The 254,872-nt window shown below is 37.7% G+C and overlaps 3 protein-coding genes and 1 pseudogene across 5 annotated transcripts; 3 read left to right on the forward strand and 1 right to left on the reverse strand.

Moving 5' to 3' along the window:
• The first annotated feature begins 791 nt into the window (after window positions 1–791).
• On the forward strand, window positions 792–89,373 carry GSAP (gamma-secretase activating protein). Of its 3 annotated transcripts, none has more exons than XM_054563942.1 (31): window positions 792–960; window positions 16,560–16,636; window positions 17,663–17,719; window positions 19,703–19,772; window positions 20,085–20,138; window positions 25,142–25,230; window positions 29,124–29,193; window positions 30,406–30,455; window positions 33,571–33,675; window positions 33,915–33,974; window positions 34,897–34,940; window positions 35,842–35,927; window positions 48,279–48,356; window positions 49,681–49,758; window positions 52,962–53,054; window positions 53,190–53,407; window positions 54,945–55,014; window positions 55,526–55,608; window positions 58,281–58,334; window positions 69,275–69,403; window positions 70,263–70,321; window positions 71,017–71,048; window positions 73,442–73,509; window positions 76,634–76,729; window positions 78,918–78,988; window positions 79,461–79,555; window positions 85,059–85,178; window positions 86,058–86,119; window positions 87,770–87,871; window positions 88,032–88,131; window positions 88,782–89,373. In XM_054563942.1, the coding sequence occupies exons 1-31, from the start codon at window positions 852–854 to the stop codon at window positions 88,871–88,873; spliced, it is 2,571 nt and encodes an 856-aa protein (XP_054419917.1). In that variant the 5' UTR covers window positions 792–851; the 3' UTR covers window positions 88,874–89,373. The 3 variants fall into 3 exon arrangements, with proteins under 3 accessions (XP_054419917.1, XP_054419918.1, XP_054419919.1); XM_054563943.1 differs by having other exon boundaries at window positions 53,244–53,407; XM_054563944.1 differs by lacking the exons at window positions 792–960; window positions 16,560–16,636; window positions 25,142–25,230 and having other exon boundaries at window positions 17,671–17,719.
• Window positions 89,374–96,913: 7,540 nt separating this feature from the next.
• Window positions 96,914–224,440, reverse strand: CCDC146 (coiled-coil domain containing 146). The gene is made up of 18 exons (XM_054563875.1): window positions 224,282–224,440; window positions 150,023–150,105; window positions 146,645–146,854; window positions 136,429–136,486; window positions 134,220–134,396; window positions 132,469–132,542; window positions 131,277–131,504; window positions 130,214–130,400; window positions 121,499–121,594; window positions 120,709–120,879; window positions 118,339–118,427; window positions 118,087–118,251; window positions 116,656–116,880; window positions 114,950–115,178; window positions 114,150–114,278; window positions 102,122–102,259; window positions 98,483–98,731; window positions 96,914–97,117 (listed from the first exon to the last, which is right to left on the reverse strand). The coding sequence occupies exons 1-18, from the start codon at window positions 224,438–224,440 to the stop codon at window positions 96,914–96,916; spliced, it is 2,871 nt and encodes a 956-aa protein (XP_054419850.1).
• Window positions 140,408–141,454, forward strand: LOC129062898 (E3 ubiquitin-protein ligase RNF146-like; annotated as a pseudogene).
• On the forward strand, window positions 198,327–204,022 carry FGL2 (fibrinogen like 2). The gene is made up of 2 exons (XM_054563876.1): window positions 198,327–199,004; window positions 201,295–204,022. The coding sequence occupies exons 1-2, from the start codon at window positions 198,347–198,349 to the stop codon at window positions 201,999–202,001; spliced, it is 1,365 nt and encodes a 454-aa protein (XP_054419851.1). The 5' UTR covers window positions 198,327–198,346; the 3' UTR covers window positions 202,002–204,022.
• Window positions 224,441–254,872: the final 30,432 nt, after the last annotated feature.

Genomic DNA, 254,872 nt, shown 5'->3' on the forward strand with positions numbered 1-254,872 from the left:
AGATATATTTGTAGTGATGGGGATGAGGAGAGGCCCAAGAAGGCAGGTGCCCCCAGAAGAATAAGAGCGCCTTTTAAAAAGCTAACCACAGACGGATTCCTAAACATTTCAGCTTCAATGAAGCCAGTGGTGGGAAACCTATAAACAGAGAGAGACCGGTATGTGTTAAGCTGATAAATCCTTTCCAGTGTTTCCAGTATCTCTCTTAAAACAGAAGCATCTTCTTCACTCTCTCTCTGCTGCTACTTATTACCTAAATACTACTGATAAAACATTACCACGCTGAAACTGGGTTTGCAGGCCTCAAATGCCGCCCATTTCTGCCCCTGCGATGAACCTGAACCTTCTCAGGAGACCCAGCTCTAATACCTTTAGCCAGGTGGGTTCCAAACTTTAGTGCACAGTAGAATCACCTGGAGATTTTTAAAAAGAAAGAAAGGCGGGGAGGAAGGAAAGAAAAATGCCTAGCGGCCACATCTACCGTGCAGTGCAATATAGTTTGAAAACTATTGGTCTAGCCACATCTCCTCCAGAGCCCTTAAAAAACCCCAAATCTTCCCGCCCTTTCTGTCCCTCGCGCGAAGGGTACACGTCGAGGGTACGGGGCCTCGGTGGGCCTGTTCCCAGCACGTCGGTCCCTCTCGCGCCTCCGGTGCCCGGCGCCGGCCGGGAGGAGGCGGTGCTCAGGGTGTCTCAGGCCGGGACGCGGCAGAACCGAAAGCGGCCGGCGCGGGGAGGCGGGGAGAGGAAGGAGGGGCGGGGGGAGGGGGCGAGGGGCGAGGTGGCGAACACAGGGCCGGGCATGCCAGCGGCGCGGGGCCCCGGAGCCGCCCGGTGGCCGCGTCCAGGGGATGGCTCTCCGTCTGGTCACCGACTTCGATCTCCGGAAGGACGCACTCCCGTGGCTGCGGGCGCAGCAGGCGGCGTCGCCGGGCACTCGGGCTCGGGGCGGCTGCGCAGGTGCTGGCGGCGCGCATCCGGGGTAGCGGACCGCCGGCGGGGGCCGGCGGGCGAGGCGGGGAGGCTGAGCCAGTCAGCCGAGGGGCTCCCAGACTGGGCTGAGGTGGCGGGCACAGACCGGACGCCGGTAGTAGTGGGAGGGGGAGGGTTCCGGGGGCGACCGGCAGCCCGTGGCCCCCGCCAACCTGTGAAGGTTAGAGCCGAAGGCATGCGCTTCCCTCTTCGGTGTCCGGGCAGTGCCACCCTCACCCCCGGCTACTGAGTGGAAGTACGTGGGGCAGCGGCTGGGCAACATTTCTTTTTCCAGCGAGTCCTCCAGCCTCTGGCTTGCTTGTTGGCCCCAGTAGTCCACCCTTAGTAGAAAGGCCGGGGCGCTCGGTACCCTCAGCATCATCTCATCGGGGAGGACTGGAGGAGCTGCTGCTGAGACTCGCCTCCCCCAGCCCGCGACTGCGGCGCGTGGGAGAGGCTGGTTCCTCGCGCGTCATTCGCTTCTCACCTGCCAAGGGAAGAAGGTTCATCGCCCTCGTAGGGGCTCTGACAAGACTAGGGGCTCCTGGAAGTTCTCGGGTTATGAGGAAGAAAAGAATTGTGGCCACCAAAAATATTATATAAATACTTAACAGCTGCAGCTTGTTCGCGCCTATGCGAGACGTCTTTCTGCATCTGTGTGAACAGTGTCCGTGGCTGCGGGGCGTGCGGCTTCGGTGTGAGGTGCGCGAGGGCTGTGAGCCGCGCACGGCCGGCCCGCCCGCTGTTTCCGAAGAAGCGCCACGCCCGCCACCCGCAGCCCACCAACGGCGCGGGCCGGCGAGGGTGGCCTGGGACAGACCGACGGTGTGTGCTCAGGTTTCCTGCCCAGCTTCCTCAGGGGGGATTGGTAGACATATACATTCCTGGCGGTTGAGGAGTTGTTCACGAAACAAATCATTTGTTTGACTTTTGATGAGGGACTTTTGAACCTTCCCAGCGTGGATCAATCAAAACTTTAAAGAAGGGGAACTCCGTGATTTTTTTTTTTTTAAGACGTGTGCTGTAAACAATGGTCATCTTCGGGGCTTAAGTCCAGCTTCAAAGCAGTGGTACCCCTAGATCCCACCTTGTGCACAGTAATTCTCCACCCCAGCGTGCTTGCCTTTCTCCGCCCCTCCGCCCCCCCCCCCCCCGCCCCGCTCTTCCTTAAACACTGCAGGCCCCTGGAGGACATTGTTTTCTTTTTGAAAGGGCTCTCAAATTTACAACTCCTTTCCCCCTTAATTCTGGTGAAAGTTTTCTATCCCAACCTTGTATCTTTACACTATCCTGTGTTAGTTGTTAGTTCCAAATAAGGAGTCCTATGTTTGTAGCTCAAGGCTTGTGTTTGACTAGAGAGTTTGATGAATGATTAGTGTTATTAGCAAAACTTCTCATTTTGGGGGAAATTTAAAAAGTCTCCTGAATATCCGAAGAGTTTTTGAAGGTGTAACTTTTAAAAATACATTTGGCAGCTCCACCCCAAAGTGGTCTTTTCTCTAAATATCCACCTTATATGGCTAAATGGCAGTTGTCTGCAAATGAGAAGTTAGATGAAGTGTGAAATGCCACAGTCTTGTTTCAGTAATGTGTATTGTGATTGAAAATCTGTGTGGGAGCCAATTAGATTTGGCTTCCTTGTGTCTTTCACTTATCTGTAAAGAAATATAAACTTGTGTATTGACATTCCACTAAACAGCAGGTGCTCTTGGGTCCTCAGAAAGTAAGCAGACTAGAAATACCAGATTTTTAATCTATATATTAAAAATAAAAAATAAAATAAAAATAAAAATTTAAAGAAGGGAAACTATGATTTCCCAGGTGTTAAAAAAGATTTTTTTAAAGAAGTGTGCTGTAAACAATATATATGTAGTATTTTACTCTTGGAGAGCATCTTAGTAAAGATATTAATGTTATGCTAAAAGAAATTGTTACTACTGATAATCACCAGTGGGTGGTAGCTCAAAAAAAAAAACAGAACAAAACAAAAAAAACCCTCTTCACCTCAAGTTAACTCCTCTTCTGCTATTCTTTGTGGCACTGACAGGGGAATCTGGGAATCTATTTTATTACTAGGACAGCTATTACTCAACACTGTGCAAATTATTTTCCTTTCAAAGCCTCAGCTTTTCAAATGTAAATTGTAAAGTCTCCTGTCTGCACACTTGTTATCTAAATTTGAAGCCTTATTATTTTTGTATCAACAAATACAATGGAAGATTTCATAGTGGTGCTAAGCAGTACTCATGAAGTATGACATATTCCTGGCAAAATAGCCAGGGCTAACCATGGAAATTGAGTCTTTTAATCAAGCAGGAGTCAAGGAATATATAATTTCATTTTGCTTGCTTGTGAAGTTCAAATGAATGAAAGCATACTATATGTATTCTTTTTGCTTTCCCCCCTTCAATATTGTGAGATTTATCCATGTTGACTGTTGTAGCTTTAGGTCATTAATTTTCACTGCTATGTAGTATTCCACTGTGTGAATATATAGCAATATGGTGGACAGGGAGTATATGGCTTTGATCCTCCTTTCAAGAAAGGACTTGTCCCAGGTGCTGTGAGTGTGGGCATTAGGGAGTCTTCAGCTGTTGGGCCTTTCAGGGATTGTTTTAACAGAGGGTTATCTGGCCTTTTAGGTGCGGCTCACGTCTAATTAGAGTGTGAGATAGGGTATAAAAGTCAGCCACTTTCACTCAACATTGGACAACTTTGACAATCCATTTCAGTTCCAGAGCTTCTCCGACGGAGGACCCTGAGGTCACCTAAAGCTACTGGGCTTGCATTATAGCTTGACTTCTCCCCCTGCCTAGTCTTGCATCCTTCTCTGTCCTCCTGCAGGTTTTAATCCCACCCTGCTAGGTACTCCCCAATCAACATCCCAGATGCTAAACTGTCTCAGGGTGCTTCCTAGGGAACCCAACTTTACTTACTCTTTTTGTGGTTGGTGACATTTGGGAGGGTTCTGGGATATGTTGTTACAGTCAATGCTTTTACTGACCTTGTTTCTGTTGCCTGCTGCACAGATGCGCATGTTTCTCTAGGATGGATGTCTAACAGTCGAGTTGCTCAGTCAGAGGCTATGCCTATCTCTATTCTTCTTGGACAGTGACAAATTGTTTTCTAAAGTAGTTGAACTTATTAATACCCCCATTTATAGTATGGAAATGTTTTTTGATACCCCGTATCCTCACAGATCTTGATATTTCAAGATTTAAATTCTTTTGTCAAACTGATGGGTCTAAATATTCTTTCATTGTAGTCTGAGGTTGAGTATCTCTATACGTATTGGCCATTTGATTTTCCCCTTCCATGAGATGTCTGTCATCCCTTTGTCCATTTTTCTATTGTATTTATCATATTGATTTTTAAGGGTCCTCTATATATTCTGGATTCTGATCCTTTATTCATCATGTATGTTGCAAGTATTTTCTGTCAATGTTATTTTTTTATTTTTATTTTTTAGTTTGTGATGGTGCCTTCGGTAAACAATTTTAGTGTTGCCTAATTTATGAGTCTTTTCCTTTGTGGTTTATGCTTTTGTGAGATCTTTTAAAGAAATCTTCCCCTATTCAGAAGTCATAAAGACATTTTTATATTAACTTCTAAAAGCTTTATAGCTTTGCTCTTCACATTTTGTTTTAGTCAATAGGGAAATTTATTTTTGTGTGTGATATGATATAGGGGTCTACTTATATTATTTTTCTGTATTAGTAGCTAATTGTTCTAATATTACTAACCAAAGAGCCTTGAAGTAAAGACACTTCTGTCACACATCAAGTCCTTCTTTGTCTTCTCCTTCTCCTCCTCCTCCTTCTTCTTCTCCTTCTTCTCCTTCTCCTTCTTTTTCTTTTTCTTAGAGGCTTAAAACAACATTTATTTTCGTCCAGTTTATGTGGGTCAGGAATCTGAGCAAAAATTAGTTGGGCCTCATTTTCTGGGTTCTTAATCATTGCATCCCTGTTCTCTTTGCACTGCCCTTCCTTTCCCCTTTTCCTGTCCCTGCTTTCCTTTTCTCCTTTTCTCCTATTTATTGCTTCTTAACTAATCACTCCATTCTTGCCTTTTCTCATCTTATTCACAATATGAATTTGAAATCACATAATGATATTTACTTCATAAGTTTAGGAGTTATAGTATCTGATCATGTGGAGCCTGAGGATTTACATGAATTATTTACAAATTATAAATATCATAGGTATAGTCACACTTTGTCACCTCTTGATCTATGTATTAGGAACTAGTTTAAATTTTTGTATAAGGTTGTGAGGCTCCTCATCCCCGCTGTATAGTCACTGGAAAGAAAAGAAATGCTTCTTTATTTGACTTTTGTCTCAGTGGTTGGGAACAAAATTTACACATTTGGCAAACACCTTCCTGTAAAGTGAAATCACTTGTGTTTAGCAAAGAGTAGATTGAAATGGGCAAGAATATCTGGCAAACCAGCTTCAATTTTACATAAGCTATGACTTGCCAACACCTTTAACATGTAAGTACTCTCCTTTTCTTTAGTAGGTTTAGTTATGCGAGTGTCTCATCTATCAAAATGCTACTTTTTTTTTCTTCATGAGCACTGAGTATACTGAACTGTGAAGTTAAACCTCATTTCCTCATTTGAAATTGCTATACTTCCTCCTCTGGACTGTCCAGTGATGAGATACTGGGAGAAGAGTCAGGATGAATAAGCAAAAGGGTTATTGAATAGTCCTTTCATTTTTTAATTTTTATTATATATTTTTTCCATTACCATTTGTCCCCCTTATACCTTCTTCAAGGATGTATCTAAAACATGAGCAGCTAAGCAGGGGAAGAAGGGCTGATGGGTTAATGGTATGTGGTGAGACATTGGTCTCTGGATTTCCAGCAATGCTCAATTGTCTAATTCAAATGTCCTTGAGGTGAGAACCATATACATAGCTACAGGATTATTTAAACTTCAGTTATTTCTCCCTAACAGACCCATGAGAGCATTCTCTTTATTATTTCTTTGGACTATCTACCATGGCTACATTATAAGCTGGTCCTAGTTATGCTAGCTAATGAATATTGTTTAATATATGGTGGGGGGAGGGAAGTAGGCTTACAGTTGTTCATATGGAAAATAATACAATAATTAATAAATAATAATATAAGAATAAACTCTGTTTTGCATAGTCACAACTGTAAGCCTACACTTTGCCCACCCCTGTGTACTATGAATATGTAGTTTAGTGGTTCTGAACTCTGGATGCACATTAGAATCACCTGGGGAACTTAAAAACACATGCAGCAGTGACTAGGCCCCTTACCAGCACAATAAAATTAGAGTATTTTGGGGTATGACTTGGGGATCTACATTCTTTTAAAAGCTTTCTTGATGATTCTAATGCACAGCCACAGTTGAGAACTACTGGTTCAATGGGATAAGCATATATCATTTGTTGTGATCTGTACTTACTGGAGAATTTTTTTCTTTTAATTTTTTAGTGATTTAAAAATAGATTTGCTTTTGCAAGGAAATTGGATTTTCTTAGCAAGATTTCTTGTAAAGGAGTTTCTTATCTTAGCTGAAACCTTTTAAGGGTACTTTTGAGAAGATCTCTCCCAGCATCCTTATAATCTTGAAAGAAAAAAAATACTTCTCAAAATATTGACACATTGCATTCCAGAAGTTTTGAGTTATATGCAAAATGAAAGTCAGTGAAATTTTCCTTAATGTCTACAGAATCTACCTTAAAAGGATTTTTCAGTAATTATCTATTTTCCCATTATAAGTGTGGTACCGGAAACTTAGTTCATACTCTATAACATTTTTCTACTTTTGAATTTAGTCTGTACCACTTTTTCCATGTATGATACTGGCCAAGTGTCTTAACCTCATTTCAACTAAATTGTTTTATTATTACAGTGGGCCTATAATAATTTACATGGTATGGGTGAGACAGAAATGATAACTCTGAAAATTGTGAAGTGCTATTTAGCAGCTAGCTAATTGAATCATATTATTCTCCTATGAGACCAAGTCATTATCCTTATTTTTCTAATCAGCGAGAAATGTGTCTGACAGCTCAATATCTATTGAAAAGTTTGTATACCATATATTAAAAACATTTCCCCCTTCTTTTTGTCTTGCCCCCTTAAGATCCATGCAGCTTTTTCCTGCCAGGAGTAGGGAAGAGAGATCTCAGAATGATTCCTAAATTCTATCTTTTATCTTTTTCTTTTTGTTCTTGTTTATTCTATTACAGCTGTCCTAATTTTTCTCCCTTTGCCCTCCTCCGTCCAGCCCATCCCTGACTCCCACAGTCCATCCCCACACTGTTGTCTGTGTCTGTAGGCTAGTCATACATGTTCTTTGACTAATCCCTTCCCCTTCTTTCCGCCATTACCCCCATCCCTCGTTTCCTCTCGCAGCTGTCAGTCTCTTCCCTGTTTCTATGTCTCTGGTTCTGTCTTGCTCATTAGATTTCTCTGGTTTCTTTTGTTCATTAGATTCCACTTACAAGTGAGATCATGTGGTATTTGTCTTTCCTCACCTGGCTTACTTAAATTAGCATAATTCCTACAAAGGGTAGGAATTCCTCCTCCTTTCTTTCTGCTGCATAGTATTCCATTGTGTAAATGTACCACAGTTTTTTAATCCACTCATCTACTGATGGGCATATAGGCTGTTTCCAGCACTTGGCTATTGTAAATAGCACTACCGTGAACATAGGGGTGCATAAATTCTTTTGAATTGGCATTTTGGGAATCTTAGGCTATATTCTAGCAGTGGAATTGCTGGGTCAAAAGGCAGTTCCATTTTTAATTTTTTGAGGAAATTCCATACTGTTTTCCACAGTGGCTGCACCAATTTGAATTCCCACCAGCAGTGTACTAGGGTTTTCTTTTCTCTACATCCTCACCAATACTTGTTGTTTGTTGATTTATTGATGACAGCATTTCTGACAGGTGTTAGGTGATAGCTCTTTGTGGTTTTAGTATGCATCTGTCTGATGACAAGTGATGTTGAACATTTTTCATATGTCTATGGACCCTTTTTATGTCCTCCTTGGAGAAGTGTCTATTCAGGTCCTTTGCCCATTTTTTAATTGGATTGTTTGTCTTCCTGGTGTTGAATCATATGAGTTCTTTATAAAATTGGAGATTAAACTCTTGTCTGACGTATCATTGGCAAATATGTTCTCCCATACAGTTGGTTCCTTTTTCATTTTGGTGATAGTTTCTTTAGCTGTGCTTTTTAATTCTATATAATCCCATTTATTTATTTTTTTCCTTTATTTCCCTTGCCCTAGGAGTATATGGGCAAAAATATTGCTATGTGGGATAGTTGAAATTTTACTGCCTATGTTTTCCACTAGGATTTTTATGGGATCACAATTTATATTTAAGTTTTTTATCCATTTTGGGTTTATTCTAGTGTATAGTGTAAGTTGGTGGTCTAGTTTCTTTCTTTCTTTTTTTTTTTTTTTACATGTATCAATCCAGCTCTCCCAACACCATTTGTTGAAGAGGTTATTTTTACTCCATTATATGCTCATGCCCCCTTCGTCAACTATTAATTGACCATGGCTTTATTTCTGGGCTCTCTGTTCTGATCCATTGATCATTGTGCCTGCTCTTGTGCTAGTAAGAGTCTGTTTTGATTACAGTGACCTTGTAGTATAGTTTGATATCAGGTATTATGTTCCCTTCAACTTTATTCTTTTTCAAGATTGTTGTGGCTATTTGGGGTCTTCTGTAATTCCATATAAATTTTTGAAGTATTTATTTTAGATCTGTGAATTATTCATATTTTAATAGGAATTATGTTGAATCTGTAGATTGCTTTGGGTAGTACAGACATTTTAATGATATTAATTCATCCAATCCATGAACAGGGTATGTGCTTCCATTTATTTGTATCTTCTTCAATTTCTTTCTTCAGCATTCTGTAGTTTTCCAAGTACAGGTCTTTTGCCTCCTTGGTTACATTTATTCCTAGGCACTTTATTTATTTTTTGTTGCCATAGTAAATGAGATTTTTTTCTTAGTTTCTCTTTCTGATTGTTCATTGCTGGTGTACAAAAATGTCATCAATTCCTGAATATTGACTTTGTATCCTGCTACTTTGCTGAATTTACTTAATAGGTCAAGTAGTTTTTGGTGGAGCCTATAGGGTTTTCTATGTATACTATCATGTTATTTGCAAATAATGACAGTTTTATTTCCTCTTTCCCAATTTAGATGCCTTTTATTTCTTCCTGTCTGATCGCTGTGGCTAGGACCTTCAGTACTATGTTGAATGAGTGGTGAAAAGAGACACCCTTGTTTTGTTCCTGATCTTAAGGGAAACACTTTCAGTTTTTGCCATTGAGTATGATGTTGGCAGTAGGTTTTTCATATATAGCCTTTATTATGTTGAGGTATGCTCCCTCTTCACTGAGTGTTTTTATCATAAATGGGCGCTTAATTTTATCAAATGAGTACATCTATTGATATACTCATGTGAATTTTATCTTTTATTTTGTTTATGTGATGTATCACATTTATCAATTTGCAAATATTGTACCACACTTGCATCCCTGGGATAAATCCCACTTGATCATGAGGTATGATCTTTTTAATGTATTGTTGGATCTGGTTTGCTAGTATTTTGTTGAGGATTTTAGTATCTATGTTCATCAGAGATATTGGCTTGTAATTTTCTTTCATTGTTGTGTCTTTACCTGGTTTTGGAATTAGGATAATACTGCCCTTGTAAAAAGACTTTGGGAGTCTTCTCTCTTCCTGAATATTTTTGGAGTAGTTTGAGAAGGATGGCTCTTAGTTCTTCTTTGAATATTTGGTAAACTCCACCTGTGAAGCCATCTGGTCCAGGGCTCTTGTGTGTTGGTAGTTTTTCGATTACTGCTTCAATTTCACTAGTTGGTGTCAGTCTATTTAGGTTTTCTGCTTCTTCCTGATTTAATTTTGGAAGCTTGTATATTTCTAGAAATTTATCCATTTTACCCAGGTTATTCAATTTCTTGTGGTTGTTCATAGTAATTTCTTACAATCCTTTGTATTTTTGTGGTATCAGTTGTAACTTCTCCTCTTTCATTTCTGATTTTATTTATTTGGGTTCCCTCTCTCTCTCTCTCTCTCTCTCTCTTTCTTTTTCTTTCTTTCTTTCTTTTTTTTTTTGTTGAGGAGCCTGGTTAATGGTTTGTCAAGTTACTTTATCTTTACAAAGAACCAGCTCCTTGATTCATTGATCCTTTGAATTATTTTTTAGTCTCTATGTCTTTTAATTCTGCTCTGATTTTGATTATTTCCTTCCTTCTGCTTCCTCTGGGCTTTGTTTGCCATTATTCCTTTAGTTCTTTTAGATGTAGGGTTAGGTTGTTTATTTGATATTTTTCTATCTTTTTTAGATTGGCCTGTACTGCTATGAACTTTTCTCTCAAGAATGCCTTCACTATGTCCCTTAGCTTTTGGGATGTGTATCTATTTTCATTTGTTTACAGATACTTTTTGTTTTCTTCCTTGATCTCATTGTTAACTTATTCATTATTTAATAACATGTTATTCAGCCTCCATGAATTTGACTGTTTTCAGTTTTTTTCTTGAGGTTGATTTCTAGTTTCAAGCCATTATGATCTGAGAAGATGCTTGATATGATTTCCATTTTCTTGAATTTGTCTTGAAGGCTTGTTTTGTGTCCTACCATGTGGTCTATCTTTGAGAATAATCCATGCGCATTTGAGAAGAATGTGTATTTTGTCTTTGGGGTGAAATTTCTATAAATATCAGTTAAATCTATTTGATCTATAATGTCATTCAATCCTGCAATACTTTTGTTGATTTTTTTTTGGAAGATCTATTCTTTGTTGACAGTGGGGTGTTAAAATCCCTTACTATGACTATGTTGCTGTCTATTTCTTTCTTAGAGTCCTCCAATATTTTCTTTATATATTTAGGTGCACATATATTGGGTATATATATGTTTATAAGGGTTATATCCTCTTGATGGACTACTCCCTTAAGTATTATGTAGTGACTTTCTTTGTCTCTTGTTATGGCCTTTGTTTTGAAGTCTGATATAAATATTGCTACCCCAGCTTTTTTTTTAATGTTCATTTCTATGGAATATTTTTTTCATCCCTTCACCTTCAGCCTGTGTAATCTTTTGTTCTGAGATGGGTTTCTTGTAGACAGCATATATGTGGGTCGTGTTTTCTTATCAATTCAGCTACTCTATGTCTTTTGATTGGAACATTTAATCCATTTACATTTAAGGTTATTACTGATAGGTACTTATTCAGGCCATTTTTAAATTTGTACTTGTGTTCTCTCTCTCTCCTTCTTTCTTCTTCTTAAAGCAGTCCCTTTAGCATATCTTGCAGTGCTGTCTTGGTGGAGATGTACTTTTTTAGCTTTCTTTTGTCTGGGAAGCTCTTTATTTATCCTTCCATTTTAATTGAGGGCCTTGCTGGACAGAGTAATCTTGGTTGCAGATCCTTGTTTTTCATTACTTGGAATATTTTGTGCCAATCCCTTCTGATTTGAAGTTTTTCTGTTGAGAACTCAGCTGATACCCTTACTGGAGCTCCCTTGTATGTTACTAGCTGTCTCTCCCTTTCTGCCTTTAAGATTCTCTGTCTTTGAATTTTGCCATTTTGATTGTGATATGTTTTGGAGTAGGCCTCTTTGGGTTCATCTTGATTGGCACCCTCCATGCTTCCTGGACTTGGCGTGACTTCTTCCCTTACCAAGTTAGGGAAGTTTTCTGTCATTAATTTTTCACACAGGTTTTCTATCCCTTGGTCCTTTTCTTCTCCTTCTAGAATCCTTATGCTGCAAATATTTTTATGTTTCATGTTGTCCCAAAGCTTCCTTAAACTATCCTTGTTCTTTCTGTCTTCATTTTGTAGCTCTGACTAGGTATTTTTTTCTACTTTGTCTTCCAACTTGCTAATTCAATCCTCTGCTTCATTTAGTGTGCTTTTAATTCCTTCTAGTGTGTTCTTCATTTCAGATATTGCATTCTTCATTTCCAATTGGTTATTTTTCAAGGGTTCTATGTCCTTTTTCATGCTGATGTAGGTCCCACTAAGTTCCTTGTAGTTCTTACTATGTTCCTTGAGCATCCTTATAACCATTACTTTGAACTCTATGTCTGATAAATTGCTTGCCTTGATTTCACTTAGCTCTTTTTCTGAAGATTCCTCCTTTTCTTTTGTTTGGAGATTTTTTTTTTGTCTCCCCATTTTAGTGGTCACTTTGTGTTTGTTTCTATGCATTATATTGACTTGCTTTGACTCTCTGTCTTGTGGAGTGGCCTTGTGTGTTAGGAGTCCTGCGGAACCCAGTGATGCAGACTCCTTGATCTCCTGATCTGGATGCTCTAGGAATGTTCTCTGTGTTTGTTATGTGGACTCTCTTGTTGTATTTGGGTTCTGATTATTATTGGTCCATTTGTTGGTGGGAACTCCCCTATGTCTGTCTGGCTTAGAGGCTCAACCCCTACCACGTGTTGTACGCTGTTATGTAGGTGCTCGAAGAACAAAGCAAAACAATACAAAAACAACACCAAAACAAGAACCACCTTCCCTCCGACCACCACAGCAATATCAACAAGGGAGCAAAAAATAATAATAGCAGAAATAGAAATGGAATAGTAGAGAAAGGGGAAAAGGAAAAAGAATATGAGAAGAGCAAAGGAAAGAAAAGTGATTATGAGATGAGAAAGGGGAATAGAACTACTATTCATAATGAGCTGAAAGAGGAAAGTGGGGAAAAGGAACACAGAAGAGGTAACAAAAATAATAAAAGGAGAGAAGAGAACAGTGGAGTAATAAAGATAAGAGTAGTATAGAACATATGAAAGAAAAATTAGAGCACCAAAAATAAAAAAAAACATAACAGAATAAATAAAAAGGCCATGAAAAAGAAAAAATAACTAAGATAATGAAAAAAGAACCAAGTGTATTTGTCTCAGCCTAGTTTAGATCTTGCCTTCTGGTTTCTTCCTTTGGATACCACTCTAATGTCTGAGTCTGGTATATGCCAATGTCAGGTGCTGTCCATGTCTGGCCCTTGGCTGCCTTTTTGAAGCTACAAGTGATCCACAGTTTGTGGCTGATTCTTCCAGGCCTGACTGTATTCAGGGTGGGCTAAGCTGCTCTGCAGAGCTGGCTTTTATCAGCACTGGGTCCACAGGTGTGTCAGCAAATGTCTCAAGTTACCGCAGGATCCACCTCTGCCTGTCTCTGCCTACTAGTCTGTTGTCAATCTTAGACTAGTCTGTGATACCTGAATTTCGCATGGCAGGTGACTTTCAGGCTTCAGGGAAGATAGTGAGTGTATTCCCCCTTCCCCAAGCCACTAGTCTGAGTCTGTCCAGGATTATTGCCCTGTACTTGGAAGGGCGGGGCCCCTAGTAGATTTCCAGAGCCCAGATTTTGGGTCTACTAGATGCCAGAGGTATTTCTGTGACACTCCTGTGTTTGGGAAACAACAATCTGTTTCCCAAGATAGCATATGGATTGGCTGTGCCCAGTGCCAGCCTCTGACGACCCCTGAATCTTTTTATGTTGCTCTCTCCTCAGGAAGGGTTAAGATTCAGGAATGGAGAAAAGAAAGGAAAAACACCCCCAAACAAAACAGAACACCAAGACAGCAAAACTGAAAAAAGAACAAAAAAAAGTTGCTGAGTGAAGTAAACAGGTTTTCCTGATTCCTAAATTCTCAATGAAACCTACTCTTTATCTCTTAATATTTCCCACCTTCAGCTCCAGTGCAGGGATCCAGCTCATCAAGTATCCTTATTTTTAATTTTGTTTTGTCCTTTTTCACCAGGAATACAAAATGAAATTTGCTCTGAGTTATAGGATAGTTTGCATATGTTTTGTCTAAATATCGAAACTAGTCATAACATAATATTTTAACATCTAAAACGCTATTCATGTATGGGGAAAATGAGTCAAATTAAAGCAATTTAATTTTGAGAAAATTGGGGAAAAAATTTCTCCTCAATCAATGAGGATAATTATCAATGTTGTATCTACCAATGTTCAAGTCCTTTACTCTTAGAATTGGGAGGAATATCCTAAAGTTTTAGAAGACACATGATAGTCAGTTAACCTTAAAGTTAAATGTATTGTGTTAAGAATTTTTATATCCTTCATCAAAATATGGCTTTCAAACAGAAAAGTACACAAATCATAAGCCAAGCACATCCATGTACCTAGTACTCAGAGCAGGAAAGAAAACATGAATAGAACCCTCAAGGTCTCCTTCTTGCTCCTTTCAAGCTATCACTTATCTAGCACCATAGATTAATTTAACTTGTTTTGGAAACTACTGTGTAAATTAAACCATACAATTTGTTAGTTTTTTGAGGGGGGACCGGGAAGGATCTGGGCTTCTTTTGCTCAATTATTTATGTTGTATGTTATAACAAATTAATTCTTATTGTTGTATAGCATTCTGTTGTTCAGCTACACACTGGATGGATATTTTGGGTTTCTAGTTTTGGCTACTATGAACCATAGTACTATAGATATTATATGTCATCTTCCAGACATGCATATATTTCTTTTGGGATATATGTACAAGTGCAGTTGCTGAGCCATATATGTTCAATTCTAACATATACTGCCAGTTTTCCAATTTACACTCCCATTAGCAGTATATGAAAGTTTCAGTTGATTCAAATTTCTTGGCACCACATAATATTAAAGCATAATAAGTTAAGGGTTCATGTTGTAATCTTTAGGGTAACTAATAAAAGAATAACAAAAGAATATATAACTGACAAGTTCATAAGTGAAAGACTGAAATAATAGAACTTCAGTTAATCCAGAAGGCAAGGACAGAGCAAAACAGTTGGGTTAAATAGAAAAAAAAAATTAACGATTGATCATATAATATAAACCATATATCAATGATTACATTAAATTTAAATGGACTACATACTTTAAAGAATACTGCATGTAAGACATCTTAAATATAAGGATACAAGAAGAATAATTATAAAAGGATAGAAAAAGTTATATAAGCACTAACCAAAAAAAATGCTGATATAGCTATATTGATATCAGACAAAGTAGCCTTTTAAGTAAAAAGGAATTCCTATCTTTCATGACAGCATAGATGGAACTGAAGACTATTATGCTAAGTGAAATAAGTCAATCAGTGAAAGACAAATATCATATGATCACTTAAGAGGAAAATAATGAACAAAATAAACTAATGAGCAAAATGGAACCAGAGGCATAGAGTCATGGAACAGACTGACAGCTGTAAAACAGGAGGGAGGAAGTGGCAACTGATTGAAAGAAGGCAAAGGGATTAGTCAAAGAAAATATATGAAGGACCCGTGGACATGGGCAATGGTGTGGGGACTGATTATGGAAGTGGGGGATGGGCTGGGTGGAGGGGGGAACATATGGGGGGAAAGTGAGATTATTGTGATAGCATAAACAAAATATTTAAAAAAGAAAAAAGAATTATTAAAGTTAAAGGATGTTTTGTAATGAATAAAAGGGTTGAGTAGTGCAACTCCTGGTTAAAAACCTATGTGTGATTTTTTTTCAAGCCAACCACATGCAATTACAAAAGCTTTACTTGGCAGGCCTCCAGGGGGAAAGCTGCCCTCCCCAAACCAGACTTGGTGCATAGTCAGTGCCCTGCAATCCCTGGAGGGAGTTGCAGTCAAGGCCTCCCTGGTTGACCACAGTCTTACACATAGCTACGTTCCTAGCTCAGGGGCCTTCAGTCAGAGGCTTCTTTATCAGGAGCCCTAAGTGGAGATCTTCCTTAGCTGCCTCTGCTGAAACCACCTTGGCAGGAAAAAGAGGGGAGCCTCAAAGATACTTTTTCTCTCCTTTAACTCAGTACTCAGTACTTTTCCAGTCTTAGCTCTTCTCCCTCTCCCCTTCAGGGGGCCTTGTGTCCACAATACTGCAGGAGCCTTTTGCTGGGGTCGCCCAGAGCAGTGAGACATCCCCACCTCTCTGCTGACCCCCATGACTCCACCTATTCCATGAGGGAAATGGACGGGGAAGTGGTGCTTTCTCCAGTTTAATCTTTTGCTTTATTATCACAGTTAAGTGATAAAAAACTTGACAACTACTTGTATTTTTTTTTTTTATCTTTTTGCTTTAATTTGCTACTCTGACAGCTCTGCTGAGTTCCTGATAGGTTAATCCACCTGTAAGCTATAATAATTCTAAATTTCTATGCCCCTTAAAAATAACATACATAAAGCAAAAACTAATAGATGCTTAAAATCTGTTGAACTATAACATACATGCAGAAAAATATATAGACAGGGGTGTACAGCTCAGTAAGTAATAACAAAATGAGTCTATCAATATACTGAACACACACAATAGTACCAGCCCTTCTGAACACTCCCCTGAGATGCCTCCCAATCACCACTCCTTTCCTCTTTCCTAAAGGTCGCTACTGTTCTGACCTCTGATTCAATAGGTTAGCTTTGCCTGTTTTTAAACTCTATGTAATGGGATCATCAGCATATATTCTTTTGTACTTGGCTTTTCACTAATATTATATTTGTTAGATATGTTCTTAAATATCTTCTCCTAAGTGTTAACTTGGTATTATTATCTTTTCAGGTGTTTTAAAAAATTATTGTGAGAGCTTACGTATATTAAATGTTGAAAGAAATGGAAATATAATCTATACCTATAAGGTATGTCTGTATCTCTCTTCTTATGGTTAAAATATACATAGCATAAAATTTACTATTTTAACTATTTATATTCTCCTTTTACAGAATTTTATACTCTATTTTATTAAGGGGTAACAAATAACTTTTGTTGGCATTTAACCTTTAACATAGGACTTTATTATTTTGTGAGATTGAATATGGTAACAAATTCGGTCTTCTGGTGGTGATTGCAGGGGGTGGGGGAATAAGACTAAATGGTAATGGGGACTAAAGGGGACTAAACAGTAATGGAAAAGTAAAAATTATATATTAAAAATCAGTCTTCTGTTTTTTAAATAAAATAGAACTGTGCACGATGTCTGACACACCATTCAGTGTTTTAAAATAAATGAACAGTTCTATTTTATAGAGGGAAGATGCCAAAATAGATGTTTAAACATAATTAATATGTTAAATTTTTATCTTTCAGGAAATATTAGGTATAATTATTCTACCTCACCTTTTCAGACTCAGATATGCTCAGACTTTTGAGGCATTATTATTTAACAATGTGTTTTCAATATTAAATGTTCTAAGAAAATTTAACTTTCTGATAACTTTATTATAGTAGAGAAACACAAAAGAATAATTGCAGTGGCCAGTTTGCTTTATACAGTTGTATTGCTGTACATTTTTTGTTGCTTAAAAAGCTATTATTTTAAGTTGTGTCTATCGGTTGTAGGCTGCATTTAAGAAACTGTATGATTTAAAAAGTTTTACTTATAAGAATATCATGATCTTGATCTAGCCACTCCCAATATCCATCACCTATATTTTCTTAGATAAATGGAAGTACAAAGAGATTCTCCCCTTCACCATGCTTAGTCCTACTAGACAGTGTCCCCTAAACTCACTGAGCTGAAACAGATTCGGTCCCGTTCTGACAAGCATGCTGGCTATAGAGCACTTATTGTTAATGTTGATTGAATTAGTGCAGTTTGAAAACTTGTAACATCCTAACTTTCTAAATAATGGCATTTAATAAACATCTAGTTAATTTATTTTTAGGATGATAAGGGAAATGTCTTCTTTGGATTATATGATTGCCAAACCAGACAAAATGAGGTAAAAATCACCATTAATTATAGATTACTTATTGGTTACTTTACTGCTTTTAGAGTTTTCCTTATTTATGCCTCCTTTTTCTAGGACAAATTCTCATTTCATTTTCTAAAAATTTAGTTTTTATTTCTTTGTCATTCTTCCCTTCTCCCTTTTACTCTCTCTTGGCACCATTATCTTTTTTTTTTTTTTAATGCAAAGACTTGGAACAAAACATTAGCTGATGTCTCGTAGTTTTTCTGAGATTTAAGCAAAATTGGTTCATACCGATTACCCAATGTTCTATAGGAATGTAGGGAGTCCCGTGCTCTCCCCAAGACTTGTCTGCTGCCACAATCTCATAATGACCTCGAGCTCTGAGTTCTGCTTTTGCTTAACCTTCACTTACCTTGCTTCTCAAAGATCCAGGTATAGAACCTAGTCTGCTTTTCTTAATTTTTCCCCAAACCACTCACATAAGGCATTAGATTATGTGACAACCTTCGTCTACTTCTTGGTGCAAATGGGAAGGAGTCATTTTGTGCCTATGCAAAAACAATATAAAAATGTTAAGAGATAAGAAGTCTAAAAACGTACACTGGCTCAAAAGCTTCTTCAAAACATGTTGTTACATGAAAAAAGCAAGTTGCCAGGATAATAGACTCCATTTAAATTTTAAAAAAATCACAAGAAAACTATACAACATGTGCATAAATATATACTTAAAAACTCATTTAAGAAATCCTAGAAGTCTAAAGAGCAAATTACTAACAGGTTTCATTTCAGAGGGGATTTGGGATTGGATGAGCATAATGGAGAGCTTTGACTTTTTATTTGGTAGTGTTTGCATGTTTTAAATACTGTGGCTATGCTCATGTGTTATTTTATAATTAAAAGGATAAAACACTAAACAGTAAGTGTATACATCCATGATTCTTCCTCTTACAAATTAGAATTGCTTAATTAGAGAAGGAATCAAAAGAACCCAAAATTTCTCACATGAATTCAGAGCTTTCTTATTCTTAGTTCTTATTCAAAGCTCACTTCCTGTAATCAAGTGTTTTTCTGACTTCCCATCATATTTTTATCAACTCCTGGCCATAAGATTCTAGTGTGCTCTTGGTGCTTTTTTTTTTGTCTGCAGGTACTAATTACCTTCTTAATAATTCTACTACTTACTGTTTCTCTTAGTCCATTCTCTTCTGACATCTAAGATTCTATCTTTCCTTATACTATATTTTCCTCTTAATACTATATTTTATAAGTTTGCCTAATATAAGTGATTGTCACCAGTTCCTCAATCTGTATCTCACATCCTCCTTCTGCATAACCATTTTTATTTTCTTTAATATTCAAGGAAATGGAGTCTTGCAATATTTCAAAGAGCAGCAAGACAATCAAAAGTAAAGATTAAGAGAGAAGATTACTTTGCTAATGAACTAAATAGGAAAGTCCTATAAGAGATGTACTTGTTATAGTCTCATAGACATAACTAGTGATATGTTATATAGTTTGATTAAAACTTTACTTGCCTCAGTAATTATAATAGCTAACATTTGAGTGCTTATTATATATGGCAGACATTGTATTAAGTGCTTCATATGGATTATCTCACTTGAGCCTTATAACAATCGCTCAAGATAGGTATTATGATTCCTGTTTTACTGACAGGAGGATAGAGAGGTTGAGTAACTTGTCCAAAGCCACACAGCTAGCATGTGGCAGAGTCAGGGTTAAAACCTGGGTCTAGTTTGGCTCGTAGGTCTGTGCTCTTAATCGCTATACTCAACTAAGTTTCAGTGCCAAACATGGCCTCCAACAGCAAACCAGTTTTTCCTTAAGAAATAATCAGACATTTCTCAGTATGAATAAATTGGCTCATTGACTGGTTCTTTGGTTAAATGTTTGTCACAATGATACTTGGTAGATAGCTAAATGGGAATTTGTATTCATAAAATTATTATTTAATAAGAAACTCCAAATTAAAAAAATATTTTGTTTTAATAGCACCTCTATACATTTGAGAAAGACTTGCAAGTTATCAGTTGCTCTGTCAACAGTGAGAGAACTTTACTTGGTGAGTTAAACTTTTTTATTGCTACATGTCAAGCACTAAACTACATTTTTTTTGAGTTTCAAAGTGTTGGATTTTTATAATGTTTGATTAGTGTATTACAATAATATTCTATTAAGAGATGCTCTTAGGAGATTAGATGTGAAATAAAGAACGTGTTGAGTCTACCTACAAAAAAAGATTGCTTTGTATTCTGCCGTAATCATCCACTGACAGATCCTTTGAGCCCTCACTTATTTCAGATAGAAAATGGTAAACTTTAACAAGCCACTGCATGGATCATTTGCTAATGACTTATTTTTTTTTTTCCATAAGCTGCAAGTTTAGTTCAAACTACTAAAGAAGGAAGAAAGAATGAGTTTCAACCAGGTAATGAAATTATATTTTTTTGGTGCCTACTGGTAGATGAAAATTTATTGAACTACTTAGTGAAATTTCAGGCATCTTTACAAATAGCTTTTCCTCAGAACAAAAAGGTAAAGATCATGTCAAGCATTAAAAAAGAGTTAAAATTTTTTTTCAAGTAAACAAGGAAGTATAGAAAATATAACAGTGAATAGCAGAAGTATTCAAAAGACAGTTAACACCCTGGCAGACTAAATAAACATTGAAAACACACTAGAACCCCATGTTCAGAAGCTTGTGTAAAGGATTGGTAAAAGCTTGGTTTTCCTTTAAGAATACTTTTTTTTCTTACATCTGGTTAACTCTTGACCAATATAGAATGCATTTTGACTAGTCTACCAGTTCTAAACATAAAATCGATTCTACTCATTTGCCAAGGCCCACTTCATAGTTTATTATCTATGTGATGCCCCACTCCCATCCTTTTAACATTCTATCATACACCTCTGTCTGTTCAGAACTCAACAAATATTGAGAGCCTGCAGTGGGTCATGCACCACGCATTGTGCTGGGGATACAACAGTACACAAAGAGGTGTGGCAGTTACACTCAGGGTGAGTTTTAGGGACTAGTGGTTGCGGGGGAGGGGTACCTCATGAAACATGTGGCCCACCCTCAAAGGAAGCCCAGTGGGACCAACTTTTCAATTTATGAAGAGAAGTGTGGACATTGATGTAAAAATTTAATTTTTAAACATTGGCTCAGATATTTTTTAAAAATTCTATTCTGGCAATGGTAACCACCTGTGGCTGGACCTAGCCTGTGGACTACCATTTTTCAACCTGTGTTCTAGTGGATCTCATTTCAGTCTCTTACTATTCCAGTCCTGCAGTGTGTTCTGGCTGTTCTGTTTATTCAGCACTTAAATTCCTTCTTTTGTTAGCATACTCAATACACTCAGATGTATTCTCCTGCGGTTGCATGTGATGGAAAAACCCTTTTACATACTTTCCACATTAGGCTCATGTGGCAGTTCCGGGCTCTCACAGAGCCCGCTTAGAGAGTGTCAGGGGAACCAGGGCTGGGTTGGACCTTCTCAGGCACCTCAGCTGAAAAGTTTCTGAGAGAAGTTGGTGAGCAGGATGTGTTCTCTGAAATCTTCTTTTTTTGAAGATTTTTATATACTTATTTATTTTTAGAGAGAGGGGAAGGGAAGCAGAAAGAGAGGGAGAGAAATAAATGCGTGGTTGCTTTTTGTGCGCCCCCCACTAGGGACCTGCCCACAACCCAGGCATGTACCCTGAGAATTGACTGAAAATTGAACTGGTGATTCTCAGGTTTGTAGGCCGGCACTCAGTCCACTGAGCCACACCAGCCAGGGCTGAAATCTTCTCATGCATAATACTCACCCACCCTTACCCCCCGCCACGTTACACTGAGAACCACAGCAGGCCTCCTCTTCTGGGCAGTGTCCTGCTCTTAGTGTTCTCTGCTCTTCGTAGAATCAGGTGCAATGCTCACTTCAGAGGTAGTGGAACTGGACTAGCTTAAGTGAAATAGGATCTAAGATATTGGTGTCCCGATCTTTAAAACAAGGGTATGGACCCTGATTTTGTGGGCTAATAAACCCCTTTTTCCAAGAAGAGAAAGACCCAGTTGCTTGTATTCCTCCCAGTCACGAAGCTAGATTAGGTCCTTGCACCTCCTAGTTCTTGAGCCTTATTCCTTTTAGCCTCAGAAATTGTTATGCTGGGAAACCCAATAATAACTATAATCTTTATGTGATTTTACCATCTATGCCTGATTGTCATGCAGAACTGTGCAATTATCTACATTATAAAATGTATTTTCAGACCAACTTTACTGTAAGTTTTGTTTGATTACAACATTAACCTATTCAGGTATATTTACTCAGTTTTGGAGTTTTGATGCCAGTGAGATTTGATGCAATCTCTGGTGAGATTATCTGATTGCTTCTTTAAAAATATTAAATTGATCATTGTTAGTTATTGGATACCTCATACTTTATCTTCTTAGCTCATCTCTCATGTCAGTCTCTGCAATGAGAACCAGCTCTGCCCAAGTGTCATTTGACAGGCAGTGCCTTACCTCAGCTTCTTTACCTGCTTCTTGCTTTTTGTCCAGAGCCCTTGGGAAAACCTGTTTACTACCTGCATGTGTACCACCTGGAAGTATGGTTGGAGATAGGCCAATAGGGTAGGCCATGCCCACCAGGGGAAAAGGAGATGAAGGATAAACACTCCCCCTTTCCATCACTAAAGTGGATAATTCTGAGGTACCCTCCATGCAACTCAAGACCCAAGGGGGTATTTAAGTTGATAATGCTCCTGATACTGGCATCCTCTTCTTCCTGGTTCAGTCTCCCCACTCTCTCATGATAGCCCCTTATGGCTAAAATGATCCTGTTCCCTGAGATAACGTCTTGCTTTAGTTTGGGTTTCCCCATAAGCAAAGTCTGAGGCAAGTATTTTGGGGGAGGATCCTTGCAAACACTATTAGAGCAGTACTTAAACAGAGCTCTGAAAGAAGGGAGGAAGCAAGTGTGTGGCTAGGGGAAAGCACATTCCTCTCTCAGTGAACCGCCAGCACAAAGGCCCTGAGGCTAGAGTGTGCTTGGTGGACTCACTGTTCAAGGATATGCAGAGTCAATGAAGCTGGAGTGGAATGAACAAGGGACAGAGGAGCAGGAACTGAGACCATAGGAGAACAAGGGTCATGTGCAGAGAGATCGTGGAGATCCTTAGGAGGCTTTGCTCAGTTGAGATTTCAGAAATGATGTGACCAGAGAGCACTATAAGACCTATTATAATATTTTATCCTTTGAATGAATATTTTGAAAAGGCTTATTTTATCTGTCCATGAATGACTTGGTAAGCCATTTGATTGTAATATGTAGTTGACCTCAAGTTGTTAACACTCTATTACTTATAATAAATTTTTTTCCATTGCAAATGAGGCACACTGTAACATCTTTCAGATGGAAGGTAGGGTTCATTGGTCCACTCACTTTACAACACAGTTTTTATCAACAATGCTTATTATCTTGGCTGCAGCCATGCCAGAGTTCATGTGTTATTTAGAAAATGGCCTACCATAGCCAACCAGGCCCAGCTGCCCCCTTCACCCTCTCCACTGCAGAATTCGTTAACCCCAATGCGCAGGGATCTCCACTGGGCAGCAATAGGGGTGGCCATGTGTGTTGGGCCCCACTGCCACTGAGACCTCCAGAGCCCCCAAGTACCATTATAGACAGTTAAATGCTGTAGCCGCTCCACGGCTGTGGTTTGCTTTAAGTGTTCCAGTAACCAGAGCTTCTTCAGAACCAGGTCCAAATAGACTTTTCTAAGTCTTTTGGAGCTTATACTAGAACTCATTTCTCTAGGACCTTAATTCAGAGTATGTTCTGTTACACAGTGAAAGCACATGGTATGTTATTGAAAGAAATTCCCACTTGCTCTTATCATTATGCTAATCATATTAGTTAAGTGTCTTGGCTATTCTAAAGGAGGGAAGCATTAGTGTGGGAAGGTGGTTTCTGCCCTTGAATATCCTACCATTTCTCAAGGCAGGTTAATTTAGGAGATAGCTGGTTATCTCACTTGGGTACATATTCACTGCTAAAGAGGCCAAATAAATATAAGGTGATTCCTTATTTTCCAGTAAGAAGATTCCTCTGCCTGCCCCCCAAAAAGTTTTTTTAAAATTGAAATGTATATGCTTTTAGGGCAAGAAATAAAATGATCAAATGCCAGCTGTACTATTTAATATATTAATGTAGTAAGGAAAATTGTTTTTACTCATTTTCACATATTTAAAAATAATTTTTTGTTTTCAATTACATTTGATCTTATCCTTATATTTAACAGAATATTTCTATCACAAATATCTTTGACCCAATGTCTTTATTTATTCTTAGAGCCATATTTTGAGTCATCAAGCAAATTTCTAAAGCACCTCACTTTTATCTCTGTCCCATTTTTTAGAAATACAGACTTTTTGAATTGGTATATGATCCTAGATTTTTATTCTATGCTACAAGTACTCATTGACCAAACAATATTTGATTTTCATTTGTTCTGTCATTGTATATTTGTGATCCCATGTAATAATTCACTCACTGTCTTGATTTATAAATAATCTTTAAGATCATGTTTAGAGAAATATCCAGTCCTTGCAATTAGGAGGATTGTCCCAGAAATTGTTTTACATTCTTTGCCTTTTTAAAAAAATTAAATTAAGCAGTGCTGTCAGGTTACTTTTTTAAATAGTGAAAACTGGCTTTGATTCAACTCTAGGTCACTGTGCCACCCCCAAATTGTATATCGTTACTCAAAATAAAGTCATTGAAAAGTAGCTGAGAATATTAGAGTCTTTCTGAGAACTCAAACATAAAGCAACTTCTTTTGAGGTTTAATCTTAGGGAAGGGGAACTTTTGGCTTAAATTTGGAAATCTGTGATAATCCCATTATAGCCTAAATTCAAGGACTTCCTCCTAATTGCTATCTTCGATGCCATTTGCTCCATGTGACACTGAGGAAGTAAGTGGGCCTGTATCAGTGCAACTCCGGCCAGTGCTGCCAGTTCCTGAGGAAGCCAAGACTCTGTCCTATTGATGGGTGCTGTCAACTGTGACTTGTTCATGTGTCAAAAATATCTTTATATTTTCATATACAAACAGTATTTCCATCATGCTGCCGAATGGGAGTGACGCTGAAGTGAGCTGTGTTAGGTAGCCTTGGAAGCTGAGAGGCCCTGTAAAGCTGAGCTAAAAATGGCTGAGGAATGGAAGGAAGTTGTTCCTCATTCCATGCATGACTTCTCCTTTATGATGTTTTCTTTTTCTGTTTGAGGTTTTTAGAAATGTCAAAGTAAATTTTAAGAAAATTAGTTTTCTTTGTGTAACACAATAGGCAACACATTGACATCTTCCAAGTTCAGACCTCTGTGGAGAAGATAAGTTGTGGTATCCTGGTCTTCATTTCTCAAAGCCTCCATTACTTTGTAGGATCAAAGTGCTTAACTCTGTTGGTCGAAATCTGCCCCGTGAACAATGTGAAGGTTCTAAAAGCAGTGGATAGCTATGTTTGGGTACAGGTAAGTGAGAATGTCATTTAAGACATCTCATTAATCAAAAGACATGAGCCTAGAGAAAATGGTGTTTACAAAGTGCTTTCACACACATTATCACATTTAATCCTCAAAGCACTCTGATAAATGGTATGGCAGGAATTATTAACTCTTCCTTTGTAAACATGGATATCTTTAAAACTCAAACCTAGTTTCTCTGTCTCTATTATATCATGATTTGTCTGATAGTAAGGTAGTGTTTTACATGATAAAATATTGACTATCAAAACACATTTAAGGTAAGTTGAAATAGTTTATTTAATGTATTCATGTAGTTGACAGATTAAACATCTGTGATTAGATGATTTAACCCCATAAATTATCAACTCCATGAATTGATGCAGAAGCACTGTGTGTATAGTGCAGGTGGACTAGATAGATATAGTCAGTCCTCATTACTAGCACATTCTGAATTTATGAATTCTACTACTTGTTAAAATTTATTTGTAATCCCCAAATCAGTAATACTAATGGTGCTTTCAGTCATTTGCAGACATGTTCAAAGTGGTGAAAAATTTGTTCCCCAAAGCATACATTTCCAGCTGAGGTTGAACATGGGGACACTTTAACTTCATGATTTACTTCTCATACTGTAAAAAATGTTTTTGTGTTATATTTAGTGCCATGATTTTTTAATTTCGGGGCTTTTGTTAGTGATTTCACTGTTTAAAATGTCTCCCAAACATATTGCTGAAGAGCTGTCTAGTGTTCCTAAATGCAAGAAGTCTATGATGTGCTTTACAGAAAATGTGTGTTTTAGTTACATACGCTTCATTCAGACATGAGTGTATAGTGCTGTTGACTCTGAGTTCAAGACTAATGAATTGACAGTATATAGTAAATAGGGTGTCTTTAAACTGAAACACAGATTAAACAAAGTTAAGTATTAATTTGTTGACAAAAATGTTGTGACTGGAGTCTCACAGGAAGCTACCCTTTTATTTCCCCTAGGAGCAATGGTCAGTATTCAGTGTACAGTGTTTGTGGTAACTTTATAGAATATAGACAGATACTTGCTCATGCAGTGTTGCTCTATAGTTTCCTTGTGTAACATGAAGTATCTTCCTCCTTTCTCCCCGCCTCACTCCCAGCCTCGAGCCAATGTGTTTCCCTCTTGCATTGTGTTTTAGGAAAGGGGATAGTCTGTCACCTGGTTCTTCACTGTCAGCAGTCCTTCCAGCTGTACATTTTTGCTACCACTCCTGGCTTCACTGTGTGGGATGCTGCCTGCTTCCAGACAGGGCCTGGTGTGGAGCTCCTGAGCTACATTCCCCCTCCACCAGGAAGCTACTCTGTTTACACAGTCATCAGTATAGGCGTGACTGTGGGACAGAGCACACTTCCCTTCACTGGCCTGTTCTCTTGGCTTTCTCAGCATTTCCACCCAGGGCTGTCTAGGCGATGGTGATATTATTGAAGGATTGGGACCCTCAAAGGGATTTTGAACCTGGGAAGGGAAAATTTTTTATAAATATTTCGTTGTGCAACATTATGAATATATCAAAAACTATTTAATTGCATATTTTAAAATAGTTAAAATATGGAGTTTTATCTCAAATTAAAAAAAAAGTACATGATGCATGACTGCATCCATAGGCCAAAGGAAAAGTCTCCACCCAAATAAAGTAAAACTTATACTTACATTGTGATCCCATCTCTGTTCAGAGCCCTGCTCCCTGCTCCTCATGCCTATTTGTACCCCTGGAGAGAGACACTTCAGACTTCCATCCACGGCAAGTCCCCACCTTCCTGCCTCTCCCTCCCTTTTCTGTCTCCCCTTTAGAGAAACACCCTTCACTGCCCACTGAGTTTGGTCTTGCCTTTCAATCCATCACCCTCCATTTTCTTTTAAAAATATCCACAGTGGTCGCCAGCAGTACATTTCCCTAAATGTGCATGTGCCATCTTGACCCCCCTTGCAAAGGCAATTCAGCAGGACAGTAGTCAGTGGGGTTTGTATCCTAATCGGATGCCCTTTGAGGGTCCTTATCAATGTGAGGTGCATCTTCTAGATCGTTCCAGTGGATAGACACCCATCTACACCCCTGTACCACATATTTTCCAGTGATGAATATTAACAATCAGAGCTCCTTATTTGTGAAGATAAGTATTTCCCTAAAATATATATAGATTCCTACTCACCAGGTAAAAAAACAAAAACATAAAACAAAACAAACAAAAAAACTCAAACCTTGTGTGCTTTTGTAGAGCTGTGTCGGAAGCCTGTCTATTTATATTCTGACTTCTAGGCCCTAGGGTTGCTTCATAAAATGGGACTTTTAAAATCGTGTTCTCACTAATTACCACCCAAAGATCAGGCAGAGGTTTAGAATTCCACAGCACCTTAGTCCAGGTCACAGCCCTAAGCGAGCATGCCCTAGCCAGCTCTGTGGACCCAGGGCCACTGTGACATCTTCTGCAGGTGCTGCAGGTTTTGAGGGGCTGAGCATTTGCTCTTTGTTGTCTATGTGGTATCTCTCATCTTTACTTCTCCTCAACCCCAGCACATGAAATATCTTGCTTGATGTGCCCCATTTCACAAACAAGGAATAGTAAGTTCCATATTATTTTTGTAGCTGAATTCTGCATTTGCTGTTTTATAATTTTGAGATTATTGCTCTGAAGAATAATATGTAGTTAGTGTTTTGTTTTTCAATTCTAAAGGGGAAACATGACCACAAATAATTAAAAAATTAACCAGTTGTATTTCTAATTCGTCACTATGAGAAGTTAGGACACCAGGCAATATATTTTGTCAAAATTTTCCTAGTCTGTAGAGAGGATGCCAACTATAACATAGGGACATAGAGGTTATGTTCTTCCATTATGCTTTCAAGTTTGGAGGGAAAAAGCAAAACTCACTGGTGGAGCTTGTCTAGTAAGCTTTCATGTGACTAAATGAACCTGCTGAGTCACTGGAGTCATCCCATAACCGGTGTTCCCTCACATCGCAGTTGGCACCATCAGGCTATGGGTCTTGGCTGCCTGCTTGTCACATATGCGAGAGCACAGAGCCGGGGGAGTGGGGTGGGTCAAGCCTTTCCTTCCCAGGGGCAGTCATTTTATGCTTTGAGGCTTGTAAGTCTTATACCACTTGCTACCCTGTGACTCACTGTCCCTTCTTGGAAAGTCCCTGGCTATGTTGTGTTTTGTCTCTTGGATGTGAGACTTTGGAATTTGTAATGGAGAGTAGTTTACTTAGCTCTCAAACTAAATACTAGGGTTTAGTTGCACAACAAATGTATTGAGTGCTCTTATTTTGTGCATGTGAAATAGAACTTACTGTACAAATGTTATATTGTTTCTGATTGGCTTCAGAATCACATATTCTAAACAGTAAGTACCATCCCTAGAAATGGCTTGCACTTTAGCCTTACTGGTTTTTCAAAAAAAGATTTTATTTATTTATTTTTAGAGAGAGGGGGAGGGAGAGAGGAAGAGAGGGAGAGAAACATTAATGTGTGAGAGAAACATCTGTTGGCTGCCTCTCACATACCCCCAACCAGGGACCTGGCCCACAACCCAGGCACGTGCCCTGACCTGGAATCAAACTGGCGATTTCTTTGTTCCCAGGCCGGTGCTTAACCCACTGGGCCACACCAGCTAGGGCTAGCCTTATTGTTTAAATGAATTATGTTGGACCTGAGATCAATTTCTGCCTGGAAAACTGAGCTCCTGAAAGTGTTCCATTTTTCTGCTTGCTTCCATCTACAATATGTGCGTGCATGTGACTCACCTAAATTGTTCCGTGGTTCCCAGTCCCTTCTATGGTATGTAGTAGTATCGTGATCAAATACAACTTCTGAAATAGCTGTGTAAGCAGGGTAGTTGCTTATAGTTTTGATTAATTTTTTTTGCAGTTCCTCTATCCACATATTGACAGTCATCCTGTTCCAGAGAACCATCTGTTACTGATTTCAGAAGAGAAATGTAAGTGCCCCTTTAGGGGGTATGCAGGGATTTCACGAGTGGCACATCTACTGAAGTATGGGACGTGACTGAATCTTCTAAGCGTCCACTAACCATTGCTCAGGGTCTGCTGACCTTTGATGTCCATTTCAGACCCAGGGCTCCTGTGGAAGGGCTTTTCCTTTGGTCCCCACTTCTTGTTCCTTCAGACACTATTTCCTCATCCTGGGAATGATGGGCTCTTGCATATATGGGTTCCCAATTTTGTCATGTGGTAGGATGTTTGAAGAACAGTTGTGCTGGTCCTTTTTTGCCTTCTTCAGGCCCTCCTTCTTTAGGATGTCTGTCATAGAGGATAAGCATAATGTGAGGAGAAAGGCTTGGATGGAGAGAGGGGAGGGCATTAGAAGCTAGAAGAATTTCATGGCAGAACTTGAGGACACATACTAACTTGGTCAAATTCAAATAGAGGCAAATAATATTGGGATATCCTTTAATGATATTTTCTAGTTGGGGATTGGAAAGAGAAAGGACAAAATTCAGTGGTGTATCTTATCTAATAAGTCACCTTTCATGTTATAAGATTAAACTGCTAATTTATAATTTGAAAAATGAACCTGAGGGGTTAGGCTTGTGTTGAGTTCCTATGCTCTTGCCCAACTGTCTTTCTCACATTTTTGTAACTAGAACCGGCAGAAGGTAAGTATGGTGAATGAATCTAAATTGCTTACTGAGAGAAAGGGATCATCTACAAATCAGCCCAAAACATTTAGAGTTTTGTTAATGTGAAACTGATTCCTATAAAAATGCCTCCCCCTGATATTTTGTATGAATTTTCTATCTGATATTTTTACACGAACAGATGTTTGGTATTTGGAAACTGAAGAAAACCCTACCAAATGAACCCTTAATAACTGTACAGAAGACTGATGATATAGGGGAGGCAAAAGCCTGTTGAGGGAATGCAGGGGAGCAGAAAGGGTAAATGCACATGTTGTTGATATTGAGTAGCAGAGTAAATTCTGGACTTGAAACAGACTTAAAGGGGGTTGAAGAAAGGTGGGTTGTGTTTTGAACCTTCATTGTGAGATTGCTCTCTGTGATAATATTTTTCAGCCAGTTGTCTAATTTCCATTTTTCAATAAGAAATTAATTCACAATGGTTCAGTGAAAAGAGTACTTCATGTTTTTCATGAAGGTTAAATTGTCTTTCTGTTTTTTCTTTGTTTAAAGATATTGAACAATTTCATATCCAAGTCATCCAAGAAGGTGGAAATAGAGTGGTAAATATTTGAAATTCCTTTTGCTTCAGAGTTTTTTTTTCCCCCCCACAAAGAGTGATATTTCTATACTGCTAAAAATAGGTTAATGTTATAGAAATATAACATTTTCTTTATCTGATGTCTTTCAAATTATAGTCTTGCTGTTGTAAGATGTGAATTAATACAAGATATAGAGAAGGGTTAAATGTTTCCTTTACATCTCAGCCTCTAATCTCAGCCTCCTAATATAACTAGTAATGATAGGCTTGTGTGACTCTTTCTACACTTTTTTCCTTCCTCAGGTGCATGTATACAAGGATTCAACTGTTTTTACCAAATAGAATCATAACACATATATTAACTTGCTGCTTTTGTCTTTGCATTTTACTTAATTCTACCTCAACATAACACATATCAGGAGTATCTTATGGGTTACTAAATAAATATGTAACTTTTTTCTCTAATTTTTATGCATGGATACATATACATACATATATAATAAATGGGATTATAACATATGCGGGGGTTTTATGTAGTTCAATTTTCTTTTTTTTTCCTTTTTTTTTTTTTGCTTGTTTTCTACTTCTCCCTCACCATTTAACCTTTAACTTTCATTCATAATCTGGTATGTGTCCTTTCATACTTTTCTCCATACGTGTATTGGCCATCGTCCTCACCCCTGACACTCCCAAGGGTTTGTTTATTGTTCACTCCTTCCTCATTCACCTTTGTGGAATTACCTGCAAGTCAACAAGAATAGTACCAATTTATTCTCTAGAAGTACATAACAGTCCCCAGCATGAATGTACACAGTTTTCAACCATTGTCCCACAGATGGGCATTTGCTTGGTTACCATTTTTTAATTTTATTTGTTTGCATCAGAAGTTGTCACAAACATTTTTGTGTCTCATTTTTGTGTTTACATATTTCTTACACATATCTCTTGGGGTTAAATCCTGAGGGATTGATAATTGGGTTGATACTTTAATAAATTTCAACAGACTTTGCTAGGTTGCTTTTCAAGAAAAAAAGTAATAATTTGCAGTTTTACAAGCAAAGTATAACAAAGCCCTTTCCTCTATCCATACTGCTAACAGGTGTATTTGTCTTTAAAAAAGAAATCCAGTTCAATAGATGTTGATATCATTATTTTATCCTGCATTTCCCTTAATCTTAGTGAGTTAGTGCATCTACTATGCTTATCAGCTATTTGCATTTGTTTTTATAAAAGTTGTTTAGTTGTTTCCTTATCTGTTTTTCTACTGGGTTATCTTTTTCTTGACAATTTGTATGAGACGTTAACATTGATATTTAAAATGATTTCCTTCAATATTTAAATAGTCTGCATTGAAATAGTTTTTCTCTGAAGATCTTAATTTTAAAATTATGTGAAGAAAACTAAAGTGGAAAAGGCATTTATTATATGCATCTACTATCGATCATCTCAAATCAAGAGGCTGGTTTGGGAAACAGCCAAGAGGACGTGTGTGGCAGGAGCTCTAGGCCCCTCGTGGCTGAGTGGATGGGAAGGAAAGAAGAGGGCTAATGTTCAGAAAAGGGTCAGGCCAGAGAGGAAAGAACAAGGCAGAATCCCAAAGCCAGTGATGAGAATTTCCAGGAGAGGTTTAAATTAGCAGTAGGGGTCAGAAACTGGGAATAGGCATAGAAGACAGGGATAAGCACTTCTGCCTTCATTCTTAAAGGCTGAGAGAGCAGTTTCTTGAGGCAGTGTGGTTCCACACATTTCTCACAACATTCCTACGTGATAGAGGTGGCATTATACTTATCCCCACTTTTAGGGAAAACCACAACCAAGACTCACAGAGGTGACGAAGCTCTAGATAGGTACAAAATGGAGATGTGAACCTGGGCTGCCACTCTCCAGTGATGAGGTTCTTGTTAGTATATACCTTTATCTGAAAGAGTCACCAAATCTACCCCAACCTAACACATTCCAGAAAAGGGAAACAAGATGGGTTTTCCAAGGTTTAGAGACAGGCAGGTCCTCTGGGGTCTTTTCTCCAGCCTAAGTGTAACAGACATCTTCAAGCCAGAGACAGAGGCGCACGATTCTGGATGCTCTGTGCCCTGTTGTGAGTCCTGGCTTAGCCTGTCGACAAATTCCTATTAGCATTAGAGAGGGTTTAGGCATGAAAAGGGACCATTCTGATGTTTTCTTTTTCACTCATTTCTTCTACCTCAACATGTCTACATTCTTTACTCATCTGTCCCAATATATAATTTATTGCTTTTGCTATGTTATCATTTTGAAGAAAATGAACACTTGGTTCCTTGTATTAAACTTGTAATATCCTTAGCAATTTACATACCTTATCTCATTTTTCTTCTTTTGAATAGCATTCCTTGAGTACTGCTACATGCTAGAAACAAGACATTGAGAATATGAAGGTGTTGTAGAAGAGTGCATACTCCCTGGGGAGACAGAGTATTAATTAATACGTAACTGCAACAGAAGCATGCCAAAGTGCCATAGGAATAAAGGGGTGGGGAGCTTTGCCTTTGCCTTGGGACTCAGTTTATTTTTTTAAAAATCCTCACCCAAGGCTATGTTATCGATCTTATATATAGAGAAAGGTACACAAAGAGACAGAGTGATCGAATGGTTGCCTCCCATACACACCCCAACTAGGGAGAGAACCCACAGTGTAGGAATGTGCCCTGACCAGGGATTGAACCTGCATCCTTTTGGTGTATGGGACAATGCTCCAACAACTGAGCCACCCGGCCAGGGTAGGACTGAGGTTTTCCCTTGGCATCCCAGCCCCTGTGAAGGCCTCTTGTCTGCAGACACCTGAGTGGGTTATGTCCAGAACAGGAATCTCTGAATCGTCTATTAACTTAGCTATTGATTTGTGGCAGCCTTCATCAACACCAGCTTGTCTGTTAAACTAGGGATATAATAAAATAGTATATTATAACGTGTTTGGGAAGAGCAAGTAATGAAATGATGCCTTAAATCTTTCCTGAAAAGATTTTCCATATGCATGTGTTTGGGGGTGCTGCTAAAAATAAACTGTGGAAATATTTACATGTATTATTCATATAAAATAATAAATTCCAGATTTTTTTCTTTTAAAATAGTTATTTATTTCTAAAATATTTTTGCTTCTTTAGGTGATTAAAAGTTCTGGCCATCTCCCAAGAGACAGAGTAGCAGAAGATTTTGTTTGGGCTCAGTGGGACATGTCAGAGCAGAGGTTATACTACATTGATGTGAAGGTAAAAACCAGTCTACTGCCCTTCTCTTTATAGGTACAATTGAATTTTGACATTATCATTATTTTAATTTATTAATTATTGCATTTTCATTGATGGCTTATTAAAAATAAGGAAAATGTTTTCATTACTGTTTGTTTCTTGGCTGCTTCTCTCTCTGTCTTCTGGTTTTTGTTTTTTTAATTAGTGTTTTTGTTGATTTTGACGAGGTAATATGTCATTTATTCTGTTTTCTCTTTTAGAAATCGAGGAGTACCTTAAAATGCATCCAGTTTTGTGGTGATGAGAACTTTAACCTAATGGTAAGTCCAGGAAATGACTGGGCTAGAGGAAAAAATTTAACATGTTCTGCCCCCTTTTAAAGAGGGTTGTTACTGTAAACAGCATTTTAGTGTTCTTGGTGTTCTGCTGGTCAGTTGTGTGAGCAAATAAAGTAGTTCCTGTCATCTCAAGCCTTCAACACTGTAACAACTGCAATTAATATAAACACAGGAAATTTATGCTAAATGAATATCTCACATTAAATAAAAAAGTCTAAGAGTAAGGATTAGTAGAAGCTAATAGGTATGGTCTATAGTAAATCGCTTTAAGTGGTTATGTCATTTGATGCCAAATGACTTGTGAGGTTGGAGGATTTGAGAATAAGGTCAGTGAGAGGGTAAAGTTTAATTAGTAAAAATCTGGCAAGACTCCTGAAAAAGCCATTTGGAATGCTGGCCTTGGGGTGAGGAGTCAAATATTTTTTATTTATAATGAACAATATGTTATTATTCTTCCTAACCAGGACTGATATTGGTGTCTAGACTGCTATCATACTATTATAAGGATTTCATTTATCCTCCTATCCCCCCCTTTTTTTACTTATTCACTCTCCTGCTGAAGACATGCAGTCTTTCCCTTCTTTCTTGGTCTGCTTTGTAAAATCCTTCCAGTTGGTTTATTATACAATCAGTTTATGATATTCAGACCTGAAACAAAGTTTGCCAAGTATTAACCCTTTGAGAAATAAATATATATCAAGCTTGCGATTGTATGTAAATTCCACAATAGTCCTGATGGACTTCTCATGCTGTGTGTCTTCGAACAGCCTGTGAAGATAATGATAATTAAATGGGCTCTTTGTTATTAGGCAAGTACAGTGTTGTCAGGTTTGCTCTAGTCTTCGGAACTATTGTCGCTTAATTAATGCTGTTTTTGGTTTGTTTTCTCCTGACTTTCTGACAGTTTGAGGCACCCTTGGATATATCATTAAGTGACTCAGGATTTAAGTAAGTTGTACTTAAATTTCTATTAATTTTTATAGACACTCTTGGGAAGGATGATTGTATTTATACCTAATGTATGGTATGCCAATACACTAAAAGGATAATTTGATATTCTGTGTGTGTATGTGTGTGTGTGTGTCCTCTTTTATACTTCTGTTCTCTCTTGGAAAAGAAACAGTTTTATCAAGCACGAATATGGGGTTTTTCCATGTAAAGCCAATGATAATTAATTTTTGTAGTCATTTATTTCTGTTTGGTGTCTCCATCTATTTTGATCTATGGATATGCTCTTCTCCCTGTGATTCAATAAAGGATTCAGTGAGTCAGAGGCAACTACATTTAGAATCAAACATCAAAACTTCTTACTTGTTGCCATAAAAGAGAATGTCACAGGGTCAATCCACTTGTAGCTCAACTGAATCTATTGGTTTACTTCTTTTTTCTGTTTTCATTTTTATACAAAAGGTGATTTTCTTCCCAGACTAGTTTAATAAAAAATGAAACACTTTTGAAAAAATAGGGACAAGGTTACCAATGCACAGAAAAAGGAAAGTCTTGAACTAAAGCAATGATAATCCTAAACTATTAAATGTTTTACTAGCTTTATTTCATCATATATAAACATCCAGTTATGCTTATTTTGAAACATGTGCAGTCCTCTATATAAGAAAAAAATGTAAGTTGAAAGTAATTTTTTTCTGTTTCCCAGGCCACATCGTTTATGTAATATGTTTTTTTTTTTAAACTGTTTTGCAGAATTTTTTTAAACCAAAAAACATACTATCTACTTAAATTTTTCAGGGATATGTCTCCACTTCTATAGGTATATTTTAGTGGTTATATCCTTTATAAGAGAACTTATTTTAAAATTTTTTTAATTAAAAAAAATCTTTTATGTTCTTAGACTTGTCAACTTTGGATGCGGTTATCTTCAAGACCAAGAGAATTTACCCAAATACCTGAGTCTGTGCGTTTTTACCAACCGTACAGGTAGAACCAGTGTTGCATTTATCAACTTGTTCAACAAAATTTAGTCATTGTTTAGTTATATGGATCTTGAAAATGAAATATAGTATCCACAGTGTTATATAAATGATCGTACAGATATTTATATACCAGATTATATTCTTCAGTGTAATTTTATGCATCTGCTGCTGTCTATATAAAAGAAGCCACAGTCTGCAGGGTTATTGTCCTAATGCTTATTTTTGTATCCTTATTTTAACAGAGGGGATAGATTCACATTTAATCAGTCTACATTTTCTCTCCTGCTCCATCTTCTACCAAATGGCACAGTGATGGGGTATTTTTTTGCATGAGGCTTACTCATATGTTTGGGTTTTAAACCTCTATTCAGCTGCTTTAAGAGCCAGGCTATGACCCACTGAGCTAACAACGAGAGCGTGATATAAAATTGTTAGTGTACAATCTTCTGTCTCTTGACACCCCTGTATTGTAGATAGAGAAAATAAAGAGGAGGGAAAAGCATACCTGAAAATAAGGAGAGGAATCTAATTACCTGAACAAATCTGGTGGAAAAAAACTGCTCACTAAATTATCAACTCTAATAACCAAATCTACTAGCCATTTTTAATATATCAACTCAAGTGGACAATTATGATGTGAGTTAAGTAGTACCTGGACTAAAATTGTATTCCTTTTAAATCAAAGTATTCTTTAAGCTGACAAGCACTTTCTGTATGCTAGATATTGGGAATACTATGATTAGCAAAACTGAGCTAGTCTTTATATTAATACTATTTGGTGTGGATTTTTTAAAAAATTCAATTAATTATTAACTTAATTTTTTTAATTGTTCAAATACATTTGTTTCTGTTTTCCCACCACCCCTTCCCCTGACCCACCACCCCCACCTCCCACCCTCAATCCTTCCCCACTTTGGCTTTGTCCATGGGTCCTTTATACATGTTCCTTGACTTGCCCCTTCCCCTTCTTCTTCCTGTTACCCTCCTCCCTCCTCCCCACTCATTATTGTGAGTTTGTTTTTTCTTTCAATGTTGCTGGTTATATTTTTCTTGCTTGTTTGTTTTGTTGATTAGGTTCCACTAATAGGTAAGATTGTATAGCATTTGTATTTCACTCCCTGGCTTGTTTCACTTACCGTAATGGTCTCCAGTTCCATCCGTGCTGTCACGAAGGGTAGGAGCTTGCTCTTTCTTTCCTCCTGCTGTGTAGTATTCCACTGTGTAAATGTACCATAGATTTTTGATCCACTCATTTATTGATGGGCATTTAGGTTGCTTTCAGCACTTGCCTATTGTGAATTAGCTGCTATGAACATTGGGGTGCACAGGTTCTTCTGAATTGGTGTTTTGGGATTCTTAGTGAATAATCCCAGCAGTGGAGTTGCTAGGTCAAAAGGAAGCTCCATTTTTAGCTTTTTGAGGATACTCCAAACTGTTTTCCACATTGGTTGCACCAGTCTTCATTCCCACCAATAGTCTACTAGTGTCCCCTTCTCTCCACAAACTCACCAGCACTTGTTTGTTGATTTGTTAATGATGGCCATTCTGACCAGTGTTAAGTGGTATTTCACTGTGGTTATAATTTGTATTTCTCTGATGGCTAGTGATGCTGAGCATCCTTTCATATGTCTCTGGGCCCTGTGTATGTCCTCCTTGGAGAAGTGTCTGTTCAGGTCCATTTTTTAATTGGATTGTTTGTCTTCCTGGAGTGGAGTTGTGTGAGTTCTTTATATATTTTGGAGATCAAACCTTTACCTGAGGTATTATTGGCAATGATGTTTACCCATATGGTTGGTCCCCTTTTCATTTTGCTGATGTGTTCTTTAGCTGTGCAGAAGCTCCTTATTTTGATGAAGTCTCATTTGTTTATTCTTTCCTTTATGTCCTTTGCTCCAGGGGACATATTGGTGAAAATAGTACTGCGTGAAATATCTGCAAGTCTCCTGCCTATGATCTCCTCTAGGACTTCTATGGTGTTGCGACTTATATTTAAGTCTTTTATCCATCTTGAGTTTATTTTTGTGTATGCCGTAGGTTAGTGGTCAAATTTCATTTTTTTGCATGTAGCTGTCCAGCTCTCATAACACCATTTGTTGAAGAGGCTATTTTTAACACCATTTTATGCATCTTCACCCTTTGTTAAATATTAATTGACCATAAAAACATGGGTTTATTTCTGGGCTCTAAATTCTGTTCCATTGACCTATGTGTCTGTTCTTATACGAGTATGAGACTGTTTTGATTACAGTGGCCTTGTAATATAGTTTGATGTCAGGTATTGTAATCCCTTCTACTTTGTTCTTCTTTCTCAAAATTGCTGCAGCAATTCAGAGTTGTTTATGGTTCCATCTAAATTTTTTGAAATATTTGTTCTATATCTGTGAAATGTGTCATTGGTATTTTAATAGGGATTTCATTGAATCTATAAATTACTTTGGGTAGTGTGGATATTTCGATGATGTTAATTCCTCCAAACCATGAACACAGTATATGTTTCCATTTATTTGTGTCTTCCTTAATTTCTTTCTTCAGTGTTGTATAGTTTTCTGAGTCCAGGTCTTTTATCTCCTTGGTAAGGTTAATTCCTAGGTACTTTATTTTTCTTGTTGCTATAGCAAATGGGATTTTTTTTTCCTGATTTCTGATTCTGGAATTTCATTGTTGGTATACAAAAATACCTTTGATTTCTGAATATTGACTTTGTATCCAACTGTTTTGCCAAATTCACTTATTAGGTTGAGGAGTTTTTTTGTAGAGTCTACAGGGTTTTCTATGTACAGTATCATGTCATCTGCAAACAAGGATAGTTTTACTTCCTCCTTTCCTATTTGGATGCCTTTTATTTCTTTTTCTTGTCTGACCGCTGTGGCTAGGACTTCCAATACTATGTTGAATAGAAGTGATGAAAGCAGACATCCTTGTTGTGTTCCCGATCTTAGTGGGAAAGATTTTAATTTTTGCCCGTTGAATATGATGTTGGCTGTAGGTTTTTCATATATGGCCTTTATTACATTGAGGAATGTCCCATTTATTCCCATTTTACTGAGTGTTTTTATCATAAATGGGTGCTGTACCTTATCAAATGCTTTTTCTGCATCTATCGAGATGATCATGTGGTTTTTGTCTTTCCTTTTGTTTATGTGATGTATTACGTTTATTGATTTGCATATATTGAACCATCCCGCATCCCTGGGATGAATCCCACTTGATCATGTTGGATAATCTTAATGTATTGCTGGGTGTGGTTTGTCAATATTTTGTTGAGGATTTTAGCATCTATGTTCATCAGCCTGTAGTTTTCTTTCTTTGTAGGGTCTTTATCTGGTTTTGGGATTAGGGTGATCCTGGCCTCATAAAAAGAGTCTGGGAGTCTTCCCTCCTCTTGGATTTTTTGGAATAGTCTGAGAAGGACAGGGGTTAGCTCTTCCTTAAATGTTTTGTAAAATTCTCCTGTGAAACCATCCAGCCCAGGGCTTTTGTGTGCCGGGAGTTTCTTGATGACTGCTTCAATTTCCCCAGCTGTTACTGGTCTGTTCAAGCTTTCTGCTTCTTCCTCCTTCAGTGTTGGAAGATTATACTTTTCTAGAAATTTGTCCATTTCATCAAGATTTTCAAATTTCTTGGCATGTAATTGTTCATAGTAGTTTCTGACAATCCTTTGTACTTCGGTGGTATCAGTTGTTATTTCTCCTCTTTCATTTCTGATATTATTAACTTGGGTCCTCTCCCTTTTTTTCTTGATGAGTTGCTTAAAGGCTTGTCCATTTTGTTTATCTTTTCCAAGAACTAGCTTCTAGATTTGTTGATGTTTTGAATTGTTCTTCTGGTCTCTATGTAATTCATTTCTGCTCTGATCTTAATTGTTTATTTCCTTCTACTCTCTCTGGACTTTGTTTGTTGTTTCTCCAGTTCTTGAAGCTGTATGGTTAGGTTGTTTATTGGAAATATTTTTATCTTTTTTAGGTAGGCCTGTATTGCTATGAAGTTCCCTCTGAGGGCTGCCTTTGCTGTGTCCCATAGGTTTTGGACTGTTGTCTGTTGATTTTCATTTGTTTCCAGAAACTTTTCGATTTCTTCTCTTATCTCATTATTGACCCATTCATTGTTTAATAGTCTACTGTTTAGTCTCCATGAGTTTGCAAGTTTTTGAGGTTTCTCTTTGAGGTTGATTTCCAGTTTCAAGCCCGTGTGGTCTGAGAAAAAGCTTGGTATTATTTCAATTTTCTTGAATTTGCTGAGGCTTGCTTTGTGTCCTATCATGTGGTCTATCTTTGAAGAAGTTCTATGTGCATTTGAAATGAATGTGTATTTTGCTTCTTCGGGATGTAAGGTTCTATACCTTACATTAAGCCCATTTGATTGAGTGCGTCATTCAGCTCCACAATATCCTTGTTGATGTTTTGTTTGGAAGATCTGTCCATTTTTGACAGTGGGGTGTTGAAATCCCCTACTATCAGTGTGTTGCTGTCTATCTTTTTTGAAGTCATCCAAGATTTTCCTTATGTATTTGGGTGCTCCTGTGTTGGGTGCATATAAGTTTACAATGTTTTTGTCTTCTTGATGGATTCTTCCTTTAAGTATTCTAAAGTTTCCCTCTGGGTCTCTTTTTGTGGCCTTTGTTTTGAAATCTATTTTGTCTGATTTAAGTATTGCTACCCCTGCTTTCTTTTCTTGCCCATTTGCTTGGAATATTTTTTTCCATCCCTTTACTTTCAATCTGTGTAGGTCTTTTGTTCTGAGATGGGTCTCTTGTAGGCAGCATGTGTTTGGGTCATGTTTTCTAATCCATTCAGCTATCCTGTGTCTTTTGATTGGAGCATTTAGTCCATTAACATTGAGAGTTATTATTGATAGAAACTTATTCATTTTTTCTCTTTGTACCTGTGTTTTTCTCTTTCTCACTCTTTTCCTTCATCTTCTTAAACCAGTCCCTTTAGCATATCTTGTAGTGCTGGTTTGGTGGAGACGTATTCTTTCAGCCTTCTTTTGTCTGGGAAACTCCTTATTTCCCCTTCTATTTTAATAGAGAGCCTTGCTGGGTAGAGTAGTCTTGGATGTAGGCCTTTGCTTTTCATGACTTGGAATATTTCTTGCCATTCTCTTGTAGCTTGTAGTGTTGCTGTTGAGAATTCATCTGCTAGCTGTATTGGGGCTCCCTAATATGTTACTACCTGTTTCTCCCTTGCTGCCTTTAGGATTCTCTGTTTGTCTTTTATGTTTGCCATTTAAATTATGATGTGTCTCGGAGTGGGCCTCATTGGGGTCCACTTGAATGGGACCCTCTGTGCTTCCTGGACTTGTGTGACTTTTTCTCTCCTCCAATTAGGGAAGTTTTCTATCATGACTTTTTCAAACAGGTTCTCCATCCCTTGTTCCCCTTCTTCTCCTTCTGGTATCCCTATTATACAGATATTATTATGTTTCAGGTTGTCCTGCATTTCCCTAAACACCTCTCTATTCTTTTTAGTCTTTTCTCATTTTCTTGCTCTTTCTGGGAGCTTTTTTCTACCTTGTCTTCCAGTTCGCTGATTCAATCCTCTGCTTCATCTAGCCTGCTTTTTGATTCCTTCTAATGTTTTCTTCAATTTAGAAATTGTATTCTTCATTTCCTCTTGCCTGTGGTTGATAGTTTCTATGTCATTTTTCATGCTGATATAGTTTTCAGTAAGTCCCACGTAGTTTCCCTGTAGTTTTTTGTAATTCTCTCTGAGCTCACTGAGCTCATTTAGCTTCCTTACGAACATTGTTTTGAACTCACTGTCTGATAGTTTACTTTCCTCCATTTCATTTGGTTCTCTTTCTGGGAATTCCTCCTTTTCTTTCAGTTGGTGGGGGGTTGCTTTTTGTTCCCATTATTTGTGACACTCTTCCTTTTTTTGCTTCTGCTTCTTAAGTTGATCTGTCTTGACTTCCTGAGTTTGTTGTGTGAACTTCTATCGTAGGAGACCTGTGAGATTCAGTGGTTCAGTCTCCTTAGGCTCCTGAACTTGCTGCTCTTTGAATGTTGATTATGTCATTTATGTTTACTCTCTGGAAGTAATGGGTTTTAATTGTTGTTTGGTCATTCTTTGGCTGTTTCTACCCTCCAGCGGGTTGACTGAGGGTCACTCTGCCCACCACGTCTTGTGTGTTTTTGTTCAGGTGCTGTCAGAACAAAACCACAAAGCCCAGGAAACAAACCTACATCTGCAAAAATAATTTCCCCCTGCAATCCCCTTATCAACAGCAAATGAACCAGTATTAATAAGGCTGTATTCTCACAATACAGAGAATAATAGTATTATAAGAAAGGAGAGAAATAAACTATTAGTATAAACTTTAATGACTTAATAAGCACAAACTTGATGGACCCAAAATGAACATTAAAAAGCTATGTAGTAAATAAAATATTGCAAGTCATGGAGTAGACCACTGTGGATTTTGTCTCAGTAGCCTCTGGTATTTACTGCTGTTTTCTTTCTGTATCTGTCCGTGATGATGTCAGATGTTGACCCCACCTGACCTTAGGCAGTCTCTTCGAGACTTCTAGGAATCTACTGTCTGTGGCTGTCTCGTTCAGTTGTTCATCTAGTCACTCTGCACTCAGCAGTCAGGCTGAGTCCCCCCCGGTGGGGCAGGGCTATTGTTTCCTCTCACGCTGCTGCCACTCAGGGGTGTTGGTCTGCCTGAGCAAGATGGCTGCTGCCATATGGGGCATGACTCAGCACTGGGATCCTGTCAGATATTCCCTCAGTTCTCTCCCCAAAGTCTCTGTCAACAGTCTCTCCTCAGGCCCACTCTGTCCCCATCTTTGTTGGAGCCCAGGGTAAGCGGTTGCAAATGAAAACTTATGGATTGGTCCTTTAAATGGCTCTTTGCATCTCCAGCTGCCTGTGTCTGGCAGAGAGCAACTCTGCCACTTTTCTCAGCTGTTTGTTATCTGCATACTTTTTGTGTTCTGGTGCTATAGGCTGGGGATCTCTTCTTATGGTTTAGACCCTACTCTTTTCAGGGGGATCCAACTATCCATTTAAATATCCTTCTGGCGCTGCTGCCTGTGGGCACCCAGATAGCCTTGAGTCTCCACTGCACTCCTTACCAGTCAGGTTGTGCTAAAGCTGATTCTTCTGTCTGTCTGAGGTTGTAAGGCTTCTTTCTCACTATTGTTCAGTTGTTTGTTCTGGGTGGTTTCTCCACAATTTAGTTGTAATTCCAGATTGGTCCTGGGAGGAGGTCAGTGTGACTTCTATTCACTCCTCTGTTATCTTCCTCTATTTTGGTGTGGATTTTCGTCATTGGAGAAGTGCACACATAGTTTCTAAATAGAATCATTTAGATGATTATCATAGATAAATACTATGAATGAGGATTACAGGAAGCTGTGAGAACATTTGATGGGAGTTTAATGGAAGATGTTCCAGTTCAGCCAGTCCATCTCTGTTTTCCCTCTCTCCAAGACATCCTGTCTTGTCCTCTTCATAGTCATAAAAATTGCTCCCTTTCCCATGTCACTCCTTCATAATTCATCCCGTTTTTCCTCTGTTCATCCCAAGTCTCTCTCAGCCACATGAGTCCCTCAATTACCCAGTCTTGGGGAGTTTAGGAGAGGAAGCAATATTACACCTAACACTTGAAGGATATATATGAGCTGAGAACAGTGTGTCTGAAGTTGAGAGGATACAGGGGTGAGTATGCAAGAGGATGCTGAAGAGGTAGGAAGAGATCAGATGATGTAAGGCCTTGTAGACCATGGAAAGAGTTTAGATTTCATCCTAAGAGTAATGAGAAGTCACTAAAGGGCTTTTTGTTCTTATTGTGATATTTTATTTTGAGAATGCTCAAGCATACCGAAAAATTCAAGGTTACAATGAATATCCATGTGCCTTTTACTTAAACAGTTATATCATTCACAGTATTTGCTTCATTTTTCTCCCCACATATAGGTTCCGTTTTCTTCCTTTTGACTAAACCTTTTCTAAAAATAATTTTTAAAAAGATTTTATTTACTTATTTTTAGAGAGAGGGGAATGGAGGGAGAAAGAAAGGGAGAGAAACATCAATGTGTGGTTGCTTCTTGTGCCCCCTACTGGGTGCCTGACCCACAAGCCAGGCATGTGCCCTGCCTGGGAATCGAACCAGCAACCTTTTGGTTTATAGTCAGTCCATTGAACCACACCAGCCAGGGCTTGACTAAACCTTTTAAAAGTAAGTTGTAGACATCATGACAATTTACCACTAAATAATTCAGCATGTATTTCCTTAGGTTAAGAATACGCTTTTATATAACCTCAATACCATCATCACTGAAAGAATTAGTAAACTATTTCATATTCATATTTTCACAATGATTTCAAAATATGTGTGTATGTAGATATGTATATGCATATAAATAAATATATGTGTATATATATATATGACTTTTAAAGTCAATATCCCATCAAATTCGTGCATTATATTCAGCTTTGTTTTTGTAGTCTCTTTTAGTGTAAACCAATGCCCACTTCCTATCCTGCCCTTTTTTTTTTCTTTTCACAAATTTGACCTTTTGAAGAGTCCAGACGATTTGCCTTGTGCAATGGCCCACATTCTGGATTTGTTTAAATGTTTTCTTGTGGAGTTATTCAATTTTTTCCTCTATTTCTACATTTCCCGTACACTGGAATTTAGTCCTAAAGGGAGTTAGATTTAGGTTAAACATTTTTTGGTAGGGATACTTCATGGGTGACATTGTAAACTTTACTTGCATCTGAGCAGGAGTCATATAATGTCAGGATGTCACAATATTTGTGATTAAGTGGTAACCACTGTCTGTCTTCCTTATAATGGTACATTTTAACTTTGCATTAGTAATCTGTGAGGTGATAGTTTGGCATCATGTGACTATCCAATTCCTTAATAAGTTTTCACCTGTCGGTTTTAGGATTCACTGATACTCCTTCACCGAAGTGTTTGAAGTGGACAGTGACATGATTAAACATGTAGTTTTAAAAGATTAGTGTGGCTGCTGTGTGAAGAATGGGTTGGAGAAGGCAAGAGAAAGATCAGAGAGATGAGACGTTAGGATGAGTTTGTCATCATACATTTGAGGTGGAGTTTAAGCATCATGCTTAAACTACAGGATGTACAATCAATAAAGATAGAGAGAACTGGATGGGTTTGAGATGCATTTTGGAGATGAAACTAAGAAGATTTGCTATAAATCAGATTGAGAGGAATGGTGTTCAGATTTCTGGCATAAGCAAATAGGTGAACAGTGATGCCATTTACTGACATATATCACCATTTTAGGCTTTTATTCTATGACGATTTTATTCCTTTTCATTTTATTCCCATAGGAATGTCTCATGAATATTAGCAGCTATAATTTATAAACAGGCTACCTATGACATATCTTATTTAATAAAATGCTAGGATTATCTGGCATGAGATGGGAATTTGTTTTCCTTTCTCAGCAGTGTCTGGGAAAGTAGAAAATGAGCCTTGCTCTTCACAGTCAGCTTTGAAATAGAAAAAGTAAGCTGGTTTCAAGTGGGATGCTTCCAGATTTAAGCTGAGACATGACAGAGAAGCAACCTTTTTTGGTTTTTGACTAATAAACTGTCAGTTCATGTGTTTTCCAAATTACTTTTCAAAAGTGATTCTTGTACCTTTGTCATTAAACAAAGAAACAAACTATTTCAGTGAAGTAGGAATGGAGAAGGAAGCAACTAGGCTATTCTCTACATGGCTGCCTCCATAATAAGAGGTTCATTTTCCAGAAGACATCATTCATGAAAGGAATGCCAGTTGACTCAGGGCCTTATACAAACTCAACTTATTTTAACTGTTTACATCAATGATGATGTTACAATAATATTTGACGTTCATTTGCTACACATTTGTCATTGGGAGCTAATTTGCTCTGTCACCATTACTTCTAACATTTTGGGAGGCATTTGTTCTGAATTTACTGCCATAAGAAATGATATCTGAGAGCTTCCAAGGAACTGGAGATTAAGCCTGGATGATGGGGGCGCTCCTGCGAGTTGATGGGGGGCAAAGCTGCTGCTGCTGTCAGGCCATGTATGTATTATGATTAGGGGTTCAGATGGATTTTTCTAATAAATCTTTTATAGCAGGAGGGTAAATCAGAGACTCCCTAAAGCAATGAAGGAAAGAAAATATTCTCATTCCTTTCTTGGCTGATAATCACCCTAGAAGCTGTACTGAAAGAGCACTCTTTTGTGTTCTAAGTCAGTGGCTGTAATTCTTTGTGCACCATCTACTGGGAGGTAGTGAGGGTGAAAAGCGTAAATTCTCTTTCCTGTTCATATAATTGTAAGAATTGCCCTTCACAAGTTCCCAGAATTAGGCCTGTGTTTTAGCATTTTGTAGAGCCTTTTACAATGAGATAATTTCCCTTGGAAAACTTTGTCCATAATAGCTTTCATTGTCCAAATGGTTCCCCAAAGCCTAGCCAACTTTGAGATATTATCTTGATCATTGATGAATATTTATTAAACATCTCTGGATACATCAATAAGAACATGCTTTGTTTTTCAAACTGTGACTTTCCCTAACTTGTAAATAGCACCAAAGCTATTCTGGAATAGTAATAGCAGGTAACCTTTATCTCACTTAATTCTTGCATAATAACCATATAAAGTGGGTTCTATATTTTGTTTATTTACAGATGAGCAAAGTGAGGCTTAAAGAATATAATTACTTTGCCACAGGCAAGTTTAGAAAATACTGATGCCTGGGTCTCACGCCCCAAGAGTCTGATTTAGCTGGGCTAAGAGGGGGCCGGGGCAGCTCTGAGCCCAGGTTAAGTGAATGTACTTTTAGGGTTGAGAACTGATGCTCCAGAGCTGTGTTGTCCCATATGGCAGCCATTAGCCACATGTGGCTAAAGTTTAAGTTGATTAAAGTGAAAAAAAAGGAAAGGGAGTTCCTTAGTCACACTAGCAACATTTAAAGTGTGGCTGCTGGCTATGATATTGGTAGCACAGATACAGAACATTTACATTATCAAAGAAAATTTGATGAATGGAGTAGCTTTGTAGTGCTTGTGCACACCCCACTTCACTTTGCCGTTTTTTTTTTTCTTTTGGAATTGAGAGGGGGAGCTAAGCTATAACCTATATGGAAATATTTGCTTATGAGACAGAATATGGCTCTTAATGTATGTAATTAGGTACTTTTATTCTATATCTTTAACTTTTTTCAAAAAAAGGAAAACAATAAAATTCATTCTTTAAAGGATGGGGTGTGGGGGATTTTGCTAGAATGGAGGTTGTGATCTTCCTTACATCCTGATATAAACACTTCATGTTTATTCCTCAGGATGGACTTCTAAATAAATTATTACTGGATCAACAGTATGACTCTCTTTAATCCTCTGCAAAACTATTTTTCAGAGAGTTTGTGCTAGTTCACTCCTTCACTACTATTGAGAATGCTCTTTATACTATTCCCTTGATAGAATTGATTATTGTTTTTAAAACTTAACTAATTTGAAAGGAAAAATATGGTGCCTTGTTTTTGTTTTTATTTCTTCGTTATTAGAAAGGCTGAAGTTTTAACTATGTTGACTAAAAATTTCTTTCTCCTTGTGATCATGGAACATAAAAGAACAGGATAAACCAGTTGTTTTTTTGCTGGTATTATGTTTATTATGTGAAAGTAGTTAAAGTGCTACATGGGACTTTTCTAACTCTTATAATTATTATTTTTGTTTATGCTTTAATATAGCATTATTTTTATTCATAGTGTGTCTGCTATAATTTTAAAGAACAGTTATATCATTGTTTACTCAGTAACCATAACAGTAATTTTATATCTAACAGAATCTGATAAAGTTATTCTTTTCTGTTTATTTTCTGTTTAAGATATTATAATAAAATGTACTTCTAAATATATTGCTGTCTTAAATGTCATTAAAAATAGTCACAGTCTGCCTTTTATTCTACATAAATAAGAAGACTAAAAACTTTCTGTAGCGAGGAGACACATTTTTGATAAACTGAGGTCTATAGGTATTAGTAATAACTGGAAGGCAAGCTGGATGAGAGGGCAGGGCAGTGCATGTATGTTAGGAGAATCTCATGAAATTTTGCAAACTTCTCTATTCTCCCCTGATTTCATACACAGGAATGTGTCCTTATTCATTTTTCCTTCCCCTCGAAGCCCACCACAATACACTGCTTATAGTGTGTGCTGAGTAATGGTTGAATTGAAATTTCTCAGCAACTTGTTAATAGACCACTTCTAGAATTTGGGAATAACCTATGAAGTAAATTGAAGTTAAGACATCTAAAGGAATACAAGAAAGGTTAAGTGGGTTAGGAATCTCTTTATTTGTTTATGATTATACTAAATACCTTCTCACTTCTAGGAAGTTTATGTGTGTGTTACAGCCCGAAGTTCGACTCTCAGGAACCAATCACATATTCAGTGTTTTACTTTCATAAAGGTACTTTTCATTTATTTTGTGTTTTACCTTTACGTAATCACTTTTTCCAAACAGTAGCAAATTTGATAGATTTTAGTATTGTTAAGTACATTGTATACATGTATACCTATATAATAAATGCTTTCTGAAGAAGTTTGCTAGCAATGAATATTAAGTTAGCTAAATATTTTTATATACTGTATGCTTTTTATCCTGATCTATATCTTTTTCTAGGTCTATAGATCAATACTAATGGACGTATTTGTCCAAAGTGTGTTTGTTTGCTTTGTTTTGTTATTACTAGTTGCAAAAAGTCAATAGATTTAACTTACAAAGATAACTAAGGTTTTAGTTAAAAGCTTCCATGATCTCAGACCTTAACAGTTCTTAGACCTAAGATATGTTTATTTCATTTCACCCATCTGTGACCCCAAAAACTGATATGTCAACAGTCAGCCTGGGGAGCAGGAGTGAAGTGTCCAATCTTTCTCAAATCTGTAGGTGGTCACAGTGTGTCCTTTAATAGTTTTAGTCTGAACCATGCTAAGGAGTATTTATACTGCTTATTTAGTTCCTTAAACTTTGGTACTTATGTAGTATATACTGTAGGTGAAGGTAAAATTTTTTAAAGATGGATTTTTTTTCAAAATTGAAAAAATATTATGCCAGGCCACACAAATTTATTATTCTGCAAGTGTGCCTAATATTTCCTTCAGAAGTTAGAGATCAAAGTAAGAAAAGTTTAATAACTTAATAAAGAAGAAAATAAAAGTAACTTAACTGGACATACATACATGCTTTAATGGTGTAAGTTTGATATGTTGTGGGAAACTTTCACACATTTTTCTAATTATTAAAACCAGTAAATAAAACTTTTCTGAAGATGAATAAGAGTTAGAAAAGTGGAGAGTGCAGCCTAATACGTTGAGTTTAGTAGATAGTCTAATACCTTGATAACTCAAAGTGGAATTACAAAAATGATTCAGAGAAGTCTCCGAGGGTCTTAATTTTTCAGGAGTGTGAGCCACCTAGTCTCCTCCCCCTGTTGGATGCCTAAGTACCTTACTTTAGATCGTTCCCTTCCAGTACAACCTACCTGTTAAGGTCTAAGATTATACCTAAGCCCAGAACATCTGGAATGAGACTGCACTGAGGTCATCCACCCTTAATGCCAGCTTTTGGAGAATGATGGGGAACCATGAAATCTAGAAGTCAAAGGTGCTTGCTCGGCCAGTGTCACAGGTGCTAAATGTTGAGAGTATTACATAGGGTCACTGCCTTAGGTGGAATAATAGCTCTTTGTTTCTCGACATGCTTTGTCTCGCTTCATGTTCTCTCTCCACAGGCTACAGCAAGACCTTCACCGTTGCTCGTGGGAGTGCTCAGTCACGGATGACAAAGGGCATTACTTTTCTTAACCTTGGTGAGTAATAGAGAGTGGTATCTCTCTGATCCTTCCCTCCAGTACATGTTATGCCTCAGCCTTCTATATCTCATTTCCTTCTCCGTGCACCATTTTTTCTCATGCCTCTTTGGGACTTGGACTGCAGTGACAGTCACTGACCTTTGTGAAGCCCGATAGGTGAAGGTTTTCTCTGGAAACAACCCCCACCCCCAACTCCATTAACCTTGATGGGGGTCTTGGGTGAGGAATGCATTTCTCTTTTTAGAGAACCTGCACGGTGAGCTTTCTTATGTTCTCAATAGCAATCATCAAAATCATTTTGTTAGTATAAAAATGATGATAATGGATGAGATGCTTCCTAAAAGTCTATGAGAAAGAATACATCATGTTGGCCCTTGATTCTAGAGAGGACAAAGACATTTGGGAAGTTGTCTATCCCCTGTTGCTAATTGCTAAAAGCTTCCAGTCCCACAATTGATTTATGGATCAGCTTGAGTGAGTTGTTTTTCATTGAGTAAATATGGTAAAGGGAACTTGAGTTGCATGAAGGGAGACTGTGAGGAAGAAAATAAAGAAGGGGTTTATCGTATCTCTCTCCTGAAAGTGGCTTTTCCATGCTAATTGGGATGTGGCGCACAAAGAGTTTAGCACAAGGCTGAACAACAGAACTGCTGCTTGCTTACATATGGACCATGGCACAACATTTAAAAAGGAAAAGCTATGTGACAAAGGTTTAGGAAGATGTGATGTGAGGGAACTGGGCAAAATTGATAAGAATGCTTATAAAAAGATTTTTATTTGGAAGAATACTGTTGGTGAGGTGAGATAATTTATGCTGAGTGGGCCAGTATGTGCCAGATTTTGTCATGAGCTCTGAACTGTGGGAAATAGCCTTAGGGAGGCCTGGTGCTACTGCTTCCTGCAGTAAGAGATAGGTACAAGATTTCTTGAGACTTTATTCTTATCAGCATCCATCGCAAGAGTGATATGGGAAACTTTCCACTAAAAAGCAGCATTTTATGAGGTCAAAGTTATCCTTCCCTTTTTTTAGCCTCAGGAATGACTCTTGAAAGGCAGGAGTGATTTAATCTGTGGTATTCAGAATGTGGAGAAGGCAGAAATACAAGGGCTGTGTGAAAAGAGGCTCTTCCACAGGTCTTCTTTCCTCCTTAGACACATTTTATAGGCACAAAATTGTATCCAGTCAAAACTGTTCTTGAGGTAATTTTTATGCCAACAATATTGGCTTTTTGAGTGATGTGTTTTTTTGCTATTAATTGCCTGCAATTTCCCTGAATTGCTGCTCTGTTAAAAGTGGCTTAGATTAACTGAAACATTTTTAAAAATAGAGTTTTTGGGGAAATTTTTAATGAACCCCCAAGCACCACTATATAAGAAAGATGTGTTTATAAATAAAAATCTTCCCTTTAGAAAAGTGAATACTATATGCTGTTTTATTTAAGTTATCTTTATTATGACAATAATTTTGCTTGGTGATGATAATGAAAAAACTGAGGCTCAGAAGGGCTGAGAGATGTGCCCAGGCTTCCTCTAAAAGAAGTGTCTTCTAAAATAGTGTCTCTTATCAGGGGCACTATTTTAGTTTCTTATTTCTTCTGTAACCAATCACTGTAAATTTAGGGCTTAAAGCAACACAAACATTCTCTTGGGGTTCTGAAGGTTAGAATTCTGAAATGAGCCTTGAGGAGTGAAAATCAGCATGTGGACAGAAATGGCTCTTTCTGGAGATGCCAGGGGAAAAAAGGTTCTTTGCTCCCTATGGCATTTCTTGGCTCGTGACAACATTACTTCAGGCTCTCTTATCATATGCTTTTCTCTTCTGTAGTCAAATCTTCCTCTTAGAAAAACATTTGTGATTACATTGGGTCCACTGGATAATCCAGAATACTGTTCCCATCTGAAGGTCCTTAATCATACCTGCAAAGTCCCTTTTACCACTCAAAGTAACATATTCATAGGCTCTGATGATTAGCACACGAATGTCTTTGGAGGCCATCATTCAGCTTACCACAGACACTATTGACATTTTCGGTGAGACAATGATTCTTTGTGTGAGAGCACACTGAGGGATTTAATTGACATCCTTGGAGCCCACTCATCAAATGGCAATAGGAATCCCCCTCCACCCCAATGACTGTGACAACCTAAGACATTTCCAATATATTTCCAAATGCCCCCTCCCCCAGGGCCAGGGTACTATCCTAATTAACTGGTTAACCTAGGTCATTTGATGCCCAAACCCTTACCTCTGTACCCTACTTAAGCATTTTAGCATCACTTGCTCTGTGGTGACTGGTTAGAGTCTTACATCCTCTTCCCTTTACTTTGCACAGATGCCTTCTGTGCAAATGATTAGCACATATTTCTTTGCTTCTTTGGAAAATAAGATTCCAGCTGGCTCACTTATAATCTAAATGTTTCATCTGTATGAAATTCACTACAATCATGTGAATATCTGTTTTCCTCAGATCCTAGACAAACTATTGGTACTTCTACCCTCCCATTCTCCAGAAATCTATTTTTATACCTTGGTTCAATCTATGTACAAGTGTTCTTGGTACAAAATTATCTAGTACAGGGACCATGAAGGGGTGAATTCTAGGCAGCTAGATATGCAAGGAAATAAATTAGTACTTCATATAGTGTCAGAATGCCTGCAGAGATTATGTTTTGATGAACATCAATTTAAGAGTTCTCTAAACAAAATGATGATGATGATGACAATAATGATGGTGGCAGTGATAGGATGACTATGATGACAATGATGAATAGATAATTACATGAAACTAAATTATTTAGAGCATCCCCAAACTGGCAGAAACTGTGAAGGAAATTCCCATTATAAGCTATTCCCAGTTTGTCAGATTAAGGAATAATTCATGTTGCTTAATATCTTCTATTTTAATTTGCTTTCAAAGATCATTTAGATACATATAAAGCCACAATTCACTTAGAAACAAAACTACAGATTAAATTAAGGTAACCATGGCTAAATGTCTGAGTAAAATTAGCCACAGAAGAAATAAATGAGATCTTGCAAGTAATATGAAATGCACCAACATCGAATAGCTTATTATCACATTGATCAAAACTTTTGTGTTTTAACAGATTAAAAAAAGTAGGGATACTGTGAAGTTCGGGGCTTTGTACCTGCATAGCTCCTACCACATGTAGATGACTGAAATCTTTCTCTTCTACAGAATACTACATAGCTGTTTACTTACCTGGTCATTTCTTTCATCTACTTAACATTCAACATCCAGATCTGATCTGCCACAGTCTGTTTTTGACAGGTATGGCTCTAGTTTTTCCCTCATGAACATGGTTCATTTGGATTTGTTTTGACTTTAGTGGTTATGTTTGGGTGAGAGGGGTTCCTATTATTTGTCGGTCTTTATTTATTTGTTTGTTTGTTTGTTTTTGGCTAGGAAGCAATGATGTGATCGATATGCTACCTCATAGTCCTTTGCAATCGCTGTCAGGGTCCCTGGTACTGGATTCGTGTTCTGGAAAGCTCTACAGAGTGCTCCTGAACGAGTCCCGTTTACTCCAGTCCCTCTGGCACACCCGGCCGGACTGGGAGAAGATGGCGGTGCTGCACTGCCTGCTCTCCTGTGGCCAAGACCCACAGTTTGTGGAAGCCAAGGTGGGAGCACAGCTCAAGTTTAAAAATTGGCAAATAGGCAATGTCAGATGTATTTATTTAGTGGTTGAACATGAACACCAGTTATTTTTGTTTGTTAACAATTAATTGAGGTTTATGGTCTCCATCCTGACTCGAATATATTTTTCTCCTGTGCTTCTTTTTAATGGATCCCAACCAGAGCTCATACTGAGTGTGTGTCTGTTCTTTTGACTACTCTTTTTTCAATATTATAAATAAATATTTAGCTACATTAGTAACATTCTAAGGAAGTGCTCAGTAGGTAACGAGTTTCTCAAATATTTACTTTTTTACCTGTTCCGTATTTGGTGTGTATTGTCAAATGGACTAAAGTCTGGTGGAATGTGTTTTATTAAAAATTACATTTAAATTTCACATTTAGTTTACAGAGCACTTTTACACATTCTGTCATTTAATTTTACAGTTGTCCTACGAAGTCAGAGACTTAGTTGGGACCAGTGTGTGGTTGCATAATTGAAAAAAAAGATATCTTAAACATTTTGTTTTAACCTAAAACATATAAATGTACATTTATTCAGTTATCTAAAGCCCTTTATTTATATGTCAGCTAACTGAAGTTCAAAATCATTTGTCTTACATTACACCACTAGTAATGTATTGTCTTTTATTTCCTGTTAATTTCTTCCTTTTCTTTTTCTAAGGAGAGCAATAATTTCAAAGCAATCTGTATAGATAGGGCAATTTTTCTCAATCATTTAAAGTTGTCTCATGTATACCTAGTTTTTTAGGAAGTGTTTTAGAGTCTTTTTAAAGCATCCAACTTTTGTTGACCCAACAACATTCTTTTTGCATACATATTTCGATTGCTTATGCTAATAGTTTATTAAATTACCTAATTGTGAAAATAAGCACAATTAGCATGAATAGGTGTGGAAAAAACAAATTATTGGCAGGAGCAGAAATGTGAGAGTCCACTGTGGCTAGGAAAGCTGTATAGTACCTGTCAATTCTAAGGTAGGTACTGCGGGGCTTTATTCCACTGGGAGATGTGGATGGTTTTGGAGGCTTATGAGAGAGAGCTGTAGATATCACAGGGATTATCCCCTCCTTGAGAGCATAGTACAGTGCTGCTCATAAGAGTTAAATACTGTGACAATGTTCATATTGATTCCTGAGCAGGAATTCAGACCCAAATCTGCTGCCTCCAGGTTTAGTGGTTTGCTTTCTCCTTTACCCCACAGCTCTTCCCACTGGTCCTTTGCCAGAATACGGCCTCCTCTAGCAAAAACAGACCTTAGGTTGAGGGAGATTTATTTGGATTCCAGCCAAGGGCACTTATTAAAAAGGCCTATATAAAAGGGGCTCATTTATAATACTGTTTTACCCATACAGTCTTCCATTATGTGTCTTGTGGTAGTATAGAAGTGAGTGTATGCTTAGGCAATTCCAAAATAAATGTAGAATTTACAAGATTTATATATATTTTTTATACTTCTTTGATAGTGGGAACAGGGTGTAGATTCAAATATTAACCAAATTGTCTCTTTATTTTTTAAAGATTATTCAGTGGATTTCTGAGAATATCTCTGCCTGCTATTCATTTGACCCCATTCAGGAATTTATAATTGGTAGGTGTTGCTCATGTTGCATCCTTAACCCTTTTACCTGCGGGTAAACAGTAAACTGTTAATGCCTCAACTTGTCAAAATGCTGGCTGGGAGCTTCCCCCTCCTGGCTCTATTGTAGTCAGCAGCTAATTAAATTTCATTCTCTTGTGGTTTTGTGAGAAGCTGTGGCTGTTCAGAGATTGATGAGATATAAGATAAGATTTTGATTCTATAACCTCATCAATGATTTTTTTCCCTATAAAATGTAGCTTCTTAAGCTCAGTTTTGTGTTTGCCAATTTGATATGAAGTAGTATAATGCTATTTGGACAGATATGAGTGCCAAATAATTTTTAAAAAATTTATTCTCATTGTCAAAAGCAGAACCTGAACATTTTAATCATTAGATAAAATTATAATGGATAGCATTTAGAGGATGAAAACTTTTGTTTTCTCATTTTTGGCAAAGTAACAGTCCACTGCCTGATTATTATTAAACCATGTCTATTTTTTTCTTCCAAAACCCTGCTCAGCTTCTTCATATTGGAGCATATACCCTGAGACAAGTAACATGGATACACTTCTGCCATATTCTTCAGTGCTCACTTGGAATACAGTAAGTTAATGCTTTTGTGTTCCTTATGTAATTAAAATTGACTCACAATTGTCAGTTGTAGGTCATCTCTGTAACAGTGACCAAGGTTTTGATTTCATTTTGATTTTGACCGATAAGGAACTGAATTGGTGTTTTCTGGCAGAAAAATAATCCCTGATGTTGGCTAAAGGTATTTATAAAACAGGAGAATTGAGGAGATGGCGTAGGATATTTGTCACTCTTTCTACTACCAACCAGAGCTAAGCCTTTATCATCTTTAAACGGTATTTTAGTTTTATTAGCACCTAGAGTGGATTAAAGTATTTCTTAGGGTTTTATAAATGAGGAACGCTGGACCACTGCTGTTAATCTGCCTGGTTCTCTTTACTTGGTAGATTAGCACCTTCATGGCCCCTTTTCCCAGGCTTACAAAGAATGTCTGTAATAACTCTAGAGCTTTATGATCAGTAACAGTCAGTAATCTTAAGCAAATTCACTCATTTAACCTTCTCTTCCTGTTGGTCCAGACCTCCTCTATTTTAATTAGGGAGTACTGAGCTAAAGCATTGTTCATTTTCTCTTGAACGTGATGCAATGAACTGCACTTTGTTGGATCGGAAAGTGAAAATCATGTACAGGCCTCCCCTGAAAAAAGTTCTGCTTCCTCTCCTTTCAGATTCAGATGTCAGAACTACATGCTTAGTCTTGAGACAGAGGTTTGTATCAAGAAGGCATTTAGAAAAATATATTTAACTCAGATAACACGGACCTAGGAAAAGACATACCAGGATAAATTGTGACACTTGCCGTTTTGTATTTAGATTGTTTAAATACAGCCCTTAAAAAAGATGTATCAGGTGTGTTTGATTACTATCTCAGTTTTTGATAGGCACAATGTTAGTGTTTTGCTTAAGTCCCTTCGTTCTTGTCTTTTACTGTTAGAATTATTAAACTTTCATGTGTCACTATAGAATTATGAGGGGAAGACCTGAGCTTGTTCCTTTTCAGGTCCTCACTGTTTTAAGAACCCTTGTGAATATATGTGCAGACTCTGTGGTAATGTGGCAGGAAGTTTGCAGGTTGAACTACCCAGTGTCAGGAAATGCACATCTCAGCTTCCTCTGCTTACCACCCGTCCTTAGTCTTGCAGTCTGGTCCTGTTGGCCTCAGTTTGGTGGGGTAGGAACAGGACCTCGAGTTGCTAGGGTTGTGTTTCAAGATGGAGTACGTCAGCTTGACAGGCAAGTCTTCACTCTTGTATTTCACGTGACTTTGTGTGGCAGAGGAGCTACTGTGGACATATAAAGTGACATCTTACAAAAAGTGCACTATGAAAACCCCCAAAGTTATAACCACCTGTGTACTAAGCTTCTTTTATGGCTTACCATGTTGCTTTAAAGTTTTTGTGGTCAGAGTAGGTTACCTTAAAAGTTTCTTCTAATTCTGAAATTATGTAAGTTTATGCTTATCTTTAGCAACAAAGCGAATTACTTATTTTTCTTTTCTCTAATCTGCAAATGCTCTTAATGCTACACCCTTTGTAAATACTTGTAACAATAGAAAACATTAATTTCACACATCTGTATGGAGGCATATTATTTCTGTAAATAGTTGAATTAGATTTTTTAAGATACTAGAAAATACAGTGCTCTTACACATTGATAATCTTGAGTTATGCTCTGTAAACAATTAGACTTGTTATACCTATTCTAAGATGTTATTTAAAACCTACAGGTATAGCAAAATTGTAATGCGTTTTTTTTGAAGTGTCCTATGTTATGAAGCACACAGAAGATTTTTATCATAGGCTTTTTATTCTCCGAGTGGAGAACTCAGTTGCTTGAATGTTCTAGAAGTTTATGTCTACATTGTTGCCATTCCCTTTTCACAGGTATATTGTATTCAATAAAATTCAGGATATTTAAGTCCTATCCATGTCAGGTTTTATTTCTATATAACACCTTCCAGGTTATTTTCTCAAATATTATTTACTTCTTTAGGAAATGAAAGATGAATTGACTAATTGAAAGCTGATATACCTAATTCACACAGAAATACACTTTGAAAATAACAATGAATAAAGAGCAATTTTGATGTTACTTAAGTGTTTGAACGCTCACTAATTAGCAAAAAGTTAAACTGGGACTTGCTGAGGTGACTTGTGCATCCTCCACATCTGCTGTGGTGATAGAGTGGCCTCAGCTTCATGGGGATCTCTTAGCTCTGAAATGATGAGTGAGGATGAGGTGCAGAAGCATTTTCTATTAAGGTCATACAAGAATCCCATTAATCATGGTTCCTTCTAGGGAGGAGGGGCCAACTGTAGTGCACCGAAATGAAAGAGAGGAAGAGGGAGGAAGGATTACAAAACATGGAAAATGGCCCCTCCCCATTATTACACTCATAGTGTGAATGGAAATATGTAAACAACATACTATTTGCTCTGTATTTCTTCATTAATCTTTCTTTTAGAGACAGTGTCAGCTATTACCATCGTAAATTTCAATAATATTTTTCTTCCTGAGGAAAGAGATAGGCTGTGTTCACTGTTATTTATAAACCCCAACGTTTATTTAAAGCAGAGGTTAGAAAACTGGAAGCTGCCCTCAGCTTCTGTCTACACAGAAAACACTTCCTGAAGGCTTTTTAGCTTGTGGTAGTTGATATTGTGGCCTGTTTCTCCCCCACTCTAGGAAATTCCTGGAATAACCCTTGTGACAGAAGAGATCACGTTGCCTCTAATGAAGGTGAGTCCCATGTAGTCAGAGATGTACAGGCACAGGCACACTTGGCTTCCTTGCTGCCTCCACACTCAACTGGCATTGAACCTCTGCTGCCCAAGCATTATGCTGGTTCCAAAAGGAACTGTGAACTGTCAGGAGGATGGAGGTAAAGTTTAGGGCTCGTTTTCTAGAAAATTCTTACTAAGTCTTTAAGGATGTTATCATGCCATTCTCAGGAATGCTCTTTGAACGGGGAAATTTTCTGAAGATAGAGAATTACAGGGTTTAACATAAACCATGTAGAACTAGCACTTTCTACTGTGCTTCAAACCCATCAGTTCTTGTATATTATCTTACAGGGCCTGAAGTTTTCTACTTCATTTGTGCTGTCACCCCCTCATAACAAACAAACACACCCATTAAGTAACCTGGCTGGGACTATTGAATTTCCTCCTGGTTCTAAGAACAGGTTTTCTGTTCTCATGAAAGACCTGCACTGGCTGGTTGTGGTCTCAGCTGAGCTTCCGTACACCTCCTTCCTGCCCACTAAGCGGTAGCTATTAGTGTCTTTCTGTAATCTGGTGGTTTTATAGGAATTTCTGAATACAATACAGAGGTAGGGTGGGTGAGTAGAAGAGAATGTACATGTAGTTAAAAAATAGGGATTATTTTAGCACAGTTCCTTGAAGCTTCTTTGTTGTTTGTGGCATTGCCTCCTATTAATTGTAGATTGTTGTGTACTGGGAAATCTCAGCTTTTGTCAGCAGGCCACGCAATGTGCTGCTGTCTTTTCTTTACATTTGATTCTGTTGGATCCACGAATGGTTGGCTAGGCCGGGGCAGCTGGGGGAAAGCCATGGGCATAGGAGGTCACAGGAAGCCCCAGAGATGGGAGACCGCCAACAGGGGCAGGCTTAGTGGTTCTGGTTTTGGTCCTGAGAAGGGCACTTTAAGGAGAGACTTGGAGGGGAATGTTTGTAGACCACTGTGAAGCTCTACCAAGGAAGGAAGATAAAAGGAAAAGAAAAGTTCGATTAATAGTTTCAAAGGTTCTTATTAAGAGCCTTCATCCTTTCATTTCATTGTTTCTGCTTCTACAATTCATCCTGCCAAACCCAGAAATTGTTTAATGGACACACAACAAACCAGTGAAAAGAATTTAAAAAAGAAAAAGATTTCACCAATCATTCAACAGCTCCTATCCATATCAACTGTCTATTTCTCTCCATTTATTCTTGGTCTTTGAGATGGGTATGCATTTTTACCTACTTGTAATGGCAATCTGGAAATATTTAATAAAGGTTAAAAATTATATCATAAACATTTTTATGTTGATACATAAATATCATAATTATGATTGCTAATGACTTCATGGAATCTACTGGGTTGCTGTATCTAAATTACTTAATCATTCTTCTGTTTTGGGATATTTAGTTTGTCTCCAGCCCACACTTTAAAAACATTGCTATTACTAATAATATTGCAGTGAATATTTTTACGCAGACAGCTTTTCTTTGGATTTACTCCACTAATGATAAATGCACAGGAATATTATTAGGCAAATGGCTATGACAATTTTTATAGCCTTTAATTCTTTTTCCTTAATTGTCACCTGAGGACATGTTTCCATTGACTTTCAGAGAGAGAGAGGAAAGCAGAGAGAGAGAAAAAGAGAGAGAGAGAGAAAGAAACATCAACTCGAGATGGAAACATTGACTGGCTCCCTCCTGCACACACCCCAGCTGGGGATCGAACCCACAACCCTTGGTGCACAGACTGTTACTCCAACCAACTGAGCCATGTGGCCAGGGCTAGGCTTTTATTCTTATTGAAAAATTGATAGTCAAAAAACTGTGATACCTTACATTGTTACAAGGGATTTATGAGTGTATTATTTTATTATAATATCAACATTGTGTATTTTTATTTTAAAAATCTAAGTATGATGGGAAGATTCTCTTAAAATTTTTACCCATTGTCTTATTCCAAGAATATGATTTGGCTTTGCTCAGGAACAAAGTAGCTAAATTTTGCACTCTCTGGTTTTTAGCTTTGTTTTTTTCTGTGTGTGTAAAATGATGTGTTTTTATGTTGTTCATGTATATACATTTTTTCCTTGGCTATTCATTCTGCCTTCTCACTTTTTCTCCTCTTTCCATTAACTATTTGCAAACAAGCGTGGGAGTTCTTTGGCGACTCCGCATGTGCCCAGAGGTTAGCAGAAGTGTTGCCTAGCACAAATTTGAACTGTAGATCACATCACGATCTACCTGATTGATGGGGAAGGCAGACGTGTACTGCTGGGACTGACCTCGGGCTCAGAAGATATCGGTACTGGGTTCGGTTTGGCTAGCGCCTTCACCCTGACCCCAATCGCTCAGCCTGGGAGAATAATCGGCACTTTCCAGTCCACAGGACACCTGGCCTGGATCTCTCTCATTTGTTCCCCATCTCTGCTTGAATAACACCCAACACTATGAACTGCTGCCATTGACCTAATTCTTCTACCCTAAGTCCCAACTTAAGTATATTGTGAGGGGTCTGGTTACAGTCGCACGTCCCACCTCTGCTCCTCTCCCAGCCCCAGTGATGAGACTGTTTTCGCCATGCCTACCTGACAGAAGTGGCTCTGAGCACCTATGGCCTGAATACATTGCCTTTTGAATGCATGCCTGCTGCCAGGCTTTCCACAAGGCCCAAGGGACACCGCACTGTTTATCTGACCTGCACTTGCTTCCATTCTCCTTGGTGTGACTGCCCTGATACAGGGTCGCGAGAGGGAAGGGGAAATAAAACAGACACATGCTTTCCTCCTACACTTTCTGTAAATAGTTTTAGTTTAAAGTAGAGTACTTTACAGACAATATACAAGGGTAGGCAAAAGTAAGTACAAAAGTATAATACAAATAAATAATATAATAATTAATAAATAATAGTACTATAACCAAAGAAACCAGGGCTTGGACATGTGGCGCCTTGCCACATGACCCAACAATTAGTGTTGAAGGAAACAGGCTTTTATTAACAGAGTTCCAACCTTGGGGCGGGGGTGGGGTGCTGAGAGCACTCCTCCCCAGAGCCCTGTTCTCCCATGAGACCCAGAACTTCCCTTGTTCCCCAAAAGGCTATAAGCCAAAACCATGTGCAGAAGTTCCCCATGTCCTTATCTGTTCTTAAGCTGACTGTGCAAACAGGTCTCCATTCCCTCTGGAACGAGCACTTGTGGGTTTCAGTCGCCATCCTCTCTCCTTCGTGATCTGGGGCGTGCTGTTCTCAGCCTCCATTTAGTGATTCAGGGAAACACATGCTGCATTTCACTGGATGATGGTAGAGTCCAGGATGGCACATGTCCCAAGAGAGTGGCTTCTCCGAACGTTCTTCAGAGAAGCAGAAGTCTGCAGTTCAACATTTGTGGTCATAGTGCAGCTCCAAGCATCTCCCACAAATCTGTGCTTGGTTAGGCAGGTCCTCGCACAGCTCCATCAGCTGTGCTGCGCGCCCGCTCTTACTCCAAGCCACGAGGCTTCCTTCTCGTGGCAGACCCTGTCCTACACACGGCTGCCTCTTACACACTAGACCTCATGGTGGACGGGGCCCTTTCTACACTCTTCCAAACTGCATGACTGCTGTTTCTTGTGGCGGACTCTCTTTACACCCTTTCCTCCCATGTGGCTTCTTCTCCCTTCTTCTCTCTCAGCCTGCCCTTATTTTAAGTGCTCAGCCTGGAACTTCCTATGTCACCTTATATATGGCTCCTCCTATGATATGCCACTTTTGCCAGTTCTCCCATAGCTTTTCCTTTCTTTTGGCTGCTATCTTTAGTCGGAGTAGGAGTTCCCTGTGACACAGGGGCATCTGCCTCTCCTGGCGATGTCAGGAGTCACTATATGCTCTTTGGTCCTGTACACCTTTCACCCTTGGCGGGGGTGCTGCCCTTCAGCCAAGGTTTGGCTATTAACTTGCCATTGTTGTGCAAAGTATCCTAAATGCTGTGTCATCCACTTTCTCCTTCCCCCAATCACAGTTTGTGGGGAATATGCTCTGCGATTTTCTGGGGAAATCCACTCTGCAGCCCATTGTAATACAAGAATAAACTCTGTGTTTTGTGTACTCCCAACTGTAAACCTAATTTTGCCAGCCTTGTATGAACATGTTAGGGTGTGTAAACCAGTTGAATTAGAAGATTGTCGCTTGAAGGACAGAAGTCTTCCTCACTTAATAAAAGGACTTCCAAAAATTTTTTAAAAATGAAACAGTAAGTGTACTGAAACAAGTCTTACCCTAAAAGAAATGCCATCAAGAGTGACTTCCTGCCCTGGCGGCTGCGGCTCAGCTGGTAGGAGTGTCCTCCTGTGACTGAAGGACTGCAGCTCCGATCCCTGGTCCGGGAGCGTGAGGCCCAATCCCCAGTCCAGGTGCCTACGGGAGGCAACCAATCCATGTTTCTCTTGCACAGTGATGTTTCTCTGTCTCTCCCTCCCCCATTCTCTAAAAGCAATGAAAAAATATGTCCCCAGATAAGGATTAAAAAAAAAAAGAGTGACTTTCTAGCTTTGGCCAATTGGAGCATCACCCTGTACACCAAAAAGTTCTGGATTTAGTCCCCGGTGGGGGAGTGTATGAGAGGAAACTGATTGATGTTTCTCTCTCACACTGATGATTTTTTTTTTCTCTCTTTCTCTCTTTTCCCTTCTGTAAAGTCAGTGAACATATTTTTGGGTGAGAATTTAAATAAATAAATAAACAAACAAATACAAAGAGTGACTTCGTAAGAGTATTTTATCCCTTCTTAAAACATAGTTTTATCTAGGGAAATTGCAACTTTTGTAAAAGGTTAAAAATTAGCCTTGATTTCATAATGAGAAGAGAGACTATTAAAATTGTCCTACCACAGGAAGCATGTACAGATTAAAAAAGAGAATCAATAACTTACTTGAATATATAGATAAAAATTGAAAGAGCATGCCACAAATGTAGTATTATATTTTTTACCCAAGTATTTTTTAAGCCAGACATCTTTAGTTTTATTTTGTAAAGTAAGGAAGCCTTTTACATAATCATTTGTTTAGAGATTATTCACCATCTGACCCTAAGACTGGGAAGTCCAAAAAGATGAAAGGCCCTTCCCACCTATGATCACTCAGAAGTGAGGGTGTTACTGCAAGTGTCTCCCAGGTGTCTAAACGCCCCTGAGCAACTGGGAAATGAGTAGTTGACACCTGGGCTGTTCTCCACTTACAGACTTGTTTATTTAATTATGCATCTTCACTTAAAAAGTTTATAAAAATACTGTTTTAACTGGGCAAAGCGTGAGTATAATTAATTGCTTACTGAAACACAAAGACACCTTTTCCTTGACTTTCCAATACAGAAAACCACCATCACTTAAATAAGAGGTTTCTTAGAAATCCAAAGTATCAGTTTGATCACAGTTTAACAGCTTACAATTTTTAACAATTAGATTGCTGCTTTGACTCAATGTAGCATTATTAGAAATATCAATTGGTTATGTGGGAACCAGTAATTGATTTTCCAAAGTTCAGTTTATACATATGTGATGTTGTGTTATAACTAGAAATATATATATTTGGTCTTCATCCATAGTTCCTGGCACAGAGCTCCCCAAATCCTTAAAATTTCCTAAGTGATAAGCACTATAGGGACATCTTTTATTACACTATTTATTGTTTCCAGTTCCTGAAATAGCTCCACAACACAAAGTTGAGAAGGTTTTTTGTTATGTCTAACAAGCCTCTGTCAAACACATCTGAGTTTATGTTAATAAGGTGACTTTTGAAAAGCACCTAAGGATGGGGACCTGAGAAACAACCTTGTGATTAGAGGGCTGACACTTTCAGCCCCACCCCCACTCCCTACCTCCTGAGGTGACGGTGGCGAGAATTGAGTTCATTCACCAATGGGTGATGATTTAATGAACCATGCCTTTGTGAGGAGGCCCAGCTGAAGAGGTTTGGAGAGCTTCTGGGCTGGATAAACATGTGGAGGTGCTGGAAGCGTGCTGTGCGTGGAGAAGCCGTGGAACTCAGTGCCCCTTTCCACATACCTTGCTCCATAAATCTCTTCCATATGGCTCTTCCTGAGTTGTATCTTTTTATAACAAGTAAACTGTTTCCTGAGTTCTGTGAACAACTGTAGCAAATTATCAAACCCAAGGAAGACGTTCTGGAATCTTCCAACTTATACACCTGTCATTTAGAAGCACAAGTGACTTGTGACTGACATCTGAAGTGGGGGGCTAATTTCATAGGACCCTAACCTGTGGCATCTAATTCTGTCTCTAGATAGATAGTGTCAGAATTAAGTTAAATGGTTGGATACCCAACTGATGTCGGAGAACTGATGGATGTGGGGAAAAATCCCTTTACACCTTTAGTGACCAGAAGTGAAGTATTCTGTGACTAGACTATTGTAGAGAAAAAATATTGTGGAGTTTTTCCTATACTACCTAGTTTCTGGCACAGTGAGTTATGGAAAGTATAATTAATATTGTAAAACATAATTTTACGATGCTACCAAGAAAACCCCACTACTTATTAGAAATAGAACACCAGGCTGATAAATTCACTCCTGTCATATCTGTAGAGACGGGGGTAACCAGTTTACTTCCTAGGTTATGAAATTGAGGAACAGACCCAGGATCAAGGATTCTTGTTTTTATTTCTCTCCTACTGTTCACTAGGCTGTGCTGCTCTTATTCATAGTTTTGGTTGGAGACATAATGTTTAATTCTTAAAGTTGAGAGGAGGGAAATACCTTAGCATTGACTTTCTCAGGATATATGTTGATTTTGAGATGGAATAATTTAGAGCCATATTTAATGATTACATTAAAAATTCAGCCATGAAAAATGGCTAAGAGAGCTACCCAGCTAGGCAAAGAACAGAGGTGCCTTTTTTTTTGTTTTTTGGGGTTTTTTAACTAGATTTTTGGGAGGAAGGAGGAAGTCCATTTATAAATAGGAGAACTTGCGCTTGCAACATGCAATCCCCTTACAGGAAGCCTCTGTGAAACTGAGTCCAGGCTCGTCCCACTCACTGCCTGGCAGTCAGTAAGTTGAGTGACAAGGTGCTGGGGCAAGAAAAAGTGACTTTATTTATTTGGAAAACCAGCAAACTGAGAAGATGGCAGACTAGCTTCCTAAAGAACCATCTTGAGAAAGTATAGAACTCAGGCTTCTTTTATATCAAGGGAAGGGGAAAACAGGAGATGCAAGAAGTGATTGAGGATAAAAGGCAACTGGGCACCAGCAGGGGTCTGAGGAAGATTGTGAAACTTCTTTGTTCTTAGCTTGTTGACTCTAGCTGATGTGAGTCCAATCATTTGGTTCCTGCAAATCATTGATAAACAGTTATTATTTTTGTATATACTTCCCTTGTCTCCTCTGGTAAGGCACTGTTTTTGTAAATTTCAAGGTAGAAGTGGAACTCCTCTAATGACTAGCATGTCTACATTCAAGACAAAGCCAAAGCCATTAGCCTGAAGGCCATGGAACAAAGCAGGCTGGAGTCAGAGAGGCTGAGCATTTCACTCTGTTACAGCCTAAGTTCCAGTTGCTACAGCACCTTGGCTTAGTGTGGTACCTTGCCACCTTTATGAACTTATGGCTGTTTCTATTTTATTCTGTCTGTGCTGGAGGTAGTGGGTCATTGTGTTTCTCTGGGCTGCAAGTAAAAGCTGATACTGAGGTGGTATCCACTGAAGAGCTCAGCTCACTGATACTTTAGCTCTGCTAGTTGAGCCCTGGGCATGGAGGGTGAAGGTTCTCTCTCAGTTGGCTTCCTCTCCTGTAAGAAGATGCTAGTTAATCAGAAGACCTAGGACCAAAGCCAGAGGGCTGTTTAGAAATGAAGGGTAGATGTTTCTTTCTGACAGTAATTTGCAGATAAGCCAGTACCATAGGACTTTTTTTTTTAATTAACTGGCAATCCAAATCATAAATGAGAAACAATCCCTTACTGCAACTTTTGTCCTTTTGTTCAATTAATAGTTGTGATGGTCGACATTTGTTAATTACTTTATGTCATCCTAAGAGACAAAAAGATTATTTCTCAAGAAGAGACTTCGTTCAAAATCAAAGTTTAAAACACCCCTTTGTGCAGGAAAATGCTTCTGGACATTTGCTAAAGTATCTACTGGCTTCTAACACCAAGTCTCCCAAAAGCAGCTATATTCATGGGTATTTTTCTTATGAAACTTTTTGTGTGGGTGTGTATTTTAAAGCTTTATGAGTTCTGATTAAGTAGCTGGCCTTGTGCTTCTTACACTGCTGTGGCTCTCACTTTGCTCAGTTGGTTATGATGAATACAGCACTTAGTACTCAACTAGTTACATAAGGGCTAGTTGACTGTTTGGAGTGGTTTTCTCTGCTCCCAGGTTGGCTGTAAGGATGTGATTGTGCAGCTTCTACCCCCCAACCCCAATATTATGTTACAGTAGCTAAAATTTTATCTTGGGCTTCTTTTATTCTCTGGATTAATGAGCACTCTGGTGTTAACTTGGCATTTGAGATCTTTCACAAATTGTCCCTAACCTCCTCTCTAATGCTGTCTCCTATAACTTAACTCAATCACAAGTCTTCCTCAGCCTATACGCCAGAGGTATAGACTGATGAAGATGTTTGAGGGTGGGAGGGAGACTGGGGTTACCTGGACATGCTCCAGCAGTGCCCCAGTCCTGGCTGAGCTTTAGGATTGGGGGTGGGAGGCTTGTTAAACTCAGGAGGCTTAGGTTGCACCTCAAACCAGTTAAATCTCCAGAGGATGGGATCCAGGTGGTTGCTGAAGTTTGGAATCAACTCTGGAGGCAGATATCTAGCTACACAGAGAATGAAGTGTTGTTGGTTGCTTTCTCCAATGCTCTGCCTCTGGTCTAAACCCCGAACCCACATTTGAGTCTCTCAATCTTCACTCGCCTCCTCAGAGCCACACCTGGAACATCTTTTCCTTATCCTTCACTTAACTCAAATCCATTTCATCCTCTGGGTCTCATCTATTAACCAGACTTCCAAATAGACCTTCCAATTTACAATGATGTCCATGAATTTTTATAACTCAAAAAGTTGCATCACTAATCCAGTAGATACTGCAGAGTGACATGTGCTACAGATTGTTTTTCTCTGTACTCTCTTAAGAGCTATAGTACAACATTCAGCCGACTGACCTCCTTGAAAAATCTGTTTATGTTAAAATACTTTGGGGACTTTTGGCTAACAGTGTTTCTTATTTTTTATAAAAGCTGTTGTTGTTATTGTTTAAAACTTCAATTTTTTCCCCTTCAAACTGACTGCTTTTGAACAATTCATGGACTCCTTAAAAATTTTGGTGCAAACTATATACCTTCCCAGAAAAATGCTCATACAAATACACACTCCATTTCATACACCGCCAGTGAGTCATGAGCCCCTTTGAAGCCTGTCCATGGACTTATTTTACCTATTTTTTCTCAGTTAAGAAAAGGGATTTTAAAAATGGGGGAGCAAGGAAAAGGAAGGTAATTTGGGAGAGATCTTTTCTTTGGAGCCACAGCGTAGGTGTGTGAGGGGGTCTTCTGACAGGAGAGTGGCACTTGTTCTGAAAGGAAGAGGCCCCGTGACAGGTAGAAGGACATCAGCATTCCTCCCCTCACACACCTTGTCCTGAGCAAAGTCTGGCAACCACATAGTGGGACTCCTGTGCAAAGCAGGCAGAGCTAACTGCTGATCTGACCACTAGATGTCACCACAACACCAGTTGTGTGCCTGAACCCAGAGGCAGAACCGCAAGAAAGCTGTAGTGACATCTCATCAGTGACCTAGTACTGTCAAATGTCGCCAGGGCTTGCTTTCATTATTATTATTTCTTTGTTACGAGGGAGACCAAAGGGTGGATAAAGATACAGTCAGTATAAATAGATGGAAAGGGAAAGAAAAGTTGAATGAGACAGGTCAAGTGGGAGTATGACCTAACTCGAGTGTTCAGATTTCCCCTATAAGTGACACTTTCTTGAAAATAGTTCTCTGTCTGGGTGATAAGGAGTGTTGGCTGGACTGGACTTTCAGGCACTTAAAACAGCAAGTTATTACTATGTAAGTCACTTTACAGATACTTCAAAATCCATTTTGAACCAATTGTGGCTATCCTTTTAATAAGAATTTGGATAGTGTGCTCTCATTTAACATAAGGGCATTTTCTTGATTGAGGCATATTTCATTTCTCTTTTTTTCCTTGTGGTATAGCCAAGTCTGCTACCAGAGTAGGCATTAGCTCACTTTGTTTTATGGCCACACATTGCACCCTTGGCCTCAGTCAAATCTTTATAATTGCATATTTTTGGTAATAACATGTGTATCCTAAATTTATCTTCATTGACTTAAAAAACAGTTTGTGTCTGTATATCCTTCAACATTAAAAATGGTATTAATATTGCATTTAATTTAAAATTGGACATAATGGATGCATTCTTGCTTCAGGGTAGTACAATTATTATATCAATAAGTCAAAGACCTAGGTAGGATGCCAACTATTCTGTTCTGGAGTATTTTGACAACTGAATGTGAAACTAGTTCACTTCCTTTGGAAGTAAATAAGCTTAGTGTGAAAGTAAGCTTATTCCACCTGCTCCAAATCTTGTGAACATTCTCTGACTGAACATGGCATTGTTGATACAACACATGTGTTTAGCATAGGCAGACCTGCTTAACCTTAACACAGAGGAGTCATATCAGTGTGGTATAAAAGAAGGTAGGAGAGGAAGTGGGGAAGGCAAGACTCTTTAAGTCTATTTTTAGAATCCCTATTGGGATGAGAATACCATTCTTTGCGGAAAGTATTCCCTTGGAAATGCTGCTCTGCAAGAGCTGAGCAAGTAAGGCAGCCCAGCTGGCAGCAAGGCTTGCGTGGTCCTCCTGGAGAGTTTGGCCAGCAGGGCCAGCTGCTCAAGCTCACTGATGTTTTTGTCTCGTTCAGGTGCATAGCTTTAAGAACTACTGGGAAAAACTGAATGCCAACCTGGAATATGTCAAGTACTCCAAGGCACACTTACATTATAACAACAGCGTGGTCAGGAGAGAGTGGCACAGCTTGATCTCGGAAGAGGTATGTGTGGGTTCATGAGAACAAAGCAAGAAGCGAAGGTATAATGTGTTAGATCCAGGTGATGCCCGCAAGTCACAAGGCGGGCTTACATTTGCAGCACGCTCCCCGGTTGCCAGGCGCTTTTACATGTTTGCGGCTGATCTCCCCATAGGCAGACAGAGGTGCTTCTCTGATGCTTCTTTGGGTGATGGAACCATTTTGTATCTTGATAGTGGTGGTATGTGAATCTACGCATGTGATAAAGTGACATAGACTTACACATGCATTGTACCAGTGTCAGCTTCCTGGCTTGGGGAGTGTACCACATGTGGTCATTTATATAAGGTGTAAACATTGGGGAGATCTCAGGTGATCTCAGGTGATCAGGTACCTGAGATCTCTCTGTAGTATTGTTGTATATGGTTGTAGTGTTGTTGTATGTAATATGTAATTGACGTGCAACTTCCTGTAAATCTATAATAGTTTTAGAAAAACAAGTTTTTAAATAATCTAGGTATTTTAGCCTTGGCTGGTGTGGCTCAGTGGATTGAGTGCTGGCCTGCTAACTGAAGGGTCACCAGTTTGATTCCCAGTCTAGGGCACATGCCCTGACTGAGGGCCAGGTCCCCAGTAGGGGACGTGAGAAGCGACTGCACATTGATGTTTCTCTCCCTCTCTCCTTCTTCCCTTCTCTTCTCTAAAAAAATAAATAAATAAAATCTTTAAAAAAAAATCTAAGTATTTTACCTGAGTGTTTTTACTTGGAAAGTATATTTCTTTTTCCTGAAACTCTTAATTGCATTACGTTATGTCCTTGATGTGAAAAATGTCACCCGCAAGACCTCCACCTTTCACACCTCTGGCATGTTCTCACTCCTAGAAAACAGGAAAAAGAAGGTCCAAGGTGTATGTGAGGAACATTCTTGATAATGCAGTAAAGTAAGTAAAAATTGGGATTATTGCATCTGTAAGATGATTATAATTTGAAATTATTTTGTTGGCTACCTTTCATGGAAATACCTTCCTTCCTTTGTGTATCCTTTGTGTGTGATACTGTCAGCCTAATGAATGCACCCACTTGGGCCCTATCCTAGAATTTGATGCTGGAGTTTCTAGTGGGCAAGTTTATCTGTTAAGCCTACCAGGTTTGCATCCCATGGATGGATGATTTATAAAGAAATGGTATAGAAAGCTCTTATTAATTGAGCACTTTGTGGGGAATGTACAGATAGTAGGCTGATTTTAAAAAGTGTTAGTGGGCTGGTGAGCTTGCTCTTATTTTGAAAGCAGATCTTTTGGATAGTGAGTCATCTTAAAGTGCTGCAAGTATAGGCCCCATTCCAACCTCTGGTTTATTTTCTGTTCCCATTATTTCCAATAACTGAGAGCTGCAATTGTTCTAAATTATTGTCATTGTTTGCGCTAAAGGGCTTTGAGTTTTGTCATTGCCTGATGTGGCTTTTACCAAGTTGATTAAAGTTTCTTGAGGTTTTCACCAGCATGAGAACAGTTTCTGCAGTGGTATTATGGGTTTTTAAAGAATGATATCCTTGTATGGTATAGTGGCTTTCATTTAAAAAAAAAACCCAAAACAATGCTTCCTGTGTGAGTAACATTGACTAATTTCTTTGTAGGGTGATTTCGAACCTGGAAGCAAGGAATTTGGGTAAGAAAAGACCTGTAATAAAAAGCCTTCTGGACTTCAGTCAGTGTCTTGTTTGTCACACTGTTCATCCTTCCACTGTGGGTTGGCAAGAAAAACACTCCCAGCAGTGTAATGAAGGCAGCACCCTTTAACATCTTCCTGTCAGAGTGGCCGCCCAGCTCCTTCCGGGTCTGTCCTGGAACCAGGACCTTCAGGGACAGCTGCTGAATGTATTTTTGCCGGAGGGGTCCCTCAGTGTTGGCCTTCTGGTTTTCATTATTTTTCCTCACAGAATTGATTTAATTAGTATGCCCTCTGGCTATATCCACAGAATGCACTTTGGAAATTCCCTTGGCTTAGGGCTGCTTTCTCTCCAGCTGTCTGATCACACAGGGGCCTTGACTTGTATGTTCCTTGCATTCCGGTTGACACTTGCACACTCACTGGGCTAGGTCCTAGGGGTGCACAGGTGAGGAGCCTCTAGGTAAGCACTGTGACTGTTGGGGAAGAGCGTGGGCTTGGAGCCAGACAGCACTGGACTTAATTCCAGCTTGGCCACATGCTGTGTCCTCTTAGGCAAGCCATTTATCCATTTTGTGTGGTCCTCCTCAGAGCGAGGGCGAGGAGAAAAGGAGAGTAAGTGGGGCAATGTTTGCAGCACCTAGTACGGAGCTTGGCGCCTGTGGGATACCTGGTGTGGCTGGTTGATCCCTAGTGCATGAGAAAGAAGTGCTAACGTAATTTCTAAGTCAGGTGACAGGTGTCATGTAACCGCAGGGCGCAGGGGTGAGGGGCTAGGCCAGGAGAGTCTTGACAAACAAGGGGGTCTCAGCTGGATGAAACTGGGGGAAGACGATGGTAAGCGTGTTCAGGGAAAAGTCCTTTGGTGGTTTTGTCAGGGGAACCCTTTCATGGCTCCTAAAAGTCAGTCTCTATTTAAGAAGCTGTTGTTTTATATCTCACTTGTTTTATGGGCTTGGATATTTAGCTATATGTTGGGTGACCCTAACGGAAATTATTTTATACAGCGTGTTGCTTGCTGCACATCTGCAGCTGTGCACACAACGCACATGAATTGTGACTGTGAACCCGTCAGCCAGCCCAGGCAGACAGAGCTCGGGTTCGCTGAACATCCCCTAGGGACCCAGCCTCTGCCACTGTTACCAGGTCACCCATGTCTGAAGCCAGAAGTTCTATCACCGGCACCAGGCAGCAGCTGTCAGCAGGAGTCCTGTCCAGTGCAGGGGCGGGGGTGTGAATGTGTGTGATTCAGGGGTTTGCAATGTGGGAAATGTTGCTGGTCTGGTGTCCTATTTCTGTTGTGCCCACTCTCCCTCCCCCTGTGAGAGCCCCTCCTGCTCCTGTCCTTCAGGCCTGCTTGCGTCCTGTTACTAGTCATTTCCTCCTGACACACTTCTGGGAATGTGCTCCTTCCTCTCACGTGCTTTGCTTATGCTAGTTTCCTAGGAAGAAGAGCATCACTGCCAGGGTCAGAACCCTCCATGTGAAATTTGGGGCTGCTGAGCTCAAGGCCTGAATCGTTTCATCTTAATCATGAAGGTTGTGTAGGATCCAGATAGGATTTCTCCCGAGGCATCAGGAGGCATCCATGCCCTCCCACCAGCGGAGTCATTAGCCCACAGGCCTGTGTAGGTTGGGCCTCCTGCCTGGCGCTGTGCGTCAGGTGTTCTGGGACAGGAGGAGTGGGTAACAAGGTGCTGTTAGAGAAGTGTTAGGGCACATCTTCCAGTGAGACTCCTTGCCTGCCCCTCCAGTCTTTCTGGTGAAGTGCAAGTCACAGTGGAGGAGTGCCATTCAATTTGACCTTACATGTCACCTTTCCATCTTGATCCAGTTACCTTGCAGCCTCTTAACTTATGCCAATTAGTGTTATGCCACAGTAATTGTCTGGTCCTTTCAGCTTAGTAATTCCCGAAGGCACTAAACTATGGGAGGTCAGAAAGAAGGGAATCAAGTGATTCTTCCATCAAGTCTCTTTCCCTGGGTTTATGTTCCCCTTAGAGTTAAGAGAGGCCCAATTACTCTGTCTCCAGTGAAGCAGGAGTTCTTAGACAATGGTGAGTTTTTGTGTTGAAGAACAATCAAAGCCAGAGCTTGTTTGTGTTGGAATGTGTTCCTTTTCCCTCCCTCCTCCCCCTCCCTCTCTCTTTTCCTCTCTTCCTCTCTTCCTCCCTTGTCTCTGCCTCGTTTGGTTGCCCAGAGCTCTCTCTGTGAGTCACCTGAGTGATAAGTTCAGCTTGTAGGACTAGGTCACACTTACCTAGTGAAAAACTTTTATCCTATTAGGGAACTGTTCTATTTTCCCATGACTCAGAGAGGGGAAACCAGGCTGATTCCTTTTTCTTCTAGCCCATTTCCAGTAAACCACCCAGGTTGACAATTGCTCTGTTTAGTTTCAGAGCCAAGACTGACACCCCTCTTCCAGGAGGAAGACAACCACCAGAGGCTGCTTATGGGGCTGGTAAGTGGTCTGTGGTAGCAAACAATGGGCTCCAAGAAAAGAGGAAAGGGCTAAATTGAACTGCTCATTCTGATCTTGTTTTTCATTCTTTCAACACGAAGTTACGTCCAGCCACTGTAGGCTCTGTGTGTTCAGTGGTAAGGAACAGTATGATTTGTGCCCTCTTAGAATTATAGTTTAGTGGGGAAGACACACATTAATCTATTACACTAGTAAATATAAATACAAAACATCATAAGGAAATGTACATTGAGAGTATTTAAAACAAGGAAAAAACAATGTTTCTGTGGCATTTGTATTACAGGTTTAAAATATAACAGAATAAAACGTTCTTTATCAAGAAGTCCTACTATCAGGAAAACCAAAGAAATATAAACCAAAATAAACTAATTAAAGAACAGAATTGGTAAATAACTTCAAAAATCTTTAAAAGTCTGATTAGAGACATCAAGAAAATCTAATAAAATATTTTTAATACTATGTAGGCTTAGGAATGAGATACTCTATTACTAGATATGGCAAGTTAAAAATATGAGGAAAGTATGTAAATACATATTTATGCACTTAAAAATTTTAGTTGAACAAAGTATCTTTGGCAAATAGAATGGCTAAACTTGAGCCAAGAAGAAATAGATGATCTGAAAGCTGAATAATGATAAAATAATTTGGAAAAAAAATGGCAAAGTTTATCTCCAGAATAGTCCCCAATCTATTTAATAGTCTGTTCTTCCAAACTTTTAAGGACCAGGTCATTCTCATGGTGTGTGAAATATTTCTGAAAGAGATGAGAAGCTTCTTAGTCCCTTTAAAAAGCCTGCTTAACTTTAAAACCAAAATCTGGCAGTGATCAGTTTTACTTATAAATATAGATACCACAAGCTTAATTAAAATACTTTCCAATGGTCTTTTTGAAAATACAAGTGGGGCTCTTTCTAGGGAGGCTTAATATTAGGAAATATATTAATGTAATTCATCATATTATTAGATCAAAGAGGAAAAAATAATAATCTCTATAGGTACTAAAAGTTGATAAAAGTAAAATTCTACTTTTGGAATACACTAACTTAATAGGACAAAGAGTAATCTAATGCTAATAGCCAACATCTTTCTTAATGCAATATTGGAGATATTCCTATTAAAATCAGAAAGAAGTCAAGTATCCTCTCAATTTTCACTAAAATTTGTTATGGTTCTGCAATAACAAACAAAGGCAAAAGAAGATGCTAAGACTATCTAATGCTACAAACAAACAAAATAATCAACTGGGAAAATGGAAAGTAAGTATCAGGTTAGTAAGCTGGTGATTCTATATCTATTTTCTTTTTTTATCAGGATTAACCTGTTAGAAATAATAATGAAAAACAATATCCCATTTACAATTCCTAGGTTAATAACATACAAGCAAAAAAGCCAATAAAATTCTCCAACAGTTGATTAAATGGCTCACCAGAGATAGTAAAGAGGTGCAGGACTGTCAGTACTAGATATCGGAATGTGTTGTTGATCTACACCAACAGTAACAAAATGGTGCTTGTACAAAAGTAGATAGTAGGTTCTAGTTTAAATTAGAATATTTAGTATATGATACATGAGGCATTTAAAAGTCAATGTGGAAAGAAATAATTTCTAATAAATAAACCAGTCAATGGTTGTCTATTTGTAAAAGAAAATTAAGTTAGATTCCTCCTATCCCAAATACCAGCACTTCATACCATAAACCAGCAATTGTCAACCTTTTTCATCTCATGGCACACATAAATTAATTACTAAAATTTTGCAGCACACCAAAAAACATGCTATTATATTTTTTGCTGATCTGACAAAAAATAGGTATTTTGATTCATTCACAGTGGATGTCTATTTTTGTGTTGATTGTTGTTATTTTTTTAATTTGACAGTCTAAGGGAAAAAAGGCCAGTACCCCTGACTAAATAGCCAGGTATTGCATGTTTTAAAGATTCTTGTGGCACATCAGTTGAAAATTGCTGCCATAAACCAACAGAAATATCAGATAGATAAAGGAGCATAATATAAAACATTTAACTGTATGCAAGAATTTGAATAAAATAAGTGGATTGTTAAATAGTACTGAAATGGAGAAGACCTTTTAGTGTATTATTGAACATAGACATTTAGGAGAAGGTAGACTGAAATCTTAAAACATAAACAGAAAAACAAAAGGCAAACAATAAATTTGGAAAAATGTTTGAGATATGTGATAAATGATTAATATTTGGTGTATAAGTAAAGTTTATAAATCAATAAGAGAACAACACAACAGAAAATGAATAAATGAATAGAGGATGTGACCAATGACTTTTCCAAAGTAAATTTAGGCCCAAAATCTCAAGTTGCGGGAGAAGAGAAAGAATGTCTACCATTGCTGTAACCAAATGACAAACAGAACAAGTGTTTTTCTTTGTTTTTGTTTTTGTTTTTAAATTGCCTATGAAATTGACAACAATTTAAAAATCATACTAGGAAGTTCAGGACAGGGGACCGGACAGCCTCCTCCAATGCAGCTGAGAGTCAGTGTAAGCATGACGGAAGGCATTTGGCGCTGTCTTCACAAGCCTAACGTGTGTGACCCAACAATTGCATTTCTAGGAACTTAGTCTGACAAAATAATTGGGTATATGGCAAACAACTTTTGTTTGAGAGTTCGTTGGAGAATTCTCACCAGGGCTTGGAGCTTGACAGCCAGTTGCTCCCTGATGTATCAGAAACAGTTCCTTTAGGCTGGAGTGTCCAACCTGAGGCCCACAGGCTATATGCAGCCCAGGGTGGCTGTGAATATAGCCTAACACAAAATCTTAAATTTACTTAAAACATTATGAGATTTATTTGTGATTCATGTTGCAATGTATTTAATGTGTAGCCCAAGACAACTCTTCCAGTGAGGCCTAAAGATGTGAAAAGGTTGGATACCCCTGCTAGAGGAAGACATTGGCACTTGATTTATGCCCATTAAAGAAAGATTGAGATTTATGCATTTTTGCTAGTGGGATCATCAGACCCGATATTTTCATACTCATGAGGAATGTTAATAAATGGACCTAATTCAAACCAGTGGCAGATGTGAATGGGTGGGTTATGACCTATTTAATTTATATCCTGTTTTCAGATGGTGTCTGAACTAAAAGACCATCTTTTGAGACATCTACAGGGTGTAGAAAAGAAGAAAATTGGACAGATGGTTCTGAACTACAGTTCAAAACTGGTTGGTTTTGCTTTTTGTTTTTCACTCCCCAGGCCCTGGTATATAGTTCCTAACATGTGGTTCAGTATGTTTTTCAAATTAGGTTTTAGAAGGTCTTCCATTCTCAAATCAGTATATTAGGTGCTATAGATTGAGGAAATTAAAAAATAACCTCAAAAACAGAGAGAACTTGGTTTTGAAAGTGTTTATTGTACTCCTTTCAAATAGTGAGTATGTGCTCATGAAGCATAGAACAGTTATGAATTTAGCATGGTTGCCTAATGTTCACATCTCACCTTGCCAACTTCCAGTTTCTTATTAAACAGTAGGTAATGTTGTCTGGACATGAAGGTGTATGCAGACATGAGAGAACTTGAACTTCAATTCTTAATTAGTCCCAACAGCCTAATTAGGCCAGATTCTAGTCAGTTGTATAGATACTACCACATTTGAATCTGCTGATGAGATTGACAGGTCATCTACCAAGTAGCCACTTACTGAAATTGCGTAATCCAAATTAAAAATACCAGTTCATGTATAAATAGAAGTGATGACATTAGATTGAATTTTAAAGCTGTCTTGGGTCCTTCAAAAAGTGTATGGAATTGAAGCCTAACCCTGTTTAGAATCTAGAAATAAAATGCTGGGAAAAGATTTTAATTTTTTATTTTTAAAAAAATATTTTCTTTATTTTTAGAGAGAAGGAAAGGGAGGGAGAAAGAGTGGGAGAGAAACATCAATGTGTGGTTGCCTCTTGTGTGCCCCCTACTGGGGACCTGGCCTGCAACCCAGGCATGTGCCCTGACTGGGGATCAAACCGGTGACCCTTTGGTTTGCAGGCTGGCACTCAGTCCACTGAGCCACACCAGTCAGGGCTAACATTTTAAAGTATTTAAATACACAGAAAAAAGACATTCTATTTCTTCAAGTTTGAGTAAGACCAGTGTGCAAATGAGCCAGTGTGCAAATACATACTTTTGCACTGAACTCTGGAAGATTAGTTTACTAGATAGGTCCCTCATTTAATTTCATGTTTAATTTTAAAGTTTATGCCTTTAGTACAGTCATTAGTCTGTTTTTAAATAATATCTTCGAATTTAGTAGTTTTTAATATATGAGGAGAGGTTGGTATTCTCATATACTGATATTTATAATCAGAGCATTGAAACTTTCTTAAATAATTCTTTCTTGCAGAACTATACAGAGGAGCTGACTTTTATGAATATGTTGTCTTCCTCATATTGATATTGACTTGCTTCCTTAGTCCTTTAGCTAATAACATACAACTATTTAACACATTTACCTGTCACCTAATTGTTGACTTTAAATTTCACCTTCTAAACTGCTAAGAGTTTTGGTTCAAGCATCATTCTTCCCCAAGTTAATCATATAAAAGTTTTAATATTAGTTTGTGTTAACCACTCCTAGAACCAAAAAGACCAGAAATGACCTAGATGTATTCTCAGAAAACTCACAGGTACTGACTGAAGCCGAATCTGCCTGCCCTGCCCAGTGGCAGACAGTCAGGCCTCCCAGGCCCCTCTCTGGAGGGTCACACACAGCGTCTCTAAAACGAATTCTCAGAAGTTGCTGCAGAACCTGATTATATTACTCATGTGCAATTTTACCTGATTTCAACCGAAGAGAAACTGAGAATCTGTATCATGGAGAGTAAATAGTGCTTGTGCCTGTAGGGAGACCCTATCCTTTGCCCACACGTACAACGCATGGATTCGTGGCTGAAAACTGCTCGGCAGAGACTGTCCTATGACTGACAAGCCAGTACAACATTGAACCTGGGGACTTGAAGCCAGTTTTACTCCACAGCCCAGGCTTAGGACTGTTGTGCTATTCAGTGTTACCTCTCTTCTCACTGTCAGCTCTTTCCACAAAACAGGCCTAAAGCAAACCCAGTTGCACTTGACTTTCACTGACGGACGAGAGCCTGTTAGCCAGGCTTGGGAAGCTCAGCTGGGGCACTGCCCGCACAGACAGAGGGTGTTCTGTTAGACTCTGGGGTGTATTTTCAGTCTTTCCATTTAGGGTTCCGGTGCCTCAGAACTGACCTCAGAGATGCTGGCTCTGTGTGTGGGAACAGCCTGAATGCCAGCTGCCCTGAATGTGCCAGTCAGAGCGTGGAGGGGTTGCTTGGGTCGGCAGAGGGAAGGGGGAGAAGAACAGAGGTTAACAGGCTGTCTTTCCCCTCCAGCTGGATCTGATTTGCCAAATACTGGAAACCAGTTGGAGGAGACATAACCTTCATCCCTGGGTTCTCCACTTGTACGCAAGTATTTTTTGCTCTTTTATTGTGGTGCACAAGGAGCCAAAACAACTTTAATTGCTGTCTGTTTTAGCAAAGATTTTTTGAAACTTACCAGTTGGAAGCAACTCTCACCAGTCCTGACACCATCTATCTTAGTTCTTTGCTCAGCATTTAAAGTTATGCCCACGGAACTTTACTCACCCTCTTTCTGGGCATATGGTTGTTGGGGAGGGAGGGGCACATGAGCTCAGTGCTGCTGAGAAGGGCAATTGAAGTGAATATGACTTATTATTTATGTGTCCACTGACTGGTTAGAGTCTAGGCATTCGGCTGATGGTCACCATCATATTTTTGAAGCTTTCTCCAGGGCAGAGCCTTTCATGATTAGCATGGATTCCATCTGTCTGGGGTACTCAGAGCCATTGCTTAGACAAATGGAGTTTCAGAGATAAGCTCCTTGGCTGACGTGCTACATTGGTATTTTCCTAGTAATAGGCGGGCTAGTGCGGCTGAATTTGAGGTCTTCCACATCATGACCAGGATTTTGGAAGCTACTAGCAGTTTGTTCTTACCTCTGCCTCCTGGTAAGTCTTGGCTGTTTTATTCCTTGTTGTATTAAATGTGTTCTTTCTTCTTCACATGGTTCCTAGACTTTGGCACATTATGAATTTAAGGATGAGAACTGCTGTGTTTGAGAAATTGTGTGCCTGGTGTCCCTGTGAGAGATGGGTCTGACATTGGTCTCTGATGGCCAGGTCTCCCCCAATTATCACACTGTATTGTAGTTTGTCACTAACTTCAGGGAGCCTAGGTTGGTCCTCATGTAACTTTCTAGGATACTTTGAACAAGTGGAGCTGATTCAGGGAGATCTTTCTCTGATGTCTGTAAGACTAGTTTATCTGATCAAGAAAGTTAACACAGAAGGAAGTGGGTCTGGGTGCCAAACTGGGTTGATTCTTACATGCTTGGAAACTAAAAATTTCCCTTAGCATTTTGAAATAGGACCAAATCAGGCCTCAAAACAGCCTTGACACATGTGTATCAGTCATTTATTTAATTGGTCATTTGTTCATTCAATCAACAAACATTTGTTGAGCAATTACTACATGTCAGGTACTGCGCTAGAAATTAGAGCAATTACAGAAATTAACAAAAGTCTAGTTGGGAAGATGTGCATATAAACCAATAATTGTTATAAGAAACAAATAAGTTCCTGATTGCTATAAACTGTGTGGCTTATGTTCATTGCATATAAGTTGTAATGTCAGCTTTATAATAGCTATTAGTATGTAATATATCAACCATTTTTTAATATTTTTTAGATAATTCTTTAATTCTTATCCTTTTTTCAATTATAGTTGAATACAATGTTACATTAGTTTCAGGTGTACAGCATAGTGATTAGACATTTGTTTGACTTACAAAGTGATCACCCCAATAAATCTAGTACCCATCTGACATGATACATAGGTATTGACTATATTCCTAATGCTGTACTTTATATCCCATGACTTTTTTTTTTTAATAACTGGCAATTTGTACTTCTCAATCCCTTCACGTTTTTTACCTGTCCCCTGACTGCCTTTCCCATCTGGCAACAATCAGTTTGTTCTTGGTATCTATAAGTTTATTTCTGTTTTGTTTCATTATTCATTTTGTTTTTTAGATTCCACATATAAGTGAAATCATAAGGTATTTGTCTGCCTTCTTTCCCTTAACATAATACCCTCTAGGTCTATCCATGTTGTCATAAATGGTAACAATTCATTCTTTTTTATGGCTGAATAATATTCCTTTGCATATATGTAGTATATCTTCTATATCCATTTGTCTATTGATGGACACTTAGGTTGCTTTCATATTCTGGTTATTGTAAATAATACTACAGTGAACATAGGGGTGCGTATGTCTTCTCAAATTAGTGTGTAGAATTTCTTTGAGTAAATACCCAGGAATGGAATTGCTGGGTCATAAGGCAGTTCTACTTTTAATTTTTTGAGGTAACTCCATACTGTTTTCCACAGTGACTGCACCAATCTGCATTCCCATTGATAGTGCATGAGGGTTCCCTTTTCTTTGCCTCCTCACCAACACTTGTTGTTTGTTGATTTATTGATAATATATCAGCTAGTCTTATTTATTTATTCATATATGTCTATTTCTTCATCCATCATTAATTCATTTCTTCAGTTGTTCATTATAAGCCATCATGTGTATAGTGCCTATTTTTCACGAGGTATTGTTCTAAGTACTTTACATAAATTAACACATTTAATTTTCATAATAACATGGGTGGTAAGAACTTAAATTGAACCACATTAAATTTCTGACCAACAGAAATGGCACTTTCTTATGGTTTCACTATATATTGTTCTCTTTCAAAGATGGTAAAATTGAGGCACAGAAAGTTTAAAAGTAACTTGCCCGAAGTCATACAGCTATTAAGCAACAAAGCCAATATTCAAATCCAGGCAGTCTGGCTCCAAAATCTCTTCTGCCTTTCAAATTTTATATTTAAGTTGAATTAGTTGATGCTCAAACTTTGGCTATTTATGGGCTCCAAAGTCCTTATAGCATGTTTAAACTCCTCTTCATTTGTGATATAGCTGATAGAGTTTGGAATCCTTCATGCTTTCTCTAGCCAAACACCTTATCTTATAAGGTCTGTAGTAGAAGTACAAAATGGGTTTCTTTTAACTTTGTAGGAATCTGAGAGTGGCCATTTATGAGGAGAATGGATGGCTGTAAATTATCCCAATGGAGTATGAATTGTGGGATGCCCTCTAGAAAGAGTGAAGGAATTTCATGAAAACTGTGTATGGCTTTCTGTCTTAACTTCTTAATTATTTATGATGAACACAAAAGGCTAGATAGAGGAATGAAATAATGCTTTCATATTTGTTCACCACAGATGTTCAAGCTCTGTTTATAAATAAATGAAACTGACTCACTGGGAACAATATTATTCTTGGGAAGTCATAAAAATTCACTTTCTACAGAAAGTTATATTTCACAGGACTAGATAAGGAGGGAGAACATAGGAAAATGTTATTTGTAGTGATTGAGAATTATTTTGAATAGACTTAATGGCTTGTGTCCATGGATCAAGTAGGGAAGAGAAGTTTCTATCCCTTTTCCTGTTAAATGTTTGTTTCTCGTGTGACATGGAAATAGAGGTGAAGCAATGCTGGACTGGGTGCATGCTCTCATGTGCGTGTAAATACAAGATATTTTTTCACATACATGTCTCAGTGTGCATGCTTTCCAGGCCTTCTGGAGTGGCAAAAACTGAGTTTCAAGTGTCAGAAATGTGTAACCTGAATTGGTTAAAGACCAAAAAAAAAAAAAAAAAGAGAGAGAGAACCTTAAAAAGAAAGTCATGGTTTAGAGCTGGAGCTTTTGCAGTTTAAAAGGGACCTGCACTCTTGCCGGCTGGAGGAGACCAGGGCCCGTGGGGGGATGAGGATAAGAATTGGCTGGGACAGCTCTCTTTTGGAACTGCTGTCTGCTTTTAGCCAATTTCTCTGTGCTTAGGGCTGACATGCAGAGAGGAGGCCAAGAACAAACTGTTGAATTTGGGACTGTGCCTGGGGACAGGGAATAAAAGGTCATCAGGGATCTTTAGGACATAGACACAGGGTGGAAAGGAATTTTGAAAATCTATAGGATTTATGAATTTTTATTGAGAAAAAAATTTCATAAATTCTTTAATCTTGGGAAGAATGTTTAAATCCATTTGAAAAATCTCATGTTGTTAATTAGGTAGTAAAATCACTATTTTTTCCTTCAAACATTTTATTTATTTATTTTTAGACAGAGGGAAAGGGAGGGAGAAAAAGAGAGGGAGAGGAACATCAATGTGAGAAAGAAATATTAGAACCCACAACTCAGGCACATGCCCATCTGGCAGTTGAACCAGCGAACCTGAACCTTCGCTTTGTGGGATGATACCCAATCTACTGAGCCACACTGATCAGGGATAAAAGTCACTATTTTGATAGGGATTCAGGAAGCTAGTGGGCTCATCCATTGTTAGCCCATTAACGTCTGCTTGTGAGCAGAGTCTGCATTCTATCTGACCCTTGATGTTTCCAGGATGCAGAACTCCAGTCCCTCACTGCTCACGATTCATGGGGAGAGAGAGAGAGAAAGAGAACGAGAGAACTCAGAGATTTGTCTGAATTCAAGTCCCTGCCCTTTGGGTATCACTTCTTTGTCATGAAAGCTCCCAGGACTAAGCTCTGATTCTTTGCCATTTCCTGCCTGCTTCCAGTTTCCAAGCCCGTCCCATCCTTTCCCTCCGCTTTCACTGCCAGTGCCCTCATTACCTCTTGCCCAGGGTCATGCAGTAGCCTCCCAACAGGTCTTCATACCTCTTGCAGCAAACTGTTATTCCAGTCCCTTCTTTGCCCATTGCCATTTATTCCAAAAGTAAAGCTCAAATCTTCTTTCTGTCCTGCTTAAAAACTTTCAGTGTTTCCCCCGTTTACTGAATAGTAAATTCCTTGCTGCCAGTCTGCATTCAACCCTTGTCACATGCACTCAGAGCTCCCTGCACTTTTCTTTCATAGAACTGGTCACATTAAAAAATATACATTGATTGTTTTTGTGATTATTTGATTTTCTCTCTCCCCATCAGGCTGGAAGGTAGGCGAGAGCAGCCGTTGCACCTGTCTTGCCCATTGTTGTACACCCGGCCCCTTGCCTGGACTATGGGAGGGATTTGTTAAGTTAACCTTTCCAACCTTACCTCCTGTCATTCCTCTCGTACTGCTGATTCCAGTTCAGCCAGATCACTTAATGTTTTCTGAGAAGGCCCCACACTTTCTTACCTTTGGGCCCCCGTTGTTATTGTTCTGTTAACACAGCTACCAGTGATTGGGGCAGGATAATGTTATAGTGGAAGCGTAGGCCGAAGTCCCACAGCCTGTGTTCAAATTTTTTAGCTCAGCCACGTATTATTTATATGATTATAGGCAAGTTTCTTAGCTCCTATGAATCTCAGCCTCCCCATTTATAAACTGGTTCCCACTTTGTGGGGTTTTGTGAGAACCACGTGAGCCAGCGCATAGGTTGAAGGCTCAGTACATGTTTGGTGTGGGTCTCTGGTGTTTTACCATGGGCTGGGCGCCCCGTGAACTGGCTGTGGTTCTCAGTGCAGCCCTGCGGGAAAGGTACTGGTGGTTCCATGTGCAGGGTGAAGAATCAGAGGCTGACAAAGGCCGAGTAGCTTGCCGGTAGTAAGCAGTCTGACCGGATCTCAGCCTCGGTCTGTTCATACAAACCGGGCTTTTTCTGTTGTCGCCCCTCTGTATGCCCCCCGCCTCATTTCCACCCCCAGGAATTGCATTTACCCACCACAGCTCCCCTCACATGCCCTCTTTTCCAAGAGGCTCTCCTGATTCTCTCCTGCTCTGATACCTACTCCTTCCATGGATGTTTTTTATCACTTATTATTAATAGTGTACTTAGAGCACTAAGTTTCTGTGTGTTTGAGGAGCCTTCCTTCCCCATGATACTCAGGTTTGGGAGAACTTTCCTCTCTATTGAATTCCTATAGCTTTGCTATCTGACCATATCATTTTAATTCTTCTTTCATATAATTTAGCCCAAGTAGATCCCAAAAGCCTACCCGGAGATCAGGCATATATAAGCTGTCTCCTTCTGGTTCCGATTTTTCCCTCTTTAGCAAAATGGTCTCTACCCATCAGCCTTTTAGGCTGTGCATGTGGACTTTGAAGGTCTTCTGTTACCTGTTCTCTTTTGCCATCTTACCACAGATTTGCCAGCCTGTTAAACCGTAAAGCCATTTTTCATCAAGCAGGTCTTTCACTCTTTTTCTCCTTTTGCCTGGGAGGAGACAATGTGAAGGGAATATAGACTGGTTGGGAACTTATATACTCAGCACAGTGCTTAGTCTTGATACTACTAAGAAGGAAATTTGGACCTTGTCTTCAAGTGGCATTTAGCTGACTCTAGGCACCAAGCACTAAGCTAAGTGCTTTCTTAACGCCATCAGTTTATTCTGTCTGAAAGGCTGGAGGTGCTGGCTGACCACGTTTCTCCTCCCACATCTGTCATCCTAGGTTTTCACACTCTGCACACGATCCTTGGCGTCCGCTGTCTCCCTTTGCATAACCTGCTGCATTACATTGATAATGGGGTGTTGCTTCTCACAGAAACAGTTGTCACAAGGCTCATGAAAGGTAAGAGGCTCCGAGGCTCTGAGTTTGCCAGAGAGCTAGTTTCAGTCTGAGCGCCACCAAGGCTGCCTTCGAGGGGCTACCTGTGTGGCCATACAGGGCCCAGCAGCACTCCTGAGGGCCCCATGCTAACTGTAATGCTTGGCATTAAATCTTGAAATCTTAATATTTGAACAAGTGGTTCCTCTTTTTTTTTTTTTTTTTTTTGCAATGGGTGCCATAAATTATGCAGCTGGTCCTTCTGAGTACAGTTTACTTCCCGTAACCATCTTTTGGGCTAATTTAAAGTGTCTTCACCCTCAGGAGACCCCAAATGGCTTCTCAATCCACATACAGCTATTAGATCCCTTTTCCTGTACAGGAGGGCATTTGAGGATAGGAGACTCTGAAGGCGTGTTTCTCAAGAAAATATGAAATGACTTAATTTCAGCTGATTAACTCTGCCATTTCAAAGTTAGACTTGAAATGCAAGAAAAATTGATGAGAAATGCAGTGCTTATATAAATTTGAACTTTAAATGTGGTCTGTAATATTATCACTCTCACTTAAATGATTCAGTTGTGGTGTTTTATATATGAGTTTTGTTAATGTATATTAAAGTATTTCCCATTACTCAAGATGCCTTCTGCTTCATGTTAGTCAATAAAATTGTTTTGTGACTAGCATCCTGTTAAAGAACCATGTTTTGTGATATTAGAAACAGCTTCACTTAAAAATTCCTTTTATTTAGAGAGACACAAACTAAACATTTTAAAGCGTCGTTAGCTTGAGAATGCAAGGTTGGGCTATGTGTTACCAGGATGAACCACTGAAGTATTATTAGCTTGTTCAGATACTAAAATGGAGATGTCTGTTTTGTTTGTCAATCTGACTTTCTTGTAGATCTGGACAACACTGAGAAAAATGAAAAACTAAAATTCAGCATCATTGTGAGGCTTCCTCCGGTAATCCTGATTTATATTTCTTCATTTTTTCCCTGAGTGTTGGCATGAACCTCCTTCAATTTCTTCTTGCAGAAAGAGAATTTACTTGATTTGGGCTAAAGTCAGTTGAATTGTTTCACTTTTTGGCTCTTTCCAAGAAATCGCAGCACTCCCGCCCTGTGCCGGCTGCTCCCGCTGGGCCCACAAAGCGCTTGCTCCTCTGGCTCGATGTGCCTTGGCACAGCCCACCTAAAGTGTTTAGCCATTTTCTTCTCTTAGGAAACCGCGCTAATATTTACATCTGTGAGTTCAAAGGGAGGGAGAGGGGAAACATGTGCTTTTGGCTTTTAAACTGATAAGGAATTTAAATACAGGTGAGGTCAGAAGGTTCTGGAACTGCATTTCCTCCCACTGTCATTTCCACCAGGGTTGGACAACATCCCAGGTCGAAGGAAGAATGAGAGACATGAGGGAGAGGGTTATATAGGCACTCCTTGTTTTTGTGGGGAATATTAACTCTCAGAGTTAAAAGCACTATGAAAATATGAAATTCCACAGCAAGGTCTTCAGAGCCTCTGACTGTGAACTTCCTGACCCTGAGCGTGTGGCCAGCTCTGTGTGCTGTTTTCCCACCTTGAACACTTGTGTGTCTGGCACAATCCTCCCATGAAGGGATGTCCGTTGCCTTTCTGGATCTAGTCGGCTTGCTTTGTAACACCCTCTCCCCCTCATGGGCATACTGAAGCAAAGACAGAAATAGAAAACAAAGCATGTTTTTGATGGCTAGATCTCTCTGGGGATTGTCTCTGAACATTTAGTTTGCTCTCTAAATTTGATTTTTTATTTTTGCCTCATACTCAGGGAGTTAAAATTTTCTGGGCAAGGCATTGGCAGAGAACATGCCTATAACCTTTAGTTTCCTATCAAAACATCACTTAGAGTTGGCACGCAGAACCCCCGTTTTGCAGAGTAGCAGATGAACTCCACTTCAGAAAAAGAATTTGGCAACATCAGTGTATAAACTGCTTTCTCAGGGTTGCGTTTAGGAGAGTATTTATTCAAAATTGCCTCCTAGGAAATGGCCTTTTCTCATGGGTCATTAAGTATAAAGGGCCTTTTAGACTAAGTAGCAACTTTGGAATAATATTTTTAAAATTATGAACAGATATAAGGTACATTTACTTAATGCAGTGTGAGCTATATTCTCCCATGTTTTTCCATCCTTTTATTTTTATTATTGACTTTATTTTTAAGAGTAATTTAGGGCTCACAGCAAAATTGAGGTGAAGGTACAGAGATTTCCCTTATACCCCATGCCCCACACATGCGTGCCCTCCCGTTACCAACATTCCCCACCAGAGCGGTCCACTTGTTACAATTAATAAATGTACATCACAGTTATCTGAAACCCATAGTTAGCATTTGGAGTCACTCTTGGGGTGTTCATTTTATGAATTTGATCATCTTTATGGTGTTGTACTTTTGTTACCTTAGAAATCCTCCTTGACCTATTTTTTTTTTAAAGTTACAAGAAATATTTTTATTTTTTTTTTAATTTTTTTATTTACTTTTTAAATACATTTGTCTCTGCCTCCCCCCCACCTCTTTCCCTTGCCCCCTCCCACCTTCCCTCCCTCAGCTCCTTGACCTATTTTTTATTTTGTATAATAGCTTATCGGTCAGAAGATCTGTCGACTTTGGGATCATCCTGTGAGTTCTAACATTATTTCCCGGAAACATGTGAAGCGACTGCTTCAGAACTATAGGAAACAGGTGAGTCAGTGTGAAACCACTAAATGGTTTTTTTTTTTTATCCTATTTGCGCATTTCAGCATTTCCATATGGGCAGCAATTGTAGCTCTTACCATTTTTCTAAAAAAATCTGTGCTCGTTTTAGATAATCAACTAATACCAGAAGTGGTTTCCTTTTTAGCCTCAGAGTTCTGTGATTGACAAGGCATCATTCAGTGTGGAATTTCTTCCTCTGAACTACTTCATTGAAACTCTGACAGATATAGAATCCTCCAATCAAGGTAATTCACTCCTCTGTTCTCAAGAGTTGTTCTGTTTTCTTTTTTCTTTTTTAAAAGATTCTGTTTATTTATTTTTAGAGAGACAGGAAGGGAAGGAGAAAGAGAGGGAGAGAAACATCCACATATGGTAGCCTCTCATGGGCCCTCAGATGGGGATCTGGCCTGCAACCCAGGCATGTGCCCTGAGTGGGAATCGAACAAGTGACCCTTTGGTTTGCAGGACAGTGTTCAATCCACTGAGCCACACCAGCCAGGGCTGTCCTGCTTTACCCTTGACATGTCAGTCAGTCTCTATTTACTTCTCTGTGCCCTTTTCTTGCCACAATGCCCTTTATTTATAAGTAGGTCTTTATTGCAATTGATTTTAATTAGCAATATACAATTTACATTGAGTAAATTACCAAAGGAATAACCACTTCTGAGGTTTTAAAAGGGTCTAAGATGTTAACTTTATGGGTTAAACACCCATTTGGTTGATGCAAATGGCTTTTCTTGGTTCTGAGGTTTAATAAATTTTAACATATTCTCAGAATAGAGGGTTTTACTAAAATTTAAAATAATTATGATTTCAAAGAGCTGTGTGCACAACATTATAAATGTTGCATTGCTTCATAGTAACTCTTTCTCTTTCTTGCTGTCTCTCTTTCCAGCTCTGTATGGTTTTGAAGGACATGACAACGTGGATGCAAAATTTGTGGAGGAAGCAGCTCTGAAACATACCACAATGCTTTTAGGCTTATAAAAAAAATATAACTGTAACAGCTTCCCATTTTTAATCTTGTTCATTAGTTCTACTTCTACTGAGAATTCTCTAGCAGGATTTAAAATTGGTTACCAAAATCAGAATACATTGTTGAGCCATCTGAATTTCAGCTTGGTACTTGTTCAGACAGAAGTAAACTGTGATATCTCATCCCAGTTTTGAACAGCAGGTAAGCTGGCAAGTGTGGAGAAATGACAAACAGTCCAAGGAGTCAGGCAATGGCATAAAAAATGCCCTTCCTAGTGGCCTCCTAGGCCAAAAGCCCATTTCTACTGCATTCTGAAATAAAATATGCTTTAAAAATGTATGGAATAATGCTTAGAAAAACAAAAACTAGATGTGTCATTGAAAATAAAATATGACAAGTGGAAAAATTAAATGTTGCATAAAAACTGTATTTCTAAAGAGGATAGTTTCTAAAAACCTGAGTTTGGACTAAGTCAAATCTGCTATTTCTAGTATAGGATAATTTGTATCATACGGCAATTTGTTCATACAGTCTATTTAGAATAGGATTTGTCTTTGTAATCATTCAGATGGAACTGTATTTAATGTTTTTAAGTTTTTTGTATTTATAAAAGTTTGATTTAGAAATACCTTATCATTAAAATCACTGAAAATTTTGGCCTGACTCTTGTCCTTTCTACATGGCATTTTTATTCCAGCTAGGAATCACAAGTCTATGAAGGTGCCCCTCCAATGGCCACCATGACGTCTAACTAGTTCTCCCACTTTCGCCCCTCTCTCTTCTACAGTGACTTCATTCTGACCCACAGCTCCAGTTGCTGCCTGGGGTCAGCGCATGACGCTTTGCTTTTCTCTTTTCGCATTATTTTTCTCAGTGAACTTGTGAGACTTTAATCATACATATCACTAGCTGGTACAATAATTCAACTTCTTTCTAAAATGATCATTGTATTCTAAAAATTGTCATCCCCTTTTTGGTCCAATACTTCACAGTCACTGAGGCTCAAATTCTTGGAGCAATATGAGCAAGGCAGTGTTGACTTTTTTTCTTGATAAGGTCATTATTTTTCATTCCCTACCCTCTTCATACTTGGCTTGTTTCAGTGGCTTTCTAAGGTCTAATTCATCAGACTTGTATCATTTGCTCATAATCCTTTAATAACTTGCCATTCACTACAGGATAAAATTCAACCTCAAATTCAAAACCACAGAATAAAATCCAAACTCACCCTAATCCTGGCCTCATGTAGTTCCCCAATATGAACATTTTGTTCCTGTGAGCCCAGATCACTGGGCCTTGAGCATAACTTTTGTCCCTTTACTTCTAAGCCTTGCTCAGGATGTTTCCCATACCTGGAATCCCCTCTCTACGTATTAGCATCTTATTGTGCTTAAGGGCCAGGTAAAAAGTTCCATCTGACTGTGATCCCCCATTATTCCAGCACACAGTGGTGCCCTTTCCCCTCTCAACCAGTAGCACATAATGTTATATTTAATACCCATCCCTTTGTGATGTTTAAAAATTACGATTCCGTTCCTGTTGTTAAGCTTCCTATGTATATATATATATATTGAATCCCTAATGTGATTATTAATTCCTAACACACAGGAACTGTGTTTATGCATTTCTTTGTGTTAACCACATGATTTATACAGTGTTACTTATAGGTATCGCTAAGGAATTGCTGTTTAATAACTTCACAGAGCAATCAGATTAGAATCAGGACTCTGTAGACTGAGAATGAGATTAAATTTTCCTCTAATATGGGAGGATGGGGGCTTAGAACAAATTTTGTTCGATTTAGCAAAATAAAGGAATGTAGTATTTCTCGTGCCCAGAGTTGTGAAATAAAGATAGGAAATAAATAAAGTAGGAAATAAAGATAGAGCATAGTAATGAATGTAAATACTCATGACATTTGGCTGGAGGTTCCCCTGAGAAGTGTTGGATCTAAACCTTAAGCTGGGCTCCCCAGTCTACAACATCAGAACCAGAAAAGGATCCAGATAACATCCAGCTGTGAAAAGCAGCAGGGTTTCTGTCTGCCAAGGAGAGACTACTGGGGACTCAGCCTCTTAAAGGGCAAATGAACACAATTTCATTTGCAGCCACTTACCCTGGATTCTGGCACAGGGAGGACGGAGTGGACTGGAGAAACTTGAAGAGATTCTGGGGTTGGTGGCTCTAGGGAGAGAACTGAAGGAACAGCCTCTATGTTCCCTGTGCTGAGTCATCCCCTCTACGGCAGAGGCCATCCTTCTCAGGCAGAGCAATACTCTCCAAGTGGCATCAGCCTGAGGGGAAGCAAGAGTCCCCCCAACAGGAATTACTCTGCCATGCCCAGTGGAGCTTAAGCTGCTGATTACAGTTTGATTAATTTAGCAACTGATCAGTGTGACAACTGATTAGTAATGGGAAGACAAAGAAACAGATCCCGGAAGAAGGAATAAGGAAATTCTCCAGAAGAAGATCTAGATGAAATGGAGGTAAGCAGTTTATCAGGTAGAAATTTTAGAGTAATGATTTTAAGGATACTGAAAAGCATGAAAAAAGACATAAAAAACATAAAAAGGACTAGTCAAAAATAAAGAATACAATATCTGATATAAATGATACACTGAAAGGAATAAACAGTAGGTTAGATGAAATAGAGGATCACATAAGTTATTTGGAAGACAAGGTAGAAAAAAACACTCAGGCATTGCAGCAAAAAGAAAAAAGAATTAAAAAAAAAATGAGGAGAGCTTAAGGAACATTTTGGACAACATGAAGCAGAACAACATCTGCACCATGGGAATACCAGAAAAAGATAGCGAGCAAGGGATTGAGAACCTATTTGAAGAATTAATGACTGAAAATGTCACCAATCTGTTGAAGGACAAAGACACACAAGTCCAGGAAGCACAGAGAGTCCCAAAAAAATTGGGTCCAAGGAGACCTACACCCAGACATATCATAAAATGACAAGGCTTAAAGACAAGGAGAGAATCCTAAAAGCCGCAAAGGAAAAGCTGGTAGTTACAAGGGAACACCAATTAGACTATCATCTGACTACTCAACAGAAACATTTCAGGCCAGAAGGGAGTGGCATGAAATAGTCAAGGTGATGAAAAGCAAGGATCTACAATCAAGGCAAACTTACCAGAAAAGTTATCATTTAAAATAGAAGGAGAAATAAAGAGCTTCACAGACAAGAAAAAGCTAAAGGAGTTTGTTAACACCAAACCAGCACTGCCACAAATGTTGAAGGGCTTGCTTGAAGGAGAAGGAAGGAGAAGCAGGAGAAGGAGGAGGAGAAGGAGAAGGAGAAGGAAAAAGAAGAAGGAGGAGGAGGAGGATGAGGAGAGGGAGGAGGGGGAGAAGGAGGAAGGGGAGATGGAGGAGGGGGAGGGAGGAGGGGGAGGGAGAGGAGGGAGAGGAGGAAGAGGGGGAGAAGAAGAAAAGAAGAAAAATAAAGTAAAACAGTCTAACAATAAAATGGCACTACATATGTATCTATCAATAATCAGCTTAAATGTAAATGGATTAAATGATCCAAACAAAAGACATAGGGTAGCTGAATGGATAAGAAACAAGACCCATATATATGCTGCCTCCAAGAGACCCATCTCAGATTGAAAGATACACACAGACTAAAAGGATGGAAAAAGATATTTCATGAAAATGGAAAAGAAAAAAAAAAGCTGGGGTAGTAGTACTTATATCTGATAAAACAGACTTTAAAACAAAGGCTATAGTAAGAGAAAAAGAAGGACACTATATAATGATAAAGGAGTAATCCAACAAGAGGATATACCCCTAGTAAACATTTATGCATACATCATAGGAGCACCTAAATATGTAAAGCCAATCTTGATAGACATAAAGGGAGAGACTGACAAAAATACAGTCATAGTCTGGGATTTTAACACCCCACTGACTTCAATGGATAGATCTTCCAGGCTGAAAATCAACAAGGAGACAGTGGTCTTAAACAATACACTAGATCAAATGGATTTAATTGATATCTCCAGAGCATTTCACCCCAAAGCAGCACAATATACATACTTTTCAAGTGCACATGGAACTTTTCTAGGATAGACTACATGTTAGGACACAAAACAAGTCTCAATAAATTTAAGAAAATTGAAATCATATCAAGAACATTCTCTAAGCAGAATGCTATGAAATTAGAAATCAATCACAAGAAGAACACTGGAAAACATGCTACATAACATGTTATTGAACAATGAATGTGTTAACAAGGAGATCAAGGAAGAAATCAAAAGATACCTTGAAACAAATGAAAATGAGGACACAACACTCCAAAGTCTGTGGGACAATGGGAAAGCAATCCTAAGAGGGAAATTCATAGCATTACAGCCAACCTCAAAAAAACAAGAAAAAGATCAAATAAACAATCTAACTTCACACTGAAAGGAACTTGAAGAAGAACAACAAAAAAAGGCCAAAGTAAGTAGAGGGAAGGAAATAATAAAGATCAGAGCAGAAACAAATGAAATAGAGTCTAAAAAAACAATACAAAAGATCGATGAATCCAAGAGCTGCTTCTTTGAAAAGGTAAATAAGATTGACAAATCTTTAACTGGACTCATCAAGAAAAAGAGAAAAGGCCCAAATAAATAAAATAAGAAATGACGGAGGAGAAATAGTAACTGACACCAAAGAAATACAAAGGATTGTAAGACAATATTATGTACAACTATGTGCCAACAAACTGGACAACCTGGATGAAATGGATAAGTTCCTAGAAACATACAATCTTCCAAAATTAAATGAGGAAGAATCAAAGAATCTGAATAGGCAGATAACACCTAGTGAAATTGAAGCAGTAATCAAAAACCTCCCAACAAACAAAAGCCCTGGACTAGATGCCTTCACATGTGAATCTTACCAAACATTCAAAGAAGAACTAACACCTCTGCTTCTCCAACTAATTTATAAAATTCAAGAGGAGAAAGGTTCCCAAACTCATTTTTACGAGACCAGTATTATCCTAATTCTAAAACCAGATAGACACTACAAAGAAACTTATAGGCCAGTATCTCTCATAAACATAGATGCTAAAATACTCAACAAAATATTAGCAAACTGAATACAGCAATGCATCAGAAAAATCATACACCATGATCAAGTGGGATTTACTTGGGGAATGCAAATTTGGTACCACATTCACAAATCCATAAATGTGATTCACCATGTAAACAAAATGAAGGATGATCATATCAATAGATGCAGAAAAAGCATTTGATAAAATCCAGCACCAATTTATGTTAAAAACTTAGCAAAGTGGGAATAGAGGGAACATACCAAAACATAACTAAAGCCATATATGACAAACCCATTGCCAGCATCATACTCAACAGGCAAAAACTACCAGCATTCCCCTTAAAATCAGGAACAAGACAGGAGTGTCTGCTTTCATCTCTCTTATTCAACATAGTACTAGAAATCCTAGCCACAGCAATCAGAGAAGAAGAAGAAATAAAAGGAATCCAAATTGGAAAGGAAGAAGTGAAACTGTCAGTATTTGCAGGTGACATGATACTGTATATAGAGAAGCCCAAAGATTCTACCAAGAAACTACTAGAACTCATAAATGAATTCAGCAAAGTAGCAGGATACAAAATTAATACCCAGAAATCAGTTACATTTTTGTATGCTGATAATGAACTAACAGAAAGGGAAATAAAAAAAAATTCATTAACAATTGCTTCAAAAAGAATAAAGTACCTAGGAGTAAACCTAACCAAGGATGTAAATGACATGTATTCAGAAAATTATAAGAAAATGAAGAAAGAAATTGAAGAAGATACAAATAAGTGGAAGCACATACCCTGTTCATGGATAGGAAGAACTAACATCATTAAAATATCCATACTACCCAAAGCAATCTATAGATTCAGTGCAATTCCTATCAAGATTTCAATGACATATTTCACAGAACTAGAATAAATATTTCAAAAATTTATATGGAACCCCAAAAGGCCCTGCATTGCAGCAGTGATTCTGAGAAAGAAGAAATAGTCGGAGGACTCACCTTCCCTAGTATCAAACTGTACTATAAGGCCATAGTAATCAAAATAGCATGGTATTGGCATAAAAGCAGACACATAGATCAATGAAACAGAATAGAGAGCCCAGAAATAAATCTACACATTTATAGTCAATTAACATTTGACAGAGGAAGCAAGCACATATAATGGGCTAAAGATAGTTCATCTAGTAATTGGTGTTGGGAAAATTGGACAGATACATGCAGAAAGTGAAACTACACCACCTTCCTACACCACACACAAAAATAAATTCAAAATGGATAAAAGACTTAAACGTTAGACCCTAAACTATAAAAATCCTAGAAGAAAACATAGGCAATAAAATCTCAGACATTGCTCATAGCAATTCTTTTTTATCAGATATATCTCCCCAGGCATGGGAAACAAAAAAATAAAAAAAAATGGGACTACATCAAACTAAAAAGTTTTTGCACAGCAATGTAAATCATCAACAAAATAAAAGATGACCCACAGAATGGGAGAATATATTCACTGATTCATCTGACAAGGAGTTAATATCCAAAATTTATAAAGTACTTACAAAACTCAACACCAAAAAACCCCAAAACTAATCCAATTAAAATTTGGGCAAAGGACTGGAATAAGTACTTCTCCAAAGAAGACAGACAGATGTCCAACAGACACATGAAAAGATGCTCAGTGTCACTAATCATCAGAGAAATGCAAATTAAAATCACAATGAGATATCATTTCACCCTGTCAGAGTGGCTGTCATCAATAACTCAACAAACAACCAGTGCTGGTGAGGATGTGGGGAAAGGGGAACTCTTTTGCGCTGTTGGTGGGAATGTAGACTGGTGCAGCTGCTGTGGAAAGCAATATGGAAATACCTCAAAAAATTAAAAATGGATTGCCTTTTGACCCAGGAATCCCACTTCTGGGGATATATCTGAAGGAACCCAAAACACTAATTCAAAAGAACAAAAACACTGCTATACTTATTGCAGTGTTATTTACAATCTCCAAGATATAGAAGCAGCCCTAATGTCCATCAATAGGTGAGTGGATAAAACAACTATGGGATATTTACACAATGGAGTATTACTCTGCCATAAAAGAGAAGAAAATTTTACCTTTTGCAACAGTATGGATGGACCTGGAGAACATTATGTATATGAAATAAGCCAGTCAGAGAAAGACAAATACCATATGATTTCACTCATACATGGTATCTAATGAACAAACTGAAATAACAAGAAAAATGGGGACAGACTTATAGGTGGAGAGCAGGAAGACAGCTATTGGGGAGGGGATGGAAGGGGGTGGAGAAATTGAGCAGAAAAGAAAAAGGACTCATGGACATGAACAACAATTTGGTGATTGCTGGGGGAGGGAGGTATAAGGGGTAAAAAATAATACAATAAAGATAATAAAAGGTAAATTAGGGCATAATTATTTTACAACAAAGGGATTCTTTACTGATAAAAAGAGTCACCATAACATTATTTTGAAAATGACAGTCTTCACTACTGCTTTTTACTTGATTTAGATTTAACAACGTTAACTTCAAATGCAACTATTTATTTAACAAAGTGCGCTAAGCCCTTGTGATATTTTGTCATTCTCTCTTTTTTTCTTTAAAGTCAGTATATTGGACAGTATTCCCTCTTTTTCTTTAGTAAATAAGGACCACTCTGTTAATTTCTGTACTTCATTGTATTATTTTTATTGTATTTTTATAGCATCTGACCTACTATATATTTCTGAAAATTTTCAATATATAGAGTGAAAAAGAAAGAAATGAGCAATGCAATATATGCTTTGACATAATTATAGAACAATTGTATGTCCTACACAACATCATGTAAAATATAGTAGTTGGTGAGCAGAAAAGGAAACTGTTGCTTTCTGTTGTTGATTAATTATGGATGTTGCATTTGTCTGTAATTTGAGCTATTGGGCAGACATGTTCCAGCTGGATATGAGGAAGCCTGGCTGAAGTGTCTCTTTGAGAAGCATAATCGGGTTACACATTCAGATTTCAATTGGCTTTATAACAGGTTTCCTTATGTGCCTCATATTGGCCCCAGGTTCACTGGGCTTAAAAGGAGCCAAAGCACCATATGGTTTTGGCAAAGGAAGAGTGGCTTCTGCTTCTGGGATGTAGGCATTTGGACGCAGCTCTGCAGTTGTGCGAACACCATTCGGCAGCTGGCGATGATCCACTTCCAACAGCTCCTGCAAAGAATGATTTTTCTTTTTCAGTTTTCTGAAAACTCCAGTGAAGTCATTTCTTCCCAGGGCTCAACAGACACAGCTGGGTCTGAGCAGTCTTAGGCTGAGCTGGCTGATATTCCCCAAAATGACAGGAGAGTATGAGGGTAAAGTCACTACACACACACACACACACACACACACACACACATGCACGCACACACACACTGCATCCCATTGGAATGACCCAGTGTTGTTTAAGCATTAATCTGTTCCTGGGGTTATGGTTTATCATAATCTGGTTGGTGGTTTCCAAATTTTGTTGTATTACAACTTCATTATCTTTCATCAAATAACTAATTTTTTCCTTGGTTTTTGACAGACGTAGGACAATCTATTCCCTTTGGTAAGTCATTGATTGGTGAACAAACATTGAAAGGAATAGATAAGGAATAAGGTGGAACCAGAGGAAAGAAGTGGTCCTCAGCTTGCTTTGAGCCTCAATGTCCTCAAGATTCTGCCTGTGCTTCTGGAAAATAGAGGAAACTCTCATGGCATTAAAAAGAATTCTAAATAAGGGAGACAGGTAAATGACAGCCAGGACGCCCTATGCATTTGGGTGCAGCTCTGTAGTCATGTGAACACCAATTTGAATGACCTAGAAAATGTCCCAGAAATTACAAGAAATTATTAGGAATATCCCTGTTTTTAGATATTCCTAATATGTGTTTGAAAATGCACATTTTTCTTGGGTTAGGGAGTAAATAGTGATCTTTTTGAATATGTCTACTGGATAGTCTGAGAGTAAGTTATATGCCCCCAAGATGCAGTTACCTAATTCCATTCTAAGAATATTGAAAGGTAGAGGAACTGGGCACTCAACTTGCAGGTGGAATCAGTGATATACCTAGACTTAGGCCAGTGGCAGGAGAAAAATGGGGTAGCATTGAAGCTTATGATGCACCCCAAATGCATTTCATATGCTGGAGGCCTCACAACATGCTGTGGTGGCTACAGTAGATGGACATGGAAGGGTAAGGTGTGGGTTGAGCAGGGGTGCAAGGACAGAGATTGGAAACCTGTGGATAAAACCAAAGCCAGCCAGTTACTGCCAGGGGGAGACCACGGTATTCAGGCACACTGCCCCACGATATAAGATTATGGGGTGGGACTTGGTGCTTGCTAAATGTTCTCCAGAGAATATTATGGTGCCTTGGACTATTGTACTTTGATTTGTACGCATAAATTCTTTAAAAACTTCAAAACTTTTTTCTGTTTGGACTATGTATGGTAGAGAGGGAAATTTTTCATATATTTTGGGAGGATTGAAACCCCTAAAAACATCCCTTCCTGACAACTTTACAAATGCAATATAGAAGCTAAACATACCTCAGACTTTTCAGCCATGGCCAAGGCATACATTTCTTCATCTCGAAGTACCTTCAACCATTCTCTCTCAATCTCTTTTTTGAGTGGCAGACCCTTTTCTATCCTGGAATTGCAAGAGAGGATAAAGTCTTCTTTCTCTTTAACTTCCTTTTGGAGTTCAATGGCCAGAGCTTGTTTCATGGACAGCTCAGCAACAAGAGCCATCATTTTTTCAGTCGCATCTTTGATCTTTTTCTGGTAGCCATTCATCTAGAATTAAAGAGCCCAAGGCTTAGTCTACATATACATTCCATGAAGAACTGAAGAAAATGGCAGGCTGCTGGCTGTCTACAATGTGGGAGGCATTCTTGCCTGAAGGAAGGAGAGTTTAAGTGGGAGTTTACAGAAAATAAGAATTGGAGGAGATTCCAGAGATTGAGCCCCACACCCTAAATGTGTAAATAAGGACAAGGCAGGAAAGAAAGAAAGGCATATGTTCATTGAGTTATCATATGTCTAGATGGGTAGCATTGAGGGGAATAGTTGAGTCTCTTTATTTCTAAGAGTTGATAAGGAGAGGGGAATAGAGTGTTTTTGATGTCTAGGTTCTGGCCTAATTTTTCCATGTTATTAATATGTCACTTATCCAGTGGGAAAAAGAGTCTGGTAGGACAAAAACTATCTTTAATAGTTAATTTTTACTTATATATGGTCATCAGCAGAAGCCCTGCATCTGAAATTATTTTTAATGGAAGCTGTCACAACTCAACATGTTTGCATTATTGATCATAATTCCTGGGATGCACAAGTATTAGATCATAAGCAAGCATGAGCTGAACTGGGAAAACTCTGGCTAATAATTTAAATGAAATGTTTTGGTTGTGTGTGTGGGTGTACCATTTCACATCACCTACTTATCATCAAAGAAATAAAAGATAGGATGAAGTAGAATAATTGATTTTAAAAGGCAGAAAAGAAGTAAAGTTGGAATTGGTGTTCCCTCTAAGCCTTCTGGCCCATAGCACCACCTTCCTGTGTGGCCATAGCCATGGGGCACCGAGTGGTGGCCCTCTCACCTGCCCACACTCTCAGATTACCTCATTTTATTTTTAATTTATATTCTGTTCCACTGCTGATATTGTATTAGATATGTATGTATTTGGCTATTTGGTTATAGTCTGTCATCCTGAGAGAATGTACTCTTCATGAGGACAAGGATTATTTGTTTTATTCAGCACATTCCTAATGACCAGAATGATGCTTGGAACATAGGCACCAATCAAAATCATTTATTTATTTATTTGCTTATTTATTATTGAATCTATTGGGGTGACATTTGTTCATAGGGTCATATAGGTTTCAGGTGTACATTTCTTTGCTACATGATCTGTATATTTCATTGAACCAAGCAAAATTAAAATTGAACATTTGTTAAATGAAGGAATGAGTAAACTCTTCGTCTATTTTAATCCTTCAGTCCTTTGAATCTGGGTAAATTGATACATGAATATGAACTTCCAAAAACTATGCCCAACCTCAAAATATTTCCTGCTCCTAACAGAGCACACACTGGTATATCTGCACATTTGTTTGAGGAATGTTGCTGCCAGTGATTTACTTGCCTCTGAAAATATAATGACTGACTACGTACACACCTTAGCTCCTTAAGGGAATATAAAAATTTTAAACTCTTCTATACTGCAGTAATTTTTGGGAAACATACATTGAATGAAAGTTTACCATTTAAAACTTCAGGGGTAAGTCATTATGTAATTTCATTAATTAATCAGTCTCTGCATACATGAGTGTTGTGTGTCTATATGTGTAGCTAGCCAACCTTCCTTTTCTACAAATCAAAAAAACAACAGTATTAATCATGGTTGTTCGAAGTTTTTGCTGAGATTTTCCATTTTCTGCTCATATGGGAGACTTGGAAGATGAGCCACAAGCTGTCTAGGAAAGATGATAGGCTTGAGCTGACATGCATTCTTGTTGACCCACAAAAAGCTAGGTTACTTCAGCTTGACTGTGTAAAGCTTGCAAACAACTTCAGCTGGTATCACACCTATTTCCTGGATCAGAAAACTCAGTTTTAAGGTCATTTATGTATCTTTCCCAAGGTCATTTGCCAGCATTGGTAAATCACAGTTCTGAGGTCTGAATACCTTTCTACCTTTGAGTTTTGGGTACCAGGAGGACATTATAATTTTAAATGAAAAAAGAATCCAGATCCAGGACAAGGAAGGTGGGGAAAAGAAAGGGAAGCTAAATCACTGGACTAGAACTCAGTTATACTGGAAGCTCCCTGACCACGTACACAGTTGCAGCAGCCACTCTTAGCGTTTTCCCAGCATTACTGTTGACTTCAGGAGACGTTCTGCCCTCAGATTTGACAAGCCAGCCCTCAGCAAAAACTGACTTTCTCAAAAAAAGGGAAATTCATTTTGCAAAAGGAAGGCAGGCAACATTGAAAGAAACATTAGACATGCTAATTCAATTAAAGTTTATGTGCCTAAAATGTGTTAACATTCTTATTTTATGAGGTAAAGTTGTGAATTGTACAAGTACCACTGCACTGATCATCCTCTGGTGTAAGTCATCAGAACCAAGTGTAAAAGCCAGATAAAAATGGTACAGGAGGCTTGAGATGCACATACTTTCCTCTATTTTGTGAGCCAGAATGTATTTAGAATGGGACTGACTGTTTACTTATTCAATAAATATTGTTCTAGGGTTTAGTACACATTAGGCACTAAGGAAATGGAGAAGAATGAGGAGTGGTCACTACCCTCTGGAGCCCACAGTAAGGTGTGGGCGTTACCATGATGTATTTTCCTGTCTGTCTCCCCGCACTCCACAGTGTGAACAAGGTGCCCCTTCTTCTCTGGTTCTGCCCCCATGCCTAGCATGAGGGGAGCACGTGGCACGTAAGTATTGCTGACTGACTAAAACCCCTGCGCTGTCACAGCGGGATGCTCCAAGGGGCCATGGAGGCCAGCTGATCGTCTGACCACGCTACCGTGAGGGCCCCCTGCATCATAATCATTAACCTGTCACTTACTGGCTGCTCCTTTCAAAGTACCTTCTAGCAGTCCTTATCTGACCCTGTAGTTTTGGATGAGCAGTCCTGTTTCAGTATTTTAGGTTTATGAAATTAGGAATCTCTGCATTACTGGCCTCTCCTCACTAGTGGGGCCTGGCGGTGATTCCATCCCATTTTGTAATAGGCCCATGTTTATGTGACTATTATCTTTAGTGGTCTCTTTCCATTTCTGGGTTCTGACTGATTTTCCATGCAGTTCCCATGCAGACTGCTGTTTAAGTGAAGCTCTTCCATTCACAAGGAACTAAAACAGGCTTAACTTGGCACAAAGAATACAAAGATAATAATTGTCATAATTGAGTAGATGCCCAGTTAGGTGAAACTTGTATACTGTCATTTAAAAGCTTAGGTTTTCCCACTATAATGTCAATTCATTTAAGGAACAAGATTGAAACTTACTTTGAACAATTCTCTATGAGTCATCTTTACATTTTTAATTCTACATCTTTATGTTTCCCTAGTCATAAATTTCTCCAATGTTACACTCAATAAGTAAAGCAGGCTGGAAAATGAACCATAATAAAGCAGTAAAAGTGAAGCCAGTGTCTCAGACAAACCTTCTTGGCCAAGAGCAGTGTGTCCTCCTTGCTGACTTGAGTTTTGCTCCAGATCCTGTCTGTAAGCCGGGAGACCTGCTCATAGATGAAATCCTTTTCCAGCAACTGCTCCTCTTTCTTGGCCAGTTGTAGTTCCAGCTACAGTAAAAACAAAACAAAACAAAACAAAACAAAAAAACAAGCAAAAAAACAATTGCAGTAGGAAGGGGGTGAAAGGTCATACAAGTAAAAATTATAGTACCATTTTCCCTCTTCAGTCAAGACACATTGCTTTTGTGGTTGCAGAGATACCTCTAGAAAGTCTTTAGATCTGGGCTGTCATGACTTCCTCTTCTGCATTCACCTCAAAATAGTTCTGGGAATTCTTCCTTCTCAGGGTAGAAAATGGTCCCCTTACTTCCATCTAGCTTCCCTTGCCCTTCTTCTGATATGCTACTATCAGAAAGACAAATTAATACCTTTAAAATGCCAAAATTTCTCCTTTGGGCTATGATACAAAGGTGGGCATCTTGCAACCACTTAATTTTCATTTTTTTTTTGGCAAGTGTTTAAAGTTAAGCTTAGGTTTTCTTACTAGATTACAATCAAGGGACTATATTAGTGGCTAGAATAATGAGGAATAAATCTGTTCACATAACATGAAATACCAGTACAGGTATCTGTGACAATGAACAAGGAGCAAATAGATACTATTTTAAGAAAGTATATTTGGGGATCCAAGATGGTGGTGGAATAGGTAGAAGATACATTCACCTCCTCTCAGGGACAAACTGGAATTACAACTGAATTATAGTGCAGTCGGCCTGAATAGCCAACTAAAGACTAGCTGAAGAGAAAGAAGCCTCATAACAGAGGATTTACGGAGGATGTCACATTGAGATAGGTAGGAAGGGCAGAGAGGTAAAAGGGCTGTCTCTGCTCCTTAGCTACAAGAGGTAGATAAGATTCTGGAAGGATATCTCAGCTGATGAGGTTCACTCTGAGAAGTGTGGGGTCTCAATCCCATGCTGGGCTCCCCAATTAAGAGTGCCAGAGCCAGGAAAAGGTACCCATATAACATCTGGCTGTGAAAATCAGCTGAGATTCTGGCTGCCAGGGAGGAGAGACGGGAGTCTCCTAGAAACCCAGGTGCCCTCTTAAAGGGTCAGCACACAAAACCTCCTTCACACCCACTCATCCTGGGCTTTAGTGGAGGAAGAACAGAACATGTTAGAGTTGTATAAGGAGAGACTGGAGTTTGTGGCTCTGGAGAGAAAGAAAAGGGAACGCCATGGGGATTCCTGAGCTGAATCCTTCTTCTGCACCACAGGCACCATCTTTCTTAGGTGGAACACTCCCCTCCATAAGGCATCAGCCTAATGGAATGCAACAGCCACACTTCCTGGTCTACTGGCCACCCCCTCCTCCACCCCGTGGAACCCTGCTGAGGAGATGGAGTAAGCTGCCTGGGATCTCAGGGTTCCTTGGGATTTTGCTGACCTTTCTCCAGACTTGGTGTTGGTAAAATCCAGCCTTGGTGTGAAGCTTGGCCCTTCCTGTGCACATGCAGGCACAGAAGAGGCAGCCACAAACTATAACTTTCTTATGAGCACCAAATAGGTTGCTGAGGGCAAGTCATGGGCAGCATCTGACACTGAGTCCTTCCCAAGAGGTCCCAGAACCAATACATTGAGAAGCCAGCAGTAGATTGTATCAAAGCAGGATCCATTTAGCTTCACAGTGGAATATACAAAGGGAGGTTTTGACAGTCACCAGACCCTGCTGAGGTGAATTCCATTTCATGTGATCAGCACCTGCAGAGCAGCCTATATACTGTGATTGAGGTTGATCTTCACAGTCAGCCAGCCTGAGATTTGACTCCGCACATGAACAGACCAATAGCATCACACCCAATTAAAATAGAAGGACCCATATAACCCCCAAAAGGGACATTCTTAGAGAAATCACTCAGGTGATCAAGGAGACTGTGCCACTGGGTCCCAAAGTACACTATGACATAAGGCCAACCTACCAAGAGTGGGAGTCATAGCATATCTATCTAATACATGGAAACAAACACAAAGAGTCATGCCCCAAATGAAAGAAGAAGAGACACCTCCTTCTCATTTAGAAAAAGACCTAAATGAAAAAGAGGCAAGCAATTTTTTAGATATAGAGTTTAAAAAAATTACTTATAATGAAACTCAAGGAACTTAGTGAGAACAACAGAAAACATAAAAAATAGCTGGTCAGATGAAGAATACAATATCTGAGATGAAGAATACACTAGAAGAAATGTATAGTAGGTTCAATAAAGCAGAGGATCAAGTCAGCAATTAAGAAGACAAGGTAGAAAAAACACCCAATCAGAGCAGCAAAAAGAATAAAAAAATGAGGATAGCTTAAGGGATGTTTGGGACAACATAAAGCATCACAATAGCCACATCATAGGGGTACCAGAAGAAGACTGTGAGCAAGGGATCATAATGCTATTTGAATAAATAATGACCAGTAACTTCCCTTACTTAATGAAGGAAAAAGACACACAAGTCTAGGAACTGCAGAGTCCCAAACAAGGTGAACCCAAAGAGGCCAACACCAAACACAGCATAATTAAAATGGCAAAGCATAAAGAAAAAGAGAGAATCTGAAAAACAGCAAGACAAAAGCAGCAAGACAAAAACAAAGGAGGGGAGAATCAAGATGGCAGAGGAGTGAGTGGAAGCCACACTGACCTCCCAGGACCAACCTGGAATTACAACTAAATTGTGGAGAAATCACCTGGAACAAACAACTGAACAATAGCGACAGAGGAGCCTTGTGACCTCGGAGACAGAAGAATCAGCTTGAGCACAATATTACTGGTAAGGAGTGTGGTACAGACTCGAGAAGGCAGACGGGGTGCCCACGGGAAGCAGCACCAGAAGGATATTGAAACAGCCAGGTGGATCCCCCTGAGAAGAGCTGGGTCTAAACCAAAAGTGGGGATCTCTAGCCCATAGCACCAGAGCCCAAAAAGTACAAAGAAAACAGCCAGCTGCAAAAAGCAGCAGGGTAGCTCTCTGCCAGACAGGCGGCTGGAGACACAAAGAACTGTTTAAAGGGTCACTGCATAAATTTTTATTTGCAGCCACTTACCCTGGTCTTCGGCAAAGACCTGGGAAGAGTGGGCTAGAGACACCTGAGGAGAGACTAGGGAAGGAGGCTTTGGGGAGAGAACTGTGAGAGTAGCGGGTGGGATCTCGGGGCTGACTCATCCCCCATGCGGAAGCAGCCATCTGGCTCAGGCAGAGACCACTGCCCCTGAGCAGCATCAGTGTCAGAGGACCCCAATAGCCCCACCCCCAGGTGGGATTCCACCCTGCCCTGTGTTAAGTCTCCTGCTCAGTGCAGAGTGGCAGCCACAGAAGGCAGATCCCTGGCTAAAGGGGGGGTGCAGAGAGGTCTGGAGACACTTGAAGAGAGACTGGGGATGGAGGCTTTGGGGAGAGAACTGAGAGAGTAACCGGCGGGATCCCAGTGTGAACTCCTCCATATGGCAGCAGCATGAGAGGATCCAATAACCCTGCCCCCAGGAGGGACTCTGCCCCGCCCTGAGCTGTCTAAGGTGGCCTTCTGAGTGCAGAGTGACTAGATTAACAGCTGACGGAGACAGTCACAAACAGTAGATTCCTGGAAGTCTTGAACAGACTGTCTAAGGTCAGACAGGGATGGCATCCGACATCATCAGAAGCAGATCCAGAAAGTAAAAACAGCAGTCTCTAACCATAGACGTTCATACCACAAAGTCAGGAAATCAAGACATATCAGTTTAAGAAGCAGAAACAAAAGAGAAGAGTCTCACAAATAATGGGAAGGCAAATACACTCCACTTGAAGGGAAAGGAGGAATCCCCAGAAAGAGAACTAAATGAAATGGAAGCAAATAAACTATCAGATATTGAGTTCCAAACAACAGTTCTAAGGAAGCTCAACGAGCTCAGTGAGCTCAGAGAGAATTACAAAAAACTACAGGGAAACTACGTGGAACTTACTGCAAAGTATATCAGCATGAAAAAGAACATAGAAATTATCAACAACAGGCAAGAGGAAATGGAGAATACAATTTCTGAATTGAAGAACACAGTAGAAGGAATCAAAAGCAGGCTAGATGAAGCTGAGGACTGAATAAGCGAGCTGGAGGACAAGGTAGAAAAAACCTCCCAGAAAGAGCAAGAAAATGAAAAAAGACTCAAAAAGAATGAAGAGGCATTTAGGGAAATTCAGGACAACCTGAATCATAATAGTATCTGTAAAACAGGGATACCAGAAGGAGAAGAAGAGGAGGAAGGGATAAAAAACCTGTTTGAAAAAGTAATGATGGAAAACTTCCCTAATTTGAGGAGAGAAAAAGTCACACAAGTCCAGGAAGCACAGAGGGCTCCATTCAAGAGAAACCCAATGAGGCCCACTCCAAGACACATCATCACAAAATGGATGATGTCCAAGACACAAAATGGCAAATATCAAAGACAAACAGAGAATCCTAAAGGTAGCAAGGGAAAAAGAGGTAGTAACATATAAGGGTGTCCCAATACGGTTAGCAGCTGACTTCTGAACAGAACCACTGCAAGCCAGAAGGGAATGGCAAAAATATTCCAAGTAGTGAAAAGCAAAGACCTGCAACCGAGACTACTCTACCCAGCAAGGCTCTCAATTAAAATGGAAGGCAAAATAAAGAGTTTCCCAGAAAAAAGAAGACTAAAAGAATACACCTCCACCAAACCAGCACTGCAAAATATGCTAAAGGGACTGCTTTAAGATGAAGAAAAAGAGTCTATGAATACGCAGTTCCTTTCAGAGTTGCCAATATTTGATATTACCAATATTTTTAATACTCATTAATCTGATTGTGACAATGATGTCCCTTTTTTAATTGTTCCTTTACTATTTGTTGAAACTTAACCTGTTTTTGTATACTTCTTGCCTATTTCTATTATTTTTAAAAAGCTTTAAATGACTTTTTGGTATTCTTTATCCATTTATTGTTAAAAGTTTGTAGAACTTTTCCCCCTAAAAAATAAAACAAAACAAAGAAACCCTCTATTAACCATGTTTTAGATGTGTTGCAAATACTTTCCTATTCTATTCCTTGTCCTTTAACTTTTTTAATATGTATTTACTATATAGTCTTAAATGTTTAATATAGTCATATTGTCAACATTTACTTTATAGCTTCTAGGTTAGAATATTTTACTTTAGGTTATAAAAAATATTAGTTCTATTTTCTTCTAAAACTCCTTAGATTCTACATATCAATTTTTAACTCATCTGAATACTTCTTGTATAATGTGTGAAATAGGGCTCTATGTTTTATTTCAAGTAATAGTGGTCCATGAACCTTATTTGTTGCATAAGCCTTATTTTACCCATTGATTTGAAATATCAACTTAATCATATATTACATTGTTAGACAGATATATACATTTGCCTCTAGAATGCTCATTATATTTCATTGATCTACTTGATTATTTCTGTGCTGATGTCATGTTGGTTTAATTGCTGAGAGAGTATAATGGTTTTAAATTTTAAAATATTGTATAATTAAGTTTGACACTTAAAAAATAAATAAAATCAATCTGCATTTAAAAAAGAAAGAAAGAAAGAAAGAAAGAAAGAAAGAAAGAAAGAAAGAAAGAAAAAGAGTGAGCAGATGGAACTCCTACCTTTTGTGACAACATGGATGGAACTGGAGAATATTAAGCTAAGTGAAATAAGCCAGTTGATGAAAGACAGATACCATATGATCTCACCTTTAAGTGGACTCTATTCAACAAAATAAACTAACAAACAAAATAAACCACAGGCACGGAAACATGGAGCAGACTGAAAGTGACCCAAGGAGATGGGGAAAGAGGACAATGATGGAAAGAAGGGGAAGGGACTAGGCAAAGAACATGTATGAATGACCCATGGATATAGACAACAGAGTGGGAATTGACTGTGGGAGTGGGGTGTGGGGTGCGGGATGGGTGGAAGGGGGTAAAGGGGTAAAAATTGAGACAACTATAAGAGAATAAACATGATTTATAAATTAATAAAAGAAATAAAAATAAAAATGTTAAAAAATCAAGAAACAAACGAAAACAAAAAACCAAAAACCAGGGAGCTTCCATAAGACTGACAACTAATTTCTCAACAGAAACATTTTAAGCTAGAAGGAATTGGCATGATTATGCAAAATAATAGAAAGCCAAGAACCTACAACCAAGGCTACTTTACCCAATAAAGGTATAATTTAAAATTAAGGGAGAAATAAGAGCTTCCTGGACAAGAAAAAGGTAAAGGAGTTCGTTAACACCAAACCAGTAGTACAAGAAATGTTAAACAGCCTTCTTGAAGAAGAATAAGGAGAAGGAGGATGAAGAAGAACAAGAAGAGGAGGAGAAGGAGGAGAAGGAGAAAAAGAAGGGAGACATAGTTAAAAAAATTAAATGGCAATAAATCACTTTAAATGAAAATGGCTTAAATACTCCAATCAAAAGACACAAGGTAGCTGAAAAGATAAGAAAATAAGACTCATAAATATGCTATCTACAAGAGACCCATCTCAGAACAAAAGATACACACAGACTAAAGGTAAAGGGATGGAAAAAAGATATCTCATGAAAATGGAAATGAAAAAAAAAGTAGAGGTAGCAATACTTATATTTGACAAAGTAGACTTAAAAACAAAGGCTATAGTAAGAGACAAAGAAGGAAACTACATAATGATAAATGGAGCAATTCAACAAAAGGATATAAGCCTTGTAAATATTTATGCATTCAATATAGCAGCACCTAAATATGTAAAGCAAATCTTGATGAACATAAATGGAGAGACAGGTAATAATAGAGTCATAGTAGGATATTTTAAGAGCCCATTCACATCAATGGATAATTTTCTAGAAAGAAAATCAACAACAAAACAGAGGTCTTAAATGACACACTAAATCAGATGTATTTGATTGATATCTTCAGGACATTTCATCCCAAAGCAACAGAATACATTTTCTTTTCAAGTGCACATGGAACATTTTCTGGGATAGGCCATATGTTAGGTCATAAAACAAGTCTCAATAAATTTTAAAAGATAGAAATCATATTAAGCATCTTCTCTGATCATAATGGTATGAAACTAGAAATAAATCACAAGAAAAAACTAAAAAATACGCAAAGATATGGAGGCTATAACATATTACTAAACAGTGAATGGGTTGACAATAACATCAAGGAAGAAATAAAAAACATTGAAACAAATGAGAATGAGAATACAATATCCCAAAAATCTATGGGACACAGCATGAGCAGTCCTAAAAAGGAAATTCATAGTGTTACAGGCTTACCTCAAGAAACAAGAAAAATCTCATATAAACAATTTAACTTTACATTTAAAGGAACTTGAAAAAGAACAAAAAACAAAATCCAAAGCAAGTAGAAGAAAAGTAATAATAATTAGAGCAGAAATAAATAAAATAGAGTCTAAAAAGAATTACAGAAGATCCAAGAAATCAAGAGCTTGTTCTTTGAAAAAATAAACAAGATTGACAAACTTTTAACCAGACCCATCAAGAAAAAAAAGGCAGAGATCCCAAATAAATAAAATCAGAAAAGAAAGAGGAGAAATAACAACTGCCATAAAAGAAATACAAAGAATTGTAATAAAATATTATGAACAATTATATGCTAACAAATTGGATAAACTGGACAGAGTGGATAAATTCCTAGAAACATACAAGTTTCTAAAACTCAATCAGGAAGAATCGGAAAATCTGAATAGACAGATTACACCTAGTGAAATTTAAGCAATCAACAAAAATCTCCCAACACACGAAAGTCCTGGACTGAATGGCTTCCCAGGTGAATTTTACTGAGCACTCAAAGAACTAACACCTATTCCTCTCTTACTATTAAAAAAATTCAAGATGAGTGAAGATTCCCAAGCTCATATTACTAGGCCAGCATTATCCTAATTCCAAAGCCAGATAAAGACATTACTAAGAGAGAAAATTATAGGCCAACATCCCTGATGAACATAGATGCTAAAATCCTCAACAAAATATTACCAAACCGAATCCAGCAATACATCAAAAAGAACATACACCATGATCAAGGGGGCTTTATTCTGGGAATGCAAAGTTGGTACAATATCCACAAATTAATAAATGTGATTCACCACATAAACAAAATAAAGGATAAAAAACACAATCTTACCAATAGATGCAGAAAAGCATTTGATAAATCGAGCACCCATTTATGATAAAAACTCCCAGCAAACTGAGAATAGAGGGAACATACCTCAATGTAACAAAGTCCATATATGACATACCCACAACCAAAATCATACTCAAGGGATAAAAGCTACACATGTTTCTCTTAAGATCAGGATCAAGACAAGGATGTCACTTTCACCACTCTTATTCAACATAGTACTGGAAGTCATAGCCACAGCAATCAGATAAGAAAAAAATAAAAGGCATTCAAAGTGGATAGAAAGAAATAAAACTCATTATTTGCAGATGATATGATACTCTATATAGGCAAACCTAAAGCTTTGCCAAAAAACTACTGGTACTAATAAATGAATTCAATAAAGTAGTGGGACTCAAAAGTAATATCTAAAATCAGTTGCATTTTTATATAATAATAATGTACTATCAGAAAGACAAACTAAGAAAACAATCTCATTTAAAATTGCATAAAAAAGATACCTAGCAGCTTCTGGCCAAGATGGAGGTGTAGGTAGATAGACTTTGCCTCCTCACACAACCAAAAGGACAACAACAAATCTAAAAACAAAAAACAACAGAACTGCCAGAAAATCAAACTGTATAGAATCCAACAACCAAGGAATTAAAGAAGAAATATTCATCCAGACTGGTAGGACGGGTGGAGACAGGCAGCCAGGGCAGAGAGGATGCATGGCAAGGCAGAGGCTGAAGGACCATGTAGTTCCACATTTGTGTCCAGATAAACCAGGAGGAACAACAGAGGAGTGAGATAGACAGTGCAATCCAGGGTTCCAGCATGGGAAAAGAAAGCCTCAAAACCTCTGACTGTAAAAACCTGTGGGGGTTGCGGAGGCAGGAGAAACTCCCAGCCTCACAGGAATGTTCGTTGGAGAGACCCAAAGGGTCCTAGAACATACACAAACCCACCCACCCACCCAGGAATCAGGACCAGAAGGGCCCAATTTGCTAGTGGGTAGTGGGGGAAGTGACAGAAAGCTGAGCAAATGACATTGTTCCCTCTCTGACCCCTCCCCTACATACAGCACCACAACACAGTGATGTGAGTTGCCCCAGCCTGCTGAATACCTAAGACTCAATCCCTTATAACATAACAGGTGCACCAAGACAAAGAAATATGACACAAATGAAAGAACAAATAAAAACTCCAAAAAAAGAACTAAGTAATGAAGAGATAGCCAATCTATCAGAAGCACAGTTCAAAACACCAGTAATGAGGATACTCACAGAGATGACTGAGTGTGGTCATGAAATAGAAGAAAAAGTGAAGGCTATGCAAATGAAATAAAGAAAAATATACAGGGAACCAAAAGTGAGGGGGAGGAAACTGGGACGCAAATCAATGATTTGGAGCAAAAGGAAGAAGTAAACATTCAACCAGAGCAGAATGAAGAAACAAGAATTCAAAAAAATGAGGAGAGACATAGGAAACTCCTGGACAACTTGAAACATTCCAACATCTGAATCATAGGGGTGCCAGAAGGAGAAAAGGAAGAGCAAGAAATCAAAAACTTATTTGAAAATGTAATGAAAAACTTCCCTAGTCTGGCAAAGGAAATAGACTTCCAGGAAGTCCAGGGAGCTCAGAGAGTCCCAAAGAGGTTGGACCCAAGGAAGTACACATCAAGGCACAGCATAACTACATTACCTAAGATTAAGATAAAGAGAGAATCTTAAAAGCAGCAAGAGAAAAGGAGACAGTTACCTACAAAGGAGTTCCTATAAGACTATCAGCTGATTTCTCAAAAGAAACCTTACCGGCAAGAAGGGGCTGGAAAGAAGCATTCAAAGTCATGAGTGACAAGGACTTACATCCAAGATTACTCTTTGCAGCAAAGCTATCATTTAGAATGGAAGAGCAGATAAAGTGCTTCCCAGATAAGGTCAAGTTAAAGGAGTTCATCATCACCAAGCTCCTGTTATATGCAATGTTAAAGGGACTTATCTAAAAAAAAAAGATCAAAAGTATGAACAGTTAAATGATAACAACTATCAACAACTGAATGTAAAATAAAAAGCAAAAATAAAAACAAACTAAGCAAACAACTAGAACAGGAGCAGAATCACAGAAATGGAAATCACATGGAGGGTTATCAGTGGGGAGGGGGAGGGAGTAGAATGGGGGAAATGGTACAGGGAATAAGAAGCATAAATGGTAGGTACAAAATAGACAGGGGGAGGTTAAGAATGGTATAGGAAATGGAGAAGCCAAAGAACCTATATGTACAATCCATGGACATGAACTAAGGGTGGGGGTGTGGAATGCTGGTGGGAAGGGCCGTGCAGAGTAGAGGGGTGTAGAGGGGAGGAAAAAATATAATATTCTTTTTTAAAAAGAGTTTTTAAAATGTATTTATTTTAAAAGAGAGGAGAAGAGAGGGAGAAAGAGAGGAAGAGAAACATCAATGTGTGGTTGCCTGTCACTCACCCCGTGTGAGGACTTGGCTTGAAACCCAGGCATGTGCCCTAGACTGGGAATTGAACAGGCAACTCTTTGATTGGCAGGCCAGCACTCAATCCTCTTAGTCACACCAGCCAGGGCTAATATACTTTTTTTAAAAAGAAAAAAAAAGATACCTAGCGATAAATTTAACCAAGGATATAAAAGATCTGTACTTGGGGAATGATAAAACACTGAAGAAAGAAACTGAAGGAGACACAAATACATACAATCATAGACTGTGTTCAAGGTTAGGAAGAATTAACATTATTAAAATGTCCATACTACCCAAAGCAATCTATAGTTTCAACACAATTCCTATCAAGATACCAATGGCATATTTCACAAAACTAAAACAAATATTGCACAAATTTATATGGAACCACAAAACACCCGGAACAGCCACAGCAATCTTGAGAAAGAACAAAGTTGTAGGAGTTATATTACCTGATATCAAACTATATTATAAGGCCTTAGTAATCAAAACAGCATGGTACTGGCATAAGAACAGACGTATAAATCAATGGAGCAGAATAGAGAGGCCCAGAATAAACCATGCCTTTATGGTCAATTAATATTTGACAAAGTAGGCAAGAACATACAATGGTGAAAAATAGTCTATTCAATAAATAGTGCTGGAAAAATCTGACTGATATATGCTAAAAATAATACCAGACCACCTTTTTACACCACACACAAGAATAAACTCAAAATTAATTAATTAAAGACTTAAATGTTAGACTCAAAATCATAAAATTCTAGAAAAAAAATAGCCAGTAATATCTTGGACATTTCTTGTAGCAATATTTTTTCCTGATATATCTCTTTGGGCAAGGGGAGCAAAAGAAAAGAATAAACAAATTGGACTACTTTAAAAAGTTTTTGTATCAACAAAATGAAAACACAACGTACTGAATGGGAACATATTTGCCAATAATACAGCTAATAAGCAGTTAATATACAAAATCTAATAAACAAAATAAACAAACAAAATAGAAACACACTTAGAGAACAGACTGACAGCGTCAGAGGGGAGAGGGGTTAGGAGACTGGGTGAAAAAGTTTAAGAGATTAAGCCAAAAAAGAAGAAAAAGTCATAGACACAGGCAGCAGCATGGTGTTTCCCAGAGGGAGCGCTGTTTGCAGGGAGGTAGAAGAGCATGGAGGCGGAGATAAATGGTGATGAAGGGAGACTTGATTTGGTGTGGTGAACACACAATATAATATGTTGATGATGTATTTTATAATTGTATGCCTGAAACCTATATAATTTTATTAACCAATTTCATTCCATTAAATTCAATAAATTAAAAAAATTAAAAAAAAAAAGAAAGAATATTTACCCAATCTACTTTTTTGATCATTTCTTCTTTAGTCATATCTTTCCCTGGAATAAAGCGGGTTCTGTTCTTACCCTCAGGATTTATAAACTGTTTCTCCAGGTCTTTTATTCTGTCTGTACACTGTGAAAACTATTAAACAAGAAAAAAACATTAACTTTAAAACCAACTCCCTTTCTCATAAATCTTAAAATCACAAAGCCCAGAGTCTTTAGTGTCTTTCAGTAGAACTGACACAGGCAAAGGCCCAGTCAGCTGGGACCTGACGTTAGGCAATGTTTCTGCTCACTCATGGTACCATGAGGATGATGTCTGTCGTTGCTAAAAGAAGGCAGTTAACAAGGAGTTAACAAAAGGTTAACAAGGAGTCTAATTGTATGTGATTGCAAATCAATAACAAACAACAATCTCCGGAAGGCAGGAGCGCTAAAAATAAGAGAGCTAGATCTTTCTAGCAAGCATGAAAAACATAATTATGCTGGTGGTAGTAAAATTACTGAAGTTTTGAGGTGTGAGAAAGGTGAGCTAGGTTGAGGTTTGGGAGGGTGTGCATTCCGGGAAAGGCAGAAAACCTTTCCTGGGAGAGAAAGACTTCTGTAGCTCAGCAGCCTGAAATGCAGCATCCACCCTGCAGCAGAGCTCGCAGCATTTTGAAACAAGCCATGTAAGTCATGGGTTCTTACAGGCTCCGGGGGTAGCTTGGCTTGATTTACATGTGAGAACTTATATTACCCACAAACCAATAATGAAGGGAAAAATGAAAAGCAAAGCGTCCCAAGAAGTGTCTCTGAACACTTTCCCACCTGAATCTGGAGCACGGCTAAGTCGGCATCCAGGGACTGCCTGGCGGGCAGTAATTTCTGGGTCACATGAATCTGTCTTTGTTTCTCAGCAATCTTCAGTTTCAGGAATCGGATCTTTTCATCCAGGACATGTATTTCAATTTCTGCACTTAGTTTCATCTTCTCTTGGATATTTATTTTTTCATAAAAAATGCACACTTCTTCTTCCCGCTCTATCAGCTGAACGCCACTACAGTCAAATTGAGAGGCAGAGGTTGAGAGGATGTTGAGGCCACAGTTTTACTAGCTTTAGTTGCCCCTCTGGATTTGGGTGCAAAATACGCATCAATATTGTGTAATTCTAGAAGACAATAGATATTTGCTAATTAATGCCACACTTTGAATTCTGAGGAATAGGAGAGACATGGTTGTTTAGTATCTTGACTCTGAGTTGACCATGTGGTTGGCTGGCACCATATCTCTGCAAGTTCCCAGAGTTTCCTGGGGTGGGAAAGAATGTCATTCCCCGTGCATGAACTAAGTGATCCCATCGTCTGATTTTCTGCAGACCCTTTTCTTGGACCAGACTTGCCAACCAAGGTCTGGCAAGATGTACCCAGGCCAGGGAATACATTTCTGCAGTGATTCTATCCTAAGGAACTTGCCAAACTCATTAGGTTCTTTTAAAGTTGACTGTTTCCAATGCAAATTTCCTAATAAGCAGGCAAAATTCTATAAGTTATAATAATGCCAGGGGAAAGACCCCCTCCTCATCAGCAGAATATGGGGAAGAAACAAAGTAAGAAATTTCTAATTCCAGCACCACGGATATGACCAGGGCCTGGCATAAATGCTTTGGTTTGTGCCAGGAGCCATATAAGATGACTTCCCCCTCACCAGAGAAAACACCAGCCAACACTTTGAAAAACAGTATCCTTCACCACTCTGGAGCTCTTCCCACACACTGTGTATATCCATCATTCCAGAGTTCATCTTTAGTTGCCTCTCTCTCTCCCTTCCTCAAAACATGTGTTCACATAGTTGTATTTGGCTAATCTTTGCTCTGTATTTTGTCTCATTTGCCATTTATTGGTTCTTCTCATGATCTCAGTTCTCTTGAAAACATAAGCCTGGAGCAATGTTTTACCATCTTTTTGTACCTTCAGGGTCCAGAACTTACATAGAACACAACCAAAGGTTCATGAAAAACAATCTGATACTAGTTATAATTACTATGAGGCCCAACAATCTCACATGCCAGATTTCTCAAAGCACAAGAAACTTGGAAACACTGCTAAAGCAGCAACTGAATATTGATATTATTGAATGATGTTATTCCTAAAGGTATTACTTGCATAAAAAAAGTGAACTGGGAGAATGGCTGAATAAATATCATAATAGGAACCAAACTGTCACAAAAATGGATACATGATCCAAAGACTTATGTCAATTTGACTGAAATAATTTGATGGTATTAGAGGCATCCTGAATGGTAATTTGGGAAAGGACTTTGATTTTCAAGTAAGCGACTTCCCTAACTCTACTCTTTGTCTCTCTTACAAGGGAAGTTTCTATTTTCAGGCAAAACATACAGCTATCTCTTCCCACCAAACTAATAAAACCTGAATGTCAAATGTCCTTTACTAGTCACTGTCAAGTCTAGATAGAAAAAGGGGAAACATTTCTAAATGGGTGTTTTGTTTTCACAGTAGATTCCTGATTTTTACCTTTCATTGCGACACTGAACAGCTCGTTCGTATTTTTTGCGAAGCTGCACCATCTCCTCTTCAATCACTGTGATCATATGGGCAAGTCTGTCAATGTTATTCAACTGGGCTTCCTTCTTCTCTTTCATTTCCTGAAGTTTTGCTACGATTTTGCATACATCATTTTGCATGCTTTCTCTGATGGTAACATTGTTGGCATGTTTCAGCATGGAATTTTGTAGCTTTCTTTATGGAAAATGGATAAGATTATAATTTTTTTGTTTCTTTAAAAATGATGAAGACTTCAAAACACTAACTTATCAAAGTAGCTCTTGCTTTAGTACATCCTTTGAAATGACAATAATAGTAGTAATAATGATATTTATCATATGATACTCTCAGGAATTTCTGTAATCATTCCAGGTCTCAGGTTACCCTTCCATCAGATTAGGACATCTTTCTTTTGTGCTCCAAGACTCTCCTGCCTTGCTTTGTCAAAGCTAGAAACTATGGTGATTCATTTATTGCTCTGTTGTCCTCAGGAGACTGTGTTCTCTTAAGGGCAGAGGTGGTTATATCTGACAATGGTCATTGCACTTAAAATAGTACCTGACTCAATATAGACTCACAATAAATGCTAAATGAATGCATGGTTTCTATAAATGATATTTTACTTTCATGTAGGATTAGAACCTGATTAGGAAATTACATTTTCCTTTTCATACAAATTCCTTTCTCCCATCACTCCACTCCTTACACACAAAGGACCATTTTGTAGTATCTTTTTTAAAAAAACTGGGCAATAATGGCCACCAGAAAGATTTCAGATTATTTAAACTCAGTAGACTAAACATTGAAATATAAGTAAAAGGATCAAATAGATCTTGGTATACAATAAATAATAAATTAAAAAAAAAACATTTGCCAGACATCTATGAGTATTTTTACATGGTTTAACTTGTTTAATAATAAAAAAATCCTATAAAATAGGGACAATTTTTATGGGTAAGGAAAGTGAGCATAGAGAGGTGTTTTGCCCAAGGTCACACAGACAGTGGAGCTGCAGGGCTGGGAGCTAAATCTAGAAAGCTACCTCTCTTAACCAAGGTACCGTCTTTCACAAGCACAGCAAATGCTTCAAATCTACAACCAGGGAATGCTGGTTAATAAAAATTTGATTGTATTCTAATTTTAAATGCAAATTGTAAAACTGGTGTTTTCTCTTACTGAATAAATGAAAATAAGCATAGTAAACAGAAGTATGTATTATAAGTTTTCATTTACTTAGATAGCTCCCAAACAGTAGAAGCATAAGGAATCACATTCAGATGAGTGAGGGCTTTCCTATCTTTGTAAAAGACTGTTATTTTCTATTTGATTATCTCCACAGTATTTTAGAGTTCAATTAATCAAAAGAGAAGACTTTCAAAGGACGATAATTATAACATTTACCTTTCTTGAGTAACCGCACTATTTCTTAAAATTTCCAGTTCATTTAATGACATTTTATGCCTTTCTTTTATTTCATTTGCTTGCTGATGAGCTTTGTGAAGTAAGTTAACAAATTTGTTTCTTTCACTTCGAACAGTGTCATACAGTTTAGCAAACTCCCTGAGTCTGTGAAAAAATACAAATGTTTTTGAAACTTGTGGAATTATGTTTTTTCCCTGTCCCAACTAGATAAATTATCAGTGATTCTTTTACCTCCGATGAATTTCACGTTTTTTCTTCTTATATATCCTGATTTCGAGATCCTTTGCTTTGATCTCCTTCACGATGCTGATATACTTTTGCTAAAATATAAAAATTATGTGTGAAATAATAATTTTAAAAAGTCCACCACCACCAACACCTGAAATACTTATTCCACCTCATTCTTATTCATTAAGAAAAATCCTTTGTGCAGATCAGAGGAGATATGAAGATTGCCTGACCAACTGAGCTAGATCACACTAGCTAGGACAAAGGATTAATTAAGGAAACAAAAGAATGAGAGATGAGGAAAAGAAAAGAGCCTGGACAAGATGGGTTGAGGAGAAGTTCGGGGAAATTTTGAGGGAGGCAAAGAGGGTGTTGGGGGAGGAGTTTGTGGGATATAGATGAGGGAAGGGGCTTTGTAGTAAGCTTTGATAAATATTATGAATTGAGTCCTCTGTGGTATATTGTGAGATACAAGCCATGATTTTAAAGCACATTTCCATTTTTTTTCTACACTGAGTGTGTTTTCCTACACAATACAGCACCATGCTGAGATCAGCCATAAGGAGATGCTACAGATTATACATGAATACTGTGTCAGCACTTACTGTTTTAAAATCCTAAAAATATACCAAGTGTAAACACACTAGTTATGTTCAGATGCTGGGTCCTTCATCTGGTGTAAAAAACACATTCAAAGATGAAGTATTTGCTGATAGAAACCAGAGAGACTAGTTTCTGTTGGCCTTCTCTTGAGGACTATGAAAGCAAAACTCATTTGGCATGGGTGATTAAAAAGGAATTAGGCATTAGAGCCAAGATTGACATGCAGCAATTTTATGTTGGCTCTCAGTGAGCATAGGAATCAGGAAGAAACTAATATTACTTAAATAAGCGTACGTGTGAAGAATTAAACAGATATAAAAATTGAGCATCATCTGCTCCACCTTGGGGGTAATAGCAACGTTGGATTTTTTCCTTCAGTTTTTGTCTTTTTTAGAGATGTAGATGATATGTGAAATAAAATGATAAGATTGACTGTTGTTTCATGAAACTTACAGTTTATTACAGCTAATGTTTAACAGACAAATTCGCCATGCTGAGGATACTTAAGGGAAACAATATCTTTCCTTTCTTGATTTCCCTATTTCAAGAGAAAGAACTGTGTGCTTTTATAAGAATGAGCTCATTTAATAAGGAGGTTTGGTTTGACACATAGATAACATATTTATCAATTTTGAGATTAATTTAAAAATTGTCTGTTTCTTAAAACAGATCATTGTTCCTTATATCAAGTATCCCACTGCTCTCCTTTCCTTGTTTTGCTCCTGCTCCTCCTCTTCTCAGCCACCTGTTCTCTCTGGTTACCTTCTTTCCTCCTCTTCCTTTCCTCCCCCACCGCTGCCTTTCCTTCCTTTACTCTACAAAACCCACCTACCCCATGAACTCTGCTGGGCCAACCATGCTAAACTTCTATTAGCTTCTCAAATTTTCTAAGGTGGAAAAAATAAACAGTTAGTGAGGAATTGGAAGAGTTTGCTGTGGCTTGTGTGGTGTAGATCTTTTCCTCAGTCTTCTTTGCAAAATCTTTTTTTGACCTCATGGTTCACTAATGCTTTGATGTGTGTTCTTTCTGGGGAACAAGAAGAATTGCTGCTCTTTGTAAATACTTGTTCAGAACTAGAACAAAGGTTGCATTTAGAAACAACCAACATCTGGGCCACTTGGTAAATTTAGGTTTTCTAGTTTAGCAATGTGTCACATCATATTAATTTTTAACAGGGGACCTCTGGACATAGTCTTTAAGTGGAATAAGTGGTTCTAATATTAGAGTTTTAACTAGCATAGTAGAAGGGTTGATCTGCTATTGGTTTTATTTTTGTTTTGGCTTTGGGATGTTGCACAGGGTCAGCTCTTGTACTTTGTTCAGGGCCCAGGAAAGTCACCAGGTAAAGCAGGAACTAAGGGTAACATAGCATTGGTTTAAATGAAGATGGCTTGCTGAACTTGGGAGGGAGAGCAGTCTAATGCTACCCGCTCTTAAGTTGTTCCTAGGCAGATCACAGTTGGATGTGAGATATCTGAGGCCTGTGCAGCTGTCAGCCTTGTCCACCACGTTCCTAATGATTGTCATCTGTTCAAGTCCTCTGCTCTTTGTGATTAATCTAGATCTTTCTCTCTCTAGATTGTTGACTACCGCTAATTGAGTCATGGGATTAAATTTCAGGGCATGACTGAGTCTTACTTTGGGAAGGTCTATCATCAGTGGAATTTTAAGGAGACCTAACAATTACAGCTTTCTAACGAACATTGTGTTAAAATGAGGCTATCCTGAACTCTGAGAGTAATTTGTGAACACTTACAAAAATGTATTACCTGAGCTTTCAGGAAATCCTTGGATTTTTGCTCCTTCTCATCAATTTTGATTTGGGTCACACGAACAAGGCTGAGTACCAGCTCTCGCATGTTTTCTTGCTCCTTTAAAAGCTTGTTTTCTTCTGCAAGTTGTTGTTCTACTAACTTAGACTCAACTTCTGATAGAATTTTCTTTTGAAAAACACAACATATTATGATTTATTTCTTTGAAAAGACACACTAAGGCCATTATCTTAGACTAGGTTTTTTATTTCCTATGTAGAATTTTTTTTATTAAAACAAAACAAAGTAATTCTACTGCCTTAGCCCCAAGTATTTTTTTACCTTATAAAAGAATGTGCAAATATGATAGCATCTTAAACACGATAGAACTTTTTCCTATCAGATTGTATTTTCAAGTAAATTTAAGAAAAATAAGAGACTTAATAGCATGTTTTAAAATACTTTGACAGTGGCTTAAATAAACAAATTTTGAAAAATTTAAATTAGACATTGGTGAAATAAAACATTTATTGTTTATTTTCAATAATTTTATTTAAATAAATTTTTTTATTTTAAAAAAATCACATGAATTTGTATAATTTTTGCTGGTTCAAACACATCCTTTCCCCCCCAATTTACTGCAGGGTTGGCGTGGACTTTAACATGAAGAAACAGACCCATGGTAAGCAGGATCATATTCTTTTTGCTGCCTCTCCTATTGAGGAGGTTATGTGGAGCACTGTTAAAAACTCAGCAACTTCATATCAACCATTTGTAGCTAGAAGCTTAAACGAGAGGTGATAATAACCTGTTGGGTCCAATTCCTTTTAGCTACTTCAACTTCCTTGTGGAGTTCTCTTCTCCTCTCAGAAAATGTAGAATCATCTTTAGGGATAGCTTCAATCTAGAAATCAAAATGTAAAACAGGCATATATACAAGGAAGAAATCTCCAAAGTCACATAGTGAACCCCAACATGTTCCTTTTGAAATGGTAATGGTGGGCAAATTATGATTCACAATCTTACAGAAACTGCCTATTTTGCTGAGTATTCTTTATAAAGTCTTTGAAAACTAAAATATAAGACCTGCTCGAAATCTATAATTCACTAACTGCAAACATGCTATTTCTAATTCATTTAGAAATAAAAAAAAATCTTACTGAAATAGCCGCTAACATTTATAAAGCATAAACTATGTGTCAGGCAAAGTTCTAAGTGCTTAAATGTATGATTTTATTTAATCCTCACAATAACTCCATGAGGTAGGTAACATTATTATCTCCAGTTGTACAGATGAGGAGAATGAGGAACAAAGGCATTTAGGTAACTTGCCTCAATGGTGTAGATGCAAAGCCAGGAAGTTAGACTTAGAACCCATGACTGTAACACTGAATTTTACAGCTCTCTAACTCATCACTCATCACTTTGGAAACATGTATATTTAAATTATATTAAACTTATAAAGTGTGAACTCATTTATTAAATGTTATAGATTAAAGAAAAAACAGGAGCTCTTTATTAATAACGCTGAGAATAGTTGGCTACTCTTATGTAACAGTTTAACAAATAGCTGAAAGTTCTTACACAAAAGAAAACTGTTTTAATATTTTTTGATTTTGTTGATACCAGAAATTCCACCGTTACATTTCTATTGTATTGACTTGTGTTTCTGTCTTCTGTGAAAGTACTTTGGGGGAAAAGCAACATCTCATTCCATCAGTCTTTGTTGCCTTATTAGGAATGAGCTTGTCAGATTTTTCATGGTGGAGAAGAGAGAAGAGAGGAGGAGGCACCTGGCAGCTGCTGAGGAAATACCACCCAGTGGTGTAGGAAGGGTTATTTGTGGGGCGGGGGGCTGACAGCATTCTTTAAATAGGGCATGTTTAGAGTTGGACCCTTATGCTAAAAGCACATGACTCCAACCTGATGTAGTTTCTCTTCTGCTGTGGAAACACACTCTTCTAGGCACCAAGTTAGGATATTGACTAAAATTTGTCCCAAGAAAGGAAGGTCATACAGTTTAGTGATTTAAAGATCATCTAACAGGATCCTTCTGAGGTTCATGCTACCCTTTTAAATGAGCTATAAGTGTCTTTAGACTCCCCAGCATCATGAACCTGTGCATCTTCAGTAGCACCTTCTTTACCCCAGATACCCAAGGAAGTCCTGCTTTCCAGGGCTCCTCCTGTCCTAGAGTGCTAGCGGTTGAGAAGCACACACTGGACTTAGGGGGATAAGACAGAGTCTTGTGAAGTCTATATAACAATATACAGAATTTGTGCTTTTGGTTTGCAGATAATTCCTATAGCAGGTCAGAAAAGGAAGACCCCAAAATAGACTTGAATAACCAGGGAGGATTTCATGGAAGAGTTAAGAAACCAGCAAGGAAGAGTTTGATTTCTCCTTCTGGAAAGCGGAGTTAATTCTCCCAGGACAGAGGAAGTCCCTAGGCATCCTGGTGCCTGGCTGAGGCTCTGCCACAGGTGCCCAGGAGTGAGCTGCCCCAAAGGCTTTGCTCCCAAATGTAGGCATGTCTGTGCATTAATGGTAACTGGAGCCAGAGATGCTTCTAAGGCTTTTATAGATGGTATGATGGGAGCACACTCACTAGCTACTCTGTCAACTAAAGGCTCTTGACAAATTTTTCCTGATTTCAGGTTTCAAACATTTAGTTATTTCCAATCTTTTGAATTACAAGTAATACTGCAAAAAATGTATTCATTTTTGAATTCAAGCTAGCTCCTTTTCTTGCACGTTTCTCAATTCTCCATAAACATAACCCTCTTGTTTCAGGCAGGAATTAAGTATTTTGTGGAAGAATTAACAAAGTGAGCCATTGGCAGCAGAGCCTGCTCGTTGCCTGGACAATATCCACCCTCCACTTTGACCTTGCTAACAGAACCTCAGTTTTGTTCAGTGCTGCAATGTATCCAGGATTCCTCAGGTTCCTGTGCAGCTGAGGGCTGACCATATGAGTCAGGACAGGCCAATCAAATGTAAGTGAAATCTGCTGGATAGGGCTCCTGAGAAAGTCAGCTACCATATGCCTTTTGCTTTCTGCCCTTCCCCAACTTGAGTACGATTTTTCACCTAATGAAAGGTGAAATGGCCATGGGATCTTGGGGAAAATATATACACATTAAGGATGACAGATGAAGAAGCTAAGAGGATCCTGGACTTTTCATTATATGAAATTACCTGCTGTGTCTTCCTCTGATTATCTAATATTTTTATTATGTAAATAAAACAACCCTGTAAGGAGGTAAGCCCCTGTAATTGAGTTTGTATTTCCCCTTGTGGCCAAACTTGCAAACCTAACTGATTCTAATTACATTCCAGCTGTGTTATAATACTGGAGTGACTTAAGATATTTACTATTACATTTGAGCCCCAAATTGCATATACCAGCAGGTTTTATAAGTTTATTTATTTTATTTCTCTGTTTTACTTTTATAGAATAGCATTTCATACTTAGAAAAAATAATGTATTTACTATAATCAAACACATAATTTAAAAATATGTAAAGTAAGAAATTAAACACCTCTGCTTCCCATCCCTACTTCAAATACTACTCCCTCAGAGTCACTGTTAATAGTTTGGTTCCTGATATTTTCAACACATGAACATATATATGTGACTCTCATAAAAGTTAAGAAATTAGACATTAGTCTGTTGCTGTAAAAGTCCCAATTACTTGATATCAGTGAACCTTGATTTCTTTTAAGACTTTGATAATTTTCTTAAATATTTCAAATGTTCATGAGGTTTGTGGCCTGAATTTCTGGGACATTCTTTATGATCAAAGGCCATAGGAGAATCAAACAAATGTCTCTATAGTTAAAAAAAAAACACCTTGAAAAATAACCAGAGCCCTTACCTTTTATCTCTTTCCTTTTTGGATTGTGTGCAAGTCTGAAATGTTCATGCAGGATGGGAGTAACTGGCCTGACCCACTACTATTTGCAAGTACTGCCAACCGTTGTAGGACTGTGGCTGGGATAATTGCAAGTCACAAAGTCAAAAGGGAAGTTAGTCTCTCACTGACACTGTACTAGGACAAAAACAGATTTTTCCTAAAATCAAATGGAAGGGGATTTTCATACATCTTCATTTCTGTTAGTTTTATGTTCTGAGTGTCATTTTATGAACTTAATAGCTAGAAGTTTCCTGATATAAATAGCATTTATTTATTAAAATATGAACAACCTGTGAGCATTTTACTGCAACCTCCTCTTTGGTCAGGGGCCATTCCTTATATATTTGTGTCCAGCTAGATCATCAGAAACAGCATCCAATTAGCTTTATAGCATCTCACTCTTAAAAAGAAGCAGAAATGTAAGGACCACAAGATAGTTGAAAAAAGTTTCTAAAAATAAAGAGGAAAAACAAAAACATAAATAAAAAAACTAAAAACAGGAAAATGTAATTTGTGAAAATAAAGTTGATATGGAGAAAAGAAAGAGACCATCATTAACATCCTCAGGGAAATGAAAGAAGATATGAAGAATAAGGATTCTGTAAAAAAGAAACATTCAGAGAAGAAAGAGCTCATGGAAATTTATAATATGGTAACAGAAGGAAGGATTACATAGGATTGGAAAGAAAAGTTGAGGAAATCTCCCCTTGTAGCAAGACTAAAAGACCAAGGAATAGAAAAATAAGAGAAAAAAAGGAAGGAAATTAAGACTGTTTTAAAAGATCCTGTTTTAGTAAGAGTCCCAGAAAGAAAGAGTGGATGTAACTAGCGACATTATTCAAGACAGAGTCTCACAACTGAATCACATACATTTTTTAAAAAAATCATGTTTATCCTATTACAGTTGTCTCAATTTCCCCCCCTTTGCCCTCCTCCACCCATTCCACACCCCACTCCCACAGTCAATCCCTACTCTGTTGTCCATGTCCATGGGTCATTCATACATATTCTTTGTCTAGTCCTTTCCCCTTCTTTCCACCATTGTTCCCCTTCCTCTCTGGTCACTTTCAGTCTGCTCCATGTCTCCCTGCCTGTGGTTTATTTTGTTTGTTAGTTTATTTTGTTGAATGGATTCCACTTATAGGTGAGATCATATGGTATTTGTCTTTCACCAACTGGCTTGTTACTTCACTTAGCATAATATTCTCCAGTTCCACTTTGCTGATAACAATGGGCTTTGGGCCTGGAGCACTTCCTTACCAAAAGATAAAGTCCACACACCTGTGCCTTGCATGGAACTATTTTCTGTTTCAGGCAAAACGTCTTCCTTTGTTCTGCTTAAGCCTGTATGTCCATGGCCCGCAGGCTCATCCCAGTTTTCAATATTTCAGACTCCATAAGGCAGAGGTCAGGGTTCCTTCCACTGCAGCTTCACATGAGGAAGCATAGGTGTCACCCTGAGCTGGCTGTCAGGAGGGGACTGCTGGTCACAGGGACCAAAGTCCACTACTGAAATTGATCTTGCTCTGTCTCTTCTTTATGTAAATAATGTGTTGTTCCATCCAATGCTTAACTGTGTTGTATTCTTTGGGCTCTGATCCCAAGGTGCAATGGGCCTCTTCTCCTGGGATTGGTAAATGGTATATGGTATTTTGCTTTCTTGGGATTGATAACCTGTACAGTACTCTGCTCAACATGTACAGTACAGAAAGTGCCATATTTACTTGGTTACAGGCTTTTTTGTTGTTGCCACAACCTCGGGCATGGTTTTATGTTTAGACAGAGAATAACCTTAAGGACTGATAACATTCCAACCCTTAAAACATGATGGTGAATATCAGCAAAACCTACAGAGTCACTGAGGGGACTGTATTGAGGTGTACATTTGGGGCCTCATTTCTCTTCAGTACCAAATGGAAGTCACAGAGGCATGATTAAATGCAGGGGTGCAAAGCAATGTGTAATATTATTACATGAGGGTATGATATCTTTGATTAACAAATCCTCCACATTCCAATTTGTCATGTTAACCCACATGGTCATTAAAAGCTCTCCTGGTCCTGACTGGTGTGGTTTAGTGGATGAGTGTTGGCTTGCGAACCAAAACATCACTGGTTTGATTCCCAGTCAGAGCACATGCCTGGGTTGTGGGCCAGGTCCCCAGTTATGCAAAAGGGAGGGACGTTTTTCTCCCTCCTTTTCTCTCTCTTCCCATCTCTCTAAAAATAAATAAATAAAATCTTTAAAAGCTCTGCTGATTTTGCTTAAACCCAGTGAAGCCTCTCTCCCTATGGCAGGCCCATCTTCTATCTGTCTACACCTAGGCTTGGCAAATGCCCCAGGGAAGAAAAAGGCTACCCATCTCTCTTCACTTAGGAAGTGCTTCTGCCCTTGTAGAATTTACTTGCCACAACTCTCATATGTCTTTAACAGTATATGATTTTTAGTTTATCCATTTTTTTCTGGCCATTATGCCAAGAATCATGGTCCATTGCAATATATTATTAATATATTTTAACTGGAAGTAGAAATTGCAGCATTACACTTTATATTATTTTTATGTGTCTCTTCTATTTTTTCTTAATTTAGACTTTTCTGGTAGAGATAAACTTAATTCTGTTTAGTGTGTGTCATCTTTTAGAACCAATCTTGTGATGTTTATCAATGTCTGTTTTTGAGAACACTAAGAGGTAATTTTCTAAACGACAATTTATTTTACTGCTTCTATTTCAGTTACCTTCCTCTTCACTTTTAAAGGGAACTTTTTTTGGTTCAACATTAAAAACATATTTAACAAATAACTTTACTTACTACTGAAATCAACAAAATAGGTTATTAAAGGCAATGATATTTTTTATCCTATTGTCATTTAAAGAAATCATACTTATGGTTATTTGGTCAATAAACAGGGACTGTTTTATCAATACAAGCAACACTTGTATTGAACCAACTTGTTTTAAGAGCCTCCTACTCATTACAGTCAGGTTTCCATCAATACTTGGGAGAAATATTATACCTGCCATTTACTGTAAATCTCACTATGACTAAGGTAGAAGGGCCATAGGCAGACTTTGGGCTAAGATGGAGCAGCTTATAGTAAACCAATACTTCCAACAAGAAAAACTTGAAAAATTGTCTTAAAATATATCTTTGAAAGCATAAGAGTTGCAAATGTAAACAAAGTCTTCAAAAGTTCTGGCATTGTCTGAGAAGTAGTAAAAATATTACTTTATACTGAACTCTAGCCCTGGCTGGTGTGGCTCAGTGGATTGAGTGCTGGCCTGTGAACCAAAAGGTCACTGATTCAATTTCCAGTCAGAGCACATACCTGGGTTGTGGGCCAGGTTCCCAGCTAGGGGGGTGTGTGGGAGGCAACCAATTGCTATATCTTTTGAAACTTGATGTTTCTTTCCCTCTGTTTCTCTCTCCCTTCCCCTCTCTAAATAAATAAATAAGATTTAAAAAGTACTGAACTCCAATAAGTTAAGGATGAAGGTGGTAATTTTTAGGGTAACCACACAAAGAATGGACAGAGAATGCAAAACTAACACATATCAAAAACGAGGAAAATAGAACAATATAAAGTAGAAATAGAGCATTCTTTTTTGGATTAACCCAAAAAGGGGGAAGAGAAGAGAGAAAATGGAACATAAAACAGATGGAACAAATAGAAAACAATAGTAATATGGTACACACAACCCAAGAGTATCCATAATTATATTAAATGTTTTTGGACTAAATATAAGAATTAAAAAGTAAAAATTTTGAGACATGATATTTAAAAGTATATGCTGTGTATGAAAGATACACCTAAGTAAAGACACACAAATGAGTGAAGTAAATGGAAAAGGAAATAACATGCAAAGTCTAATCCCAAAAAGCTAGTGTCATTGGTAAGGCAACTTCTAAGGCAAAAAGCAGTTCTAGAGTTAAAGAGATTTCACAGTAATAAAAGAATCAGCCCTTCCCATGGTGGTTCAGTTGGTTGGGCGTTGTCCCACAAAGCAAAAGGTCACTGGTTTGATTCTCAGTCAGGGTACATGCCTGGGTTACAGGTTTGGTCCCCAGCTGGGGCATGTTTAATAGGCAACTAATCAATGTTTCTCTCACATTGATGTTTCTCTCCCTCTCTGTCTCCCTTCCTTCCCCTCTTTCTAAGAAAATAAATAAATAAAATATTTTTAAAAAAGAATCAATCAACCTGCTAGAACTGTAGTAATAATATTAGAAGTATGTGAGAAACATAAATCACTATTCTTTTTGTTTTTCGAATGTGTAAAAAACACATCTCACCCCATTGAGACAGAAAAATAAAGTGTATGAGTGTCATCAGCAAGACCAAGACCTAGTCATTTGTAAGAATCATAAACCTAAACAATAATTTTCACACCTTGCTACAGGTTAGTCTTTCAGCCAGGATGGACTAGGTTATGCTATAGAAATAACCACCAGCCATCACAGCTCAAACCCAAGACAGCTTATTCCTTGTTCTGGCAAAGCCTGTGGCCAGTCAAGACAATTCCCCAAGACCACTGTTGGCTCAGTGTTCCTGGCTGCTTCCATTTTGCAACACTTCCACATCATTGTGTTCTTCCACAAATGCCACAGGAGGTGAAAAGAATAGCTAGAGGGTCTCACTGGTAACTAGATGCTCCAGGCTGGAAGTGACATGTGTCAACTCTGCCCATAGCCCATTGGCCAGAACTAGTCATTTGATCCTGCTCAGCTGCAAAAGGTGCAAGGAAGTATAAACTTTTCACATGTGGAGAAGGAGAGGAGAGCTAGGCTTAGGTTGGAATCAGAAGTGTCTACCACAGTTGGAAACTTCTGCTTAAATTTCTAAGGTCATGAATCTCCATAAGGTCAGAGAGCATGACAAAACTCAAGAGAATGAATATGGCTTCTATACACCCCACTGCCTTATTTCAGGGATTAATGATTTCTCTCTCTCTCTCTTTTTTTTTTAACCAAAGGAAGCACTGGCCAAGGTCCAAAACGAGGATGAAGCATCTCAAGGAAGAAGCCTTTCAGCAGTGCGTGGTCAATTAGCACAGGGAATACCACCTGAGAGAGGAGAGAATCATACGCAACAGGACCAACACCACTCACTTGGGAGCACAGAGGTGACAAGATGGTAACATCTGTCTTGGCCATTCTGTGACTGGAGTACTCTCTGGTACTGTATAGAATTAGCCAGATAGCCTAAACATTGGATTCCAATTGTTGGAGGTGCAGGCCAACTGACCAGTTACATTGACATGATTTAATATAGTCCTTGACTGTGATAGTTTACAATGACACTGTTCTGGACCTCTTTCAAATAGTAAAGATAATGGTTTACTTGGTCCTGCCCTGTGGGGACTGGATGGCCCACTGCTTCCCCATGCCAGGCTGACCCCAGATCCAAACAAGACATTTCCCTAGTCTTGGGATAGCAAATAGAGACTGAAAAACACTATAGGAATGTGGGCTATATCTTCAGTTTGATGCATTTTAAAATGACCTTTTCTCCGTTTTTTTTCACTCTTCTTTTTCAATTGATAACAAAAACAACTTAAAATATTTTTACTTCAAAAAGATAGCACTGAGTGGTGTACAGCACCCACCTCTAATAGAAGCCTTTGGTGCAGTGCTTGAGTTTGAGTTAGGGCATCCCAGGACACTTTCAAGAGTAGCTCCATCTTTTTCAAATTTCGAAAATCTCGTTCTTTCTCTCTTTGCTTCCGAGAAAGTTCATCATGGTAGTTCTGTTTGTCAATGACACAGTTTCGTAAATTGAGATCCAAGATCCCTCTGTTCCAGGTAAAAAGACAGAATGAAAGGGGTTAGTCATTAGCTTCCCTTCATGTTTTTAAAGACAAGATGCTCAGAGTATACACAGAGAACTATTTTCATGTTAGAATCAAGTTGAATATAATGCCCAAAGCAACTTTGTTGGCAAGTTGGTATCATTTAATGCCACAATCTTGTAAAAATCCCAAATGGTATCAGCAGATTGGCAGAGACAGAGGCTCCCAATTTGCCTGAAATTTTACTTAAAATTAGGAAGTAACACTCTCTCAGGAAACTACATCACCAAATTGCTCCCATTTGGAAAAAAACCATAATTATCTCAGAAATACCATTCATTTATAGGAAAAAAAATCCCTCAACTATAGCACTCTCCAGTGATGTAATTTTCTGGAGGCATATTTCAAGAATTTACAAGATATAATAGATTGTGTCCTTAAGATTTGGTCACAGAAAATTGAGGAAAATAATGAGTAAAGGATGGACAAAATACTTCTAAGGGCTTTATTTAATATATGTTTTATTAATGGTAAAAATTGATTTAAAATTCTATAAAAATGTTTAATTAAAAGTTCTATAAAAACAAATATGTTTGAGATTATGTTTTGAATCCTCATACACAGGTCCGGCAGAAGTAAGGCTTGCTTGAGTGTGGCTGGTATGGTAATACTATAGGTGTAATAATTTATAGTTTTAATTAGAACATTTCATCTAAAATGTCATATGGCGTGTTGAGTGTGATATTGTTATGTTACAGAGTTGCATGCTTATGATTTTGTAATAAAAGATTTTGTAATAAAAAAGGGGTGTTATTTGTACCAGATGATGTATAAATTGAAAAAAAATATTAGATGACAGACAGACAAACATATAACTAACTTCTCAGTTAGCAAAGTTGCTTCATTCTCTCTGGTTAATTCCAGCAGCTTGACCAATTGGTTATATTCTCGTTCTTTGACTTCAAGTAAGGCTCGTTTGCCTTCAACTTCCTTTATTACATCCTCCTTCTCTTCCATTATAGCATTAATTTTGGTTTCAATTTTCTTTAGGGAGTCATTTAGTTCTTTGAGTTCACAATCCAAGACAGCTTTTTTCTTTTCCATTTCTCTGTAAGGGATACATACATGCATATACATGTGTATATCTACAGATACATACATACATATGTACACACATACACATATTTGGCATCTTCTGAGCCCATGCTGTCCTTTCTTATTTTTATTTCCTCACCAGGCAACAGATGAGCTAGTTTTGAATTCAGTGATCTCAGAAGTGGGGCGAAGACCACAGATGAGTAGAACACAGAAGTGTCTTCACCGAGTGCCACTGAGGGCAGGGGTTTGACCAGCCTGCCTTTTCTCCCCAGATCCTGGGATTCTACTCTCATTCTGACTAGCCTCGCAGAACTGACCTGAGTTTCTCAACTTTGGTGCTGGTGGACTTGGCTTTTAAAACCACTGCTAGTGCCTACTTTTTTCACTCTTCTTTGGAGATCAGTTACCAGAGCAATCATATTATTTCTCCAGAATTTTTGTCTTCATTTATCTTTTTTTTTTTTTTTTAGTTTCTCTGAACTTTGTGAATTTATTCAGTGATTTCTGTCTCCAAATCTATCCTGAATGCTGTGTGTGTGTGGGGGGGCGTGGTATGTGGTGTGGGGGGTTACACTGTGAATAGGTGACAAAAAGTTCTTATCATTTGGGCTTCAGGCTTCTGGCAGGCTGACACACTTCTAAACCATGATATTCTACACAGCTCAAACAAATTATCCCTTGAACACTTCTGTTAAAGTCAATTGTACTTCTCTATAAAGATATGATTTATAAATAGGAAAGAGAATATTGTTCCAAAATTAAGACATAAGTGACTGTTATAAATGAAAGTAATATGTTGCACTTCTTTAACTAACTTGAAATATACAACATATACAGGGACACATGCAAATATTTCTTAAATCATAGCAGTAATCTGATGCATTCAGTGGTTAATATTCTTGTTTTAGCGTGCACATATAACTTGGGGGAAGAGTAGGCTGGGAGGGATTAAAAATAAAAATATTAAATCATACACTTTTTTGCGTGTTGTTTTTTCTATCTCTTTTCCAATTTGTACAGGAATGGATTGATGTTGAACCACTTCATCCTAGTAAAGAAATGAAACCACATTAAATTATGTAGTTTTGGGCCAGAAGCAGTTAAGATAACCAAATTAAACAGGAGAGAGGAGAGAACTACTATATGTAGAACTCTATCCATTCTGTTCTATGCAGGGTGTTTTACTTATTCTATTTAATATTCACAATGACCTTACACTATAGTTATGGTTGCTACCACTTCAAAGAGGAGGTAACTGAGTCAAAGAAATGCAGTTGGTGGTTGGCCCAGATTTCCTTTATGAAGGTATACCCGTCCATCAGAGGTTGCAGGAGTTCATGCTTGTTCTCTCCTCAATAGCTGAGCAGAACTGACTTGTTGGGGAACAGGAGATGCAAGGAAGCAGGAAAAATGTTGTGAAATCACTAACTGAAGTGGTGATATAACAGCCCATCCTCCTTGCCTCTGGGTGAAACAACCTCTGCAGTTCATGGTGGAGAGTTCTCCCTGGGATCAGGTTGATACTAAGTTTCTCTTGAAACCTTACTTGGCCCAGTTTCTTCTCCAGCTCTATCCTGCTTCCCCCACTGCCTTTATCAGATTCTCCTTAGAGCCCTCCCTCCATGAATGCTTGTCTTAAGCTCTGCTTTTAAGGAAACCTGCCTAAGGCTCATGCTCAGAGAACCTAATTTTCCCAAGTTTACACAGCTAGCAAGTGTCAAGGCCAAGATCAGAAGCTAACTTTGTCTAACACCACTTTCCACTATACTCTGTGGATTCATAGGAGGTTCAGTTTTAGCCTCAAAATCTCATGTACATGGCATGGATTATGGAAGGGTCCCTCCCACCTGAGGATCACAGTGGGCTTTGGGGCCTGGGGTAAAACATGCATGGAGGTTGCACACATTACTGCAGTGTGCACATTTCTCTCTGGGATCTTGCTCAGTCCTGGGGCAGATCCAAGGTTTGGAGGCTGAAACACTCTTTAAGAAAAAGAGTGGAAAATTACAAATGTTCAATTAGGTACAGGGCTTTGGAAGAGGTTCATGCAAGTGAGGGGCCTGAAGCTTTTAGCTTCAGTGGGTTCCTAATCCATCACTGCTCAGTTCCCAAGCTCCAGGAAGCAGCTGGGTACATCTTGGCCAATTGCTCTAAGACCCATAAGGAAAAGAAGGTCAAAGTGCATCATAATTGTCCTGTAAGCCAGCGTGTCAGATGTAATTTTTAAAATAACTCTAGGTTATTTCAATTTTTTTGAGAATTATTACACATTTTTCAAAGTAAAAGGAATTTAAATTATCTCCAAAAACATAAATACAGGTCTGTTATCACTTGCACAATGAGAGGGAAGTAGAGTGGAATCAAACAGACAAGGATAAGGTGATAAAAATACACATAAGAGTTTAGGAAATTTGGTTGCTGTTCAAGGAAGAGATTGTGTTGCTAGCGCTCATTTCTAATATTGAAAAATGCTTGGTAGAGTCTAGAGACGCTTTCTCTGGGTTAGGCCTCTAAATTACAAGGATACTACTTGAACTCTCTGCAGACTTTTGTGAATTCCCTGAGTCCCAGTTTAGTTTGATTGGCTCACTTGCAATGCTGAACATTTCAGTTTGTGTGATGATGCTCCTCCCTGTCAAATCTATGTAGTCAAACTTGACACTTGTGCGTTTTTATGTCAGTGCAGGCACAATGTCTGAATATTAATGAACTGTAAGTAGCACACCTTTAGGTTGACCTGACATTCCAACAATTCTTCTAGCTCCTTCTGCTCTTTTAGTAATTGCTTCTGCTTAGAGGTTAAATCTTCCCTTAAGTTTTTAATTTCTAATTTCTTCTGCATTATTTCTTTACGTAATTCTTCAGTGCTTTCTTTCAATAGTCTCATCTTCTTCTCCATTTCCTTTAAAAGTTGTGAAAATGATCAAGTTATTTAGAGCCTGAGCAAGCATTTGTCTACTTAAATATCAAATTAAAAACAATTTTACTCACCACTTTGATTATATTTCTGTTGAGCTTCATGAATGATTTCTTACCAAGCTAAATACAATGTATGATTTCTGACATTTTCAATAGAGGCATAACAATTGTACAGCATGTATTAAACATTTTACATTAGATTCATACTCTTTGTTATTTTTTTACTAGTGCTCTTTCTTATCCTCCTATATTGTGTTTCCTTTTTCTTTTAATTTTAAAAAATTGTTATTTATTGATCTTAGAGAAAGAGAGAGGAAACAGGGGGTGAAAGAGAGAGGAGGAGGAAAGAGAAATATCAATTTGTTGTTACATTTATTTGTGCATGCATTGGTTGATTCTTGCATGTACCCTGACTGAGCATCAAACCCACAATCTTGGTGTATCAGAGACAATGCTACAACCAGCTGAACTACCTGGTCAGGCTGCATGTTTCCTTCTTCTGAGTTTTTATTTTACACCAAAAATTGTTAGTGAAAATTTCCAGGCTATATTCTAGTAGCTTGGTGATTTGACAAAATTAGATCCAAATAATCTTTGAACATCTGACTTCTGGTTAACCTGAGTCCTGCATGAGCTTAGGGAGTTTATATTTGGAATTCAGAAACCCTTGCACTCCTAATCTCCCACTTTCTTGATTGATATTACCTCCCTCATTTCATGCACACTCTCCCCAAATACCCTCCACCCCAGACTTATAACACACCTTTGTTTCCCATGACTGATTATTTAGGAAGTATTTGACTTATGGAAGAGCAGCCTTCTTAGAAAGTCTGCTGTGTATTACTAAACTGAGTGGATGGGTCCATTTAGCTTGCTCTGGGTTTTCTGTGTATCTCCCTCCTCCACTGCTGCTGGTAGAAGGTGAAGTGGATGATCCTGTAATCCGGAACTAAACTTCAAAATGCTTTTTCCCATAAAACCTGTGTTGTAATGGTGGTTAGGTGTCCTTATATAATAGTATGTATTATATGTACTATATGTTATAATTGAATATAAACATATATAATATATATTCATATATACATAAATATAAAATAGTATTTTGCTCTATGCTAAACATTTTTTGTGTCTTGGAATTAAAATACCAACAAGATGTTTTGAATTATAACTATTCAGAAGAGGAAAGGAATGCAAAGTGTGATGATCTTTCTATTTATTCTGTATGATACACTGCAAAAATTAGACATGAAGTCCTCTTATTCCTGTAAGTCTTTGTCATTCTTCCCATTAAGAGGTTGGGCCTTATTTCTTTGTCCCTTGATTTTAGACTTGGCCATGCAATTTGCTTTGACCAATAAAATATCCCCAAAATTATTTAAGCAGAGGCTTGAAAAGGGCTTGCAGGTTGGTGTTTGTCCTCTCTTGAGTCTCCTTCCAGCATCATGTGATTTACTAGTGACATGTGCCCTAAGACCAACTAGCCTGCCAACAGGCTGACATACAAATGAAGCCATCCTAGACCACCCAGTCCCAACTGATCCAACTTAGACCAGAAGAATTCAGAACCGTAAAAAAAAAAAATAAGAAATGGTTGTTGTTTTAAGCCACTAAGTTTTGGGGTGTTTTGTTATGTAGGAATAGATAAATGATATATCTTCTTTATAAAAATTTCTTGTTATAAGCTATTCAGGAAACTATGAGGATAATAGCTATAGCAAAAATAATGTTTTAAAATGCCAACCACAAAATCCTTTTTTTTTCTAGAAACAAAGCAAATATTGTCCAATTGAACATAGCCTAAATTAGGTGCCAAATAGCTAAAGCCTGTAATAAGCACCACCTATGTTTACTCCAGAAGTTATACAGATACTCCTTTCAGCATTGTCCACAGTTAAGACTTCTGGATCTCTCAAATGTTTCAGGATATGGTCATTTCAATAAACTAGTATTTATCAAAAGGTGTGTTTGAATCCAGCTGTATTTAACAAACTCTAGGCCATCTATATAAGACTTACTCCTGGCTTAGGTATCTTCTCAAATTCCTTTGTTATGAGTTTTTTTTCTTCCATTAAGCTGCAAGAAAAAAGAAAAAGAAAAAGAAAAAGAAAAAAAAGAAGGAAGTTTGACAAAGTACAAAAGAGTTAGCTGTCTCTGCAGTTATAACTTTCTCTTCTCTTCTCCCCTTATACTTCCCATGCTTGTCTGCCAGGCCCAGCGTTCGTTCTGTATGATGGTTTCAGTGACTCCCACAGACCCGTTTAGGTGCTTCCTTCCAGTCCTCCCACAACACTGTGTACACACACCCATTAGAGCAATTACTTCATCACATAAAACTACTTGGGAGCATGACTGCCCCCTTAGACTGGCTCTTTCAAGACAGACTCCCGGACTTTTCTGCTTTACATTATTTGCAATGAGCTAATGTCTTCCTGGATTACTGCAACAGCTTCCACTGGTTCCTTCAAATAAACAGATCCTACTACCGGTAAGTCTGGGAATATGGAGCCAAAGATGCATACACACCAGGTTTTATTTTTGTGAAATGTTATTTGCAATAATGTAAATTAAAGTTCGTGTAATAAGTATCTGCCATGTGGAATTTAATATAGGTTAGTTGTCTTGGCCACAAGCTAGCGCTGAATTTTTCAGAGCTTTGAACACTTAATGGCTTTACTTTTAGAACTTGTAATTGCTCTTACTTCCAAACTTTCGATCCTACACCTCACCCATCATGCCACAAGGGGGCGGTAGTGTGCTGCCATCTTTTGGTTGCAAAGGAAAATTTGGTGTCCTTGAGTTTCAAAATGGTGACAAGAAGGTCTCCTACAAGTCAAGACTTAATAATCTTTTCTTTAAATAAATATAAAAGAATTTTTTCTTTAAACAAACATAAAATGGGTAATTCTTTAGGGCAGTTTTAACTACTTATATTACTATTGTTCATTTTTCTCTTTTTTTTAAATTAAGAAACACTTTTTTCTTTAAAAAAAGTATGACTTTATAGAGAAATACAGTTAATCCCTGAACAAAAAGGGTTTGAGCTACGCGGGCCCACTGATAAGCAAATTTTTTTCAGTAACTACTGCAAATTATTTTTCTCTTCCTCATGATTTTCTTAATAACATTTTCTTTTCTCCAGCTTATTTTGTTGTAAGAATAGAGTCTATAATATAATACAGACATATATGTAAAATGTACAACATGTGTGCTCATTGACTGTTTGCTATTTATTGGCAAGGCTTTTGGTCAACCGTAGGTTATTAGTAGTTAAGTTTTTGGGGAGTCAAAAGTTATACGCAGAGTTTTGACCATGTGGAGATCTGTGCCCCTAGCCTCCCCCCACATTGTTCAAGGGTCAGCTGTATACCATTCATAATCCCACCCTATCACACCAGTTGATCATTTTTATTTTTTAACATCTTTAATATTACTTTCATATCTTTCTAGTAAATCTAATAGATCTAATAAAGATATAATATTTAGATCTTTCATATCTAAATATTAAAGATATTTAATACCTTAATACTATAATATATGAATTAATATGTTCATATTATTGTCTTTTTAGTTCCTTTTAGTAAAATTATATCAAAACTGTATATATGATTGAACCCATTTTTGCCCAACATGTAATTAAAACATTTTCCCAATTCCACAACAGATTTCATAATTAATAACTAAATAGCTAGTTTCAAAGTTTTCTAGTGGGTGGATACACCATACATAATAAAATAATCCTAGATATTACCTATCTTTTACAAACTGATTATATGTTAGGTACATGTATTATTTCTAAACTTCATGCCCAGACTGGTGTGGCTCAGTTGGTTTGGCATTGTCCTACAAAGCGGAAGGTCACTGGTTAGATTCTTGGTCAGGGCACATGCCTGGGTTGCAGGTTTTGTCTCCAGCTGGGGCAAGTACAACAGGCAACCAATTGATGTTTCTCTCCCTCTCTTTTTCCCTCTCTTACCCCACTCTAAAAATAAATAAATAAATACTTACATACAGAAATATATTTTTTAAAAACCTTCAGAACCTTGCTAAGTGAGTTTTATCTTCATTATACAAATAAAGAAACTGAGGAGTTAAGCTGACAGTTCAGGCTGAACTGACATTCAAATCCATTTCTATCAGACTCCAGAGTGCTTTTCAGTATCAGGCTGCCTCTGGAACACATTATAATTATTTTAACATTCTATTATTTTTTAGAATGTAGATTGCTCCCAATTTTTCACTTCTATAAATAATGTAATAAGCATCTTTAGGCATAATGTCTTTTTTTTCCTTTTGAATTCTCACTTTTGCATAACATTATAGGAATTAAGAAATTTTATTGTGCACCTCTTGATATATGTTAACTCTTAACCTTTTAAACTGACATTAATATTGAAATCTGATATTTTCAGCTTTCCTGACTAAGGGGTGCTTAATAGTCAGAGCTCCTCGGGACTCATTTCTTTTCTGCAGAAAGAGAGTCTTAACTGAAACAACATCCTCAAAGGGTTTTGGATGTAAGGACTTGTGGGTGAACGGACAGTGCAGGAGACCCTGTGTGCTGCCATGTGCAGGAGGCAGGAGTCACCCTCTGGGTTAACACTAGCCTGCCAAGTGGGAGTTGCAAGAGGGTAGATTTCTTAACCAATGCAAGCAATAGCCATCTAAGAGTCAGGCTGTCCCAAGCAGGCATGGCTTCTGTGGGAGGTGATCCTGTCATTGGAGCTGTTGAAGCGTAGACTGAGTGGTCACCAGAGAAGACCAAGGTGATTGTTGCATGTGAGTCAGTATGAGAACCACTTTTGGGACCAACCGTTCTCAAAGTCTGACGTGAATCAGGACCACATAGGAAGCTTGTGAAAAATTCAAATGCCACCACTCCAGGTGGGAAGGCTCAGAAAGAAATCAGAATCATAAGGTTTATAGCTGCTTTTTAAACAAGTATCTTAGGTACTTCTCTTTCAGTTATGAGGGCTACACCGCAAAACCTGGTCTGCTGTTGGTTGTCACATGGCAGGCAGGAGAAATTTTCTTTAAGTTCAAAAGGTAAAACCTATTCCAGCTGAGTTTTTCCTTACTGCCAATCCTGATGACCTGTATCTCCCTCTGTCACATTCTAACTTTCTGCAATTCCAGATGCGTTGCTAAAATAGTTCCTGTTCCCTTCTTACTGGATCTGTTTGTTTTGGGTTGCAACTTTGTTGTCACTACTGGACTAAGAATGGAAATAATTACCACACTCTAGGTGAGCGCCAACAGGGATGCCAAGGACCAGCTATGGGAGAGTAAATAGTCACTGAGGAGAGGACCACGCTGGGACGGCCCTGAACACAAGCAGCACAAGTGTCCCCACTCTCCACGTCAGCTCCCAAGACACAGCACTGACAGTGGCCTTGTTTCACCAGCTGATTGACACTTGCCAGAATGCATCAGATTTAGCATGAGAGACTAAATTTACTTGCTTTCCAAATCATAGGAATTACTAGAAAACAAAGAATTTTTAAAAAAAGGTAAAGTGAAGGCAAGGAAAAAGTTGAAAATAATATCAGAAAATCTGTTTAGAGAAATCTCCTAGAAAGATAATGGCTTCTACTTTGTTTTAAAAATAACTTAAAGGGGCTCCAAGACTGGGGAGAAAAGACTGCGTGGTGGCCACGGCTGTGGCTGGAGAGGATAAACCAGCAGTGGAAGAGAAAATACTGCAAACTGGCTGACAGGTCGTAAAAATGATGTCTTATTTTTGTGACAAGCATCTGTAGGATTTGTAATAGAAATGAGGGCTAAAGATTTGAGGAATTTTTTACTTTTAAAAATAGTCAAAGTTTTGGGAAGGAAGATGACATTCATTTTTGATAGCTCTGGACTTAATCAAAAGGGCAACTTCAATATTCATGTCATTTTTCTCCCTTGGTCTTACATGATGGTAACATTAATTCAGCTTTAATGATTACAAAGCATTTTTTTTTTTTTTTTGGCCATTCTCTCCTGATACGCAGGATGTCTGGCTGTGGTAAAATTGATCATTCAGTAAGCATGCTTCCTATGAACAGGAAAGCAAATGAGTAGTGTTCTAATACTGCATCTTCTTGAACTGTCCCTGAGTGTGCCATTGGTCTGCAAATGTGCCCACCCAGTCTGCCCTGTGTAAGCACGTTCTCTGTTATCTGTGTGTAAAGGGAGCTTAATTGCTTGGAAAGCGATGTGCTCTCTGTGGACAAGAAGTTCCTGAGGATTTTCTTGACAAGCCAAACTTATTGTTACCAGAAGAACACAAGGTAGCAAGTAGAGGAAATGGTGAATATGTATGATATTATGAAGGCAGAAATGGGTGGTGGCAGTATAATGAACATACTAGTGGAGAGCTGGAAGATGTTTTTTCCTAAGGTAAAAGGAGCACTGGAATGTTAATGGCTAGATTTCTGTATGTTGCTGATCTTGAAAATATGGTTTAATATAGGCAAAATGAACATGGACCTTGCAGGAAGATTAAGTGGGATATACCAAAGAAGGGAGTAGCTGGACCTAGGCTGGACTGTGATGTTAATACCATAAACCTAGCAAGGGAGAGTTCTGCCGATGGAGTGGACAGTGTATCGGCACAGAGAGGAGCCTCTGTTTAGCCTCTGCTGTCTTCTTCTCTAAGGCCCCTGAAGCCAATAGATGGTCAGTTAACAAACTCTGCAGCATCATCCACTGATGCAGGCCCTTCTCTGGAAGACTCTTTTTCTCATTTACAACTCAGGAGATACACCTTGGCTGCAAGGAGTCATGGGGGAAGAAGAAGATTGTGAATTACTGTCTTCAGGAAGGGTACCAGCACCAGGCACCTCCATTGAAGAAACTGAATCAGGTGCCAGTAGTGATAGTGAGGGTTCATCAGCACCTGTTGCACAACACTCCTTGACCCAACAGAGACTTTCGGTTCCTAATGCAAACCAGACAGTATCTGATCAATCAGATCAATCAGGAACTGATGGATCACTAGCAGGGGATGGAACCAGTACTACTGTCAGATCCAGAGGGCCTGATGGACAGTCACAGTAGCTGAAGCTTAAATTAAAAAAATCTTTAGCTCCTTGTTCAACATTAAAATGGTTACCTATAGATTTCTACCCACATAACATTATATTCATCCCTAAGAGTACATTTTTGGGTAGTTGGGGTGGGAAGAGGGGTAGGAACGATAGACCTTTAATTAAAATGTTTAACATGTCTTTGTTGAGAAATTTATTTAATATAAGGAACTTGGATGTTAATAGTTGAGATTTGTTTAGTAGTAACCCAGTTTTCTTGAGGTCTGTTTATTTTATCATTTTAAAACTTCTTCAATTCTTTTGGCCAGCATGTGTATATTATCTGTGCATTAATGGTCCCATCTGACCTTTACGTTTTGCCTTAATTTTCTGCATGGGTTGACATAAAACCATTACTAAAATTTGGCACCTATGAGATGTTTGGTATCAGTTTTAACAGGAAGTTTAATGTGAGAATACATGTGAATTAGGGAGGTTAAAATAGACAAAAACTATTTAATAGTAAAGTTACTGAAGTGGAAATGTAAGGAAAACACCTGATAACATATTTTTCATAATCTTGTCTATAATACATTTTATGGTATTTCCATGGGCTTTGCTGTCTAGTCCTTGTAGTCTGAAGTTTCTCTTGATCCATAGTTTTCTTTTTGATTATAAAATTTATAATTTAATAAATGCTAGAGTTTATTAAAAAATAAATTATAAACAACATTTATTTACTTCATTATTTATTTATAATGAATTTATTTAACTTATTTAAGTAGGTTATATATTATTTTTTGAATTGCATGTTTATCAAGAGGACATCAATAAATATTAATCCCCAAACCAAAACTATATAACAGATTTAATTATTAACTAACCACATATTTAAACCTACCATTAGTATTTATTAAATAATTTATATTATGTGAAAACATGAGAAAGTCAACCAAATTATAGAGTAAAATCCTTTCTCTATAGTATGTTTGAGCAATATATTATTCTAAGTTTTTGCCAGTGATTCAGAAGTTCCTACAGATGTTGGGGTGGAGGAGTGCTAGTTATTTGGGTTTCTATTATTTAGACCCTGAATAAAATGAGGGCTTGTGGTGCTGATGTGAAAAATATCATCTGTATATTTGGATGAATAGTCTCTCACTGGCTTAGTTTCTTTGTTTTTATGTGGGGATGGAAATATCTACTTTTTTCATGGGAAAAGAGAATTGAGTGAATTTGTTTCAGTACCATATAATCGTAATTAAGCCAATGAAATATGCAGCCTATTATTTTTTCCTGAGTTTTTTGGTATCACCATTATTTTTATGCAAATGCATTTGTGACTTCTTCAGCTGTTAGTATTTGAGAATGCAAAGGAGCCTGCTCAAGCTAAAGTATCATGCGTTACAAATCCAAAAAGAATACACACTAAACATTTTTGCAAATGTGCATTTTGAATATTCTTGTTCACTGTTGGTCAGTATTCACACTCCCCTCCCTATCCAAGTAACTCAATAAACAATTTGTCTGTCTATACCTAAAAGGCAAGAGTTCTGGTTTTCCCCCCACACCCCTTGGCAGGAATACTTGGAAATTTTAAACAACTTAAATATCAACTGACTTATGTTCTTCTTACCCTTTCATGGAAATGTCAAGCATTCATATTTTCAATACTAATGAACAACCACCAATTGTTTTAATTTCATTATTTTCTCAACTGAAAGAGTGCTTACAGAGCACAGAAATAACTAGGCTTTCTTTTTATAGATCTCACTGGTGAGCCTCAAAAAAGTTAGATTGAAAGACAAAAAAAGAACTCATATTTTTTATTCCTGAATATGATTTTCCTGATTAAACTAGCCTTCTTTATCCCCCCTAGCTGAAAAAATAGGTCGTAAAGAGAAGATGCAAAACTCAGGACTTGCAAGGTCCCCAGAAGGTCGCTCAAGTCATCTGCTTGTCCATCAGCAGGACTGAATTACATTCCTTTGGTCAGAAATCTACCTACTCTTTTTTAAAAAGTGTTCTTCAATTACAGTTATCCCAGTTTTTCCTCTGTTGCTCTTCCCTGCGCTCCCCCTCCCAGTCAGTCCCCATCCTGTTGCCCATTACCATGGGTCCTTTATACCTGTTCCTTAACTAGACCCTTCTCCTTCTTTCCCCCATTTTCCTCCTCTCCCCTCCCCTCTGGTCACGGTCAGTTTGTTCCTTATTTCCATGTCTCTGGTTCTATTTTGTTCATTTGTTTTTTTCATTAGGTTCTGTTTATAGGTGAGATCATATGGTATTTGTCTTTTGCCCTCTGGCTTATTTCACTTAGCATAATGCCCTCCAGTTTCATCAATGCTGTCGCAAAGGGTAGAAGTTCCTTTTTTCTTTTTACTGTATAGTATTCCGTACCACAGTTTTTTGATCCATTCATTTATTGATGGGCACTTAGGCTGTTTCCAGCTCTTGGCTATTGTAAATAACACTGCTGTGAACACTGGAGTGCATAGGTTCTTTTGAATTGGTATTTCAGGATTCTTAGGATATAATCCCAGCAGTGAGATCACTGGATCAAAAAGCAATTACATCTTTAGTTTTTTTGAGGACATTCCATACTGTTTTCCACAGTGGCTGCAACAGTCTGTATTCCCACCAACAGTACACTAGGATTCCCTATTTAACACATCCATTCCAGCACTTGTGGTGTGTTGATTTGTTAATGATGGCCATTCTGACTGGTGTGAAGTGGTACCTCATTGTGGTTTTAATTTGCATCTCTCTGATGGCTAGTAATGTTGAGCATCTTTTCATATGGCAATGGCCCTCTATATGTCCTCCTTGGAGAAATGTCTTTTTATGTCCTTTGCCATTTTTTAATTATATTGTCTTTCTGGTGTGTGAGTTCTTTCTATATTTTGGGGATCAAACCCTTGTCCGAGTTACCATTGGCAAATATGTTTTCCCTAACGGTTGATTCCCTTTTCATTTTGATGATGGTTTCTTTAGCCATGCAGAAGCTTTTTAATTTGATGTAGTCTCATTTGTTTATTTTTTCCTTTATATCCCTTGCCCAAGGAGATATATCAGCGAAGATATTGCTGCATGGGATATCTCACATTTTACTCCTTATGTTTTCCTCTAGGACTTTCATGGTGTCACAGCTTACATTTAAGTCTTGTGTTCATCTTGAATTTATTCTGCTGTATGGTGTAAGTTGGTGGTCTAGTTTTATTTTTTTGCATGTACCTGTCCAGCTCTCCTAGCTTCATTTATTGAAGAGGCTATTTTTACTCCATTTTTTGCTCCTGCCCCCTTTGTTGAATACTAGTTGACTATAGAGACCATGGGTTTATTTCTGGGCTCTCTATTCTGTTCCATTGATCTGTGTGTCTGTTCTTATGCCAGTACCAGATGGTTTTGATTACAGTGGCCTTGTACTATACGTTGATGTCAGGTATTGTGATCTCTCCTACTTTGTTCTTCTTTCTCAAAATAGCTGCTGTTATTCGGGGTTGTTTTTGGTTCCATATAAATTTTTGAAATATTTTTTCCTATATCTGTGAAATATGTCATTGGTATTTTGATAGTGTTGAATCTATACATTGCTTTGGGTAGTACGGACATTTTAATGATATTAATTCTTCCAATCTATGAACACCGTATATGATTCCACTTATTTATATCTTCCTTAATTTATTTCTTCTGTATTGTATAGTTTTCTGAGTACAGGTCTTTTACCTCTTTGGTTAAGTTTATTTCCAGATACTTTATTTTTCTTGTTGCTACAGTAAATAGGATTTTTTTTCCTAGTTATTGTTTCTGGTATTTCATTGTTGATGTATAAAAACACTTTCAATTTCTGGATATCGACTTTGTATCCCACTGTTTTGCCAAATTTATTTATTAGGTCGAGTAGTTTTTTGTTGGAGCCTATGGGGTTTTCTATGTATACTCATGTCATCTGCAAACAATGACAGTTTTACTTCCTCCTTTTGAATCTTGATGCCTTTCATTTCTTTTTCTTGTCTGATCACTGTGGCTAGAACTTCCAATACTATTTTGAATAGAAGTGGTGAAAGCAGACACCTTTGTCTTTTTCCTGACTTTAGGGGAAGGATTTTAGTTTTTGCCCATTGAGTACAATATTGGCTGTAGGTTTTTCATATGTGGCCTTTATTATGTTGAGGTATGCTCCCTTTATTCCCATTTTGGTGAGTGTTTTGATCATTGATGGGTGCCGTACTTTATCAAATGCTTTTTAGCATCTATTGATATGATTATGCCATTTTTGACTTTCATTTTGTTTATATGGTGTATCATGTTTATTGATTTGTAAATATTGTACCATCCTTACATCCCTACTCTTAAAAATAACCAGAGAAATTTCTGCAACCTTAAATGGCAACAATTCTAGGAAAAATGGTTTGGTTTTCTCTCCAGTACCCAGGCACAGCACACAGCACATCACAACACAAAACCTGGATTACACTCATTTTGAAATTCATCTAAATACTGTGAACTGCTGAACAAGCTCTCCCACTGGCTTGTTCTCACAGGAGGAATGTAAGTAAAGATTTAGGAAATAACATTTGTCTTCTAGCAATATATTTCTGCTTTAGTTCACTGAGTGACATACTGTAGATTTGGTTAAGTAAATATGTCTTCCAAAAGGATGTAATTTTTTTTCTTGACCTTAAGGAATAGTTTAGTAATAGGAGAATAAAGTTGACTCTGTGGTCCGAGTTCTGATATTAGAATAGAGTTAGCCAGATATGACCCTCAACTCACTAGTCTCATTTGGAAAGTGCATCTGGGGCACTTGCCATGCAGACATGTGTACTGGTACCGCAAAAAGGATGAGGACCACACTGTCAGGGCCACAGAGGTCCAGAGTGTGTGCTAAGTCCTTGTTCTGTGCAGTGTGTTCTTTGGCTGTCGCTCCCAATGCTCTCGGCTTTCCTGACACATGGAAAACATAGCAATGAGCTCCTTTTCCCAAAAGCATCTCCCTGTCACCTGAGGTTTTTTTCTACAAGCTGTGTAAAGTTGTTGTTAGTGATAGCTGTTCTATAGAATCAAGGAAAGAAATAGGCTTGTAATCATTTAAACATTGCTATGTCATACTCATTGTACCTAAAATGCCTAATATAGTCTAATTTTTAAAATTTTATTTATGCAGAAAATGTTTGGCTCTTGTCTGTCTTCAGTGTGCTTGAGAGAAACATGTACTTACCTATTCAACCTGTACTGATTATGGAACTCTCTTTCCTTCACTGCATTATATTCATTTTGATACTTGAGAAGTTGTTCTCTCATTTTGGAGACCTCGGTGGAGAACGCCTCTGGAAAATTATCAGCTTGCTGCAGGTGGAACTGCTGCTGTTGTATTTGCTCAGTGAAATATTTGGCATTCTGGAGCAGTTGGACCTCTGATTCCTGTGTGCTATGTTCCACGAGAACAGAGATTCACATAATGAGTATATACAGGGCCTGCTTCCTTTTTTAAAGGAGGTGGACAAAGTGGTTAGGGTTCCAGTCAGAACACAAATGGTAATTTAGCCACATGGACTTGAAATACAGTGTCAGCAGAAGAGAATTTAATGACTCTTGTAACGTAGTTTCTATGGAAAACTAATTCAGTTTCAGTTCAACATTTCTAGCCTATAGCAGCCCTGCTACAGTTCTGGCATAAAGAGTGAAGAGTCTACTTCCTAAGGCCTTTCCCACCCACCAGGCACTGGCAATGGAAGAGAGTGGTGGGTGTTTGTAATAACAAAAGTGAGAACTAAAAGGTCAAGAGGAGTTAGAATGTGGGGAGCAGAAGGAGAATAAGAGTTTTGCAACAGAAGTGGGAAGTAGGAAGAAATAATGCCATAGTCTTGGTCCTGCATTGTTATCTGTCACTGGGGCTTTCAATGGAGACATCATGCAAGGCTATGGAACAGGAGGTGGGGGAAAAGAAAGACAGAAGCTTAGGAGTAGTAAGGAACAGTGACAGAACAGAATTTTCTCTCCTCTCTTCACACTTCTTTCCCTTGATTCCCAATGGTTGATAGCAGGTGCTTAGGAAACCTTGTTGAATTATTCTGTAGAAGCCTATTCTTTTGACATGCTGCTGACTGGGACTGGGCTAAGGTGAGTAGCCTAGGTTAGGACAAAGCAGTGAGAAGTAAAATCTGAAGTGTAAGAAGATGTAGGCTGGGATTGTCATAAGACCTACACCTCTGAGTGGTGAAGAGAGGTGGGGAGAAATACCCTCCAGGAGTGTCCTGTAGCAGATAATGTCAGTGTCCCACCAAAATCCCCTTGGCATGCGTGTGTGTGTGTGTGTGTGTGTGTGTTAACCATTTGGTAATATATATATGGTCATATATATATGGTGTGTTAACCATTTCGTAATATATATATGGTTATATATATATATATATATATATATATATATATATATATATCAGCAATACCTGTGTGCTTCTGTCTGAGAGCTTCTCTGGCAATAGGAACTTGCTTGGCTTTTCAAAGGGCAAGATAGATGTGCCAGGAACTCATCTTTCTAGAAGCAATCCTTAATCAAAGAGGGATGGACAAATACCACAGTTTCGTCGTCCATCAGTGGGAAAGTTCTGTCATGTGTTCTCTATACAGTCACACACAGTGTCCTCAGTGAGACTGATCCCCAGTGCCTCTAGTATTAATCTGAAAAGTAACACATCCCCAGCTGGATTCCTCCCAACCCAGTCTAAATTCTCCACTCTCTCATGTTAATTTCTGTTATCACTTCTCAAACTCCTTGAGCTCACATGGATTGGAAGAATTAATATCATCAAAATGTCCATACTACCCAAAGCAATTTATAGATTCAACGCAATCCCTATTAAGATACCAATGACATATTTCACAGAAATAGAACAGACATTTCAAAAATTTATATGGAACCATAAACGACCCCGAATAGCTGCAGCAATTTTGAGAAAGAAACACAAAGTAGGAGGGATCACAATACCGGACATCAAACTCTACTACAAAGCCACTATACTCAAAACAATCTGGTACTAGCACAAGAACAGACCCATAGACCAGTGGAACAGAATAGAAAGCCCAGAAATAAGCCCAGGTCTCTATGGGCATCTAATATTTGACAAAGAGGGCAGAAGCATAAAATGGAGCAATAATAGCCTCTTCAACAAATGGTGTTGGGAGAGGTGGACGGCTACATGCAAAAAAATTGAAATTGGATCATCAGCTGATACCATACACAAAAATAAACTCAAGATGGATCAAAGACTTAAATATAAGTCGCAACACCATCAAAGTCCTAGAGGACAACATTGGCAGGAAACTCTGATATCCCACGCAGCAATTTTTTCACTGATATGTCTCTTAAAGCAAGGGACATAAAGGAAAGAATAAACAAGTAGGACCTCATCAAAATAAGAAGTTTCTGCACAGCTAAAGAAAACATCAGCAAAATGAAAAGGGAGCCAACCGTATGGGAAAATATATTTGCTAATGATACATCAGATAGAGGTTTGATCTCCAAGATATATAAAGAACTCACTCGACTCCACTCCAAGAAGACAAACGATCCAATCAAAAAATGGGCAAAGGACCTGGGCAGACGCTTTTCCAAGGAGGAGATACAGAGGGCCCAGAGGCATTTGAAAGGATGCTCAGCATCACTAGCCTTCAGAGAAATGGAGATCAAAACCACCATGAGGTACCACCTCACACTGGTCAGAATGGCCATCATAAACAGATCAACAAACAACAGGTGCTGGCGAGGCTGTGGAGAAAAGGGAACCCTACTACATTGTTGGTGGGACTGCAGACTGGTGCAGTCACTGTGGAAAGCAGTGTGGAATTTCCTCAAAAAGCTGAAAATGGAACTGCCTTTTGATCCAGTGATTCCCCTGCTGGGACTATACCCTAAGAACACCAAAACACCAATACAAAAGAACCTATGCACCCCAATGTTCATAGCAGCACAATTCACAATAGCCAAGTGTTGGAAGCAACCTAAATGCCCATCAGGAGATGATTGGATCAAAAATTATGATACATATACACAATGGAATACTACACAGCAGAAAGAAAAAAAGAACTACTAAACTTTGCGACAGCATGGATAGAACTGGAGAGCATTATGCTAAGCGAAATAAGCCAGGGGGCGAAAGACAAATACCATATGATCTCACCTATAAGTGGAACCTAACCAACAATACAAAGATGCAAGGAAAATAAGACCAGCAACACTGAAAGGAAAAGAAATCAACAGAGGCAAGAGGGAAGGGGGGGCGGGGTCAAGGAAGGGAAGGGGAAAGTCAAGGAACATATAGCAAGGACTCATGGACAAAACCAAAGGGGAAGAGCTGAGGGAGGGAAGGAGGGAGGGGTCAAGGGAAAGTGGTGGGGGGTTGGCAGAGACAAATGTATTTGAAAAAATAAATTAAAATAAAATTAAAAACAAAAAAAAACAAAACCCCAAAATACCTTCTTGAGCTCAAATCCTTGCCTCACAGTCTGCTTGTAGGGGGAATGCAAAATAAGATAGGCCCCTCACAAGTGAGAAATAGAAATATGATCAAAGATGTCTCTACATCAGTAAACAGCATACCTTCTAACAGTATCATGCAGCAAGGTGTACTTGGCTTTTAGTTCTGCCACTCTGGTTCCAGCAATTTTTCCCATAGCATGTAACTAGCAAAGAGAACACAAGATCACTATTAGCCATCACTCTCTTTATGTTTTAAGTAGAGACAACATGGATGTTTGGGTACCTTATAAAATCTTTCATCTAAACATTAGAGAGGAAACTGGATGTTTGGAGAAAATATTTCTAGTTCTATAGTGCCTCCAGGGAGCTGTGTGTCCCTGGGCAAGTCATTTCCTCCCTAAATGAAGACTGTGATTTCTTCATCTGTAAATTGAGGGGATGAATGGAATTAAATTCCTCCAATTCTAAAAAACATATTTCTAGGTTTAACTAACAACCTGAATAATGTAGATTACTAGCATGGCTATTTGTATGTTGAGAGACCTAATCATTATTGAGCATCTATTATGAGCAAGTGCTGTACATCAGTTATTCTCAAAAATGTTTTGTGAAGTAGTTATTATATCCATTTTTAAACTGAACTTTAGAAAAGATAAGTAAATTGTTCAAAGTTACAGACTTAGTTAAAGGCAGAATCAGGAATGAAACCTAAGTGGTTCAGCTCCAAAAATCCATGTTCACTCACTTGTACAATGATATTATGTCTCTGTTGTCAAAGAAACATGAAATTTATCTGGTACATAAAGCAATATTATTTATTCCCTTTTCATTTCTGATAAAAGGACTTTTGATTTACTCTCTTAAGTCTGTGATAAGTAGTTAATAGACATCATAACACAACATTAAACACTGAAGTATTACCATAATTCAATGAGCATTTGTATTAGGTTTGATTTTAACTGACAGAGTATCAAAAGATAGAACTAAAGAAAAAGTTTGTGTTTTTCAATGCCATGTTGTTGTTATCTCCAAAATGTTTCTTGCATCTATACATAGTCCTCTCCATTCCCCGACCCCACTAGCTGCACAGTCTGACGGGTGGACAACTGCAAAACCTCCACGGTCCTCCTCTCCCCACCACTGTTTCCTCCCAGGCCCCTGTCCATCTCCTATTCATGGGGCCCTTTTGAAAAATCAAACAAAGTCTTGTTATGCTGGATGATGAAACTCTTTGAGTGGAATAGAATTCAAGATCCTTGAAATGAATCTTGAGGTCCTGCATGACTCTGTCACCCTCCCAACCTCTTTCTCAACACCCTCTTCAGGCTCATAGTGCTCCAACCATAGAGTTGCCTTTTATTTCCATAAATGCATGAATCTCTTTCCCACCCCAGGGCTTCTTTACTAGCCAGTCCTCCCTTTACCCCGACTTCACTCCAACTCTCCTTCAAACCTCAGCTTAAATATCAATCCATAAAACCACCTTCTCTGACTTCTAAATTTTAGATCTCCATATACAGCACCCACCCCCCCTGAAATCTGTTTTTTATATTAAAATATGCAGTGATAAATGCATGTGATTTTTTAAAAATGTTATTCCCTAACTAATAAGTAAACACCATGAAGACCAGGTTACCTTGCTCTTCACTCCATCATTAGCAGTGGAACCGCAAGGCGCAGTGTAGGCACTTGGCAAATGTTTGCCAAGGGAGGAAATGAATGAATGTAACTGATAACATGCAAAGGTTTGAGTCTACACAGCAGGGTTTCATGGTGTCTCTATCTAAATCAGAGTAGAAAAACATTGTTCGCTGTGCTGTAAAACCATTACTTCTTTGTGGAAGTGTTAGGGATCTTTCACGGGGTCCCTACAAGCATGGGCTCCAATCCCCACAACGCTTATTTTTAATATATGGGTGAAATATGTTAAACAGGATTTTTGAAACCAGTAGACATGGTTCTACTACTCGCCATATGAAATATCTTTAAATGCATTCATATGTTACTCTAAATATAATTTATATGTAACTTTTTAAATGTTGAGCTCCTGTTAGTAGGTTGACCTAATGTTATATTTTTTAGGTATTTAATTAAGCACATTTTTTTGGTTCTGCAGGTCTCTTTCTGTATTTTTGAGCCAATATATAATTTATTTAAGGTCTCAAATATTTTCATTGATTCCTGAAAAGGGAGTGGACTGTAGGCACTATGCCTTTAAAGTCTAATAGGTTAAAAAAAAATAAAGCTTTGTATATGGGCATTCTTACTGAAGAAAAGTTACTGGGAAAAGGTTATGAAAAAGTAAGTGAAAGAGTGTGTGTTTGTACATGTACGTGTGTACTTTGAAAGCCATGTGGGGGCCAACCTTGTAACTAGCCCACAGGCTAGCTACAGGACATAAGCTATGGGTAAGATAATTATGGAATCAATGTTTAAAAACACATACAGTACATAATTTTGTTTTGAAGATGAAAAAGCCATTATCTCCCACCTACTGCTCCACATGACAGAAACAGAAGTGAATATGACATAGGTCCTGCCTTAAGGTAGCTCGCAGGTTGAGGAGATACACACAAAAGAAATGACACAACACTTAAACTATGTTCAGTAGTTTTATGTTAGTAAATAACTATATTTGGCATTTTACAATTTTCTCCATATTGTGAGTTAAAGCAAATAAGTAAAATTATAAGTTATAGACCACTTCTAGGGCAGAACTTCCAGAATGGTTGTGTGAAGAGCTTAACGAATCCTCTACCTCCAAAGAACATTGATTAAACTGGTTGAAGTGATCTAAGACAAACATTTATAGTTTCTAAAAATTGACCCAAGGATGTGCAAAGAGTTGAGCAGCATTTATTCAACAAAATGTACTGAAACTCAGTAAGAATGGTGGAAGACCATGGCATTTGAACCATGAGTTGTATATATCACCCCTAGCTCCATGCTGTGGAAGAACTATTCTGGGCAGCTTTGGTAGCCAGTGAAGAACCCACATCCCTTACCTTCCTATTGCTGAAGATCCAGTTCAGGCGGATGGGGCAGCCCCAGAAAACTGCTGGACTCATTCTCCCCACCCCCAGCTCTGTGTTGTGAGAGAGCTTAACCAGAGGGATAGCTGCAACTGTTCAATAGTGCCCATTGCCACACCCCAAGCTCCTGCTTTATAGAAAGGCTCTGAGTGAGGCAACCCAAGAAGATTAGAGTCCCCTCTCCCTCACAGCTCATGTTGATCAAGGTGGGGCTGAGCAAGCTGTGAACACTGGCAGCGCTTCCTAAGGATGCTCCCTTTTTGGAATAGAGTATAGAAAGCCATGCCCCAGGGCATTGTCAGAAAAAATAGATATCACAAAGATTAATAGCAAGTGGAGGCTAATTGCTTACTGATTCCATGAGGCAGACAAACAGAAGTTTAATTAATATATTGGTGTCTAAGACAGCCAAAGAGGGCCCTGCTCACACCATCGTTGGTACTGGTGGTCCAGGTGGCTGTGGAAAAGCTCAAAGCTGTGACCATGCAGGAATGACCACGGAGAGGGAGCTTCCAAAGTATCAGTCCCTGAGCTAAAGGCTTAGTAGATAGGTAGAATCCCTGAACTCTAAAAGTGGACCCCAAGCCACATACAGACTTAGCCGAAAAGGATGAAAATATTACTGGCTTAGGGGACTTAAGTACAATCTCTGACCTATCGGTGGCTGACACGAAGCTATGCTGACAGGTGCAATCACCAGGAAGCTGACTTAAAAATAAAAACAAGGAAGGACTATCTAAGCAGAGACGTCAGAGGCTGAACACTCTGGGGGAAATGTACTTCGCAGAATTAGAGCAGTCAAGTCATTGAACAAATTAACATATGAACAACCATAACAACACAAAACAGCAACAATGAAAAGCCTGGGCAGGATCCAGAATTGCTACAATGTGTCATTTAAAATGTCCTATTTTCAACAAAGAAATTATGAGACATGAAGTAGCAGGGAAAAGGCAGAAACTGCTTTGGGGGTACAGGTATTGGACCTAATAAACAGTTCACACAACTTTAATAAATATATTCAAAGTATGAAAGGAAATCATATATAAAGAATTAAAAGAGAGTATGATAACAATTGATCAAATAGAGACTATCATTAAGGCATATAGGAGGGTAAGAACTAAGATGTCAAAATGATGTTCTTTGGATAGTAAAAACGCATGGCTTTTATATTTTTATTTTTGTTTATCTGTATTTCCTAACTTTCTCTGACACATATTTAGTGCTTTTAATGATACAAGTCTATTGAAATATGCCTGAAAACTACGAGGCTTGAAAACAATAGGGATTCGCAGCAGAATTTTAAATGGGAGAGAACTGTGATCAGGTCCTACTGAAAAGTCAGATCCTCGCTCAGACTTAGTGAAAACATTTTCCTTGAGTTGCATCTCCTCTCAAATGGTAATAGTCTGAAGCCTGGTGGGAGGCCGGCCAAAGATGCTTGTTTGCAAGTTTTATGACCACAAGACAAGTAGGAAGATGGAGAGGTTTCCTTTCCTATTTGTTCTTTTCATCACTCCACTGCCTTTGGTGCCTAAGAAACTGCAAAGAAAGCTTGGCAGGGCAAACATCTGGTAGGTCTTTGTAGTTTCTACATGAACTGGAAAAGGTTAAGTCATGGATGTTCAGAAAGAGCATTGATAAGCTATCTTTTATTTGATTTATTCTACTAAAAAATAAACTCTCAAAAAAAAAAAGACCAAACACTGAAGAATGGATTTTACCCTCCTTAAAAATAAAAATCATAATCTAGAATTTAATATTTATAAAACACTGACATTTCTGTGAAATTGTAAATTGTCTCTTTAAGCAGGTCTACCTCTGGTTAGAAACTTCAGAATCAATTCTAGTAGATGAAATGCTTCATGCATAAGCATAACATGGAAAAAAATCTTTGCATTTTTCACACCGCATGATACAAATGGGTACCAAGTTTGTCATGTTTTAAAAATGTAGAATCTAAGAAATAGAGCATAAAGAACAATCTTATATTGTCAAAGATTATACACAGTGAAAGGTTAGATATAATGTCATAAGTTCCTAAATATGATTTCACAATAGACACTTGTGTTACTGAATTGCCTTGTTGGTAACTGAGACTGGAAAGAAACATTTACTCTAGAGCTAAAAGTTTAACAAGAGTTCATGATTCATAGATGATGTAACAATATGGAAAACATTTCAAAAATTGAAGTTCTAGGACATTCCAAGGAGAGTAAGGGCTCAGGAAGAGCTCAAAGGGGACTTATCTGGGCGGGGGTTAGTCAGCATAAGGGAAAAATTAGGTCTTCCCATCAGTGTCTTCAGGGCAACCGATGTGGCTGTGATTACTAACCTACTCTATTCTGGTTGCCTCCTTTGACGTTTCCTAGTGGTTTAGTCTCATTTTGAGAAATACCTGCCATGTTTTGGGAGGTGGCATAAACTTGAAATCCTTATCATCCTCATCTCCCTCACCCTCACCCCCATCCTTTCACTGCTGGAAATATACAACAAGGCCATTTGCAGTAGTTCCCAAATACAATTGATCTCTCAACAATGATTAATCACTCCTTTTGTTTGACTTATCCCCTTAGCAATTATATGAAGCCTTAGTTTCCCCGCACACTTAACTCAATCACCAAACAAATATAGGCTACCTAAACTCATCCCCCACATCAATGGATCCATTTATCTACACCCACATATCTACCCTTTACTTCTTTCACCAAATCTCAAAAACAAAGCCTTCGTTTCCTTCTGATTGGGACCAACTCATCCACCCATGCTCTCAACTATGTACTCTTCTACCTGTTCTTAGACGTTAAATTGTCAGTTATACCTTCTCTCCTTTCTAATCTCTTCTTCTCCCCCTTTCATGGCTCAGCATATAGTAGTCAAGTATATCACAAATGGATTTGGTTTAAATTCCAGCTCTGCTACTTTTAACTATGTAACTTGAAGTAATTGAATTAATCTGTGTCTCAGTTTCTTCAGCTGTAAAAGAGACAAAAATAGCCCCACTTCATTAGACTGTGTTGAACACTGAATGGCTTAGTATATGTAAGGCATACACTAAGTGTATTATCTAGTACACAAGTAAGGGCTTAATCAGTGTTAATTATTGTATTATTATTATTACCATTAACATTATCCTCAGTCTATAAATAGGCTCAAGTTTTTCTCATAAAGAAAAAAGACAAAACCCACCTTGGATGCTATGCTCCCATCTAGTCATTCCTTTCTTTATCTCCTTCACTTTCATTTCAGTTTTTGTCAAAAAGAGTAGTCTCTGCTCTATGTCTCCACTCCCTTATCTTCCAGTTACTCAACAGTCCATAGTGACCAGACTACCAGTACATCACCAAATCAGTAAAATAGCAAATGACTTCCTCATATGTCTGTCTGATTTTGATATATTTTTCTTTATCACTGTTTTTCAGTAATTTATTTATGATATGTTGTGGCGTGGTTTTCTTTGACTTTAGATTTGCTCAGTTTTGGATCTATGGGTTTATAGTTTTCAACAAATTTGGAAATTTTGTGTTATTTCTTTAAATATTTTACTATCCCCCTCTCCTTTCCTTCTGTAACTCTAATTACTTATATGTTTGGCCACATAGTGTCCACAGACGGTATATTCATTTTTATCTTCTAGCCTTTTTTCTTTGTTTCATTTTGGATAGTTCCTGTTGTCATAGCATAAAGCCCACTAATCTCTTCTTCTTTAGTGTCTAATCTGCTGTTAATCCCATCCAGTGAATTTTTCATCTCAGCTACTGTACTTTTCACCTTTGGATGTTTGATCTGGGTCTTTTTTATAATTTTTTCTTCTCTCATTATGCTCATGCTTTCCTACACCTTTTTTCCAACATTCAAAATATGTACAATAACTGTTCTAATGTTTTTGTCTACTAATTATATTTCTGTGTCGCCTCTGTGAAGTCATTTTTTCCCTCATTATATGTCATATGTTTCTGCTTCTTTGCATCCCTAGTGATTTTTGATTGGATGCCACACATTGTGAATTTTACACAGTTAAGAGACAAAATTTTTTCGGTGTTCCCTTACATATTTTTGGGGTTTGTGAGTCATTTAAGTTATTGTTAATTTAACAAACTGTTGGAAACAGTTTGGTTCTTTCAAGACATGTTTTCAACTCACCCACCCATGATCTGAAATATACACTCTCCTTTTAAATATATAATCTTTTGTCTAGTGCTAATTTGGCCTGATTACTGAGTCAATTCCCTTCTATTCAGAGCCCATGTATTAGGAGGTCTTTTTATTCTGTTTGATGGGAACATGAAATTCTTGGCCCTGTGTGAGCTCTAGGTATCCCACACCCTCCTTTCTGGGAATTCTTTTCCCAGACTCAGAAGTATCCTCGCAAGTGTGTACTGATCAGTACTCTTCTGCAGATCTCCGGAGCACTCTCTCTGAAACTCTCTCCTCTCCTAACCTATGTATTTTGCCAACTTGGCCTCCCTGAACCCCAAACTCTGTCTTCTCAAAGCAGCAAGATCTGGCTCTGTGTTCCCCTCTCTATCAGAGCACTGGAAACTCTCTAAATAGTAAGCTGGGCAATTATGGGCTTCACTTCATTTATTGCCTTACTCCCAGGATCATTGTCTTGTGCTATCTGTTGTCCCACATCTGAAAACCATTGTTTCATATCATTTGATCAATTTTTAGTTATTTAAGGCAGAAGGATATATCTGGTTCCTTTTGCTCTACTTGGCTAGAAGTGGAGCCCCAGTGAACTCTTAATTACTACATTCAAATTATATTTCTTTGTCTTTACTGTACTTGGTAATTTTATGATATTTATTACAATCGACTCATTTACAGTTCATTATTCTTGGAATTTGCTCCTCCTCTGTTTCCTGTGTCTTATGGTCTCATGGTTCTTAGCTTATTCTTCTGTTTTCTTCTTTGGTCCTCCCATTAAAAGTTGGTGTCACCATGGCTTAGTCTTTACCTTTTTTCTCTTTTTAAATTACTTGCTTTCTTAGTGTGTCTTACTCTCATAGTCTGAACTGTCATCTGTTTGCTGTGACTCCCAAATAGACTGGTCTCCAGGATATCTGTTATTACTGGACAAATTAGAACTTTATCAGGGGAAGGGACATGTAAGACTATAGGAATTATGATTAAAGAATAAACATCTTCTTTGCCTAATACCTGGAATTGTTTATTTAAACAGTACGATATCAATATTTAGTTATTATGACCATTTTTTAGAGAGCAATTTGGTATTATGGAGCATTTCACCTATAGATTCTGTTGAAATAAATCATTAGATAGTTTCATAGAATACACAGAATTTATAATGTGCCATGCAGAAGTCCCCATCACTTCCTATTGATAATGCTGCAATAGCCAACTAATCACTTGAAGTCTTATCCCTTTTGAATTTGTCCTTCAGGCTGTTAACAGAGTGTTCTATCCAAAACACAGTTATCACTTTGCTTTAAACCCTTCAAAAGATCCCATCACCTGCAGAATTAAGTCTAGCTCCCCTAACAGGGCATACAAGGGTCTTCATTACCTGGCAACTGCTGTCCCTCTCCTCCCTTCCTAAACCTCCCATGCCCATTTCAGTTCTCTAATATTTTCTGTGGTAGGCAGATGTCCATGTATTAATTCCTGAAACTTGTGTATATGTTACTTTACATGGCAAAAAGAACTTTGCAGATGTGATTGAGATGGGGGAGAGTACTGTGATTTATCTGCTGAGCCCAATCTAATCACATAAGCCCTTAAAGGCAGGGAATCTTTCCTGGCTGAATTAGAGAGAAGAAATGGAAGAAGGAGGAAAGACTGGGAAGTGTGAGGAGGACTTAACCTACTAGATGAAGGGGGTCAAAAGACAAGGAATGTGTGTAGCCTCTTGGAGCTGGAAAAGGCAAGGAACCAAGTACTCCCCTAAGGCCACCAATAAAGAATGCAGTCCTGCCTACAACCTGATGTTAGCCCATTAAGACTCATGTTATGTTGTTTAAACCACTAAGTTTGTGCTAATTTGTTATGAGAGCAATAGAAAACTAATACAACTCCCAACTATACTATACTTTTGCATGTTATATTTCCCTATCTTTAATTTCTTCACTTTCTAGTCTATTCAGAGAACTCTTATTCTTCTTTTAAAATATCTCAGTCCTTACCAACTGTAGATTCCTCAAGAGACACCTCCAGGCACAATTACTTTTTTCTCTCTATGGTTTCTCTATTTGTAGGTGTACCTAGTATTGTACACATTGCACACAATTATCAACATATGTTTAAATATGTCTCCCCTTTAAGCTGTGCATGCCTCGATAATGAGAACCTTACTGTTACCATCTTTGAGCCCCAGCACATTGCTTGGTATCTTGTAAGTGCTCAATCATGTTCATTAAACTGTTCTTATTTTAAAAGTTTAAAAAAAAATTTATTGAATTTATTGAATTTATTGGGGTGACACTGGTTAATAAAATTATATAGGTTTCAGGTGTATAATTCTATAATATCTCACCTGTATATTGTATTGTGTGCTCACCACCTCAAATCAAGTCTCTTTTCATCACCTTTTATCCTGGCTTTACCCTCTTCTACCTCTTCCCTACCCCGCTTCCCCTTCCCTCTGGTAATCACCATACTGTTGTCTCTGCCTATGAGTTATTTATTTATTGCTTAATTTCTTCACCTTTTTCACCCAACTTCCTAACCCCATCCCCTCTGGCAGCTGTCAGTCTATTCTCTGTATCTATGAGTCTGTATCTATTACATTTGTTAGTTTATTATGTTTATTAGATTCCACATGTAAATGAAATCATTGGTACTTGTATTTCTTTGACTGGCTTGTTTCACTTAGCATAATATTTTCCAGGTCCATCCATGCGGTTGCAAAAGGTAAGATTTCCTTCTTTTTTCTGGCCAAGTAGTATTCCATTGTGTAAATGTACCATGGCTTTTTAATTCACTCCTCTCCTAATAGGCACTTGGGCTGCTTACAAATCTTGGCTGTTGTAACTAACACTGCAATAAACATAGGGATTCACATGTTCTTTCAAATTAGTGTTTTGGGTTTCTTTGAATATATTCCCATAAGTGTAATCACTGGGTCATAAGGCAGTTCTACTCTTTATTTTTTGAGGTAACTGCATACTGTTTTCCACAGTGGCTGCACCAGTCTGCATTCTTACTGACAGTACACAAGAGTTCCCTTTTCTCTACATCCTTGTCAGCACTTACTGTTTGTTGATTTATTGATGATAGCCATTCTGGCAGGTGTGAGGTGATATCTCATGGTGATTTAAATTGCATTTCTCTGATGATTAGTGATGTTGAGGATTCTTTTCATATGTCACTTGGCTGTCTTAAACTGTTCATAATTTAAGCTTAAATAAAAACCAGTGACATAGTTGGAAGAAATCTTATTTATTCATTCATTTCCATTCTATTGAATAAGTTACCTGCCAGAGAAGGCAATGGAGAAGGAGGAATAGGGAAAAGTAACTCGACCTAAACTAGAAAGAGTAGAGAATAGGACATACAAAACTGGCTGCCTCATCCACAGCTTCCTTTCTCCCTTCTGTGTGGTTGGCAAGGCTCACAAGAAGGGCAGAGAGATCTGGGACTGTTCCCTCACAGCTGTCTGCTCCTCTCTTGGTGGCCCACCACAGGAATGTGATGAGGAGGCCACAGTGACAAACAGGGCCTCCCAAGAGTTAAGGTATCAAATGTAATGGACATCGTGGATGAGTAATGCAGGTGCTTAGCTATATGTAAGGCTTCAAAGTTAGATTACAATAATTTTAAGAGAACATGAACAGCCAAACAGGTAAAACCCCTGCCTAAGCACATACTAGCTAATGAGTGGTTATTTCTTTAAAAACTCACATTTGTCCCAGGTAAATTGCAATTGCTTGGAATTTAACTATCATTTAACCCTTGTTTAAAATTATTCCCATCCTCCTGCTCCCAAAGATCCTGGGGAGAGAGGGAGCAGGTTGGAATGGCTGTAAGCTGGGAAGGCAGTAAACAAGCCAGATTGAAACCCAGATGCCTCTTCAAGAACTTCAAAGTGTAAACCTAACTTGACCAAAACCACAGGGGGTGTTCATATAAGGGTCAGGAGATAATTAGTCACAACAGAAACCAGACGAATAGGGGTGGGGCAGGATTAACAATGGTCCCAGAAAGAAATGTGTTGTCAGTTGACTCTAACTAATTAGTTTTCAGTCCTTCATATTCAGAAGTCCCACCTCTCGTACACTTTTAAAACCCATAAGTGGGTTTAGGCAGCGAGAAATCTGAAATGGAACTGAGGCCCTTAGAGACCAGAGCATCTCTCGCACTAGGGTTACAAGTGTATGAAGATGTCGGCACCTGGTCAATTGTTTATCTCACTGTACTGCCTGATTCTGTCCTAAGGGTCTGCTACTGTAAATGTGGCTGAGTCCAAGGAGCAGGGGGCTGGGTCCCTGGGACTGGCTGCTTTCTATGCTACTGAGTAGGTGTGGGTGCTCACTTTGCAGACTTCTTCTGCGTGCTGAGAGCACTGCCCTCTTAGCTGGCTGTCAGCCAGTATCTCCCAGCTCTAAGCTATGAGGTTTCAGGAAAGGGACATAGCCGCTGCCCACAACAAAGAACTTGGGACCTCTGGTGCCCACCTTCCTGTTTTGAGGATGTTTCTGCCCACAGTACTGTTTCTGGTATTCATAAATAACAATTTATGTAGCATAGATGCATCCAGAAGCCATGCTTCTCAGCAGTGTGTTGCCACAGTTCTACCCTCCACTTCCCCTGGCAGCAGGCGGTTTGTGATGCACAATGAAGCCTTTCACTGTGAATCACAGAAGTGTCCTTTAAAAAAAGGACAAAAACGCAAAGCTTCAGCTTGAACTTTCCCATTGATACCATAAAATGGAAACTTGGGAACAGCATATGGGAATGTTTGAGTTCCATTCTTGCTAATTCACTGGTAAGGGGGCTTTAAATCCTGGCGGCATATTTAGACAAGCCATTTAATTTTAAAGTTTATTTCTAAGTATTTTATTCTATTTGATTCTATTATAAATTAAATTGCGTTTGCAATTTCAGTTTGGATTGTTTATTGCTAGTGTGTAGAAGCCATTCCATCTTGTTAACTAAAATTATTAAGAAAATACCAGCTAACCCTCATAATCCTGGTGTAAGCCTTTCTTCAAATGTTTCAGTTAGAACAGACTATCTTTGACTCTTTGGTTCAATTGATGGATCCTTAGTATCTAGAACACTACCTGACATTAAGGTACTCAAAAATATATAATAATTGAGGCTACTATATTTCATACAGTCTTCAATTAGAACACTCACCCTGTTGTGTTGAAATCATGCTCACATATCTGTCCACCATATGGGAAGCTCTCTGAAGGCAGAGATCGTTCTAGTGCCCTAAGAACCTTTCATAGTACATGGCACACAGCAAGTGCTTAGCACATGTCTGAAAAATCTATCAGTATCTAGCAAAGTGGGGTGTGGCATGAAGGGTTGAGCGTATCACAGAAGGAAATTTCAATGTATGGCTTTCCATTTTCACATGCGCATGTGAATTGGGCCAAAATGACCATTAAGGACATGACCGAAAGAATACAAAGAAATCAGTCTAGAAGGAACACCAGCAGCCTGAAGGATGTGTGTATACATGTGCAGGTGCACACGTATGTGTAAACTTGATGTTGATTGTTGGAGATTTATAGATTGGTTGATTGTGTGTAAAATACACACTCCTTGTACAGGTTGAAACAAAATATTAAGAGCCTCTGAATAGAAAACTTGTCAAGCATTTTCTCCTGACAACCTGCCACCCAGGGAAAGTGCTTAACATGGTCTACTTCAAAGGATACCTAACTCAGCCCATAGTTACTCAACACAACTATTAATGCAATAGATGGGTGGGCTGAATTTAAGATTCAGAGAGATTAAAATGCATTAATAAAGAAAAAATCCAATAACTTTTAATCCCAATAAAAACTCTTTTTTCTCCTCTCACTTTGCCTTTGTTTTTTATTTATTTTTTATTGTTTCTCTATTACAGTTGTCCCAGTTTTCCCCCCTTGCTCTCCCCTGCCCTGTTCCCTCGCTCCCACAGTCAGTCCCCACCATGTTGTCCATGTCAATGGGTCATTTATGCCTGTCCCTTGATTAGATCCTTCCCCTTCTTTCCCTTCCTATCCCTCTCCTGCCTCCCCTCTGGTTGCAGTCAGTCTCTTCCTTGTTTCCATACCTCTGGTTCTATTTTGCTCATTTGTTTTATTCATTAGGTTCCCCTTATAGGCGAGATCATATGGTATTTGTCTTTCACCACCTGGCTTATTTCACTTAGAGTAATACTCTCCAGTTCCATCTACACTGATGCGAAAGGCGAAAGGTAGGAGTTCCCTCTTTCTTTCTGCTGCTGAATTCTAACAAAAACTCTTTAAAGGGCAAGATAATAGGCCTTGGCTATGTGACTCAGTTGGCTGGAGCACTGTCCAGTACACCAAAATGTTGCAGGTTCAATTTCCAATTAGGGTATATACCTAGGTTGAGGTTCCTACAGGAGGCAACCGATGGGTATTTTTCTCTCTCTCTCCCTCTCATGTATCAGGTGAGAATTAAAAAAAGGAGGCAAGATAATAGAATTTTTAATAACTAAATGGGTATTATAAAGTGTTTTATTTAAATCTAAAATTAGATCCTCAGAATCTTTTAGATTATGGCCTAATATGATCTAATTATTCACTTTATAAATTTAACTATGGCAACACATGGATAGCATTATTATCCATGGCAATTATGTAACAGATTATTCTGGAATTTCCTCAGAAATTAACAGTTTTCCAAGAAATCTGGTTTTTATGATATTTGGAGACATAGTTCTTTAGCTTGTCTTAGTTTTTGAAAAAGCAGAAGAAAACCATATAATATCACCAAGTATAATTTTAACTTTTCCACATGACACCAACTTTGATACCCAAGCAAGGTAAAGTAAAAATAAATGAAAAAAAAAAAGGCTTAAGAATAGATTCCCACAAACATTTCACCAAACACAGCTGTTTCTATTTCACTAAGTTGACTATTACAAAATATTTTAATGTGCTTTTTGGCAAACATAAATAGCCTCATTTCATGGAAATGCCACATTTCCAGTTATTCATAATAGGTTGTAACTGTTTAAGGATCTGTTAATTATTTCTACAGATTTCTATACCAGGAAAAGAAGGAAAGATACTATTTAAATCTCTTAAAATATGTAAGATAGACCTTAATCCGTTATCACAGTGTATTTCATTCCAGAGTCTGCAAACCAGCAGCTAATAGTGTAATTACACTCTGCAGATATTTTTAGTATGCACAATTAAAAATTGGTAGATTTGCCATAAAAAATCTGAACTTTCAGCCTCTTTTGAGAAATTATTAGATTTGATTATATTGGATTCATATTTTAATTTTACAACAATCAATTGGCATTTAGCTGAGACTGACTTTCAGAGGTGCTAGCTGCCCCTTTTAAAAGGAGCACAATCTGCCCCACCTGTTCAATGTAAATGCAATGCACTAGCATAACACCTAGGCCACTTCACTCATTTATGTTGTTTTTATGGACCTTGTAGGGATTTGAGATTGGGATCCTGATTTTACTTATTGGATGCATGTATACGCACACCCATATATACACACACAGTGTCTGCCACAAATCATGCCTCTTTTTATTAGAAAATCATAAGCATGTGATTCTGTGAAATAACATCATACTCAAGCACACCATATGACATTTTAGGTGAAATGTTCAAATTAAAACTATAAGTTATTATACCCATATTATTACCCTACCAACCATGCTCAAGCAGGCATTACTTCTGCTGGACCCCGTATAATATGTAAAATTATATATATGAATACTTTCTACTATATATATTTAAAAGTAGAAAATATTTAATTGATTGAGAGAATGGCTCTACTTATAAACTTCTGCATGGATTTTTTGGTATGTAGTATTCTTCAGGATTGGGTCTGCTTCTCTTGCCTATCTCTGTACCTTTCTTAGCAATAAGGATATATGACTGCATTATCTGAGGTTTAAAACTTAATGCTTTAAAGTTTCTGAGATTTTCTTACTGTTTTTTTAGCCTTTGATAATTTTATGAAAAGATTAAATAAATATGAGTCTGATAGTTTTTTGACTGAAATATTTAAAAAGTATTTAAATTGAAATATCTTGTCACTTGGGTATTTAGTGTATTTTTAATTCAATAAAATATATACCATGGAACAAAATATAACCTAAAAAGATTATGAAGCTACTGAAAAAAATGTGTCAGTCAGCTTAATTTTGTTGAGGTTTGAAAACAGGAAACATTCAGTTTACATGAAGAACTTTTCTTCCCCAGGAACTAATGTTCCCTTTGACTCTGTACTTTATGAGCTTTGACAAAGAAAACAAATTGTAATTTGTAAGGGAAATGCAGATAAATTCTGAACAACTTACACCAGCTGTTACCATTTTTAGTAGTTTTGAGCTAAACAGTAAGTGAACATCTAGTAACATGATCAAATAAGTAAATTATTTCCAGGCAAATTAGTCACCGGCACACTTGGGATCCTATGAGGGGCACTATCGGTACAAAAATAACTTACTCAAAAATAGCATAATTTAGGAATTCTGGTAAAATGGAAGACTGGATGTTTTATTAAAGTAGGGACCCTGTCCTTCTTTCCCATCACTGTATTGCCAAGGTCTAGCCCATGTGCAACTCATAAATACTCATTGAGTAAGTGAAAGAAAGAGTACGTGCTGGTGTTTAACAAGTAACAGTCATTCAATAAATATTTACTAAATAAATAATTCATGAAATGAATTTATTCAATACATATTTACCAAATATATAAGTACAAATTACTAATTCTCAGATATCTTATTGAGAGATTTATATTTATTATTTTAGGTACTTTATGCATGTTATCTTATTTAGTTAGTCCTCCTAATAACCCTATGCACTAGGTATTACAATTCAAAACGCTAAAGTAACTTGAGCAAAGTCACAAAGCTGGTGACCTTGTAGGGATTTGACCATGATCCAATTCTGTTACTCATTTATGTGAAGTAGAGAAACTCAGAAAATAGTAGCATACTCTTGTTGATGACACAGAAACAGTCTGAAACACATTTAGAGAAGTTAAGGTAGTACAGGTTGACTGACATAAAAAGAGCATGTAAGGGAGGATAATATATATAGAAAGACAGTCAAATTGATACTGTGAGGAAGGATGGGGGAAAAAGATGTATTAGCTAATTTTGATATCACTTATGCATGAAACCAAAAGATAATAGTAAAAAATAATCATAAAGGAAGAGGGAAGGGTATGTAACAAAAGCACAAAATTCCTAAATTCCAGAAGCTATACCATGAATAAAAAATACATATGTAAATATAAAGGAGGACTAAAACTTAGTTATAGGAAGTATAGGAAGAGGGAAGGAACAGGGTAGAAGAGATAGGAATGGAAGCTAGAATTCTTGAATATACTTTGTTTAGTAGATATGACCTAGCATATTTTATTCATAAATAATACCTTAATATAAAAATTATATACCTTAGTTATAAAATTATAATTAAATTTAAAAGCAGTTTCTAACCATTTAAAACGAAATAAATCAATTGATCATAACTATATATCAAGTTGGTACATAACTGTACAGAAAAGAACCATTTCAATTTGACTATAAATCCTAAGTAGTTTAGACCATAAGGACAAAAATAGCTGCATCTGTTTTCTGTAATCACATTGTTGGTGGTAGTGTTATTTTGAAACAATTATATGTGTATTGTGGAATAAAGAAAATGAGTAATTATACTAGTGTCATTTTCCTGATTTTGAAACCATGATTTTGATGCAGGGAAAAGAGATAAGTCTGTAAGATTGATGAGGTTAAGTATGTTCCATCTTACTGAGTTTGATGTATCATGTTGTATTATGCGAGGTCTATCCAGAAACAGTCCAGCCATTGTTAGTATAATGGGAACAGTTTGTGCAACATCAATGTAACCTGGTAGCCAAGGAGAGTGAACTGAAATGTGCATGAGTAAAAAATTATGAATTCATTATACTAGTCAGTGGGGATGGTAGATGCAGTTGAGTGAGCATGTGTACTGTGTGGCCATTGCATTCAAAATGACTGAGTGAGTAGAGCAATGAATCTACATCAAATTTTGCGTTAACCTTGCACATTCCTCCATGGGAACCATTCAGATGATTCAGGAGGCTGCAGCTATGTATAACTGGTGATTGGCAGCTTCATCACAACAATGCGGCTGCTCATGCATCACATCTCATTGTGAAACATCAAATCACCCACATGACTCAGTTCCCCTACAGCCTAGATATGGCGCCCTACAACTTCTGGCTTTTTCCAAAACTAAAATCACCTTTGAAAAGGAAGAGATTTCAGACTGTCAATGATATTCAGGAAAATACAACGGGGCAGCTGATGGAGACTGGGAGAACTGTGTGAGGTCCCAAGGTGCCTACTTTGAAGGGACTGAGGCATCATTGTTTGATGTATAATGTTTCTTGTATTTTATATCTTCTTCAATAAATGTCTATTTTTCATACTACATGGCTAGATACCTTCTGGACAGACTTCATATATTACGTAAGTATATAATAAATATTTCCCTGCCCTTTGCATTAAAAAGGTATAGATCAATTTAGTAGCAATGAGCACTTCCAGCCCCAAGATTCTAGTGTCAAAAGATCACTTTCCACTATAAGAAATAGGGCCGCTTGGTGAAGTGACTGATTCCAAGTTGGCAGCATGGAAAAAACAAAATGAGCATTGAACACCTGTCACTTCAGAAAGCAGAAGTGGATGGCCTTGCCCTGGAAAATACGTAAGCCTCCACCCCTTACAATGTAACAGGTGTGTCAAGACAAAGATATATGGCTCAAATGAAAAAACACATTGAAACATCAGAAAAAGAACTAAGTGACCAGGAGATAGCCAACGTATCAGATGCAGAGTCCAAAACACTGGTAATCATGATGCTCACAGAAATGATTGAGTATGAATGCAAAATAAAGGAATAAGTAAAAGCAATACAAAGTTAAATAAAGCTAAATATACAGGGAACCAACAGTGAAGGGAAGGAAACCAGGACTAAGATCAATGATTTGGAACAAAAGGAAGAAATAAATATTCAACCAGAACAAAATGAAGAAACAAGAATTTTTAAAAAAATGAGGAGAGGCTTAGGAAATTCTGGGACAACTTTGAACCTCCCAACATCAAATCTTAGGGGTGCCAGAAGGAGAAGATGAAGAGCAAGAAACTGAAAACTTATTTGAAAAAATAATGAAGAAAAATTTCCCCAAACTGGCTTAGGAAATAGACATAGAAGTCCAGGAAGCTCAGAGAATCCCAAAGAAGTTGGACCCAAGGAAGCACACACCAAGGCACATCATGATTACATTACCTAAGATTAAAAATAAGGAGAGATCTTAAAAGCAGCAAGAGAAAAAGAGACAGTTACCTACAAAGGAGTTTCCATAAGACTACCGGCTGATTCCTCAACAGAAAACTTACAGGCAAGAAAGGGCTAGAAGGAAGTATTCAAATTATGAAAGGCAAGGTCCTACAACCTAGGTTACTCTTTCCAGCAAAGCTATCATTTAGAATGGAAGGGCAGATAAAGTGCTTCCCAGATAATGTCAAGTTAAAAGGAGCTCATCATCACCAAGCCCTTATTATATGAAATGTTAAACGGACTTATCTATGAAAAAGAAGATCAAAACTATGACCAGTAAAATGATGACAAACTCACAACTATCAACAACTGAACCTAATAACCAAAAGAAAACAAAAGCAAACGAAGCAAACAACTAGAACAGGAACAGAATCACAGAAATGGAGATCACATGGAGGGTTATCAGTGGGGAGGGGGCAGGGGAGAACGGGCAAATAGATACAGGGAATAAGAAGCATAATTGGTAGGTACAAAGTAGACAAGGGGAGATTAAGAATAGTATATAGGAAATGGAGAAGCCAAAGAACTTATATGTATGTCCCATGGACATGAACTAAGTGGGAGGACTGCTAGAGGAAGGGGGGTAGTGCAGGGCAGAGTGGGATAAAGAGGAGAAAAAAATGGGACAACAGTAATAGCACAATTAATAAAATATACTTTAAAAAAAAGAAAGCATAAAGGACCAAAATTTCCTAGAACATCTTAGAAAAGTACTTCAAATACTTAAAAGTTTTAATATTCAAATAGCATTATTAGTAATAGATGGAAATTGGAAATAATGCCAATATCCACCAGCAATATGATAGATAAATAAATTGTGGTATAAACACAACAAAAAACCATGCAAAGATATTAATGGCTCTCATAAATATAGAGTGAAAGAAACCAAACACAAAAGAATACATATTTTTGTTTTTGTTTTTTTAAAGTATATTTTATTGATTATGTTGTTACAGTTGTCCCAATTTTTTTCCCTTTGCTCCCCTCCTCCTGGTACCACCCTTCCCTCCCTCAATCCTCACTCCCCTTAGTTCATGTCCATGGGTTGAACATGTAAGTTCTTTGGCTTCTCCTTTCCTATTCTATCCTAACATCCCCCTGTCTATTTTGTTCCTGCCAATTATGCTTCTTGATCGCTGCACCATTTCCACCTTCCTCCTCCTTCCTCCTCCCAGTTGATAACCTTCTAAATGATCCCAGAATCATATCTATGATTCTGTTCCTGTTCTGGTTGTTTGTTTAGTTTGCATTTGTTTTTATTTTTATTCTTTAGATTCAGTTGTTGATAGTTGTGAGTTTGTCATCATTTTACTGGTCATAGTTTTTGATCTTTGTCTTGAATAAGTCCCTTTAACATTTCATGTAATCATGGCTTGATGATGATGAATTCCTTTAGCTTTACCTTGTAGGGGAAGCACTTTATCTGCCCTTCCATTCTAAATGATAGCTTTGCTGGATAGAGTAATCTAGGTTGTAGGTCAACCTAGATTTTCATCACTTTGAATACTTCTTGCCAGCCCATTCTTGCCTGCAAATTTTCTTTTGAGAAATCAGCCGATAGTCTTATGGGAACTCCTTTGCAGGGAACTTTCTACGTTTTTCTTGCTGCTTGTAAGATTCTCTCTTTATCTTTAACCCTTGACATTTTAATTATTATGTGTCTTGGTGTAGTTCTCTTTGGGTCCAACTTGATTAGGACTCTCTGTGCTTCCTGGACTTGCAGGTCTATTTCTTTCACCATATTAGGGAAGTTTTCTTTCATTATTTTTTCAAATAGAGTCCCAATTTCTTGCTCTTTCTTTTCTCCTTCTGGCACCCCTATGATGCGAATGTTGGACCTCTTGAAGTTATCACAAAGGCTACTTATACTACCCTTATTTTTTTTTTTTTTGGATTCTTTTTTCTTCTTGTTGTTCTGATTGGTTGTTTTTTTGCTTCCTTATGTTCCAAATCATTGATTTTACTCTCAGCTTCATCCACTTTACAGGTTGTTTCCCTGTAAATTTTTCTTTATTTCAATTAAAGCATCTTTCATTTCTGACTGGATCATTTTTATGCTGCTGAGGTCTTCTCTAAGTTCCTTGAGCATCCCTAAAACCAGTGTTTTGAACTTTTGCTTATCACCATTTTGTTTAGCTCTTTTCTGGAGTTTTGATCTGTTCATTCATTTGGGCCATATTTTTTTGTCTCCTCATTTGGCAGCCTCTCTGCATTTGTTTCTATGTATTAGGTAGAGCTTCTCTGACTCCGAGTCTTGGTAGTGTGCCCTAATATAGTAGGTGTCTTGTAGGATCCAGTAGCACAGATTCCCCTGCCACCCAGGCTGGTATTCAAGGTGTGCCCTTTGTGTGGGCTAAGTACACCCTCCTCTTGTAGTTGAGCCCTGGCTGCTATTGGCAGATCAATGGGAGGGTTTTATTCAGGCCAGTCAGCTGCAAGGATTGACTGTGGTCATTTACCACCGACCTCTGTCCTCTGTGGAGGATAAGCTGTGCAGGGGCATGGTGGTGGTGCTTCGAAGTGGTCTTTAACTGTCCACTCGGTGTGCTAGCTCTCAGGTTTCCTTGGTGGTACAGGCCGAGGTCAGCCCCAACCTGTGTTTTGCCTGGGGACACCCTTACTGAGCTATAAAGCAATCTAAGAAGGCTGTTACTTGTGCTGGGCTTGGAGATTCTCAGGCAAAGCCAAGCTGTGAAACTAATATGGCTGCTGCTGCTAGAGCCCAGCCTGGAGCTCACTGAGTCCAGCTGTTGCTTGTTTGATAGGATTTAGGAAGTTGGGCAGCATGCGCCAAGACCAACCATGCATAGGAAAAGCAGCTTGAGGGGGTCCATAAGGTGGGTGGGGCAGAGTCTGTGGGTGTCTCCAAGGTGGGTCAAGCAGTGTTAGCCAGGTTTATGGAGTCTCAAATATGGTACTAGTTTGCTGGCTCCATCGCTCTGTGAGGGGAGAGCTCAGAAAAGGGTCAATGGCTTCTGCTCACTCTGATACCAGGCACTTCAGCCTCTCCCAGTATGCCACTGGTGCCCTTTTAGCTGCCACCCCAGTGCTGGAGCTCAGAGGGATTGGGTCTGGGTAGGTGAGTCTGTGAGTGGGTCCTTTAAGAGGAAGTTGTGGGGACTTATCTTCCTGGTACCAGAACCCTGGGCTGGGCCTGGTTGCTCCTGAAATAGCTCTTCCTAATTTTTATCTGCCACACGTGGGTGTGGGACCAGCCTATTCCATGTCTGTGCCCCTCCTGCAAGTCTGGATGCACGTGGTTTTTTTAATTCCATAGATGTCAGACTTCCATTCAACTTGATTCCTGATGGTTCTGAGTGATGGTTGTTCTATATTTTACTTATAAGTTTGATGTGGTTGAACAAAGAGGAGAGCCATGTCTGTCTATTCTACCATCTTGAACAGAAGCCAAGAATACATTTTTGTATGATTCTATTTATATCACATTTTAAAAATAGACAAAACAAACATACGGTGTTTAAGGATTCATGTTTAAGTAGTGAAAATATGAAGAACTACTAGAAAAAAATTATGAAAGTCAGAATAGTAGCTGCTACAGGGTGAGTAACAGGACATGAGGGGAATTTCTGGAAGCTGGCAATACTTTATTTTTTGATCTGGGTGGTGGTTGAGTATTTGATTTATTGTACCTTTATATTCTGGGTACTTTAATGTATGTGTATTACACTTCAAAATTTAAAAAGATTAAAAAGTATGTAGAAGATGGTCTAATTTTTATGAAATTTACATACACATACATATATATATTCAGAAAAATAATTTGAAAAATTCCAAAACATTAATAAAAGTAGTACTATTACACTCAACAACAAATATACTACCCAATTCAAAAATGGACAAAAGATCTGAATAGACATTTCTCCAAAGAAGAATATAAATGACCGATAAGTACATCAATAGACACAATATCACTAATCATTAGGAAATAAAAATCAAAATCACAATGAGATACCACTTCACACCCATGACGATGGCTATTATTTAAAAAAACTAGAAAATAAGTTATATGCAAGGATGTGGAGGAACTGGAACACTTGTGCATGGATAGTGAGAATTTAAAATGGTGCAGCCACTGCAGAAAATAGTATAGCAGTTCCTCAGAAAATTAAACATAGAATTACTGTATGATCAATTCCACTTCTGTGTAGGTATATACACAAAAAAATTGAAAGCAAGGAATTATACACTTATTTGTACACTCATGTTCACGACAGCATTATTCATTATAGCCAAAAGGTGCAAACAACCCAAATATTCATTGATAAACAAATGTGATATACTCATACATGTACAATGGAATATTAGTCAGCCTTAAAAAGGAATGAAATTCTGATACAGGCTACAATATGAACTAATCTTGATGACAGTATGCTAAGTGAAATAAGCCATATACAAAAGGACAAATATTGTATAATTTCACTCATATGAGGTACCTAGAATGGTCAAATCCATAGAGAAAGAAAGTAGAACAGTGGGTACCAGGAGCTGGGACAGCAGGGAATGGGAAGTTAGTGTTTAATGGATACTGACTTTATGAAAGCTGATGAAAAAGCTCTGGAATGAAAAGTGCTGATGGTTGCATAGCAATGTGAATGTACTTGATACCACGGAATCGTATGCTTAAAATGGTAAAATTTATGTTATCAATATTTTATTACAATAAAAAGTAGTAAGATTACAATTGTCATATGTGTTTCTGTATTTTCTAATCTATCTTTTTACAATAAGTGAATATTTCATTTATATGTCGTTTATTTTTGAGATCTAAAAGGGCCTGGTTCAGGTTCTTCTCCAAGTCCAAGGTTGCTTCCATGGTGTCCTGAGTTTAACCCACTTACCTTTGGAAGGCTTCACCATGTCCCAGAGGAAAATGCGGCCACTGGGCTGGTTTTGCAGCTTTAAGAGACGCTCAGAGCCCTCACGCTTCTCCTCAGCCAACTCTCGGAAGAAGTGGCCTACACCGTACAGAGCCACATTGTCACGGTCGAAATAGAAGCCCAGAGAGAGCTGACACTCAAGCTGTCTCAGAAGTACTAGCAAAGGACCTAGGTAACTTGGCTCTCGATCCTAATACCAAATTCCCTTCCCTTCTACCAGAAAAGTCACCCAAACGTCAGGACAGAGAAAAAGGCTTACAGGGCCCTGGACTGGGGCTGAATCAAGGCCTGCTCTATGGTAGGAGGCGTGGAGTGAGGACATTAGCAACTACTTCAGAGAGAAAGGATGCAACGGATGTTACAAGTTACTAGATACTGCCCCCTGTCTCTGCTTCAAAAAGATCCACAGGAGAGGAAACTTGAGATTGAATCGAGATCCAGAAGATTTAGGTGTAGCTGTTGTTACTGCCTATATACATGGAGATCCTTCTGATAATATTAGCAAGGAGAATAATTATGACATGGAATTGGTTTAGCCATAAACCATATTCTTGTACTTTTTTTTTCTTGCTGGTAATTTTAGGGTTATTCTGCAGCAGCTAAGGAAAGTTACTCTATGCTAGTATAGACCGCAGACCAATATTTTGATAACCTATGATAGAAGTTCTGTGATGTCTTTTTCTTCCATCTGTTTCTTGTCTACCTTAATGCCAGTAACTTATAGGGAATCTATGTAGTTTGCATTTGAATGACTTCAATAAACTTCAGTTCCTTTTTTATTTCACCCAAGGAAGCACTAATAGGTCTTGAGTGTTACCATTGTGTTTTAGAAGGCTTAAGTTGGTAAGATGAACTCCAACATCTAGAAGTAGAAGCAAGTAACTTGTGCAGAAGGAATGTAAAAGAAAAAAACATTGGGTGGTTTGGCTTGAGCATGCAGGGTGTTATTAATTAGATTCTCTGGTTTTCAAAAATTTGAATTGTTACAAATGTTTTCATGTGCTATTTCAATTTTTAGTAGCAAATAAATGTGTATGTAGGGCATCTTATTAAAATTAGAGGCACATTTAAAAAAAGAAAATTTTTTTTCAGAAAAAAAGATTTAAAAAATGTGTTACATGTCTTATAAATGGAGCTCTGGGCAGGCTGGGGCATAAGATTTTTTAAAAATATATTATTCTAAGAATATATATTCTAAGCCAGACAATACATATAAGCATAAACATAGAATGGCAAATGGGGAAAATTTATAGAGGTATATTAGTATATATTGGAAAAATTGTCTGAATCATTTTCATGTACAGCAAGGCATGTGAATAACACATGTAGGGGCTCCCAAATGTTTTGAAAAACTGAAGAAACTGTACTGTTCAGATTCTAAAATCCTGGCAGCACTGTGCTAGAAAAGTTTTAATGTGGATAAGCTGTATTTTTGTGGCATGTTTTCTATAGTATAGCTACAAATTAAGGGTGCTATGGAGGTCAATCTAGAATAGATAGACTGGAAATTGGAGATCTGAGCAAAATTGGTCTGGCTTGGACAGACCATCTAGTTTTTTCTTAGACTTGTTTACTCAGCTGTAAAATGAAAGGGCTGGTCTTGATAACATGTAACATCATTTCCTGAGGTTTTATTGCACCATGACAAATAAGCTTGAAATAGCTGTTTAATATTAAAATTGTTTTAGTAAACTCTAAATGTTATTTGTTCTAAATATGTTATATTAATTATTCAAATATATATCTAGTATATTCAGCTTCCAACTGACAATTTTATTTGCCATTTGTTGTAGTACTGGTATTTTAGAATATGAGAAACTTGAAAATTACAATAAATTAATTGCTAAGAAAGCAAAAGCTGCACAGCAAAACTCCTTTACACATTTGGAAATTGGGTATGTTGGATAAAAATTCACACTGGTTATAAAGTTAGGCTGTTTGGAACTTGTATGTCCTAAAAGTTTATTTAACTTTATTGATAACATAATCTGAAGCATGACTGGCCACTGTCAAAGTGATGGAGAAGGCATTTATCTTTGATGCCCTAATGCTCTGTTACTAATAATGTCCTCTAACTTTGTTCTTTTCATATCCATTCTGAAAAACAAAAATCCTGTAAAATTAACTTTACATATGGACTTAATTATCTTCACTAAACTAAGGATTGTGATACAGTTCCCACCATGATTCAATTTCTCTCCCTCCTTTTCCTTCGAGTCTCTTTTCTCCGTCTTTGTCTGTCATCTTTATCCCACAACTTTCATCTCTCTGGGCACCATTTCACTCCTCTGCACTATATTCCATCTTTTGTGTTGGGATAGGGATTATTAGAAAAATTAGAAAAGATAGGCCGCATAATAAGCAGCAGATGCTGGCTATTTGTGGGGTGGTGAGGAAGAGCAGCTTAAACTTGGTCTAGACTCTCCAAGTTAGGAGAACTCCTCTTCTGGTACTTGCCTTAGAAATAAGTAAAATCCCCATAGCTATGTGCTTTTAAGCTACTAAAAAGCAACTTCTTCCTCCTTACCCCTACTGCTTCACACTGTATATGTAAAAATATAAAAAGGAGAGGAAAAGAGTAAAAGGGAGAGTAATAAAGAGTTTACATTTGTGAGTATACAACAGTTTATTCTTGTATTATTTATTAATTATTGTATTATTTTCCATGTGAACAACTGTAAACCTACTTTTGCCTCACCCTGTGTTTACCTCATGTGTTTTAACATTTTCAGTGTTCCAGCTATATCTTTATTCTGTGCATTCTGCAGAATCTGTAATCATTGAATTGATAAACTTTACACTCATTAAATGCATTTTTGACACAGGGAAGTTACACATGTCATTTTTATAAGATAAGATTTTCTTTTAAAAAGTTCCTTTCACTCTAAATACTTCCTTTTTCTGCTTTGTAAACAGGAGACTTTGGAGTGGTGATAGTGAGAAAGGTGGGTTAAAAGGCACAGCCATAAGACCAACAAAGGGGAGGAACAGGAAGCTTTCTTCTCTGCCCAGGCAGCATATATTCAACACGGCAGAGGCTGTTCACAGAAAATGTACAAACTTTGTGGTCTAATTTGGAAAAAGTGCCCCTAAAAGTGGCCATTTTAGTTAGCAAAAGGAGAGGTCAATCCTGTGACATACTGGGAGGGAACCGAACCCTTCTAAGGTCAAAGACACCGCCTTTGCCCAAGGCTGGCTCTGGCTTGAAACACTTTGTAACTTAATGCTCCATAAGTGAGAGCTGCATCTGTTTTTTCTCCCTTGTCATCCTCAGGCTCAGTAGAGAGCATGATTCCATAAATGCAAAATGCAAAATATGAATTTTACCCAAAATGAGGTAGATCTTTATAGTTTTCCATTGGAATTAATGATTTACTTAACGGACAATCTGTACTTAGGTTTACCTTTTGATGATTTTCTTTGCTATTTTATGGTTTCTAATGAATGATATTTAGAGTCATAAACACCTGAAAAGGACCTTAAAGACCTTTAATATGACCTTCTTATATTACAGATGAGAAAACTAAGGCCTAGATAAGTGGCAATAAAGTGGAAGATTCCTCTGCTCTTTTCTCTGTCATACCTTTTTTAGATGATCACAGTAATGAATGGAGATTTATTTTAAGTTTTTATTTATATGCAACTACACAGCTTGTGTATCTATTTTGTCATCGTTTTGTACAATAGCATTTGTTGCAGCTAAACTTTGTATCAATTGGTAAAACACATGCCATGTCATTTGCACATGTAAACAAGCCAAGAAAAGCTGTGATAAATAATGATGGATACTTTAAAATAAACAAAATAAGGACCAAGCAATTTTATATCTTTTGATAATGATCATGAAGTGGCTTCTACTCTGAAAAATTTTCATTGAAAAGAACAGGAAATGACTCAAATCATAGATATTATCAAATTAAAAGCAGAAAAAGAAACAAAATAATGTTATGCTGTAGAATGCTATACTTAAAATCATGTCTAAAAAGATTTCCTTATAACTTGGATGATGAGTTATCAGTGTATTTCAATGCTTACTATTAACAGTGTAAGATTTACTCCATTTCATAATTTTCTTTAGTTACCAACACAGTGTAAATTACCTTTAAATGAACATTTATTGAGAGTTCACATGCTGACATATATATTTCATAACATAAACTTGAGTCTTTTAAATATGTGTTTAAAAATAGACCAAGGACAGGCATTTAAAAGACATGCATTCAGCATGAAATTATTTAATTATGATGGGATTAGTTTCATATTTTCCCTTTTTCATTAAAACTTAAAATGAACACTATTCTTATTAATGAACTGAAATATTAAAATAAATTCTTTTTTTTATATTAAAAGTAACTTTATTAAAGTTTAGGACAGCTGTTTTGTACAGAGTTTGATGGCTACAAATAACCACCACTCCAGTCACACCACTGAGGTTCCTGGATGACTCTCTCCTTGCTAATGCTCAGTGCTGTGGCATTGGTTGGACTCTGTACAACAGGCTACCTGCCCTCAGGGGCTCACCAGCTCCTCTGCTCCCACCTTCCAGAACCTGGGCATTACTGATCCTGAGAAGAAAGTTCAGAGCTTTCTCTGTCATACTTACAACTTATTTTACTACAGTTTAAAAAGGCTAAGAGGCATTTGTGTATTTCAAATGTAAAAATGGAAAGTAAAATATTTGTCCAGGTAAACTGTGCTAGGAAATGAAAGGTTTTATTTGCAACTTACACAGCTTCATGAAGCAAACAAACAAAAAATACTGTTCAGAATCTAACACAGACTAAGTTAAACACTGAAAAATATTGTTTTAAAATAATTCAAACATAATTAAATGAACTAACTTTGATAAGATGTTCCTTAAGATGATATTTTGTAAATAGAAAAGTTAATGTATACACAATTTATTAAATATGTAGATATATTTTATTTGTCAAGAGTAAATGTCAGCTTTACTTAGAATATTGAAGTACAAAAATAAAAAATTGTATACCCATGACTGTTAAGAAAAGTTAATTGTTCTGAGGATACTACTAAGGCACTGAATTCAACTATCCCTTTTGATATGAATCATCTAAATTTTTATATCTTTAGCATTCAAATGTTCATAGCTATTTTCTTAAGCAATATTTTTAGTAAGATAATTCAATCTTATTATTTTTCCCCTGGAAGACAGAGTTCTAAGCAACAGTATATAATACGTCCTAAAGAAAACTGTGATAACAAGTTTCAAAAGTACTTATCACTAGAAAAAGGGTTTATACACCTGGATGCTTTTCTTTTGAACTTATTTTTTTCACCACAATAATACATCAACCACAGAAAGGCATACTGAAGCATGGAAGACTATCATGGTATATAAAATTTGATACAAAATCTTAGGATCATGTTACCAACTAGATAATTATATCAAAAATTAGAAAGTTCTATAAAACTATTATGAGGTTAGACTTTCAGGTACATAATACATTTTAAAACATAGTCCCCAAATTTTGCCTTTAGTATGTATAACAAAAAGGTTCATCTTGGAATATGAATGGAATCAGACAGCCATAACAACATAGATGAGTTTGGTATTTTCAATGGCACTGACACTGCTCTGTGGTGTAATGCTCTGCAAAGTGACAACAAATTGGTTGCAGGAGCAATGACCTAGATTCCTCACAAACCAGCAACTTAAAAACTTCTAACAGTGAATATATAAGTTCATCTTATATATTGATCTTATATATTGATATTGGTCTGGGCTTATATATTGATCTTATTTATACTTGAGTATTTTTCCATAAATGGCCACTTATGGAACTGTGGCCACTTGCCAGATAGAACAAATAAAATAAGCAAGAAAAATCACAGCATACTTCTAACATTTTAATAACTTTGCTTGTGATGACTTTCTGTTATCTGGAACCTTTGTTTTACATAAAATTGGAGTTCTTACAGTCCTTGTCCTTCTTTAGGTTGCTGCCCATCACCATAAAGGTCTGGTTCTGGTATATCTCAGAGGTAGCTTTCTTTTTAGAGAAAGAGATTATTTCTTCTTCCAAAAGTCTTCTCTTTTCTTCAAGCTTCATTCTCTCTTCTTGATGGGCTCTTGTGAGGTGATCAAATTTGGCCTGTAAGTCTCATTCAGCTTTTTTTAGTATGGCTTCTTTCTCCTTCACTCGCGGCACAAACATCTGCTTCATCTCCTCTTCCTTCCTCTGGAGTTCCCCAAAAAACTCGCGTCTTTTGGTTTCGTAGGTCTCTTGAAGACTGACCTTTGTCTCAATTTTCCCACCACCACATTCCCCTGCCCCATCCATCCTCACTTCCCACCCTCAATCCTTCCCCATTATCACTTTGTTCATGGGTCCTTTATACATGTTCCTCGATTTGACCCCTCCCCTTCTTTACCCCATTACCCCCATCCTTCCTTCCCTCTCGTTACTGGGTTTGTTTTTTCTTTCAGTGTTGCTGGTTATATTTTTCTTGCTTGTTTGTTTTGTTGATAGGGTTACACTTATAGGTGAGATCATACAGTATTTGTCTTTTGCTCCCTGGTTTATTTCACTTAGCATAATGTTCTCTAGTTCCATCCATGCAGTTGCAAAGAGTAATAGCTCTTTCTTTCTTTCTGCTGTGTAGTATTCCATTGTGTAAAGGTACCGTTGCTTTTTGATCCACTCACTTATTGATGGGAACTTATGTTGTTTCCAGCACTTGGTTATTGTAAATTAGCTGCTATGAACATTGGGGTGCATAGGTTCTTCTGAATTGGTGTTCTGGGATTCTTAGCAAATAATCCCAGCAGTGGAATTGCTGGGTCAAAAGGCAGTTCCATTTTTAGCTTTTTGAGGATACTCCAAACTGTTTTCCACATTGGCTGAACCAGTCTTCATTCCCACCAATAGTGTACTATTGTCCCCTTCTCTCCACAATCTCGCCAGCACTTGTTTGTTGATTTGCTTATGATGGCCATTCTGACCAATGTGAAGTGGTATCTCACTGTGGTTTTAATTTGCATTTCTCTGATGGCTAGTGATGCTGAGCATCCTTTCATATGTCTCTGGGCCCTGTGTATGTCCTCCTTGGAGAAGTGTCTGTTCAGGTCCTTTGCCCATTTTTTAATTGGAATGTCTGTCTTCCTGGGGTGGAGTTGTATGAGTTTTTAAAATATTTTGGAGATCAAACCCCTGCTGAGGTATCATTGGCAAATATATTTTCCCATATGGTTGGTTCCCTTTTTATTTTCCTGATGTTTTCTTTAGCCACGCAGAAGCTTCTTATTTTCATGAAGTCCCATTTGTTTATTCTTTCTTCTATGTCGTTTGCTCTACTGGACATATTGGTGCATGGAATATCTAAGAGTTTCCTGCCTATGTTCTCATCTAGGACTTTTATGGTGTCACAACTTACATTTAAGTCTTTTATCCATCTTAAGTTTATTTTTGGGTATGCTGTAAGCTGGTGGTCAAATTTCAATTTTTTGCATCTATCTGTCTAGATCCCCCAACACCGTTTGTTGAAGAGGCTATTTTTACTCCATTTTAAGCTTCTGCCCCCTTTGTCAAATAGTAATAGACCATAGAGACATGGATTTCTTTCCAGACTCTATTGGATTCCATTGGTCTATGTGTCTCTTCTTATGCCCATACGAGACTGTCTCGATTACAGTGGATGTCAGGTATCATGATCCCTCCTACTGTGTTCTTCTTTCTTAAATTTGCTGCAGCTATATGGGGTTGTTTTTGGTTCCATATAAATTTTTGAAATGTTTGTTCTATATCTGTTAAATACATCATTGGTATTTTGAAATGGATTGCGTTGAATCTATGATTGCGTTGTATTGAATAGTATGGACATTTTGATGATGTTAATTCCTCCAAACCATGAATACAGAATATGCTTCCATTTATTTGTGTCTTCCTTAACTTCTTTCTTCAGTGTTGTGTAGTTTTCTGAGTACAGGTCTTTTACCTCCTTGGTTAAGTTTATTCCTAGGTACTTTATTTTTCTTGTTGCTATAGCAAATGGGATTTTTTCCCCCTGATTCTGATATTTCATCATTGGAGTACAAAAATGCCTTTGATTTCTGGATATTGCTTTGTATCCACTGTTTTGCCAAATTCTCTTCATAGGTCGTGTAGTTTTTTGGTGGAGTCAATAGAGTTTTCTACATACACTATCATGTCATCTGCAAACAATGACAGTTTTACTTCCTCCTTTCTAATTTGAATGCCTTTTCTTTATTTTTCTTGTCCGATAGCTGTGGCTGGGACATCCAATGCTATGCTGAATTGAAGTGGTGCAAGCGGACAACCTTTTCTTGTTCCTTATCTTAGTGGGAAAGCTTTTAGTTTTTGCCCATTGAGTAAGATGTTGGCTGTAGGTTTTTCATATATCGCCTTTATTATGTAGAGGTATGCCCCCTTTATTCCCACTTTGCTGAGTGTTTTTAATCATAAGCGGATGCTGTACCTTATCAAATGCTTTTTCCGCATCTATTGATATGACCATGTGATTTTTGTCTTTTCTTTTGTTTATTTGATGTATTACATTTATTGATTTGTGAATATTGAACCATCTTTGCATCCCTGGGATAAATCCCACTTGATCTTGTTGGATGATCTTTTCAATGTATTGCTGGATGCGGGTTGCCAATATTTTGTTGAGGTTTTTGGCATCGATGTTCATCAGTGATATTGGCCTGCAGTTTTCTTTCTTTCTTTGTTGTGTCTTTATCTGGTTTTGGGATTAGGATGCTGACCTCATAAAAAGAGTTTGGGAGTCTTCCCTCTACTCGAAATTTTTGGAAAAGTCTGAGAAGGACAGGGGTTAGCTCTTCCTTAAATGCTTTGTAAAATTCCCCTGTGAAACTGTTGGTGCAGGGTTTTTGTGTGCTGGGAGTTTTTTGATTACTACTCCAATTTCACCAGCTGTTATTGGTCTGTTCAGGCTTTCTGCTTTTTCTTAATTCAGTGTTGGAAGGATGTATTTTTCTAGAAACTTGTCTATTTCATCCAGGTTTTCAAATTTCTTGGCATATAATTGTTCATAGTAATTTCTTACAATCTTCTGTATTTCTGCGGTATCGGTTGTATTATCTCCTCTTTCATTTCTGATATTATTTGAGTCCGCTCCCTTTTTTTCTTGATGAGTCTGCTTAAAGGCTTGTCAATTTTGTTAATCTTTTCAAAGAACCAGCTCCTAGATTTGTTGATCCTTTGAACTGTTCTTTTAGTCTCCATGTCATTCAATTCTGCCCTTTTCTTGATTATTTCCTTCCTTCTACTCACTCTGGGCTTTGTTTGTTTTTGTTTTTCCAGTTCTTGAAGCTGTACAGGTAGGTTGTTTATTTGAAATATTTCTGTCTTTTTTAGGTAGGTCTGTATTGCTATGAACTTCCCTCTCAGGACTGCCTTTGCTAAGTCCCATAGGTTTTGGACTGTTGTGTGTTCATTCTCATTTGTTTCCAGAAATTTTTTGATTTCTTCTTTGATCTCATTATTGACTCATTCATTGTTTAATAGCATGCTATTCAATCTCCATGAGTTTGAATGATTTTGAGTTTTTTCCTTGTGGTTGGTTTCTAGTTTCAATCCCTTGTGGTCCAAGAAAATCCTTGTTATGATTTCTATGTTCTTGAATTTGTTGAGGCTTGTTTTGTGTCCTATTATGTGGCCTATCTTTGAAAATGTTCCATGTGCGTTTGAAAATAATGTGTATTTGGCTTCTTTGGGATGAAAGTTTCTCTCTCTCTCTCTCTCTCTCTCTCTCTCTCTCTCTAATCAGTTAAGTCCACTTTATCTACAGCATCATTCAGTTCCACAATATCTTTGTTGATTTTTTTTTTGTAGATCTATTCATTGTTGAAGTGGGGTGTTAAAATCCCCTACTATCAGTGTGTTGCTGTCTATAACTTTCTTGAAGTTCCACAGGATTTTCCTTATATATTTGGGTGCTCCTATGTTTGGTGCATATATATTTATAATGTTCATATCTTCCTGGTGGATTCTTCTTGTGAGTATTATGAGGTGTCCTTCTGGGTGTCTTTTTATGGCCTTTGTTTTGAAATCTACTTTGTCTAATATAAGTACTCCTACCCCTTCTTTTTTTTTTTCCTATCCATTTGCTTGGAATATTCCTTTCCATCCCATTACTTTAAGTCTGTGTAGGTCCTTTATTCTGAGATGGGTCTTTTGAAGGCAGCATATGTGCGGGTCATGTTTTCTTTTTTTGTTTTTAATTTAATTTAATTTTTTTTTCAAATACATTTGTCTCTGCCAACCCCCCACCACTTTCCCTTGCCCCCTTCCTCCTTCCCTCCCTCAGCTCTTCCCCTTTGGTTTTGTCCATGAGTCCTTGCTATATGTTCCTTGACTTTTCCCTTCCCTTCCTTTTCCCTGTCCCCTGCTCCCTCCTTCCCTCTTGTCTCTGTTGATTTCTTTTCCTATCAGTGTTGCTGGTCTTATTTTCCTTGCATCTTTGTATTGTTGGTTAGGTTCCACTTATAGGTGAGATCATATGGTATTTGTCTTTCGCCCCCTGGCTTATTTCGCTTAGCATAATGCTCTCCAGTTCTATCCATGCTGTCGCAAAGTTTAGTAGTTCTTTTTTTCTTTCTGCTGCATAGTATTTCATTGTGTATATGTACCATAATTTTTGATCCAATCATCTCCTGATGGGCATTTAGGTTGCTTCCAACACTTGGCTATTGTGAATTGTGCTGCTATGAACATTGGGGTGCATAGGTTCTTTTGAATTGGCATTTTGGTGTTCTTAAGGTATAATCCCAGCAGGGGAATCACTGGATCAAAAGGCAGTTCCATTTTCAGCTTTTTGAGGAAATTCCACACTGCTTTCCACAGTGACTGCACCAGTCTGCATTCCCACCAACAATGTAGTAGGGTTCCCTTTTCTCCACAGCCTCGCCAGCACCTGTTATTTGTTGATCTGCTTATGATGGCCATTCTGACCGGTGTGAGGTGGTACCTCATTGTGGTTTTGATCTCCATTTCTCTGATGGCTAGTGATGCTGAGCATCCTTTCAAATGCCTCTGGGCCCTCTGTATCTCCTCCTTGGAAAAGCGTCTGCCCAGGTCCTTTGCCCATTTTTTGATTGGATCGTTTGTCTTCTTGGAGTGGAGTCGAGTGAGTTCTTTATATATCTTGGAGATTAAACCTCTATCTGATGTATCATTAGGAAATATATTTTCCCATACGGTTGGCTCCCTTTTCATTTTGCTGATGTTTTCTTTAGCCGTGCAGAAACTTCTTATTTTGATGAGGTCCCACTTGTTTATTCTTTCCTTTATGTCCCCAGCTTTAGGAGACATATCAGTGAAAAAATTGCCACATGGGATATCTGAGAGTTTCCTGCCAATATTGTCCTCTAGGACTTTGATGGTGTTGCGACTTATATTTAAGTCTTTGATCCATCTTGAGTTTATTTTTGTGTATGGTATCAGCTGCTGATCCAATTTCAATTTTTTGCATGTAGCCATCCAGCTCTCACAACACCATTTGTTAAAGAGGCTATTATAACTCCATTTTATGCTTCTGCCCCCTTTGTCAAATATTAGATGCCCATAGAGACCTGGGCTTATTTCTGGGCTTTCTATTCTGTTCCACTGGTCTATGGGTCTGTTCTTGTGCCAGTACCAGATTGTTTTGAGTATAGTGGCTTTGTAGTAGAGTTTGATGTCCGGTATTGTGATCCCTCCTACTTTGTGTTTCTTTCTCAAAATTGCTGCGGCTATTCGGGGTCGTTTATGGTTCCATATAAATTTTTGAAATGGCTGTTCTATTTCTGTGAAATATGTCACTGGTATCTTAATAGGGATTGCATTGAATCTATAAATTGCTTTGGGTAGTATGGACATTTTGATGATATTAATTCTTCCAATCCATGAGCACGGTATATGCTTCCATTTATTTGTGTTTCCTTAATTTCTTTTTTCAATGTTATATAGTTTTCTGCGTACAGGTCTTTTACGTCTTTGGTTAAATTTATGCCTAGGTACTTTATTTTTCTTCTTGCTATATCGAATGGTATTTTTTCTCTGATTTCTTCTTCTTCTATTGCATTGCTCGTGTACAAAAATGCCTTTGATTTCTGAATGTTGACTTTGTATCCTGCTGTTTTGCCAAATTCACTTATTAGGTTGAGGAGTTTTTTGGTAGAGTCTACAGGGTTCTCTATGTACAATATCATGTCATCTGCAAACAATGATAGCTTTACTTCCTCCGTTCCTATTTGGATGCTTTTTATCTCTTGCTCTTGTCTGACTGCTGTGGCTAGGACTTCCAATACCATGTTGAAAAGAAGCGGTGAGAGTGGCCATCCTTGGCGTGTTCCTGATCTTAGTGGGAAAGCTTTCAGTTCTTGCCCGTTGAGTATGATATTGGCTGTAGGTTTTTCATATATGGCCTTTATTACATTGAGGAATGCCCCATTTATCCCCATTTTGCTGAGTGTTTTGATCATAAATGGGTGCTGTACCTTATCGAATGCTTTTTCTGCATCTATCGAGATGATCATGCGGTTTTTGTCTTTTCTTTTATTTATGTGATGTATCACGTTTACTGATTTGCGTATATTGAACCATCCCTGCATCCCTAGGATGAATCCCACTTGATCGTGGTGGATAATCTTTTTAATGTATTGCTGGATGCGGTTTGCCAATATTTTGTTGAGGATTTTAGCATCTATGTTCATCAGCGAAATTGGCCTGTAGTTTTCTTTCTTTGTAGGGTCTTTATCTGGTTTTGGGATCAGGGTGATGCTGGCATCATAGAAAGAGTCTGGGAGCCTTCCCTCCTCTTGGATTTTTTGGAATAGTCTGAGAAGGACAGGGGTTAGCTCTTCCTTAAACGTTTTGTAAAATTCTCCTATGAAACCGTCCGGCCCTGGGCTTTTGTGTGCCGGGAGTTTCTTGATGACTGCTTCGATTTCCCCAGCTGTTATCGGTCTGTTAAAGCTTTCTGTTTCTTCCTCCTTCAGTGTCGGAAGATTATACTTTCCTAGAAATGTGTCCATTTCATCCAGGTTTTCAAATTTCTTGGCATATAATTGTTCATAGTAGTTCCTGACAATCCTTTGTATTTCTGTGGTGTCAGTTGTTATTTCTCCTCTTTCATTTCTGATATTATTAATTTGGGTACTCTCCCTTTTTTTCTTGATGAGTCTGCTTAAAGGCTTGTCAATTTTATTTATCTTTTCAAAGAACCAGCTTCTGGATTGGTTGAATCTTTGAATTGTTCTTTTCATCTCTCTGTCATTCAGTTCTGCTCTAATCTTGACTATTTCCTTCCTTCTCCTTGCTCTAGGATTTATTTGTTGTTGTTTCTCCAGTTCTTGAAGTTGTAGTGTTAGGTCTTTTATTTGAAATGTTTCTATCTTTTTTAGGTAAGCCTGTATTGCTGTGAACTTCCCTCTCAGGACTGCCTTTGCTGGGTCCCATAGGTTTTGGACTGTTGTCTGTTCATTTTCATTTGTTTCCAGAAATTTTTTGATTTCTTCTCTTATCTCATTATTGACCCATTCATTGTTTAATAGTCTACTGTTCAGTCTCCATGAGTTTGCAAGTTTTTGAAGTTTCTCTTTGAGGTTGATTTCCAGTTTCAAGCCCTTGTGGTCCGAGAAAAAGTTTGGTATTATTTCAATTTTCCTGAATTTGCTCAGGTTTGCTTTGTGTCCTATCATGTGGTCTATCTTTGAAAAACTGCCATGAGCATTTGAAAAGAATGTGTATGTTTCTTCTTTGGGATGTAAGGTTTTATATATGTCAGTTAAATCTCTTTGATTCAGTGTGTCATTCAGCGCCACAATATGTTTATTAATGTTTTGTTTGGAAGATCTGTCCATTTTTGACAGTGGGGTGTTGAAATCCCCTACTATCAGTGGGTTGCTGTCTATATCTTTTTTGAAGTCATCCAACAATTTCCTTATAAACTTGGGGACTCCTAATTTGGGAGCATATAAGTGTACAATGCTGATGTCTTCTTGATAGATTCTTCCTTTAAGTATTATAAAGTGCCCCTCTGGGTCTCTCTTTATGGCCTTTGTTTTGAAATCTACTTTGTCTGATACAAGTATGGCAACCCCGGCCTTTTTCTCTTGTCCATTTGCTTGGAATATTTTCTTCCATCCCTTTACTTTCAATCTGTGTAGGTCTCTTGCTCTGAAGTGGGTCTCTTGTAGGCAGCATATATGTGTGGGTCTTGTTTTGTTATCCATTCAGCTACCCTGTGTCTTTTGATTGGAGCATTTAGTCCATTCACATTGAGAGATATTACTGATAGAAACTTACTCATCTTTTCTCTTTGTACCTGTGTTCCTCTCTCTCTCATTCTTTTCCTTCATCTGCTTAAACCAGCTCCCTTAGCTTACCTTGGAGTGCTGGTTTGGTAGAGATGTATTTTTTTAGTCTCCTGTCTGGGAAACTCCGTATTTCCCCTTGTATTTTAATGGAGAGCCTAGCTGGGTAGAGCAGCCTTGGCTGTAGGCCCTTGCTTTTCATGGCTTGGCATATTTGTTGCCATTCCCTTCTGGCTTGTAGTGTTTCTGTTGAGAAGTCAGCTCCTAGGTGTATCGGGGTCCCCTTGTATGTTACTTTCTCCTTCTCCCTTGCTGCCTTGACGATTCTCTCTTCGTGTTTGACATTTGCCATTTTAATGATGATGTGTCTTGGAGTGGACCTCTTTGAGTCCCTCTTGAGTGGGGTCCTCTGTGCCTCCTGGATCCATGAGAGCCTTTCTCTCCTCAAATTAGGGAAATTTTCCATCATTACTTTTTCGAGGAGGCTCTCTATCCCTTACTCCTCTTCTTCTCCTTCTGGTATCCCTATTATACAGATATTATAGCATTCCAGGTAGTCCTGCATTTCCCTAAATGCTTCTTCATTCTTTTTGAGCTGTTTTTCCATTTCTTGTCCTTTCTGGGAGCTTCTTTCTACCTTATCCTCCATCTCACTGATTCGATCCTCGGCTTCATCCAGCCTGCTTTGGATTCCTTCTACTGTGTTCTTCAACTCAGAAATGGTATTCTTCATATCCTCTTGTGTGTTCTTGATAGTTTCTATGTCCTTTTCCAGGCTGATACAGTTGGCTGTAAGATCCTGATAGTTCCTCTGCAGTTTCTCATAGTTCTCTTTGAGCTGGCTGAGCTCATTGAGCTTCCTTAGAACCATTGTTTTGAATTCAGTATCTGATAGTTCCCTTGCCTCTATTTCATTTAGCTCTCTCTGTGGGGAGTCCCCTTTTCCACTCATTTGGAGGGAAATTCTTTTTCTTCCCATTTTTGTGAGAGTCTGTTAAGTATTTTTGTCCTTTTCTTTCTGGGCCTGCCTCTGATGATGGCAGTTGTTGACCCTATAGGACCTTGGGTTGTTTGTTTGAGCCTTCCAGGAGTCTACTGTCTGTGTCTGACTCCTGCTTGGAGCAGCTCTGTGACCCTTCGGTCAGGGCTGGGCTATTTTTTGGGATCTCTCTGCACTCTCATGCAGATTCCTTGAGCATGCTTCCAGCGTGGCAGGATCCCCCACCTGCCTGGGCTCACATGTGCTTGCCCCAGACCAGGGGGCTTATTTGCGACCTCGCGTACTCATCTGGCCCCCCTGGCTGGCGAGCTCTGTGGCACTGGTCAGTTTAGGGTCTTCTATTGTGTATTTTCCCCGCTTTGGGCTCTTTGGGTGCATTGCTTGCCCTCGCCAAATGGGGACTACGGAAATGGGAGGAAGTCAGCTTCAGGACTCTCCGGTTAATCCTGTTTCTGGTCTCTCCTCCAGGGACTCTGGGCAGCTCTACTAATTTTGTGGGCCACTCCGCAGTTGCGGGCGGGTTGGTCAATTTACGCCTGCCCTTGCCGCTCTGTGCACTCCCTCGCAGGCCGTATCAGTGCCAATCTGTGGGAGGCCTTGCCGGCAGGTGCAAGCCTTCGCCAGCCTGTGCCGGTCACTCGGCGCAAGTGTGCGCGCCTGCACTGGGTGTTTTTGGGGTGTCTATGTGTGCTTTTCGGCTTTTGGCTCTTTGGGGGTGTGGCCTCTTCCCCGCGCAATGGAGACTATGGCAAGGAGGAGTCCGGACTCTCCGGTTCCTCCTCCCGTTCTTTCCCCAACGCCTCCGTTTCCAGACTCTCCTCAGGGGTCTCTGGGCAGTTCTGTGACCCCTTCGGCCAAGGATCCACCCCCCTGTGCGGACTGCGTTTCAATCGCAGGCAGTCTGGTTCCTGCGCACCCCTCTTCTGTCTCTTTGGGGGCCCGCCTTTCCAGCCCACAATGGAGACTACAGAAAGGGGAGGGAGTTGGGGCTCCCTGGTTCCTCCTCCCGTTCTTTCTCCAACGCCTCCATCTCCAGTCTCTCCTCAAGGCTCTCCCAGCCAGTCTGCACTCAGCCCCGCAGCTCACACGCGTTCAAGCTGGGTGTGAGCACAGAAAAGGCAGGTTAATCCCTTACGCCTGAGTGAGATGGTAGCTGCAGAGTGGGAGGTGCGCCATCACCGGGGCTCCACCGGCCGCTGCCACGTCAGTTCTCTTCACAAAGTTTTCCTCACCAGTCTTTTCCCAGCTACCAGCCCACCCTGCTGCCGCTTCTACCCAGAGATCAAGGACGGTGGCTGCCACTGCAACTTTTGCGTTTTCCCTTTAAATGTCCCTTTGCATCCCCAGCCACCTGTCTCTGGCAAAGAGCGCCCCTAAACTTTTTGGGGTTGAGTTTTGTCTGTATTTTCTTGGTTTTAGCTGCTGTAGTTTAGGGGTTCCTGTTTATGATTCAGACCCCGTTCTTCTCAGGGGAAGCTAGCTGGCCATTTCAATGTCCCTGTGGTGCCAGTGCCCATGGGCACCCAGCCCACCCTCTTGAGCCTCCACCTCACTTCTCACCCGTTGGGACGTGTGAGAGTAGAATCCACTGTCCGTGGCACCAAGGCTCCTCTCCCACTATCGCTCCACTGCTTTCCAGGTGATTACTCCATTATTTAGTTACAATTCCAGTTTGGTTTTGGGAGGAGGTCAGCATGACTCCCATTTACTCCTCTGCCATCTTCTCTCTCCATGTTTTCTTATCCAGTCAGCTACTCTATGTCTTTTGATTGGAGCATTTAATGCATTTACATTTAAAGTTATTATTCATTTTTTCTCTTTGTACCTGTGTTCTATTCTTACTCATTCCTTTCTTCATCTTTAAAGCAGTCACTTTAGCATATCTTGCAATGCTGGTTTGGTGGACGTATATTCTTTTAGCCTTCTCTTGTCTGGAAAACTCCTTATTTTGCTTTCCATTTTAATTGAGAGCCTTGCTGGGTAGAGCAGTCTCAGTTGCAGGGCTTTGCTTTTCATGACTTGGAATATTTCTTGCCATTCCCTTCTGGCTTATAGTGTTTCTGTTGAGAAGTCAGCTGATAGCCTTATTGTGGTTCCCTTATATGTTACTAACTGTTTTCCTGTTGCTGCCTTTAGGATTCTCTCTTTGTCTTTGATATTTTCCATTTTAATTATGATGTGTTCTGGAGTGGGCCTCTTTGGGATCCTCTTGAATGGGACCCTCTATGCCTCCTAGACTTGTGTGACTTTTTCTCTCCTCAAATTAGGGAAGTGTTCCATCATTACTTTTTCAAACAGGTTCTCTATCTCTTCCTCCTCTTCTCCTTATGGTATCCCTATTATACAGATATTATGTAGGTTGTCCTGCATTTCACTTAATGCTTCTTCATTCTTTTTGAGTATTTTTTCAATTTCTTGCTTTTTCAGGGAGCTTTTTTCTCCCGTGTTCTCCAGCTCGCTGATTTGATCCTCTGCTTCACCTACACTGCTTTTGATTCCTTCTACTATGCTCTTCAATTCAGAAATTGTATTCTTCATTTCTTCTTCTTCATTTTATCTTATTGATAATTTCTATGTTATTTTTCATGCTGATATAGTGTGCAGTAAGTTTTTTGTAACTCTCTGAGCTCACTGAGCTTCTTTAGGACCATTGTTTTGAACTCAATATCTGATAGTTGACTTCCCTCTATTTCATTTAGTTCTCTTTCTGGGGATTCCTCTTTTCCTTTTGATTGGTGGGTGTTTCTTGTCCTCCCATTAGTTGTGAGACTCTTTTTTGCTTTTCCTTCTTAAATTGATCTGTCTTGATTTCCTGAATTTGTGGTGTGAACGTCTAAGGTAGGAGACGACTCTTTTTTCTTTCTGGATCTGCTTCTGATGATGTCAGATGTTGACCCTGTCTGACCTTAGGCAGTCTGTTGGAGACTTCCAGGAATCTACTCTCTGTGACTTTTTCCTTAAGTGGTTAATCTAGTCACTCTGCACTAAGAAGTCAGGCTTAGGCACCACAGGGTGGGGCAGGGTCCCCCTGTGGGATCCTTGTTTATGGTTTAAACCCTGCTCTTCTCAGGAGGATCCAACTGGCCATTTTAATATCCTTCTGGTGCTGCCACCCATGGGTGCCCACCTGCTTTCTTGAGTCTCTACTGCACTCCTTACCAGTTAGGTTGTGCTAAACCCGATTCTTCTGTCTGTGCGAGGTTATAAGGCTCCCCTCACTATTGTTCAGTTATTTGTTCCAGGTGATTTCTCCACAATTTAGTTGTGATTCCAGATTGGTCCTGGGAGGAAGTCAGTGTAACTTTCATTCACTCCTCCACCATCTTGATTCTCCTCCATGCCCTTTTTTTATGCTGTTGAAGTTCTCACTAAATTTCTTGAGCATGCTTATAATCATTGTTTTGAACTGTTTCTGGTAGTTTGCTTGCCTTCACTTCATTTAGTCATTTTCTTCTGGAGATTTCTTCTATTCTCTCTTTTGGGACCTGTTTCTTTGTCTCCTCATTTTGGCTGCTTCTCTAGGTTTGTTTCTATGCATTAGGTAGAGCTTCTATGATTACCATACTTGGTAGAGTGGTAGGTGTCCTGTAGGGCCCAATTACCCAATCTAGGCACCCCTTGTGTCCCCCCTGTGTTGGATATGCAGACTGTCATGTAGTAGTTGAGCCTTGACTGCTGTTGGCATGTCACCAATAGGCTGCAATAATGAGCTGTGACTACAATAGAGGAGCTGCTATACAGAGGCTGACCACACAGAGCAGGACTTGCTTCAGTGGGGCTTTGGCTTCCACCAAGTCCACGCCTTGAGAGTGTCGCTTGTGGAGGTGGTTGGGTTGTAATCAGGCATGGCCTGAAGTTTTCCACAGTGCACTGGCTCTGGGGCATCCCAGCAGCTGCAAGGTCAGCCACTATCTCTGCTCTGACTGGGGCCAGCTGGCATGAGCTATATAGAGAGATCTGCAGATGGCTGCTAGTTGTGCTGGGCTTGGAGGTGCCCAGGAGAGGCTGGCTGCCACTAGTACCAGGCCTGGGACCACTTAGCAAGTGGTACAGGCTATGCAGTCTCTAGATGTTGCTTATTTGAGAGATTTTAGGAAAGTCTGAAGCATAAGCCAAGAGATGCAGTTTGTATGGAAAAGCCACTGGGAATGGCTTGGGTGGGCCTGCAAGTTGGGTGGGGTAGGGTCTCAGAGAATCACCAGTGTTAGCCAGGTTGATGGAAACTCAGATATGGCACCCCCCTTCCGGCTCTGTGAGGAGAGGTCTCAGAAAAGAAACAATGGCTTCTGCGCACACTTCTGTCTAAGAGAAAGCTGCTTCTCCAGCCCTTGTACTGAAGCCAGACAATTCGGTTGTTTCCCATATGTCCCTGGCACCTTCTAAGCTGCAGTCCTAGTATTAGGACTCAAAGCAAATGAGTCACAGTGAGTCTGGGACTCCAGGAGCCTGTCTCTCACTCAGCCTCAATCCCTGATGGTTTTCACAGCCAGGAGTTATAGGGACTTCTTTTCCTGGCCCTGGATTCCTGGGCTAGCGGTTCTGATGTGGAGTCAGGGACCCCTCACCACTCAAGGGGGCCTCAACAACCAAGATATACCTCCTGATTTTTATTTACCACATATGCTGTTGGACCAGCCCATTCTATATCTCCACCCCTGCTACCAGTCTCAATTTGGATTTCTAGTCTGAATCTCTTCAATTATTCTACAGTGAGGCACTGGTAAGACAGACCAGAGAACCTACCAACTATTTTAACCCAAATCAGGCAATTCCTAATCTATGTGTTGAATTTTTGTTTAAAGTTCAGGATTTTGTTTAACATGCTTTTCATGAAATTTATAATGAACAACAACTAAGATCTCTAATGAATATTAAAGTAAACATTATTTATCATTGACATCTCAATTAGTTTAAAAAATAAATGTGAAATTTTTTTTATCACAAAAGCATGCATTCTCTAAAGAATAATCAAAGCCTTTGGGATTTAATGAATCAGCAACTACAAATATGTTAAATTAATAAACATACTCTCAACAGTATAAATAATAATTGTCATTAAATTTACTTCTTTTGGTATAGAGACATACATGTTCTAAACACTATAAAGATATAGTGTTTCCTTTAAATAACTGTATTGGAGGAAATTAAAATTTACTTTTGGAATCTGATACAAATATAGTAAATGCAGATCCTTCCTTGAATATACTTTGTATAAGCAAAAATAAAAGGAAGTCTGAACATGTTGTGACTGTGAATGTAGACTGATGAAAGTAATTTTTCCATGAGGTTTATAGAAACAAATTTTTTTACTTTGAAATTCCAATATATATTGGTGTTATTTTTAATTAAATTTATTGAGGTGACATTGGTTAATAGGATCATATAGGTTTCAGGTGTACATTTCCATGATACAAGGTCTGTGTATTGCATTGTGTGCCCATTACCCAAAGTTAAACCATCTTCTGTCACCACATATTAGTGTTAAAAAATTTGTTTAGATCTGGAAAAAAAATCTGTTAATGGGCATAATGTGTCAGTTCTTTGTTAGGGGAAGAGCCTAGGAGTTAGGGCAGGCTGTGCATGAGAAAATCTGGAAAGGCTTTCCAGCAAAAGGAAGGAGGCAAAAGTCAAGGTCAGTGGAGGGGGATTCCATATTCCCCAACATATTGCTCCCTCTCTCTCACTGCCATGACATTACTTCAACCAGAGTCATATTTCATAGTTCTCCCTCAATTCTCCCTCCTCTTCTTTCATTTCTAATCACTTATCAGATGCTATGGTTTCTATCACTTTCTACAATAATGTCTGCAACCTTTTTACCACGCCTCCTGCCTCTACACTTATTCACCAGTTACCTAGTACTTGCCACCACACTAATATCTCTCACCTAGAACACCATTTGCTGCAGGTTTCTAGCAAAGAATGCATTCCTAAAAATGGTCCTAGAATATAAAATATTCCTATTGTTAACTAACGTTTAAGAAATGCAACACACATTTCTTTCTTCTTGGCCAGTCATACACGCATTAGCATGAGACTAATATTTTTCAGAAGTGCTTGTCCGGAACTCTGTTTTCATATAAAATTCTTCAACATCTACTCACTCATGTTGCATAAAACACACTTTAGGAAACAATGGCTTGGAGTATTTAAATAGCCTCTAAACTGCTCTCCTTGCCTAATTTTTCCCTTTCCCTTTCCCAGTGCGTTTAGTATTTCACTGATAGATGACTTTCTGGGAGGTGCTTAACTGAGAATATTATTCCTTTGCTCAGGAACCTTCAGTGGCTCCCCACTGATCTAAGCAGTAAACACTGGGCTCTCCATAACATGCTACCAACATGCCTGGCTGTGTGGCATGGAAGAAAAGTCATGAACTTTGGAATCAGATCCAGGTTCAAGTTCCAACTCTGCATCTTAAATAGTGTAACATCATAGACAAGTCATTTATTGCTTTGAGCCTATATATATATAAAATTCATCTGCAAATACAAGCAGTAATCATAGAGATGGGAGGATATAGTAAGACAGTTTTTTTTGTAAAAGCTTCTTGCACTGACACTCTGTGGCCCCACAGGTTGTAAATCATTTGGTAGGTTGAGTTCTTTCGAGTGGTAGTCACTCAGTGTCTGCCTGTAAAAAGAAAGCAATGATTTTCTAAATCAAGAACCCAGAGGATCACCTATTATTATCAATAAAAACTGATTAATAAAAGAGTCTCTGCCTTTATTTGGGGAACTTTTTATGGGTCCTGAAGAAACAGGAGCCATTTCCTACAGCATATTCAATCTTTTTAGGTGGAACTATCTATGCTATGCCCTTGGTAGAGTGGGTGGGCAGGGCCCAAGAATCAACAGTAGTGCTTGGAAAGCAAATCCTGGGTTCACACACATGAAATGGAAGCCCATTACAAGAGTCAGAAAGCTGCTCTTTTGTTAGATTTAGAAACTTTTAAGTGTTTCTGATTTACTTGATAGTTCCACAAGAATATACAAGGTCTTCAATACGTCTTCTTAAGGGAAAGAGGAATTTTTGTTTGATTTGATTATTAGTGTAGTCCAAGTGCCTGGAATAGTGTCTTGCATGTAGAGGTCGTTCAGTTAATATATGATGGATGAATGGATAAACGAATGAACAAATGAAAAAGATCATGGCTTGCATTTTCTATATGTTCTAGCATAGGGCTGAGTATTCAGAAGATCTTTAATAAATACTTGACTGGCTAAATGCACGAATGTATATATTCCCTAACCAGTCAAGGGCACTTAATAATGTACCTTAAACTAAACATTATTCCAATATAGTCTACTTTATACAACATTGTATTATATTATCTATATTCTCTTTTTAAAAAAATATTACTTTGTTTTTATGTTTCTACTTTATGAAATATTTTTATATCATATATATCATCATTTTCTTTCTTTTAAAATTTATATAACCATGGTTTATTTCTCCCCGCAATACTGGGGAATGTCGCAGCCTAAAAGTGGAAGAGGGGAGAGAAATATTGGGTTGGCCAAAACGTCCGTATGGTTTTTTCCGTAAAATAAAAGACACATTTATCATTTTCACCAATAACTTTATTGATTTGGATATTTTGAGTATGTGGGCTATCTCCTGCATGACAGAACATCGATTATTTCAATTTGGTCGCAATCAGTTTCAACTGGTCTACCCAACCGTGAAGCGTCCTCCAGCCAGAAATCTCCAGCACAAAATTTCACAAACCACTTTGACACGTTTGATCAGTCACAGCACCTTCTCCATATGCACAAATCTTTTTTTGTGTTTCACTTGTGTTTTACCTTTCTTGAAATAATAAAGCATAATATGATGAAAATGTTGCTTATTTCCTTCTGTATTCAGTGTTACAATGGCTACACAAAAATTTACCCATTTCTATAAGCTTTTTTTTAAATGCACACTGATATGACAGCTGTCACAATGTAGTCTAACAACATTGTTTTGAATGAAGTTAAAGACAACAAAACACTACTACAGCCATCTTACAGAAAAAGAAAAATGAATCTTTTGGCCAACCAAAAAGATTTAATAGATATTTTTAGTCAGAAAGTAGAAGTTTTAGTATAAAATTTATTTAAATATACTGAACGAAATGAAGAGGAAAAACAGCTTAAGTTTTTAAAAGACTGGAAGAAGATGGAGGAAAAATGAGGCATAGGGTGTGTAGAACATGTTCAACAAATTTGTTTGGAAAGAATGTTACATTTACACACTTGTTTTTTTCCCCCTGAAGCACTCCACTCAAAGTTTTATAACTATCATTCCCCTGTGAAGAAAGAATAGCCAAATTCTTCCTTCACAGTTACAAGAACCAAGGCTCAGTAATATTAAGAATCAACATACCCAATAAGGGGTATATGCAGGGGTGGGATCCAGGCCTCCTGAGTGTTCAGGACTAAAAGCAGTTGAGTAATGTAAAGTGAGCCTGACACACTTAGAGAACATGAGTAGGGTACTTTGGCTGGAATAAAGAGGGTATATAGGAAAGTTGTAAGAAATCAGGTTAAAGAAATAAATATGAAATAGGTTACAGAGTACCTTAAATAATATAATAAAGAATTTGGATTTTTATCTAAGTGAGTCATTTTGAAATTATTTTTAAAGCAATAAAATCCTTTTTTAAAAAAATAAGAAATCTTATATAAGATGCCAATATGCAAAACAAATTAAAAGGAGGTGGTTTTTCCAACTGAAGCTGTTCCTCCTTACCCTCAGCCTCTGAGGAAAAAAGTTTGAAAACTAAAAAAAATATGAAACAGAAGTTTGAAAAGTCATGAGTGCTGACATGCTATACCAAGAGGCATGGAGGGTGGGTGAAAGGACGTACTACAAAGGCAGGAATCACAGAAGTGGGGCTCTCAGGGCTGCCAGCGGGAAGGGAAGGCAAAGATGCCTGAAGACAGAAGAATCAGAACAGAGCCAGGAATTTCAAAGATTTATACTTGGACAGCTGAGGAAGATAAAACATAAAAAAAAAAAAAAATGGTGAAGGGCAGAGGAGGAGGCTGCTGGTTTTAATGAAAGACAATGATGTACTTCTGACTGTGTTTTAGTCATTTCTACTACACATGTTATGGTCAGAGGAATAGAAAGCAGCTCTTTTTATCCTCTACCAGTTTTCTTCCCTTTTTCATGGCACTAGTCAGGAAGTGGCATTTTGTTATTTTTTTAAAAATTTTAAGTGCTTAAGATTTCACCTGAATGTCCAACATGAAGAAAATGCAAGCTCCTCAATGCCCCATTCTAAAAATAAAAATAAAAAAAGGACCATTTCCATTTTTTTGTAATATTTCTGTTCTTCAGACAGTTCAGGCAGTCTGGATAACTAGCACTTAATTTTTCTTAAAAAATATTTTTCCATTGGAGTTAAGTACAATTAAATTATTTACCTCGGGCACAATTATTTTGAAATACAAGATTTTTGTTGTGTTTTATAAAGTAAATGATGAAAGTAAAACTTGTTCAATATTGTGAATCTGTCCAACTAATAGTAATTCCAAAGAGCATACTTTTAATGGAGAATAAGTTACAGTTTTTGGCAAACTGAGTTTGATGAGAACAATCTCCACCTCTCTTGAGTTTCTGAAACTAGTGATGCAAGTGCTCCCGCCCTTTTCTGAGAACACAGCCTGACTCAGGCAGGCAGCCGCGGCTATTAAAACAGCTCCAGCTCTGCATGCTACCACACTTCCCTGCTGGGGTGAGCGCCGCCGCAGAGATGAAGCTGGTGACCTGGTGCTGGCTGAGCTCAGCTGCCCTTGCTGCTTACAGTTTTTTGGTTGCGGCAAACAATGAAACAGAAGGAATTAAAGATGAATCAGCCAAGGACGCCTGCCCGGTGAGACTAGAGAGCAGAGGGAAATGCGGGGAGGGAGGTGAATGCCCCTACCAGGTGAACCTGCCCCCGCTGACTATTCAGCTCCCGAAGCAGTTCAGTAGGATGGAGGAGGTGTTCAAGGAAGTCCAGAACCTCAAAGAAATAGTAAACAACCTGAAGAAATGTTGCCAAGACTGCAAACTGCAGGCTGATGACAACCGAGACCAGGGCAGAAATGGACTGCTGATCCCGGGCACAGGAACCTCGGGAGGGGCTGATGAAAACCGAGTTACAGAATTAGAGGACGAGGTTAACAAGCTATCCTCTGACCTAAAGAATGCAAAGAAGGAGATCGACGTGCTTCAGGGTCACATGGAGAAGCTAAATCTTGTAAATATGAACAATATAGAAAATTACGTTGACAGCAAAGTGGCAAATCTAACATTTGTTGTCAATAGTCTGGATGGCAAGTGTTCATCTAAGTGTCCCAGTCAACAACAAATACAATCGCATCCAGGTATGTACACCATTTTCTTATCATTTGTCCATGAATGTCATATAGCTAGATAATATCTACAAATATTAACCTGAGCAAGTAAGTTAAATAAATGACAGATTAAATAAATTAAGCCTTTTACTCATCAAGGTAGTACAGGAGAAACTAATATCTTTGCAAATGTGTGACCATTGAAATGATATACAACCCTAATTAGAAAGATTATAATTAGTTTTTTATCCATTAGAAAGCATTTTCAATTTCAAAGATCTTTGCTGATGCTACAGCTACACACAAATCAAAAGAAGACAGACTTTCTTAATGTTTTAGTGCATTCAACTTGTTTATCTCTTCATTGAAGTGTTTGAAAACAACAGGGGTAAGTGTTTGTGGTTGTGCTCAGTTCTTTGAAAATCATTTTCTTGTGGTCTGCTGCTGGCTGCTCCTTTTCACGTGGCAATTAAGAGATGTATAAAAGATTTTAGCAAGTAATCTGCAGTCCATAAACCCAAATATCTAGTGAAAATGGGAGATTTTATAGCTGGAATCTTAAAAGCAGTGATATGGTTTCATGTGTGTATAAAACTTTGTGCTTTGAGACCTAGTAGCACAAAAACATTTTAAGGAGAGTTTTGGCATGCCACTAAAGGAAGGAATACATTATTACTTCTTTTCTTTTCTTTTTTTTAACTTCAAACTAGAATTCAAGCATATAAAAATAGAACCCATCCTCACCATCCAGATTACCTGAATTAACTTTAATAAATACATGTTAAAGATAACAAACCTAACAACCTACTCTGCCCATGAACCAGCCGTAGCACTGGCTTTCCATATGAGTTCCTAGGGCCATTACTTCTGATGGTCTTGTTACACTTTGGAAAGCCATTTCTGCATTAGGACTAGGACTTTCCATGAGTGTGAAGTTGAAGGGATATGGTGCTCGGGGCAGGGATCATGTTCATTTGAAACAAGCACCTCATGCATGTTCCATCCCCAGGGAATCTGTCAGTGAAGGCAGGTAGGGGGTTCAAGGACCACTGTTACTAATACACCAGGCAACGTGTATCTGAGGTTACACTGCACATTGCAAAGCAGAGAGGTTCACATCTTAGGCAACATCCTTGGGCACCCATTAGATTTTTTTGTCTATTTTTCACTAAAAGTTTTGGGAAAATATCCAAATATTTTGAATTCTAAATACACATGCAGAGATTTCTTGTGCCTCAGGGTAGTTTATATTAAACTTACTTTATCTGGCATGAATTTTTATAAAAATTATCTGGGAGTAAATATCTGTGTTTGATTCCTACAGAACCATGTTAACTGATTATTACACTTATCCTGAACACAATCACCTGTCATTTCTTTCTAGAAACCAAACATATGAAATGTGGATAAATGCTTTCCTGGATAATAAATTCAGAATAAGAATATTGGTATACTATTGAAAAAAGTTCCTTTTTACTTGAGCTTTTTTATTTAGTGGTCAAGCAAGTAAAATAAATGTGAATGTATGATCAATGCTGTGCATTAGAATTTTACCACATCACTTAAAACATGTCCTGTAAAACTTTTTGACAGTGGAGGGTACCAGCCCCTTAAGGTGTAAGGAAATAGAAGCCTATGATTCCTTTGTATGTATGGAGTAGGAGGGCTAGAATCATTGGCAGAATGCCCACTGAGGGTAGCCCTCACTAAATATTACTAAATTATTAAAACTATTATTTTTCTTCTTCTTCTTTGTTGTTGATGTCAACAAACTAAGAGTATGTTGTCTACTTTGTAACACCAGGCTCTTATTTTGGTGTTACAAAGTAGACACCCAGGCAAATTAAAGGTCTTCATGTACTATTCATGAAATGTAAAATGTTTGTCATTTAAAATATTTTAAAATGTGGTAGCATAACGTTACTCCTAAAAGCATTCAGAAAATTAATTTAACCATAAAGACCATTGTTTAAGGGTAATTCATTCACAGTTTATAACTCTTTAGGTGTTTGATGATAAAAACTGCTCTAACATAAAAATCATCTTCCTTTTCTCTCTATGGCTAACAGTTTTTAGGATAAGATTGTTCACTACTGTACAAGACTACTGGTAGGCTTTCTTTTCAAAGTATGTTGTCTACTTTGTAACACCAGGCTCTATGCCTTAACAAAAATTTGAACAGGTTCAAGTAAGATTAGCAGGGCAGGGTTCCGTGGTCACCATAGATGGAACTGGCAAACTGCTTTTGTACATACAAAGAATTCTTCAGATGCATAGTTTTTGAACAAAATCCAATATCTTTCTTTTCTTCCCTCTTCAGTTCAACATCTAATATACAAAGATTGCTCTGAATACTACACAATAGGCAAAAGAAGCAGTGAGACCTACAGAGTTACACCGGATCCCAAAAATAGTAGCTTTGAAGTTTACTGTGACATGGAGACCATGGGGGGAGGTTGGACAGTGCTGCAGGTGCGTCTCGACGGAAGCACCAACTTCACCAGAACCTGGCAAGACTACAAAATAGGCTTTGGAAACCTCAGAAGAGAATTTTGGCTGGGAAATGATAAAATTCATCTTCTGACCAAGAGTAAGGACATGATTTTAAGAATAGATCTTGAAGACTTCAATGGTGTCAAACTCTATGCCTTGTATGATCACTTTTATGTAGCCAATGAGTTTCTCAAATACCGCTTACATGTTGGTAACTATAATGGCACAGCTGGAGATGCTTTACGTTTCAACAGACACTACAACCATGATATGAAGTTTTTTACCACCCCAGACAGAGACAATGATCGGTATCCGTCCGGGAACTGTGGTCTCTACTACAGTTCAGGCTGGTGGTTTGATGCGTGTCTTTCTGCAAACTTAAATGGCAAATATTATCACCAAAAATACAAAGGTGTCCGTAACGGGATTTTCTGGGGCACCTGGCCTGGCATGAGTGAGGCACACCCTGGTGGCTACAGGTCCTCCTTCAAAGAGGCCAAAATGATGATCAGACCCAAGCACTTTAAGCCATAAATCACTAATGCTCATTTCTCTGAGCATTTGTTATGTAATAGGGCAATAAATTCCTTTTGTACTCCTTTTCCATGGTTAAAAATTTATTTCTGAGCAGTGGGTACTTATGCTACACAGCATTTGAAATAAAGCTGAACAATATACATTTTAAAGGAATTCTTTGTTGCTGTTATGCTGTTATGCAAAAAACAAAACAAAACAAAACAAAAAAACTCAGAACACTTGCAGGCACCTGGGAATATTGAAAATTACACTTTAGATTTATAATTCTCCTAATTTCTACTAATAAGAAAGGTTTTTATTAGTTGTATTACTTGCTATAACCTAAAAATAATTGGTTATTCAGCAGGCTAGATTTTACACAAGTAATTTGTATTTGGCTATGACTTAAACATTCTGAGGGAATACCACTCTTTTGGGTATATAAAGAATTATTTAGGTATTTATTTGTGTCTAAATAGCCTAATCCTTATTCTGAGATGAACTTTTTCAATTTATGGCATTTACTTTGAGTCAGGAAGACCAGAAAGCATTTTAGTTCCCAGGCAAATTAAAGGTCTTCATGTACTATTCATGAAATGTAAAATGTTTGTCATTTAAAATATTTTAAAATGTGGTAGCATAACGTTACTCCTAAAAGCATTCAGAAAATTAATTTAACCATAAAGACCATTGTTTAAGGGTAATTCATTCACAGTTTATAACTCTTTAGGTGTTTGATGATAAAAACTGCTCTAACATAAAAATCATCTTCCTTTTCTCTCTATGGCTAACAGTTTTTAGGATAAGATTGTTCACTACTGTACAAGACTACTGGTAGGCTTTCTTTTGAAGAGGTTGGTGTGGGTGGAGAATGAAGCATTTATTTATAGGCTATTATATTCTGAAAGCCTATTTTATATCCTAAGCAATAATCGCTTTAAAGCTAAGTTTTATATGACAAATAGGTAAATCTATTTATAAAAAGCATATGAATTTTGAAATGTGTAGAACAGTAGTTTGAATAATGTATATTTTATCCCTAACTGGTGTATTGGTTATTTTACTATCAGAAGATTCAAATACAGGTGTTTATTTTTTAATCAAACAAAAGTATTTGGGTATTTTATAATTAATATCATATTCAAAAAATTATTAAAGAAGAGTTAAGTTTCATCATTGTAAAAGGGATCATTTTAGAGAGAATAGCAATGTTCTGCTGCATGTTTAAAATACTCAAATAAAATTTGAATACTGTATGTGAGTCATAGAAATATAATCTTTAATGTCTAGTGCCTGTTTCTACTATCGTAACTAAGATTTCAAAATATATTCACAAAGATTCATCTTTACTCATTATTTGAAAATGATTAAGGAGGATAGTTGCCTTCTTAACAAGTTAATTTTTCGAGCATTGTCCTTTACAGAAAATTCTAATAAAAAAGAAGCAAATATACTTTTAATGATATATAATATACATGGTTTTCAGGTAAACATAATGAACATTAAGTTATTATGAATACTGTTAAAATGTTAAAGAAAAATACAAATAGAACTAAGTTATGACCAAAATGTATCACCATCGACTAAAACCTATAATTGTAGATTTCAAAGGTTGCATATCTACCCAATAGGATATCAATGTAAATGTTGTAACTAATTTACTCTTTATTTCACTCTTTTGTGTTTTTAATCAACGTTTTTATAATATACAGTGTATTTATTACAAATAAGGGCATTTTGATTTACTATATACAATTATTAATATAAGTGTAAGTTTAACTAAATTTAAATTTCTGTGATCAAAAATGTACTCCTCCTAGAATACAGTTCTAAAGAAAAATAGCTCATATAGTGAGTATGCACTGATATAATAGGAAGTAGGTATCATTTCAGGAGAATTTGGCATATCACTCATTAATCCATGTAAATACTTAAAAGCTTGTCCTTCTACCTTTCCACCCTGTTTCAAAGGATCAAAATTATATTTTCCATTATACTTTTATGGCACTTTTCTAATAAAACATTCTATAACATACAAATTTTTTAAAATCATTTCATGCCGCTTATTATTAAATATATTTTAGATTTTTATATTCTTTAACATGTTGATGGAAGTAGATTATATCTAAAAGAGTCTTTTGCATTAACTATTTACTAATATATGCTAATGTTCATAAATGTGGATTTACTATTAACAAATATCTTTTTTCAGAGTCTTGTATTGACAAATATATGTCATTTTAATTAAAGCTTTATTTATGAGCTTTATCATTCTTTGAAAGTATTGATCAAAATGGGTCCTTAGAAATTCCAAGTGGAACTGCTTCACTCATCGCTGAGAAAAAAATAAAATATTTCTGATAAGCAATAATGGTCCAATGAATTAATTATATATCCATTTAACACATAAAGAACTTAAATATGCAAAGCATAGAAGATATTCTGGTAACAAAATTTGCTGGCCTTACTTTTGAATGGCTATCCAGAGAAAGGTTTTAAAAAGTTATGGGTGATGTTATCACAATAAGCTCTAGTTTATAATTCTTATTTTTCTTTATGTATAAATACATTTGTTTTGTTTTTTTAAAACCCTGTAAAATAAAATATTCAATCTTTACATCTCTTTATTTCGTCAGTGTGAAAACATAAAACATTATTGTCTGTGAAATAATATTTATATATTACTCTTGACTGAACAGTTGTATAATGTTTACCTAACCAGACAGTATCTTTTGACTCTTTGAAGACTTTAATGAGTATAATTCGACTAAAGGGAAGACAAGGGAAAATACAGAAACACCATTATCTTATTTCCCTCTATTAGAATACTGTTGACACATTTGAAATACAAAAGTTTCAGTTTCATTTTGAGGCACTGAACTCCATCTCCCCCTTTTCCACCATTAATGCTCTGCTTCAGCCCTCATTATCTCCTCAGGATAAGGCAGGTGCTTCCTGAGAGTAACCTGTGCCTCCGTTTCAATCTATTCCAATCCGTCTTCCACATCACTGCCAGAGGGATTATTCAAAAATACAGTTCTGACCATGTTATTGTCCTGCTTAAAACCTTTCAGCAACTCATTTCCTGTATGATAAAATCCATCAAATAAGCCCCTTCATGAACCAGTTTCTGCCTACCTTTTAGCATTCTTCTCTACCACTACTCACACTCCTGCCATACCAGGTACCTTGTTCTTGAACAAACTATGTTGTTTCATATTTTCTATGTTGTTTCATATTTTGTGTATACAATTAGTATACACAGGGTGAAGAATATATCCCTTGGTTTAGATAGAATGCCATCCTCAACCCCCGTTGAATTTATTTTCTCATCCATGACCTAAGAGCAGGGACTCAGGAGCCAGACTTGCTAGGTTTGAATTTTAGGTCCATCATTTGCAAGCTGTGTGATCACAAGCAAAGTCACTTATCTCTCTGTTCTTTGGTCTCTTCAATTACAAAATAGGGATAACAGGAAAATTTTCCTGTTAGAGTCATTGAGCAAATCAAATGATAAAACCTATGTAAAGCACTCAGAACATACATCTGTATCATTATCATCATCATCATCCTAAATAGGTATTTCTTCTTGGCAGTCTTCTCTCATGACATTTGGAGGAGTTTGGTACCTTCCCTTTTTGGTCCTATACCATTGTGATATTCCTATTATATGTTATATTATCTAGGTTATCTAAGTTCTGCCCTAAAATTAATCTGTCTAGGATGTAAAGGAAATTTGAGACAGGAGTGTTTTTACTCAAAGTGTTTCATGAATATGTCACCATGGAGGAAGGGCTATAGTCTAAAGAAGTCAGAGTTATAATAGGGGAAGGAGTGGGTGCTTTTAGAGAATTTGGGAGATGGTATATGCAAGTGAGAAGTGATTGCAGCCAGCAGAAAATAAGGCAGGACCAGACCAGATTTATACTATAGGATTGGGTAGAATAACAATGGCCAACTTTTAGAATAGGTTCTGGGAACTGAGGCGGGTTATTAAGGAAGTCGTTCCCTGGCAAGTGGAATGAGGAAACTGAGACAAATGGCTGAACAAATGGCTGGAATAGCTGAGCAACTAATAGTCAACTAATAAATCACAAGACCTTATTCTCTGTAACCAAAGATACCTAAGAGAAAATGGTTTAAATTACCTTGTCAGGAAGAAAGGTAACAAAAAGCCAATTATGGCTAGACTAATCCAAGATAGAGGTGAAACTAACCAGAGAATAACTCCTGCCCTGCCCCCACTACATGCTCATTTTGCTACATTAGCCTGCTAAATGACACACCTGTAGATCTAACAGATATTCTGTTGAAATCTTTCCCTGGGACCTCCCCTAAAATTCCTGCCTATAGAAAATAATTGGGTTGGCCAAAAAGTTTGTTGTTTTCCATAAGATGGCTCTATTAGTGCATAGTTGTCTTTAACTTTACTAGAAACAATTTTGTTAGATTGTATTGTGACGGCTGTCATATCAGAGTGCATTTTAAAAAACTCATTGAAATTGTGGTTTTTTGCATAGCCATTTTAAAATTGAAAATGAAAGAAAATAAGCAACATTTTTGGCATATTATGCTTTATTATTCCAAGAAAGGTAAAAATAAAACTGAAATGCAAAAAAAGATTTGTGCAGTGTATGGAGAAGGTGCTGTGATTGAGCGAACATGTCCAAAGTGGTCTGTGAGGTTTTGTGCTGGAGATTTCTCACTGGACGATGCTCCACAGTTGGGGAGACCAGTTGAAGTTGATAGCGATCAAACTGAGATATTAATTGAGATCAAATTTCTACCATGAGGGAGATAGCCAACACACTCAAAATATCCAACTCAGTAAAGTTACTCATGAAAAAGAAAAACATGTCTCTTATTTTATGGGAAAAAACCAAACTTTTTGCCTAACCCAATAGATAAAACCATCCGATCAAAGGATGGCAGCAGATGCTCTTCTTTGAGTACATCTGTGCTCCCTTTCCTCAGGTGTGTACTTCGTTTCTATCCTAAGTTATAATGGTTCTGTCGAAATGTGAACCTACGGGACAAATGGGCAGTGGCTGCTCATCCCGGGCTGACCACCTGACCCTGTCTCTAGGAGCCCTTTTTTGTGCCTCACTGTCCCAAACATTAATACAGTTACTCTCACTTTCATCCGGACTCATGTTTTAAAATTTTCCATGCACAAGTCAAGAACCTGGAGGTCACTTCACATGGGAAAGGTCCCAGACCTTGCGGGGGCAGGGCCAGACCCCATCATGGAAGCAGTCCAATAACAGGAACGCACCTCTGTGTACATGTCATGTGGAGAGGGTATGATTGTAGTGGACTGGACAGTGATTGTTCTGAGATTCTGAAGAAAAATTATTTTCATACTTCTTATACTATACTGTAATTTTGAAATTAATTTTAATCATACAAGATTCATGAATGCTTTAATTTTTTAAAATTACAGATTTGATTAAAGACCTCTTTGAAAACCATCTTCAATTCCAAATCTCCTCCCTCTCCCCTGGGGTAACAAGCTGAATCCAAACTGTAATTCTATTCTATTTTGTCAAGTTGCAATGTCTGCTGAATCATAGCTTTGCCAGGTTTCTCTTTTTTATCAGCTGGGGAGAGCTGGAAGTGAGAATAGAAACTGGAGAAGTTGGCTATTCTTGGAGAACTTGGAGGCTCCAGAATTCCCAAAAGTGACTGAGCCACCTAGGCTCCTTGACATGTTCCCTAAGGCTCTTCTTGTTGGAAGACTGTTGCTTTTTCTCATGAGAGAGCAACCATAATTCCCCCTTAGGCTCCTTCATCCCACTCTTCGCCACCTCCAGGTCTGTAACCAGGGTATATCCTGATGTCAACTGTAAAGTCAAATTAAGGAGAAGCCTTTATACTGCTTTGCCTATTGCTTCAGCAGAAAACTAGGGAATACATATGGAGACAGATTTTAAGGTTGTTTGAGTAAGGAAGAAAAAACAAAATTTCAGATGTGATTGAATCCACTGATATAGGTATATTTCCCATAAATTTTAAAAAATTACATTTTATTATTTGTGCTAGTACAGTTGTCCTAATTTTCCCCTTTTGCCCTCCTCCACCCAGCACCCCCACTCCCCTAGGCAATCACAACACCATTATTAATGCCCATGGGTCCTGCATATATGTTCTTTGACTACTCTATTCCTTATGCTGTATTTAGATTCAATTGTTGATAGGTATGTTTTTATTGCCATTTTATTGTTCATATTTTTTATCTTCTTTTTCTTAAAGAAGACCCTTGAACATTTCATGTAATACTGATTTGGTGGTAATGAACTCCTTTAGCTCCTTTTTCTTTTCTTGGAAGCTCTTTATCTGTCCTCCAATTCTAAATAACAGCTTTGCTGGGTAGAGTAATCTAGGCTGTAGGTCTGGGCTTTTCATCAGTTTGGATATTTCTTTCCAATCCCTTCTATCCTGCAATGGTCTTTTTAGAAATCAGCTGACAGTTTTACAGGGGCTCCCTTATAGGTAACTAACTGGTTTTCTCTTGATGTTTTTACAATTCTCTCTTTGCATTTAACCTTTGACATTTTAATTATGATGTGTCTTGAAGGGGCCTCCTTAGGTCTATCTTGTTTGAGACTCTCTGTGCTTCCTGGACTTGTATGTCTATTCCTTCACCAAGTTAGGGATGTTTTCTTTCATAATTTTTAAAAATAGTTTTCCAATTTCTTGCTGTCTCTCTTCTCCTTCCAGCAATTCTATGATGTAAATATTGTTATGCCTAAAGTTGTCCTAGAGGCTCTGTAGACTATTCTCATTTTTTTAGATTCATTTATTCTTTCTGTTCTGATTGATTGTTTTGGCTTTCTTATATTCCAAATCGCTGATTTGATTCTCAGCCTCTTCTACTCTACTGTTGATTCCCTGCAAATTGTTCTTTATTTCAATTAGTGTATCCTTCATTTCTGACTGGATCTTTTTCATGCTGTTGAGGTCCTCATTAAGTTCCTTGAACATCCTTATAACCAGTGTTTTGAACCCTGCATATGACAGATTGCCTTTCTTCATTTTGTTTGTTTGTTTCTTTTTTTTTTTTATAGTTTTCTTTTGTTCTTTCATTTGGGCCCTGTTTCTTTGTCTCCTTGTTTTGGCTGCCTCCCTGTGTTTGTTCCTATTAATTAGGTAGAGCTATTACATCTCCCAGGCCTGATAAGAGTGGCTTAATATAGCAGGTGTCCTATAGGTCCAGTGGCACAGCCCCCCCTATTATCCACGCTGGTTACTCAAGGTGTACCCACTGTGTTGGCTGTGTACACCCTCCTCTTGCAGTTGAGCCTTGATTGCTATGGGCATGTCCAAGGTCAGCTTCCGCCTATGTTCTCTCTGGGGTCACACAGCATAAACTACTAAGTGATCTGCAAATGGCTGTTGCTTGTGCTGGACTTGAATGTACCCAGGAGAGGCCAAGCTGTGAACCAAGGCCAGCTGCTGCTAGGGCCCGGCTTGGGGCAACTTAGTGAGAAGGACAGGCTTGCTGAAGCCAGTGCTGCTCATTTGAGAGAATTTAAGAAAATGGAAACATGGGCCAACAAAATCCATTCATTTGGAAAAGCCACTGGAAACAGTTTGGGTGGGCTTGAAAGTCGGGCCAGGCAGGGCCTCAGGGAATCACCATTGTGGGTCAAACCATGTGGAGGTTGATGGAGTCTGAGATATGGTACCTGCCTGCTGGCTTTCTGGGGGAACGGTTCAGAAAGGAGGAGCGGCTTCTGCCAGTACTTCTGTCTAGAAGAAAGCTCCCCTCCAGCTCCTGCCCTGATGCCAGACAGTTCAGTTTATTCCTGTGTGTATCTGATGCACTTCAAACTGCTTCCCTAGTGCTGGAACTCAGAGGGAGTAAGTCTGAGTAATTCTGTGCATAGGCCCTTTAAGAGGAACTGCATGGACCAGCAGTGTCTGTCTCCCACTGCCTCAAATCCTGCTGATTTTTATAGCCAGAGGTTATAATGACTTATCTTCCTGGCACCAGAACCCTGTTCTGGGGGCTCTGGTATGGGACTGGGACCTCTCGTTCCTCAAATATCCCTCCTTATTTTTATCTGTCACATGTGGTTATGGGGACATCCCATCCTGTATCTTCACCTCTCCTACCAGTCCTGATATGCTTTCTTCTTTAACTGAATAGTTGTAGGACTTCCATTCAGCTCGAATTCTTACCCACAATTGCTGTAAAATAGTCTAGCTGTAATTTTGATGTAGTCCTGAAATTCTTAATTCAATGAGCTGGCTTGAGAAGATGTGTTCAGTTCTAATGGCTTGCTTGATTAGTCAATGCAAACCTAGATTCAACAGTAGCTATACTAACTAAAGCTGAGAAGCCAGAAATGTCTGGAACTATAAGATTTATGGAGGTGGATTTAGCTATAATTCATTAAAAAATTATTTATTGAATGTATATTATGTGCTACGCAGTCTTGTAGGAAGCCAAAGATATATTAGTCACTAAAAGAGACAAAAACCCTAAATTTGGGAAGTTTATATTTTATCAGAGGAGATGAATAAATAAATAATATATGATAAATGTCATAAAATTAAGCAGGGTAAGGGAGATAATAAGTATCAGAGGAGGAGTGCTATTTTATACAGGTGGTCTAGGGAGACCTCTCTTAGGAGGTGACATCTGAGCAAAGACTTAAAGGTATGAGAGAATGAGCCAGGCAGATATCTGGGAGAAGAATATTCCAAGCAAAAACAGTATCAGGTGCAAAGGTGCTTGGTATGTGTTAGGGTCAATACAGAGTGCAGTATAGGAAAAGCAGACAGTATGAGATAGAGATTTAGGACATGAGATCAGAGGCAGCTTAGGAAGTTGGAATTAAATAAGGGGTGGGGTGAGGGCTGCCAGAACTAAACTTTGTTAAGTCATAGTAAGGATTTTCCTTTTCCCTGGGTAAGAGACATAAGGGTTTTCATCAGAAGAAGTACATGGTGTCTTCCAGTTTTAAAAGGATCCCTCTTGTTCTTGAGTGGAGAATAGACTATTGGGAGACAAGATTGAAGCATGTACATCAGTTTTATGGTGTCTGCAATAATCTTGGGGAGACATGATGAAAACATGCACTATGGTGATTGCAGTAAAGTGAATCTTTAATAAGGTAAAGTTGACAAAATTTTCTGACCAAAGATCAGAGGTGAACAATGAAAAGATTGGAGGTATCACCAAAAACTACAGGATTTTAGCCTGAGCAGCTTAAAAGAATGGAGCTGCTGTTAACTGAGATGGGGAATACTGTAGGAAGAGCCTGTATGGAAAGTGTGTGGGGGGTTAGGAATGGGAATCAATAGACTTGAACATTCCAAGTTCAAATATCTACAACATTCAAGTGGACGGCATTTGAGTATTAGTGTGACACTCAGGGAAGACACCTAGGGTTCAGAAATAGATTTGAAAGTTGCCAGAATATAGATGGTAATGAAACCATGGGACTAGATGAGATAGCCCTGTAAATAATGTACATGGGGCAAAGACTTACACAGAAGGAGTTGGACATATGGAAGAACCAGCACAGTTGCATCCCATCCACCCTGCCTGTCACTATGTCGTTTGAGAGGTCCCAGGGCTGCTTCCTGATGGAGAGGGCAGAGATTTATTCCCATTGGAACAGATCTTTCTCTAGATTAGGTAACCTAAATACTAGATAGCTTTCAAAGTATATGCTTATCAAAGTATTTTAAATAAGATTTTTTTCAAAATAATAACTTTCTAAATTCTCAAAATCTGAGTTTAATCTCTAGCATTCAAAATTTTCTTTGAGTAATTAAGGATGATACTGTTTAAGATAAATTGTCTCTATTACAAAGACTTCATATAAAGGTTCAGCATCTGGACCTGAAAATTTGTTGAGCTTCTATCTCTGGCTTTTCTTATCTTCCACAAGAAGCAAATAATTTTTCCTTATGTTGTGAAAGTTTATTTAAAAAGGGGGCCCACAAAACTAGCTGCTTACATTTAGTTCCCATTCAGTAATGCTAGTATATTTTTTTCAGTTAATGTAAGTAACGTGTTTTAATTTTTGTTTAGAGATTTATGCTTCTAAATCACTCAGTGATAAGCAGCTATCACTTACTGAGTGTCAACAATTAGCTGGACACTTTCCTAGGAGCATTTGCAATGTTATTTCTATTGGCTGTGATTAGTGCTGCAATAGGAGGTACTGTTTTACACCCACTAAAGCCTTCCCTGAAAAAATGCAAACAAACCTCTGTTATCTACAAACCTCTGTTATCTACAGACTGTTTATCACGTGTGGACCATTATCCATTTTCAGCTTAACTTGTTTTTCTGGTGCATCTCTCATGAAATGAGCTAATTTTCCATGATAAATTACCCAGGGTAAGTTCACAGTGAAGTGTACACATAACAAATCTCAGTATCACCTCTGCTCTGACTTTCTTTGTAAATCTGTAAATGCGAAATGTGAAATTAAGCCAATTAAACCTTAGCTTAGGGGGAAACATCTTTTTTTATATCTTATCAAAACTATTACATAATATTCTGTTGACAGGAGATATTTCAAAAATTAATATATTTTCCAAGAGTGTTAATGTTCCTACTTAACCTAGTTGTTAAAAATTATTTTCTTTCTGCAGCTAAATCAGAATTTATAACTCTGACAGAAAAGGCAAACAAGTTTCTATGCTCGCCAAACACTATTTCATTTCCATGGTTATGTGGCAGAGTTCACTGATGAAAACATACTGCTCAAGTTCAAAACACTTTATAAGTTCTTTAGAGGCTGAAAAGCTTCTCCAGTAAACACCATAGTTCTTATTTTCATTTGTTACATAAAGCGATTAAAAACATTTTTAATTGAGTCTAGAGAGAGGGGACAAGTGCGAGAGAAACATCGATGTGAGAGAGAAACATTTATCAGTTGCCTCTTGCACATGCCCTTGAACCTGCAACCCAGGCAGGCACCCTGACTGGGAATTAAACTGGAGACCTTTCAGTCTGCAGGACAACACACAACCAACTAACCACACCTGCCAGGGCTAAAATGATTCCTTTAAAATATGAATATAATTTACAAATGAATGATGTCAGTGAGGACTTTTTTATTCCTATCCTATAAGAAAATTGTCTTTTATCTGATCGAACCAATGATTATAAATCTAGAGAGGCTCTGGTTTCATAGATAGGTATGGAAATTGGACAGGAAGACTGATACTTTTATGTTGAATACACTGTTGGTATTTAATATTGATCTTAAAGCATTGATTTGGTATTCAACTGCTAGAGTAGGGGTGTCCTCAACTGTGTCCTCAAGGACCCTAAATTTCTGCAGACTTATTTCACAAATATTAAAAAAGCCACGACCATGTATGATGCATGAAACACTGTTCACCTAGACTAGTTCTGCTTTCATTTTATATCTTGGGACTCCACCTTCAATTTCACTTAAAGAAAAGGTTTTGTTTTGTTTTGAAAAATATTTGAAAATCATTGCTTCCCCATTCATATTCCTTTGGGAGCTCAGCCAGCAAAAATAAAACTGGAACAGATGCATGACGGTTCCAGTGTGGTACGACATTTCTAACATTAAACATTTAAATACTTGAAAATGTAGGTGGACTTGATGTAGAAAATTTGTTCAGAAGAAAATTCTCCTTTTTAAGTTTGCCTTGTAAAATAGTGATTCAGTAGTGTGATTATTTGGAGGAAGCCTTCACTAATCACTACATATATTGTTCCTTTAAAAATGGCATGGCCACATGCACGACAGTGAGCTAAGAGTTCACAAGGAATACCAAGAATACCATAGGCTTTCTGCTTTCAATGTTCTTAAGGCTACTATCAATTAGCTTAAAAAAACAGGAAAGCAAATAATAAATGGTGTAAGGTACATACAAGCATGATGCAAGGTCACAGAAAAAGAAGTGATAACACTATCAAGTAGTGGGATGCTTTAAGATAAAAGGTGGGCTCTGAGCTATCCCTGAGGATGTGTAGAATTCTGAAGCACAGAAATATGGAGAAGAGGACTCCTAACCTGGGTACAGGAAGAGTAAAAGCATCAGCAGGTTGGAAAATCAGGATCTAGTTAGGAAAACCGCAGTAGGTCTAATTTAGCTAGAGCAGAGGTAAGTGGCAGGGGACAGTAACAAAAGGAAGAAAGGAGTGGTAGATCAGACTAGAGTAGAAGGATTTGACTGTAAAGTCAAAGAGGTGACATTTAATAGGGCAAGGAAAATCCAGGTCTAAGTATCTGCAATCTCCCTTGCCACACCTATTGATTACTCTGGAAGGAACACTGAAGGAACTTACAAAATAATAAAATAGTGAAAGATATCAAGAAGATGGATGGAAATGTAGAGGGGAAAACCAATTGGAAACTAAAAAGAAATGAGTTTCCCCTCATTGTTATTGTTATCATATTAATTGTTGGCTGTTAACTATCCTAAACCTACCTGTGCAAAAGAAGCATGGGACTATCATTTTACTTTTGATCCAATCCCAGAGGTTTCCTGCTTAGCCTTCTCCCACCTCCTGAATCTATCACCAATGGATTTCATGTAATCCACTTACCTCTTCTCTTTTAATTGTAATGCATAAAGTAAGGTGCAAACTGCCATTTTCCAGAGCATTTTCTTAATCCTTTCAGATTTTGCTTCCCAGCAATTGTCGTCAGCTTGACTCAAATAAACTCATAAAAATTCTTACAGGTTTGGACGTTTTTTACACTGACACCCCTTCACATTTTTGATGCCACACAGGTATGGCACACATATATGCATATGGTGGGACTATGTAAAGAACTTTTGCCTCAGAAAATAACGGATTGCCATTAAGTTCCAAGCTTGTTGCTGGCACCTATTTTCTGTTTCCTCTTACACAAACAGACACAGCAATGGAACAAAGGTTAAAATATGATGACTCAAGCTATAATGTACTAGGAGAAAACAGGAAGCAAATTATCATCTTAGAGTAGTAACAAAGGTCTTTGTGTGACACAAAATCCTGAAATTGTAAAAGTGCATAAAAAAATAAATTTCCACGTGGAGGAAAAAAAAAACAAATGAAATCCAACAATCTGAGAGAAAGATTTTTGCAATGCGTATTATACAAAAAGTCTTACTTTCTACATGTGTAAAGAGTTTCTATGAATCTATAAGTAAGGAAACTACACAATAGAAAAATGGGGAAAAGATGTCAATAGAATTCACAAAAAAGGAAGTACAAATGGGTGTTTGCATTAACCATGCTTTTAGCCTCTATAAAGTCGGTGCTTTACCATCTGCCCTAAATGCTTATGCTTGATACACCTTGTTCTAGACAGCCTGATAATATGCCTGAGTCACCTTGCCTTGGCTTCCTGCTTTCCTCATTGATCTCCCAAGCCTCTCCCGCCCTCACTGAGTGGAGTCATAAACTAGGGGCGTGTTTTCCAAATGCAAACCAACCAATCCAGGGTCCACACTCTTCAACCATCTCCTTCATAAGGTTCTCACAATCAGGCCAGTATGCACTTGACCTAATCACCCCAGTGCCCAGGACCAAATAGCTAGGAATATCTCCTATGCCCCAGAGCCGGCTGATATTATTCAAACTAGCCAGTCCTAGGCCTGCTTACCCTGCTTCACCCATTCCTTCCCAAGGAAACCACAGTAAATTCCTTCCCTTGCCCAGAATTTCTCCCTCCCCCTCTGCTCCCGACTGACCCAGTGCTTCCCTCTGTTGACCTTTGTGGCATGCATGCCCCTTTCTCTTAGGAACTATGAGTAATAAACTATCATTTCAATGGTAATTGTCTCCTGTTGGCTTTCCTGTACCTCACATTTTCTATTAATAGATATTTTAAAACAGTCTTAAACATATAAAAAGAAGTTTCTACTCCACTCCTTTTAAGATACATGTAATTAAAGACTTTGATGAGATATTTTCCCCCTGTCATAGTGACAAAGATCAAAAAGTTAGGTAGCACACAATGTTGGTATGGGTAAAGAGACATTCATTTATTGTTGGTGAGAACATAAATTATTATAACCTCTATGGAGAATACCTTGGCAATAAAAACAAAATGTCAAAATGACAAAATCATGTTACAATGATTCCACTTCTGGGTATATATTCAAAATAATTGAAAGTAGGATCTCAAAGAGATATTTGTATACCATATTCATTGCAGCATTATTTATAACAGCCAACAGGTGAACATAACCCAAGCATCCACTGACAAATTAATGGATAAACAAAATGTGGTATGTACATCTAATGGAATATTATTCAGCCCTGAAAAAGAAGGAAATCCTGTCACATGTAGGAATCTTGAAGATGCTTGCTAAGTAAAATAAGCCAGTTACAACAAGACAGATACTCTAAGATTCCACTTACATGATATATCGTGAGTAAATTCACAGAAACAGAAAGTAGAATGGTGGCTGCCAGAGGCTGGGAAGAAGAGGAAATTGGGAGACTTTTAATGGGAATAGAGTTTTAGTTTTAGAAGATGAAAGGTTCTGGATATTGGTCACACAACATTGTAAGTACACCTAATTCCACTGAACTTTACACTTAAAAATAATTAAGATGGCATATTTTATAATATGTATATTTTCTACAATTAAAATGTTTTTTAAATGGGCAAAATCCATTGATCACAATCCTAGTATTAGGAATTTGTCCTTTTATTATGATTATTCCATGTGTGAAATGATGCCTGTATAAGGTTATTGACTCTCTCATTGTCAGGATGGCAGAAGATTGAAAATGACTTAAATGTTTTATAGTAGGGAATTGATTAAAGTATGCTCCATTCATGCATTGCAATACTACATACAAGCATCACAATAATATAAAAATTCTATATCAGTGTGAAAAAAGCAAGTGTGTATAATAAACTGCCGCTTGTGGGTTTGTTCATTGATTTTTTTAAGCCTATATGAGCAACTCAATAATGGTTACCTCTGGGCTATGGAACTGTGGATTGTGGTATGGGGTGGGAGACAGACTTACTTTTTACACTGTACTATTCTGCACTTTTTGAATTTTGTACTATGACATATTTTAATGTATTAAAAATAGTTAAAAAGAAAAAATCTAACCTCATGGCTGAAAAAACATTATTACCCGGCTCTCTAATACCACTCCTTAACTTCCTAGTATGGCTTGTATCTCACTGCATGACCATTGAGACCCTGATCTTGCTTGGCTAATGAAAACTATAATGATTGCCTTGTTTTAACTGAATTTCCTGGTGCTCACTACTACTGAATCATTTATTGACGTTACCTGTAAATCCAGTTACTGGGTAGCCAAATTCCCAGTCCTACTTCCTTCTGCTTTATTCTCCAAAGAATCTACCCAACAGACAAAGGCACCTTCTCCCCATCCACCTATGTAAAATAAATTTTAATTAAAAAGAGGATGATTTATTTTAATCCTTAACCTTCCACCTTTAACACCTAATACATTCCATGCAAGGATGTTTTGGTCAACAAGGAACTGCAAATTCCTGTCACCTAGTGACTTTGTAACTGCTATGGTGTAGAACAGCATATTACTATTTTGTGTGGGTCTCAGTCTATTGATAGTAATGCTAAGGACTAGGAGTGCCTGGGGGCATGTACCTGGGTCTTGCTGAACATCCTGCAGACATCTCCCCTTTCTAAACCAGTGTAACAACTGACTTTTATGGTTCTTATTATGATTACAAGAAGCCCTTCAGCATTCACCATGGGAAAACTTTGAAAAAAAGGTATATTACTTACAGGCCCTAGAGCATACAAGGCATGCCTGGGAGCACAGAGTGAGGTCTCGGGGTGGAGGGAGGGACAGAGTTGGGGGTGGAGAGAGAGAGGGGAGAGAGAGAGAGAGAGAGAGAGAAACTTACAACATACAAAGAAACATACAGGCGACTGTCAATTCTTCTCTGTCCCTGATTTTCAACACTCTTCTGACTCCCACTTGCTACTGAGTATAGCCTGATCAGATAGCAGAGTTTTTCTGACAATATCCCGGATTCCTGGCCAAACTCAATCTTCATGTTTTTCTCTTTTTTAAAAAAATTTTGAATGCACCAAGTGTGAGGATACCCTAACATGAGCCCTTCTTTTCTCTTACCCTGAACTCTTTTGCAATGTATAATTTTATTGATTGAATTTAGGGGTATTAATCTACTTTGCAAAGTGGAATATGGCTGTATTCTTAGAATTCTAATATAAATCTTTAATCTTTGTAAATAGATATGAAGCATGCCAATATTACAGATGTTTAAGTGCATTCCAGGCGTGTTCCATGGGTTTCTTCCATACTGGAAAAAATTTTATATTTCCACCTGTCAGAGTTAAAAACCAAAACAAAAAATCTTTATGAGAAAATGAAACCTATCTGTATTGCTTAATAAATTATCTGCCTGTTTAAAGTTTCTTGATAGTTAAACAAGATTCTTGCAAGGCTACCTGGAGGTATGAAGGAAAAATAGAAACATGCCAACAATAGCAAGATTGCAGAAAGATTTTAAAAAGAAATGTAGTTATTGTTAATGCATATGCTCTAAGTAAAGCTATTAATAAGGTGTGAAAACTAAGAGAAGGACTGGGAGATTAAGGAGAAATGTTTAAATAAAGCATTAAATTGTTACTATTATTTTTTCTTTTAGTATACAGTTTACTTAAAAATGTAAATTTGTAAAATCCTAAAATAGCAGTGTTTAGATGTGTGACTGTCAAGTGAATAATGTTGGGTGAAATAAGTGCTAAGATAAAAAACAGGAGACTGAGTTCCAAACCTGTCTCTGCATGTGTGCAGCTGGGCAACCTACGGTAAATCTCAGTCTTTCAGAAGCTTTAAGATGAAAATAATCACAATTTTAAATCTCTCTCACTTATGGTAGCGATTTTCAACTTTTTTCATCTCATGGCACACATAAACTAATTATTAAAATTCTGCAGTACACCAAAAAGTATATTTTTTTGCCTATAGGTATAATTTTGGTTCATTCATACCAGATGCCTGTTGTGTTGGCTGTTGTCATTTTTTTATATGACAACCTAAGGGAAAAGGGGTCAGTGCCCCTGACTAAATAGTCAGGTATTGCATGTTTTAAAAATTCTTGTGGCACACCAGTGTGCCTGCTATGGCCCACCCCACAGAATAATTGTGAAAATTAAATTACATACTGGAAACTACATTGACTGTAAGCTCATTAAAGACGGGGATCTTATATTTTCATCTTTGCTACCAGTTACTTGATTAATTAATTAATGTATGACAGAAATAGAAAACTTTTTAATTATTTGAAAAACATTTTAAATTTCACTGTGGGTTATCTCGAGAAACTTATCAGTAACTCTATAGAAGGTCTAACTTAGCAAATACAGAAAGCCTTAATAGCATCAGAAAATCAGTATTTTCAGTAATTAATCTAAAATTTTATTGAAAATTACCCAAGGGTATTTAGTTTGTTATTAGCCTTAAAAGAACAAAATGTATAAAAAATAAGAAAGTATATTTTGAACATGTGAACATCCCAGTAAAAAAAGATAATTTTAAAAGTAGGGAATTAGTAAAGGACGGCAACATTTTTCAATAAATACACAGTGGTAGACTGTGCAATATGCATAAAAAACAATATGCAATCTTTTCAGAAAGCAATCTGGATAGTATCAAGAACCTGTTATGACTATATCTTCAGCCCAGGGACTTCCCTGGTAAAGGCAAGATCCACATAATAAACATTTCCCTCAGACCTGTTGATTCTTCTGAATTCTCTGTCACTTATAGTACCATGATTCAACCACTTAGTGAAATCAGAAATCTAAGCATCAATTTAGACTCTTTCATCTTCCCTCATCTCCATTAATTCAGATACTAAATCCAACATTTTATACTTCCACAATAATTCCCCTATGTGTATTTGATACTTTTTTCTATTGCCAACCCTGTTTCCATCTCTCCTCATATCTTATCTCAATCACTGAAATGCCATTGCAATTGGTGATATGGTGGGAATGGAAAGGAGACAAATTTAATAGATATCTAAGAGATAACCAACTGACAAAGCAGGAGGAGAATTCGGGTTGGGAGGAGACTAATGAGTTTAGTTCTTAGCATGTTTAGTATCTTGGGGGTCATCCAGGTGAAGCTATTCCAAGTATGTTCATGTGTGGGTGTAGGCAGAGCTTAAGGATAAAAAGTAGGTTCTCTGTGGACACCATGGATATGAATGAACTATCCCTTCTCATGTCTTACTGCCTCCAAAAAGCTTTTTCCAAATATCTCATCCCACAGATAAATTCAAGATATATTTAAAAGAGATATTTAACTCTCAAACTGATTAAGATGACACAGGAGGAGAATTAGGATTGAGAGAAGAATGATGAATTCAGTTCTGAACATGTTGGTTACAGCCATATGTAAAACTTCACCAAGCTGTACACTGAATATTTGTGAGCCTTACTCTATATATATATAAATACTGTAAATTTTTAAAATAAAAATAAAATAGAACAGCATCAAATTTCCAATGGGACAAGAAAAGTCTGTGGAGTATCAGGCCTCATGGTTCGGCAAGCAATAGCAGAGTTGGGAATCAGATGTCCAGCATTAACCCACAGTTTGCTGATGGCATCTATGCAGCTTAGTTCCCAAGCATTACCTTGAATATTCATCCCAAAGCGTTAATTAACACCATGTAGTTCCTCCTTAGTTTTAGATCTTGCTGTATAGTGTCATAATGTCAGTGGAGAATTCCAAATTTTCTATGAGAAATATTTTATGATGGGATGACATTCAATGCATATTTGTTAATGACCTTAGTACCAAGTGACAGGTACAGTCTATAAATGCTGTAACAGTTGCGAGGCTGGAGAAACCACTGTGAGCTAACTCCTCATGCAAAATTTCTCCAAAGACTTGGGAACTGAGCCAGACTCTAAAAGAGTAAGAACAGATGCAGGGTTTACAAAGTGTGGCGTCTAAGTATTTAATTGATTTTTTAGTTTGAATGGCACAGTCTTTCAAGAGGTGATGAAAGTAGGAGGATTTATGGATATCCATGACCTTGCATGATGCTTCGCGAATATGTGCCAGTTTCCTAGGTATCTTGAGTATGAGAGAATTGCTAAGGGAGCAACATAAACAGAAGATCATGAGGGTCTAAGTGAATTGCTAGACTGCAAAAATATACTGGGCACAAACTGCAGAGTGCCATGAATGCCATACTAAACACATTCTGTAGGCAATATCAGATGACAGCAAATATCCACGTTTTGCAATTCAGTAGTTCTGGGTCAATTATGCGACTAACATTAATAACAATAAATGCCATATTCAACTTCTGATTCTTTCAATGTGATGCCAAGCATCTGGACCCTTGGAAGTGGATTCTCACTGTTTTCTTTCAGTTGCCATCTGAACTCTTGCTATTCTGCAGACACAGCTTCTGTTTATACAACTGGAGGGGGATAGCTTGTACAAACTAGGCTTAAATTTTTTGTAAGATTCAAGAATCTTATAGGAATGTTAAAAGAATTAGAAAATAAAGTTATAGGTGCCAATAGGAACAATCTCAGTGTTATTTATTATGAAAATAAAAGTTTTTTGAAGCCAATAATTCATTCTGTACAGATTTTTCTGGCTTAAGGAACAGTTCACATACAATAAAATTACTGATTGTAATTATCAATGTAATTTTACACTACTCAAATGGGTAAGTCAGACCGTTCTTTGATGCTATAAATATAAAGTATCCACTTCATCAGGGGCTGGTCAGACCTAAGAATTAATAACCATAATTTGTGCATACATGTGTATTGAGAGAATCTTGAAATATTAAATAGTTACATTGAAGATCAATATGCAGGAGACAGCCTAAGTTATCCTTTGACTTTACAATACATACCTTTCATGCTTCTCAATTTGTGGCTTAAAAAAACTATACTGTATTTTTTATTGTTAGCATAATCTTTGGTAGACATAAACTCCAGTTTAGCCTTATTTTTTATTTAATAGAATTATTAAGGGTAGTGGTGTAAAAATAGAAATCCTATTACAAAGCTGGACATGTGATGACTTTTAGCAGAAACAGATAACCCTGCTCACTTAAAAAGTATTAAGACTACAGATATGAACTCATGGTTTTAAAGATATAAAGATTGATATAGAAATAGATATAAATTTGTGTGAATAAATAGAATCATTTTTCTCTTTAATAGCTCTGTCTGCTGAGAGTACTTAGAAGCAATGACAAACTAGTGGCAATGAATATTCCCACTATTAAGATCTTAGTTTTCAAATATCATTCTCCACTGAAAGGAACAAGGGATCCTTTGAGAAATGATTCCAGGGCTGGAGAAAAGAAGATGCAAGATGAGCCTGGAACATATTCTCATGACATAAAGTAAAGAAGTGCAAATCTGGGGCAATAGAGTATCAAAATGAGTAATGACAGTGATGGATTGTAACTCATTAAATAGAATAAGAACTCATAGTCCACAAAGATAGATTAGATAAATAGATAGATGACAGCGACCTAAGAGAAAGTACTTCCTTGTAATAGGAAGCCAACTAATACATGTAGAAGCAATGATGAAATTAGAAAATAACTATTTGGCCACCGTAATAATAAGAATTGATTTGGAGGAGAATAATCAAACGACGTAAAACTAATAAGTAAAATTTTTAGGAGTAATAGAACACATAAATAGTCTCAGAGTATCTCCCCACAGGTACTTATTAATGTTAAACAGAAAATAACTTGACAGGGTAGAAACATAGAAGTCCTCAACTTAACCAAGTGATCTAAGTTAACAACACATCGACATCATGTACTCCTGATATTATATACATATTACGTACATTATATATTATATATTACCTATATAAATATATAAACAAATATATATATGGAGGGGGGACCCAAAAAACCCCAGAATCATCTTCTGGAGGGCAGGTGCACTGTAGTACAGGCTTCCCCAACTAGGTGAGTGTTCTAGCAACCCATCTGTATCAGTGTACCAGCTCACGTTGTTATGAGAGGTTGCTTCAACTTCAGTTTTTTGAAGACTCTTTGAACATATTTGCCCATTTCACAATGAGTGACTTACAAGTGCACCCGGCTTCTCCAGGCTGAGTGTTCAGCAGTTTTTGACCAAAAAATGGCATTACCCCCATGCCCCACCCTCTCTATTCACCTGATCTCACCTCAAGCAACTCCTTCTACCCCATGAAAAAAGTTCTCAAAGGGAAATGTTTTGCTGATGTGTAAGAGGTGAAACAAAAAATGGCAGAAGCACTAAAACGCATCAAAATTGACAAGTTCAAAAACTGTTTTGAGCAGTGGAAAAAACATCTCCATAAGTGTATTGCATCAAATGGAGAGTACTTTGAGGGTGACTAAAGTTCAAGCATGTGAGAATAAATACACAATTTTGTATAAATAATTTCCATTTTTTTGTGTGTCCCCCCCTTGTGTGTGTGTGTGTGTGTGTGTGTGTGTGTGTGTGTGTGTGTATACTCAACAGTTGTTATGGTAATTGTTTAAGGTTCTACACCAACAAAATATGTGGAGGGCAAATATAATTCTGCTTCTTGGTTTTTAATATATTTTTGCTTTATGACTTTTTTAGCTTATTTTTATTTTGATGCTTTATTAAATTTTTAAATGTTTTATTCAGTTATATTCACATAAAATTAATAGTCCAAAATTCAAATTTCCTCAAAACCATATCCTAAATTACAGCTCTCAAGCATAACACAGTAACAGTTGCATATATACTCAGCTAATACCTTTTTAAAAATCCTCCTATATGAGTATTTCCTAAATGTTCATCTCCTTTTTAAAAAAATCAGGCAATGAGAATATATATGTCATATTCCTCTTTTTGCTTCTCTGCTGAAGGAACCAGCAGGTTTCAATTGTTCTGTTACAGTAACTACATTTAGTTAGGTAAACATAAAATCTTTTTAGCATTATAAGACAATGTGTTTCATCTTCATTTTAAGGAAGTAAATGTAGTATATTCAATAACAAAATAAATCTCCTTTACTTCATTTACCAACTTATGGAATGTACTTAACTGACTGCATATGTGCAAATATTTATTATGCTATAAAAAGTATCAGAACCTACACTGCTGCTTTAGTACAGGATTACATGATAAGGTCTTAGAAGAGAACGTAGAAACTTTTATATTAAAGCGCTTCTAACTGTACATATTGCCTACAGGTTATATGTAATATATTATTTTGATAATGATAATAGCTTCATCTGAATTTTTAGGTAAAGGATTCAAGTCTTACTATAGTAATATATAAAGAGAAATAAATATACCTCATGCAGACAAATGAATGCTGGAGTTGTAGATAAATCAACAAAACGCTCATCTTGGATGTTAATTGTGGGCGCTGTGGCGTAACTGGGATCTTCTTGATCCTTTTCATCCTTCTCTTCTTCTTCTTCTTGTTCTGTGTCTGTGGTACTGTCTTCCATTTTTCACAATTCTAAAATAAAATCATTCAATTTAAGCTATTTAAGGATATCTTCACTTATAAAGGAAAATTAATGGAAAATAATAAAAGCAAGGAAAACCCAACTGGTTTATGTTTTTCTCCAAAAGATATATAGGTCAGGAAAGTTAGCTATAATCATTTTATTATAAAAGCTTGTTTTGTTATAAAGGTGCTCTCCATTGTTACACTCAAATCAATAATTCTAATTTTAAAAAAGTAGATATTGTTGCATTAATTGGAAAAAAATACATACAACTAGAACGTAAGTTCCATGAGGGAAAAAACCTAATTTTGTTTACTAAGCATTGTAATAAGCACTCAATTATTATTTATTGAATAAATAAATAAACCTTTATACTTAAAATATAACACAATGTTAATTCAAACTTTTTGGGGGAATAAAACTAATGACCTGGGTGCCTCATACTGCCCAAGACATGCACCTGCACACCAGGCCACCAGGCTAATCACTCAATACCCACACTGCCTGCTATGGCCACAGCTCAGGCCTGTGCTTGTGTGCACTGTCACTTGGCCTATCTCTGCACTCATGTATATGTTCAGTTGTCCTATCAGGCTTCACTTACAAAGCATAAGCTCAAAAATAAAATTATTAAAAATATCAAGATGGTGACACCACAACATTAAACTAAATGCAAGACCCTTCTGAGGGCAGGTCCATATATGACTGCACAGGTCATGTGTATGTGAAGCCAGCCCTGTTAAATGGCCATTGATTTGCTCATTATTCAAGTGGACCCAGAGAAGTTTCAAAAGGGCCTCTGTCTTGGCCTGCAAGGTCTTTATTGGCCCATTTTGGTGGCATTGGTATGGCTGCCCTTCCAAAAGAGAGCAGTTAAGAGCCTCCATCACATACAAGAATGTCAATTTAATCATTTGTTCTTTTCATTTCTGAAATATATGAATCTACTTGCAACAGAAGAGTACATCTGCAATCTTTTCTTACCAAAGAAGATAACTCCAACTGTCAGAACTTGTTTTATTCTTTAAAAATTAAATTTGTTGGGCAGATATTGGTTAATAACATTATGTAAGTGTCAAGTGTACAATACTATAATACATCATCTGTATATTGCATCAAGTGCTCACCATCCAAAGTCTAGTCTCCACTGGTCATTATATATTTGACCAAATGTCATAATTTTAAGGTCTGGATCTTCTGTTGAACATGTATCATCTCTCATGTCTACTTTATCAGATTAGCTGCTCCTTGATCATAGGTATCCTTGTTCTTTCAATATGGAAAGCATATCCTATAATATGAATCCAGAAGGCCTGATAGGCTCTGGTTCCTGAATTTATTAGTCAAGTGGCCAAAGGCATACCATTTATTAAGTCTCTTTCTTCCTGTCTAAAATGGGAATAACAGTTACTAATTTTCCTGCTTCATAAAGAACATATGCCAACAATTTTCAACCTTTTTCATTTCATCGCACACATAAACTGATTATTAAAATTCTGTGGCACATCAAAAAATATATTTTTTGCTGGTCTAACAAAAGTAGGTATAATTTTGACTTATTCACACTGAATGGTTATTGTTGTGTTGGTTATTGTCATCCTAAGGGAAAAGAGGTTAGTGCCCCAGACTAAATAGTCAGGTATTGCATGTTTTGAAAATTCTAGTGACACACTGATTGAAAAATCACTCATATGCAAATTAAATGTGATCCTCTGAACTACTAGTTTCCACTCTCTATCTCTAATATTTTCCATAGCTACAAATTACACATGCATTTGTTTTCCTCCTCCCACTACAAAAATACATCATAGGTGGTAGCATGTACTTCTATCAGGAGGCACTGAATGTCAGGTTGTCTTAATGTGATAATAGTAAACATTGATACCATTTGGACTTTCCCTCCTTTAACACACATGTATTTTTCAATGCCATAAAGCAGGGTTTTTTTTTAAACCTATTATTATTAAGGCATCACAGCACTTTACATTTGGCGAGTAATCATAGTTTATTGTTTAAATCTCCAGGGAGAAGAAATGGTTTGGTTATATATCTAGATTTCTTTTGTGTGTCTAATATGCTAAAATTTGTATGCTCAACCATTTCATGGATGTCAAATATTAATGACTACCCCAGAAAAATATTTCCTTCAGAATGTTAGACCATACTTGTTATTTTTAGCTTTTACTTTAAGAAATATTTAAAATATAAACAAAAGCTGCAGAATAATATAATGAATCCTCAAGTACACATCAACCAACTTCAACATAAGCAATTTCGTTTTATCTAAACCTTTCTACTCCTCTCTATTCTCTTTATTATTTTGAAGCAAAACTTAGGTACATAGAGATAATAAGATATCCTGAAGAAGTCTATAATAATATACAGAGGTAGTCCTCATTATTTTTCACAACTGTATAGTACTCCTTTGCATAGATGCACCACAAGTTATTCAAACAACTCCCAATTTATAAACACAGGGGGTGTTTCCAGTTTTCTGCTATTTCAGTTTTGCAAAATATAGTTCATCTATTTATTTAAAAATATTTTTAAAAGGCTTGTGAAATCTTTATAATCAAGATAGCATTAACTTTGAAAACTTAAATTAAGGCAACCTTCTTAAAGCACTGCACAGTTAAATATAATTCGACTTACCTAGGCCACAAAAGACAGGTATTACGTTGAATTTGTAAAATCCTCATTCTACTGAAGTTTTCATTTTCTATTATCTTGAAAATATTCTACATATTTTAAAGCATACAACACTTTTATTTTACATAGGGAAGAAACTAAAAGCCACTATGACAGAGTTCTGATAGACATCATCAGACAAACTTTAACTCATAGAAAGGGAGAGTGAACAGGAAGGTAAGAAAATACAATAGAGGCAAATATATGAGCCTCATGTGGATTAAAATCTAAAACACTAATCCAATTAAATAATAAGATGGAAATGGCTTAATGAGATATTAAGTTTAACAGGTACAACAAATATCCATAGGATGTCAAAGCCCATTGTATTAATATTATCATGCTGCAGGCAATATGATTGATAACTATAAATGAAACAATGGAATAAAATATATTCTCAGTCTACAGTGATATAAAAAAAGAATATTTATAAAACATCTTAAATTTATGGTATAGGAAGAACTATATAGCTATCAAACATAGTACTTCTAGAGGTTTTTTACTCCATTATAAGCCAATTAAACAATTATTAATTTAATTTTATGAGAACCAAGGATTTACAAAGATGCAAGCGTTTTACAGTCTAAAGAGGAAACAAGGTAGGAAAATAACAAGCTCTTTATCAAACAAGATAATGTAAAATAAGCCTAAATAAAAGGCAACATTCTCAGGAGGTAGACAAAGCTTAAAAAGCATCTTGTAGCGTGGAATTTAGATTTTAATCTATAGGTATTGGAAGCAACTGCATTTTTTTTTTTAAGAAAGGAGTTAGCTGAGTTCGTAAAGACATGGGTGACAGTGAGAATAATAATTTGGGAAGGATGTTAACTTGGAGGCAAAGAGACAATATAGAGGCTATGCGCCAGCCATTGTGCTGTGGAGTAGGAGATAGATTCAGTGGTGAGCAAAACCAGACAAGGTCCCTGACCTCAAAGGGGCTCACAGACTGGTGGGCAAGGCAGAAATTTATAAAAAAAAAAAAAAATCACAAAGATATGTGTAAATACATATATAACTGAAATAGGTACTATAAAAGCCCGGACCACAGAAGAAGGGTTGCATGTACTGCACACTCCCAGTGGGCACCATTAACATAGCAAGTTCTGCAGTGAAACTGCCATTATTGAAAGATTAGAGGATGAGGGTCCAAGCAAAGGCAGTACCGTCTATGCTGTAGGAGTCCAAAGAAGAGCAGACATGGTTTTATGAGGCTTTCTATAAGGAAGAGGACATGTATTGAGCTTTGACACAGAACAGCAGTAGCTCAGTGAAGGAGAAAGGAAGGTAAGTAAAGATTCAGTCCTATTAGAGAAGAATACTGAATTCCTTTGTTATTCAAACTTCACCTTGGAGCTAAAAGATAAAGCCAAAGTAGGAAGCTTCACAAAGAAATATTAAGCAATGAACATTGCAGGGTATGCCTTCTTTTGTAAAACACACCATTACTTCCTCTTCTCTAAATCTAAAGAAGGGATCATCATTTTGTTTTGATTTTGAACTGTTAAGGAAATTTTTCTTGATAGTTACAAGGAACATGTGCAAAAGCTGAATACCCATGCATCAGTGCACGGGGCAGGATACACAAATGATGTAGCCTTTTGAAGGTAAAATGGCAATTCTTGCTCCAAGAAAGACGTAGCAGGAAACCACTCTGTCTTTCAATATTGCTTGTCACTGAACAAGCACAAGTTTTGCTCATTTTAAAAAGGCAAGGTATGACGTAAAGTCAAACATGATATTTCTCTCCCACACAGAACCTCAGCATTCTCTCATAATTTAGCTCTTAAAACTGCCCTGGAAACATGATCATGTGCTCCTTTCCTCAAATATTGCTATATGTTTGTTACATGGCTGTTGCTATGTAACTCAGATCCAGACCCCTTGGAGGAAGGGAGAAGCACGCGATACCAATTTTTTTCTTTCAGTTCCCTATATTTTATTTTAAAAAACCATAGATATGTCAAAACAAGGTTACGAAAATTGTGGTATATTTAAATTTGTGTGACAAGTTCCTCTCAGTCCTGTCACTGTATGTCTGTGATTATATGGATATTCTCTTTTGGAAATAATGTTAACAACCTACATTAGCCTTTTCTGAAAGGCCTCTGGTCCATGATATGAGACGCTTTCAATATTGGGCAGCCAATTCAACATGCAACCTACTGTACAGTTTCCTCAGATTCACTTCATCTGATCACAACAAAATCATCATCAAATACTACCAACTTGGCAGTTCTAAGTATAACAGATACAATTATGCACTTAATCTTGTCTAGATATTTTATTCTATGTCCTATTATGTAATACCCATTATTACTATATAAAGACAAGATTAGACTTGAAACATTTTTTTAAAGACAAAGAAACAGATTTCAGGTCATATTTTTAAAAAGAGGGGGTACAAACTTCTGGTCAAGATGACAAAGAAGGTAAATGCTGTGCTCATCTCCTCCCATGACCACTCAAAATTATAACTCAATTATAGAACAACTATCCCAAAACACCACCTGAAAACTGGCTGAACAAAACTTCTATAAATAAAGATATAAGAAGCTTATATAAAGATATATGAGACTAACAGGAGGGGTGGAGACACAAAAAGGGATTGTCCCACACTCATGTGTAGTGGTTAAGAATAGGGAAGGATGTCTCGCTGTAGAGGTCTCCCAGAGGAGTGAGCGGTTCCAGCCCCATATGACTCCCCAGCCCAGACCACCAGAGCCAGGAAGAGGAGTCCCCACAACAACCGGCTGTGAAAATCAACAGGGATCCTGTTTAGATGAGACAGAGGGCTTCTGGAGACCCAGGCATCCTTTTAAAGGGTCCACACACAGACTCACTCACTCACAAACACTTGCACTAAGCTCCAGCAAACGGACAGCAGGGACATATGGGGAGGAACTGAATTGTCTGACATCAGGCTAAGAACTGGAAGGACTAAAGTGCCTGCAGGTGCCATTGTTCTTTTGTTGAGTCCTCCCCCTACACCGTCAGCATGCATGGGTGGGCGCTCAGTCAGTCTACATTGGCCAGGCTAACACAGTTCTTGTCCCACTCTGGTGATTCTCTGAGACCCTGCCTGGAAGGAACAAGTTTCTGAGGCTAATCCATACAAGCTGCCTACCTGGGCTCACACTGCACTTTCCTAAAATCTCTCAAAGATCCATACACCCCAAATAAACAGAGGCTGGCCTCAGCATGCCCTGTACATCTTTCTAAGCAGCCCAAGACTAGCACTACTGGCTGCCAGCCTTGGTTCACAGCTCCCAGATGTCTCCAAGCCCAGCATAAGCAGCTCCCAACCAAAGATCACTTTGTTGCTCCTACCAGGCAGATCTGGGCCAGGCATGGGCAATGGCTGAGCTTGGCTTGCCCTAGAGCCTCTCCCAAGCAGCCCCAGAACCAACACACCTGGGGGGTGGCTTCAACCATACCAGAGAACCACCCAATTAGAACCACAAATGATATACTCAACTCAGCAGGCACCAGAGAGTCCCACTAAAGCAAATCCTGCTCTACGAGGTCAGCCCCTGCACAACAACTTGTCCTCTGTAGCCATGGACAGTCCTCACAGTCAGTTACCATGAGGGTCAATCCCATCTACTGACATACCTACAGCAGTCAATAGGAGAGCACACCCAATAAGGGACACCCCTGGAGCAGCTGGTTCAAGTGTACAGGGAGATTGTACCACTGGGCCCCACAGGACACTTACTACATAAAACCACTCTGCTAAAACTTAAGAGAAATAGCAGATCTATTTAATACATAGAAACAAACACAGGGAGGCTGTCAAAATGAGGAAACAAAGAAACATGCCCCAAATGAAAGAACAGGACAAATTTTCAGAAAAAAAAGAAGTAAACAAAATGGAGGAGAGCAATCTACCAGATGCAGCATTCAAAACACTGGTTTTAATTATGCTCAATGAACTTGGGGGAAGCATAGATGATATCAGTGAGAACTTCAACAAAGACAGAGGATATAAAAAAGGAGATAGAAACCATTAAAAAAAACCAGTCAGAAATGAAGAATACAATAACTGAAATAAAGAATATGTTATATGGAACCAATAGCAGTTGAGATGAAGCAGAGGACTGAATAGGTGATTTGATAGACAAGGTAGCAGAAAGCAGTCAATTGGAACAGCTAAAAGAAAATAGAATTAAAAAATGAGGACATTTTAAGGGACCTCTGGGACAACATCAAGTTTAAGAACATTCGCATTATAGAAGTACCAAAAAGAGAAGAGAGCAAGGGGTTGAAAACTTATTTGGAGAAATAATAGCTGAATACTTCCCTAACCTGGCAAAAGAAATAGAGAGACAAGTCCAGGAAGCTCAAAGAGGCCCAAACAAGATAGACCCAATGAGGCCCACACAAAGACACGTCATAACTAAGATGTTAAAGGTTAAAGGCCTAAATTTTACAAGTAGCATGAGAAAAGCAGTTACCTGCAAGGGAGCTCCCATAAAACTGTCAGTTCATTTCTCAACAGAAAATTTGCAAGCCAGAAGGGATTTTTAAAGAATATTCAAAGTGATGAAAAGCAAGGCCTTACGATGAAGATTACTCTACCCAGCAAAGCTAGCATTTAAAATTGAAGGAAAGATAAAGAGCTTGCCAGATAAGAAAAAGCTAAAGGAGTTTATCACCATGAAACCAGTGTTACAAAAATGTTAAAGGGTCTTCTTTTAAGATGAAGAAAGGAAAAAAAATATGAATAAGAAAATATCACAAAAAAGTTCTCACTGAAAAATCATAACAAAAATAACCAACACTAAAGCTATTACAAAGCTTGAAAGGCAAAAGTAGGAAAATCAATATAATCACAACAGTAAATTAAGGGATAAACACACACATGAAGTAAAAATAATGACATCAACATAAATGTGGGGGGATAAATAAAAATGGTAGTGATTTATGTGGGGAGGGGTGAGTAAAAATGGTAGTGATTGCAGAATGTGTTCATACATAAGTGACCATCAACTTAAAATAGACTCTTATAAACATAGTTTTGTATATATAAAGCATATGGTAACCACAAACCAAAAATCTAAAGGAGATGTACAAAAAATGAAGAGACAGGAATCTAAATACAATACTACAGAAAGTCAACATATAGCAAGAGATTAAAAAATATGAACTACATAAACAATCAGAAAACTATTAATAAAATGGTAATAACTACATACCTATCAATAATTACTTTAAATGTAAATGGATTAAATGCTCCAATTAAAAGATAAATGGATAAAGAAGAAGGGGTACATAATATGCAGTGGAATACACTTTATCCATTTGCAACAACAAAGATGGACCTAGAGGATATTGAGATAAGTGAAGTAGGTTGGACAGAAAAAGATAAATACCATATGTGGCATCTAAAAAACAAATGAACAAGCAAGACAGAAGCAAACTCACAGATAGAACAAACTGATGGTTGTCAGATGGGAGAGGGGTTTGTGGGCCTGAGTGAAAAAGGTGAAGAGATTAAGAAGCACAAATTAGCAGTTACAAAATAGTCACAGGGATGTAAAGTACAGATTAGAAAATACGGTCAATGCTTTTAATATCTATACATGGTGTTAAGTTGATGCAAGATTTATCAGTGAGATCACTCTAACATAAGTGTCTAACCACTATGCTATATACCTACAAATAATAATGATATTGAATGTCAACTGTATTTGAAAAAAATTAAAAAATAAAGAATAGGTAGAAAAGCTTTGTTATTCAAAGAGCCAACAAATCGAACCACAGCTTCCTTCTGTTTAAAAAAACAAGTGGAAAAAAAAAAAACCCTCTCAAAAAAGAATCCCACGAAAAACCCTATTGTGGCACAGGAAAAAAAATAAATAAAACCAGTGCATTAAGTATGTGCAAATAAATTTGCCTCATAATTGAAATGCTAAAGTAACAATTTGGTTTGGACAACATTTAATTAAGAACATACATACACATGAAAGAAAATAAAATTCTTACGTGGAAGCTCCAAGTGCATATGTAGGCTTTAATGTAAATGTTCACAGTTTTGGACAGCTAAATCTTAAATTATATGCATGTGTAACCAAAAGGAACCTGGTAATTGCCCACAATCACGGAGAACTTAAGACTCTGTTATAGAATAAGCTCCCTCCCTGGTAGGAAGGTTGCTAAGAGAGTTAGGCTTCCTCCCAACTCATTTCTCTCCCCCTTTTCCCCCTTTGCCCACTCTCACCCCTCCCCAAACACAGACCCAAGAAAAGTTACTCTGTCTCTTTTCAAAGCTTCTTGTATTTTTTCTCCTTTCTTCTTGGAAACCTACACAGCCCAAAGGAGCTCTACATTATTCATTTTTGAGTGAGTATAGCATATATGCTCATGATGGGGAATACTACCCATGTGAAAGAACTGTCATAGAAATAGACATGATTTTGTCTCTAACATATCCTCTTGATCACCCTCATCAGCATGCAGACACTCCTGCATGTGGTCATTCACCTGTGTGCCTGATAATAACATTTATATACATCTTCACAATTTAGAAAAAGCTTCCTCTCATATTATTTCACTTAATTTTTACAATCACCATGTCCCCATAAGAATTAATTATGTCGATTTTATAGATGAGAAAATTGAAGTTCAGAGGATATAAATGATGTGCCCAAGATCTCGGAACTATAAATGGCAATATTTATCAAACTCATCTCCAGTGGCTCCAATCCCTAACCTTCTTCTATTAGACAGTACAGGACTCTCACCATGGCCTTAGCAAAACCCTTTCCTCTTGGTCTCCAGTAATGGAAAGCAGAATCAAGAAAATAGGCCAATGGAATTCAAATTCTGTCACCACAAATGTATGAGGCTAGGACCCCTCTAAGCAAAGAGCAGGTCAACACGTTGTAAATCAATTAAAGACAAATTAATTCTTGTAGAGCAGTAATTTAGCAGTGCATGAGGTGATAAGACTGAGCTGTGCAAAAACAAAGGGCAATAGAACTTGTTGCTATACTTACAAAATGAAGGACAGCCTTCACATATACAAAGCACAGCAAGAAACACTGGTTTCATATCTGCAATAATTTACAGTCATTCTTCAAAGTTCATTCAGGCTTCAGGAATTAAAAGGGTGTCTGATATGCTCTATGAGTTCCCCTAATAGTTTCCAAATAATACAGTGGGGAGCAGAAATTGAGTTTCAAATTCTCTGGGAGGTTTGGAATGTCCAAGTAGCTCTGAAGCTGATAGTCTTCCAGAGGTCTATAAAGCAGAGATTCTACATGTTTGCATGTAATCTGGAATCTTCACATTGCAGGCTATTCTTCACTACTGCTATGAAATAGTGCATGCTTTTTAAATTCCACTGTCTGCTTGAATTTTAAAAAATGATACCAGAAAGTCCATTTATAAAATTGTCATAATAGTCTATGTATCCTATCCAATTAGACAGTCATTGCCTTGTGCACCCATGCTTTCACACCTTTTCCTCCTTACTGCACCCTAGTTAGTAGGAACTGTGGGTCTAGGTGGGTTTGTTTCCTTAGCAAAAAGCTTCATGAAATATGAGCTATCACTGCTTTTGATCTACAACAGCCTAGGTTCCTCCCCTCTCCTCTCTCCTCCTTTTCCTCTTCTTCCTCCTTCCCCTCATATTATTTCATCTAAGACTGTGATTAGAAGTTTTAACTTAGTTTACTAAGATGGCAACATAGGTTTAAGAAAATGACTACTTTGAAGTTCATTAATTTAGGCTTGAATTTTACTACTCTTATTCCTGTGTGACCTTGGGCAAGATTCAACCTTTAAGTGGCTCTTTCCTTAAATGAAAGATGATTTAAAAGTTGTGAAGATTAAATGTAACCATGCACCTGGAGCCTCAGCCTAGAGCTCAGCATACAGTCCTCAATAAATGTTAGTTCTCTAGCACCATTGCCTGATTCTCTTGCTTTTATGTACAATATATCTTAAATTATCTTGATAGGGAACAAAGAAATGGAGGTCAGCTTGGCAATCTATAGGCTGAAAATGATGATCTGGGTCCTGTTCAGCATGAATTTTTCTCAGAGCATTCCTTAGGATTTGATGTGAGAATCCTGGTAAACCTAACCTTAAAATACCACTGTGAGATATTTATATGCAGGATGAGAAAAACTGTCTAGGGCAGTGGGTACTGGAGACAGAGAAAGGAAGCAACACATTATTTTTAAAAGTAATTAAAAGAATATGTGTCAAATCCAAGTACAGGCAGAGGCATCTTTAGACAATTAAGTAAAACAAGTTCCCTCTCCCTTGTCTAGAAATTTCAGTCTTCTCTTTTCATTGAGTAAGTATTTCCTGTTCTAATGCTTCCCTGGCCCTAAGCAGATCTCTACTTTAGACTTCCTCTCCCCGGGCAGCTTCCCTTGCTCAATTTCTTTCCTTCCGCTAAAGGCAAATGTTCTTACATTAATTATAAGGTTACGAGAATATTTACCAAGCTTATCTTCCTATTTTACATTGGAATAGGAAATCAAAAATGAAAATGAAAAACAACAACAACAAAAACTTTCTCTGATCTGGGGAACAAGGAGAGTGAGTTGAGAAAACAAGTTGGCTTGAGCCCTTGAGGTACCCTGTCTACCCAGGACCAGGCTTAGAAAATGTAGTGAAACTTGCATATATAAGAACATCAGAGAGATAATGTGCCTCTTTTCCCAACTGGGACTTGGGGAAGGTGTCAAGGTTCCAGAGCCATCATAAACCTTGCCCCCCCATGTGATGAAGTGGAGAGGACTATCTAGGCAGAAATGGGCCAAGAGAGTTCACAGAGTGGCATGGGTGAGGTGTTGAGGCTGACTGGAAGTACTGTATCGGAGTACTATGTCTGAGCACCAACAGATGTACATTTCAGAAGGAGACAGCATAGTCAGATACAAACCGTGGACCAGACAACCGTCCTGAAGCCATAATACTACCTAATAACCCTGAAATCAGGTATCATGCCCATGAGAAGAGGGAAAACATGAATTAAGTTTTACTCTTCAAAATGTAGCTTTTTAAACTCAATTTATTAGGGTGACATGGATAATAAAATTATATAGGTTTCAGGGGTATGCTTCATCTGTATGTTTTTTGTGTGTTCACCACCCCAAGTCACGTCTCCTTCCATCACCATTTGTTCTCCCATACCCTCTTCTACCTCCCCCTACCCCTGTTTCCCTCTGGTTATCTCCCGTTGTCTGTGTCTATAAATTTTTTTCCCAAACCCTTCATATTTTTCACTGAGCCCCCCAAACTCTCTTTCCTCTTGACAGTTGTCAGAATGTTCTCTGTATCTATGAGTCTGTTTTATTTTGTTTATAAGATTCCACATATAAGTGAAATCATATGGTACTTGTCTTTCTTTGACTGGCTTATTTCACTTAGCATAATAATCTCCAGTCCATCCATGCTTTTTTTTTTTAAACAGCTGAGTAATATTCCACTGTGTAAATGTTCCATGGCTTTTTTATCTACTCACATACTGATGGGCAATTGCGCTGCTTCTGAATTGTGGCTATCATAAGTAGCACTGCAATGAACATAGCAGTGCATATATATTGTACTTTTGAATCAGTGTTTCAGGTTTCTTTGGACATACTCCCAGAAGTGGAATCCCTGGGTCATAAGGCTGTTCTAGTTTTAATTTTCTGAGGTAACTCCATACTGCTTTCCACAGTGGCTGCACCTATCTGCATTCCCACCAACAGTGCTTTTCTCAACATCTTTGTTGACACTTGATGGTTAATTTACTGATGACAGCCATTCTGGCAGGGGTAAGATGATAATCTCATTGTGATTTTAATTTGCATTTCTGTGATAATTAGTAACACTGAACAACTTTTCATATGTCTATGTCCTCTTTGGAGAACTGTCTATTTGTGTCCTTTGCCCATTTTTTAATTGGACTGTTTGTTTCTTTTTAGTGTTGTGTTTTATAAGGTCTTCATAAATTTTGGATTTTAACCCTTTATCAGATGTATCATTGGTGAATATGTTCTCACATTCAAAATGTGGTCTTTGAATTTTGTTGCTGGTTTCCTTTTCTGTGCAAAAACTTTTTTCAGTTTGATGTAGTCCCACTTGTTTATTTTACTTTTGTTTCTCTTGCCTGAGGAGATACATCAGAAAAAAATACTGCTATGAGAAATGTATGAGATTTTACTACTTATGTTTTCTTCTAGAATTTTTATGGTTTCAAGTCTAACCATTCAATTTGTCTTTAATCCATTTGAGTTCATTTTTGTATGCAGTATAAGAAGTAGAATGCAGTACTGCATTCTTGTATGCAGTATAAGAAACTATATCTAGTTTCATTTTTTGCATGTATCTGTCCAATTTTCCCAACACTACATATTTAATAGAATCTCTTTTCCCCATGATGTTCTGGCCTCCTTTATCAAATATTGATTGCAAAGGCATGGTTAATTTCTGGGCTCTCTATTCTCTTCCACTGACCTATATGTATGTTTTTATGCCAGAACCATGCTGTTTTGATTACTATTGTCTTGTAGTATAATTTCATATCAGTTAGTATGTTTCCTCCAAATTTGTTTTTCTTTCTCAAGATTTCTGTGGCTATTTGGGGTCTTTTGTGGCTCCATATAAATTTTTGGATTATTTCTTCTAGTTCTGTGAAATGAAAGTGGTGAAATTGGATATCCTGGTCTTGCTCCTGATCTTAAGTGAAACACTATTAATATTTGCCCAGTGAGTATGATGTTGGCTGTGGGTTTGTGATATATGGCTTTTATTATGTTGAGGTATGTTTGCTCTTTTCCCATTTTTCTGAGTTTTTATCATAAATGGGTGCTGGATTTTATCAAATGCTTTTTCTGAATCTGTTGGTTTGATCATGGGATTTTTATCCTTCATTTTGTATATGTGGTGTATCACATTTACTGATTTGTAGATAGTGTACCAAATGTGTATTCCCACAAAAAATACAACTTGATCATGGTATATGATCTTTTCAACATATTGCTGGATTTGGTTTGCTGGCATTTTCTTGAGGATTTTAGCATCTATGTTCATCAGAGATATTGGCTTATAATTTTCTTTCTTGTAGTGTCTTTATCTGGTTTAGGAATTAGAATAATACTGGCTTCACAAAATGAGCTAGGGAGTCTACCCTCCTCTTGAATTTTTTGGAATAGTGAAGGATAGGTGTTAGTTTTTCTTTGAATGTTTGGTAAAATTCACCTGTGAAGCCATTTGCTTCAGACTTCTGTTTGTTAGGACTTTTTGGATTAGTTCTTCAATTTCACTAGTTATAATCAATCTATTCAGATTCTCTCATTCTTCCTGATTGTTTTGAAAGATGGTATGTTTGTAGGAACTTCTCCATTTCATCCATATTGTCCTATTTGTTGGCATATAGTTGTTAATAATATTTTCTTACAATACTTTGTATTTCTTTGGTGTCAGTTGTTATTTCTCCTTCATTTCTGATTTTATTTATTAGAGTTCTCTCCTGTTTTCTTGATGAGTCTGGTGAAAGGTTTGTCAATCTTACTTATCTTTTCAGAGAACGAGCTCTTAGTTTCATTGATCTTTTGTATTGTTTTTGTAGACTTTATTTCATTTATTTCTGATCTGATCTTTATTATTTACTTTCTTTTACTCACTTTGAGCTTTGTTTTTTTCTAGTTCCTTTAAACATAAATTCAGATTGTTTGAGATTTTTCTTGTTTCTTGAGGTAGGCCTATAATGCTGTAAATTTCCCTCTTAGGACAGCTTTCGCTGAGTACCATAGATTTTGGATTGTTGTGTTCTCATTTTCATTTGTTTCAAGGTATCTTTTGAGTTCTTCCTTAATCTCATTGTTAACCCATTCATTGTTTAGAAACATGTTATTTGGCATGTCTTTGTGTGTCTTTTATCTTGTAACTTATTTCTAATTTCATACTATTATGATCAGAGGAGATGCTTGATATGATTTTAATTCCCTTAAATTTATTGATACTTTTTTTGTTTTCCAACATGTGCTCCATCCTAGAAAATGTTCCATGTTCACTTGGAAAGAATGATATTCTGTTGAAGTGGTCTGAAGATATAAATAAATCCATCTGATCCAGTGTGTCATTTAAGGCCACTGTTTTCTAGTTAATTTTCAGTCTGGAAGATCTATCGATTGACATAAATGAGCTGTTAAAAATCCCCTAATATGACTATGTTACTGTCAATCTCAAACTTTATGTCCAGGAAGACTTGCTTTAAATATTTAGGTGCTCTTATCTTAGGTGCATACATGTTTACAAGGGTTATATCCATTTTTTAAAAATTTCTCCCTTTATTGTTATGCAGTATCTTTTTGTCTCTTACTATAGCCTTTGTTTTAAAGTCTATTTTATCAGATATATGTATTGCTACCCCAGTTTTTTTTATTTCCATTTACATAGGAATATCTTTTTTAATCCCTTCACTTTTAGTCTCTGTGTATCTTTTTTTCTGAGGAGGGTTTCTCACAGACAGTATATATATGGATTTTGTTTTCCTATCCATTAAGCTACCCTATGTCTTCTGATTGGAGCTTTTAATCCATTTACATTATAATGATTATTAATAGGTATATGTACATATTTTTTGCCGTTTTATTCTATTTACTATGTTCCTCTTCTTCCTCTTCTTTGAGACATTTAAACATTTCTCATAATACTGGTTTGGTGGTTAGAAACTCCTTTAGCTTTTTCCTTGTCTGGGAAGCTCTTTATTTTCCTTCCATTTTAAATGACAGCCTTGTTGGTGGGCAAAGTAGTCTTGGTTGTAGGTCTTTGCTTTTCATCACTTTAAATATTTCATGCCAATCCCTTCTGGCCTAAAATGTTTCTGTTGAGAAATTAGCTGACAGTTTTATGAGAGCTCCCTTGTAGATAACTAACTGCTTTCTCTTGTGACATTTAAGATTCTCTCTCTGTTTTTAACCCTTGCTGTTTTAATTATGATGTGTCTTGGTGTGGGCTTCTTTGGATTCATCTTATTTGGGATTCTCTGAAGTTTCTGGACTTGTGTGTTTTTCCTTCACCAGGTTAGGGAAATTTTCTGCCATTATTTCTTCAAATAGGCTCTTGATCCCTTGCTTTCTCTCTTCTTCATCTGGTATGCCTATAATGTGGATGTTGTTATGTTTCATGTTGTTCCAAAGGTCCCTTAAAGTATCCTCATTTTTTTAAATTCTTTTTCTCTTTTTGCTGTTCTGATTGACTGTTTTCTGCTACATTGTCACCGGAATTGCTGATTCAATCCTCTGCTTCATCCAATTTACTGTTTATTACTTTAAGTACATTCGTTATTTCAAATATTGCATTTTTCATTTCTGAGTGGTTCTGTTTTATGGTTTTTACATCCCTTTTTCCATGTTGTAGTCATTCTCATTAGGTTCCTTGAGCATCCTTATAACCATTGTTTACAGCTGTATACCTGATAAATTGCTTGCCTCTATTTTATTTAGTTCTTTTCCTGGAGATTTCTCTTATTGTTTCATTCAGGGCATGTTTCTTTGTCTCCCCATTTTGGGCTGCCTCTATGTGTTTGTTTCTATATATTAGGTAGATCTGTTATGACTCCTATTCATGGTACAGTGGCCTTATGTATTAGCTCTCCTGTGGGAACAAGTGGCCCAATTTTCCTCATCACCTGAGTTAGGTGCTCCAGGAATGTATAATGTGTACATATGTGGGCCCTCCTGCTGTACTTGCATCTTACCTGCTGTTAGTTAGTCCAATTGAGTGTTGGGCCAGCTCTCAGGCTGGCTGACTATGAGACTCAAACCCTGACCACAGTTTATATCAGCTGTTGTGCAGGTCCTGACCACAAAAAGCAGAATTTGCCTCAGCAGGATCTGGTGTCCGCTGAGATTTCCCTTTGGATTTGCCATCTGTGAAGGTAACTGGGTTCTCCTCTGATGTTGTCTGAAGCTGGCGACTGGGTGTGTGGATTCTGGGGTTTCTTGCGAGGTACTCTGCTGTAGGAAAATGTCAGACACTGCCTGTGACTGGCCCTGGGCAACCTGTTTGGAGCTATAAGTGATCCATAGCTTGTGGCTTCCCCTGCTGGGTCTGGGTGTGCATGGGAAGAACTAAGCTGCACACCAAGTCTGGCTTTTAACCAGCACTAAGCTCAGGAGCAGGTCAGTGTAAGTTCCAAGGCACCCCAAGATCCTCTTCTGCCTGCTGGGGCCTGTTAGGCTCATTTACTGAAAAAGCCTCTGGTGATACATGAGTTTCCTGAGGTAGTTTCTCAGTGAGTCACCAGGTAGTATGAGTGATATTCTCCAGATTGATACAGGTTCAAACTTGATGCCAGTACTGGGTCTGAGACCGCTCAGAAAATGTCCAAGGGTGTATCAAGTCTAGCTTCCTCTCGCTGAGTGCTCACACACCTTTGTGGTGGTATGGGTTCTCAGGGAGTCATGAGGGTGAGGCCAGCAGTTTATAAGGCCCCAAAAGACCAAGATTTTGGCTGTGTGAAGGGAGGGCTCTGCACTGTTTTGGCATGTGAGAGAAAAATGGCCCCCATCATAGAGCCACACAATTCAGTCCATCCCAGATGCTGCCAGGAACCTGAGCTCAGCAGGACAAGCTAATGAAAGTCAGGAGGGTGCACCTAGTGGATCTCCTGTGAGGGGGAGTTGCAAGTCAGGCTTGAGGGAAGATTGGGGGAATGGCCCCCACCCCAGAGACACACCGTTAGCAGGTTGGGGCCACCGGGAGCCTGAAAATGGGGCAAGTGTATCTCTAGTGAGAAGGAGGCACTTGTAAGGTTCATGGGAAAGTGGGAGTAAGCCCCCTTCCACAAAGCCAAAAAGCTAAGTCACTGATATCCCCTGAGTCTGCCCAGACCTTTTCACTTCATCCCAGGCAGCTAATTTCTCAGCAGAGCACAACCTCCACAGGGTAGGATCACAGGGAGTCCAGAGGTTGGGGCTACTGCATTTCCCCCAGGCTGATGCCATATGCAGGGGAATGATCCACCCAAGAAAGATGGCATCTTCAGTGTGGGGGGTTGACTCAGCACAGGGATCCTGGTGGTAGTATCTCCGGCTTTCTCCCCAGAGCCACAAACCCCAGTCTCTCCTCATGTGACTCTAATCTGCTTTGCCCTCCCCCTGGTGTAGCCCCAGATGAGTGTCTGCAAAATAGATTTTGTGTGCTGGCCCTTTAAGAGGGCACCTGTGTCTCTTAAGAGACTACTGTTTCTCCCTGGTAGACATAATCCCTGTCAAATTTCAAAGCCAAATGTTATGTGAATGCTTCTCTCTGGCTCTGGGCTTGGGTTTGAAGCCCTGTCTTCTCAGCAGTATCCTTTGCAACAGAGATATCTGTCTGGAACATTAGCCCTTGCCTGTTGGATTGAAGCCAGCCCTTTTTGCATCTCTTCCCTTCCTACCAGTTTCAATGTGAATTCTTCTGTAAATCCTTGGTTATAAGACTTCTCTTCAGCTAGTCTTCAGTTGGTTATTCAGGGTGCTGTATATTTTAGTTGTAATCCCAGTTTGGTCCTGGGATGAGGTAAGTATGGCTTCCACCTACTCTACCACCATATTGGATCAACCAAAAAGCAGATTTATTGAGGAAAAGTTTATGTGCAAAAAACCTGCAAAATTTTACTAAATTTTTTCTTTTATCCTCACACAAGTAAATTTTTTTTTCATTGCTTTTAGAGAGAGAGGAAGGGAGAGAAAAAAATATAGATGTGAGAGAGAAACATTGACTGGTCGCTTCATGTATGTACCAGGACTGGGGATCATTCATGCCTTGACTGGGAATAGAACCTGCAACATAGGTATGTACCCTGACCAGGAATTGAACCTGCGACCCTTCACTTACAAGGTGATGTTCCAACCAACCGAGCCACACTTGCCAGGGCAAAAACTCACAATTTTGTGTACAATTTGATTAGTTTTTACAAATATTGACAGTTGTATAATTACTGCCCCAAACATTTCCATCACTCTAAAAAGTGTTTTTGTGCCTCTTTACCAGCCCCTCCACCCCAGACACCTGGTAACCACAGTAATTTGGCCTTTTCTAGAATTTTGCTTAAGTAAAATCATAGATGTCTGACTTCTGTCATTTAGGGTAAAGATTTTGAGGTTCATCTGCATTGCTGTGAATTATTAGTATTTCATTCCTTTTCTTGCTGAGTGCTATTCTATTGTACAAACACACTACAATTTATTTTCCTTTCTCCAGATGATAGATGTTTGATTTACTCTTGTCTTTGGTTATTCAGAATAAAGTTGCTATGAACATTTGAGTACAAGTCCTCATGTGAATATATTCTTTTCATTTCTCTTGGGTAAATACCTAGCAGTGGAATTGCTGGGTCATAAGGGAAGCACACTTTTAATTCTGTAAGAAATTATCAAATTGTGCCCTGGCTGGTGTGGCTCAGTGGATTGAGTGCTGGCCTGCGAACTGAAGGGTTGCCAGTTTGATTCCCATTCTGGGCTAATGTCTGGGTTGCAGGCCAGGTCCTTGGTTGGGGGTGCGCAAAAGGCAGCCAATTGATGTATCTCTCCCACATCAGTGTTTCTCTCCCTCTTTCTCCCTCCCTTCCCCTCTCTTTAAAAATAAATAAAATCTTTAAAAAAAAGAAATTATCAAATTGTTTTCCAAAATAACTGTACCATTTTATATTCTCACCAGTAATGTATCAGAGTTCTCATGGTTCCACATCCTTTTCAACACTTGGTATTGTCAGTATTTTTAGTTTTAACCATTTTGGTGTGTGCATAGTGGTATCTAATTTTAATTTTTAATTTGTGGTTTTAACTTGCATGTCCATAATGACTTATTATGTTGATTTGATTTATTTTCCAATTATATATCTTCTTATGTGAAGTTTCTATTTAAAATTTTTTTCCTATAAAAACAATCAGGTTGTTTTCCTTATTTATTTATTTTTAGAAAGAAGGGAAGAGAGGGAGGAAGAGAGGGAGAGAACCATCAATGTGTAGTTGCCTCTCACGTGCCCCCTACTAGGGACCTGGCTTACAACTCAGGCATGTGACCTGACTGGGAATCAAACCAGTGACCGTTTGCTTCAGAATCTGGCATTCAGTCCACTGAGCCACACCAGCCAGGACTGCTTTACTTTCTATTATTGTTGTAAGAGTTCTTTGTGTATTATGGATACAAGTCCCTTATCAATATGTTTTGTAAATACTTTTTCTCAGTCCTTGTCTTTTCATCTCCTTAGCACTGTCATTTTGAAGAGTTTTGAGGAAATCCAATTTGTCATTTTTTCTTTTATAGTTTACTTTTTGTATATCTTATTTAAGAAATCTTTGCCAAACTCAAGATCACAGATTTTCCCCTATATTTTCTTGTAGAACTTTTATAGCTTTGGCTTTCTTATTTGCATGTTTTATCTATTTCAAGTTATTATGTATGGTGTGAAGTAAGGGTTGATGTTCTTTGGTGCAGTGCATAGGTGGGGGGTGATATGGATATCCAGTTGTTCCAGCACCATTTGTTGGGAAATATATCCTCTACATATTGAACTATCATGGCACCTTTCTCAAAAATCAATTAACTAAATATGTGTAGGTCAATTTATGTATTCTCTATTCTGTCCCATTGATTTATATGTCAATTCTTAAATTGTATTGATATAGCTTTACTATAAGTCTTAAAATGAGGTAGTGTAATTCCTCAAAATTAGTTTTTTAAAAAATTGTTTTGGCTATAGTAGGTACTTTACATATCTATATCTATGTATCTATATATTAGAAGCATTTTATCAATTTCTATTTTTAAAAAAGCCTGATGGAATTTTGACTGAGCAATGAATTAATATATCTGTGTGGGGTTATATACTATCTTAACATTGAGTCTTATTTTCTTTGAATATGGTATTTTTCCCTACTTATTTATGTCTTCTTCAATTTCTCTCAGCAATGTTTTATGGCTTTCAGAAAACAGATCTTGTATATATTTTATTAAATTATCCTTATATATTCCATATTTTGTATTTCATTGTAAATGGTATTGTTTTTACATTTAAACCTGCAAATTCCATTGTTGTCCTTCAAAATAAACTTGATTTTTGTATTGACCTTGTATCTTGTAAAACTGTGAAACTGTTTTTATTAATTCAGTAGCTTGTATAACATTCCTTAGAATTTTCTATCTAGATGATCATGTTGTCTGCAAATAAAGATAATTTTATTTCTTCCTTTCTCATTCTGTGGGCTGTCTTTTAATTTTGTTGATGTTTTCCTTTGCTGTGCAAAAACCTTTTAGTTTGATGTAGTTCCATTTGTTTATTTTTTTTCTTTCCCTTGCCTGGGAAAATATATCTGATAAAAAATTTGTACGCGCAATATCCGAGATTTTGCTGCATATGTTTTCTTCTAGGATTTCTACGTTTTTGGGTTTAACATTTAAGTCTTAGATCCATTTTGAATTTATTCTTGTGTGTGGTATAAGAAGGTGGTCTGGTTTCATTTTTCTGCATGTATCTGTCCAATTTTCCCAACACCATTTATTGAGTAAACTATCTTTAGCCCACTGTATTGCTTCTTCTGTCAAATGCTAATTGACTATAAAGGTGTGGGTTTATTTTTGGGCTCTCTATTCTGTTAAATTGATCTATTTGCCTGTTTTTATTTCTGTTTATTTCTAGTACCAGGCTGTTTTGATTACCTCTGTCTTACAGTATTTGCCAATACATCTAATAAGGGGTTAATAGTCAAAATTTATAAAGTACTTACAAAACTCAACACCAAAAAAACAAACAACCCAATTAAAAAATGAGCAAAGGACCTGAATAGACACTCCTCCAAAAAGGACATACAGATGGCCAATAGACATATGAAAAATGCTCAACATCAATAATCATCAGAGAAATGGAAATAAAAACCACAATGAGATACCATCTCACACCTGTCAGAATGGCTATGATCAAGGACTTTCAGCCAAGATGGGTGTAGGTAGATACATTTTGCCTCCTTGCACAACCAATAGAAGGAAAAGAAAAATTTAATAACAAAAAATAACCAGAACTGCCAGAAACTCAAACTGTATGGAAGTCTAATAACCAAGGAGTTAAAGAAGAAACATTCACCAAGACTGGTAGAAGGGTTGGAGACGGGGGTTGTGAGGATGCTCGGCAAGGTGGTGGCTGGTGGACAAGGTGTTCCCACATTTGTGTGAGGGTAAACTGGGAGGAACAGCTGGGGAGTGAGACAGACTGTGCAACCCAGAGTTCCAGTGCAGGAAAAGAAAACCTCAAAACCTCTGGCTGTAAAAACCTGTGGGGGATACAGTAGCAGGAGAAATTCCCAGCCTCACAAAAGAGTTTGTTGGAGAGAACTACAGGGTTCTAGAACATACACAAACCCACCCACCAGGGAATCAGCACCAGAAGAGCCCAATTTGCTTGTGGGTAGCAGGGGAAGTGTCTGAAAGCTGGCCAAGGGCCAAGAAAGTGGCATTGTTCCTTCTTGGACCCCTACCCCACACACAGTGTCACAATGCAGTGACCTGGATTGCTCTACCTTGGCAAATACCTAAGACTCTGCTACTTCTAACGTAACAGATGTGCTGAGACAAAGGAATATGGCCCAAATGAAAGTACAGATCAAACTCCAAAAACAGAACTAAGTGATGAACAGATAGCCAACCTGTCAGATGCACAGTTCAAAACACTGGTAATCTGGATGCACACTGAACTGGTTGAGTATGGTTACAAAATGGAGGAAAAAGTGAAGGCTATGCAAAGTGAAATAAAGAAAAATATACAGGGAACCAACAGTAAAGGGAAGGGAACAGGGTCTCAAATCAATGATTTGGAGCAGAAGGAGCAGATAAACATTCAACCAGAACAGAATGAAGAAACAAAAATTTAAAAAAATGAGGTGAGGTTTAGAAATCTCCAGGACAACTTTAAACATTCCAACGTCTGAATCATAGGGATGCCAGAAGGAGAAAAGGAAGAGCAAGAAATTGAAAATTTATTTGAAAAAATAATGAAGAAGAACTTCCCCCATCTGGCCAAGGAAATAGACTTCCAGGAAGTCCAGGAAGCTCAGAGAATCCGAAAGAAGTTGGACCCAAGGAAGCACACACCAAGGCACATCATAATTACATTACCCAAAATTGAAGATAAGGAGAGAATCTTAAAAGCAGCAAGAGAAAAGGAGACAGTTACCTACAAAGGAAGTCCCATAAGACTATCAGCTGACTTCTCCAAAGAAATGTTACAGGCAAGAAGAGGCTGGAAAGAAGTATTAAAAGTCATGAAAGGCAAGGACCTACATCCAAGGTTACTCTATGCAGCAAAGGTATCATTTAGAATGGAAGGGCAGATAATGTGCTTCCCAGATAAGGTAAAATTAAAGGAGTTCATCATCACCAAGCCCTTATTCTATGAAATGTTATAGGGACTGCTCTAAGAAAAAGATCATGAGAAACTATGAATAGTAAAATGATAACAAACTCACAACTATCAACAACTGAACCTAAAAAAACAAAAACAAAAACAAAAAGAAACTAAGTAAACAACTAGAACAGGAACAGATTCACACAAATGGAGATCACATGGGGGGTTATCAAGCAGGGAAGGGGAAGGGAGAGAATAGGGGAAAAGAAACAGGGAATAAGAAGGATAATTGGTAGGCACATAGTAGGGGAAGGTTAAGAATAGTATAAGAAATGGAGAAGCCAAAGGACTTATCTGTATGACCCATGGACATAAGCAAAGGGTGAGTAATGCTGGTGGGGGGTTGCAGGGTGGAGGGGAATAAAGGGGAGACTAAAAATGGGACAACAATAATAGCATAATAATAAAATATACATATATACGTATATATATGTATATTTTATACATATATACGTATATATACATATATATGTATATATACATATATATGTATATATACGTATATATGTGTATATATGTATATATGTGTGTATATATATATACATATACATATATATATACACACATATATATATGGAATGGCTATGATGAAGAAATCAACAAACAACAAGTACTGGCAAGGATGTGGAGAAAGGCAAAAACTTTTGCACTGCTGGTGGGAATGCAGACTGGTGTAGCCACTGTGGAAAGCAGCATGGAGATAGCTCAAAAAAATAAAAATGTATTTGCCTTTTGACCCAGCAATCCCACTTCTGGGAATATATTCAAAGGAACCCAAAGCACTAATTCAGAAGAACATAACCACCCCTATGTTCATTGTAGCATTATTTACAATTGCCAAGGTATGGAAGCAGCCCAAATGCCCATCATAGATGAGTGGATAAAACAACTAAGGGACATTTACACAACGGAATTTTACTTGGCTATAAAATAGAAGAAAATTTTACTCTTTGTAACAGTATGGATGGACTGGAGAACATTATGCTAAGTGAACTAAACCAGTCAGAGAAAGACAAACACCATATGATTTCACTCATATGTGGAACCTAATGAACAAACTGAAGTAATAAGCAAAACAGAGACAGACTTTTAGATGGAGAGCAGATGAAATTTTGGAGGGCGGGGTGGTGGTGGTGGTGGATAGAGGGTGGAAGGATTGAACAAAAAGGAAAAAAGACTCACGGATGTGGACAACAGTTGGTGATTGCTGGGGGGAGGGGGATATGAGGGGACTAAATGGTAATAGAAAAAAACACAATAAAGATTAAATTTAACAAAAAGAAACTTTATATATGTGTATATATGTATATAATTTGTGTATATATTTATATAATTTATGTATATACTAATTTATGCTATACATATATTATATATGTATTGCCATATATATGTATGCATGGATATATGTGTGTGTATGTGTATATATATATATAGACTGCTGGTATCACTAAATTATGTATTCACTCAAAGTATGTAATAATATTCTTGCAGCCAGAACTAATTAAGTCATTGACTTAGAAACGATCAAACAAAAGGAACTCCAAGAAGATTTTTATTCATTTGTTATTTAACCACTCCAAAATCTCTTTGGACAGTTATATTTAAACTTGCATGAATTTCTTAAGCACAAAGTCTCCAATTATACAGATGTAAAAATTAAAAGTAGAAATATGCAAAAAAAGATTAAATTTTTAAAAAGATAATTTTACTTCTTCCTTTCTAATGTAGATGCCTTTTATCTCTTTTTATTGACTTATTGCACTGTGTAAGACAGCCATCCAGTACAATGTGGAATGAAAGTGCTGAAGAATGAACATCCTTGTTTGTCCCAAAACTTAGGTAGGAAAGTGTTCAGTCTTTTATTGTCAGGTATGGTATTAAGTGTAAGTTTTCATAGATGCCTTTATTAGGTGAAGGAAGTTCCCTTCTCTTCCAAGTTATGCAGAATTTTTAAAATCAGGAATGGCTATTGAAATTTGCTAAATGTTTTTTTAAAAATCCATTGAGATGATCATTCTTTTCAGCAAACGATGCTGGAACAATTGGATATCCTTATGCCAAAGAATATACCTCAGTCCATACTCCTCATCACTTACAAAAATTTACTAGAAATGAGGCATAGCCCTAAATGTAAAACTTAAAGTTAAAATAAAGAATGCAAGAGAAAACAGGAGAAAATCTTTGTGACCTTGGTTTGGAGAAAGACTTTTTTTTTTTTTTTTAAAGATAGGACACATCACAAATCATAAAAGAAAAAATAGGTAAATTTGACTTACACAAATTTTAAAAGACTTGCTCTTCGGGAGACAGTGCTGAGAAGCTAAAAAGTCAACTCACAGATAGGAAGAAAATATGTACAAATAATGTATGAGACTAAAGACTGGTATCAAGAATATATATAGAGAAATCTCATAACTCAATAAGAAATCAAAGAGACCAATAGGAAATGTGCAAAAGAGCTGAATAGATACTTCACCAAAGAAGATACATAAATGGCAAATAAGAATGTGAAAATATACTTACTTCATAAGTAATTGGGGAAATGCAAATCAAAATCACAATGACATACAACTGCACATCTATTAGAGTGGTTTTAAAAAACAAGACAAAACCAAGCGTGAGGATGTGGAGTAACTGGAACTCTCACATATTGATAGTGGGAATGTAAATAGCTCCTTCGGAACTACTTTAGTTATTTCTTATAAAGCTAAACATTTATCAAATAGCCCAGCCATCCCATTCATATGTATTTATTTAAGTTAAATGAAAACATATATCCATTCAAAACTGTACACAAATGCTTATATTGGCTTTACTCATATTCACCAAAACCTGGAAATAACATAAATATCAACTTGTGGAGGTATAAACAGATTATGGTACATTATTAAAGTGGAATTCAATTCAGATATGAAAGGGAACAAATTACTGATACATACAACAACATGGATGAATTTCAGATGCATTATACTTAGTCAAATTGCTATGTACTATATGACTATATTTATATGTGTTTTTGGAAAAAGCAAAAGTATAGGGACAGATAACAGGTCAGCGGTTGCCAAGGTTCTGGGTTTTAGAAGAGAAGGACTGAGTACAAAGGGCAAAAGAAAACTTTCGGCAATGGTGGGCAAGTTCTGCGTTTGATTGTCATGGTGGTTATATGACTGTATACTTATGCCATAATTCACAGAGTTGTACACCTAAAAAGGGTAAATTTTATTGTGTGTAAATTATACCTTAATATATTTAACTTTAAAACAAAACAAAGCAAACCCAAGAAGAACTAATCTTACACAAAGCGTTAATTAAAACTGCAGACTATCAGAATAAAGAAAAAAAAATCCCCAAAATAACCAAAAACAAAAAACAGATTCTCTACAAAGAAACTAGATTAGGTAAAAGACTTCTCATTAGCAAAAATTGTACTTCTTTCAAGTATTGAGAGATAGTAACTGTCAGCTAAATTACTATTTAAAAGTGAAGGTAAGATAAAGACATTTTCAAACCAACTCTGAAGAAATTACTGAGACTCATTGAATCTCTGGATATACTTCAGTAAAAACTGAAGCTGGATCTGCAGGAAAGTGGTAATAGGTAAATACTGCTAATTTTTTAAAAACATTGATTAAAAACAGTGACAATAATTATAACTACTGTGTGGCTTCAAAAACAAGGTGGAACTAAAATATACAAGGCAATAAATAACATGGGAAGTGGAAGGGAAAAGATTGATGTTAAAAAATTCTGTTGTTTGAAAGGAGGATAAAGATATTGATCGACTAAACTTTTGCTAAGCCCTGTGAGTATGCTATAACTTTAAGGTTAATGATTAGAAGAGAAAAAAATAGCCTTCTGAATTACTATGGAGGAAAAAGCTGAGTAAAGAAAAACATTTAGACTAAAAGAAGACATGAATGGAGAAAAAGACGAACAACAAAATAAGGCAAAAAAGGAAATTTTAGTGTAAAATACAAAACAAGATAGTAAAAATAAGTATACCAGTAAATATAAAAGTAATTTTAGAAAATGTAAATGGATTAAATTTACCTGTTTAGACAGATTCTCAAATAGAATTTAAATACTGAGCTGCATTCTGTTTGTAAGGGACAAGTCCCAAATGTAATGTCAAAGGTTTGAAATAAAAGAATGGAAATATTATTTATTATTAGATAATAATACACATCGAGAAAGAACACAATACTAGATATAAAGAGGGTCATTATTTAATGACAAAAAAGTTATCAGGAAACAAAAATAACCTTGAATCCATACATAACTAACAATATAGTCTCAAAATATATAGAATGTAAAGGTAATTTCTACTCAAAGGATATCTATTACTGTGTGACTGATTGAAACACTATTGCTACCTTATAGAAATGAATTAAAGCATTAGCACTGTAAGAACTCTACTCTAAATTAAGGTTTTAAATTTTTTCTGTAAGTAAACTCTGTGGTTCCAATAAATACTATCTAAAACACACACACACACGCACAAATACATATTGCTTTAATATATAAACTACTCACATCCCCCTACTTCAAGAATCTTCCTGAGATATTTATAACTTAGGTAACTTCTCAAGATGTTTAAAGTGGAAAAAATTGACTACATTAAGTAACAATCTTTTTTCTGTCCATCATCTTGCATGGAAATAAACATGTAAATATCAAATGGGACTACCTACCGATTCATTAAATACTTCTTAGTACTGTTAGTAGTTTAGGTTATTGAGTTTATTAAGATTACATAATAAGAAGTCAAAAGATATACTTGTTTTAAAAGTTTATAATTAAGGAAGTTAACAAATTTCTAGGGCTTGCCCCACTTAAACTGAATTCCATCATCCTGTGTTTAGGTTACATTTTTCTGAAAACTCTCTCATGCCCTCTGCTGTAAATTTATTGAATATAAATTATTAAATAAAGTAAAATATTTATGAGTATTTACATAGAGATGGTAAGAAATCCTCCACCTATTTCATTATTTGAGTCAGTCTTAGGCAATATATGCTAAGAAATGCTTTAAATATTTTAAATTATGAATGTAATATTTTTACTATTGAAAACACAAAAAATGAAGAAATAATTCATTATTGCACATCTAATTAGAGATAACCATTGTTATCAAGTTATGTATTTTCTTCTGGAATTGATTCTATGGAATACATTTTTAAATATAACTTTATGTTAAAATTACTATTATCATTATTACAGAATGAGTATATAGTAGACATACAATTTGGTATTCTACCCTTTTCACTTAGTATTACTGAGAGCAGTATCTTCTTCTGTCCCTGAGGAAGGGATCATGGGAAACTCCAATATGTAGCCAAATCAGACAGAATTTTTGGGTAATCAGTGGACCTAGTATTTGCGATTGGCGTCTGAAGTGGGTGCAAGCAATCTTGTGGGACTGAGTTCTTAACCTGTGGGATCTGACATTATTATCTCCGGCTAGATAGGGTCACAATTGAGTTAAATTGCAGGACACCCAGCTGTTGTTGCAGAAAATTGCTTGTTATGGGGAGGAGCCCCACACACTTGGTGACCAGAACTGTCAAAAGTGAAGTGTTGTGAGCATGGTAATAGTATGAGAGTAAGGGAGTCACACACAGAAGGAGAACTGTGGGTTTTCCCTTTACAATTATATTATGGAAGAATTCCCATATCTTTGACTAGTCTTCAAAATATAACTTTAAATTGTTGCATAATATTCCAGATGTATATAACTTATACAACACCTTCCTATTTTTAATATTAAATTGCTTCAATTCTTTACTATCATAAGCAACCCTGTAAAACAAAATTCCTTCAATGTGTTTTTTTGAATATACCTAATTTTATGCCTACATTAAATTCTAAAAAGTACAATTTTCAGGTCATGGATACACACATTTTTTAAGGCACTTTATATATATTGCTACATTGATCATTGGAAAGTTTGTAATAACTGACATTCCCATCAGCTCTATATGTTTATGACCACAGGAATGGTTTTTTTAAAAGTGAAGATGTAAAAATATCTTACAAGTACTCTTGAAATAAGGGGGGAAATTTATATATGATTCTCCATTCATTTGATGAATTTTTTTTTTCTCCAAAGGTGTCAGGAAGGTAGGACCTTTTGGTAGAGTGGTAAGAGGGACAGACCTTTTAACTGTTTAATCTTAAACTTTCCTCATCTACAATGTGAGGATAATAACACTTGTCATGCTAAACACAGTGTTTCGTGAGGATACCTGTGAGCATGCTCTGAAAACTGTCATACAGATGGAAAGTAGTATATTTATTAGTCATTATTGACATGTGGACAGATCTGATACATAAATCATTAGACTTTTTAAAGAATTGATAACTTTTTAATATCTTACATTAAACTTAATTATCAATTATTTTCTCCCTTTTCAAACTCATGTGACCAGAAAAGTAATTTTTCAGTCAATCATCTTTAGGTTTATTGTATTTACTTCAAAATAGTAAAACAATCATTTTGTCATATAGACAACTAGGGGCCACTTGCCAATTCCATTTACTTGGTTTGTCTCAGAAAAGAAATTACCAGAGAAACAAAATTATCTATTAGAAATTCCTATTTAATCTAAAAATATTTGGCATGTGTACAACAAATATGAGTGCATTCTTAACTTGCTTAAACTAATGCTTTTTTCAAATTCTTTTTCAAAGTTATTCTTATGTGTTTTTATTAAAAAGACAGTTTGAAGATTAGTCTGAAAAATTATGACCAAATGAAACAAAAGCCAAGAACAGGATTTGGTCAACCTAATAGGTAACACCTATTGTGAGCCTTCACTAGGAGTAAGAATAAGAGGGCGGGGTGTGAGGGGGAGGAAAAACTAGGACAGAAAGGAGGAAAGAAAAACTTAAAATACTAAATTTTTAAAAAGTAAAGAACCCTGTGACTTGTGCCTGTAAGGACTTTAGCCCACCTCATTAGGACTCTATTCCATCTCTATCACTATAGCTCCCAGTAATTCTCATTATTGCATTTTGCCAAGGGCTTCAGTCTTTAGAGCATTCAGCTTCTGCACTTGCATTTTATTAAATGTCATTGTTTGCGCTGTGTTTTCGCTGAGAACTTAGAGAGTAATTTGTAGGAGGAGGAAGTGGTGCCAAAGCAAAAAATAAGCAGGAAAGAAGGAAAAAATATTTCCTTTTTCATTTTTTAAATTACCCACAGAATAATAAAAGGTAAAGAGAGCTTATAGAGTCATTCAGTACAATCCCTCTTCATCTTAAATTTGAAGAAACACGTTCAGCCCTGGCTGGTGTGGCTCAGTGGACTGGGTGCTGGCCTGCGAACCAAAGGGTTACAGGTTTGATTCCCA

Source organism: Pteronotus mesoamericanus, unplaced genomic scaffold (genome assembly GCF_021234165.1).
Source record: "Pteronotus mesoamericanus isolate MK-2021 breed Mesoamerican mustached bat unplaced genomic scaffold, CSHL_Meso_final scaffold_85, whole genome shotgun sequence".
NCBI lineage: Eukaryota > Metazoa > Chordata > Mammalia > Chiroptera > Mormoopidae > Pteronotus > Pteronotus mesoamericanus.

Excerpts from the sequence above, each read along its gene's own strand:
- GSAP (XM_054563942.1), top strand. The coding sequence starts at position 852 with ATGGCTCTCCGTCTGGTCACCGACTTCGATCTCCGGAAGGACGCACTC. Across the intron at positions 961-16,559 it reads GGCTCGGGGCGGCTGCGCAG|GTGTTTTAAAAAATTATTGT; the intron begins GTGCTGGCGGCG and ends TTATCTTTTCAG. Across the intron at positions 87,872-88,031 it reads TTCAGAACTATAGGAAACAG|CCTCAGAGTTCTGTGATTGA; the intron begins GTGAGTCAGTGT and ends TTTCCTTTTTAG.
- CCDC146 (XM_054563875.1), bottom strand. The coding sequence starts at position 224,440 with ATGGAAGACAGTACCACAGACACAGAACAAGAAGAAGAAGAAGAGAAG. Across the intron at positions 131,505-132,468 it reads AAAACAACACGCAAAAAAGT|AGAAATGGAAAAGAAAAAAG; the intron begins GTATGATTTAAT and ends TATCCCTTACAG. Across the intron at positions 102,260-114,149 it reads TGATCAAAAAAGTAGATTGG|CTGGAACTACAACTGGCCAA; the intron begins GTAAATATTCTT and ends TTTTTACTGTAG.
- FGL2 (XM_054563876.1), top strand. The coding sequence starts at position 198,347 with ATGCTACCACACTTCCCTGCTGGGGTGAGCGCCGCCGCAGAGATGAAG. Across the intron at positions 199,005-201,294 it reads ACAAATACAATCGCATCCAG|TTCAACATCTAATATACAAA; the intron begins GTATGTACACCA and ends TTCCCTCTTCAG.